This window comes from Gobio gobio (assembly GCF_949357685.1).
Source record: "Gobio gobio genome assembly, chromosome: 21".
Classification (NCBI taxonomy): Eukaryota; Metazoa; Chordata; class Actinopteri; order Cypriniformes; family Gobionidae; genus Gobio; species Gobio gobio.
Window position 1 is genome coordinate 14,505,189 of NC_137117.1, and position 288,358 is coordinate 14,793,546.

The window sequence follows — 288,358 nt, forward strand, 5'->3', positions numbered from 1 at the left end:
TCCTTCAATGGCAGGGAAAGAGTTAATGTGCATCCTACACAACATTTTGCGTCACTTCACTACTGGAAATTCAAATAAAGTTTGTATGGTTGTAATGTCGAAGATCTCAAATGGCACGGAAAAGTTATATCGCATATGTAACTTTTAAATATACTACTGTTCAAAAGTTTTAATGATTTAAAAAAAGAAGACTCTTATGCTTACCAAAGCTGCATTTATTTATTTATTTACTTAGAATACAGCATTTAATTTAAGTAATATCATGAAATATTATTACAATTTAAAAATAAATGTTTTCTATTTGAATGTACCTTAAAATGTAATTTATTCCTATGATCAAAGCTTAATTTTCAGCATCACTTAAATCAACACATTTCAATGAATAGTAAAATTCCATCAAATTGAATTGAATAATCTTTAATCAATTCAATCATTCAATTAAAATGTGTAAGGATTATTCAATTTAATGCAATTTTACTATTAATTGAAATGTGTAAATCTTTTTAAAAAAGGCTTAAATTTTTTTTTTGAGTGTAGTGTCACATGATCCTTCAGAAATCATTCTAATATGCTGATTTGCTGCTCAAGAAACATTTATGATTATTACCAATGTTCAAAACAGCTGTGCGCATTATCCTGCTGAAAGAGCCACAGCCACCAGGGAATATCGTTTCCATGAAAGAGTGTACATGGTCCGCAACAATGCTTAGGTCGGTGGTATGTGTCAAAGCAACATCCCCATGGATGGCAGGACCCAAGGTTTCCCAGCAAAACATTGCCCAAAGCATCACACTGCCTCCGCCGGCTTGCCTTCTTCCCACAGTGCATCCTGGGGCCAGGTGTTCCCCAGGTAAGCGACGCACACGCACCCGTCCATCCACGTGATGTAAAAGAAAACATGATACATCAGATCAGACCACCTTCTTCCATTGCTCCGTGGTCCAGTTCTGATGCTCACGTGCCACTGTTGGCACTTTCAGTGGTGGACAGGGGTCAGCATGGGCACCCTGACTGGTCTGTGGCCCATACACAACAAACTGCGATGCACTGTGTATTCTGACACCTTTCTATCAGAACCAGCATTAACTTCTTCAGCAACTTGAGCTACAGTAGCTCGTCTGTTTGATCGGACCACACAATGAGCCTTGGCCGCCCATGAGCCTGTTGCCGGTTCACCACTGTTCCTTCCTTGGAGCACTTTTGATAGATACTGACAACTGCAGACCGGGAACACCCCACAAGAGCTGCAGTTTTGGAGATGCCCTGACCCAGTCGTCTAGCCATCACAATTTGGCCCTTGTCAAACTCAGTCAAATCCTTACGCTTGCCCATTTTTCCTGCTTCGAACACATCAACGTTTGATGACAAAATGTTCACTTGCTGCCTAATACATCCCACCCACTAACAGGTGCCGCGATGAAGAGATAATCAGTGTTATTCACTTCACCTGTCAGTGGTCATAATGTTATGCCTGATCGATGTAGATAATCTTTTAAACAAACAAACAAACAAACAAACACACACACACACACACACACACACACACACACGTGAATGCAACATTTGCACGAGAGAACATTTTGGATCCGAATTGTGCACTAAGCCATGCAACATGAAAATAAGCATCACTGCACAATGAAAATACAAAAACATCAGCCAAGAAAAAAGTGACAGGGTGTGTAGCCTACTACTGTGTGCTCGCATGACACAGCTTTGCAATTCATCAAGATGGCCTCACAAACATCGAAAATGCTGATTAAAACGCATACTACTAAAGTTGCTAGTCAAAATATTGATCTTGAATTTTCATACTGAAGCAGACGGTCAAACATATTTATGGCGAACAAATAATTTGTCTGACAGTGGGGAAACGGCGCTATAAAATATGTATACAGTCGCCTTAGTATTCGTCTACAGGGAATATCGCTAGCGTTGCTCTTGCCACAAATGGTCTCACAAATACCATGACAAGCAATAGGGTAACTGCGCGCGGCCCCATGTTGCACATAACTCTAATTAACATCTTAGTATTGTTCTTCTGCACATTACCTGCTGCACACAGCATTGTGTGGGGCCCGGCGCGCTGCGTGCCAGATCCCTAAGTCAGCAAAAGCAACACCTCCTGTGGTGAATAAAGCAGAACCCAGTGGAAATAAACGTCTCTTCTGCAGGGTGTGACCCCAGGCACAAAGGGGCCCACACCTTCACAGAAAACAAGGCAGGACGAAAACAGGAATTAACTATTGTGCTGTAACAGCAGGGGATGACAGCGCTGGCTGTAATAGTTGCTCTGCATTGCATGTGTGCATTATAAAAAGCTAGTTAAGAGAGAACATTTAAAGGCACAGAGTTTTTCACTAAAGTTTTACACTGCAGTTGTTATTGTAGCAACGAATGTGTCTATAATGTTGGACACTGCCATGTGACTAGATCAACTCGCTTTACTTCAGTATTATTCGACACTTTTGGGTGTGAAATTAATTCATCATGGGTGACGAATATGACAGGGAACAGAATAGCACTGCAACTGAAAACTTAACTAAACTCAGCCTGCAAAACTTCACATTGGAAGGAGGGAAAGTATTTCATTATATTAAAGAAGCTTCAATTGCATATTCATCTGGTAAAAAATAATAAAAATAAGCAAAAGTAAATTAAAAATATATTTTATCTATCAATCATGCAATTTATCGTTACATCGTTCTGTCTATCATGAAATTTATAATTCCATCTATCATGCAATTTATCGTTCCATCGTTCTATCTATCATGCAATTTATCGTTCTACCTATCATGCAATTTATCGTTCTACCTATCATGCAAATTATCGTTCTATCTATCTGTCATGCAAATTATCGTTCTATCTATCTGTCATGCAATTTATCGTTCTATCTATCATACAAATTATGGTTCTATCTATTATGCAAATTATCATTCTATCTATCATGCAATTTATTTATCTATCTATCATGCAATTTATCGTTCAATCTATATATCTATCCATCTATCTATCTATCATGCAATTTATCTATCTATCTATCTATCTATCTATCTATCTATCTATCTATCTATCTATCTATCTATCTATCTATCTATCTATCTATCTATCTATCTATCTATCTATCTATCTATCTATCTATCTATCTATCATGCAATTTATCTATCTATCTATCATGCAATTTATCGTTCTATCTATATATCTATCCATCTATCTATCTATCATGCAAATTATTATTCTATCTATCTATCATGCAAATTATCTATCTATCTATCTATCCATCCATCCATCCATCCATCCATCCATCCATCCATCCATCTATCTATCTATCTATCTATCATGCAAATTATTATTCTATCTATCTATCATGCAAATTATCTATCTATCTATCTATCTATCTATCTATCTATCTATCTATCTATCTATCTATCTATCTATCTATCTATCTATCTATCTATCTATCTATCTATCTATCTATCATCACATTTTCTATCTATCATGCAATTTATCGTTCTTTCTATCTATCATGCAATTTATCATTCTATCTATCCATCCATCCATCTCCAAAATATACATGTAAAGCATAACTAAAAATATTTTATCTTTTGTGGTTATGAAAATTAGTGTTTTCCCCCAAAAACCAAGGATCATTCTAAAACGAATTGTAGGGGAAATGTGACAATTTGAACTATATACCCCTGGTTTCACAGACAAGGCTTAAGCTCGTCCCAGACTAAAATGCATGATTGAGCAGTTTTAACTGAAAGCAATTTGCACTGACATATTTTAAAATATGACACTGCCATTGTTTTGTCTCAAGATGCACACCGGCAATATTTTTTTCTAAGGCATGTTTATAAAAGCTGTCCTAAGGCCTAATCCTGGCTTAATAAGCCCCGTCTTTGAAACCCGGCCCTAATGTGTTTTAATTTTTCATGTCCATTTTCCATCATGCAAAATATAGCTACTTTTTCCTTACGATTTTGGGGCAAAGCACAAGGCTGTGGGGACTAATGCAAGTGGCTACTCATATATCTGTGGCTGTGTTTGTTTTTTTCATACTCAAAACACGGAGTTCAACCCCAGCAGCACCGCTAAGGCAACACTAAACTCCCTCATCACAGTCACTGATTTACAAGAAGCTTGTGCGCTTTCCAACTTTCAACCAGTAATGAGGCTTGATCCAGACGTTTACTGATCACCGCAGACCAACACCGAGAGAAAAAAAAAATTCAAATAAACACAGGAAAAGAAAACAGAGCAGCTCTATTCAGTACAGGCCAGACATTAAACCCTTGAGCAGGACTCGAAAGGCGGAAAACTGCACATCATATTGAACTTGAGGGATTAGGCAAAACAGGAAGCGTGTCATGAGCTGAGGTTGTGCTTCCTTCCCCCTGCCATCCAGATGCTCGTGTTGGCCTGTGTTTGAGGGGCATATGAGGGTGATACTAAGTGAAATGCTCATTTTGCATTTGTGATTATCGAAACCCATGGGCGATATGCACTAATGTGAGCTAATGCAATAGATTACACAGCACTGACCCTGGGGAGCAGACAGCAAGCAGATGTGCTATAGTCAAAAAGAAAAGGAGGGGGGTGAAAGACTGGGTTTAATGTGCTGGATACTGTCCTTTGTAATTTGCTGTTGATAGACACTGGGATGCAGTCGGCCAGGTTCAACACACCGTCACCTCTGATCCAGTATGCATGGCCAGGAATGAAGATGAACAAAGCAAATTAACGATTACTAGTCCACAGCTGTTTAATAAAAGCGTTTGGGCCTCGAGAGATAATTAATCAATGCATCGTGTAGTCATCTTACATCAAAAACGGTGAATGGTTATTTTATCTACACAAGACCTAATAACTCTGTGTGGAGAGTTCATTGTGTCTTGGTATCAAATCAAGCGAGAAGCACATGGGTTCACTGGCAGCGGTTCACATGTTTGTACACACTGCCCTCTAGTGTTCTGCCAGTGAAGTCACATTTTCTGTTTGCTCCTCACACACTAGTCAGTTACACTTACTGACAACAAGTATAAAGAACATGTCCTGAGATGAGTTTCCCAAAAGCATCGCAAACATAAGTAGATTGTAAAACTATTGCCACTAATGGTCTCAATGATCAACTTGGCTCACGATGACAGCACAGGACTCTTTTGGAAAAAAAATATTTTTCATAAATAGGAACCACAACATTAAGACACAATGTGACTTTATATCCTTGAGAAATAACCATATTTCTTCCCAAATTTACAGTACTGCAAACATTTTTTAGGGCTGATGTAGGTCTTGGGGGGTGGGGGGTTTGGGTGAAGGATTTCAAATAAATTTTATTAAATAAAAATTATAATAGTGAGATTAATCAAAGATGAATTTGTTCAAAGCAACTTAATACATTTTAATGTAGGAGAGCCAATGATATTAAGTAAAATGTGCAAATATATGATTCTGTTATCACATTGTAAATGATTGATGTACATTGTAAAAGCATTAACATGGCACTGTGTTTTTACAAGCCAGTCTGAGAATAAGATTAGTTTTTTATATAATATGTAATCTGGGTCCCTGTTCCGTCTTTCTAACTAAGGTTTTTGATATGAAAGAAGAAGAAGAAAAAATTTATTTGTTGAAAACTTATTGATTTGTCATTTGTAAAATAAGGCTGAGTATCACTATGGTCCAAGATATATACCATTTGGTTATTAGAAACAGGGGGGAAATGAGTTGAATAGAATACTTTGTGTTATGAAAGGCCAAAACAATTAAAATTAACAGAAAAATGGCAAAACTTTTGCTGAAAAGGCTATTTATGTAAAAGTTTGTTCCCTTTTATTGCGTAACAGAAATAAAGTAAAATTCAGACAAACAGACAGAACGACAGACAACAGACAGAACGACAGGCAGACAGAGAGACAGACTGACCGACACAAACAGACAGACAGAACGACAGAGACAGAACAAAGAGACAGACAGGAAGAATGACAGACAGAACGTACAGCAGACAAACAGGCAGAACAACAGAGACAGCAGACAGAATGTCCGACAGACAGACAGAACAGAGACGGACGACAGACAGAACAGAGACGGACGACAGACAGAACAACAAACAGACAAGCAGAATGACAGAGAGAACGACAGAAAGGCAGAACGACAGAGACAGAACAAAGACAGACAGGAAGAACGACAGACAGGCAGAATAACAGAGACGGCAGTCAGAATGTCCGACAGGCAAGCAGAGAAGACACAGACAGAACGACAGGCCAACAGAGACGACAGACAGAACGACACAGACAGACAGACACAATCAAGCAGAATGACAGAAAGGCAGAACGACAGAGACAGAACAAAGACAGACAGACAGACAGACAGGAAGAACGACAAACAGGCAGAAAAACAGAGACGAAAGTCAGAATGTCCAGGCAGACAGGCAGAGAAGACAGACAGACAGAATGTCCGACAGACAGGCAGAGAAGACAGACAGACAGAACGACAGACCAACAGAGACGACAGACAGAACGAAAGACCAACAGAGACGGCAGACAGAATGTCCGACAGACAGGCAGAGTAGACAGACAGAACAACAGACCAACAGAGACGACAGACAGAACAACAGACCAACAGAGACGACAGACAGAACGACAGACAGGCAGACAGAACAACAGACCAACAGAGAAGACAGACAGAACAACAGACCAACAGAGACGACAGACAGAACGACAGACAGGCAGACAGAACAACAGACCAACAGAGACGACAGACAGAATGACAGACAGGCAGACAGAACAACAGACCAACAGAGACGACAGACAGAATGACAGACAGGCAGACAGAACGACAGACCAACAGAGACGACAGACAGACAGACAGAATAACAGAGACGGCAGACAGAATGTCCGACAGACAGGCAGAGAAGACAGACAGACAGAACGACACAGACAGGCAGACAGAATGTCCGACAGGCAAGCAGAGAAGACAGACAGAACGACAGACAAACAAACAAACAGGCAGAACAACAGAGACGGCAGACAGAATGTCCGACAGACAGGCAGAGAAGACAGACCAACAGAGACGGCAGACAGAATGACAGACAGAATGTCCGACAGACAGGCAGGCAGACAGAACGACAGACCAACAGAGACAACAGACAGAATGACACAGACAGACAAGCAGAATGACAGAAAGGCAGAACGACAGAGACAGAACAAAGACAGACAGACAGGAAGAACAAAAGAGATGGCAGACAGACAGAAATGACAGACAAACACGACAGACAGAACAGAGACGGCAGACCAACAGAGACGATAGACAGAACAGAGACGATAGACAGACTGAACGACAGACAGAGACAACGTCCGACAGACAGGCAGAATGACAGACAGAGACAACGTCCGACAGACAGGCAGAATGACAGACAGAGACAACGTCCGACAGACAGGCAGAATGACAGACAGAGACAACGTCCGACAGACAGGCAGAATGACAGACAGAGACAACGTCCGACAGACAGGCAGAATGACAGACAGAGACAACGTCCGACAGACAGGCAGTATGACAGACTCTTTCTTTTAGTGAAATCAGACTTAAATATTTTCTAAACATTTTCTAAAATGTTTTATAAATTCTTTGTAAGACTCACTTCACTATCTTCAGAACTTCCTAAAAGGACTAACTACCACAACTTCACTAGCAGTTCGTCTAGACTACTTGGCCTGCAAAAAAGCACAGAACAGATAGAACAGAGATATAATATAGTATAAGTGTAAATGTATAATAAAACGACATCCAAAATCAAGATCAAAACTCACTCACCTTAGTATTCCTCAGATGAAAATGAAACAGACAATTTGACATTTCTTACAGTTTACACAACTGCTTTATTCTGCCTCTAGAAAGGGGCTCAGCCCTGGAATACACCTGGCTTAATAACAAGGTGGGTTACAAGATTGGAAATCCAAATTACACATTCTGTTAGAGACCAAAAAACAGCATCATTCATGAAACAATGGACAAGACAGGGAGAAAAAGCATCTCAGCTTCATTATTTTTGCACGCCTTGTGACACAACCTTACCACAAGAAAGGAACTCTAAAGAGAAAATTATTGAAAGTGCAAAAGAAAGAAAATGACTATAAACTACAAACAAATTTACACATGGCTGCCACTACATCCTAAACCAAACTACCTACACAAACCCAATTTAATAGTCGAAATACTGAGCGGGAGCGAGGACAAAAACCAGAAAGAGCGATCGAACCTGCATAATAGGCAGCGTTGGTTTTTGACTCGAGTCGAATCGAAATCCATTATCAAAACACAGTGACAGCCATCACTCAGCGTAACTGATCTACAACTCACAAAAATAACTAAATAAGGGGCGATTCCTCATTGTTGAATGAAGCAAACGGAAAAAAAAAGAAAAGAAAAGAAAACGCTTCAAGTTTATTATCAAGGAAATACAAATGCATTTGCTTCAGCTCATGAAAGCCCCTAAAACATTACAAAATAAGTTAACTCTCCAGTGGCCAAACATATTCAGGGAGAAAGAGTTAGTATACTGAACGCAGACAGTAACAGAAACCATGACGTGCTTTAGCCACCATTCCACATACACGCAATGACATCCTAATAAACCAACACGCTTGCCTGAAAATAAATATACTTGATTATTAGGTTAGAAAAAAAACATCCTGGTGTATGAAAATGTTACATCACAACAAAAAATGCTCACCACACATTTGGCAGAACTGCTCAGCAGTGGCGGCACAATAAATCACAGTTATGTTTCTCATCAATCCTGAGGATCCCATTGAATGTCTTTGTCACAGTGAAAGAGGTTCCATGCAGTCCCTGCATTTCTTTTTTTTCTTTTTAAATGTACCTACACAACAGTACACAGTACGTCACCATTGCTTCAAGAGTCTCCGATCCGAGACGGTAACACAGCAGCTCGATTTGTACAAATGAAAAAGATTTCTAACTTTGGAAACGATAGATTTCCCGTTCACTGCATAGCATAAAGTTGACCTGTAAAGTGTAAAAGAGATGTTAAACATTAACAATATAGACAATCTTACACGATTAGAGAAAAGCAACAAAATGAGAAGAAAAAAAAACGAGAGAAAAAAAACGCCCCTCCTCGTTTATTTGGTCAGTGCCGTCCACTCGTAGATAAAGCATTTAGGCTTTTAATAAAAAGTGATGGAGGCTCTTGCTGGGTTTGCGGTTTGATTAGTATTTAGGCCATCATAATCCACCGACCCACAACAAATTCACAAGTCAACTGTCATGCACGTCTGTGCGTCTGACGTTCAGCTTTGTGTTAAGTGCACCGCAGATGAATCTATTGCCATAATGGAATGCAAATTGAATCAAAACAACACTGTTCAAGGCTGCAGTCCAAGTTCATTCTGCCTTCCGGCCAAGGCTATTGCAGAGCGTGCGGCCCGTATCCTTCCAGCACGTCAAACCCTTCAAGCGGTGGTGTCTGAAGAACATTTTCAGCGACATCAAATCATTTAAACTTTCCTCCCAGCCGTGGACCCCACCGTTGGCGACCACATCAACGTTTTCTCTGCATATTTCAAAGCTGTGAGGAGAGACAATGCCATTAGCCACATGGACCACGACGCAATACCTGTGAAATGAGAGCAAGGTCTGCCAAAGACATTTACCCTGGACAGTTCTAAGAGCTCTTATCTGAAGGTCCACAGCGTTCATTACTCAGAGGGCTGGTTTGGATTCTCCTCTGAGTCATACTAGTGGAGTAATGAGGGAAGATCAAGGACCTGCTCCCTAAAGAGAGGAGCATATGGGGTAGTGTTCAGTCATAATCCCAGACCATGTCCTGACTAAACAACTGCCAGACCATTTAAGAGGCCATGGTGAAGTCTTAAAAATTTAAATGGTTCTTGAAAAGGGACTGCCGGCGCTTTCTCAGAGGCTTGGAATATAACAGCGAAACATGAGGATCTTTTGTATTGTGACATTATTTACAACAATTATATATCATCAATGACATGATGTGCCTATTTTGTGTCCAAGTGCATTATTTCCTTTTAAAATAATTTGATACATTTATGTCATATCCCTTTATTCTATAAAACCTACACTGTAAAAAAAATTCAGGTCTCCAATTGAAAATTTTCTAGTGACCGATCACATTTCAATTTGGCCAACTGAAAAATGTTGTTTCTGTGAATTGATGCAATTTAATTCAATTAAAATTTAAGAAATTCAATTTGGCCAACTCAAATTTAGATGTGATCGGTCACTAGAAAATGTTCAATTGGAGACCAGATTTTATTTTACAGTGTATTAAGTTTTAATTCATTTTTAGTAATTTTAAATAATACATATTTTATCTTAAACCCTCAAAATGTCAGGTGGTGCAACTGCACGATGTCTTAAATACTATGGCATCATTTTAGGTTTGAAACCTTTAATTTAAACAAATTTGATAAATATCAGTAGTTTTAAAGCTGTTGAGATAATTGAAAATTCTTTGTCTGGCAATTTGTATGTTCTCAAATGTCAGGGTGGCACAACTTCAAACATGGCTCTTTTCTTATGAATTGACAGTACACATGATAATGCATCATCCAGAGGAGCTCAACTGATCCTTGTGCAGAGTGAAAAGGTTTATAGATCTCTCACATACTGCTAAAAACGGCTCATTTCAAGTATGGGTAGCTTGGTACATTTTCCATGTCAGGTGGTACAACTACAGTATACTATATGCACAAGTACAACTATTTGGTTGTACCGCCTGACATAAGTAGAACAAAATAATTTAAACACTTGAAATGTTATTTAACAACTGAAACTTGTTTAAACACATTGGGCCTCATTCATGAAACTTTAGTAAATATATGAGCAAATTCTGAGTAATTTGCGTGTAAAATGGACATTTACGCAAACTCTCCTCCAGATTCACAAACGCTTCGTATACCACGGATTTGGTAGTTAAACGTGTGTATATTCATGAATTCCAAACATTTGAAAATAGGATGCGCGTGCATGCTCAGTCATAATTAGCATAATCCCCGCCCATGAGTTACAACTGCAAATGACGTGTGCAGGAATGCTGTGGAATCTTCTGGACTTCTTTCTCAGGTTTGGCTCCAGTATATTGCATAAATGCTAAAGAGACTAATTGGCCATATGCCTAGCAATAAATATTAAATTATCATGTGTCCATCAAAGCATTTTAGCCAGCTAAAAATGTCTGCTGCTCTTCTGAAAATGGCCAGCTGGTTGCACTTGGCAGTTTTTCCATCAGAGATACTTTGATTGCTATGAATATGATCCAGAATATCCATGGCATTAATGTGTTACTAGTTTCTCATTTTGAAGAATATTACTGAATATAAAAAAATGCAGTAAAAAGCAGTATTAACTTCTCCATTATTGTTGTTCGATCGGTGTACAAGTGGGATGATTGGTCTGTGTAGTTTTTGTCCAGCCTCTCCTCCACTGTGATTGGACGGCCGGGTAAAAAGTGACAGTGACGAGCGCTGCCCATTACCGTTGAACAGTAAAAAAAAAAATTATAATAATTAAATAAAAAACCAGGGCAAATCAACTCTTGAAATATTATTATGGTACATAGTGCATCAAAATGCAATGTCGTCAGTTTGCCTAAATTAGAACAGAACGTTCAAATGTTTTACGCACCATTTACACGTGGTACGGAGCAGGTGTACATTTCTTTCGTACCAACTAACATTTTGAAAATACGAACATTTTCGTAAATCCGAAAACTTACGTCAGAGCGGCTTTACGTACGATTTACACACAAACTCGTTCTGCTCGTGTTTCATAAATGAGGCCCATTGTTCTCAAAAATATGCATTACATCATTTTTTAAAAAACATATTTTTTGAAGCTTTATTTGTTAATTACCCATATATTTATGCACACATACATGCTTTACTTTATTAAGCGTTTTTACTTATATACTAATATAATTGTGTTTTTTGGTGTTGTGAGATTCGCCTATTTATGCCAATACTCCACCTTGATTCTAATCTTAAAGTCTGAAAAAGCTGTTGGTTAATTATTTTTTGTTTAATGTGATACTTGCTATCACTTCTTAAGAATAAACACATCTATTCTATTACCTAATGAGCATTTCCTGAAAATCATGTTGTAAATACTTACCAGGGACAGGTGAGGCCATGACAGCGTGGCTGGAAGCTGCAGCGGAGGGGTGATAGAGCGAGGCCAGGTTGTTGGGTGAGTAGGTGCGGAGCAGGTTGATGACATTCCAGTCAGCCTGCATGCTGTTGGGAGACGGATTGGGAGTCACCTTAACTGAAGACAAGGGGGAGTTCGCCTGCAACGAGGTTTTCGCATTTCTGCTGGAGGGCACGAGCCTGTTGAAATCCTCTCCAAGCCGTCCAGATGCAGGATGCAGAGGCTCAAAGGACTTCTGTCTCTTGCTTGAGGGTTCGCCGACATCCATTTGCGTCAAGTTTCGGAAGCGGTCTGAAAGGCAAAGTCTAGCTGGATCTGTGGGCCATCCCATTCCGTTTTTGCCCATGCTTGCCCTCTGACTCATCTCATGATCCAGGCCAGGCTTCTTCTTGGACAACTCTCGATCGTTTACAATTGGCACATTTAATTTTCTGCTAGATTCATGCTCTGAGATTCTAGATAGCGAGCCAGTTGCATCCGATTCCCTGACCCGCTGACCCCCCTGGTGCTGTTCTCTCCAGCGCTCTTTTACAGGAGAAATCTTAGACATCTGTGGATGTTTCGGAACCCTCTCCCCAGGTTTTTCCGGCTGCCGGAGTGGGGATTTGGTCCGACGGGGATGCTTCCTGTTGATATTAGGCAAAGGAGTGACGTCTTTGCCCTGAAGAGCCGGGGGGCAACCAGTGTACCGTTTCTGTTTCTGAGGTCCCCTGTATCCATTCTTCTTGGCATCCAACTTCTCCTTGTGGATAAGCTTTTTATGCATCAGGAGAACCTCGGGGTAAAGGGTTTCATAGGAGCAAGAGGTACATGTGTTGGTCAGTAACAGGTTTCTTGGTACTGAGGTAGCAGATACAGAAAGAGACACTTTGAGTGACAGATTCAACGGTGCCTCAGAAGCCTCTTTCTCCTCCTTTTTCAGGTTAACGGGTAATGGGCATTTTTGGTTGACCTCACTCGCAGGGGTGAAAGGGGCGGCGACGACAGGAGAACTTGCATACTCTTGCTTTACTTGAATGAAAGGACTTGTGCTGGTAATAACGGCCTGGCTCATGCTTGGTTCATGTTTAACACTAACAGGGAGAGGTTTAGGAGCAAGCCATTGTTTGGCTGGTTTTAAGGCTTGTTTGTCATCTTCATTCTTGGGAAGTTCAATGGCCTTAATGATATTTCTAGCCGACGATGTTGCAGGAATGTTGGGAATTTCCGTGAAAGGTTTATCCTTGTGACGTCTGTCTAAATGGTATCTCAAAGATGTTTTCTGTGCTGCAGCATAGTCACAATATTCACATTTATAAGGTTTTTCACCTGTGAAATAAAAAGAGACGTCGATATTTAAATCAACCATTGCTATTAAAAAGATACATAGCTGTATTAAAAGAAAAAAGAGACTTAACAGAAGCCTAATAAGACATAAGTTGTGAAAAAAAGCTATACAACCAAGTACTAACCAGTATGCGTCCTGAGATGAATATTGAGGTAATAATTAGAGCGGAAAGTCTTGCCACAGTAACTGCACTTTCTTGGAGCAAGAATTTTGAGCTTCATTTTACCCGATCTATCCTCACTTTTATCTGTAGGATGAAGAGAGACATGTTTAACATAGGCAAAACATATATTGCTTGAAAGGTACAACATGGTGTCCTATAACAGAAATTAAAAACTGCAAGCTGCACATGAGAATTACTACAGAATGCCCTCAATCAAAGCATGCAAGATTCAAGTTCTCGCTTGACCAGCAGAGGGAGCTCTAAGTTCTTCACTTCTGTACTAGTACAAAAATAGGTCTGTGTGAAGATGCAGTTAAACCTATGAGACATAAGTAGCTTCTTCTGTAGTAAAAAGTGCACATTTCTTTTGTAATTATGCTGTGCATAATTGAACAAGATGATGCCAATTATGAACCAACTACTGACAGATGACGGTTTGTTGTTGTTTTTTTTACCAAGCAATTAAAAAGTAATATAAATGTGAATGCAATACTAAACACTTTGGTTATAATACCTGGATTAAAGGCGTCAACTGGCACTCCCTCTTCTGAGCCATCCTCGGAGTACTCCTCTGCTCGGTCGAGGGATGAACTGCTACACGAGCCTACACTTTGGGCCCTCCCGTCTACAGGTGTGGTTGGGCTCTCTGCTCCCCCTCTGCTCTTGTGGATTCTAGAATGAAGGACCAACTGATGGTACGTCCTGAAGATCTTGCCACACTCTTCGCAGTTTGTTGGCTTGTCTTTACGAATCAGACCTTTTTGCTCAGGCGATGGGGAAGGAGTTTCAGTAGGCTTGAGTTCACTTCTTAGGCCTCGCCTGGCGGGTTTATCTCCACCGCCAGAAGCCCAGATGGCCCCCAGTTCCTCTTTTTCAGAACCAGAGTCCTCGTTGTCAGAGTTGGAGTCTGCATTGAGCTCCTTGGCCAAGTTTGGACCTGCCGCGATCTTGCCCCTGGTGGCCAACTGCCAGGCCTGGTAGGTGTTGAAAGGATCAAGTTGTGATATCCAGCGTCCAGACGGGTGATTATTTTCAGCTTCTCTCACTCCAGAGGGATGCAACTGTAAGCTCTGCAAAAATGACTTCTGAGATACAGGAACCTCCTCAGCAGGCTGGCTGACAGGGGAGACATTCTCGTCCACTTCCGGTTCCCGATTGTGCACTTTGCTGTGCTCAGCCAGAACTTCCTTGTTGAGGAAAAAGAAGCCACATACCATGCACATTTTGTACGATGTGACCACAGGTGATGGGGTTTGGTCTTGGATGACGTCGTTAACAGTAGTTGGGATCTCCAGGTCCTGGTTTTTGTTTTTAGACCCGGCCTTTCCATGGGTTCTCATGTGGTTCTTTAGAAACCAGGGCTCTTTGAAACGACGTCCACAGAGGCCGCAACAGTACGTGAAAGAGTCCTTGTGTTTCCTCATGTGCGTTTCCAACTCTGTCCCATCTGCGACAGCCTGGCCGCACACTACGCAACACAGCTCCTCATTCTTCTCCACAGCTGGGCAGGTCTTAGAACGGGCCCTGTCGCTGGGAGTCAAGAATTCCGCTTCCACGCGCAACACTGCAGGAGCATGGAATGTTGTGGGATGCTGGGATAGAAGGTGTGGTCCCAGGTCTTCCTGATGCAGGAAAGTCTCTTCGCAAAACATGCAGTCTAGAGGTAGGCTTCTTTCTGCCAGCGTGTCAGATTTTTCCACCAAGCTGGAGTGGGGCGTCATGCTAGACCCAGTACCGGGCATGCTTGCACTGCTGTGGCTGAGGATGTCATGACCTAGCCCATCAGGACTTTCCACATATGGGATCAATGGGTGGGTAGGCATGTTAGCAGGAATTTACTAGGGTATTTTTTCTTATTTAGTTTCAGTTGAATGCTTGTTACAAAATGTTACAAGACATGTGAAAGAGTCATTCTATTGAAATACTCATGAAGGAGGATATGCAGGAGATAACAAAATATCCAGTACCCTTAACACTTCCATGGTACTTTTCAAATGTTTGAATTTCAGAACAGCACATATGCTAAGAGTTTCTGTAAACCCCTATGATCCATCCCAAACAAGACGAGCAATAGGGGTTTGCCAGTCACTTCCAGGTAATGGGGCATGAACTCAATCAGTTGATTTCTTGTGATTCACACAGAGGAATTGTCCTGACAGGCAAAACCTGAAATGGAAGAAAAAGGACAAAGTCAGGTGTGGCCACATTGGTGGAATGCAATCAACACACAAATGATTAAATTAATGGGGGGGGTGCTCATCTCTTTTGTACTGTTACTCAAGATGAAACATGATGTCACATGGATGGCAAAAAAAAAAAAAAAAAAGCAATCACATAGGGCCCTAGGACTGTTGTTTAGCTAAAGTTTCTTAAAGGTCCCATGGCATGAAATTTTCATTTTATGAGGTATTCCAACATTAATATGAGTTCCCCTAGCCTGAATATTGTCCCCAAGTGGATAGAAATGTTGATCGGTGTAAACCCGAGTTCTGGCTGTCTCTCTCTGCCTTTGAGAAAATGACAGGCCAGACGAGCCAATCCTGAAGTCTCCTGGTTTGACGTCCAAGCAGGAGCGGTTTCCTCCCTTTCCTCCGCCCAGAGAATCTGCCACACCCATGCAAACGCTCGAGATCATTAACGTTACTTGTGAACGAGTGAACACCGGCAGTTTCTCAGTGTTTGGATGTACAAATGAAAACAGAAGTCTTTCTTCAGTTCCTTCTGATCTGTGATCATTGATTTCTTATGTGTAGCTTATTATTTATTATTTGTGGACACGCAGCGGCTTCTCTCTCTCCCGACAGAACGGTGTTTTCGTGTTTTCTATCTTGTGAGTCAGTGTTTTTGTACGTCCTTGTCGCGTCTATCTGTTCTAAAATGTGCATACAGTCTTTTCTGTTTAGCATCAGCAGTCACATCTTTAGAGATAAACTTCACATACGCCGAAGCTCGGCCTCCAACATCCCCGACCCCCAGTACTGCATCTGGCCCACAGCGGAGGCACCAAACGCGGCGTGAGATTAAGCAGAAGGAGGGTAAGCGTGAGGGTATCCGGCTAGGGTAGCCAGCTTTCCCCACAATAAACTGGATTACATTCGATTACAGCTGTTGTGTCTTTGTTTGCGCTGTGTAACGTTACTCAATGCGCGTCAATGACGCTATTCATATGATTGGAACATATCTAGAAATAATGCTATACTCAACACTTACTAACTCGTTCATCTCGCTGTAATGGTACATTGCATGTGTTACAAAGTTGGTAGAATAATGATGAAGACGGACTCGGCGTGACTGGGACTCGTGTTTATTCAGAACTCTCAGATACAAACACAATAAACTCGCGCTGACTGACAGCGCTCTCATAACTCAGTAGTTACTATAAATAACTTTGTTAGCGATCACTCCGTCTCCGTGATGTCCGGTTCGCGAACGAATCATTCTTTTGAATCGGTTCTTTTTAGTGAACCGAACCAGTTCACCAAATCGGACTGAATCGTTCTAAACGGTTCGCGTCTCGAGTCAGCGCTGATCCATAATTTACTAAAGTTACTAACTTTCTGACATGAGTGACAGCCCCTCCGACTAGAAATAAACTAATAACCTGAAGTATATTCTAGTAACTACAACAGTTCACCCTGAACTGAGACATGCTGAGAGAACTGATGTGAAGTGAACACAGGTCCATCCATCTCTCTGGCAGACTCGTGCCTGCTCGTGCCTCGTTAAACCACGCCCCCTCCGCTCATTTAAAATGCAAAGATGTCAGCCAATCACAACAGTGGGCGTTTTTACTGAAGTCTCACAGCAGACACGCCTCTTGAAGCAGGGCATTCAGCCACAGGGCAAACAGCAGTATAGAAAAAATGCCTTTTATTTCTAAATTATGACATTTTATGATGTAAAAATCATACTAATAATATAAGTACACCTCAGAAAACACTATAAAATAATAGAAAAATGCCATGCCATGGGACCTTTAAGTAAACTAGAGCCCAAAGAAAAGTTTCTTTAAACATACATTTAACATGTTGTTAAAGTCAAATAAGAGGATTATTTTCATTTACAATACATTTAAATATGGTTTCGTTATTTAAGGAAACATTCACTGAGCAAAATGCAATAGTAAGCTAGTGGATAAAGATCTGGGCAAACAGCCAAAGGTTGTGCCTTTGACCCCAAAGTATCTGAATTGGGAATGAACCAGCGGCTAGGGGGTTGTTAAGGGTACAGTGTTAGTCTATAATAATTGTGCCCTTGAGAAAAGTCCTTAGTGCTAAGTTACTCAAGTGGGACTGTCGCTACACCATGCCCAATGTAAATGAAAATGTTTCATCAAGATTTTAGGTATACATGTTCGTATTACGGATGGTATAACTTGTTTTATATGCTAAAACTGGTCTCCATTTCTTTAGTTTTTCAACATTTTTAAATCAACTTCAGTGGTCCAGCAGTGTGACAAATCAATGTTTTAATGTACAAATATACCATGTAATAATTTCAATTAAAGAAGTCATAAAAACGTCATGCACAATTATAATACGTTATAAAAAATGCTGTTTAAATAATTTGAAAAGCTTAATATGTCACACAACACTACAGGACAGCTTTAAAACGAGCAGCCATTTTCTCTCTTTAATGTCAACAACTAGCATTTGACCTTCAAGTCCTTTGATGTAATTAGTCTTTTACATAAATGAAATGGAAACAACTGTTAGAGAATCAACTAAATAAGTACATCACAATGCAGAACTGTCAAATTTAGGTGTGCCTGTAAAAATTTCCAGTCTATAAATCAGGCTTTGTATTAACATCTTATTCAAAGAAACTTCTGGGACAACTTTAAATGAATTACCATATTTTCTATGACTCACAGAAAAAAATACTATATTTTTTCTATGATTCATAGACAAGTGTAAACTTTTAAGACACTAGACCCCTATGATATAACTTCAGATGCTTTTTAAGATTGGTTTTAACAAAAATAATTATTATTTTAATGATTTTATGTGACTATTTCTCTCACTAGATGCATGTATACGAATGTTCAAGGCAAGTTTGAGGCAAGATTTTATTTATTTTTTTGGAAAGAATATACTACTAAATAAACTTAAAAGATTAGATTAATATTGATAAAGTTAATAACTTATTACAAAATTGAATATGGAATTTCTTTGTCAGTGTTGTTCATAAAGGAACAGTGAAAACATGTTGCATCTCGTGCCTACTGAAAGTAATTTCAGTAAATATGTATACATAACAAACAAAGAAAAAGATTGTGCGAGACCTAATAAATTGCAAACGCACAGAGTGTTCTGTATTGGTGCATTTACACAACTTGAAGGAAAAACCCAATTTCAAACCTTTAGAAAGTTTTTCAGGGACAAAACTGACGAAATTCTTTAGATGAATTACTGTGAGGCAACAGGAAGCTAGAGTCGTATGCCTATCTACAGCGGTGTCCTTCACAATATCTGCGAAAGCTCACTCATGAGGCCTTAGGTGGAGTAACAGCATTGTTCTGCAACCTTTTAGCCTACCTTCCATGCTGAAACAAGCCGGAAAATATGGGCAACCACATTTATCCTTCTCTTAGGATATTAAATAACACCCTATAACACGCCTACATACAACGTTTCAGGCAACTCGCCAATCATTTGTAAACTGCACACACTAAGTAATTACTTTACAATACAAAGCAATACCTTAAATACAAAACAATTTTTTTTTTAAATCAATCATCAAATGTCAATAGTCATCCCTACATCCAGTCCAAATCACTTTTCGGGAAACCCTGCACAACACAAAAATAGGCTTTGCTAATGTTAGGCACTGAAAAAGAGAAACAGAGGCTGAAGATGAAAAAAAAGAGAAGGCTGAAAAGGAAGCTTCAACACTTCAGTTATCTTCTGAATAACCACTGTTTAAAAAAAAAGCAAGTGAAAAAGAAAGAAAACAATCTGTGAATTATTTTAGATTCTGTAGAGTGCAGACATGCTCTAATGACAGGCCTTGCCATGCTGATTTCAACAAACAACACTGTTTGCTTCTCAAAATCCTTCAGATAGTAATCACAAAGTAATCCTGAGCAAAGTCACTTACTTCTAAATGCACAAAAGTGATCAAGATAACCAAAATAGTACACAATGATACAAATGTTAGTGGCTCCACCTATACTTGCGTCATTATAATGGCCTAAAACACGGTTAGTTGACATGCTGAAGAAACAGCTAGGGACCAGCTGGTGTTTGTCTTACTCTTTTGTTTGGGCTTTGCCATGCAACCTGTTCACAAGAATAGCGTGTTTGTAGGCCCCAAAACCATCCAAATTAATCAATAGGAGTTCTTGAAAAGACACAGTGTCAGTTACACTTATTGCAATTGCCTTATAGAACAATAAATGGTGTGGCTGGCTCATACAAATAAGTGAAAAACAGGTTTTTATACCTTAAGAAAAACAGCATGTGTGAAAAAAACAGCCGTGGCTCAGTAATTATCTCAGAAAAAGCTAACTAATTCTGACGTCAACCAAAAACATTTATGAATAAAGTAAAACGATAACACTTTACAATAAGGTTTCATTTGTTAACATTAGTTAATGTACTAACTAACCATGAGCAATATATTTTGTCTCTTTGTTAATAACAATCCAGCTGTTCATTGTTTGTTTATGTTAGTCCACAGTGCAATAACTAATGTTAACAAATACAAACATTGATTTTAATAATGCATTAGCAAATGTTGAGATTAACATTAAAGATTAATAAATGCTGTAGAAGTATTGTTTATTATTAGTTGATGTTAACTAATGTAGTTAACTGATGTTAACCAATAAAGCCCTGTTGAAACTATGATTTTAAAATGTTGAAAATATGATTTTAAATGTCCTCATTATTAGATAAAAAGTAACAAATATGATTTTAAAAGTCATAATAGTGAGATAAAAAGTTGAAAATACGACAAGTCATAATTATAAGATAAAATGTTGAAAATACGTAAAATGTTAAAAGTCCTCATTATTAGATAAAAAGTAAAAAAAAAAATGACATGCTTAGTCATTATGCGATGAACAGTTGAAATTAGGACTTCTGAGATAAATGGATTTAAAGTCAAAATTATGATAAAAGGCTGAAATTAGATTTGAAAAAAGTCTAAATTATGACCAAAACATAAGACATTTAAGAGATTAAATCATGCTTTTAAAAAAAATTATTCACACTTATAATAATATTTACATTATTGTTTTCATTTTGTGGAATTTTTTTTTTTTTTTTACATGCGTTGGAAATAAGTTTTAACAACAGAAATTAATCAATCAAAAACTTCCTTCAGTTTTTCATCTAAAACAGAATTCACTTCCTATCATCACTGTAAAGCTGCTTTGAAGCAATCTGTGTTGTGAAAAGCGCTTTAGAAATAAAGGTGACTTGACTTGAAACATGTATATAAATACACGTACACTTTGAAGATGAGACATAACACTATATACAGTCTAAAAAAAAAGGTTCTATATGGCACTAAAATTGGTTCTTGGCTTGTAATCATAGGGGAACCTTTTTAAGTGCTGCATAGCACCAATTTTGGTGCTTCAGCTGTTCTTTTGCTAAGGTGCTATATAGCACCACTGACTAAGGTCTACCAGAACATGTTAAGATATGGTGCTATATAGCACCGCTACCATATACAGAACATGTTAAGATATGGTGCTATATATAGCACCGCTACCATATACAGAATATGTTAAGATATGGTGCTATATAGCACCACTACCATATGCAGAACATGTTAAGATATGGTGCTATATATAGCACCGGTACCATATGCAGAACATGTTAAGATATGGTGCTATATATAGCACCGCTACCATATAGAGAACATGTTAAGATATGGTGTTATATAGCACCGCTACCATATACAGAACATGTTAAGATATGGTGCTATATATAGCACCGCTACCATATACAGAACATGTTAAGATATGGTGCTATATATAGCACCGTTACCATATACAGAACATGTTAAGATATGTTGCTATATAGCACCGCTACCATATACAGAACATGTTAAGATATGGTGCTATATATAGCACCGTTACCATATACAGAACATGTTAAGATATGTTGCTATATAGCACCGCTACCATATACAGAATATGTTAAGATATGGTGCTATATAGCACCACTACCATATGCAGAACATGTTAAGATATGGTGCTATATAGCACCACTACCACATGCAGAACATGTTAAGATATGGTGCTATATAGCACTGCTACCATATACAGAACATGTTAAGATATGGTGCTATATAGCACCGGTACCATATGCAGAACATGTTAAGATATGGTGCTATATATAGCACCGCTACCATATACAGAACATGTTAAGATATGGTGTTATATAGCACCGCTACCATATACAGAACATGTTAAGATATGGTGTTATATAGCACCGCTACCATATACAGAACATGTTAAGATATGGTGCTATATAGCACCACTACCATATACAGAACATGTTAAGATATGGTGCTATATATAGCACCACTACCATATACAGAACATGTTAAGATATGGTGCTATATATAGCACCGCTACCATATACAGAACATGTTAAGATATGGTGCTATATAGCACCGCTACCATATACAGAACATGTTAAGATATGGTGCTATATATAGCACCGCTACCATATACAGAACATGTTAAGATATGGTGCTATATAGCACCGCTACCATATACAGAACATGTTAAGATATGGTGCTATATAGCACTGCTACCATATACAGAACATGTTAAGATATGGTGCTATATAGCACTGCTACCATATACAGAACATGTTAAGATATGGTGCTATATAGCACCACTATCATATACAGAACATGTTAAGATATGGTGCTATATATTTTTTAGAGTGTATAAATATACACAAACAAACATAAACACACACATATATATATATATATATATATAAAATAAAATAATAAATTAAAAACACACAGAGACGAGTTATTCAAACACACAGCACTTCTGAGCCCAATTGTCGTCGAGCTCAAATGTGTGAGACTGAGGAGATGTGCCGATGGCTGCTGATTAAAATAACGATTACTGACGTCATAATGCAAAGTTTAAAAGTATCGGTTTTTCATAAACATAATAGGAAGCGCGTTTTAAACACGACCATAGCTCGTATAAATAATAATGCCTCGTGTGTGGAAGCGTGTCTTTAATGTGGCTGTAATTTCCTGACACGTGATCATTCAAACTTGATCAGCAACTCTTTTAGAGACTGCAAGTAGTTATTTCACTACATACCTCGCCAATATACCTGCATGCCCTGTTTGTCTTTTCTTTTTTTTGTTTCCATTTAGGAATGTGATACAACACTCCTCCCTAACTACAGTTAAGATGTTTTTGCTACAGAACAATGAGTTCTCTATAATGGTCAAGTATAAGCTATAACTTATAGCCATCAATATAGTTTGATGGAAGAAACAAAACCCAAACAGAATAGATAGTCAAACGTAAAGGCATTAAAATGACAAACCTCACTTGACAAAAACAGAAAGTTCCTTCTTCTTTGTATCTATTAGAATAGATTGTTTTGCGATTGGCTGCACCAAAAGCTATTATTTGCATAAACATAACAGGTCGTATAGCAAAATACAACTTTATAACGTTGATTTTGGGGATGGGTGAAACTTTTGTCAAGTTGCTGTCTATTCTTTCCCCCTTTCAAGTTAAGGAAGAACATCAAAAGACCTTAATGTAGTTCCTGCATTACAAAAGAGACACCAACTTTATCATCCTCTTCTATTTCATTTCACATAATAGAGTGTTTTTGTTCAAATTAAGTGTCGGTTTGTTAACTTTGGTGAGTTAGATCAACCTGCGCTCGTGCTGATAATAGAAATTTGGCTAACGACACGCTAGCGATGAGTGATATAGAAAATAAGGAACTCACCCTCCATACCTACCATTATGTTCAGACTTCGTCAGGTATTCTTATTGTGTGCCAACAATCGCTATAGTAACTAATAACTTCTGTGGGGTGTTAGTTTTGGTAGCTGGTTTTCTTTCTTTCTTTTCGGAAATCTGATTAGCTGAGTTAGCCAATTGTTAGCCGGACGAAATGCCTTGCTTTCAATGTTTGCAAATCACTCACTATGCAGCTGTTGCGTTCAGAGAGAGAGAGAGAGAGAGAGGGAGGGCGCGCTCCCGTGGGTAGCTGTGGATGTCCGATTCGTTAGCACGCTGTTCTTTTGAGTCGAATGTATTAAACGAATCACGTGAACTGGTTCACAATTTAACCGGTGAATCAAAAACGTACAGTAGCGTGATTCTCGAAAGAATGACTGTTCATTTAAGTGTATCAATAAATACATAAAGCACAGCCATGGTAGTTTGATTACCATAAACGAGTGCGTCGTGTGATCCTGTTCTTTGTTATTTGAATCTCAACGGTTTTCTTCTGAATTCATCTGATTCACTTAACAGCAAAGTATCACTTTCGTTAAAGGGACAGTTCACCCCAAAATAAAAATTCTGTCATCATTTTCTCCCCCTTATGTTGTTTTAAACCTGTATGAGTTTCTTTGAAAAGTATGAAAAGTATTATGGAAGTCAATGGGGACCAGAAACCGTTTGTTTACCATCATTCCTCAAAATATCTAATTTTGTGTTTAACAGAACAAAGAAATTAGTAACTGTTACAGGTTTAAAACCACATGAGGGGGAGACAATGGTGACAGTTTTCTCATTTTTGGGGGGTGAACTATCCCTTTAAGTAAAAAAAACGCCATATCAGAGGTGTTTAAAATAACATTCCCTTTAAAAATTTGTTTACAATTTTATCAACATATATGTACGAAACTGAGTCGATTTTATTAAAACATACAAAAAGTTATCCTAGTGTTGTTAAATATTATTGGACATTTTATTTAAGCTATCTAAATGATGGCTGCAACAAACAGTTCTGCCACAAATTAAACGAAATATCATTAACAATAACGTTCAATAGCACATAGTTTGCCACGCAGGGATATCATGGACCACGTGGTGACGTAATTACGTACCCACGTAAAAGAATCAATTAACTGTTCAAAGGAACCGTTCGCGAAAACGAGTCGGATGAGGCGCGTTCACGCAATCCACAGTTCTTCTGTGGAACGTCGCGTCTCGCGCACCTCTGATCACATGACCCTCTAAACTATTCTTCATCTAGATTGTTATAGTGGCACTGCGTTTTTTTTTATTATTATCATGAACTTAGGCATGAGAGTTATGCACGGCCTCTGATATGTGGGGAAGGCTTCCGTTAGTAGTAATGTCAACAGTAAGTATTTAGTAGGCTATTCATTTTAGCCAGCATTGTAAACAAATGTCCTTTCAAAAACCACGAGGTGCAGCCGGTACCCGTATGTAATTAGACCACAAGAAGAACAAAAACGTAAATATCTTTACGAAAAGTAACAAAACACACCTTTTATAAAAGATTACACTCGGTTTATATGATCTTAACCACAATCATTTTGCAAATAATCCAACCTGTCCACAAAACTGCTTTATGTAAATGGGGGTTTTCACCTTCAGCTGTGGGTAATTTTGTTCCTGCTAGTTTAAATTGCCTATTAAATGTTCATACATACATCACAGGAATAACTTTTTTGTTCTAAAAAGTCATTTTCACCACATCTCAAAAGATGTATTATGTTTAAAAGTTGCCTATTCTGTGGTGGAAATGTTAAATATTCTAGGAATTAAAATAGACAACTCCTTTGTCTTGCTAAGGTAAATTTCACAGCTAACATTGTTTTTATCCTAAAACTCACTAGCCTATTAATAAATATGCTTAAAATGCTTAGTTGGAGCTTGACTGAAAATTATGCACTGTAAAAAATACACCCAAACAAGGGCTTTATTCCCGTATGTAGCCACACCTCATGGTGGCATCATCCTAAAAACATGCGTTTAAAGTCCTTTCCCCCCTGCATTTGACTATTACTCTCCATAATAGAGGTGGATAAAGTTGTTTTCTCTCCTCCTCAAGGTTTCCATTCATTATTTCTTTCGCAAATACAGATAAGCACTGAATCGTGACTATTATGCAACTGCATGAAGCTGAAATTTGGCTGTTATTTGAGAGAGTAGATAGCCATCACGTCCCCTACACTGCTTCCCTCAACTCACACAAACACACACACACACCATATAGGGTGGGGGAGGGGTAGAGGACTCACACAAGAAAACACACGAATGTAAAGGCATTAGGGTTTGTTTACTGTTACTCTTGGTTAAAAGTCAGAATTGTATAGCATATTTAGAAGTGAAGATGGCTTTAGTCAAGCGTACACAGAAGAAAAGCACCATTCTGCATAATCGTTATACAAATAAGCGAGTATAACTTGTGCATTGCATGAACTTTGACATATAAAGGTTTTTGCAGAATGATCAACCATTCAAGGAAATTATATTTATTGTATTGATTTAATATTCGTTCTATTGTATACAGAATACTAGTCATTATGACACTCCTAATGCTTACTCAACATGCATTTGTTGTGACACAGAAACCGTGTTGATCGTAACTGGAATAGGAGCGTATTCGGGATGTAATACTTCATCAGAAGTGAGAAGTACTTTAAACACCCTCAGGCGAAGGACACAGAGCTGTTGTGCAATCCCTCCGTTGAGAAAACGTTGTTATTGAAATTGCTCAAATACAAAGACCAGTTTAATGCATTTGTTGTAGCCTTTGTGTTTTTCTTCTGTTTCCATCCTGGTGACCTTCAAAATATGAAAAGTGCTTTCAACTTATTTCAATACAACAACTTCTATATATATTCTGTTCATTTAATATGGAAGGCTGCTTGTCGTTCTGCACCAGTCAAACTCTTCTTTTCTCTAAGTTTGATATTATGCATGTGAATGAAACTCCCCCATCCCCCACATTTCCACACCCAGCCCTCATGGAAAGGAAGATGCAGCTCTTGGGAATCTCCCTAAGGCCCTTTACTTTTGCATTGTTCTAGATTGAGTACATAAATACTTTTTAGTTTATTATTATTTTTGCCCAGACCCTCATTGGTTTCATCTATGGAAACATTGTTACACATTATTTGATACAGTAAGAAGTGGTGTAATAGCAGGTATAACTTATCATGGAAATAAAGAATTAACTTTTTTTTTTAATATGGCTATATATACTGTATATAAAGTATATTTTTTTGCATGAAGAATATATAAACGTCTGCAAAGTGTATGTTAATTTATATACATTATATCTATCTATCTATACAAAAATATAGATACAATATAAAGCAGCACAACTGCTTTCAACATAGATAATAATAATAAATAAATGCGTTTTGAGCAGAGCAGAATATAATTTTAAGAAAATTATTATTTTGCACAAAGAAAAAAAAAAATATATATATGTGTGTGTATATTTATTATGTATATATATATATATATATATATATATATATATATATATATATATATATATATATATATATATATATATATATATATATTTCAACATTGATAAATGCTTCTCGAGCAGAGCAGAAAATCATTTTGAGTAAATACATTATTTTGTGCATGAAGAATATATATATATATATATATATATATATATATATATATATATATATATATATATATATATATATATATATATATATATATATATATATATATGTGTGTGTGTGTATACACACACACACACACACACACACACACACACACACACACACACACACACACACACACACACACACACACACACACACACACACACACACACACACACACACACACACACACACACACACACACACATGTACCACAGGGGTCTTAATGTCAAAATCTAAATTTTAGGCCTTAAAAAGTCTTAAATTCGCTAAAGTATTCTGTTTTAGGTCTTAAATCATTTTAAACCGGTCTTAATTTTCCTACGTCCATGTAAATTCCTTCTAATGCTCATTGAAATCCTGCAGCACTTTAGAATGTTTTATTTTATTGGTAATTCTTTCTTTTGCTAGTCCAAATATAATTTGCTGTATTACGACTAGAAATGAGACCAACATGCAGCTTATATTGCAGCCAATCAGCTTTCGTGTTATTGGAGTCTCTCTCTGATTGTACCACAGACACATAAAACAGATTTTATTCTTCAGCTGATAGTACTCCAGTTTTTCATGTTTCTGCGATTACTAAATGCAACGAATAATCAACATGCATTTTTTGAGATCCTGCATTATTCCCAAACCAAAATAAACAAAATGTATGTATTTTGTTTGTTCTGTTGTCATGTCTGACTATTGTGCATCTAACATAATACATAATATGGTAAATGTGGTATCCTAATTATGAAAAAAAATATTCAAATGCTAATTTCTGGAAATTACCAACACAAATTCAGTCATTTTGATCTAAAAAATCAACCAAAAAAATGACACAAAATCCTGGTGGGATTGCACTATGAGGAAGTGCAAGTTTATCCATACAAGTTTATGGATAAACTTGCAATTTGAATAAATTAATTTACTTTGCAAGTAATTTTGTGACTGCATTTCCTTTTATAGGTCTTAAATTAAAAATGTAATTCATAATGGTCTAAAAAAGGTCTCAAAAAGTCTTAAATTTGACTTATACATATGATATACAGTATACACACACACACACACACACACACACACACACACACACACATCCAATTTGGCTCCTTATAATGCTCCTTAAATCTTTGTAGTCTCATAAAGGATTTCTTTTGGCTGGAACTATTAATTTCTGTTTCAAAAGTCAAACCTCCCATTCTTTTGTAGCTACAGTAATTCCATTGAAGAGTGTCCGTCCAGGCAGTGCGATGTTGTATGGTTCCCATTCATCTCTGCTCTGAATGCTGGATACAGACGAATGCTCTATTGCAATCATTTCTCAGAGAGAGGGGCTCTCAGTTGCAGCCCACAGCTGTCAGCAGGGCGACACAGTCAACAAATCCACATCAGTCTCTGTTCGGGACTGATAATTGTCCAAACATCTCAAGAAGCTCTTTTTGATTAAATGTTTAGTACACACTAAATGATGTCACTCCAAGTCTCGAACCCAGTCGTTAAGTCTTCAGTTGCTGGTTTCCATCAATGGAAATTATTGCGCAGGATGAAGGGGAAAAGTTGACAAAATAAAAATTGTTCAGTAGGTCTCTGTTAATATCTGATCTAGAGATATAGCTAATGATAATACTGACAATAATCGGCCAAGTCAGTTGCACATACTTACTACACGGCTCTCTTGTTTTATATATGTAGCCCAAAGTATTGAATTCAGGTGTTGCAATCACTTCCATGGCAACAGGTGTATAAATCAAGCACTTGGCATGCAGACGCTTCTACAAACATTTGTGAAAGAATGGGTCGCTGTCAGGAGCTCAGTGAACTCAAGCGTGGTGCCGTGATAGGTTGTCACCTGTGCAATAAGTCCATTTTGTGAAATTTCCTCACTACTTAATATTCTACGGTCAACTGTTAGTGGTATTATAACAAAGTGGAAGCAATTGGGAACAACCGCAACTCAACCATGAAGTGGTAGGCCATGTAAAAATCCCAGAGCGGGGTCAGCGCATGCTGAGGCTCACAGTGTGCAGAAGTCGGCAACTTTCTGCAGAGTCAATAGACCTCCAAACTTCATGTGGCCTTCAGATTAGCTCAAGAACAGTGTGTAGAGCTTCATAGAATGGGTTTCCATGGAGTGTTCCATGTTCTCTGGAGTGACCAATTATGATTCTCTGTAACTTATTACATTGAACTAGGATAATATTGTACCATATTGATATAAAAATACAAAGAGAACGAGAAAGAAAGAATTATATTTTGTATAATTGTATCTTTTTTATCAACAACATGTAATGTTTAATGTAGTCAGGTCAGGGTTTCCCAAACTGGATTTCGTGAAGGAAATGTAAGGGGTTTATGAGTTTAATGAAGTTCATTATTTAAAAAATCATAAAAAATATAATAAAATGAGTTTGATAGTCAAACACCTTCCAAACACAAAACAATACACGGTTAAATGACTTACTGAGTGATAAATCAAATAATAATTAATGTTTAAAACATGAAAAAGAATAATAGGGAGAATCACTAAATTATGAATAATTTAGGGCCATTGTGTGAATAATATGTATTCATGTAATCAGTAAAAAGTAACTGTTGTTTGATTGTGACTATTTCAAAATGTAATATAATAACTTAATTTTTTAAAATTCAGATTAAATGTAATCAGTTACTACCAAGCACTGTATGTGTGCGTGTGTGTGTGATATATATATATATATATATATATATATATATATTTGCTGTGAATTTTGAAAGTATCTTATGGGAGATGATGCCAGAGCTCTGTTAATATCTCAATATCTCACATGACACTGTGATAATGTGAGTCATCATAGGATGATTAGGTCTTCAGTTTATTTTCTGATAATGGCCACCTGAGTGTACAGTATCCCACTTATTAAATGAAAAAAAAAAAAAACATGGATTTTTCATTTTCAATTATTTTCTTATGTGAGAAATTGCTTCCTGAGATTTACACCCCCCCCCTGCATTTTATATATATATATATATATATATATATATATATATATATATATATATATATATATATATATATATATATATATATATATATATATATATATATATATATATATATATATATATATATATATATATATATATATATATATATATATATATATATATATATATATATTAGGGCTGTCAAAAGATGAATCGCGATTAATCGCATCCAAAATAAAAGTTTGTGTTTACATATATATATATATATATATATATATAAAATGCAGGGGGGATGTAAATCTCAGGAAGCAATTTCTCACATAAGAAAATAATTGAAAAGGAAAAATCCATGTTTTTTTTTTTTTCATTTAATAAGTGGGATACTGTACACTCAGGTGGCCATTATCAGAAAATAAACTCTTAGGAAGACCTAATCATCCTTGTCAGGGTTTATTTTCATGATAATGACCAGCTGACTGTACATTATCACTTACATATGATGACTCACATTATCACAGTGTCATGTGATATCCTTTACACAGCGTTAACTTGAGATATTAACAGAGCTCTGGCATCATCTCCCATAAGATACTTTCAAAATTCACAGCAATATATATATATATATATATATATAGGATTAAGTGACTCTACAAAATAAGCATTACCTGACCAGTCAAAGGATAACTTGTTTCTGTATGCATTTTTCCCTCAAATGTTTTGTTATAGGTTACTTTATTTTATTATTATTGTTCTGTTTGTTCTGTAAAAGCAAAAACACTAAAATAAATGTGTAAAAAAATGTGTTTGTCATGTGTAAATATCAACAAGAAAACTAGATAACATTTGAAAAGAGAAATGAGTCAGTGCTATCCTGATCTAAAGCGAGAGCATATGAACTGCATTGATTTGTCCTCTAAAGGCCTATCTGTTTATTTACATTTATAAAGCTGTACTGAATTGCTTTTCACCTGGATTATTCTTGCTCCATCCTGAGTCTCTGTCACACAAACCAGTCTAGAATGTTAATCAAAGGCACCACATGTGACACAGAGGCCTCCCGCTCATTTCCCATTGTTCTGACATCACAAAGGCTTTGGGGGCAGCCAGGAATCGGGAATGGCATTATTATGTCTGGGATGATAAAACCCTGTAAAAGACTTCGTAGATCCAGACTGAAGGTGAAGGAAGTTTTTAGTTCAGTGTTTTACCCACAACATTATGTTGCAGCTTATAGCTTGGATCTTGGTTTTGTGGTAGTTTTGAAACAAATTAAACGCTCATCAATTATAGTGAGGCATCTTTGTTCACGCTGCTCCGAGAAGGAAATTATGAAGTTCATTAAAATACACTTCACCTCAGTATCACACTGATTTTTAAACAATATAATCCTGCCCATCCAGTCCAACTAGATAGTTTGTCATGTTTCTCTGATAGTTACACTTCCTAATAAGCTTGTTTTGCAGTCTCAATAAATGCCCGGCACTGTGCCGCGTCCTCAACGTTTGCTGAAAGGGGGTTGTATTCCCCTGGGGATAATATCAAGCCAAATGGCCAGTCAGCCAATAATGACGGAGAAAAGTAGGGCAGAAGGCATCATCACAATGTTTGGAGAAAGAAAAGCTATAGTCACTGATTAGTTGACACATGAACAACTTTTATTTAATGACACACACACACACACACACACACACACACACACACACACACACACACACACACACACACACACACACACATTACAAACACAAATAATCTTAAAAAATGCACCAGAATTATGCCTTACACTCTTAAAAATAAAGGTTCTCTATTGACATTGATGATTCCAGGGCACAAAAGGTTCTTTATAGTGGAAAAAGATTCGGTAACACTATTTTAAGGTGATGTAGGTCTACATCTCTACTTGTGCTTACTATAGTATAGTAAAACTAAACCAAACCCTGACCCTATACATCAATATTACTCAGTACTTATTTGAGTAAGCACAATGTAATCACGTCAACTTAAAATAAAGTGTAACCAAAGGTTCTTTAGATTATTAAAATGTTCTTTACACTAAGAAAAAAAGGTTATTTCTGAGTTAACAAGGTACATTTTCAGAAAAGTTCTCTCAAAGTTATGAACAACCGTCCTTCCAGTAACGTTGATAGAACGTTTGTTCAAAGTTACCGTGTCTTTAATAATGTTCTCAAACCATTACAGAAACTATGTATACATCATTCATGAAATGATTTTCTGAAATGCTTTAGTTGGACCTTTTTTAAATGTTACACTCTAAAAAATGCTGGGTTAAAAATAACCCAAGTTGGGTTGAAAATGGACTAACCCAGCAATTGGGTTGTTTTTAGTCCATGAGTGTACTACTTGTTTCAGAACGTCCAGAGAACATTCAAAAGTAACGTTCCCACAATGTTTGATCAAAATAATAAAACATTTCCTTAATGTTTTACTGTTCACTAAGGCAAAACGTTTTTAAAACTGGGTGTTTTGAACGTTAAGAGAACATTCAGAACGTTTTCATAACTTAATGGGAACGTTTGCAAAATGTTCTTAGAACATAAGTGTTCCCTAAAAGTTTCTTTGGTTCCTCTGTGTGAAAAAAACCCCTTTTGGAACCTTTATTTTTAAGAGTGTACAAATAATCATGTATATTTTGAGTTTTCATGAAGCAGGTTTTGCAAGTTCTGCATTATGGTTGCTAAGCAAACGGACTACATTCATGAAAACAGAGTTAATTAAACGGCGGTATGATGTGTCTGCGCGAGTGTGTATTGAGCAGACGGCACACATGTGTGATGGCTGCGCTCTGAGTGGCTTGTGAAGTTTGCTGAAGACTGTTTTTTGTCTTGGTGTGTCAGGAGCAGCTGACTTCATTGTTCTGCTTCGACTGCTCGCTGTCGAGAATACAAATGTGTTTTTTCTCATTAATGCAAAGATTGTGATACATTTGTGAGATTATTATCACAAATTATCAACATGGCTCAAATGAGGGTTGCGAACAAACCCCAAGTATACACTAAGTTATAACTTTTTGACTATTTTTCAAATAAAAGATTCCCTGTATCATAATGGATGAACTTTTGATTAAAGGGGTCATGAACTGCATTGTTTTATAATGTTTCCTGTGGTGCACTTATAATGTTAGTATGATTTTTACATCAAAATTGTCATAATTTAGAAATAGAATACATTTTTCCTATAGCCTAATTTTAGGCCACTGCCCGAATACTCTGTTTTAAGGGGCATGTCTGCTGTGAGACTTCAGTGTTTTTTCTTCTGCAGAGGTGGTCTTTCACCTATCTATAGGCACATTACAAAACAAGTCGTTATCTGGGCTTGGTTACAATAAAAGCTGACTAATAAGGAAGTTTTCAGTTCTATAACTTACAGGATAGTGTGATGACCTCTTATATGTCAAATGCTCAAAGAAAATATGATTTCTCAGTTCATGGCCCCTTTAAAAACAATGAAGAAGGCCTTAATTCCTCCAAGTTTTAAAAAAGGTCACCCCAGAAAATATTTTTGAACAACCATATAACAAACGTTACTGCTTATAAATAGCACTTCCTAAAACTTTCTAGAACTGTTTAGAATGTTCTGGAACTTTCTAGAACTGTTTAGAACTTTCTGGAACTTTCTAGAACTGTATTTGTAGAACAATTCAAATCTTGGTATATATAAGAGAGAGGGAAAAAGAGAGAGAGAGAGAGGAGAGAGAGAGAGAGAGAGAGAGAGAGAGAGAGAGAGAGAGAGAGAGAGAGAGAGAGAGAGAGAGTTTTATGAGCAAACAACTTGATACTTTTTGATACTTGTTTCAGAAACAATATATAATGTCGCACAAAATAAATGGTACTACCTTACAGAAGAAAAAAGGCTATCTGGACCAATAATCTAGTGAGATTTCAGCAACCACTTCTTCTAGAAGAAGAGGAAGTGTCCCTTTAGAAGAATCTTCAGAAGCAAAGTATATAATGACACTCCAAATGCGAAATTATTGGACGGTACCAGTTGGAAGTCACCAAATTGACCTGGGAAATTCAATATATACCTTTTTTTTTATATGTATACCTAGATTGGGATTGTTCTAGAAAGTGCCAGAAAGTTATAAACAGTTCTAGAAAGTTTTAGGAAGTGCTACGCTCTTCTCATCTCAATTTATAAAGCACAATTAAAAACAACCACAGTTGACCAATGTGCTGTACAACGTTCTGCAAAGAATTATAAACACACCAAAATCAATCAATTCACTTTGATTTAAAAATATGTAATGTTGGTGCGTATAGTTTACATAAAGTTTAGGTGCGGCAATGGCAAAAGCTTGATCACTCCTAAATGTTTAACTTTGACGTTGGAACAGTTAACAAACTCTGGTTGGCAGACCTAAGAGTTCTCACTGGATGGTGTTCACACAGAAAGGTAAGAGGGTGCCAGGCCATTTAAACATTTAAAACAAGCAGAAGCACTTTAAAATCGATTTTGATTGGCTCCCAGTGGACTGGGAGCCAATCAAAACATTAAATACACTCTAAAAAATGCTGGATTAAAAATAACCCAAGTTGGGTTGAAAATGGACTAACCCAGCAATTGGGTTGTTTTAACCCAGCAATTGGGTTGTTTTAAGCAAACATTGAACTCAAACGCTGGGTTAAAACAACCCAATTGCTGGGTTAGTCCATTTTCAACCCAACTTTGGTTATTTTTAACCCAGCATTTTTTAGCGTGTATGTTGGCATTTGCGAACACCGGTTAAGATTCTTGCAGCCACGTTTTGGACCATTTGTAATTTAGATAATGAAGAATTGTTTAAGAAATAAAAATGAATCGCAGTTTCAAAGTGCTTAAAAGAAAGGAAAGTCTTCACTTTAGCCAGTGCTCTAAAAACTTAATTTGACACTCTAAGAAATGCTGGGTCAAAAATAACCCAAGTTGGGTTGAAAATGGACTAACCCAGCAATTGGGTTGTTTTAATACAGCAATTGGGTTGTTTTAAGCAAACATTTAACCCAATCGCTGGGTTAAAACAACCCAATTGCTGGGTTAGTCCATTATCAACCCAACTTGGGTTATTTTTAACCCAGCATTTTTTAGAGTGTAAAAGTATAAGACGGCCATGTTTTTTTTACACATGATTTAGCTGAAGAAGATAAAACACCAGAATTTAAATGAGAAGTGATTGGGACTTCAGAAGAGCCAAACACGATGATCTCTGTTTTACTCTCATTTAGATTTTAAAAATGTAACGACATCCAGGCTTTGACATGGAAAAGACAGGCACAGAGGGAGCTATTTTTGTGATTCTGGTGCAAATAAAGTTGTGTATCGACTGCATAGCAATGATAGCACAAGCCATACTTTTAAAAACAAAAGAGCCTAAAGGAAGCATATAGAGAAAACAATAAAGGGACCAAAATAGAGCCTTGGGGAACCTCACAGGCCTCCTATATGGATCGAGACGCTGCTATTTTTAAGGTATGACTGAAACCAACTTAGTGCAGTTCCTCTGATGACAACTTGCTCTAGCCGAGACCTCATGGTCAACTGATACTTATAAGCAGTAACGTTTGCTATACGGTTGTTCCAATTTTTTATTTTTTTCTTGGGAGACGTTTTTTTAAACTTAGAGGAATTAGGGCCTTTTTATTGTTTTTCAGCAAAAAAAATGTCATTTATGATACAGGAAATCTTTTATTTGAACACTTTAGTACATATTAATGATATTTAAAAGTGACTTTTCACCCATTAAACAGACAAATACACCCCATAGACTTACACTGAAGGAGGGACGAGAATATCATAAAGTGGATTCTTTTGAATTGGTTATAATACTGAATGTCAGGTCACATTTACCATCAAGTCTAATCTCTTCACAAATCAGCTTATAAAACAAGCATTCCAACTTTTGTTTTTTACTACGCCAAGTTTCATTTGTCTTCTGCAAAAACGATTTTGAAGGTGGTGGGGTTTACCAATAAACAATACAGAATGAGCAGAGTGTTCCAAACTTCAGGCTGTGTTAGAGGCAGGTTAGGGGTCTTTTGTCCTGCAAATCCACCATTGAGGGTGAAAGTCTTGGAGCTTTTGAAATGGAAACACGCGGCTTGACGTGATGTGACACAGACAGTGGGGGGAAACGCTCTGATCCAGAATGTTAAGCTTTCACCCTGACTGTGTACATGCTCACTAAAGGTTAACACCTCGTCTTGCTGACTATGTTGAATTTTTAAGAAGTTTTTAACGAGGGAGGATTCTGTCGAAATCAACTCCCCTGCATACTGTACGTGAGATGGCAGATGCTGGGAAAACACCTTTGAAAATAACTTCCTGTCTCTTGACAGGGAGAATTACAATTTCCCAAGTGATGTACCTTGAGAAATGAAAACTAGGTGAACAAACAGAAGTGATCTGCCTGTACAAGGAAGCAATTAAACAGGATGTGCTGCTTAGTCTCGGGCAGGAGGAAAATACACTAATAAAAATGAAATAAACGATATAATATAAATTCAATATAACAAAAAAGCAAATAATAGATTAAACATGAGCATGTTGCAAAGAGTAATCGGAAAGTTTTATTTTGCTTTCATTTCCTTTTTTAATGACGTAATACAAAGCATTACGAGGTGTGTGTAATGTATGAAGTGAATGACCCTACCAAGAAAAGTCTGTTCACTTGACGACCATATTTGCAACGCCTCCGGGCTATTTCGGGCATACAAGACCAAGTCCTATCTTTTTGAATGGGGGACTTCTGGAATCTCAAAAACTGCTTGCCGAACCCACAATTAAATAACATATTTCAAAATAAATCTAACATGAACTGTCCCATAAATGTGTGTTTCTTATCCTCAGATAGCGTTAAACAAAGCTTATTTTTCAGGCTAAATGAGCCAATGCGCATGTGCAGTCTCAGGTTTCTATGGGAACCGGCGTATTAATCAGCGATTGGCTCCTTTACTTTAGAAGGCGGGACTATTCCGGTATATTGGGCGTTGCAGTTTCTCCCATGAGTAGGAGTGAACTGTCTTTCAGTCTTTGATGATCCTTGTAGCAGATGTCTGATGAGTTTTTCAGCCACGTTACAATTTTTTAAGAGACTTTATTAATACATAGGACCAGTGTTAGGTAAGTTACTCTAAAAAAGTAATTCAAAGTTACTAATTACATCTTCAATAGTGTAATTAGATTACTCTACAAATTACTCTCTCCAAAAAGTATTTAATTACTTATTACTAATTACTTTCTAAATCCTATATCAACCTCGACATGAAACGGCTCTTAATTCATTCAAATAAATACAAAACCACATACATTATTCTTATTCACTGACCAAAGTATTAGAAATGTGAGAAGGATACATGAAAACATGTTTTTTAAAGTTTGATGTTAATTCCATTATTGTATTATATATAATTGTTCTACAGTCTACACTAAAAATAAAATGTTCTATATGGCACCAAAAATGGTTCTTCGTTGTAATCATAGAGGAACCACTTTTGGTGCTATATAGCACCATATCTTAACATGTTCTGTATATGGTAGCGGTGCTATATAGCACCATAGTTAGCGCCTTAGCGGTGCTATATAGCACCTAAGAACAGGTGAAGAACCGCACAAGAACCTCTCAAGCACCAAAATTGGTGCTATATAGCACTTAAAAAGGTTCCCCTATGATTACGAGCCAAGAACCATTTTTGGTGCCATATAGAACCTCTTTTTTTTAGAGTGTATACACAGTATTTAGTTCGATTACATCAGAAGTAACTGTAATTAAATTACAGAAAAAATAAGAGTAATCCCATACTTTACTTTTTCAAGGGAAAAGTAATTAAATTACAGCAACTAATTACTTAGTAACTAGTTACACCCAACACTGCATAGGACAATGATAGGTCGGGGTGACGAATTGCGGTCCTGGAGAGTTCAGCTCCAACCCTTATAAAGCTCACCTGCCTGTAGCTTTCTAGTAACCCTTGGTTGATTAGCTTGTTCATGTGTATTTGATTATGGTTGAAGCAAAACTCTGCAGGACTGTGGCTCCCCAGGACTGACATTCACCACCCTTGCCATAGGTGAATAACACTGATATAGAAGCACCTAACCCTTGTTGTAAGTCTAACCTTGACATAAACTGTAAACCTGTCTCTCAGATCTGATTGGTTGATTGAAATGTTGTTCCAGGACCAACAAAGATGTTGATCCAGGATCATGTTACACTTGGTGAAATCAGAAGGTCTAGTGTAGAGACACCTTGTGGTAGAGCAAGGAACTGTACCAAAGACTGTTTTGATGAAGAGGAACATTATATGTATATGCATCGCCCTCTCCATGTTCCTCCAAATGTATGACTATCTTTCAAACAAGTTTCAAAAGATATTTTTGAGTGAGCCATTTCTTTAAGCGTCACCAGGCCTCAGCCTTGTTTGTTTCAGGTTTGTGTGAGCGTCTCAGAGATATCACATCCCTCTAAGAGAAGCGTTCATGACAGTTATGAGAGCGGTCATGGGTCTGCAGCACAATGCCAGCACTGTTCAATCTCCCAGAGAAAACCCTCTGTCAGCACACCACACCAGCTCTCTTTAATATACAAATACTTGAAGGTACCACACCTAATAAATCCTCCTCAAGCACTGCTACATCGAGATGGTTGTAACTCTAGAGCTAACATGGCTAAGTTTTCTCCATGTGTGTTGTGTTTGTGGTCCTGATAAATCCTACTTTGTGGGGACACAAAGAAAGTAATACAAGTCATTTTTGACTTTGTAGAGACATTTTTGGTCCCCACGAGGAAAACCGCTAACAAACCATGCTAAATAAATTTTTTGGGAAAATGTAAAAATGCAGAAAGTTTCCTGTGTTTAGGGTTAAGGTTAGGTTATATAATACAGTTTGTACAGTATAAAAATCATTATGTCTATGGAAAGTCCTCATAAAACATGAAAATGTGTGTGTGTGTGTTGTAAACACTTTAGGGTTTCATTTGTTACTACTACTTAGCTAACATGAACTAATGTGCAATACTTCTACAGCATTATTCATCTTATTTAATGTTAATTTCAACATTTACTAAAACTTTTTTTTAAATCAAAAGTTCAAAGGGTGACAGAAAATACATTTATAATCTTACAAAAGATTTGTATTTCCAATAAATGCTGTTCTTTCGAACTTTCTACACCAAAGAATCCTGAAAAAAATATGACGGTACCAAGGTTTTCACACAAATATGAAGCAGCACAACTGTTTTCAACATTATTAATAATAATAATAATAAATGTTTCTTTAGCAGCAAATCATCATATTAGAATGATTTCTGAATAATCATGTGACTCTGAAGACTGGTGTAATGATGTGATTTTGATCACATTATAATAATATTTCACAATATTACAGTTTTTACTAAATCAAATAAATGTAGCTGAGCAGAAGAGACTTCTTTCAAAAACATTTGTAAAGTGTATAAATGTATATAAATGTACAGATACTTTGATACAACAGAGAATTTTGAAAGAATAATTATATTGGAAGAATATCTTTCTCTAATAACATGGTCTGGGAACGTCTTGGCCCCCTGAGGGTCTAGGAACCTGATCCATACTCTAATCTCTCTCTCTATCGGCTGTGACACACATCAGTGCTGACAGGGGTCCTCCCAGCAAACCCCCTCCCCCGGGCCATGATCCCACACGCAGCTGGGACAGTGCGCCTGCGTGGGAAAACAGAAGCATGCAGCAGAACACTGAACTCACAGCAAGTGCCGAGAATGTCATGCGTCTTTTGTCACATGTTAATTGTTTTCCAAATTTTTGCTGCCCTGTAGGCGGTACTGATACAGACTGTCAAAGCTCTCAAGGGAAATATCAGGCTTCATAAGGTAAACTATTAAGAAATTAGCTGTAGCCTAAATCATAATTTATGATGAGCGGGGGGGGGGGGGGGGGGGTGACTTGGGCCAGTAAACAACCACCATAGAAACCACATATCATTTGCATAGCAACACCCTGGCAACCACCCACAACAAGTGGCGGCAAGTTTTACACCTGCAAAGAAATTGAGTTTCTTACTCTGTATTTTTTGTTGTGTATTTCAGTGCAAATATATAAACAATCTTAAATCAAGATGCATTTACTGGAGAAGCAAAATGACTTAAGATACAAAGGGCCTTAACATACACCCGGCGCAATGCGACACCAGGCAACTGTTTTTTTTGCTAGTTTCAGCCTGACACAGTTATCATTTTCACGTCCAGCGCCACGCAAATGCACTCACACCCATCTGTTCACTCATGGGTGTGCTGGTCTGAAAACGAGGTGTGTTCAGGCCAGTGGCGGAACTAGACTTTTATACATGGGGTGGCCAAGGCTACTTTAGGGGGTCCATAGACCGTAAAAGAATATCGCGTTTACTTCCTTTAAGGCGGGTATTCTGTTGAAGTTTAAAACTATTGGATCTGCCATAACCAATCGCTAACATTCGGTCGTGACGTATGTCACCTCAAACTAGCGCACGACATCAACGTCATCGTTCTCAGCCACGCCCTCTGTTCGCTGATTGGACCGGTTAAAATATGACCGGAGAAAACCAGAGAATATACCGCAGTCCCAGACGGAGTACTGAAGGAAAATGAATATTGAGGCAAAGTACGTAGGAGGGCGGAGCCAGGCTAGCCAAAATTGTAGATACAATTTCACAATTCTCGATTCCAACTGATATTCCACAGCAAAAACTAATAGAAACCTAATAGTATACATTTAAAACATTATTGAATACAAGTGAACAGTCAGCAATAAAGAACAGTGCTAAGAATTAAGTTTCAGGTCTAACAGTTATTCAGGTACAGAAACTGAATCAAACATAAAATAACATTGCATAATCTTCACTGAATAAATTAAAATATAGATTAATGCATGTTAAAACTAGCTACAAAAGTTATTCAGTCAAGATCAGTGGGTGATTTTTGTTCTTTAATGACAGATGACAGGAGGAAGGCTATAGGCTGCGGTCACTTTAAGACCAAATGCACAATATTGAATCCAATAGCATCCAATAGCCGACTGTGTTTACTATGATAGTTGCTATTTTTGGCATACCTTTATGCGTATTGCGTCCGCGCTATTGATGAAGGGCCATACTATGTCACGCACCAGACGCATCGCATTCTCATGTTCATCTCATCACCAAACAAGTTCACTTCAAGAATGAAAAAAATTGACCTCGATGTGTTTTGCTGTAAGAACTGCACAACGGAAACAGAAAGGGCAATCTATATTATATCTTTCCATAAGCACAGAATTTACACAGAAAGAAAAATACTGAAAAACACACTCATCCAGCCTAGGGTGAAGGCATTATACATTGAGACAAATTGTGTCGTTTAATGGAAAACAATGTGAATGGCGCGGCAGGATTTTGAACAACTCTGCGCTTATGCGCGCCCATATTGTTAATCATCTGTTTGGCAACTAACGTTAATATTCTTTTAATATTCAACGTTAATATGTGAACATTGTGCCGAGCGTCTAGATATGCGTCTATAGGCGGGTACACAACGTGCATACACTCTGTTTATTACACACACAGGGACGCGCAGCAGCACACAGACATTTTTAAACATTAAAAATAAAAGGATTCCTCTCTGGAGAAGCGTTCAGTCTTTCCGTTCGCAAATTCTGCCATGTAAATAGCGAATCCGTCATGGTGCGAAGCGCAACTGGCTCAAAAAATGTTCCCTTTAAATTAAGTTTATTTTTCTTACTCTAATGGTAGATATTTTTTCTTGTTTTAAGTCATTTAATTTACTGAAAAACGAGACAAAAATACTGAGGAAGAACATCTTTTTTGCTACAGTGCACAACAGATATATTCCTTCTTTGTTTAGAACATACAGAATGAGTCATTTTACAGAGGAGAGAAATGATTCTTTTATTTTTTATAAATCGGTTAAATAGACATGCAACAAAGGAGATACAGAATGTCTAAGATTCATAGAAATAGTCTGAATTAGGCCCATCTACTCTTTACAAATAGAGAAAATTAGGAAGAAAATCATAAAACACATGTGACTGCAGCAGAGAGTTGGATGTACATTGTTGTATATTGCATAATTGTATAACATAATTATATAAATGTTCCGATAGCAAGTGATGTGTTCAGAAAGTAAGAAGAAAACAAAACCATGAAAGAACATGTAAATAGATTAATTTTCTTTTAGTCTCCCCTGGTCAGAACTGGACGGACAAGCAAAACAAAATAAATAAATAAAAATAAAATAAAAATGAAATGTGGTTTAGCACGTTATAATTAATAAACAATCTGTTAGGTATTTAAAGTGGAAATTAAAAATTAAAAGGTGGGTCGAACAAAAATAACCAATATGTAATATATAGTGTTCAAATGTTGAGATTGATATATGGTTATATAAATAATATTGATTTCTATAGAATTATTAGGGTCCTGTCCCAAATAGCTCCCTACTCACAGTCTTCCTACGAGTCCACAGTTTTATGACGTAACGACGCTTTGACTGTTGGGTAAAAGTCTGTTGTGGAGCTCAATGCGGGTTCGGAAAAACCGCAAAGGGTCAGTATCCGTGTCCGACTGCATCCCGCAGTACTACAAACCCCGCCCCCTACGCTGAAACAGCCAATTAGAACCGCCCTCCAGAATCACTGATGTTGGCTGAATCCGAAATCGCCCCCTATAACCTTAAATAGGGCACTATTTGAAGGGACAGCCATTTGTAGTGGTGTCCGAAACCATAGTGGACGTTATTGAGTGCACTCATTCCATCCCACAATGCACCGCAATAACAGCCGATGTACACACAGCGGCTGTCCGAATTCGCTCACTTGTTTTCATTGACTCCTTCAAGTGAACTGCATTAGAGGAGTAAAGTAGGGGATAATGAATGAGGGTTTAGTGGGCGCTTTCGGATTCAGCCGTTGTCACTAGTATCGCTTTTCTTCTACTTCACTTTCCTTTCTTTTTAAGCTTCACTATCGCACCCTAGTGATAAGCATATCGTATAACATTGATCGGCAGAAAGCATTTTAATTATGAAACTCTACAGACATTTTTTATTTGATTGAAGGGGTAGGGCTAGGGTATGGTTAGGGTAGATGTTTAGCTATAATTACCACATGTCTGTATTTGATTAATGTTTTACTAATAGCTGTTATTTCATACTTAAAGGGATGGTTCACCCAAAAATGAAAATTCTGTCATCATTTTCTCACCCTCAAGTTGTTCCAAACCTGTATGAATGTATTACTCTTGCTGACCACAACGGAAGATATTTTGAAGAGCGTGGGTAACCAAACAGTTGATGGACCCCATTCACTTTCATTGTATAGAAAAAAAATACTATGGAAGTAAATGGGGTCCATCACTGTTTGGTTACCGGTATTCTTTAAAATATCTTCTTTTGTGTTCAGCAGAACCAGGAAACACGTTTGGATGAGTAAACGATAATGGCAGAATTTTTGGGTGAACTATCCCTTTAAATAATATTCAAAAGCAATGTTTGCCCAACAAACATTTCAGACATGAGCATAAAATAAATGTACTTGAAAAGATTGTTTCAGTCATTGTGCCATTTGGGACAGGGCCTAAAGCGATTCAGAATTTTTCAATGAGAACGCTGATTGAATTAAGCAGACGATGGGTCATTGATTTTACAATCAGATAGTGTATGATTACATAAATAAATATACTTTTCATGTGCAGACTCGCATGACGTTTGCTTTATCCCGGTGAAAAGGCATCTTAAGTTTTAACGCGCAACGCAACGTAAGATGAGTAGTGTTAGTTAGTTAAACATTTTTTTACATACCGTTACATTTTAAACATGCAGAGAAAATAATAAAGAAAACAGGATTTATATTAAATATAGGTTACATTTTCACTTTCACTTTTCCATCTTATGCCACATCACGCAACTCACTGACACGTTTCTCTGTGGGAAACAATAGAAGTTCCTCCCTCCCCTCAAAAACACATGTTTAAACACCTGCTTAACAGTGAATATCGTTACACTTACTTCCGCTCTCTCTAAATGCATAGGGTTCAGCCATATTTCATGGCACAATTTCAGATTTAGAGTCAACCTCATAAACAAATAAACAAAACTGGGGGTGGTTTAAATATATAGGACCATTAAATATGCATTCCTATGCACATGGTAGCCAATCGTTTTGACAAAGATGAGCGATCAAAACAGAGGCGAGGCTTTATTTGGACTTCTCGGGTGCCACAGGTTCCGTTTGCACTCCGGCGTCAGAATGGCGTTTTTGTCCCTGTGAGACACACCAACGCATAATGCATCATTAGTGATCTTAACTTAGCAAGGAATTCTTGTAATGGCGCCTGAAGCAAAACCCCTCACAACCTGTTTGACAACTGCTGTTTTTTTTCTGGATCTTGCTCCAACACGTCCCTTTTAGTTACAGTCAATGGTGAATTAAATGCTTTATTATCGGTGTAGGCTGCGATAATTTAGTTGTCATCATACTTTTGACAAGCAGGTTTCATCCCACTTGAAACTGCCTATAACTGTGGACATTCATAATGAACACAAATTCATTTTAATTAATGAAGAAGCTAAAAAAAATTTATTAGAAAAACCTTTAGATTATGAGATTTCATGCAATATTATTAGATTTCATGCAATAATAAAATATCATATGCATATGTTTTGTTCCCAATTTAATCTAATGATATTTAAAAATAAGTAATTAATACATTTGAATCAGCATTTATTAAAGAACAATACAAATAACAGTTCATATTCATGTGGAATTGATTAATCTAGATGTTGGTAATTGAGGCCATCTTGTGGTCATACACTGCAAATGTCGATTATTGTATTATGTTCATCACTTTAAGATTAACAGCTAGCAAACAATACCAAGATAATCCGGATGGTTAAACGTCGGACAGAATTACAAAGCGCTTCTCAGCATCAGTATTTAACTGGCAGACTACATGCAACTGAACAGTTAAACTACATGGACACATTTGTCCTCGGTCAACTCCCTAGCCCTCGATAATCTCTGGGGTTTTTCTAACCAGGGTTTTGAAGAACAGCTGGATGGAATTCCTCTTCTCCAGCTTTCGGGGCATGTTGGGCGAGGCTTCTGAGCTTCCCACTGATTTGTTGTCCGGGGCCGTTTGTGGTGCCGGGGCGGCAGGTTTTGGCTCCTCTTTGGCCTTCACGGCTGGAGCGGCTTCTGCCACAGGAGGGGGAGCTGGCGTGTCCTTCTTGGGCTCTGGTGCCTTGATACAAATGAACGGTGGTTAATGAGATTTATGACATTATCATTCATATTTTGTACACTACCGTTCAAAAGTCTGGGGTCAGTTTTTTTGATTCAGCAAGGTTGCATGAAATTTATCAAAAGTGAAAAGACATTTATATGTTACAAATGATTTCTATGTCAAGTAAACGCTGTTCTTTTGAACTTTAAATTGATAAAAGAATCAGAAAAAAATGCATATGACGGTTTCATCTGTTTTCAACATTGATGATAATAAGAAACGGATAACACTTTACAATTAGGTCCCATAGTTAAAGGTGCACTATGTAACTTTTTCGTCCACTAGAGGTCGCCAATTCAAAACAAAGTTTGAGCGCAGACTCTTGGGACATGTGGTCTCCACCTCACAGCCGGTGAAAAAGAATCGGCATAGGACTCGGGCAGAAATCATGTTCATGGATGCGGTCTGAGCAAGACCGCTGGAGCGATTGTTAATAAGATGAATGCCACACATACGCCTCGCGAGCATCGGGACTTTTATTATGACACAGTCACCCGCGCCACTTTCGCTTTTCCGGTCATGAGTATGAGGTAACGCAGCTCTGTTTGTCATATTAGATACATTTGAATGTGTTGAAAATTATGTTATGGCGTTACTCTGTGCATTCGCTCGGTGGCTGCTATGACACTTGTTCACACTGCTGTCAGAGTAAAGCGTTTCTGCAAAATAAAACCGGAAACTGAGGGTAACGCAGATATAAGGCAATCGACTCCCTCACACGTCCCGGTTCATTGGTTAAAATTGAAATTTTCTCACGATTTACAAATAGTTGGAAACATTTGGGATATTGTAAGTACTCAACTGAACAAAATATATAACACTGGCCTAGTGGTTTTTGGATATTTTACTGAATTTTTTTTTACATAGTGCACCTTTAATGTTAGTTCATGCATTAAATAATATGAACTAACAATACATTTGTTATAATATTCATTAATCTTTATTAAATGTTAGTTAATACAGTTAATGCAACTTTTCATTGTTAGTTTATGTTAGCTTGGGTCCATTAAATAATATTAACAGGTAAAACTTTTGATTTTAACAATGTATTAGTAAATGTAGATATTACCATTAACTAAGATGAATAAATCCTTTTAAGTATTTTCCAGTGTCAGTTCACGTTAACTAATGAAACCTTATTGTAAAGTGTTGCCAAAAATGTTTCTTGAACACCAAATCAGCATATTAGAATATGTTATTTTAAATTGTAAAAATATATATTTCACAATATTACAGTTTTTGCTGTATTTTTGAACAAATAATTGCAGTTTTGATGAGAAAAGAGGCTTTCAAAAACATTTTAAAAAGTGTACCACCCCAAACATTTATTAATAAACTTATATTATATATTATAAAATATAAAAATGTATAATATATATTATACAAATATATAATAATATAATTATAAATAAATATATATTCTAATACATAATATATAGTAATAATATTATAAAAACAATTTGTTTAATAATGTAATTATTAATACATACTATTAATAATTAAATATACTTAATAAACATATATAATATTAATTATATTTAAAAAATAAATCATTATAAATATATTAAGGAAGTCAGAAAAAGCTTAAAAAAAATTTATTCAAGAATCATTATAACATAAATCAAGCAATACAATACAAATCTAAACCTAAAATACAGTCACTACAAGAAAGAAAGAAAGAAAGAAAGAAAGAAAGATCATATGAGAGTAATGGATTTTAGTAGAAAGTAATTACTCAATAAACAGTATATACAGGCTATATTACATTGCTGAAATATTATCTTGATTAATAACTGTGCCACTAAAGGCCTATTCACACCATGGACTATAATTATAACCATAACAATAAAGACATGGCTCTAAAAATCGTTCTAAATATAAAAGAATAGCAGAGTATATTGAGTATAACGATTATATTGCTGGAATTACTTTCAGCTGAAGAACGATAAAAACATTGCCAGCCAATCAGAATCCATCCTGCTTTCAGAGCTCGAACATTTAAAGCGACAGACGAGATAAACTGCAGCGCACGCTTAGAATAAACAGAATGATATTGTCTGCTGGTGCGGACGCCAATATAGTTATCGTTATAGTTATCGCTCTTGGTGTGAACAGCCTTTATATGTGTAATTTTCATCCTGTAAAAATCTATTAAACTTGCTGGGGAACAATTACAGGCAACACAAACACACGTGTCAGACTTAAGGTTGAGCAGTGCAACAAAATCAATCAGTTTGGTTAATGCAAGAATGGCCACCATATAGAGCCATTTACCGCTCTAGAAGACATGAGGGAGATGCTGGCGGCAGCGCTGGACGCGGCTGCCTGGATCCTAGTGCTCACTTGGCCTAGCAGTACCTCAAATTCACACAAACCTGTTATTGCATGCAGTGCTCCAATGCAGAAACACAATCGGATACACTCACACATGCACCTGGACTTGAATTAATTTGGAGTTTACCTTGGGTTTGAACAATTTTCCAAAAGTCGATTTTTTCTCTGGTTTCTTTTCCTCTGGTTTTGGCGCTGGAGGTTCTTCAGGTTTGGCAGCAGCCTCAAGGGTGCTGCTCTTAGATGCGTCTACCTGGTGTTTCAGAGAAAGAGCAGAAAAAGATTGTTTCTATAAGAGCAAATTAAAGAACAGTGTGAGGATTCAAGAAAGCCGTCAAATGATTGTGTGAATCATCAGTGAAGAGGTTAAAACAGATAACATCTGACTTAATTACTGACTGCTGCACATGTCTGAGCCTCTTTTTCTTGTGGCACTTTCCAAAATGAGGATACAAAATAGTAACAAAAAATTTAACTCTCTATATATGTACATTTTCTTAACATGGTTGAAGACTTCATTTAAAATATTTGGGAACTTATATACCTAAGGCACCTAAGACCTTGAGACCACAGCTCCCCACCGCAGCTTCAGCAATGGAAGCTTTGAACATTGCCCGCTCAGGTTCAATGCCCTCAACCTCCACAGGGATGTCAGAAAAGCTCATCTCTGGTGGGAGTTGAAGATCTCATGGACAGGGGCATCCTCCAGACGTTCCCAGTTAACCCACATTACCCGTTTGGGCTTACCAGGTCTATCCAGAGTCTTCCCCCACCCCCATACTCAACTCACCACCAGATGGTGATCGGTTAACGGCTTACACCCTCTCTTCACCCGAGCGTCCAAAACATGCGGCCTCAGATCAGACGATACGATCACAAAATCGATCATCGACCTTCGGCCTAGGGTGCTCTGGTACCACGTACACTTATGAGCATCCTTATGTTTGAACATGGTGTTCGTTATAGATAATCCATGACTAGAACAGAAGTCTAACAACAAACACCCGCTTGGGTTTAGATCAGGGAGGCCGTTCCTCCCAATCACGCCTCTCCAGGTGTCTCCATCATTGCCTACTTGTGCGTTGAAATCTCCCAGAAGAACTATGGAGTCTCCTACTGGAGCCCCATGCAGGACTTCGTTCAGGGTCTCCGAGAAGGCCAAATACTCCGAACTGCTCTGACAACAGTCAGAGTTTTCCCCCCTACGACCCGTAGGCGTAGGGAGGCGACCCTCTCATCCACCGGGGTAAACTCCACCGTAGCGACGCTCAGCTGGGGGCTTGTGAGTATCCCCACACCCGCCCAGCGGCTCACACCTTGGGCAACTCCAGAGAAGAATAGAGTCCATCCTCTATCCAGGAGTACAGTTCCAGAACTGAGACTGTGTGTTGAGGTAAGCCCCACCAGATCTAACTGGTAGTGCTCCACCTTGCGCACAAGTTCCGGCTCCTTTCCCCACAGAGAGTTGACGTTCCACGTCCCCAGAGCCAGCCTCTGCTGCCCGGGTCTGGTCCGTCGAGGTGTGACAGGGCACCCAACCCCTACAGTTTCTCTCACGGGTGATGGGCCCATAGGATGGCGAGGGGGGTGCCACGTCGCTTCTTTGGGCTGTGCCCGGATGGGGGCCCTGGGCTTCCTCCGGACAGGGTAACTCCTCCTCTTCTTTGTTGTTCCATGGGTTATTTGAACCATACTTGGTCTGGCCCCTCACTTGAGACCACTTCACCTTGGGAGGCCCTACCAGGAGCACCAGGCTCCGGACAACACAGCCCTCAGGTTCGTAGGGACACACAAACCTCTCCACCACGATAAGGTGATGGTTCCCGGAGAGGCATATATATATAATTTTTCTTACAATAATTTATAATTTATCAATTTTATCATCTTGATGAATACAAGTTGAATCAAAAATGCTATAGAAAATTATGCGACACCATTTTATACCCTGTTTACAGAAAGTGCCAAGTATGTAAATGTAAGTATGTAAATAGCAGATGAGTGATTTGATTTAGGAAGACAGTCCCACCACCAAGAGACAATCGATCAGCTAAATGTATTTACCTGTACCTCAACCGGTTTTTTCTCTTCAACCACAACAGACTGCGGGCAAGCAAATATTGGCGTTAATATTACAGTAATCTACAAATCCCATGGCATTTACACTGCCCATTTATTCTAGCAAGGATAAATACTGAGTCACTGGTTTTACAAAGCCCTTACATGAGCCTCAAGTCGCTTAATAAATCTGATGTAAGCATGAAGTGGAACCCAAAGCACATGGTTTAGTTGGCCGACTGTTGTGACATGAGGTAATGGCTGCTGTCAACATGATGTCACCATAATGGACGCTCAGTGACTCATTCAAGATTATTTCCGCTAATTGAATGGCATAATGTATTATGCCTATGTGGGAAAATATTGCAAACACATTTTATACCTTTGGATATTATTTATTATAGCTCTCTCACACACAGGGCAAAGTAATAGTAGCCTCTTGGATTAATTTGCATGTCTTGAGTAATGATAAACAAATGGGGTCAGTTCTGTTAATATCCGAATAGCCTATTCTTGTTATCAATTACCACTCTTGATGTCGTCTTAGCACTGGCTCCACTGGTGGTCGCCGCCTGAACTTTTGACACCACCTTGCCTAGCAACACCTCAAATTCACATTACTCTGTTATGGTGTGCCACATACGCTATGTGTGTATATATATACTAAATTGGGGTGAGTTCAGGTTGATAGGGACACTTTTTCCAAGTCATTTCAATGACAACAAGTGTCCCAATCACCCTGAATTCACCCTATATAGGTCTAAGTCTCACCCCAGAACCAAAAAGAGAAAAGCTTTATTTATGTGCTTTGGTTTATTGTCACCTGCTACATCATGTACTCCTGCCAGGTTTGAGCTTACCTTTGGACGGAAGAGTTTTCTGAAAGAACTATCTCTAGTTTTGGTCTTGGGAGAATCCTCTGCCTTTGTTTCAGCTGCCGCCGCTGCTTTTGTTGCAGACATTTCCTCTTTCTTTACCACTGGCTCTGCTTTACCTTCCATCTTAGTAGGCACTGGGGGAGGTGGAGGAGGCGCCTTTGGTGTTTCCTGTACCTTATAAAAGAGTGCAATTGGTTTTATTTCAAGCACAAAACAGCAGCTGATCTATCTATCTATCTATCTATCTATCTATCTATCTATCTATCTATCTATCTATCTATCTATCTATCTATCTATCTATCTATCTATCTATCTATCTATCTATCTATCTATCTATCTATCTATCTATCTATCTATCTATCTATCTATCTATCTATCTATCTATCTATCATCCAACAACCCACCCACCTGCCCACCCATCCATCCATCCATCCATCCATCCATCCATCCATCCATCCATCCATCCATCCATCCATCCATCCATCCATCCATCCATCCATCCATCCATCCATCCATCCATCCATCTATATATCAATCATACAACAATCCACCTGCCTACCCATCAATCCATCCATCCATCCATCCATCCACCCACCTCTTTTTTAAAGCAGGTTTCTTGTCGCGTTATTGTATAGCTTATGGTGCTCATTAAAATATAATTATAATAATAATAACATAAATCGGTGAAATATTATAATGCTCACATTTACATTCATAATATTATAATGTTCATAATATTATATGACTCACATTTGTTGACGGTGCTGGTGGCGTGTCCTTCTGTGACTGAGGAACATTAGGACAAAAAATATCAATCATCTGCATTTAGGACAATAATCATAATTGTTTTGCAAAGTAACCTAAGCTTGCTTATATAAATATATATAATAAAAATGAAGAATTCATTCATGTATAAATATTATTTATTTATTTATTAAATAAATAAATAAATAAATAAATAAATAAATAAATAAATAAATAAAGCAAGAAAGCAAGCAAGCAAGAGTGCTGCAGAGCTGAAAAAACAATGAAAAAAGGTCTGATAAACAGAATTTGGGCTGTCCCTTTAAAACTTCTGAACTCTATAGTAATAACTGAAAACAATCCTATGCAGAAATAAAACACTTTAAACAGAAAGTATACTGTTGATTGCCAGATTGGAACCCTTATTACATAAATAAGTGAATAAAATGTATATAAATAAAAAAAGAGAAAAATATAATTAATAATATAATATAATATAACATCTAACATAAAAGTTTGTGTTCATATAATATATTTGTGTGTGTGTGTGCGTGTGTCTGCATACATATGTGAGTGTGTACACATATCATATAAACAAACTTTTGTGTTAGATGTGATTAATTGATTTGACAGCACTAAATACAATGTAATATATCGAATATGAATGAGTAGTGTTGTGACCGTCAGGTTTTATTACCTGTTCCTTTGAAGCATCAGGAGTGGCTTTGGCTTCTTTGCTTGTTTTGGTCGGAGAGGTCTTTGCATGCAGAAAAGAGAATGGAGACAAGATAACATTAGAATGACTGTGAAAAAGCGTCAGAGTGGCATGTTTAAGCATATACTGCTCCTTCAGGTACTCCATGTCGGAAAGCCGGGCCTACTCGTCTGCATGGAGATGAAGATTGAGATATCAAAAATGTATCTTTGGCGAGGATAATGCCTGTCTGTCAAACTCAGACGCAGTTTAGACGGGCTCGCTTTGCCACGGGCACACAAAGAGCTCCCTGGCAGGCACCGTTCTGAACATGTTTCTCATATATTGAGTCAGCCTTTGTCCTCTGGAGATGGCGTAGGCCTACTCGTGCTTTATCACAACTCCAAGCGCACAGGCCTCCCTTGTGAGCTCACATTATGCAGCAAACAAAAGGCTGCCACAGTCTGACATGTCCAAAGGCTTGATTTAGAAGAGTGCCAAGGATAGTTTAACAGATTACAGACGCAGTGTAACAAATACCACAATGATGGAGTAAAAATGCATCATTGTCGTCTGGTATACAGCAAGTCTAGATTGTTGCACAGAAATGCACGCCTTCCTGCTATTCTCTTTAAGTTATTTATTGTATAAACACTGCGCACACAAATTTATCAGTAATATTTCTTACTTAAAAAAAAAAAATGCACTTGAACCACTGAGGTCATGAGTTCAATTCCCCGAAAAAAAAAAAAAAAATCTCTTGAATGCACTTAAACACCTTTTGGATAAAAGCATCTGTCGAATCTGTCAAATGTCGTTAGAAAGAAACTTTAAATCATTAAAGCATAAGCTAAATAATTAAATTTGTACTTACAAATGTTTTGAAAAAGTTCATAACTGATTTTTCTGCTGCTTTAATATCCTCTGGCGGATTGTTTTCTTCTGTGACTTCCACAGGACTGGGTTCGAGAGCTTCACCCTCCGGCTCCGGCTCTGGCTCAGGCTCTGTGCTGATCTTTATGTTTGCTGGACCCTATAGGCAAATCCAGAGAATTAGCCCTTGGAAATGTGTTACAACCCTTACAGCTGACGTGTAATAGATGCATTGAAATAGGGGCACAATTCCATCCATGCCTCTGCCTACTCGAGTCAGCAGCAACAATCATCCTATTATTAACGCCTGTTTCCCCCCCTCACTCATTGATATTCAGCAATGCGCTGGACTTAAAGTCTGCGTGTGCTTTATCTCACAGTAAAATGTGCCATGATTATATTACAGTATGTGTTTGGCTTGTTATATTTGACTGGCAATCACGTTTAGAGAACTAAATGTTGAACATATCACAGCTATAACTACACATGATGACTGGTGTACAGTTACAGTAGCTCTTCATTGGTTATTTAGATGTTATTTGAATTTCATACAAACTGAAACCACACAAGAAAAAGACAAAACAAAGACGTACAATGTCTGAGACGGTTACACTACTGATCAAAAGTTTGGAATAATTCAGATTTTTGGTTATATGTTTTTAAAATAAGTGAAATTTATGCAGTTACTTTTTTTCTTAATCGCTTTGGCACATTTTTCAAAACAGTCTTAAAGGGATAGTTCACGCAAAAATGAAAATTGGCCCATGATTTACTCACCCTCAAGTCATCCTAGGTGTATATGACATTCTTCTTTCAGACCAATACAATCGGAGTTATATTAAAATATGTCCTGGGCCTGGCTCATCCAAGCTTCATAATGGGACTGAATGGCAGCCCAAAGCTTTAAGCCCCAAAAGTGTATCCATCCATTATAAATGTACTCCACACGGCTCTGGGGGGTTAGTAAAGACCTTCTGAAGTGAACCGATGCATTTGTGTACATCAGAAAAATATTGAATTTAAATCTTTGTACAGTAAAATATCTAGCTTCCGCCAGACCTCCTTCTGTATTAAACTTATGAAAAACGACGTAGGACGAAATGTAAGCATTTTGAACTGCGACAGGCACTACACTTTCGTCGTCTTTCTCCGATTGTATTCGTCTGAAAGAAGAATGTTATATACACCTAGGAAAACTTGAGGGTGAGTAAATCATGGGCTAATTTTCATTTTTGGGCGACCTATCCCTTTAACATTCTCTAAACTGTAAGTGCAACTGCCACAACTCTATCGCATGTCTGCAAAATGTAGTTACTCACCCAAAACATTTCATTCATGCTTCAAAACCTAGTTATTGTGTCAGTAAATGTCACCAAAATAAAAAGTGTTTGTCATCGTGTGAGCCACACTGGTCAAAATGTTTAGATGTTTTTTTTCACCATGGAAATATTTGCTATATACAAATTTCATGTGTGACTGCAGTGCACTACACAAAAAGAAGATGAACATTTGTATTTATACTAGTGCTGTCAAACGATTAAAATATTTAATCGCGATTAATCGCATTAATGTCATAGTTAACTCACAATTAATCACAATTAATCGCACATTTTTATTTATTCTAAATGTCCCTTGATTTCTTTTTGTCCCATTATTTTTTCTTATTTTAATGCTCTTATCAACATAGAAAAGTGGATCGGCTTGCTTTGTTCAAATGTTTGTTTTATTGAAAACAACATTGGCATACTTTAGTGTTCGATTTCACACCAACATTCTCACTTGGAGCAAATAATCTCACACAATGTAACACTGCCCATCAATAAAAGGGTGAAACAAATACTTTGTTGCACAAACAGCCCCTTCAACAGCCCTTTCTAAGGGATCAAAACAGGGTGATACAAAATAAAATTACAAAGTGCACATGCAAGGTAAACTAGGACTCCGCCTATAGTGCAGTTAAACCAGGGGTCGCCAACTAGCGGACTCCGGTCCGAATCCGGACCGCGAGATGCGTCCATCCGGACCGCGAAGCCTTTTGACATAATGAAACAGTTAACGTTGCAATGCTCTCTGTTACTACGTTCAGACCCAGACGCGCGGTCATCCGGTCAAGCATGCAGTGAAGAAGAGACTGATGGTGCGCTCACACCGGACGCGAATGACGCGACATGCACGCCGCTTAATCCGCGCCGCAGAATGTCTATTTGCGTCTTTGCATTGACTTAAATCACTCGCGCAAAACGCTTCATTCGCGTCTGGTGTGTAGGCTACGCACCATCAGAGCAGAAAGCAGCGCTCAAGACAAGCACTTTTAGTTGAAGACCCCTGAGTTAAACCATGGCTTAATACGTTTCTCATTTCGGCGTCTCACGCTTGCCATCCACGTCTACTCTTTTAATGGCCCAAACGAGACGGGCAGCCGCAGCGTGCCTGATGTTTTGTTTCCGGTCTAGCTACATCCGGAGTGGTGTTGTAGTTTTTCTAACGTTACTAGTTGTTGCAACAGCATGTGAAAAAACTACAAAGTTTGTTAGACCAAAAAGAACGTTAATCTCGCGATAAAAAAATTGACGCCGTTAAAATAGGTTTGCGTTAACGCCGTTAATAACGCGTTTAACTGACAGCACTAATTTATACAGTACATTTATTTTTTGAAGACATGTAAGCTTAAAAGTCACTGTTTGTTCTTTTTTTTTTACACACATTTATTGTCTTTCTCTAACACATACATCTTCTTACATATCTTCCTATTGCTCTTACATGACAAAATATTTTCAGTTTACATGCAAATAAACAAAAATAAATGTACCTTATAAATACAAATGAGTTCAAATATGCAAATATGTACAAATCATTTAACACGTGATGGCTCACACGATGAAAGAATATGTTTATAAGTTGTGAAGATTTTGACAGTTTAACTGAGAATCAACTCATCAGTTTTGATCAACAAGCAACTCTTTTGCACACATGTGCCAAAACAAATGCAATTTGCTTAAATCGATGAGAAATTCTAATCTGATGTGAACAAGAAAATAATTGTTCAGAAACATATTGTTTTGAGGGGAAAAAAAGTCTCATTCGAGAAATGAGCCAAAACTATTTTTTGGTGAATTTTACATAATTTACATTAATTAAGATTTTTGTTTTGGGATTTAGAAATAAGTCTCTTATGCTCACCAAGACTGCACTGTAAACCCAAATAAGTTGGCAAAAAAATAAATAAAAATAAAATGAGGCAATCAGTCACATCAAATTTTTTAAGCTTAAGTAAGCAGAACTTGCAGATTTTTATATTTTGTACTTGTACATTTTAATAGCTCTTAACTTCAAATATTTGAGTAATCTAATTGGTAACACAATGATTTGATAGAATTACACACTGTATATCTGTTCTCAAACTAAGTTCATGCTCCACTCGTCACCATGATGGCAACTCTTCTAAACTAACATAGCAAGGAACAGTCCACTGTTTTTAAAAATAGGCTCATTTTCCAACAGTTTTACCGTTTTTGAATCCATTCAGCCGATCTCCGGGTCTGGCGGTAGCACTTTAAGCATAGCTTTAACATTATATAACACTTCATTTTTGCATTTGCTCTCCCTTTTGAGTATCATGGCAAAGCATGCTGAGAAATAGAAATAAATGTTTTCTATTTGAATTTATTTGAAAATTGTATTAATTGCTGTGAATTTTCAGCATCATTAGTCACATGATCCTTCAGAAATCATTCTAAGATGCTCACGGTTTCCACAAAAATAAAAATATTTCAGAATTTTACTGTATTTTGGATCAAATAAATGCAGCCTTGGTGAGCAGAAGACACTTCTTTCAAAAAAATAAAAACATAATTATTAAAAAACATTTGATTGGTAGTTTATATAGAGACAAGACAATAATCCAACATTCTAACAAACTTTGATGTAGTACGTTTCGACGACACTTTCAGGAACAATTCTGGTAGTTTATGTTAATCTTGTGTTAATCGATGACAAGCATCTTGAGGAAAGAAGCTAGTATGTTTACATTAGGAGTGAATCGTATACGGTGAGTTTGTTCATGCAGTGCCATTCTCGTTGAAAGAACATTGTTTGTCGGAACTGACCTTATTCAAATATGCAAACTCATCTGGGCCGATCTCAATTGTGATGTGAATAGCACTTACAGCACATACGTCTACACTGAGCGGCTTATAGGAAGCGTCTTGTAAAGCCTTAGTGCAAATTAACTTGAGTTGGGAAAGAATTGGAGCAAATTCTGCTGAATTACTTTTAGTGAGCAAACGTCCACTACGGGCAGAGACGTTCAGTGGTTGAGCTGGTTCCTCAATAACCACCCAACTTTCCTCATCTCCAGCTGCCTTTGAATTAGCAGCCAAGACGAATTCAACAGCAGGAGGAGCCATTTCTTCTTCAGCAACGAGCGCTGGATCCACAGATGCGGTTAATGGTTCCTCTGCAACGGCCAATGTCTTCTTGAAATTGTTCCTTAGAAGTTCTTCTGTTTCTTGTTTCTGAGTAATCTGCAAGATTTCCCCAACAATATCCGCCATTTCTTCAGCAACTAGCAATGGCTTCTCAGTTCCAACAACTGGTTCCTCAACAGGAGACAACACTGGAACGTTCTCACATGCTAATTGTTCCTTTTCGTCTGATATTATGCTTTCAACAATTTGAATAAGTTCCTTGTCTTCTAACAAGGCCCGTTCAGCATCCACATTCTTGGGTTCTTCATCTTCTAGAACTTTAGCATCAACCGTTGGTGGTTCTTCAGATTTCAGAATTAATGACTCCATCGAGATGCTCTTTGTCAGTGAGCTTGGGCTTTCGGGTTGCGCGGGAATAGTGTCGACCAATTGCAATTTGAGCTTCTCCGCAAATTCCTCAAGAATCTCCTTTTCATCTGAATTAACGAAGACTTTATCCTTTTGGAACGAGAAATTGGTAAATGTGAATCAGAATGCACTACATTTTTGCACTTTACGAAGATTTGTTGTTACCTGGTAGATGCTCGGCAGAACACTTCAGGCATCCATCCAAAAATAACCATGCACAAAGCACAATTTGACCCTTATCCTTCCCTTGCAACTTGTAACAAATCCTTGCCTCACAAGGTTTTTTTTTTTTGGTCCAGAAAGCTTATATTATTTCATTTTTATTTAATTATTATTTAAATATTTTTTTATGTAATTTTTTGGATATTTTTATTTATTTATTTACCTTTAAGTTACTACATTTTAACAATAAATAATATATTTTAAGTACATTCTTCACATTATTTCAACTAAAATTCTAAATAACTCTCCAATACATGCATAACCAGCTCAAATCAGCTCAAAATATCTCACTTTGGGTCAATTCTGCCGACCTCTTGTGGAAAAAAAATAATATAACATGATATTTCATGACTCTTGCCACAAGATGGCTTTATAGCTCATCATGGAGCAAATGAGTTGTTCCACTGGGTCTTAAAGACAATGAGTTTATCTCTTTAGAATGCATTCAATGTACACATTACAAAATCATTAGCATTTTTTGTTTGAATTTTGAGCATTTTTTAGGTTGTTTTATGTATACTGAAGCATTCCTAGCATTCCATTCATTCCTAAGGGGGTCAAATTGACCCGTGAGGGAAGGATTTGTTACTTTTTTTATTAAAACAACATAAACTCCTCGAACCCCAGTCAATTTTTTTGTGTATTCATGGTTCAAGTGCCACAAAGGTCCAAAGATTTTGAACCACTCTAATGAACACTGGATTTACAAAAAAATGAAAAATAAATGAGGTAAGGATGAGGTTAAAGGGATAGTTCATCCAAAAATAAAACTTTTGTAATCACTTACTCACCCTCCAGTTGTTCCAAACCTGTATGAATTTCTTTCTTCTTGGTAACCAGACCTACTTTTTTTCCTACTATGGAAGTCAATGGCTACCGTCAACCGTGTTTGATTGTTTCTTTACCAAATCTTCCTTTGTGTTCAGCAGAAGAAAGAACTCATACAGGTTTGGAACAACATAAGGGTGAGTAAATGATGACAGAATTTTCCTTTTTGGGTGAACTATCCCTTTAATAGCAACACGTCTAAAACTCTTTTAAGATGAATCTGCTTCAAGCTGTTTTTTTTACATCCTGCTCTATATTTTCTGATGTCAAATAATGGCAACACTTTAGTTTAGGTTCCAGTTCTCACTATTAACTAGTTGCTTATTAGCATGCATATTAATAGAATATTATTATGCGGTTTATTAGTACTTATAAAGCACATATTAACGCCTTATATTGCATGACCATATTCTAGATCCTTTAATCCTACCCAATACCTAAACTTAACAACCATCTATTAATAAGAAGTAATTAGGAGTTTATTGAGGCAAAAGTCCTAGTTAAAGGACAACTCCGGTGAAAAATTAACCTAGGGGTAATTAACACATGGTTACCAAGTAGATCGTTCTCTGGGATGCTTTTTCGTGAAAATCGAATGTAAAGAGTTTTATCTCTAAAAACAGATTAGCTTATAACGCTAGTGTATGGGGCATAGAATAAGTAAAATTAAATCGCTAGTTAATACCACTAACAAGGCTCAAAATAGCCTCACACTAACCCGGTAGCATAATGAGGGTCCCAACATGCAAACCGAAGCATTGAGAACTTTGTAAGTGTACAAACAGTTTAATAAGAAGATACTTTATAAAGACAGTACATTACGCGTATACAGACAGGAGCCATCTTGGAAAACAGTCTCGACTAGTCGAGCCACGGTTGAATAATCCGCCATCTCTTTAATGTGTATCGTTTGGAAGCACTAGTCTCTGTTGCGTTCAGTTTTTTTATGTATTTATTTTAATGTATTTATTTTCTCTGTTGCGTTCAGTGTTTTCTTCCGGAAACAACGGATCATATGAGATTCCAAGTCACAGTTCATCACTTAGCACAGCGTTCGTGACTCGACTTGTCGAGACTGTTTTCCAAGATGGCTCCTGTCTGTATACGCGTAATGTACTGTCTTTATAAAGTATCTTCTTATTAAACTGTTTGTACACTTACAAAGTTCTCAATGCTTCAGTTTGGATGTAGGGACCCTCATTATGCTACCGTGTTAGTGTGAGGCTATTTTGAGCCTTGTTAGTGGTATTAACTAGCGATTTAATTTTACTTATTCTATGCCCCATATACTAGCGTTATAAGCTAATCTGTTTTTAGAGATACAACTCTTTACATTGGATTTTCATGAAAACGCATCCCAGAGAACGATCTACTCGGTAAACCATGTGTTAATTACCCCTAGGTTAATTTTTCACTGGAGTTGTCCTTTAATAGTGAGAATTGGACCCTAATCCAAAGTGTGACCGAAATATTTCTTCTGTCCACACTAATAGCAAAGGGTGTAACCAACCATTAATATTTGATGTTTAAAATACAACCATGTTTCACTCTGGATGGGGCTACCAGAGAAATCAAGTGGCCGGGAAAATGTAAAGGGGAAATGATACTGAATTAGTAAAATAACAAATGAACATCTTTGCAACTTCTACTTACAGACTGCACGTCCAATTTCAGATCCACCGCTGTGACCTGTGCGTCAACTGAATCGTTGTTTTCGGATGCAGGTTTCACATCTTCGCTCTTCTTTTTGAACATTTTACCAAAGATGCTTTTTTTGGGCGGTTCTGCATCTTTTGTGACTGTGGTTTGCTCAGGGGTTGTTTCCACATGTGCGGGTCCGTTGAGTTTACTGCCGTCTACCTCCTCTTTTTGTGGTGGTTTCGGTTCATTCGTGATGGTCACTGGTGGGGTTTCACTCTTTTGCTCCACTGCTGCTTCTTTGCTAGCCACTAGACAAAAGAAAATGAAAACAAAAGAGATGTACTGTATGCAATGCAAAGGGATACGTAATATCTATGCTGCCTTTAGTTATCAATTTGATTATCTTTTTGACTAATAATAAATCATAATACACACCCACTTCTTATGGCTTAGGCCTTATATAGTTCCAGTTTAATGATCCTGACATCTAGTCCCGCCAAAGTTACACAAGCATACTCAACAGGACTGTGCACATGCATCTGCATTTGCATACTTGAGTAAAGTGTGTTTCTGGCCTTATTTCTACATGCATTGTGCAACTTTCCTTCTCTCATGTTTGCATGCATCTACTGCATTCTATGGGATGTATTTCACTCTCCTCTAACAAGTCTTTCAACAATCAAGGAGCATGGAAAATGTACTTGTCTTCTTTAAAGGCTTTGGGAAAGTGTTAGCAACCACAAACTAGCAGTGCATACACAACGCAAATTAAACATTGCTTTATCCACCATGCATCTGACTACAACACCCAAAGTTTATACAGAGCTTTGCGCCATGTTCTCGAAAGTGGGTTGACTTGTTGAGTTAATCCAAACAATGTAAAGTTACTCCTACAGATCTTTACTTTGAGAGACTATGAGGGGAGATACATTGGTAACACTTTATAATAAGGTTAGTTAATAAAAATGTATTAGTAAATGTTTAGATTAACATTAACTGTTCATTGTTAGTTCATGTTAACTAATGTTAACCTTATTGTTAAGTGTTGCCGATACGTTTAGCCACATAAAAAGTATATTGTATACATACCAGGTTTAGTGACATCTGGAGTCGGGACTGCATGTCCATTCAGTTCTCCATTCTCCACTTTTATCTCAGCATTTATCTAGTAAAAAAAGACATTGGTTAATTTCATGATCTGTTGTTGATCTGTGTTATTAATTTTTTTTCAAATACTGATGTTGAAAAAGAAAGTTCAGTTAAGGTAATAAAAAATAAAAAAACAATGTTATATGTCAACTACTCACATCATTTAAATTTAAAGTTGATTGTTCATTCCCCATCTTCGCTTTGAGCCAGCAACTGAAAATCAGCATTGAAAATATGCAAAGCACATAGTTAATGCATATTAATGAGGAAAATAACCACAATAGAATTGTTCCAAAGTCTGTTACAAGTGTTGAATTCAATCAAATGACTAAAAATCCCACTGTAAAGCAAAATGACATATGATTTCTGATTCTAAGAAGTCTTGTATTATAATAAAATGAAATGGCATAAGAAAAATAACCGGTTTCCCTTTAAATTACGTTTAATTTTCAGAAAACAACACTTTATATTTGAAGTAATTTTGCTTCTCAAGTAAATGCATCTTGATTAAAACATTTTTTTTTAGATATTTACTTGAAACAATCCCAGATAAGCATGATAGTTAAATATGAAATAATACTTTTAATTATTAAATAACAAATACAATTGCATATACTTAAAATATTTGTATTTACCTTTCCACCGTCTTGTTGACAATTAAAGTCTGTGTACAGTTTCCAAACTTCCAAATGAAAGTAACCACCAGTAGTCTGCTATCCGTCAAGCCTGTGTGTGTCCACATATACCTGTCCTAAGAGTGGGTGGGGCTCAAAACTGATTACCTTAAGACACTGTTGATGAGACATGGACCTCTGAACCTATTAGCACTGATGAAGTTAGCATAATGTCATTTTGTTTCTCACTGAAGAGCTTTTACACTTAAAAAAAGTGGTTATCACACCAGTTAATGCATCAGACAATATCATCCACTCATTCAAAGAACTGAACCAGAGAAAATGTCAAGCTGATCTGAGAACAGCTCTCAAGGACCAGTCTGTTTTGTAGGTGTGGTTGGCCCCAAACAGGATGTGTGTAGGATATAAAGCAAAAAAGTTTATTTGCGCAGTATGACTCTCATCCAGGGCTTGAGTACAGAGTACATGATACCAAGCTTACCGACCTAAGCCTTTATTTATTTAATGATTCCTCACTTGCAGAATACATTAGAAGAAACATGACAAACACTTATAATTGTAAGAGTTACGTTGTGAATAAATATCTATAAATAAGATATTTTGATGTATGGCTGCAACTAACGATTATTTTTATAACTGATTAGTTGGCAGATTATTTTTTTCCTGTGAATTGATTAATCAGATAAAAGGGCCATTAATCAGATGGCCCTTTTTTATTGACAAAACACACTATTCTACATCCTGCCCAAAGCTGTCCTTCAAACAAACGTGTTAGCTGAGTGCTAGGGAAATAGTGAATATACACTATATTGCCAAAAGTTTTGGGACACCTACCTTGACAAGCATAATGACATCCCATTCTTAATCCGTAGGGTTTAATATGGAGTTGGCCCACCCTTTGCAGCTATAACAGCTTCAACTCTTCTGGGAAGGCTTTCCACAAGGTTTAGGAGTGCGTTTATGGGAATTTTTGACCATTCTTCTAGAAGCGCATTTGTGAGGTCAGGCACTGATGTTGGACGAGAAGGTCTGGCTCCCGGTCTCCACTCTAATTCATCCCAAAGGTGTTCTATCGGTTGAGCAGTCATGTTGGAACAGGAAGGGGTCATCCCCAAACTCTTCCCACAAAGTTGGGAGCATGAAATTGTCCAAAATGCTGAAGCATTAAGAGTTCCTTTCACTGGAACTAAGGGGCCAAGCCCAACCTCTGAAAAACAACCCCAGACCATAACCCCCCTCCACCAAACTTTACACTTGGCACAATGCAGTCAGGCAAGTACCGTTCTCCTGGCAACCGCCCAACCCTGACTCGTTCATCGGATTGTCAGACAGAGAAGTGTGATTGGTCACTCCAGAGAACACGTCTCCTCTGCTCTAGAGTCCAGTGGTGGCGTGCTTTACCCCACTGCATCCGACACTTTGCATTGCACTTGGTGCTGTAAGGCTTGGATGAGCTGCTCGGCCATGGAAATCCATTCCATGAATCTCTACGCACAGTTCTTGAGCTAATCTGAAGGCCACATGAAGTTTGGAGGTCTGTAGCTATTGACTCTGCAGAAAGTTGGAGACTTCTGCGCACTGTGCACCTCAGCATGCGTTGAACCCACTCTGTGATTTTACGTGGCCTATCACTCCGTGGCTGAGTTGCTGTTGTTCCCAATTGCTTCCACTTTGTTATAATACCACTAACAGTTGACCGTAGAAAAAACGTATAATAGATTTAGGGGACCCGTGGTGTATGTAGATAGAAATGGTTCATTCTAAGGTAATAAAACATAACGGTTCATTAAGTAAGGTCTTTATACACCACCGAAAATATAGTTATGTATATTATATTGCATTTCTATCAGTAGATCTTCATAAATAGTACACACACCACCTTTAATGTTCAACAGAAGAAATAAACTCATTTAGGTTTGGAACAACTTCCAAAGGGTGAAAACAGAATTTTCATAATGTCAGAAAACATTAGTCTTTGGGTCTTCCCCTTTTGCTTTAATGACAGCAGAACTGCTGGTGATCATGTCCTCGTGCTTGATGTTTCAAAGAGCATTTTGTGCTTCAATGGAAGCAGGAACATCTTAAATACTTCTTAATTTTTACATTTTTAAAAATCTCAATTTTTTTTAAAAGTTTACATTACATTTGAAACCATAGGTTTTTAAAGGGGTCTCAAACTTCTAGACTTTCTCTGCAGGTTTGTTGATTGGATTATCTGATCTTCACAACCTGTTAAACTGATCAATTAAAGCTTGTCATCAAGCATACAGAGATTTTTTTCTTTTATGTACTCATGAACCCTGGATTTGATCAGTCCTCAGCTCAAGACTGTAAAATAAATCCTAAAGTGAAGTAACATCTAAATACAAAACATATGTACAATGGATTGCTGTGGACTGTAGGCAAATGGTAGGCTTATGTTTAATGACAAGGAAATTAGAGTTTGATTTCTAAGGCAAATATTCAGCAAACATTGGTATATGGGATGCATTAATTAATTACTCAGTATATTACACTGGCGGTTTGGAATCATTAAGAATTTTTAATGTTTTGAAAGAAGTCTCTTATGCTCACCAAGACTGCCTTTATTTTGATGAAAAATACCGTAAAAACAGAAATATTGTGAAATATTATTACAATTTAAAATAATTGTTTTAAAATGTAAGTTTTTCCTGTGATCAAAGCTGAATTTTCAGCATCATTACTCCAGTCTTCAGTGTTACATGATCCTTCAGAAATCATTCTAATATAATGATTTGATGCTCAAGAAATATTTATCATTATCAATGCAGTTGTGCTGCTTCATATTTTTTGTGGAAACTGTGATACACTTTCATTTAAAAGTTTGGACTTTTGGACTAGAAGTTACTTTTATTCAACAACGTCTCATTAAACTGATTCAAGTGACAGTAAAGATATTTATAATGTTACAAAAGATTTCAAATAAAAGCCGTTCATTTGAACTTTTATTAATCAAAGAACCCTGGGGGAAAAAAACGTGTCACAGTTTTCCACAAACAAATTAAGCAGCAACAATGATGATAATAAGAACCATTAAAAATAATTGAGCACATTACAAACGTTATTTTAAAATGTAATAATATTTCACAATATTGCTGCTTTTACTTTTACAGTATTTTTGATCAAATAAATGCAGCCTTGCATGATGAGAATGACACTAAAATATTAATTATTCCAAACTTATAGAAATAATAATTTGATTAACAGACTCTTAATTGATTAACAGATTCTGACAACAATTCTCTTGTTTTTAGACTATTTGGAAAATAGAGGAATACTAATTGACATGAAAAAAAATACTATCTTTGAAAACAGCAGCAAATATCAAGTTTACTGTATCAATTCTGTAATGTATACACACTATACAATCTATACTTATATTCTTGGTACACCCTTTTTCTTGATTGTTTTATCATAAATTACCAATCTTGACCTTTAAGATATTTTTCTAGACGTAATATTAATTCTTTTCATTGCACGAGCATAAATATACAGTATATGGTGATTGTCTCCCACGGGCCCAGTCAGGCCGTTTTATTCATTCTCCATTCCCCGGACTACCCTTTGGCAGTAAATGCAACTCTTTGATTCACACGTGGCTGTTTGAGCTGAGGAATCCTCTCGCTTTGCCAAATTGCACTGTAAACCCTTTGACATCTCATGAAATAAATGTAAAACAAAACACTAATATGTACAGTGCACCGCGCTTTTCCTATTCAACAGAAAGCATGACAACGAACAAAGGAGTAGATCAGCAGAGGGTGAGATTCTGTCATGTAAGCGCCGTTCATGAATACAGAGTCACATTGTAAATGTACACACTGGGGGCGAAAAGCAAATTCCCTTGTGGTCACATGTGAACTTGATCTGCCAGCATGAAAGGAATTCTTGCGACATGCTAACAGTGGAAAAGGTTGCACAGAATGCAATGGTGTTATCATTGTATTCACATTTATCGAATTATATTTTGGTCATTGAATGTAGGGCCTAAATGAATGATAGCATTAAAAAAAAGAATCATGAATAGTAGGTTGGGAAAAGGGGGGAAATGTTTTATATTATCTCAATATTTGTCTTTGGGCGTAACACTGTTTACAAAAAGGATGTTCAAGAAGCTTCAAGAACTAGCAACCACAATGAGTTTGTTCAGTCAGGTTGTGTCCACTGTCATTATGTTAACTTAATATTCAACAGCTTGTGTCCTTTCTACTGGCTTGACTGTTTTACTTACAACATTGGACACTCGATCACATCCTTATCCTGAAGCTGAAAGAGATACAAAAATAAAAATAAAAATTCTGTCATCATTTCCTGTCATGCATTTCTTAAAAACATAACAGAAGATATTTCAATATCCTTTAAAGTTCCGTTTTTCATTTGTTAAGCACATTGGACAGTGCACAAGAAACTTAAATTACGTAATCAGATTACTTTTTCAAGTAACTAGTAAAGTAACATTACTTTTAAAATTTACAACAAAATATCTGCATTACTTTTTCAAATAAGTAACACAAGTTGTTTTCCCATTTATTGACTGACAGCTCTTATGTCCCAATGTTGAGAAAATGTTTTAATTGTCTACTGTACACGAGTGAATTTGCATTTCCATCAGGCTGAGGCTTATTATTTCAATTTTGGTGTGAAAGGGTCTTTAAATTTGTCCAAAAAAACCCCCGTTTTTTTGTCATAAAGACAAACAAACAAACCCAGGTGAAAAAAGTAACGTACCGCTTTACTTTTCTTAAAAAGTAACTAAGTAACGCAATTAGTTACTTTTTTAAGGGAGTAACGCAATATTGTAATGCACTACTTTTCAAAGTAACTTTCCACAACACTGACATAGGAAATCCCAAAATACATAAATAAATGTAGTCATCCATTTTAAAATGACTCAAAAATACAACATGAGCAACAAAAAATAACCACAACAAATCTAGACAGGTCAGTTATAGGCCTGGTTTCACAGACAGGGTTTAGATTAAGCCAAGATTAGGCCTTAATTTAATTAGGACATTTAAGTAACTTTTATAAACATGCCATAGAAATAAATAAAAAACATTTCTGGTGTGTGCATCTTGAGACAAAACAATGGCTCTGACATATTATAAGATATATCATTGCAATTTGCTTTAAAACAGCTCAAACATCTATTTTAGTCTGAAAATATAGGCTTAAGCCTCAACTGTGAAACCGGCGGGAAAAGGATGGATTCTTATGAGAATGGTCAAGCTGAAAGTAAGCAGTGTTGGAGAAAGTTACTTTGAAAAGTAATGCATTACAATATTTGTGTTAGGCCTACTCCCTTAAAAGTAACTAATTGCTTTAGTTACTTTTTAAGAAAAGTAAAGTGTTACGTTTCTTTTTTTCACCTGGGTTTGTTTGTTTTTTTTATTACAAAAAAGTTCTATTTTTGGGCAAATGTAAAGACGCTTTTGCACCAAAATATAAATAATAAGCCTCAGACTGAAGGAAATGCCAATTCAAGCGTGTACAGTAGCTAGAGGGCACAGCTCAAACAAAACATTCAGCTGTGCTGCCAGTCTGGATAACATAAGAATAGGACGCAGGAGAAAAGAACGTAACACTTCACCAATAAAAACAAAAAAAATTTAAGTAATTTTTGCTTATGGTTTAACTGAATGATCGAAGGTCAGCAGCAAGTACATTGGTAACTAAAGTGAGATTAAATGCATAAAAATATTTGTTTTAATTTCTGCATTTCACTGATTTTTATGATTTTTTTTGAGCAAATGAGATTAGTAAATGCATGCTTAACTACAATAACAATCATGTTTACACACAATGCCTCTGCACTTCTGTTTTTCTTAACACTCGGACAAGAGAGCTGTCAGTCAATAAATGGGAAAACAAAGTAACTTGCATTACTTAGGACTATTTGAAAAAGTGGCCTAACTCAAGATGGCTTTTAGGGGTAAAACGGTTGGTCGTGGAGTAAATAACAGCTGTAGTTTGAGTTTTCACATCTGAAATACTGAGTGAAAAGATTATTTTCACACAATAAATATTTAAATTCATATTTTTCACTCTTTGATATGTAGTTAAACTATTTAAAATTGTGATATTTTATAGTTTTTTTTCTGGTTCTACATGGTCAAAAATTAGGTAGATAAAAGGTTAATTTAAATAAAACCATGGGACCAAAAAGTACTTTTTACTGTAAAATCATCAAATGTTATGTCTGTGTGGAAATAAATCTACTAACGTTACTGCCCAGAAGATGTCGTTAGAGTTCTGGAAATCCTAACCACAAAGAAACTACGGATAATTTCAAGAAAACTTTTACAATTTCGTTTACGTCAGTTACTACAGTCAATCATTATGTTTCATTCTCCCTCTGTCAAAAGTACCAAATTTTTGAAAATGGTAACAGAAGCCCGCAATAAACTCATGAATACCCACGTGCTCCATTCCGCCGCCGTTCACGCGCGTGCACGCGGTCCGTTTCCTGTTCAAGATGGCAGCCACCATGAAGAAAGGAGTGGTAACTTATGTGTTCACATAAACTGCTTCTGTCTAGATTCAAGTAGTATTTTTGCGCGAGCTCAGTAACGTGTTGGTGATACAGATATATCTAAAACAGTGCACAAGAGAGTTAGTTGTGGGACGCTGGAGAGGATTGATTTTCATCAGCTATACGGCTAACGTCAAATTATTCACGATTGTCTGGCATTGACATTAATTCTTATTATTTATGTTTAACGTTACCGTTCTGCTGTACATTTTCTTTTAGCTCATATGCTATTGTTTTAGGTCATAAGTAAATATCTGCGCATGACACTTTATGCTTATATCATAAGGTTATGCTGTATTATCTTGGTCTTTATTTGAAAATATAGATATTCCTAGATAGAAATACATAGAATCGTACACAGACACACACCAAGCTACTGTATTATATGACGTGGAATTACATCATATAAGTTTAATGTCATTATTTAATGTTTTATAGTGTGATTTAATGTCACTTCATATGTTTACAAATGCAGCATACAACGAAAACGATATTTTTGAGTGCTTTATGTAGACTTTATAAAAGTGTATTTTAATATAGAGAGCAAAAGGTTTTGCTTATATTGGAATTAATGGACTTAATGCACAGTTTTGATTACAAATATTGCTTGAATCATAACAGGCAGCTGAAGATGTCAATGTTACATTTGAAGACCAGCAAAAAATAAACAAGTTTGCCAGAAATACAAATCGGATGTCTGAACTGAAAGATGAAATCGAGGCCAAAAAGGTAAATAGATGGTTTGATTTTTATACATTTTTTGACTGCATTTTGTTCTGGCAGATGCTGATCTTTTTTCCTCTTTTTTTTTTGTAGAAATCCTTACAGAATTTAGAGGATGCCAGTGATGACCTCATGATGTGTGAGGATGATGCAATGCTGATCCCGTATCAGATCGGAGACGTGTTCATCAGTCACTCTCAAGAAGAGACGCAGGAAATGCTGGAGGCAGCAAAGGTGACGTGACCCAAACCAAACCATGAGCCTTTATTCGAGCTGTGCATGTTTTTATGTCTCCCAGAGAGCTAGTCCGGACACTCTTTAAAACCTTGGAGGTGTTGTAGCCTAGTGGATAAAGATCTGGGGACGTATTCACAAAACATTTTATCTTGCCACTAAGAATTCTCCTAAATAGCAGTAAAAGTTTTTAGTTAAGAGTTTCCTTTTAAAACCTATTCACAAAGCTTTTACATTATATGATCACGCTCTTATTCATGCAAACGCTTTTAAACCATTCAAGCGCGACAAGACAAAAGAGAACGCGCTGTCTGTGAATGTCCTGACAGACACACACGACACACACAAAGACAGAATTAATTGAGTTCGCTTTCGTGCTTGAACGAACAATAACACAGAATTATGCCAAAATGCCCGTTTTGTTGAGTATTCTCATAAGAGGAATCTTAAATGAGCTGAATAGCGTCTTAAAGGAACTTGAGTTGTGACAAAATGAGATGCGTGTCAGAGCCGCGTCATGTTCGGCAGGGGCAGATCTTAAAGTCACAGCAGACACTAATGCTGTGTCAATAATGTAAATAAAAGAACAAAGGTAATAGGGAAAATTGTAGCTTTAATGAGGATTCATCTATATTTAATTTATTATTTATGCAGTGCGACTGTTTAATAACTTTATTCAATGTCTGTATATTTCCTACCTGTTAGACAGGAAGGCCACAGGTAAATTACATTTCTTTATGTGAAGATTGAGTTCACTTAAATAGTTATTTTTTTAAAGCCTAATAAATGTTGAAATTTATATAGCTTTCAATTATACTGTAATGTTGAATGTCTATTATTAATGGTTAAAAAAAAATATTTCAGAGACATTAGTAGCAGTATCAGTGATACTGGCCTTCATTCATAAAAAGATGCATTACAACAAATGTTTCAAATATACTGTCTTTAAGTTGTTTCTATATTAATATGGAGAATAATTGAAATTATTACAGTATAAAAATATAACAAAACTGGGATATTTTTAAATATCAAAATATAAAATTAAGTAGTTTTTTTTACATTAATTTGAAGAATAACTATTCTTAATATTACTAAATAATATAAAGGCACACAAACACAGCTGACTTACCTAGTTACCTCGACAGTTACGGGGTAATACTCTTGGTTTGTTCTGAATTCCAAATTCTGAGCCCTCGATCCCCTTGGACGGCATGCCAAATACCTTATTTCACTCTTTTACTTGATTTGATCATTTGTAAGGTCCACGAGCCGGAACTTGAACTCTGATGATCCGAGCTGCCCACAAGGCTATCAGCGGCAACGACAGTACAGGACATTATTTTCAACTTGACTGCAATGTTTTATTCTTCATCATTCAATGCATATATTGCCAGTCATGTCTTTGCAGATTAAAATCTATGTCAAAATATTTATTGCATTTTTAAAGGGAATAGGCTCAGCACCCGGCTCTATCACCTATTGCCTTAATGTTAGTGTGTTTTGGCAGATTGCTGAGGCAGATTGCCAGCAACTGCCATTTTAGGATTGTTTTTGATTTGGTCTTGGTGACTTAGAAGTCATCTTGACTACCCCTAACTTTTCCTAGTTTTGGCGCTAAAATGCTTTGTGAAATACTCTTAAAGCAAAAATTTAGGAGCCCTAAAATTAGGACTGGCATGGCATTATTTTTAAGAGTTTCTCCTAAATCAGCAAGATAGGAGCTACTTTTGGCCTTAAGATGTTTTGTGAATATGGCCCCTGGTCTGCAAAGGTTATAGGTTCAAATCTCATGAGAGTCGATTCAATGAACTACAAGCATTGTGTCTTCGAAAAGACTAAAGGCCTGTTCACACAAGGATATAGTTCTAAAAATCGTTCTTAATATTAAAGAATATCAGAGTCCTCAGAATCACTTTCAGAACGATTTTTCCAGCTGATGAATGATAAAAACATTGACAGCCAATCAGAATCCATCCTGCATTAAAGAGCTCAAGCATTTAAAGTGACAGACAAGCACGTGCTTAAAATAAACAGAATGATATCCTCCGCTGGTGTGGATGCTAATATAGTTATCTTTATAGTTATCGTTCTTGGTGTGAATGGGCCTTTAAACTCAGGTTCTTGCTGACCACGAAACTCTATTATGTTTTTTCATAAAAAATATTTTTAATTTTGCGTTGCATACTTGCAACCTAACACATTTTTCAGAGTTGTTAGAAGATATTTTCTTTATTGCACTTTTTGCATCTTTTGCAATCCCTAAAAAAAGTTACCGGCCACCTGGCCTTTTACTTTCTTTGCAAAAACTTGCTGAGTGTTGAATTTGAACCCTGGTTTTACTGCTCAACATTTCCATACTGATATTCTGGTATCCACAGGAAGCTCTGCAGGATGAGATCAAAGTTCTGGAGGGTCGTGTGTCATCCATACAGGGGGTCCTTGGAGATTTGAAGATTCAATTATATGCCAAGTTTGGAAACAACATCAATCTAGAGGCAGAAGAGAGCTGAAACCTCAAGCATGTGGACTTAACCTCAAAGACTCTCAGTCTCCAACAGGATATGATATTTCTACTCTAACAACACGTTCTCGCCCTGTTTACTGTGGTGATGTTTGTTGCATTTCATGTTATGTTTAGTGTTTATCTGAGCGTATTGCATGCAGGTGGTTTTGGGGCTGGGTAAATGAAGCGTCCAGCAAGAGAAAACGAGAGGCACTGATGTAAAAAAAAAATAAAAAAAAGCAAAACATTTATTTATTTCGGTTTCATTTTTTGCATGTGAATGCTTATTATTGGCACGATTGAATAGGCCTAGAATAGTGGTTAACGTTTTAAGCTGGTAATGGAAAGTTTGCAGGTTTAATCCTTTACATTTCAGCTCATAAATACCCATAGTGCCCTTGATACAGGCATTTAACCTCAGGTTATGGTTAGTGTAATAAGTGTACTGTAAGTTGCTTTGGATAAAAGTAAAATTTTAATATTTAAAACTTGCACTACCATTCCAAAAGGTTGGGGTCAGTAAGATTTTTTATTTTTAAATTAATTTTAAATCAACATTTCTATTCAGGTAGCATGCATTAAGTAGATCACATCAAAAGTGACATACATTTATAATGTCACACATTTTGGAGCTTTCTATTATCAAAAAAATCCTTCAATATTAATAATAGTGAGAAATGTTTCTTGAGCAGATAAAAATTTCTTCAAATCAGCATATTGGAATGATTTCTGAAGGATCATGTGATACTAAAGACTGGCGTAATGATGCTGAAAATGTAGCTTTACCATTACAGGAATAAAAATCTGTTTAAATGCTGTATACTTTTAAAGGTGCGGTATGTAGGATTGACAGTGGTTGAAATGGGTACTGCAGTCCAAATTCAAAATATTGGAGATAAGGCCTGTCACAATAATCAATATATCGCCCATTATGTTTACATGATAATGAATGTCACCAACATTTTACTCGATTGTGCTGTCATCTTGTATGTTTTCCGTAATGAAAACAGGCGAAAATGGTTCTCTGGCAGTTCCTTCATACAAAGAGCTGTTATCGACGGCGTTATAGTGTTTTCCTGACAACTGCTGACAGTTTGGAAGAGTAAGGCCAAATGCACTCGATTTCAAAGCCGCAATCACCTGTTCCGGTGCACATATAAATGTCATCGCAGAATGACGAGTGTTAAAGCCGTTTCACAAGGGAAAATGTTTATTTACTATTTATTCACATTTTTTTTATTTTATTTAGGATCATATATTTTTTACCCTTAATTTCCATGATCTAAAGAATTAAAAGGTTGTCATTTGAAAGTGTGTAGGTCTACTTACATTATTATGCTGTTGTATTAAGATTATATATTCAGTGGCATAAAATAGTCTTAAAATGACAATAATATCGTTTATCGCAATTATTTCTGGGACGATATAATCGAGAAACAAAAAGTAGTTATCGTGACAGGCCTATAGACCAATTTACAGCCTACATCAAACTGACGTCACGCAGGTTCAACTGCGCATGTCGGTTGCAAAAGACGATCTGGAATGTTTTATAATGTATGAAACACATTGGTTTAAATCGTGCTTTAAGCTATTCAAATAACAACAGTTGAATGATTTCAGCAAATAAGCAGTTCAATTTGATTAAATGTTTGATTAAATTGCTGACACTGAATGAAAATAATGAAAATTTGAAAGAAATTTGAGAAAGTTTAAGATATTTTTATTTTCAAAATGTAGGCTATATATATAAAAATATGTCTTTAGCCTACGTTTATTTTTTAAAACCCATCGTACCTGAGGTAATGAAAGAATGGGCTATCTCAACTGAACTATCAGGTCAAGCTACTTGATATAAGATTTCTATTCAAATTATTTTCCCTAATTGTGTGCTGTTAGTATCTTACCATTTTATCAATCTGTTGTGTTAGGCGTTCAGCTTTAAGAAAACGTTATCTTCGAGCTGTCAAAACCTCCTGAAGGACAGGAAGAGCGAGCGAATTAGAGGCGCCTGTTTCGCGCCTAAACCAATCAGGTTCCTCGTGCCCTTTCAATACGCCTCTCTACTAGGAAGAGAATACTATAAACACACGGAACATTACAGCAGAGGCAATTACAGAACATAGTCAGATTTTCATTATTGTTTGAGATGTCGATCGCAATCAAATTTATTTATCACATCATAAATATGTCCAGAGAGCGACCATTTGTTTTGCTAAAGTTTACTTATGATTGTACTTATAGCCTACTGACCTAAGGCTATGTTACGTTTCACTGAAACACAGAGGAGAAATGTGTTTATCACTGCCATGCCGCCAGCGACAGGAACACGTTATGTCACGTGGGTTTGATTTTAGAATATTCTTTAAATGTAACGTCCGTAACGTCACGTCCATAACGCAAAATTTAAGTGTTTACAAGAAACAAAGGGGCACGAAATCTTCATCACATTATACATTCATATAAGTTAACATTGCACAGAAACGTTGGACATTTTTGCATCAACACTGTATGTGTAGCATGAACTTATCCTCTAAAACGTTATGGATGTTACTTGGCCCTGGAACTCACCGACACATTTAACAAGAGGCTTATACATTTCTAGAGCTTTACTGTTAAAGCAAGCTAAGTGTACACAATGCATAATCATCCCCTTGTTCATCAGGAAATTGCCAAATAATAACATTTTGTTGAACCATTGAGTCTATACTTTATTGTATTTAACCAAAGTAAACATTTTAAGAATAAGTCTGTTTGTGTGTGGCCAACTTTTTTTTTTCATGGTAAAGATGACCTTTGCATGGAATTGCCCTCTTAATTAAAAGCAAACAAGGAAGAAACGTGTATAATCCCCCGTGAGAGACATAGGCCTAAATGAAGATCAAGGAAAAATAAATAAGAGATTCCATGTCCTGTAGAATAAAATGAGAGTAAGCCTATTGTTAAATTCGTGGAAAATCGGGTAACCAGTTCGCAAAACACAGGCAAAGCTTAAATATGGCTCAACTCACAAAGCCTACCTCTAATTCGGCATGAATTGAATGTTTCCATGGCTGCGATGTAACATTTAATTAAGAACCTATTATTTATTTTGGAAATAAATGTTTGTGCTTCACTCGTGTCATAATATTCACGTAAAACAGCATTCATGATACTACCGCCGGTGATACTCAGCCACCGCGGTGGTGCGGTTGTCACGCACAGCCCTATCACTGGGTGACAAACTATAGTAATATGCGGAAACATTTTGAAAACAACATCTAATAATCTATAATCTTCGTTTCCCCCGCCGCCCCCTCCTCTTCAGACTCTTTTTTTTATGCTTTAGTAAAGTGAAAAAATTACATACAGCACCTTTAAATGAACTATATAACCAGTATGTAACCAGAGCGAATCAGAACGCAGATTTCGGTGCCTCATTACTAGCAAAAAACAAACACTGATGTTAATGGAAGCGGCAATAACAATAATTTCAGACCGTTATAATTTGACGTGTTTTATTCACATCAGATACACATTAGGCCTATATAGTAACTATAGTTTACTCTATTCTTCTCCCAGTTCAGCAACGGTCACTTACTTTTATGTATTTCGTGAGACGAGCATTAATATAACTTACGTGTTAAGTGTTACGTGTATCAGTCACTTGTTCACACATTTACTATTTTCATGGTGAATGGCACACAGTGCACTATATAGGGGATAGGGAACGACTCAGAGTGTAAATTTGCTTTCCATTGGGGTGAATGAAGTCTGGTTTCACGTTAGTGTCACACAAACCACCACAGCTCCGGTCCAGAGACACGATAGCACAGAGCGGATCATATGCGCGAGTCTGCGCAGAAAACAAAACATATCGGACCCATTTGAATTCTGCACAGAATGCTGTATTTTAAAGCGATATGAAGGAGATTATGATGAGAAACGGTTAGAGATTAGGAGGAAACTGCGGCTTTAACGAGCTCAAAGTCAAACTGTGAGATAAACGAAAGGATATTGGCTGTTTTAAAAAAGGGGAGGAGCTGCTTGATATGTCTCTGTCTTCCTGTTTCAGTTGAAATTACGTCAACCCATTGAATAATGCTGCACGTTTCAAGCCACTTCAGTGGGCCTTTAAGTATCTTGCTAATTGCTCATTCCTAACTGTCTGTGAGGAATTAGAGAAGAATTGTCATTCACTGCTTTAGCTCAGTGATTAGATCACTGTTCTTGAAAACCAGGGGTCGCACGTTCGATCCTCGCTGGGGTCTGAGGGTAAATGTGAACATTTAACTCTAAATCTATAGAAATGCAAAAACTTAAAACAGATGCTGCTCTATTACTCAAACTGAATGTTTCCTCATTTGTATTCAAATCTGTAAGCTGTAAAGGACAAAAGTATCTGCTGAATGAAATGTAAATATTACATAGGCCTATAGAATTACGATTAGCATAAATAAATACAAAGGTAATTTATCCCACTATTTCACATATTTGAAACACACTACACTCTAAAAAATGCTGGGTTAAAAATAACCCAAGTTGGGTTGAAAATGGACTAACCCAGCAATTGGGTTGATTTAACCCATCGATTGGGTTAAATGTTTGCTTAAAACAACCCAATTGCTGGGTTAAAACAACCCAATCGCTGGGTTAAACAAAACCAAATTGCTGGGTTAGTCCATTTTCAACCCAACTTGGGTTATTTTTAACCAAGCATTTTTTAGAGAGTACTTATTCATATGAAAAAGTTATTCATATGTTGTGCAGGGCATTAAAAAACACATTGGTTGTACTCTAGTAGTTTATATTTTAGTGTGTAAACAAAAAGCCACATTGAGCATTAAAAAGCTGTGACCCTCTATTTTCTAGAGAAGACTATTTAATCAGACCCGCTTGATATATTCTTCACACACATGGTGTATTCCGTTACAGTAAGTATAATTATTACCCCCTCTAATTGGATTATTATAGAGTAAACATAGTCACTACACGGTGGCAGAACTGTGCTAATTGGCCCAGAAGAAGTGGTGGTGATTTCTTCATTCGCATAATGAAATGTTGGCCTGGTCCCTGCTGGAGCAGGAGTGATTGTACTGGCCTAATTAAAGCCAGTGTGTGAGTGTCAGATAAAGAAAATGGAGTTTGAGGCTTTGGTGGCCGAACCCTGGAAAATCCAGATCTCAATGAACTAGTTCCTCTGTCCGGTGGGCAAAAAGAGAAGCTCTGTCCACTCTCATTCTGCATTAGTGCAGCCTGTTAATGCTCAGAGACGAGAGGACTCATTACCCACTTCTTCCTTTCTTCATTGCTTTCCTTTATTTCATTCTTTCCCATCTTTCTTCAGTTATTTCCTTCCCTTTCTTCCTCTCCCCTTCCTTCTTCCTTGTCCTGTTTCCTTCTTCATTTCCTCATTTTCTTTATTCCTTAATTTTCTGCTCTTCTTTCTTTCGTCCTTCCTTCATGTCATCCATGTATTTTCTTCCTTTCCTCTTTTCATTCTTCCTTTCTTTTCACACTTCCTATTCTTGTTTCCCTTCCTTCTTCCCTCAATCTCTTAGCTTTCTTCCTTCCTTCCTTCATTTCCATTATAAATCATATTCTTGGTTTCCTTATTCCTTAATTTTGTGCTGCCCTTTGTTCCTTCCCTCTTTTCACCTTTCTGCATTGCTTCCCTTTTCCCTTAATATCCTTCATTTTCTTCATTCATATGTTCCTTCATTCTCTTTAATTTTATTTCTTCCCCTCTTCCTTTCGTTTCTTATTTCTTTATTTCCTGCCCTCTTCCTTCTTCCCAAGATTCAAGATTCAAGATTCAAGAGTTTTATTTGTCACATACACAGTTATATACACAATATACAACTGGCAGTGAAATGTAAACAGGTCCGCTCCATGGACAGTGCAAATAACAGTTACAAGAAATTAAAATAGAAATAGAATAAAATTAGAATAAAAAGTATTAACATAAGTAGAATTATAAATAAATCAAGTAAAAGATAAAAATAGGAAATAAGATAAAAATTAAAATATAAAAATTAAAATATAAAAATATAAAAAAATAAGTGGATATGATAAGTGAGATAAACTGTAGACTTAGAAATAAGTGGTTAACATAAATATATATATATGTATATATAAAGAAGTATAATGTGCAAGGTTTATTACAGGTTGTTACGCAGTAACAATAGGAAAGTAAAGTAAAGTGCAGTGCAATGGCAGTATGTGGATGTTAATGTTTAAACTGGATGTTTATGTGTGTGCGGGGGTGAAGTGAAGTCACGTGACTGAGTTCAGGAGTCTGATGGCCTGGGGGCTTTATAATTTTATAAATTTTTATAATTTTTATAAATATATTTTTATAAATATAATTTTTCTCTTTCTTCCCTCACTGCATTCTGTCATTCCTTCTCCATTTCTGCTATTTTCCTTCTTTTTCTTCCTTTAATTTCTCTTTTTCTTCCTATTCTTGTTGCCTCATTCCTTAATTTTCTGCTCTGCTTTCTTCCTTCCTTCCTCCCTCCTTTCTGCCCTATTTCCTTCCTTCATTCATGTGTTCTCTTCCTTACCTCCCTTCTTCATTTCCTTTCCTCGTTCTTTTCTTTTTTCTCTTCCTCCCCTCATTGTCTTTCTTCCTTCATTTCCTTGTTTCCTTATTCCTTAATTTTCTGCTTCGTTCCTTCCTTCTTTTATCCTTTCTGCATTGCTTCCATATTCCCTTAATATCTATTTCCTTCCTTCCCTTTCTTTATTCATATCCTATGTTCCTTCATTCTCTTGAATTATTTTCTTTCTTCCCTTCTTCCTTTCTTGTTTCTTAATTCTTCATTTCCTGCTCTCTCTTCCTTCTTCCCTCACTACGTTCCTTCATTCCTCCTGCATTTCTGATATATTTCCTTCTTTTTCTTCCTTCATTTCCTTTCCTTCTTCCTTTCCCCCTTTCTTCATTCATGTCCTTTCTTCTTTCTTTCATTCATTCCTTTCTTCCTTCTCTTTCTTCCCTTATTCATCCCTTCCTTACTTTCATTGTCTTTTTTCTTGATCCTACTTTGCCTCTTGCATCATGTCTTTTAATGATTATTCTTAAGTGTTTGTTATTTGTGTTAGTTTCAGTAAACACTCCATGTCTCTGAGCTGTTGTTATGAGCGTCAGTGCTCGAGTGATAGCCATCATTTTAAATTACACTGTATGAGCCTTTTGCAGTTTAATCAAACATGCTTAACTCAAGAGTGTTATTTGTGCAACTATATATATTTTTTTGTGCTTTTTTTGTATCATCCTTTTTTATAGATATGAACTAGATTTGTATATTTTCGGAAGAAATGTGAGTTGTGCTTGTCCATGCTGGGGCCATGTTATGTAGATGGTTGCCATGACATTGCTATGATGTTTCTATTGTTTTTAAAGGGTTAGTTCACCCAAAAATGAAAATTAGCCCATGATTTACTGACCCTCAAGTCATCCTAGGTGTATATAACATTCTTCTTTCAGACGAATACAATCTGAGTTATATTAAAAAATGTCCTGGCTAATCCGATGTACTTTTATGGACTTCAAAACAGAAACAGCCATTCACTCCCATTATAAAGCTTGGAATAGCCAGGACATTTTTAAAGGTCCTGTTCTTTGTAATCCCATTTTTCAAAATTTAGTTAGTGTGTAATGTTGCTGTTAGAGCATAAATAATACCTGTAAAATTATAAAGCTCAAAGTTCAATGCCAAGCGAGATATTTTATTTAACAGAAGTTCCCTTTCAAAGCCTACAGCGAACGGCCGGTTTGGACTACATCCCTGTACATCCTGCTTTAACAGTTTGTTGACTAACCTCCGCCCACAAGAATACGCAAAAAAGGGGGCGTGGTCTTGTTGCTCTCCCACTTGGAGAAGAGGAAGTGTTGCGTTTGTAGAGTGTGTTTGTCGCCATGTCGTCGAGACGCTGTTATTTTCATCCCGGGTCTGATTCCGGCTCAAATTGATACGGTAATATAGACATGTTTACAATAACATTGAGCGCATGCATCTCCCCGTTATGGTAAGAGGCGTGACCTTTCCGGTAACGTGCGCTAAGCTGCTGTCGAATCACAACACGGGAACCGCTGGCACAATCAGAACTCGTTACGTATTTCTGAAGGAGGGACTTCATAGAACAAGGAAATCATCAGGCCGTTTTTAGGACAGTGAAAACAGTGGTATACAGATAAGTAAATAGTTTTTTTACACGCGGAACATGAACACATGTTATATTGCACACTGTAAACACAATCAAAGCTTCAAAAACACAGGAAACGGGACCTTTAATATAACTCTGATTGTATTCGTCTGAAAGAAGAAAGTCATATACACCTAGGATGACTTGAGGGTGAGTATATCATGGGCTAATTTTCCTTTTTGTTGTAATAGTGTAATTTAGACCATGGTGCTAGGTGGCTTCTTACTGGCTTATTACTAGTATCTAATATTCTGGTTTCTAAATTCAAGTCTCTTCAATGTTAGTCTATTGGACTTTTTGCCCATTTTAGCATCTACACTCTTAAAAATGAAGTTTCTTTATTGGCATCAATAGTTCCATGAAGAACCTTTAACATCCATTGATGCTTTCCACGGCACAAAAGCTTCAGATTATTACAATTTATCACACTAAGAAAAAAAAAAACCCCTGAAAGGTTATTACACAAATAGGTTATTATGGTTCTTCTAGTAATTTCCACTAAAACAGGCGTGACATATCGAACAGCTCCTCCCCTTTTTCTAAACAGCCAATAGCGTTTAGTTTATATCACAGCTCGACCAGAGCCGTTGAGCTCGATAAAGCAGCAGTTACCCCTCCTAATCTCCTCCATATCGCTTTAAATATAGCACACAGAATTTAAATAGGTCCCATATATTTTGTGGTCTGCGCATATGATCCACTCTGTGCTCTCGTGTCTCTGGACCGGAGCTGCAAAGGTTCACATGACACTGACGAGAAACCAGACTTCATTCGTCCCAAATGAAAGCATATTTACACTGTCTGAATCGTTCCATATCCCCAATATAGTGCACTGTGTGCCATTCACCATGTAGAAAATAGTAAATGTGTGAATGAGTGACCGATTTCAGCCGCAGGCCCGCAGCGTCAATTTATAATGTAGGGGACGGGGCTTTAGATTCTAGAGAACATTTGATTGGACAGAAAATCTGATGAGAAGATGTGCAGCGTGATGTCATCAAAATTTTTAACGCTTATATCTTCTAAATGGGAATTTTGGCACTGTTTTGGCGCACACTAGCTTATAGATAACATGACGGCTAACATATTCATACTTAAAGCCAAAAAACTTCCATTTTGATTTCATGGGGACTTTAACTCCTGTCATAAACATACATTTAAAGGTCCCATGGCATGGCATTTTTCTATTATTTTATAGTGTTTCCTGAGGTGTACTTATTTTGTTAGTATGATTTTTTCATCATAAAATGTCATAATTTAGAAATAAAAGGCATTTTGTCTATACTGCTGTTTGCCCTGTGGCTGAATGCCCTGTTTCAAGAGGCGTGTCTGCTGTGAGACTTCAGTAAAAACGCCCACTGTTGTGATTGGCTGACATCTTTGCATTTGAAATGAGCGGAGGGGGCGTGGTTTAACGAGGTCTACGTAGCACGAGCTGCTGCCAGAGAGACGGATGGACCTGAGTTCACTTCTCGTCAGTTCTCTCAGCATGTCTCAGTTCAGGGTGAACTGTTGTAGTTACTAGAATATACTTCAGGTTATTAGTTTATTTCTTGTCGGAGGGGCTATCACTCATGTCAGAAAGTTAGTAACTTTAGTAAATTATGGATCAGCGCTGACTCGAGACGCGAACCGTTTAGAACGATTCAGTCCGATTTGGTGAATTGGTTCGGTTCACTAAAAAGAACCGATTCAAAAGAATGATTCGTTCGCGAACCGGACATCACGGAGACGGAGCGATTGCTAACAAAGTTATTTATAGTAACTACTGAGTTGTGAGAGCGCTGTCTGTCAGCGCAAGTTTATTGTGTTTGTATCTGAGAGTTCTGAATAAACACGAGTCCCAGTCACGCCGAGTCCGTCTTCATCATTATTCTACCAACTTTGTAACACATGCAATGTACCATTACAGCGAGATGAACGAGTTAGTAAGTTTGATTAAAGCATTATTTCTAGATATGTTCCAATCATATGAAAAGCGTCAGTGACGCGCATTGAGTAACTTACACAGCGCAAACAAAGACACAACAGCAGTAATCGAATGTAATCCAGTTTATTGTGGGGAAAGCTGGCTAGCCTAGCCGGATACCCTCACGCTTACCCCCCTTCTGCTTAATCTCACGCCGCGTTTGGTGCCTCCGCTTTGGGCCAGATGCAGTACTGGGGGTCGGGGATGTTGAAGGCCGAGCTTCGGCGTGCGTGAGGTTTTGGTGCCTCCGCTTTGGGCCAGATGCAGTACTGGGGGTCGGGGATGTTGAAGGCCGAGCTTTGGCGTGCGTGAGGTTTATCTCTAAAGATGTGGCTCTGCCGATGTTAAGCAGAAACTCCCGACTGTATGCACATTTAAGAACAGATAGACGCGACGAGGACGTACAAAAACACTGACTCACAAGATAGAAAACACGAAAACACTGTTCTGTCGGGAGAGAGAGAAGCCGCAGTGTGTGCATGAATAATAAATAATTAGCTACACATAAGAAATCACTGATCACAGATCAGAAGGAACTGAAAAAAGACTTCTGTTTTCATTTGTACATCCAAAAACTGAGAAACTGCCAGCATTCACTTGTTCACAAGTAATGATCTCTTGAGCGTTTGCATGGGCGTGCCAGATTCTCTGGGTGGAGGAAAGGGAGGAAACCGTTCCTGCTTGGACGTCAAACCAGGAGACTTCAGGATTGGCTCGTCTGGGCTGTCATTTTCTCAAAGGCAGAGAAAGACAGCCAGAACTCGGTTTTACACCGATCAACATTTCTATCCACTTGGGGACAATATTCAGGCTAGGGGAACTCATATTAATGTTGAAAAACCTCATAAAATGAAAATTTCATGCCATGGGACCTTTAAAACTGTGCACTTTGATTTTTGTATGTTTGGTCCTCTATACTTTATTGCTGTTGTTAAGGTGACTTTAGGCATTTTCAAGGCCACATCAGTTGCACCATTAAATGCCAAACATGACTTTTAGAGGGACTTAAGAATGTGTAATAACAAACTTTGCTGTAATGCATGAGGATCCATGGTTTAAAATGCACCTCCACAATCTTTCCACTAGGAGTCTCTATTCCTCAAGTCATTTCATTCCAGGCACATTACTTTTAGACACTTCTTCCCGATGTTCCCATCGGATCGTCTATGGGGGTTGCATCGAAAGAACACCACCCCCAAATCAAGCTTTTTTGATTGAATCTCTCATTCTAACAAGCTGCTGAAAACGTGTCTTGTTTATACATTTTGATCACTGTGCAGCGTTATTGCCTACAAAACAGATGGCAAACACACGGTATGCTGTGCCGCCCATGGGAGAAGAACCACAAATCTGTCTCCTGGTACTCTCTTTTCCTCCGGGGAGTTCATAGCCATTGCACAGTGTCTCCCTTGACTATAAAACTGAACAGAGATGTATCACACTTGCTCCTGTTCCTGTCAGATGTAATCTCAATGTATTGCCAAGGAACAAACATCACAAATTTTTTATGCTTTTTCTTAATGCTGCATGCCGCTACTTGTGGATTATTTAGCAGTAAGAGAATTGGTGTGCTTTCTCAGTGCTGCCTTCCGTCCTTGTGGACCGAGTATATTGTATTGCTCATTTTGAAATGAAATGGTTTAGAACAGACTAGAGCTGCAACTAACGATTATTTTTTCTGTCGACTAATCTAACGATTATTTTTCCAGATTAGTCTTATTATTCTTTTTTACTGATTATTGTATTTCAAAGAGGGTAGTGAATTTGTATATTATTTTAACATGAAATCATGAATGATGACAATATTAATTGTATTTCAGGAAGGGTAGTGTACATAGTTTGCCATTTTATAATGAAATATATGAACACAAGAAGCTTTTTAAACATAATATATAATGATACTATTCATCATAAAATGTATACAGAGTAGGCCTAATTAGGAAAAGTTGTTTACTATAGTAGTTGAGTATGATTTACTTATTGATTTGTGTCAATAGTAAACGAAAATGCACTTGTATTTATCTGCAAAAGGTTCACATACAGGAGCTTTCAGCATAGTTTTAATGTAGTCGTCTATTTTGAAGATACATGTGCATAAACAACGACTAAAGCTGCCAGAAGTTTTTGCCCAAACTTCAAAGACATATTTAAATGATTAAAGCTAGAGGCATATCTTAACTTTAATGTTACTTTAATCATGCAAACTACCTCTATACAGCATGTTATTATGCATATGTGTTTGGGACAGAGGGGAACCGGGTCGCATTAACAGGAGATATATGCAGCCCATAATAAATAAAAGCACGAGACGTACAGGGGTCGGAGAAGAACCCCGGAAAATGTGACCGTCTGTTGCAATACACGCGTGGCGCGTTCAGCTGCGCGAGAGAACACTGGCCGCAGGGTTGCCAGGTTTACACAACAAAACCCACCCATTCGTTACTCAAAACTAGCCCAAAACAAGCCCAATCGCGTTTCGGGGAGGTTCTCTGGTAAACATCGCGTTCGGGGGGTTAATACGTGTGTTTTTTTGCTTCAACCCGTGGACATGAGACACAGCCCGCGGCAACAGTGTAGAAGTAGCCCAATTCCGTGGGTAAAAAAGCGGACTTGGCAACACTGACTGGCAGTGTGAAAGCTCCCGCTCTCCACGCACACAGCTTCTGCTCTGCCACCGCGCGCAGTGATAAACCGGCGTTACAGAGCGAACAAAGCACAGTTTTATTCGGCTTCTGTTTAAAGTACTCCCACACTTTTGAATGTCGCGGTCTGGCTTTATATGATAAATGATCATTTTCACTATGCCCGGGAGCAGAAGCTGCCATTATTCTAGATCTTCTGTTCCATTCTAGAACGTAAATAATGTGCCGCTGACGCGTCGACGCATTTCACGCGTCGTTGCAGCCCTAGAACAGACTTTTAAAATTATTTTTAAATTCACACTCTCAGGTATAAGAAATATTTTGTGGAAGATATGCAGCAATCCATCTCAAAGACATATCTGATAGGTTGTTTAAAGAACTTTGTCTTTTAAATATCTAATGCTCTCAGCAGGGGTGTTCAGTCCTAGATATCTATCTAATCTGCAGAGTTTATGTTTGGAATTTCCAACTTCAGTGCAGTTGAATGCCATTTGAAGTTGTGTTTCCGACTTTGAAATTCATGCTGAAGTCTAGTGCTCTGATTTCACTGCAATGCCGGCCAACACAGCAAATTCACAATGTGTCAAAGTTCCTAGAACACATATAAAATAGGGCCTTGTAGGGCAGCGAAGCAAGTGCATTCTGGGAGTTGTTGTCTTTCATCCACATGAGACAAAAATACATTTTCTGTCTTTTCTCAGTCTAGAAGGCACCAAATTCAAAAATAATTTCACATTTCTACAACATAAATGACCCAGTTTAAATACAAAGCTTAATGCTAAAAAAACGGATAAAAAAACCTGTACGGCATATATTTGCTGTAAAACACGGTAGATGATCTCTGTTATGTGACGTGGATTCCATTGCTTTTGTCTATATGCTCGCTCAGTAATTGGGATTCTAGTGTTTTTTGTTTTGTTTTTAATTTTAGTTTTATTGTAGTTTTATTAATATATTGAATTAGCTTTTATTTTTGGGTTTCTTTTTAATTTTTGTTTCGTTATATCATTTTATTAGTTTTTTAAATATTTCATACATTTTTATATACTGCTATTTAGGTTTAATGTATTTTATTTCAGTTTTAGCTACAGTTAATAATTTTTTGTGTTTCAACTTATTTCAGTCTATTGCCAAGGCAACATTTCTAACTTATATTTTATTTCAGCTTTATTTCAATGTTTTTAAAGGGATAGTTCACCCAAAAACGAAGATTTGATGTTTTTCTGCTTACCCCCAGGGCATCCAAGATGTAGGTGTCTTTGTTTCTTCAGTAGAACACAAATGAAGATTTTTAACTCCAACCGTTGCCGTCTGTCAGTCGTATAATGCATGTGAATGGGGTCCAATTCTATTTGAGTAAAAAAAAACATGCACAACTTCAAATTAAACCCTGCGGCTCATGGCGACACATTGATGTCTTAAGACACGAAACGATCGGTTTCTGCGAGAAACCGAGCAGTATTTATTCTATTATTTCACCTCATATCAGACGAATGTCATCAGCTCTCCAGACCGCCATAACTTCCTGCGAATAAGGTCAAAATACCAGCGCGATCATAGAAATATATACGTAGATTACTCATTCGACCGATCCGCGCAGGCACTAACGAGGCATCTATGTACATATCTATGACCGCTCTGTATTTTATACATTCTCTGTGTTCAAAGGCAACACAGCAAGATCTATTAGCAAAAACGATATACTCAGTATGTATCAGTATGTGAGTTTTTCAAATGTTCAGACGGGTGTGTAGCACGGTTGAACTGTGTGAAGGTGACTTTTTTTATTTGCATCTAGCATATTCAAACTGACAGTGGAGAATGCGCTCGCAAATCCAAAAGCCTCCGTGCACTTTGACGGAAAACAAGACCCTTCACTTGACAGCTCATGTAGAAGAGATTATGACGGCCTGACATGTACGGGAACGCTGGGGGATTTGTGGTAGATTAATAAACCTTGGCCCACTGCTGGATGTGGCATGGAAAAGAGCTCAGGGACTAGGATGATGCAGGGATGCGTGATAGGATGTACGGCGTGGGCCGTGTAAAGGAACTCATTGAGGATTCAGTGTAAAAAAAAAGGTGCTTGGTTTGTCCAGATGGACTTGCAGTGAGGAAGCAATCACTGGCAGGGACTCGGAGATGAATTCATTTCCCAATAATTATATTTCAATCACTGCAGCTTGGGACGCCTTGCTTGGATGCTGAGTGCTTGCTGAATGAAGTCATATTAATTTGTATTTGAACTATGCAGGGAACGAAGTCTTTGAAACCGTGAAACCATGCCTGTCATTACTAGTGTTGTTTTATAGGGATAGTTCGCACTATGAAATGAAATTCCTGACATTATTTACTCACCCTCATGACTTTCTTTTTTAGAGCAGGAATGGAGGAATCATTTTCATTTAATTAAATTTACAAGGGAACTGGGGCTGTCAAGCTCCAAAAATGACATAAAAACACCATGAAAGGGCCATGAATACGGGTTTCACATCAACATGAGAGTGGGTAAAAGACGACAGATTTTTCCATTTTGGGTAAAATGTTTCTTTAAAATTATGTATTGAATATTTTTGTCATACTCTGGTGGCTTGGTCTTCCCTCATCACCAAGGCGACACGCTGATCATTGTTTTCGATTTGGACCGCATCCATTTACAAGCTCCACCAGTCCTCTCTCTCTCTCTTTCAAGGGCAGATATCCAAAGGCTTTCTGATTACAAAATCACTGATCATTTTGCCACCGCCCCGCATTTGATTCATTCTCAGCATAACATTACCCAGACCGGGCTTCCACTCCATAAACCCATCCAGTTAGTCTAGTCACGTCAAAAGTTCTACAATAAGCAACTTTCCTGTTCACTTCTCAACAAACACAAACAGTTTTCTGTGTGCCTGCATAAAATTATCAAATAAACACTGAATCCAAATGCACTGAGCATTGTTTAGCAAATTAATAATCACTGAGCAAAGTTCAGAAAGATTCTTGTTTTGAAACAAAACAACCGAGGGCCAGATTTACTAACAGCTTGCTCCAGCGCAAACTCTCTTTTGACATAAAAACAACTACTGTCAGGAATTTAAGAAAAATTAGGACAGGGTTATTTTTGTGGCTGACCATATTGCATATGCACTTGCAGGAGCTTCCCTTTCAGACTCAACATTTATGAGAGTATTTAAATGAATCATGCAAGGTGATTTAGTCAATTAACTGGTGTTTGCTCTATTATTTACCACCCAAAAAAAAGCATGTCTCAAGGCTTGTTCACACCGGGACGATTTTTGTGCGTGTTTATCGCCGACGTTTAATGCCTTGTGACTAAACAAAGGGCGCCAATGTGAGTGTGCACACCAATGCGCAAAACGGCAGACGTATAAGCATAATTTTTTTTTTAAACGCCTTGGGTTTGTTTTTTTGTTTTGACGCGCCGTGTTAAAAACTGTCCGACCAATGAGATCGGCGCATTTGTTCACGTGCCTGGAGCTGCTGAAGTTACAGTAAAACATGACTTGGTGGCGCTCAAGCACAAAACGGTCTTGCCGAACCCATTGATACGACGAAGAGGAAGTAAGTAGACGAGAAGAAGATGAGCTGCTAATGCCGCTTGTCAGTTAGCAAAAAGTGTGTGAATGGTTTTGGCAAGCATGTAAATACTGTCTTTCTTCTTCTTCTGTGTGACAAGCGAGTGTCAGAAGCGTAAAGTGGTACAGCACCACCTTGTGTACCATCTACTGAATTTGCACGTTCACGTGGCGCATCGCCAGTTAAAATTGCATGGGTGCACTCTGTAGGCAAGTTCAGTACAAGAGAGCTGATGTCCTGGAGAGTTTAGCTTCAACCCTACTAAGCCACCACAGTATAAAACACATGGCTCCCAGTATGCATTGCAGCATTGTCACCATTGTTGAGATTCATATGCTGATTCTTGATATCTGTGTGCGTCTAAACTCCCCCCCCCCCTAGAATGTATTTAAAAATCAAAATTCAGAATGTCTGATCTGTGGCAAGAAAGTATTGTTGGTGAATATTATTTATTGATATTTTTAGTCAGTGATGAGTTTAGTCAACCATTTTTCTTATGACAATTTTTGTTTATGATTTCTTTTGATTTGAACAGATTTTGTGTTTTGTACACTGTAACAAAAACCACAAACTCGCATAAAAAGCCAAACTGAGTCAAACTGCCCAACTAAAGAAAACACTCATCACCATAATTTATTTTCAATAAATCATCAACATCTAAACCTCTGTTAATTCTCAATAAGAGCTTCTATAAATGTCTTTCAGGGTTGGAGGCAAACTCTGCAGGACAGCGACTCACTAGGACCGAACTTGCCTGCCAATGGTTGAATTGTACCCTAAGGACCAATTGTGTACCTTTAAAGGTACAGTTATACGTTTTGTTTTTCAAGGAACAAAATTGTACCTCCACTGTACCGTTTTTTCTGAGAGATTCAAGATTCAAGAGTTTTATTTGTCACATACACAGTTATATACACAATATACAACTGGCAGTGAAATGTAAACAGGTCCGCTCCATGGACAGTGCAAATAACAGTTACAAGAAACACAAGGGGAAATTGAAATAGAAATAGAATAAAATTAGAATAAAAAGTATTAACATAAGTAGAATTATAAATAAATCAAGTAAAAGATAAAAATAGGAAATAAGATAAAAATAAAAAGATAAAAATAATATAAATATAAAATATAAAATAAGTGGATATGATAAGTGAGATAAACTGTAGACTTAAAAATAAGTGGTTAACATAATATATATATATATATATATATATATAAAGAAGTATAATGGATGTGTTAACAGGAGTATGATGTGCAAACAGGTTTATTACAGGTTGTTACGCAGTAACAATAGGAACGTAAAGTGCAGTGCAATGGCAGTATGTGGATGTTAATGTTAAAAAAACTGGATGTTTATGCGTGTGCGGGGTGAAGTGAAGTCACGTGACTGAGTTCAGGAGTCTGATGGCCTGGGGGAAGAAACTCCTCCTGAGTCTTTCAGTCTTTGCCATCAGGCTACGGAAGCGCTTACCAGATGGCAGCAGGGTGAAGTGAGAGTTTGCAGGGTGATTAATGTCTCTGATGATTTTAGTAGCTCTACCTCTGCAGCGTTTGGTGTAGATGTCCTGCAGAGACGGGAGAGCTGAGCCTGAGATGCGCTCGTGTGTGAAATCTAGACGCACCCTAGCGGCAGAAAATGTATTTTGCCGCAAGTGTAGTTTAGCAACTCTCGGTAGACCTGCGAGCTGGAAAAACCAAACTCTGGTCAGGCCAATCACAGCGTGTGTAGAGTCTGTGGGCGGGCTTAACATAATGACGGCACGTCACGGCAGAGTTGCGGAGGTTCTGTGTGCTACTCGTAAACAAAGAAGCTGACGAACAGCGGCCTTTCGAATCGGTTTTGGCCGCGACTCTGGAAGACGGAGTTAAGCTTTTCTTTGAGAAAAGAACAAAGAACGGCACTGAAGTCATTCTTAAGAAAGGAAGAGGTGTTCAAAGTTTTGCCGACCAGATACAGCGAAAGTCTATCAAGTAACGTTAGCTCGGCTTCACCTTCTTCTTTGCTCTGGTTGGTTGTGGCGCTCATGGCGCTATCCAATTGCGTGCAGAGGGAATTTGAAAGACAACCGTTTATCCCGCCCCTTGGATTGAGCCCTGCTAATGTGTTTCCAGACCCAACATCTTGATGTGGGTCTGGCTTGTCAGGCTAGGTGAACACAAAGACGTGCCGAAAAACGTCTCTCAAAATCACTTCTGAAGCCGTGATTACGAGCTCATTGCATTGACATGAGTGACTTCAAAGGGCCTCATGTGCACTTTTGAACTAGAAAACTGAAGGCAGCATTAAATCAGACGCTAATTTGCGCTGCTCATGGTAGATTGCGTTGGTCATGGAAATGATCCGTCTGCATCTGCTAATAAAACCAGATCAAAACCAAGATTGGATTTCCAAGATTCCTTTTTTTTCTTCTGAACAACCCATTTTCAAGATTTGATCCAATCCGATAGATAAAATCTGATCAGATTACTTTCTGAACAACTGGCCCCTGAAAAAAGTGTGCATCTGGATCAGGATGATCCAGTCCAATTTTGCCATGACAAAACCGGCACACACCTAAATAGCAAAACGTGGGATTTCCAAATCCAGATCACTCTGATCCAGATGAAACTTTTTGAACAACTGGCCCAAGGTTATTCCCACTCTAACCGCATTGGAAAATCCAGATGCCTAAGAATTATATTCTGACTAGGGCTGCACGATAAATTGCAATTAACATGACATCGCGCTTGTCGCAATTTGGCTTATCGCGATTATGAAATCGCAAAGGCTGCGATTATTTATTTCTGCGCAATTTGTCAGTGCAGGGTGGCTCATTCAGTAGTAAATGCTGCTTCATCTGAACGATCCATCACAGCGAGTATGAGAAGCATTTAGTCATGTTTAATCAATCAAAGCGTTTCAATATTCTGTTTATTCAGCTCACCGATAGTATGATGTTCATAGGGATTTCCTGGAATGACATGCGCTATTGTACTTCTGCAGCACATATTTGGAGTACCTTGCGCGAGAGCGCCCTCTGGCTTGCAGATTGAGCAGCATTTACTATTGATCACAGACTCACGTACAGATGATAACTACACAAATAACTGCAATTGCAGGTTTCAAACTGAGATAGCGACACAGAGGCAAAACTTTAAATAATCGCCACCTTTGCCAAATTTTATTATACTTTTATATCTTCATCGTTATCGCCTTTGGTGTATTATGCCTATTTTCATTTCTCCTGAGAATGTTGATAAGTTGACGTAGCTGAGAAGTCACTGAAGTCTACCTAAAGGGTAACTTCAGTGATTTAGGATTAGGCATTGTATCAGTAGAAACCCGGTAGTATATTCAAATTATGGTACTTTCCCCCCTCATATCCCCCTCAGACGAGAGAATTACGCATTTTATTTCTGGGAAAAATCCTCCGATGACGCAAATATCGTCATTTTGCGTCATCTGAGGATTTTTTGGCCAGAGGCTTAAAACTACAGCCACTAGATGGAGCTGTTCCGCATGTTTTCAACCCGCCCATAGGGGAGAGATCTCACGCACAGAATGTAAGACACAGACGGCCGCACGGACAATCATAACAGAGCGCGGTGCAGAGCAAAGTGAGTGTTTCAACTTTTCAATGAATTCCTGTGATAGTTTAGCTTCCATATGCGATGTGCCAGAAAATGTGCCAGACTGACGCTTAACGTTACCTCAGCTCAGCTCTTCGTGATGAATGAAATCTGACACTGCTGCATCTGTGACGTGACTTTCGTTTGGCTTTAGTGAAAAGACACATTCAGTTTTTAATTGTAGTGTTTATTCTCTAACTGAACAAAATGATTGTAATTCTATGAAGATCAAAACGACGGTGTACGGAGTAGCCTCGTTGGGCAGCGAAGCAAGTGCTTTCTGGGAGTTGTTGTCTTTCATCCACATGAGACAAAAATACATTTTCTGTCTTTTCTCAGTCTAGAAGGCACCAAATTCAAAAATAATGTCACATTTCTACTACATAAATGACCCAGTTTAAATACAAAGCTTAATGCTAAATCACTGAAGTAACCCTTTAATAATATTTATATATTATAATATTTATTGATATTTTGAATTGGCTTTTATTTTTATATTTTCAGTTTTTATCTAGTCTATGTAGCTTTATTTTTATGTCAGTTTTAGTTTTAGTAACATTAATACATTAAACATATTTTTTTTATTTCAATTAGTTGCCAAAGCAACGTTTCTAATTATTGCTAGGTCTTTCAGTTTTCATATAATATTTGTATTTTATTTCAGCCTTATATCAATTAATAAAAACGATTTTCAGTAGTTTAATAGTTTTAATTCCGGTTGCTAGCCCCCCAGGGAAATATAACAGTCCCCATCGCCAAATCCCTAAGTTGTGTGTCCTGGGGCTAGGCTTGGTTACAGTTTTAGTTGACAATAACAACATTGCTATAAATGAGCAACCTATACCAGTAGAGGCTAACGGGCCGTTTTAACCAGCCAAACCTTCAAACCCCTTGTGCCCGACCCTCAGGTTTGCGTTCAGGGACGTTTTCCTCTCACCTGTGCTGATTCTATCCTCCTGTGGTGACTCATGTGCGCCTCCTGATGTTGCGGTCCAGCTTCTGTGAGAAGGGAAGCAAATGCATTTTGTGAACATCCCCAGCGTGTGATCAATCAAAGTTCCTCTGTGTATCAGTCATCCATTGCTATTAGAAATGAGCTAAACTGATTAGAGAGGAAGCACAGAGAACTTTTATCATCTGTCTCTCTCTCACTCCGTTCTCTCCCATCTGCAGCGCTCTGAGACAAAGCACTATTTGGTGCGAGGGATAAAACATTAATCTTCTTTTAGTAAGTGTGATAACTGCTTTATTCCCGTGAGCTGGCCAGCGGCTGTCTGGGCGACTGCTTCCTCCAAATATGTTTTCTGCTCACTTATGGTCCTATACTGTGGGGCACAATGGATTAGAAGTTTCATCTTCACGTCTTAGTGTATTACAGATGCTGAGTGTGTTTAGTTACTCGATAAAGCACATGCTTTCTTTACTCTAGTAGTCAGCAATGAGAGCAGTAAGAAATAGTCTTAAACCAAAGAAATTACCTTAAAGAAAACCTGAAAACTTAAATTCTGTCATCATTTATTCAGCCTCAGGTTATTTCAAACATATATAACTTTACCTCAGAAGATAATTTATTCAGCCCAAGGTAAAGCATTCTAGGGTTTTTTGTTTACATTATTTGTATTTACACTACGGGGCTGTTGAATGCTTGAATCTGATTGGCTGACGAACGTTCTAAGGTGTGCAATTATTTTCAGGGAACAAGTAGTTCCAGGCAGGTTTTGACCGCATTACAGTTGCATATCACTGCGCCAAATGATTTCAGTTAGCCTATTTCAAATGTCTTCATAGCCGACAACAGCAAAAAAACTAAAACCCACAACGACATTCACCAAGCAAATAAATATAGTAAACAACTGTAGCGACTATGAGTCAGATAAAATAATAACTCAACGGGGAACTGAATTAAAATGAAAGACTCGAATGACACTATGTATTATAAATAATTCAGAATTAATGTTTACACCTTAACTTATTCGTCCGCCGATATGTAAGGACAAAAAGGGGGCTCTGTTAAAGGGAAACATGTATATTTAGCTCAAATGAATGAATTTAATGAATTCATAGGGAATTTTGAGAGTCTATTTTACAGCCGAGCAAATGACTCTTCTAGCGTTCATTTGAACGGGCCGTAAATATCAACTCTGCAGCGGATATTAATATCCGAACAATAGTGAAACACTATTTAACAGCCAGGTAACTTAGATCGGCAGTTCAAGACATTAAATTGATAAGCACATAACACAAGAACAGTTATCTTTGAATACAAACGGAACTTTATTGATTAATCTAACACATCAAACTAATATCTAACATAAACACACACACTCGCACATTCACACGTTGCAGAAAGGAAGAAGGTGAGGAAAGAATAAGTTCTAAGAGAGAGAAATTATGAAATCCTAAGCAATCTATGCATTTATGAAACATGACCTGAAGAAACCATTGATCAGTAATTTAACCTCCTATCGTTTCTTAGGCAGGGTTATTACATTTGATCTAATGCACCAGTTCAGCTTGGAATCAAAAAGGCGTTACTTGCGTTTGGGTTTCGCGTGTCATCTTACAAAGGGGGATTCCCTTCTCCTGGCTGTACAGGGATTTTCCCGGATCTTTGATTCGCTGAAGGTCTGGTTGACGTCTGGGGAAGCCGAACACGTGGCGTGTTGGCGGCTGGATGAAAGTCTTGTGGGCGTTGTTTGAAGTTGGAGCGCGCTGTTAGAAACTCGTTGTTGAGAGACTTTTACGGCGAAACTTAACAGCACCCGAGACTTAACGGCAATAAAATAAACTTTAAGTAAAAGAAAGGAAAGTGAGAGAAAAGCAGATGGCCTGAATGAAATCGTTGTTAACCCATTTTCTCTGAAGTTGGTCTGTCACGATCGTCAGATCGTCTCCTGGGAGCTCCGTTCAGAACTCTCTCTGGTCATACTGCTAGGACTGAGCTCATCTCTGAACTGCGAACAGGCCGCGAACCAGCTCGAACCGAACTGGAACCGAACTTGAGCTGAACTCTGCACTGCTTCTGGTCTGAACTGTACAGAACTGTAGAGAACTGTAGACAGAACTGAACTTTTCGTTCGTGTTCTGAGACTAAACTCAAACATTTGCCCATCCCCTGGATGGGTTCTGGCCAATTAGGCTTCAGGGGTGACTGTGTCTCCACCCCTCCCACAAAATTGGGTTATCTATAGAATTTAGTTTCCTGCTCTTAAGCAGAGAGTAAATTTAGACCTAATTTCTTACTATAAGGACATGATAAATTCTATAAAGATTTCATTCAGCTCATCTGTTGGATTATACCCATACGAACACACCGGTATCAAACACAATGCTTTTTCATCCACTCATTCAATAGTTACATAATTGCATGAATTGTGAGTAATATACATGCCTAATAGTCTAACTAACGTGTATTAGTTGTAAACACACTAACAAGTTATGTCGAAGGCTATTTGAATGAAAGTCCAATAATCAGTTATTTGATGTACTCCATAAGCTAACAGTTTCTGAGAGCTTACTCTGAGTTTTAGCTGTGTCGTGGAGTTCATTTACCGGTCATTGCAAAGACAGAGGTCTGGTTGTTTCTTTGTCTTGTGACAACCACGAGCCCTTTGTCCTCTTTTAACTGAGTTTGGTGGCGAGTCCATAGGAAGTCAGAACTAGTAGCTCTGGGCAGAATCAAGCCCCCATCTCCCTCGTGATGATGATGATTTCCTGGAGCTGAATTGTGCTTTGTTGAAAAGGATGTTAATTTGATCGAATCATTGGAAGATTAACTCATCTATATGTCTGCGTCCATAATTGCTACAAATAGGATAAAAAACGACAGATTATTTCCATGGTTTTCCCAAAAAATTAAGTTTAATTATGTACGAAACGCACATACTCTCTTTCTTTCGCTCTCTCTGCTCTCCCACACAAACACACACATAGGCCCTGTCCCAAATGGCACACTTCTATGAACTTTCGGTCTTGTGGACTTACAATGGCTGCCGCGTGCGCATTTCCGTTAAGTCCACGAGACCGTAGGGTGTCCCATTCATCATTTTAGGTTTCAGAAGGCTGCTCGAGAGCGCCCCCCTTTGCGGCGGTTATGCGCCCTCGATGCGCACTTCAGCTGAGCCCGCAAGTTTGCAAGCTACACAGAGGACTTTACCCGGCAGTTAAAGCGGCATTACGTCACGAAAGTACGGACTCAGAGGAAGACCGTGAGGGTTTAGGGTGCCATTTGGGACAGGGCCAAACACTACGGACACACACTCGCACAGAAACGTTTGGAGCCCCTATAGGGACATGGTGGTAGAAAAAATTTAGGAAGGGAGGAAAAATATTTGTCAAATCTTTTGTGCTCTCTCGCAAAACTTTTGCGTTCCCCCAAGAAACTTTGCGTTCCCTCACAAAGATATTTACAGATAGTTAAAGTGAGACACCTACAATAAAAGTGAATGGGACCAATCCATAATTGTTAAAATACTGTGTTAAGCAAATCCAAGTTTGACAACGTTACGTCATCTACAATAAAACCCTAAATTGACTGTAAAAATAATTATTTAAACAGCTTTACCGCTCAAATAATCTAAAATTCTGTTAATGGAAGTTTTAACAGAATGTATGAGCTTTATAAAATGGTAAGCTTCACGTTTCTGCTTTTAACTCCTCCAGTTGGTTCCATTCACTTCCATTGTTAAAGTCGTTGAGACAAAGATTTTTTGTGGTAATCAAAAAGATGCCGTCGACTGAACTTGTTCACTTGCTCTGATGTAATTTACACACAACCAGGTTCAAAAACGGCAAAACGGCATCTGATGGATACTGACAAATTCGTCCCAAACATTTCTGTATGTATTTACGTCCCTTCACTTAGAAATGCACAGATATTTCATGATAGATGGATGTCATTAAAGGCCCCCTTTCACTTGGCATTAATTTTTAATTACCATCTGGAAATTCTTTATCTGGATTGCATTTACACCTTGCATATCCCACACTGCAATAAATTATTTTCTTACTCTGTAGTATTTTCGTCTTATTTCCCAGCACAAATATATAAACAGTCTACATTTACTTGAGATGCTAAATGATAAGATATTAAGATATTTTGGGGGATCAAAATTAATTAAGTTTTGCTGAAAAAAAGAATATCTGCCAATGGGGTAAGAAAAATAAAATTGTTTTAATTACAATTACATATATTCCAGATTATACACAAAGAATCTGTTTTTGTGAACAGAATTTTGAACCTGGCTTTTAATGTGGCCAAGGTTTTCGCCTGTAATCCGATCACCGCAAACACATTATTGTCTCTGTTTTCTTTTGTTTTGTACTGTTTTACTTTGCTCTGAAATTAAATGTGCTTCGTTCCGTCCAGTGGAAAGCAGCGTTACTTCTTTCAATAAACACAATCCCGCAGTCAGCTGTTGTCCAATAGATGACCACTGTGAGAAGGTGGACTGGTTTGTAACCCCAATATCCCTGAGCATCTGATGGTCGGCTGTAACATCTGCTGTCTCATTTGCCATTCTAATTCAAATCCCATGTGGTTGAAATAGGGAGAGAGCGCACTAATTGACACAAATTGCAGCATACTTTTTCAAGAGTTGTTTTCAGAAATATTTACGGTCACATCTCACAGAGGACATTGCTTATGGACACTTCCAAAGAATAAGATTTAACTTTAGAGTGCAGAAGTTGGGTTTTCGGAAGTAAAAACACCATTCATTTTCACCATAAGGACATTTTTTTGCAGTGTGTAGTATTTATGAGGATCTATTGACAGAAATGCAATATAATAAACATAACTATGTTTTCAGTGGTGTATAAAGACCTTACATAATGAACCGTTATGTTTTTATTCCCTTAGAATGAGCCATTTCTATCTTCATACACTGCAGATCCCCTTGAAGTGAAATCGCCATTTTGCACCGCCATGTTTCTACAATAGCCCTAAACGGACAAACTTCTCTACAGAGCGCTAGCTAATCTCTGCTGTCTCAGACAACGACATCTTACAAATAAAAGAATATATGTGCATATTTTAATGCAAATATTATTTGCAAATAGTTCAAAATGATTATTTCCCAACTAGAATTAGACCTAGAATTTCCTTTCCTGGTAGTTGCGTTGCGGTCAATGGAGGGACAGAACCATTTGTGGTTCGAAGATGAACGAATGTCTTTGGTTTGGAAGGATCTAATGACAGAACTTTCATTTTTGGGTGAACTAAAACTTTAAAGAACTCACTTGTTGTCTTCCATATGAAAGTTTGGAATGACATGAGAGTGAGTAAATAATGTCAGAAGTTTAATTTTCAGACGAAATAGTCCGGTAATGCCTAATTTATTGAATCATGAAATGGTGCTGTATAATTTAGTGCATATTTGAAACTTTGCTCCCTCTACTTTTGCATGGCCGACAGACTTTAATGGAAAAACAAATGACTTGCATGGAAAGAAAAGTCTGCATCTCCCTAAACTCTCCACCGGTAATACATTTCCAACTTGATTAGAGGTAAAAGCTTGGAAGTTCTTTCATTTCTGTTGATTTAGTTGATACAGGGATGAAATGGAAAGCCATTTCTTCTTGCAATAGAAAGGTGCATTTCAAAGAGGCTGCTCTGTCTTTTATTAATACCTAATTATTAGGGATTACATTTGTCCTCTAAAATGAAATTCTGTGCAAACTATGTCAGTCGGAGCAAATGTCATATGCATCAAGTGCTCGTCTTAAACCTCTGAAGTACCACTAGCACTACAAAAAGTTCTTTATATTACAGTGCTATTAGATTTGTGGCCGTTGTTCAAGGAATGCAAAGTACAGGTTGCTTTTGTTTGAATTAAGTTGTCCCAGGGCTTTAAAAGCATGCTGTGCCATTTAAAAATGGAGCCGGCGGAAGTAAAGCAAACATATGAATAGGCACTCAGGTTTGACCCGGCCTCTGTTTGTTAGTCTCCATGCGTCCAACCTCTTATAGACCTGGCTGACAATAGTTGTGAGTGGTAATGCAAGTTTCTGAGAGCTGTTGTCAACATCGGCAAAGTGTTTCATAAAAAGGCAGCCTCAATCTCACGCAGGCCTCCCATCGAGTGTGTTTAAAAGTGAGAAGGTAGTCAGAGCCAAGCTTCATTTCTCATTTAACAGTGAAAGCCTTTCGCTAAACGCAGCTTGAACTTAATATTCCAGGCCTAATTCCCTTCAGTAAAACATGTTCATAATTCATTTCGGAGATGCATTTGCTTTGTTTTCTTTTAAAGAGCCGCTCAAAGTTTGTAGTGATTATTCATTTTCAGTGCATTATACCTGTTCTGGGTCATTAGGGAACTTAAGAAAATTATTTGGAAACAATTTCAGGGCCGGCATACATCAGGAGTTTGTAAATTAGCATCACAAAGAAATTTGCTGCCAGTGTAAACATGGTAAGACTTCATTACAGCGACTGCTAAATAGTTTTTGCAGAACACATTAAGCATAATATACGTCAAATATACATATTCATAATCAAGACTGTATGCATCAAGACAAAACTAAACAACCAGAAAAATATCTATTTTGAGTAACTGTACTTCATTATAATATCTAAATGATAATTTTAAGGCTATTAGTTCAATGTTTTATTTCTATATGATAGTGTGCACCTACACATTGGCATGAACGTATATTTAGAAATATATGCATTTGTAATTTTTCTTCTTGGAAAACTGACTTATACACGTTGATGAGGTATTTTTGTATTATCCTGGGGGATTTGTAGTTTATATACTATTTTACGAAACAAAAACGTCTCTGCATTTAGACCTAAATCTTTCTGCTTATCAAAATAGTCCCCCCCCCCCTGTATGAAAATATACTTCATCTTTGAATACATTTTAAGGATGCATTCAGTCATTTTTTTCATAAATGAATCATGACTGACTGTGAATAGAGCATTTCTTCAATGGCTTTTGTAATTGAAATTTTGGCTTTTGTGTGATGCAGTTAGAAGTATAATCAAAGACAACGTCCATATCGGCCAGTGCAACATAAAGACTTAGTTTACTTTTAATTATAAAAGTGATGCCAACTGCAGTGATGGCATATTTTTGTAGGCCAACTCGGAAGTCAGCATCACCCTGGTTCACTTGACAAAAACTACATTTTTTCCATTGGCTTTTGGATTCTTGCAGAAAATTAGCTCAGTGTCCAACAAAAGACTAAGGGCCCTATTTTAACAATCTAAGCCAGGGATGGGCAAACTCGGTCCTGGGGGCCATTGTCCTGCAGAGTTTAGTTCCAACCCTAATCAAACACACCTGAACCAGCTAATCAATGCCTTCAGGATTACTACAAACTACAGGCAGGTGAGTTTTATCAGGGTTGGAGCTAAACTCTGCTGGACAGTGGCCCTCCAGAACCGAGTTTGCCAATCCCTGATCTAAGCGCATGGTCTGAAGCGCATTTGCTAGTTTAACGACGGAAAAAAACGGTTGGCGCGCCAGGCGTATGGTCCAGGAGAGTTGTCCCTTGTCTCTTAATGAGTCATGGGTGTGTTTTGGGCATAAAATGCAATAAACCAATCAGAGTCTCATCTCCCATTCCCTTTAAAAGCCAGTTGTGCTCGCACCATGGCGGATTCGATATTTACATGGCAGAATTTGCGAGCAGAAAGACTGAACACTTCTCCAGAGATGAATCCTTTTATTTTTAATATTTAGCATGTTTGTGTGCCGCTGTGCGTCCCTGTGTGTGTAATAAGCATATTACTAACGCGGCCTTTAAATAAGACAAAAAATACTGCTATTGACTTTAGACCAAGTTTTTGTTGGTCAATGGCACAGTCGTTTTCAGTTGCCTCAAAATAGCAACATGCCAACAATGCGCCTGAAGCCCTGAACACACCTCGTTTTCAGACCAGCACGCCCATGGGCGAAAACAGATGGGTGCGAGTGCATTTGCCATTCAAACAACGTGGCGCTGGACGTGAAAATGATAACTGTGTAAGGCTGAAACTAGCAAAAAAACATGTCGTTTTGTACCAGGTGTATGATAGGGCCCAATGACTACATGTTTTGTTCATCATGATAATCTTCGCCAATGAACACAACTTTGATTAATTTTAAAGTCTAAATACAATCTCTAGAAGTAAAAAGCTTAATATTAGAGAAAGGAATAAGAAAAAAAACGAAATATGCGTTGGAGATTAATACTTTGCATAGAAAGTGATAAATTCAGGTGTTTGTTTTTTTTGCACAAAGCACTCACATCGCTTCAAAAAATGTAAGTTAAAATATATGGATTACTTTAATGATGTCTTTACTGTAGATTTCATTAAAAAGATGAAAATGAATGAAAGTCTTACGGGTTTGGAACGACATGAGGATGTGTAATTAATGACAGAAGTTAAATTTTTGGGTGAACTAGCACTCTAAGCTTCCAACAGCTCCTCAGCCTTTACTAAACACATTTATCTGAAAGTTTGAGTTAGAATAGTTTCCAAGAGTGTAACATAATAAGTTTGTAGAGAGTAGATGAGTTTAGTTGTTAAAGTGCCCCTATTATGGTTTTTCGAATATTCCCTTTCATGCAGTGTGTAATATCGCAGTCTGTGAATGTAAACGTTCTACAAAGTTGTAAAGTCGAAAAGTGCACGATAAATAAAGTTGTTGTCTCCCAAAAGGAGTCAACTCTAAACCGCCTATACAAGTAGCCTGTATTTCGAATCTCACTGCGTGACGGTTCTGCGTCACTAGACATTTGCGTAATGCCCGTCTATGTTGTACGTTGTCCACTCACGAACAAATTGTCCTGCCTTCAAACGTCATTTTATTGACAACTGCTTCTCAACTCTCATAGTTCAACGCAGGATTCACAAAATGCTTGCTCTTGAAAGATGGGTCAGTACCCAGTTTATTTGGACCAGCTGGCTCCTCAGAATCACATCCTGTAAGTATGATTAATTATTGATGTATATATTTTCTACCGGGTGTTCAAAATACGTAGTTTTGTGTTTTATACTGTGTAAGTAAGTAAGTGTGCACCACAATAAATTAGAAACACACACATTGGTTTGTTGATGGACATACACTTGTTGCTGATGCTGATGGTGAGGAGTTACAGTTGAAACATCTCATAATGTATCTCATAATGAGTAGCGTATCTCTGAGAAACGTCCTGCTCAAGTCGTCCTTGCGATGGAGGTTGGGGTTGAATAACTATTTCTTCCAATGTTTCATCATCTGACTCATGCTCGGATTGATATGGTACCATTGATTGTTACGGTCTTTACAGTGTGTACAATTGCTGAGCTGAAGTTCAGCTATGGTAATGGGGGTTTAGCTTTCGACACACGTGCTGTACACGGTAGACCAATCACAACAGACTTGGCCATCTGGCCAATCAGAGCAGAGCAGGCTCTCGGAAAGGAGGAATTTAGAGAGACTGAATCATCCACCGAGTCGTTTGCGAATCATTGAAAAATGTGGTGTTGTGCAATGTATATTATGAGAAAATGAAATCTTTGATGCATGTAAACCTATTGTAGGAATCCACCAAAACAAAATTAGAAACCTTTAAAATAGCATAATAGGGGCACTTTAATGTCCCTCTGTAATCCCATTAAGCCACTATTAGCAACTGCCTTTAAGACTAAAACGTGAAAATATCTTGAGCTTGTGTTTACCACAGACTTTATTTCAGGCATTTTACAGAGCACATTGAAAAAAAACATTGACCTCAGGACGGTGGAATTAAAAGTGCTAAAATGCAAACTTGCTTCTGGGTTTTGGCCTGCAATAATACGTCATCCCTGCAGCACTATTTAAAATGTAATTGTGTACGATGTGCAATTTCAGTATGTACCTGCGTGTCCTAGAGCCTTATAGTCAAGACACTGAAAGAAAAGATGACTAAGTTGCTTTACAAAGTTTGTGCATCAAAACTAAACATGAAAACATCCACTGTCTCTCGGTTGCCTTGGTCATTTTGGTTGCATCAAAAAGGTGTAGTGTTTCCTTTTAAGTACAGTTAAATGTGGAGTCTTTTTTTTACTTCCACTAAAGAAGTACTCAGACTTTTAATTAAGTAAAATGTTGACACATAACCTATAATTATGCGTAATTTCGCAGTACTCGCTACATCGCTACCTTTGCCTCTATTCAGACAAGTTAATTACCTTATGGGCTAAACCGATTTTGAAGGCATTTTAGGGTGGGCGTAAGTGCTGTCCTGGTGAGTGTCCACTTCAGAGTGTGCCGCAGAGGTGTGTGACTTTTAATGTCTCCAGAAATAGCGAAAACATCAGGTTTGTTGTGTTTTAGCGGAGAATATCCACTCACAAACTTCTGTGAGCATCTGTGAACTCTGATCCTCAGAGTGCACTTTCACTTTCCACCATCATTTATTAATACGGCCTCACCTGAGGTCCCCGCTCGTGAAAATACGACACCACAGCAGCGTCCCCAGCCGCCAACTCCACTTAAACAACAGTGTGTCCTCCTAATGAAAACCAAGGAGATGGTGCCACACACACACAGCTCTCCATCAGAAAGATTGCTGAAAAGGTGACATGTCAGGTCCTTTGTGTCATTTCAGAGTGTCTCCGTAAACCTCCGAATATCCCTACGTGTTGTTGAGCAGACATAGGTGGGTGGCTTTTTTTCTTAAGTATGATAGATGTAGTTTGGCATAGAGCTGCCTGGCCGTCCGCATTGTGTCCCTGTTCTCCCGGAGGGGAAGAGACCGCCATCGAATAGCAATATAGCACTTCCAGCAAGCTTTTGTTTCCTCTCAATCTACAGTGACTGAATTGTTTAACGCTTTTATTGGCTTCCTACATAGTTCCTCTGAGTCGAGTGCTTATTGAAGACGAATGCATTCAGAAAAGCAGCGTTTCATTGTTCAGAGTTGGCTTTACTCAGCATTACTCAACTAAATTAGTTTTCTTGCTCCAAATTATTCCCAGTAAACTTTCTACTGCAGAAATGGATAGCATGGATAGTCTCACAAGGTTTTATAGGCCTGAATAAGACTGTAATAATATATGTAATATATATAATTGGGTATGGTGTATGTATGACATTTGGCTGTCCAGAAAAAGAAAGAAGAAGAATTATGCTAAATAGTAAATTGATTACGTTAAGTGGTCTATAAGTGTTTTCACTTTGCAGTTTATGGGCCAGACTTGCTCAAAGCTTGCGCCAGCGAACCCTCTTTTGGCATTAAAAAACTACTGTCAGGATTTACTAAAGACATGCAGTGATAAATTAGTGCTGAAAAGGTGTGGACAGGGTTATTTTTGCAGCTGACATAATTGCATATGCATTTGTAATAATTAATCATAATATATTGTTACATTTATATGGAGCTTTTCTAGGCACTCAAAGAGCTTTACATAGAAGGGGGGAGTCTCCTCAAACACCACCGATGTGCAGCATCCACCTGGATAATGCGACGGCAGTCATATTGCGCCAGAAAGCCCACAACACACCAGCTGATTAGTGGAGAGGAGACGATGAAGTGATGAAGCCAATTGTATATATATATATACACAGTATATACAAAAGGATTATTAGGAACACCTGTTAAATTTCTCATTAATGCAATTATCTAATCAACCAATCACATGGCAGTTGCTTCAATGCATTTAGGGGTGTGGTCCTGGTCAAGACAATCTCCTGAACTCCAAACTGAATGTCAGAATGGGAAAGAAAGGTGATTTAAGCAATTTTGAGGGTGGCATGGTTGTTGGTGCCAGACAGGCCTGTCTGAGTATTTCACAATCTGCTCAGTTACTGGGATTTTCACGCACAACCATTTCTAGGGTTTACAAAGAATGGTGTGAAAAGGGAAAAACATCCAGTATGCGGCAGTCCTGTGGGCGAAAATGCCTTGTTGAAATAACCACTCGTTACAACCGAAGTATGCAGCAAAGCATTTGTGAATCCACAACACGCACAACCTTGAGGTGGATGGGCTACAACAGCAGAAGACCCCACCGGGTACCACTCATCTCCACTACAAATAGGAAAAAGAGGCTACAATTTGCGCAAGCTCACCAAAATTGGACAGTTGAAGACTGGAAAAATGTTGCCTGGTCTGATGAGTCTAATGAGACATATTGAGACATTCAGATGGTAGAGTCAGAATTTGCCGTAAACAGCATGAGAACATGGATCCATCATGCCTTGTTACCACTGTGCAGGCTGGTGGTGGTGGTGTAATGGTGTGGGGGATGTTTTCTTGGCACACTTTAGGCCCCTTAGTGCCAATTGGGTATCGTTTAAATGCCACGGCCTACCTGAGCATTGTTTTCTGACCATGTCCATCCCTTTATGACCACCATGTACCCATCCTCTGATGGCTACTTCCAGCAGGATAATGCACCATGTCACAAAGCTTGAATAATTTCAAATTGGTTTCTTGAACATGACAATGAGTTCCCTGGACTAAAATGGCCCCCACAGTCACCAGATCTCAACCCAATAGAGCATCTTTGGGATGTGGTGGAACTGGAGCTTCGTGCCCTGGATGTGCATCCCACAAATCTCCATCAACTGCAAGATGCTATCCTATCAATATGGGCCAACATTTCTAAAGAATGCTTTCAGCACCTTGTTGAATCAATGCCACGTAGAATTAAGGCAGTTCTGAAGGCGAAAGGGGGTCAAACACAGTATTAGTATGGTGTTCCTAATAACCCTTTAGGTGAGTGTATATATATATATATATATATATATATATATATATATATATATATATATATATATATATATATATATATATATATATATATATATGGGGATGATTAGGAGGCCATTATGGTCAGGGGCCAATGGGCAAATCTGGCAAGGATGCCGGGGTTACACCCCTACTCTTTATCACTTTTAATGACCACAGAGAGTCAGGACCTCGGTTTAACGTCTCATCCGAAGGATGGTGCTTGTTACAGTATAGTGTCCCCATCACTATACTGGGGTGTTAGGACCCACACAGAGCACAGGGTGAGCGCCCCCTGCTGGCCTCACTAACACCTCTTCCAGTTTCCCTTTCAGACAAAATTTATGGGAGGAGAGCATTTAAATTAATCACAAAAGGTGATTTACTAAGGTTTGCGGCATTATAAACAGCCCCAAAAAAAGCACGTCTTATACCGGATGCTAATTTGCACTGCTCTTGGTAGATTGTGTTGGTCATTATGGAAATGATTCGTCTGCATCTGTGTTCTTTAATTTGTGTGTTGTCAGTAGATCACATGCTGAACTGTCCACTCCATTAGGCGCTTTTTTTAAATTGCGCTCTCACGTTAATTTGCCCTGTTTAGTAAATCTGGCCCTATGTATAATTTAACACACACACATGTTGGGTTTTATATGGACTTTCCATAGTCATAATTATTTTTATGCTGTATAAAATCTCTGCATTTTTTTTTTTTTTTTTCACAGCTGTTTTTCTCATGGGGAACCAAAAAAAAAATACATTATGTCCCTGCTACGTACGGAATACCTGGACCACACACACCCTAACCCTAACGCTTTCTCATACGATGGGCCCAAAACAGCATATTCATAACCACTATAATATTCATTGCATAGTTCAAAATGATAGCTAATTGTGTTTATATTATAATCTATTCCATTAGTAACTTTTTTAGCCTCTAGCAACTCACTTATAATTGCAGAATGCATAATTTTGTTGCAAATTATTCTATTGTTATCACTGACTTCAGCTATTTAACAGATTGCTATATCACCCAATAGAGTAATCGTTTTTTAATGTAAATTCAATGCAAGCATCATATATATATATATATATATAATGTTTTTTTTTTGTTTTTTTTTCAGCTGCCAGGTTATGACCAAAGCTATTGCAAATTATTATTATTACCTTTAGATGTTTGTGTGTGCTTTGTTATGGTCAGGAAGGAATAAAGCTAGGAATTTGGAAGTTTGGATGGCATCATACTTGCATTTTTTTTTATTATCTCGGACAATGCATGAGTATTTTCTTAGTATCTGGGACAGGTTCCCAACCTACTGAACTCTATGGCAGCTTGTAATTTGTTGGAATGATGCAAGTAGATTTCTATCTAAAAGAAGGGGAAAAGACCCAATGAAAGCAAATGGTTACTGAGGCTGTCAGTCTATAACATCTCTTGTGCAGAGTAAATGATGACAGAATTATAATTTTTGAGTGAACTGTCCCTTTAAGTCTCAAAATATACAGTGATTCTTTGTTAAAACTGGGAGATCAAATTTTAAAACAGTTTTGACTATTTATGAGAAAAGAAGTGATCCCTCGTGGATTCTTGTACACACTTTTGTAGCGCATTTCCACATTGTTGTGAAGGTCAGGCTGGACAGCAAAGGATGCTAACTGTCTGCCTCAACATGCTGTTTGGTGTGTGTGTGTGTGTGTGTGTGTGTCTCCTCAATGACACGCTGTCATTAGTGGTTTACTCAGGCAGAGTTGTTGAACCCGATCTGTGTTTACAGTCACCATTTAGATAAATATTTGATGTTTAAATGCAAGAATCTTTTTGATCGCAATACATTTGGTTGTTTTAGTATAAAAAAAGTATAAAAATTAAGCAAATGTACAGATGCTGCATCCGGAATGTAATACTTCCCTAGTATATAGTATGCAAAGAACAGTGTGTGAGCCGAGTAGTATGTCCAAATTCATAGTATTCATAAAACAGTGGTCAAAAAATATATTTATATTTCAGACGCAGCAAGAGAATGATTACTAGCAATGATCAATCAAGAGATGAGATATATCACGGTTATGCTTTAGTAATGTTATGGTAATAAATATATGGCATTTATAAGGCAAGTAGAAAAGTCGAATAGCGCTAGAACTTTTCTGTAACATTATTTGAATTATTTTAACCCTCAAAAGGCTAAAGAGAGTTTTTTCCAAATGAAATGAGATCATGACATGATCCAATATAACGGCCAACGTATATTGCAGCTATTAAAGGCGGCTGTTGAATTATTTATCATAACTTGCTTTTTTGTTCACGGCTGGTTTGTTCATCGGAAAAGGAGGTTTTAAAGTTTAATAATAATGCATCTTCTTGTTCAAGGAACCAAGGAATTGATAGCTCTCTAACTTGAGAATCAAACCCCATTTTCAAAGATTACAAAAATAAAATAAAAAAAAAGTTTTAAATACTATCACAGTTTTCATATGCACATGGACGTTTACAACAAAAAGACAGAGCTTCAACTGGGAAAACTCTTTTCAATACCTCAAATGTTTCTCTTAGATGACAAGGAGTTTACATGGAGATCAAACTGAGACTTTTGCTCATGCCTTTTGGATTTAAGCTGCCCATGACAGTAACAGTGTAGTCTAGAAGTACCTTTAATCACTCTCTGCCTTTATAGTTGTCCAGCAAAGGGAAGATAACACAACCCTCACCAAAACTTGATTTGATCATGATCTGATTAAAGGTTACCCGGATAAAGGGGGTCACCAGAGTGAAATTCCAAATTCATCGACATGCTTTAAATTATTCTAGAAACATCAAGAGTCCCTTGACCCTCGCCTTCGTCTGCGATTCATGAGGGGCTGTTATTGATTTAAGCAGGTGTAAGGAGCCGTCTCACCGCAGAGGAAATTCAATCTTACCTGACATCCACAGGTTTATTGTTCAAGACGCTGTCACAACAGCCTGTGCTGCTTACATATCAAAACAAATGCCATAATTCAACATTTCACAGTCTCATTGTGCCATACACCAACAAATAATAGTACATCACTGTATGTTTGGTAGCTATAACAGCCTCAGAAAATACTTGAACTGAACATTTCTGAATGTCATTGCATTAGATAATAAATTATCAATTTGAATACATTTTTTTCCATTTGTAAAAACAATACTTGTAATGTTTGTATTTTATATTGTGGCACTTTCTGATTGTCAAATGTTAATAACGGGGAACGTTCTCAGAACTTTGGTTAATGTTCAGGCAAGATTCTCTCAAAGTTATGAACAGTTCTTCCAGTAATGTTAATAGAACATTCATTCAAAGTTATGCGCTGCATCCGAAATTGAATACTTCCCTGCTTTATAGTAACCTATGTGAAAAACAGTAGACGAAAAGTCCCCGGATGATATTCTGAAGTGTGTTCGATGGACAATCTTCTATCCCATGAGGCCACGGGACGGTGTTTATGAATGGAACTGAAGCGATGCAACTGATACTGGAAGGTTACATCCCGTGACAGTAACAATATGGTGGATGTAATACATCATAATTCATACTATACCCATATTCATACTATATAGACTAGAGCATACTTTTTTAACGGTTGTGAAGTAAAGTCAAATTCAAATAGTGCCTACTCAGACTGTACGCAATTTCAGACGCTGTGATGGTCTTTTAGCCTGGCGTGGCCATACTCAATTCTAGTCAGAATATGAGTCTGGTACCGCTCCATTGAGCTTTGATTATGGGGCGTGTTTCAACCGAGCCAGGAAAGACCTCAATTGGATAGACCCACAACCAGTCAGAGCAACGGAGCGACGCGTAACGTTAGTTGTCAAATGTCAACAGAACTCAACTGCACTGTAACCAAGTCCGTGTTTTTCTCCATGTCCGCGGGTTGAAGCGACCCCAATTATGTGATTATATAAACCCAGGAATGAGAATTTTAGCAGGCAACCTTGCCAAAATAACATATTTTGCCAACCAAACGCCATTTTTTTCCGGAGAACCCCCCGGAAAGTTATTGTTTTGGGCTATAGTTTTGAGTAGCAATTGTGCGCGACATTGCAAAAACACTTGGAAACCCTGTCTGCACGCACGCTGGATTAAGTAACGTTACAAGAAAAAGATGAGTGTAAACGATCTTTGCCAGTAATAAAATAATTTAAGGATACACAGAGTACTTACCAACACGATCATCGTTTCTGAGAGAACTAGTGAAGGTGAATGCATATACGAACAAGTTCTCCGTTTAGGATAAGAGCAAATTCAACCCAAGAGCCTTCGATGACGTGGATGATTACGTTACTGTTGATCATCTGTCCATCATCGTCTAAAGCCCGCCCTGACAATTTCATTGGTCCGAACAGTTTCTGTTCGGGCATAATTCCTCCTCTATGGAGCGAGTCCAGACCGAATTGCCCGAGCAAAACATTTTGTGGGCGGGGCTAAATTCGGCTGGCATCCAGGCTAATGGTCTTTAACAATGTTCTCAAAATATTCATTATATTATATTCAATATTCATTTTAACGAATTAAAAATATTTAACGCAATTAACGCTACGTTCGTTTTCATATAAATTTTTTCCTAGCGTTACATTATATGATCACGCTTTTATTCATGTAAATGCTTTTAAACCATCTAAGCGCGACAAGACAGAAGAGAACACGCTGTATGTCAATGTCCTGTCTCTCTGTGTGTGTGTGTGTGTGTGTGTGTGTGGCTGCCTCTCAATCGGCACCCTAGTTGCGCCAGTCTCGTGCTCACATCGAGTTCTCTTTCGCTCTTGAACAAACAATAACAACAACAAAGAGAATTTTGCCAAAATGCCAGTTTTGTCGAGTATTCTCATATTAGGACTCTTAAATGAGTTAAATAACGTCTTAAATAAACGTGAGAAAATGAGATGCGCGTCAGATCCGCATCATGTTCGGCAGCGGCCGATCTTAAAGTGACAGCAGCACTGATGATGTCTGTCATTAATGTTCATCAAAGAAAACGGGAACAGAGAAAAGATGATTAATATATATTTTATTTATTATGTATGCAGTTAAGAAAGGTGTTGATAACTATTACATTTCTGTATATGTCTAACAGGGAATGCTGTCTAACAGGGAACATTTATTATAATGGGTTTATGTAAAGATTGTTTTAAGTTCACGTAAATTAAAAGTTGTTTTTTAAAGCCTAATAAATGTTGAAATTGGTAGCTTTCAGTTATTCTGTAATGTAACGTCATTAATGTTTCATTGAGACATTAGTATCAGTGATACTGGCCTTCATTCAGAAAAAGATTACAACAAATATTTAAAATATGCTGTCTTTAAATTGTTTCTACATTAATTTGGAGAGTAACTGAAATTAATACAATATCAAAATATTAAAAACTTGCGATTAATTACAGAAAACAATGCAATTAATTAGTTAATTTTTTTTAATCGATTCCCAGCACTAATATTTTGTTGACTTCTGTACTTGCATTATCCCAAATGTTTCCAAGAATGTTTAAACCCAGAGAAATAAGCAATTTTAACACAGACCGTGTCCGTGCGTCGCCTATCAATGAGATCATACCCACGATAGCCATCATATCTGTTTTGTAGAAACCATGGAAACACCAAAGACTTTTTTTATTTAATATATTATGTGTTTTATTAGACAGGTGAGCAACTGTTTGGATACATTGATAGATAGAAAACTAATCATTGTTCTATAGCTCAACACAGTTAGTCTTATTGTTTAAATCTCGTTTTCTTGATTTACCGCGAGTACCATGTTTTACCATGCCTAAAATCGATCTGGCTTACTGCAGTGTGCAACAAGTGTCAGTCGCCGAGCAAACGCACAGAGTAGCATTATAACATAACTTTCAACACACTCAATGGTATCTAATATGATAAAATAGTGCTGCGTTACCACACATACGCATTTCGAGTTGAAAATATCCTTTATTTGTAAAACTATAGTAGAATCTTTCAGTCGCTAGGGGGGCCAAGCGATGCCCAACCATGCAACATATTTGTTAGCTGGGTAGTTAATGTAACTGTTACACTATTGTTGGTTAAAATGCATTGCACAAATTGCCTTGAGAAATTAAATGAAAGTGAAGCTGGAAAAAGTCTAGCATAGTTTAGTTTGATATAGGCCTATGTAGTTATCTAATGCAGTAAAATCCATACATTTTTAACATGGTTTCAATTTTCAATTGCTTTCCAATACTTTCCAAGAGAGAAATGGTTTGCTAAAGAGCTAAGGCAACAGTTTGCATGACTTATTGACTGTTCTTCATTTTATGTTGTCTATGAGAAATATGGAGAGCAAAGGGCTTGTTTGAATCTATTAACTTATGTTTGTCGTCCTAAAATCAGGGGGGAAATGAGCATTTTCAAGCCATGTGGTCCCTCTGTATATTTTATTTTTTATAATAGCTTTTTCAATTTGTGTGTAAAAATAATGTCTGTTGTTAACATTATGTGAAAAGACTTTAAATTAACCAATATGTTGCTACCAATTTGCTTTTACACAAAGTTATTTTTCAGCATAATTTACTTCAACTAGAAGGTTCTCTATTTATAGGACAAATATTGCAGAGAAATAATGTGTACATCTTACAAGATCCGAGTTTGATGCCTTTGCATTTCAGTAGAGTCAACATTTGGTAAACAGCAGGTTGCTTTTCATTTTCTCCTAAGATTTCAGTTGATGCAAAACTCATTAACTACCCCAAAAATAATTAGCATTGCGGGAAAGAAAAAAGGAAAAGGATACCCAGAGGAAAAATTAAGCATTCAAAGTTTTTCTGTTGTGTGACTCAGTCTTTTAAGAACTAAGCTTTATTCCACGTGTTGAGAATGAATGAACGTTTTAAAGAGATAGCTCACCTAAAAGTGCAGAGAATATTTTGTCAGGGAATATTTTGTCATCATTTACTCACCCTCATGTTGTTTCCAAACCTGTATGATGCCTTACTTTTTCCTGTCAATTCACCTTTATTTATATAGAGCTTTATAAAATACAGATTTTTTTAAAGCAACTTTGCAGTGGTAACCGGAAAATTATGCATTTTGGCTGTTGTTCAGCTGAAGTCAGTTCAGTGTTGATTTAGAACTCTTGTAAAGATCATCAATTATTAAATTAGTTCATTTCATCTATAAAGCAGTTCTGCAAAAAAAGAAAAAAAAGAACGCAAAAACCATAAAAGTGTCATAAAAGCAGCCGTGACTTGTGTGCTATATCCCAGCTATCAAAAATATGTTATAAGAACGCTTTGCTAATGTTCTTAGACTGTTCATAACTTTGAGAGAACCTTGCCAGAACATTAGCCAAAGTTCTGATGCTGCTCACACAAAACGAGTGATTTCAATGTTAAGTCAATGGAAAGGCGCGTTGACGCGTGTCTGGAGGTCCTGCGGCGCGATAGACGCGTTTCGTGTGGCGCGATGGACGCGATTCTGCCTCATTGAATCGGACGCAAATTGAGCGTCTTGCGCGAGTGTAATGTCGAAGTAGAGGCAAGCGGATCCATCTGCAGAACTTTATTAATACAGATGATGAAACAAGGAATCTCAGAAGTAAACCACAAAGGAAACTCGTAGCAACATGCAGCGTGGCAAAACAACACTTCACAAAGAACAAAGAACAAGGCAGTCCAGATAAAGGGTGGATAATGATAAACAGGTGGATGTGAGGATAATGAATAGACAACCAGACAGGGCTGGGAACTAGTGATAGCAGAGGGAAATGATGGGAATTGCAGTTCTAGAACTCCGGTGACAAGGAGCGTGTGAGACCGGAGGGAGGTGAAGACGCGCACTCAGTGACAGGTGTGCGCTCCGTGACAGCGAGTGGTGCTTTTTGTGCATTCACGCGTTTGAAGCGAATTCGCGTCTGACGCCCGAGTTGAAAAATTTTGAACTTTTCGCGCCGCATTAACCAATCAGGAGCCTGCTTGCTGCTGTCACGTGGTAAAGTGACGTGATGAGAAACCCTGCATAATTTAAAAATACCACTATTGTGACACAAAAGGTAGTTTTAAGACTTTTTCAGGTGAGAATGTAGTTGTTTAAAGCTCAAATCTGTGGTTTAATTATAAAGAGAGCGTCTATTTTTTTTTAAAATAATTTTGCATTTTTGGAGTAGTAAGATCCAGTGGATCAGCGGCACGCAGCGCTCATTAACCCCGGCGAGAGCAACCTTTCCTCGGCCAGGCCTTCTGACGTTTGCCGCTGGCCCTGATGTCCTGTAGTGGTTCGTCTTGTGTGGATCTAACGGGCGATCTTTGGTGTCATGAATCTATAATATTTTGTCTGCCAAATCGTTTTGACTGAGGGCAAAGAGAAGTTTCATAACTTTATTTTTTTTAGGATATTTAAATATACATGCAGTGAAGATAATGTAGGAGTTGCCTGGACCACATTTATGTGGCTCTAAACGCACGTCTATTTCGCTTAAAAGGCTCAATTTATATGTGCGTCCAATTCGCTGTGGACGCGCGAATGGATTAAAAATGTTCAGGTCGCCCAACTAGGCGCGGTAGACGCGATTTTGACGCTCTATTCGTGTTTGGTGTGAACGCAGCATTAGAACGTTCCCTGTTGCAATACTGCATATGTCTTTTATTATTATTATGGAAACCTAATGAACAGACCAAAAATAAAGGGGTCCTATTATGCCCTTTTACAAAGTCTTGATTTAGTTTTTGGGGTGTACTAGAATATATGTTTTCATGCTTGCCTGTTCAAAAATGCATTATTTTTCACATATTTTACATTATTACAGCTCCTCTCTCCCCAGTCTGACGCGCCATTTAGTTCCTGTTTTGCCGATGCCCCTCCTTCTCAAATATGAAATGTGCTGTGATTGGTTAGCTGGCCCAGTGTGTTGCGATTGGTACAGCTTAGCGCGTGTTTGGGAAATGTCACGTCCCTTCATAACAGTGAGTTCTGCTCTGGTGTAAATAATTAAGGATGGTGTCAATATCAAATCAATTTAAGCCCGATTCAGACCCGACAATGTTTAGGAACAAGAGAATAGAGCAGAACGGATTTCAAGCACGGATTTCACAGGACGTTTCAGAGTGGTGTGTTTTTTTTTGTTTCTTTCTTATAGATTATAAATACAATGTTACCCACCATTTAAATCATATTTGTTGGAAAACTATGGCAAAATCGATCACAAAATCATGGATCATTTTCCTAAGGGCCGGTGAACTATCTTACAAAAGCTACAGGAAACACTACATCAATACTGTAATGTTAGTTACGAGCGGAGGCAAAGCTTTGTCCTTTGTTTACATCATAGCAACTATATAAAACTTATACCAGGAACTGTTAATAGAAAACACAACTACAAATAATAAGATCCATAAACAAAAGATTGTCCTGACAAAATGAGAACTGCTTAATTTCAGGAGAAGCTTTTGTGCGTAGACTGCATGGTACTCTCTTAGGTTTTGGAAGCTATCCTCTGTAAAATGTGCATAGCGCATAGATAAACGTTGGGGTTATAATGTTAAGGAACAGTGTTTAAAATAAATTAACCACTCATCAGCCTTAGGAAAAAACTTTTTTCGGGGTGTAAAAAACAGCAACAACACACTTCTCTAGATGCCCCCTTTTTTGCGAATTCTGTGGGTGGAGATTATTTAAACAGTGTGACTTCACAAGATTCGGAAAAACATGTTGTAGTCCAAATGAGCCGTTCGTTGTAGTTCTTGAAAAGTGGATTCTGTTGAAGTGCCCTTATTATGGTATATTTTTCTAATATTCCCTTTCATGCAGTGTGTAATATCGCTGTTGTGAGTGTGAACGGTCTGAAAAGTCGTAAAGTCGAAAGTGCGCGATAAAAAAAGTTATTGTCTCCCAAAAGAAAGAATCGAATCTGAACTGCCTAAACAAGTCGTTTGTGTTTCAAATCTCACTGCGTGATGGTTCTGCGTACTAGAAAATAAATTTGCATAATGCCCGTCTATGTTGTACGTTGTCCGCTCGCTAACAACTTGACCTGCCTTCAAAAAAGGATTCACAAAACGCTAGCTCTTATGGGAAAGATGGGTCAGTACCCAATTTATTTGGAACAGCTGGCTCCTCAGAATCACAACCTATAAGTATGATTAATTATTGATGTATATATTTTCTACTGAATGTTCAAAATACATAGTTTTGTGTTTTATATTGTGTAATATAACACATTATTACTGTCTTACTGAAATAATTCTGATAGGCAGCTGTGGCCCACTATTACCTAAAACCGGGTCTATTAATGTCGTTCTTACTACTTTGAGTAAAGATAAAGGATGGAGCGAGATTTGTTTTCCAAATCAGTCATTCATGTTAGCGCTTAGCTAAAATATTCGCTATTATTGGTACAGTTCATCCATGTGCACCGCAATCAATTATAAATATACACATGGGTTTTTTGATGGACGTACACTTGTTAATGCCGATGGTGAGGAGTCACAGTTGAAACATGTCATAATGTCTCTCAAACTGAGTAGCGTATCTCTGAGAAACGTCCTGCTCAAGTCGTCCTTGCGATGGAGTTTCGGGTTGAATAACTATTTCTTCCAATGTTTCATCATCGGACACGTGCTCGGATTGATATGGTAAAGTCTTTACAGTGTGTAAATCGCTGAGCTTTAGGAAGCAGAGCTGAAGTTCAGTTATGGTAATGGGGGTTTAGCTTCGACACACGTGCTGTACACGGTAGACCAATCACAGACTGGGCCGTCTGGCCAATCAGAGCAGAGCAGGCTCTCGAAAAGGAGGGATTTAGAGAGACGGAATCATCCAACAAATGAAAGGGTTTTTGACCTCTGATGCATGTAAACCTGTTGTAGGAGACCTCCAAAACAAAATAGAGGGTATGCAGTATGAACGTGACGTCAGTGTCGGCTGGAGTGACAGCGGTGGCAAAAAGACTGAGGGGCAGCATTGGTTTTCAGCGTGAATGCCGCGAAAAACACACAAAACACATCTAAAACGGGAAAGAGCTTTAAGATTGATGGCACAAACAGATTTGACAAGAAATCTAAGGTATATTTTTACAAACTGCCGAAAGATACAGGAAAGAGAAGCAAATGGAGCGCTGAAATTCACAGAAACAACATGACTCCAGGCAGCGAAAACCTGAATTTACAGTTGTCATTTTGTGTCAATATGTTGAATTTTGGGGTAAAATCATCCCCTATATAGTGTATTGTTATATATTGTGTTGACAACTCATCAATTAAATATTAACATCTTATATTCTGCATAATTGGATGTTTTTAAATTAGACAAGAACTATGGCTGGACAATATGAACATTGATATAAATGATCACCCGGATTTAGACCTATAATGCATTTATATAAAGTATTCACATGCAAATTTGCTTTATGTATTTCCCTGGCGTCGAAATCAGGCACATTTAAATGTCAGGAAACATGTCAAGATCCTGGCTGCATGTCAATATCCATGGATCACAGGATCTTTAGTAAGTTGTAATGAACACTATATTGAGTCCAACCTTCAGTTTAAACTGATAACCGTTTGTTTTACTCATGTTTTCGCAGTTTCCCCTATTAACTCCAGTCATGCAGCAGCTCTTTTGCCACTCAGTCCGGCTGAGGGGGCATGCTATGGCAGGAAAGTGATGTCAATGCATTGCATACCCTCTATTAGAAACCTTTAAAATAGCATACAAGCATAAAATATCTCCCTTTGGAGTGGACTTTGAGCTTGTGACCTTGCAGATCTTTTTTATGCACAAACAGCAACATTACAGACTAAAGTTGAACCAATGATTCTTTAAAAAGAATGGACTCAAAAGAACAATTTGTTGTGATTGTTTGTCATTGCTTCTTGTCTTACAAACTCATTATGAACTCACGAATGATAAATGCGTCAAGGAGAGCATGATGTCAAGACGTTCAGTAAATGAGACTCTTTAGGTCTGTTAAGCTCCAATACGTCAGCATTCAACTTTTGGTTGATTTGTATGATATGTTTGATGGTGCTTTTGCTTTTGCATTTTATTTTTTGAAGCATTAAAGTTCCCATAAGAAAGAAAGTCGGCAAGGTTTAGAAGGACTTTCAATGTGAGTAACTAGACAGAATTTTCATTTAATTTTGACATGACCCATTCCTATAAAACCACTTCATTTGAGTGTCAAAAACAAAATAAATGTAAGAAGATCCATGCGTTGAGTGAACTGCCTCAAGGTCATATAAGCACTTGACACTGTTAAGATCAGGAATAAAAGATGATGCTCGTGTAGAGGGTTCACGTAAATCAGTACCACATAATCAGAGAAGCGAAATATGGTTTATAAGGAGCCACGGCAGCAGTTGAGCTTTCTCTGTAAATAACCGCAGCATTCTTGTGCATGGACCATAGAGAAAAAACATTTGCAATGTTGAAATTGGTTGTCCTCATAAATATGTCATTGGATTTCTGAACATGAATATATTGGCCACATGGCTTTGTGAAATGCCATCAGAGCTTAACAGCAATTGCTTGTATTTGTTCCAGCGAGAGATTTGAGATCTGTGCACATTTTATGCGCTTATAAATGGAGGTGAAAGGTAAATCTTTTAGCACTAGGGCAGGCAGACCCACCTTACAGTATCTGTCAAACTATGGAAATTGAGCTAATATTTACAGTGCAGATATATCACTCCTCACACATGTCTGAATCTAGAAAGTGAAAATTAATTTTGGCTAGCCAAAATGTGGGATTTCTAACTGCGTCAGTCAAAGGTCCATTATATCTTGAGGTGAGATCTGCATGCTGTGGTAGTGTAGACTTGTATAGTGTAAATTTGGAGTTAGTTCCTGTATAGACGTATAACAACGTTTTGGCTGCTTTGGTTTAACACCCGGGGAATGTTGTCCCAGTGTATGGGGTAAGTTGTCACGATGGAACTTGCCATTTAGTTAAGGTTTTTAGGCTTGAACGACTGATGCCGGACAGTCTGGGCCAAGAGAGGGCTATGCAGTCACACTGAGTCAATCACCTCAGAGTATTGTCTTATGCTGCATCCCAATTCGCCTACTTATACTATGACCTGAATGTATGTACTCTTTTTGTGAAGAAAAAGTTCATACTTTTGAGTGTGTAGCAGAGGAGTATGCAAGCTTTAGGACATACTACTTCGTCATAACGGATTCTGTCGCTTAGTTACGTGCATCCCATCACCGTTTAAACAGCCCTGTAAATCATCGTCACAGTTCAAATCCTCCACATTCAGTTTAATTTCCTATTGTATCAGAGAGAAATGCAGTTGCACATTGATCTGCCATTTATGAGTCTTTAATGTAGAGACTCTCCTCATGTATTTGCAGTTTAAATATAATGATGCTTTTAAAAGTTCAGAATGCAGCTGCAGGTGAAATATAATGTGGATAACATTGAATAAATATCTTTTCGTCAGGTCAAATACTGATAATTGATCACTCAAGCCCCTATAACTAAAACTCTCTACTGAACCGTCGGACTCGCACATCCGTCATGTTTGTAGTTTTTAACACTTTTTATCTGCATTTGTAGTTCTAATCGAATCCTCGTCCAGCTCGCAATGGGTTGTGGGCAATATCAGCCGTTAGAGTGTGCTTCGATCTGCACTTCGGAAATAGTAGACCACTCAGTATCTTTGGAATACTCTTTTCAACATACTACGATTTGGGACATTTTAATTCGATTTTCAAATACTATTTAGTACAGATAGTATGCGAATTGGGACGCAGCGTATATCTGCATTTCCTTCCCTTCACCCCCTCTTCCCCTACATCTTCTCTCCACAGAACAATAATCATACAACACTATATACATGTTACATGTTTGGTATCATTTGAAATGCGACTGGTACAAAGGTCTCATTCCCACAGAAGTAAACCAAAAGGTAAAAAAGGTTTTACGCACAGCTCTTACTGGCCTACGTCTGTTACACTCACCCTCCTAAACCTCACTCCCATCCGGGTCACGGCACCAAATGTTACCGGTCCTAACCGCACCACTCCTAATGGGACTTGAACCGCAGTCTCTGTCCGTCAGTCGCTAAAGCTCCTCTTGAGATCAGGGGAGTGAGGTTTACAGGCACAGCTCTTACTAGCCTACGTCTGTTACACTCACCCTCCTAAACCTCACTCCCATCAGGGTCACGGCACCAAATGTTACCAGTCCTAACCGCCCCCGCTCCGAGTGGGACTTGAACCGCAGTCTCTGGCCGTCAGTCGCTAAAGCGCCTCTTGAGATCAGGGGAGTGAGGTTTACAGGCACAGCTCTTACTGGCCTACGTCAGTTACATGCGAATGGGCTAAATACGAGCTACAGACCAGTGAAAAATGCAGATTTTGGTCGAATTTGAGGTTTTCACAAAAATTCTTCTAGAGGTCCCAATGCTCCAAATAGCAATTAAACATCTAAAAGTATCTTTATTTGTACGTTTTCTGAGAGGAGTACCTTTCCAGTGTCCATTAAATTAGTGCTGGTGCTGCACTTCCCCTCAGCACAAGTGTGGTATCGTTTTAAAGTGCAGCATTCTGACTTAGTGAATTTCATAGCGAATTCTCAAAGGCATGTACCAAATTACGAAATGTGATTTTCAAAATCATGCTGATGTAAACAAAACGATCTCACTTGCGCTGACTGACAGATCTGAAGCGGGCGCACAAACGCCTCAGACAGCCCGCAATCCCGATATAGGTTACACATAGTGCTGGGGAGTAACTAGTTACATGTAACTAGATTACGTAATTTAATTACAAAATAAATGCAACTGTAATCAGTTACAGTTACTGTGAAAAATATTTTAATGATTACAAAGGGGGTTACATCTGAATATTTTCTGTGAAAAGCTAGGATATGTTGAATAATATTAATTTGTTGCTTTGCCTGTTTTTGATGTGCACGATGCCTCCTGCTATTTAAAGGCTGTTTTGTAAAGCGATGCTATTCTGATGCTTTTGATTGGGACTTGTTTGTATTTGCAGCTCATTGCCACTCCTGTTTCCAGTACGGGTCACATGTATACATCATTCATGGAAATGTTTTTCTGAAGTTTTGTTTTCGTTTTTTGATGTTTTAGTTGGACGTTCATCTAAAATTTTTTAAATGTTACTATGCTTGGTAAATGTTCAGAGTACATTCAAAAGTATAACATTCCCATAATGTGTGTAAAATTATCAAACTCAAAGTTTCCCTAATGTTCAAATAACTATGAAAAATGTGTTTAAAACATTCAGAGAACATTCTAAAACATTTTCATAACCTAACTGGAACGTTAGCAAAACTTAGAACATATTAGTTGTTAGCTGGGAAGTTATTGAGTTGCCCAACTTCCCTATGTGACAACTAGCCCCAGTCTTGCCTATAATGTAAAACATGCGCACTGGTTACTAAATGAAGTGCATGGGTTGGAGAGCTGTCTTTCCTCTGTAACATGCAATCTGATTGAGTGACATGCAATGAGACGTAATTTATGGGTCCGTGGCACCTCAGAACGAACTAAAGGATTTCTCATTTAAATTCTAGGGCGCCCAAGGCCTTAGAAGCATCAGAATGTTTTCTGAGTCATCGTCATTACCCTCGAAGCCACATCATTCACGGAAATCACCTATAATGTGGGTGTCCGCTGAACTGGGTAAATATTCACAGTGATCTGTTTCTAACAGATTTTCATAATTTATGCTTAAAGGGACAGTTCAACCCCCAATATATGAATATTCTGTGATTATTTCCAAACCTGTGTGCTGTTATTTTTACTCTAGGACAAAACAGGAAAAAATATGATACATTTGTTTGAGAAGCCACGTCTATCAAGCTGTAAAAGGACAATATAATTGCACCATGGCCAATGCCTCTCATGGAGAAAGCAATTGCAGTGTATTGGCACGTCGAGCTGGCAGTGATGTATCTTTAACAGCTCACATTAAATGACGCCGTTACTCTAATCGGGGCTCTCGCGATTAAAACCCAAGTCAGATTTTGTGGACAAACAGGTTCGGTCCTACAAAGTCATTGAGATATGCAGCTCGTCAGATCCAGCCAGGCATATGAGGACCTCATTACAAAGTCAGGCCAAGATTATAACTGTTTTTATGAAATACTAGAGATGCTGACTATGTGTGTGTGTGTGTGTGTGTGTGTGTGTGTGTGTGTGTGTGTGTGTGTGTGTGTGTGTGTGTGTGTGTGTGTGTGTGTGTGTGTGTGTGTGTGTGTGTGTGTGTGTGTGTGTGTGTGGGCATGTTTTTGTGAAATATCAGGACACAAATGTGTATAATGACATGGGTATGACATAGGTATTACAAAAAGAGGGTGAAATATGAGGACGTTCCACAGGTCCTCACTTTTCAAAATGCTTATAAATCACACAGAACAAGTTTTTTTTCACAGAAAGTGAACTGCACAGTCTCCTGTGAGGGTTAGGTTTAGGGGCAGGGGCAGTGTAAGGGGATAGAAAATACGGTTTGTACAGTATAAAAACCATTATGCCTATGGAATGTCCCCACATTTCACAAAAACAAACATGTGTGTGTGTGTGTGTGTGTGCGGCAGGTTTTTCCTACATTACAGGGGCCCAAATAAGTAAAACCTGAAATCTAAATTGTGGGGAGCAGTCAACAATCCCAGCTTAATAAAAGGAACTCAGACTCAGTAAATATCCTAAATATTTTAATTAAAACTCTATTTCTTGTAATTTTAACATCTCACGGAAGGACTTTATATCTCACAAATGCAAAGTTAATTCTTATATTTGTGACTTCATATTTAACACTTGTTGAACACTTATTAAAGTTATTTATCATACTGTGTTTATGACTTTATATCTCAATCCAACTTTCTCACAATTGCAAAGTTATTTTTCATATCTGTGACTTTATATCTCACTATATGACTTCATATTTCACAATTACAAAGTTCTTTATCATATTTGTGAATTAATTCCTCATAATTGTTTCTTAGCAACTGTGACCATTTCTTGGAATTGGGTTTATAAAGAAAATTATTAAAATCATGGATAGCTTGAAATCATTTAAACAGGTGTCTATGAGTGGTCGGGATCGGCAGCAATTGTCGTTAACTTATGGAAGTCATTGCATCTCTGCTTCTGTGTGTGTGTGTGTGTGTGTGAGTGTGTCTGTTTATGGTAAGGTTAAACAGCTTATACATTGTTTTAAATAATGATTGAAAATGTAAAAATGCAGAAAGTTTTCTGTGAGGGTTGTGTCTATGGGATCGAATATACAGTTTTTGCAGTATAAAAATCATTATGTCTATCGAAAGTCCCCATAAAATATTGAAATCTGAACATGTGCGTGTATGTGTATGTGTGTGTGGTGAACACTATTTCTTTTCCTAAGCTGCCTTGTAATGGGTATTTGTCCCAATACTGTGGTAAAGTTCATAGAGTGAGCGAGGAAGAAAGGAGGCGTAGAGCGTTTGAGAGTGAAGCACAGCAAGCAGCAGCGATGGTACAGAAAACTAGCTGTAAGTAAACTTTTTCTCTGGGGGAATGTGTTGTGCAAGGTGTCTCAAAGGTGGCAGGTGCGTCTTTCCGCTAATGCAATTAGCTTGCAAGGACTGGAATAGTGTGTTCTTTGGTTAATTATAAAAAATTGTACTGTTGTGGCACAATACATAATTTTCCAGATTTATGTGTGGGTGATGGTCTGTTAGTATGCTTGTAAGTTCTGGGGTGTTGCTTGGCTTCACACCAAATTACATTTTTCCCAAATGTGAAACGTTCCTTTATTATAATGAATATTATAATAAAGCTGGTTGATTGTTTACAAATTACAGATATTCCAATAGTAAATCATTTATTCCAATTAATTCTGATAGGGTGCTTTGTTTTCTTTCTCGTTTTACAAAGTTTAAATGAAAAATACAAAAATGTTATTCACAGAATCTGATTTTTGGGGTTTTATTTTGCCTGTGCAAATTTGAAGCTTCAAATGCTCTTTTCAGGTGATAATATGTAAAATAGGTTTTATTTTGTATTTTTAGTTTTCAATTTAATTGTAGTTTTAGTCATTTTGTTATGTGGTTTTGTCATTTTTATTATTATTATAATTTTTTTAAATATGTATATTTTGTTCAGTGGTGTTGCTTGGGTTCACACCAAATAAAATGTATCCGAAATGTGAAATATTAATGTATTATAATCAGTGTTGGGTAAAGTTACTTTGAAAAGTAATGCATTACAATATTGCGTTACTCCCTTAAAAAGTAACTAATTGAGTTACTTAGTTACTTTTTAAGAAAAGTAATGTGTTACGTTACTTTTGCATTACTTTTTCTCACCTGGGCTGGGCTTGTTTTGTTTTTGTTTATAACAAAGTTATATTTTTGTGCAACAGTAAAGACCTCTTCATACCAAAATTGAAATAATAAGCCCCAGGCTCAGGCAAAAATGCAAATTGACGCATGGACAGTAGAGGGCGCAGCTCTGCTGTGTTGCCATTCTGGATGATGGGAGAATAGGATGCAGGAGAAAAAAGTTTTACCAATAAAAACAAAAAATCTAGTAATTTTCATCATCAAAGGTCAGCAGCAAGACATTGGTAAATTAAATATAAAGGTTGATTAAATGCATAAAATTTTAATTTTATTTAACATTTAATTATTGGAGGTTTGCATAGTACTCTGATTTTGCATTTGACTGATTTTATTCATTTTGAGGAGTACAGAATCTTTATTGTGCAAGTGAGATAAATAAATTCTCACATTTAGTCTAGAACTACAATAACCCTCATGTTCTACATGTTCATGTGCTACATGCAAATTAATGTGAAAAAGTAACTTGCGTTACTTTTTTTAAAAAGTAACTCAGATATTTTGTTGTAAATTTGAAAAGTAATGCGTTACTTTACTAGTTACTTGGAAAAAGTAATATTATTACGTAACTCAAGTTACTTGTAATGCGTTACCCCCAACACTGATTATAATGTATTGAGTTTGTTGATTGTTTACAAATGACTGACATTAGTGTGTCATTTTTAGTTTTAGTTTTTTAGTTATTTTTATTTAGTTAGTTATTTAGGAGTTATTTTAGTTTTTCAACTTAAACCAAATGAAAATGATAAATATATCCTTGGCAAATAGCTGAAATAAAATAAGTTTAAGTTGTTTTGTGTTTTATGTCAGTTAGTATTACATTTTGTATGGTTTTAGCTTGATTACAAGGGTTATTTCTGCACTTCCTTCCTTCTGCCTTTAAATCTGCATGACTTTCTGCAGACGTTCAGTCAGCATCAAGTTGAATCCCTGTCTCTTTCCTCTCTTGCAGTGCAAAGTGTAATCAGGCCCTACAAGCCCACAGATAAGTCAGCTATTGTCTCTCTCTTCCGCTTTGGCATTCTGGAGCATGTCTACCCATCCTTCTTCAAAGCCATGAGTCATCCGGACCACATCGGCGTGACCCTCAGCGTCTCCGTGGCCGGATATGTGCTCGGAGGGAGCTCGTACTTCCAGGCCGTGCTCTTCGGAGGAGCTTGGGCTTGCTTGGTTTACTATTGCTGCCACGAGATTTATGACAGCTACCTCAAGAGAAGGATGGAGGTGGAAATGGCAGATATTCAGGCCAACTTCTTGGATAACCAGGCGAATCATTTCTGGGTGGCGGAGACGGAGGTGAACGGGCATTCGAAGGTGGCCGGGCTACTGGCTGTAGTCGGTGTGAAGGATGGCATTTCGAAGGATGGGTGGAACGCAGATGATGCAGCGACAGCGGAGGTGTTTCAGTTAATTGTCTCCTTCCACCAGCGACGTCAAGGTCTGGGAACCCAGCTTGTAGAGACAGCCGTAGAGTTCTGTAAGGAGCAGGGACTTTCTCGGGTGGTCGTAGAGATCAGCTCCCCACAGACCGCGGCCGTTTCGATTTTCCGCAAACTGGGCTTTACTGTGACCTCTGTGCACAGCAACACACACCCTAACCATTTGGTCTCAAAACTGTCCAGGATCAATGTGATCCGAATGGAAAAGGATCTTTAAAATGCAACGTTAAAACCGAGGGTTACACTTTATTTCGATAGTCCACTTCAGATATTCTACTAACTATGAGTAACTTTGCAACTACATGTCAACTAACTCTCATTAGAGTGTTAGGTTAGGGTTAGTAGAATAAGTTGGCATCTACATGCAAAGTGACTTAAGCTTGGTACATACTCCGCAAGAACAAAGAAATTTGTTCGTTTTCTCGAGGTGGCAAGAACAAGAACAAAGTTTGTTCTGGCCAGGACATTCCATACTTCACGAGAAATTAATGAATGCGTTACGAAAAAAAAAAACGCAAAACAACACAAAATGCCGTCTTCCACCTCCTTATCAAGAAGCTGCGGGATTATCCAGACCGATTCAAAGTTGAATGTGAACGGAGCGTTTGATGCTTTGCTAGCGATACTGGAGCCACATATTAAAAAGAAGACCACAAATTTCCAATCCTGAACAGAGACTGGCAGTATGTCTAGGATCCGCGCACACACACACACACACACACACACACACACACACGGTTTACAGGGAGTTGGTGTGCTATAATTATAGCTGTGATATTGTAGTATTTTTTATGCAATAATATTTGTATATATAATTGTAGGTATCTGAGCACTGGCGATTCATTCACCACCATTGGGCATCAGCTGTAGATGGGAAAAACGGATGCGAAAAACTCAGAAAATGGAACCTGTTCCGATTTTTTTTTGACGGACGAAAGTTTCGGAGGCAGTGTGCAAGCGTGATTGACATAACGTGAGATCGAATTTATTTTTTGACGGGCGAAAATTTGGCATGCCAATTTCAGACTCAGTGTGCAAAGGCCTTAACGTAATGAAGTAATGGACTTTATAGTCAGTAGAATGTCTGTTGGGGAGCATTAAAATAAAGTGTTAGCAGATATAAATCTAATACTCTATCTAATGACCGATAGTTGACATGTAGTTGCAAAGTTACTTATAGTTAGAATGTCTAAAGTGGACCATCGAAAAATAAAGTGTTACCAGCAACAGATATGTTTAGATTTGTATCTCTTATTCACACATTTGACCATCCCTTGGCAATCAAGACTACATTCTCACTCCAAAGACAGTCAAAGAGCAATTCCAATTTAAATCAAATATTGTTTTTTCTAGAGAATGTGTGGTTTCTTTATATTGCTATATGGGATCTAAACAAACAGCACAAGCAATAAACAATACAAATATTACAGTCTGCGCTCTCATCCATTGTAATGCAAATAGAAGCTGAGGTGTAAAAACGTTATATATGCAAGCTTTTAGAGGAATTTATCCAGAGGAATTTATGCCAGCTGACCCATAATACCTAAACCCATTTAGACTTAAATCTTAAAATACCTCTGAAAAGCAAAACCAAAGAAAGCGGCTGGAGGTTTAACATTCTTGCAGGCACGTGAGCCTATTGTGTAGATTAGAATAAAGGAGCTAGTGTTTACAACTCACATCTATGGGAATAAAAGCCATGTTTAACAAGGTAACACCGTTATTGTATTGAAGAACGTCAGTCATCAGTAGTACAGTGGGGAGGGGGGTTGCCGTTTATATACTTATATTCATATATAAGTAATTAAAATATTTAACACAATTAACGCAGCATCTGTTTTTTCCTGGCATTCTTTGGCTAACATTACATAATGATCACACCATCATTAATTCAAGTGCTGTTAGACCAATCAAATGGGATAAGATGCAAAAGAGAACTCAAATGTCTGAGAGTTGTGAGAACACTGGATGTGTGTCAGATCCGGGTCATGTGCGTCAGGTCTTAAAGTGACAGTAGCCTAATAAATCTACTGCAGTCATGTAATGTTAATCAAACAACAAAAGACAAAGACAAAATCACTTTTGTAGCTTTAATAATGATTATTAATCTATATATTTTGGCAGAGTCACTAAATAGTGATATATTTTCTACATTTAGATTTTTACATTTATATATTCATATTTTTAGCACTGCAAGTATATGCATTTTTTTTTACAGTGACATATTTGAATATAAAAATATTTGTATATACATTTGTATCATACAAATGATAAATTGAGATGAATTGAGAACTCAACTTTCCTTTGAGCCTTAAAAATAAAAGTTCATCGTGAAATAAGAATATCCTGTAAGTTTCAAAGCTGAAAACGTCCTTGTTAGTCAAAGAAAAGCTTTTATTGACACCAGGCCCAGAAAACGAGAGCTCTCAGAATATGTCGACCACTGACGTAATAGGATGTAGAAGCGCCGCTTCAAGCCCGCCCACCGACTCGTGGAGCTAAACGAGTCGCGCTAATGAGCAATAAACATGCCGGTTCCAGCCCACGTACATAAGACATCACGTGCGTATGTGTTGGTTTGTTTGAACAATGAACACGTTTTTTCACTTCATTTCACCGCGGAATCGATTGTAAACAAGATAGAGGTCGAGACTGGATTTGCAGACATATTGAGATTAAAACACAATGCTGTGCCTTCTATATTGGATCCAACAGGAACGGTGCAACACACTTATGTGAGTAAAACATATTTTTATATGTGTTAGTATTGCATTGTTACAGATCGTTTGATATCTATTGATTACATACCTTAGCACACTGTCACAGGCTGGAGAAGGTGTTATTGGTTCATTCGTGATCAGACTCGGACTTGTAACGCCAGCTCGCAAAGCCCAAAGTCCCTGCCCACATGAAAAAATACTATAGTATATTATAGTAAAATTACTCTAGTAAATACTATAGTGTTTTTGAACCGTACTATAGTAAATATACTACAGTAAATTAACAAAGTGTAGTAAATACTACAATATACTGTAATATCTTTACTATAGTATGGTTCAAAAACACTATAGTATTTACTAGAGTAATTTTACTGTAATTTTACTATAATATACTATAGTATTTTTTCATGTGGGTGGGCTATGTGTTTTTCAGACGGGCTATCATCTTTCTTGCGCGCGTGTGTGTGTATGTGTACGGTTATATTCACTGATGATCGGGCAAAATGATACAGAAATAACACGCGTGCACCGAACCGAAAGCCCTATACTGGGCTTAGAGTGTGTCCTTGTTAGACATTATTTTCATGTAAAATATTCAAATGTAGATTTGGTAAATGCATTTGATTTAAATGCATCATACATACATACATTATATATAAATAATCCAGTATATATGTATTCTTTCCCAAAGGTGTGCTGTGGTTGGCTGAGATGCGCACACATTACTAGACAGAGCGCAGACATCAATCACCCGCCCAGATTTTGTCAGATGGTATTAAAGCACTGTCCAGTCGGCAGGTGATGATCTCTCCAGTGACATCTGCGCTACTGAGCCCCCTTTCAGCCACTCTGATGGGAATTAGCCTCTAGTAATGACTTCCATCATTATTATTCCTACCATGCATAAGGAGGGGTTTTAAAATAATTGTCTAAATTGCACATCATGACTCTAATGCATGCATATGCACATATAAGTAAGGGACACATAATGTCAGGACGGATAATGCCATAGTGTTAATGCTGAATAATTGGCAAGCGTCAAGGTGTGTGACTGTGCATTTTGGAGGTATTTTTACAGCTTGAAAAAGTGTGATGTTTTTGGAGATGATAAATATTCAATCAATTGGTTAGGTTTTTCTATACTCAAAACATGGTACCAAGAATATGCATGTTCTAGAGCTGAGTTTACATGTGTTTAGAGTTACATGTGCATTATCAGGACATAAAAAGTGTATATAATGCATTCTTTTCCTTAGGAAATATTCTTGTAGATCATATAAACTTTTTAAGGGTATTGTTAACCATTTAAAGCTGCACTATGTAAAACATTTTCAGTAAAAAATATATATTGTTATATATTTTGTTCAGTTGAGTACTTACAATATCCCAAATGTTTCCAACTATTTGTAAATCGTGAGAAAATTGCTATTTTAACCAAGGACCCGGGACGTGAGAGGGAGTAAATCGCGTCATATCTGCATTACCCTCGGTTTCCGAGGTCTTTACTCTGACTTACAGTGTGCAACAAGTGTCATAGCAGCCGCTGAACGAACACACAGAGCAACATCATAACATCATTTTCAACACACTCAGATGTATCTAATATGACAAACAGAGCTGCGCTACCTCATACTCATGACCGGAAAAGAGGAAGTGGCGTCAGCGACTGTGTCATAACAAAAGTCTCACTGCTCGCGGGGCGTGTGTTGCGTTCATCTTATTAACAATCGCTCCAGCGGCCTTGCTCAGCTCCACAACACTCGGCCCTGCTTCTGCTTCATACTACAGTAACGTTAATAATCACATCCATGAACATGATTTCCGCCCGAGTCCTATCCCGATTCTTTTCCACCGGTTGTGAGGTGAAGACCACATGTCCCAAGATTCTGCGCTCAAATGTGGCGTCATCAAACTACGCCTTTGTTTTGAATAGGCGACCTCTAGCGGACGGAAAAGTTACATGGTGCACGTTTAAAGTTGACCTGAAATGGAAGTTGTAGTCTTTTCTTCCCCAATTGTCACATATATACAATTTGTTCTCGTTCGGCTTCAAATTTGATTTTGTCCATGTGGAATTGATTAGATGGTTGTGGTTTTCTATTGGTGGATCTAATGTGATTGACAGGTTGTCCCGCCCTTGAGCTGAGACACAAGTCATCAGAGAAGAGAAAAAAATGTTGCTGCAAGATTATTTTGATTAAAGATTGAGGCAACGGGGAAAATAAAGCATTTATAATAAATCAATACTACAATATTCCATTAAAAAATGTCAAAATTTTGATTTCATGAGGAATTTAACCAGAGCAAATGTATATAGCAAATATCAACTGCTTGATTGTTATAATGTCGAAAACTAAAGTACATCCTACTTTACCTGCAAGCATACAGTATAATCACATAAAGCAATATATACTGTATAGCAAATCTCAGCAGATATATCATATCCAAATGCTTTTGTATACGTACAGTAAGTATACTCACGTGAGCTGATATATACTAAACAGCAAATGTCAAATACCTAATTTTTACTATATTATCGGCCAGTTCTTTATATGAAGTTGTATATATATGTCCAACTTTATACACATACATACAGTATGCTAGCACATTTCAACTGTTTGATTGCTTGTATCGTCACAAAATGTAAATTATCGCCCAGCTCTAATCTGCTAAATGCGACTATAAGGCATGAAGATATTATGAACAATAACATATTGAAACAACATGTATTGTGAAAAGTGCTATAAAAATACATTTGACTTTTAAAGGGGCTGTTCAGAAACCCTTGTTTTTAGCGACACCGGTGGCCGTTAAATGAACTGCGTGGTCGCACTCGTGCACACAGTGTTGCTAGGCAGTTGCTAGGGTGTCTGTGGTGTTTCTAAATAGTTGCTTGCTAGCAGTCAAAATGATGAGTCAGTATCACTGTATGGGGCTTATTGGGATGCTCAAACAAGCAATGTTTTGATAGAGTTGCAGTGTTTACACTTTCCAGGAAATCATCTTACAAATGGCTTATTTAGAGTTGTCTCCGCATATTAAGTTGGAGAAAGTATTCAAACTGCAAAAAAAAAATTACACACACATCACCTCTAACAAGAAAGGCTATTTCATATAGCATCATCTTTTAGAAGACATTAAAGCGGCGAGATAAAGGAGGGATGAGAGATACAAAAAGCTCAGTTCTCGTTAATGAACTCACCCTTGGGTTTAAGAGGGAACATAGAAATCAACACCCACGCGCACACACACACACACACACACACACACACACACACACACACACACACACACACACACACACACACACACACACACACACACACACACACACACACACACACACACACACACACACACACACATACACACACACACATAAACACAAACACACACACACACACACACACACACACACTGAGTGCAAGGCAAGTATGGAATGCCAATTAATGCACATTTTGTGTGCGCAAGAAGCTGAATACTAAAGCCAGGGCTGTCGATTTAACCTTTTACACTTAATTATTATTACTTTTTTTAAAAGGTCCAAAAGTACTCATGTTCATTTTATTGCACTCATGCAATTCTGCTCCATTTCTCATTTTGTGTATGTGGCATACTGTGTGACAGCAGGATATATGAATCACTCGAGTTTGTGATTTCACAACAGCATGTCCTCTGTCAGTGAAATCGCTTCAAAGACACTACAAGGTCACTTTAAGGTCACTTTTTGAAAGAAAGTTCAGGTCTGTGACTTTCTTTGAACTTGTTTTCTTCAAAAGCTTAATAGATCTAAATAATGGAGTCAGACAGATGTGTCTTATAGAGAAGAACCAAGACAAACTGAAGCTGGATACTGTGATCAGTGTTCAAAATGAATTAGATGCCATTTTAGCTGTCATGGAGCAAACAGCAAAAGACATTCTGGCTTTATTTTCAGAATTTGAGTGGCCAGGGACTTTTGTGTTGCCTGTCAGATTGTATGCTAGTTACGCAGTAGAAAAAGCTCTGAAATCGATTCATGCTTGAAGAAAAAAAAACTGCATAAAAAAGTCTAGATGGCAATACAGAAACTGCTAATGTTCCATTAGTATCTGGTGGCATCCAATTTAGTGATTCGATCACAAGAAAGGCACTGCTAAATACAGATGTAAACAATGTGTTTTACACTGCTACAGTAATTGTATTACGTTTTTGTTATGGAGCCCCACACACGGCATGAGGGGAAAAAACAATATCGTGGTCACTATTTATTAATTTGTGGCCACATTTTCTTAATTGGTTCCGTCGTTTTAGTTAAATCATAAAACAAGGGATTAGTACAGCATGGCCACTATTTAAAGTAGGGTAGGTAGGATTTGGTTAAAAAATTATTTTTCCAAATTTGTTTAAACTTTATTTATATATCAATACATAATTAAAATGTAAGTACTCAGAAAAAGAAAGTATAAAAATTGAGTGTCTGTAGACCTCTTACGACTGTTTTAAAGACAGCTCATTATTTCCATTCACTCCACTTTCTCCCTTCTGGGCTCTTTCCAAAGCCACGCCCCCAAAACACATGAACGCGCCACGCCGACCACGATCAGCTCAGCTGAAAGACGCATTATTTACCTGAGGCGAGCGGAGAAGAAGTGCATGTAGTGACATTATGTCAGAATCACATGTAATAAAAAATCTAACTTTATCATTATGAATATAAACAAATAAGATGTCTTTTAGTACTCACTATCAAGCTAGAATAACGATACTGGTAAAGTTTAAAATACACACACAACACAGTGTCTACGACACACACAGATACAAGATAAAAACATCAACATAAACATTGGTAGAGTATATAAAAACAAACCAAGGGCCGAAATAAACGTGCAGGTAAAGTTCCCGGTGAACATGGTAAAAGAGTTTAGACAGAGGGTAGTAGCTAAAGCTAACTTAGTTCTAAAAAAAGTTCCTGGATGCGGTGTACTAGCTTTTACACATGCATTTTGTTATCTAAAGTTACATTTTGCGAAATTCAACACGACAGCGATCAACTTGAGCTAAGCATATTGAGTATTTATCATCTCTACTAATGGTTCGCTAAGTGTATAACATTGTAACTTTATGCTAAGTAATGTTATGTTAGCTATATTAGGCAGCTACGTGTGCTAGTGAGACATGCTTCATGAAAACATAAACCAAAAAAATGTATAATCAAAATGAAAGATTACCTGTCCAGCAGAAATACAGCCTCTTGAACTCAAATCAAACTGGTGCGCCAGGGTTGCCATGTTTTCACAACAAAATCCGCCCAATTGCTACTCAAAACTTAATAAAAGCCCAATCGTGTTTCTCCGGTAAAAATCGCGTTTGGGGGGTAAAATACGTGTCTTTTTGGTAGGGCTGCCTGCTAAAATTCGCAAATCCCGGGGCAAAATATCACATAATTGGGGTCGCTTCAACCCGCGGACATGAAAAACAGCCCACGGCAACAGTGTTTGAAGTAGCCCGACTTGGCAACAGTGGGGCACGCGCATGTGGGCAGATCCTAGAGCAAAAGCGGCGGTAGCCGTGGTAGCGAGAGAGAGTGACAGTCGCCCAAGCCAATCACTTGTTTCGGCCCGAACGAAAATAATGAGCGGTGTTTATTGCAGATCAAAAAGTCTAGAGTCACTCGATTTTTATACTCTCTTTTTCAGAGTACTTAAATTTTAATTATGTATTGACATATAAAGAAAGTTTAAACAAATTTGGACAAAAGTGTTTTAGATAATTCTTACCTACCCCACCTTTAACTAAAACAACAAAACACATTAATAAATCATGGGAGTATTTGCAGTCCACAATAACTCTTTTCCCTGCATGTCACAGGGCTTTGAAAAAAAGCAACATTTTGTGAGGTTTACAAGAAGTTGGCAGTTTATACCATGTTCAATTGGGCCAAATAATCCCCAATGTTGTTTAACTGATGATTAACGATCAGGTTTATCGGGTTCGTTTATCGAGCTTGAGTCCGTAAAGTCAGATTTTTCACAGGAGTTTTTCCTTTATTTTGACTCACGCATTGCATTGTGTTATAGGGTTAAAGGAAATGTCTGTAAACTTAACGCATAGTGTCCTGGCAGAAAATCACTAGGACCTTTTTCAGTTTTTCTATCATTTTTCTATCTTACAGTGTGTAATTTTCTTGATGAATAGAGTTGCAGGTAGCTCTGGATGCAGCCGTTTATTGTTGTCGCGCAGCTCCATTTATTTTAATTTAACATTTGATATTCATTAGTTTGATAAACCCCTCTTTTGAAAACCCCAGTGTATTGCATCTGTTTAAAATGTATTTGTTTTTTATAAACAACTGTGTTAAAGCTCACAGGTGAAGAGTGAGTGATGTGAAAAGGTGCTAATTTTACCAAATCAATGCTTCTGAGTTTGAGTGGATGGGAAATTTATTCTAATTGCACTTTTAATTGTGTGAACATGCTAATGCTTGTTTTTTTACACTTCCCTTGACAGTAGTGCTAAAAAGACTAAAAGTGTCCTGCATTTTTTGAACGAATGCCACATAATTTACAATAACCCAGTTTATTTATTGACATGCCCTTGAGATTAATCCAATGAACGTGTTGAATGGAGGACAATTTAGTGCCAGTGTGTGAATTCTTAGGTTAGCTTGAGCCTCTGGAGGTATGGGTCAAAGTTGGATGCTTGCAATTCTGGGGGATTTATTTTGGGGGGGGGGTCAGAATTGCGAATTGTTTTTCTTGCAATTCAGACTTTATAACTCCCAATTGTGAGTGTATATCTCAATTGGGAGAAATCCAATCCTAGTTTTAATCTGAATCAAACCTTCGGTTTGTGTTGTTCAAAACTTGTCTGTAGGATTTGGATAACTTTGATCCAAAAAAACAGGATCATCCTGATCCCAACAGGGGGTAGGATGGATTCCAGGAAGAAAATGTAGTAAAACTTTAAAACTGGTCAAAAAATACAACATTTGTATCATATAATACACAAAAACATATTATTTTATTTGTATTAGTTAATTGTTAAAGTAATAAATTAGAACTAGACATTAGGCTAGCCTCTCGGTAGCCTACAGTCAAAGTAAAAAAAAAGATTTAGCCATATAAAATAATCCCTAAACAGCTGTAAATATCAAACAAAAATATTATATTAAATTGAAAGTGTTTTTTTTTATCATTTATAAGACTTTTTACTTCTTATTAATTATAAGAGATGAACCAGTCTCGGGTTTCTCGGGTGAACGCTACGCGAAACTTTTCTGAGAGAATGCAAAAGCATTTGAATTTTTTTTTCTTCCCAACTCATATTTTTTCCATCACCATGTCCCTTTAGGGGCTCCGTAGAGCACTAGTAATCCAGATTTGGTAATCTGAAAAGGTGTGTATTTGGATCAGGGTGATCCAATCCAATTTTGCTTTGAAAAAACAGTACAAGGGTAAAATGGATTACCTGATCCTGGATAGCAAAACATGGGATTTCCAAATCCAGATCATTTTGATCCAGATTAAATGTTTTGAACAACTGGCCCCATAAAATAAACTCAAAATTGAGAGTTATAAAGTCAGAATTGTGAGTTTATATTTAGCAATTTATAAGGGGAACTGCACAATATAAACTCACAATTGTGAGGGAAAAAGTCACAACTACACAATATAAACTTGCAATAAAAAAGTAAGAATTGTGAGATATAAACTCACAATTGGGAGTCATAAAGTCAGAATTGTGAGTTTTTTTGTAGTCTATGAGCAAGAGATGTAGACTATGAGCACATTTTTCCAATACGTTATGTGAATAGTGTTTCGGGATTTCCAGTTCAAGAAGATAGTTTTCTTGGCGATGGTTAAGGCTACAAGGAGCATTCTAGTTACTGACGTAGTTACTGTAAAGGTGTGGTGTACTCAGGAACCGGCTGAAGACTCAGAAGATGAAATCCAAACATAAACTTTAATTGTAACACTCAGAAACAGACAGACGGGCAAGGAAACACACGCAAACACAACATTGGCCGTTTCTCAATATGCGTTCTTGTCTGTTCTTGTGTTCTCGTGGACTTGTGAATCGTCTCAGAGTTCACATCTGGCCAAGTACAGTTCAAATCCCCGGATGTTTCCTTGATCCGCCCCTTTTATCGAGGATGCATCGAGAGGTGACTTGTGTGGACTTCAGACAGACAGGTTTCCCAGAATGCATCTCGCACCAACCAGCAAGCGTCGATAGAGGATGAGAAAACCTACGTAATTTAATAATACTACTGTTATTGTGTCACAAAATGTAGATTTAAGACTTTTTCAAGCGAGAATGTAGTTGTTCAAAGCTCAAATCTGTGGTTAATTTATAAAATATGCCTTTATGACATTTTTTGGATCTTTCAAGTTTGAGAGGAATGGACTTTAAATGGAGGAACAGAAATCCCTCAGGTTTCATAAAGAATATCTCCATTTGTGTATGGAAGTTAAACGAAAAACGACATGATGGTGAGTACATGATGACAGAATTTACATTTGTGGTACATTTGTAAATTTGTGTTTGGGTGAACCTAATAAATAGGCCTACTACAGTAAGTTGAGCCTTGGATAATACAACTCTATATTGCGAATCATATCGTTATCAACGATACATATCGTTTAACGATATATCGTTAAACCCCTAATGGTAACCATAGAAACAAAGGCGTGGCGGGAAATTGAACAAAGGAGCACAGGAACGAATCAAAATACAAACTGAAAGTCCCAACACAAACAGAACCGTGACAGTTAAATTAGTTAAATAAGTACTGAGTAATATTAATTTACTACATGTATTTACTATAGAGTTAATGGTTGGGGTTTGGTTTAGAGTTAGTTACTTGTAATTATGCATAATTTACTGTTATTACTATAGTAAGTACATGTAGTGACGTACAGTAACTGTTGCCTTAAAGTAAAATGTTACCTTTCATTTTTATTCACTGGCAGAAACAAGCTTCTATTGAATGCAACTCTTTGGGATGTTAAAAAAAGTCCTTTAGCCACTGCTCAAGCACTCTAATCTGTTGACCACAGTACTGGCAACACTCAGACACCAAACACAGTGTGAGTCATTACATCCATAAAGAGCGAACAACCTCGTTTTGTTCTCTTTGAAAATCCACTTGAAACCAGAGTCACGTAGCGTGCGATCTGCCCGGAGAGATGCTGAACACTTCACAGGGCAGGAGGGCTCTTATTTCGGCACGGATGTTCAGCGCTGTGGTCGACAGCTGTTGTCATGGTATCAACCTGGGCAGCGGGCGCTCAAGTGCTTCCACAAACAGGCTACTTTTATGAATCTTTACCTCAGGATGGTGCATATGCAGGTTGTGGAGCACTGTGCAAATAACGATAGCATGATGGAATCATTTGAGCTTATTTGCTAAGCAAAGGCTGGGCTTCATGTTTGCCTGGGATCTATTTGACTAGCTGACTTTCCCCTGGGGTGATTTGGATCTTAAAGCACAAATGATTACGCCACAGAGCTGTGTAAGAAGAGTATTTTTGATATTTAGTATATTCAGTATATTCTGGCTAAGAACTGCCTACATACACTGAAAAAAAAAAGGTTTGGAAACAGTTTTCACTCTGAAATTGCGATTCAATTTCACAAACAATTACAAAGAAATGGCAAGTAACACATTGAATTTTGACTTCTAAGGTAGAAAAACTGAAATAGTATTTTCTTTCTATAATATAATCGTTGTTTTACAGTGTAGACAGGAAGAGACAGTACTATTGACATGTAAAGTGACCAACCAGGTAATTTTTGATTTACGTACAGTTTATCTGTATTTATATCTCTATCTGTGTACAGTTTGATGCTCGTATTTATTATTAATATAGTGCTAAGCAATTAAGCTTTTTCATGAAATCGAGGCCATATTATGCCCTTTTACAAAGTCTTGATTTTGTTTTTGTGCTCTACTAATAGGTTTTCATGCTTGCATTTTTAAAGACATTTTGTTTTGCTGCATATTTGACATTATTGCAGCTCCTCAGTAACGCTCCGTTTAGTTCCTGTCTCTATGAAGCCCCTCCTTCTGAAAAATCGCAATGTGCTCTGATTGGTTGGCTGGATCAGTGTGTCGTGATTGGTCAACCGCTTCGAGTATGTTTCAGAAATGCCTCTTTTTTTTCGTTTGCCTTGGGCGGGAATTATTTAAATGAGGAATATTGTGACATGTCAAGACTACAAAGCAAGAGGCAACCTCTCGCGGTCTCTCTTGAAGCCAACACGGAAGTGACTTAAACTGCAATTCATCGACTGGCCGCTAGAGACAGGCTCCAAAAGGCAGTCAAATCTGTATCTCCCTCATGTTAAAATGCCCAACTTTACAGCAGTTTTTTTTTTTTTTACAGCCTGGTACAAGTGGTTTTGGTCTATTATCTATTATGAAATTTGTATAATTCGTATATCTGATAATTAAAACCGTGGTTTCATACCTTTGAACAATCTTAAGGAGGCAGAATAAGCAGTTTGTAAATGGCAGCCCATGAACTCATGATCTCTAGCTGCTGCTGTCTGCATGAATCGCCTTGTTCTACATGTATCTCAAAGAAGCCATGCTACTTTATGTAATTAGAATCAGTCTATTCAACTTTTTAATGAATGCTCAAAGTCAACATAAAATCAGAACTGACCCTATTTACTTTCTTAATTTATGTTCCTAGTCTCACATGGTGCATGTAAATTCAAATCCAAAATTTTTTATCTTTATCATCTTTCATCAAAATAACATGTCAACTTTCCTTCTTGGCTGACATCACTAATCCCTTTTACTTTTTCAGCCCTTTCTCTCACTAACCACTAGGGCTGGGTATCGATTCAGATGTTCTGATTCGATTCGATTTCGATTCGCAAGCTCTCAAATCGATTCGATTTTGATTTTCGATTCGATTTACGATTCTCGATTCAATTTCGATTCAACTCAATGAATATAGATTTAATTCAAATAGCCTACTATATTTATAAAAAAGAACAGTGAACAAGTTTACAAGTGGGTAATTAAAAAGAAATTAAGAGCCACAAATCTGTATATTAAACTCTTTTTATTTAAGGTACACTTGGGAAGGCCTACATTAAAACAGAACCCATCTCTATATTTCAAATGCATACAATTATGTTAAATACAATACAATTTTGTTTTTATGGATATTTTGATACACTTATTCTAAAACATAAAAAGGATATTGGATGATTTTCAGCAATTTTCAGTAAAGGACAAGCATTTCTTGCCATTTAGCCGACCGTCATTCAGACTCTGTCCGTTTTTATGGAGGCTTTTTCCTCCAGGGGCGTCTGAGCTTTGATTCGTGCCCCGGATGGTGCATTATATTTCGTTACTATATCTGTTATTTGCGACGTGCCTTCCTTAGATGCGATTGCCATTCGATTTTATCTTAACAACAAGCATATATGCGATACCGGGCAGGATCGATTGAAAAAAATTTATTCTTGGCCTTGAGAATCGATTTTGAATCGACCACATTTTAAAAAACGATTAATCGAAAAATCTATTTTTTTTGCCCAGCCCTACTAACCACTTCCCTCCATTCTGGTCGGTGTAAAAATGGAAACCAGGATTCTTGGGTAAATAGAAAGTTCAAAAGAACAGCCTTTATTTGACCTAACAATATTTCAAAACATTATAAATGTCTTTATTGTCACTTTTGATTAGTTGAATGCATCCTTTCTGAGAATATAAGCATTTTCTTTTTTTTCAATCTGACCCCAATTTTTTACTCCAATACTGATTTTGTATTAAGAGGATTGATCTTCATATAAAAACATTGATCCTAAATGTTTTTGCTAAAAATGATTTCACAACACTAAATAACAAACAAGCTAAATGTGTCATTTGATAAAATAATCATAGTAAGCTATGTTCCCTTTCAGTCGGTCACTACGACGTACGTCGGTAATACCGACGAATTGGGATCACTTCAGAGAGCCCCTATCAGCTTCGAGAACTTAAGAACAGGCCAATGAACAATTGGCGTGCGAGATTTGCATCTCGCGCTCCGCCCCGCGCCGCGGGTATAAACAGGAAGCGAGAGCATCGCACTGACGTCATTCACTTCGGAGCCGAACCGGCGTTTGAAGTACAGACTGCTTTCCTGATTGAATTCAGCAAGTATCAGAGAACGAAGAGGATCGTTGTGTTGGTGTGACGGCACTCTCCAGCGGGACCGCGAACTCAAGCTGCAAAGAAGGAACAACTGCTGTTATCACAGCAACCTGTTGGTTTCGGTGGGCGTTCCATTTTTTGAGAGCAAACACAGGCTGCACTATCCCCTGTGTGTTGCCGCGGTTTCCCTGGGTGCTTCAGCACTCTCTAAAAGAGCGTTTCCTCACAAAAAGAGCAACACGGGTGTGACTGCGTCTTTCTCAAGATGTCATTCCACTCGTGCGTTTCTGGATGCGGTCGTTCCCTCTCGCCCGCTGACGGCCACACTCACTGCATCACGTGCCTGGGCTTACAGCACGCTGAGGCAGCGTTTGTGAATAGCTCGTGTTCTCACTGCGGGAACATGACTATTGCGGTGCTTAGATCCAGACTCTCCTACCTCCGGGAAGGCGGAGTCCCCCTCCCCATACCTCGATCTAGAGCTATCCCTAACCAGGATAGACCTACTTCGACGGATGACCAGGGTGATCTGAGGATAACGTTCAGGACAAACCCGCCTAGTGTCCCTACGCAGGTCCCTGAACCCTCACAAGCACCGCTGCCGGTGGCGCCACCGGAAGAGATCGCTGGTCCCGCCCACGGGCGCCCAGTCATCTCTTTCGGAGCGCCCGCGGACGAGCAGATGTCGATCGCAGCATCGGAGGGGGAGTTCCAGTCCTCGGAGGATGAGGACTCAGCTGTACTGCCTCCCTCTGGGAGAGTGGCAACGGTTGAGTCGGACCCCGAGTTGACGGCTATGCTTTCCCGGGCCGCCGAAAAGGTCGGGCTTGTGTGGAACCCTCAACCACTTCCCGAACCTTCTAGGTTGGATGATTGGTTCCTGGGGGGGGGGGGGTCGCGCTGGTTCTCAGCGTCCCGCCCCAGTGCCATTCTTCCCGGAGGTGCATGAGGAGCTTTCCAGGTCGTGGACGACACCCTTCAGTGCCAGAAACAGACCTGGAGGCTCCTCCCTCCTCACTACCCTTGACGGTGGACAGGCCAAGGGTTACGAGAGGATCCCGCCAGTCGAACGCGGCGTCGCGATGCAGCTGCGTCCGGCGACCGCCTCCGAGTGGCGTGGTGATCCTCGTCTCCCGTCCAAAGCCTGTAGACTTCCGTCCAGTCTGACTGCGAAGGCCTACAGGTCCTGCGGACAGGCCGCGTCTGCCTTGCATGCCATGGCGTTGCTCCAGGTACACCAGGCCCAGGCACTCATGGACATGCACGAGGGTAGGTCTGACCCAGAGCTCCTCCGGGAGCTCCGGCCGGCGACGGACCTCGCCCTCCGGGCGACGAAAGTTACCGCCCGTTCCGTGGGTCAGGCGATGTCCACCTTAGTGGTCCAGGAACGGCATCTCTGGCTCAACCTGGCCGACATGAGGGAGACTGACAAGAACCGGTTCCTGGACTCCCCCATATCGTCGGCCGGGTTGTTCGGCGACGCGGTCGAGAATTTCGCCCAGCAATTCTCGGCCGCCCAGAAGCAGACGGAGGCCATAAAACATATCCTGCACCGGCGGCCCGCTGCTGCCTCCACCCAGCCGCCGGCTGCAGCACCTCCGCCTGCCCGTAGCCGAGGACGTCCTCCTGCGGCCGCCCCCGCCCCAGCCCAGCAGCAGCCTTCCACCGGCCGTGGGCGTGGAGCCGGTCGCGGGAAGAACGTCCAGCCCGCTCAGGCCGCTGCCAAGCCAGGTGGCAAGCGTCGTCGGAAGAGACCCTGAGACGGGCCGCCCAGAGATGGAGGAAACTGCTCTTCAGGAGATGGCTGCAGCACCACTCCTTCCCCCGGTGGAGGGCCGGGGGAACACTATTTGTTTGTCTGTTCCGCCACTGGCCTCAGTGCCAGTGGCACCCAAATTTTCAATAAAAGAGCAGTTTCCAACATCTCTGGGTGCCAAGAGAGCGCGTCTGGCGGTATGCAACGCTACCATGCCTCGTACCCCTCAGACACCTCTCTCCTCGCCAACAGGGGGTGTCGGTTGTGCGGACGCACACAATGTGCCTCCCCACGCTCGCCCGTCCCCTCAGCGGATGCAGGTCGTGTGTCAGACCCAGACCCCTGCACGGACCACTCCCATGTCGTCCTGCTGCCCCTGCGTTCTGCTGCGCTGCCCCGCTCCGGGTACGTCCGTGGTGCCGATGATCCCGCTTGCTCGGTCTCTGGGGGCGTGGCTAGCGCTCCCCGGCCCGTCTCGCTGGATCATCCGCACCATCAGACTCGGCTATGCGATTCAGTTCGCCCGGCGTCCCCCGAAGTTCAGGGGTGTCCACTTCACATCTATACCGAAGGAGGGCGCCCCGGTGCTTCAGGCGGAGATCGCTGTCCTATTGGCGAAGGACGCGATAGAGCCGGTCCCTCCAGCCGATATGAAGTCCGGGTTCTACAGCCCGTACTTCATTGTACCCAAGAAAGGTGGCGGGTTACGACCGATCCTGGACCTGCGTTACCTGAACCGCTCCCTCCACAGGATGCCGTTCCGAATGCTAACGCAGAAACGCATCTTCAGGTGCATCCGTCCCCAGGATTGGTTTGCAGCGATCGACCTGAAGGACGCGTACTTTCATGTCTCGATTCTCCCTCAACACAGACCGTTTCTACGCTTTGCTTTCGACGGACGGGCATACCAGTACAAAGTCCTGCCCTTTGGGCTGTCCCTGTCGCCCCGTGTCTTCACAAAAGTCGCGGAGGCGGCCATTGCTCCCATGAGAGAGCGTGGTGTTCGCATCCTCAACTATCTCGACGACTGGCTGATTCTTGCCCAGTTGCGGGAGCAGTTGTGCGAACACAGGGACATGGTGCTCCGGCACCTCAGCCAGTTGGGTCTTCGGGTCAACTGGGAGAAGAGCAAACTCTGTCCCGTACAGAGGATCTCTTTTCTCGGGATGGAGATCGACTCGGTCGCCATGACTGCGCGCCTCACAGAGGAGCGCGTCCAGTCGGTGCTGAGCTGCTTGAGTACGCTCAAACGCAGTACAGCGGTTCCACTGAAACATTTTCAGAGGCTCCTGGGGCATATGGCAGCAGCAGCCGCAGTAACGCCGCTAGGGCTGCTCCATATGAGACCGCTTCAGCACTGGCTACACGACCGAGTCCCGAGATGGGCGTGGCACAGCGGGTCCCTCCGTGTCCAAGTGACGCCGAGATGCCGCCAAACACTCACCCCGTGGTCGGACCCTTCATTTCTACGGGCAGGAGTGCCTCTAGAACAAGTGTCCAGGCATCATGTTGTCTCCACGGATGCCTCACCCACGGGTTGGGGTGCCACGTACAACGGGCTTGCAGTATCGGGTCTGTGGACGGGGCCCCAACTGCAATGGCATATCAATTGCCTAGAGTTGCTGGCAGTTCGTCTTGCTCTCAGCCGCCTCAAGGGGTCGCTCAAAGACAAGCACGTTCTGGTCCGGACGGACAGCACGACGGCCGTTGCGTACATCAACAAACAAGGTGGTCTACGCTCCCGCCGTTTGTCCCAACTCGCCCGCCATCTCCTCCTGTGGAGTCAGAAGCATCTGAGGTCCCTTCGTGCTATTCACATTCCGGGCCTGCTCAATCGTGCGGCCGACGAGCTGTCACGGTTGCCAGTGCTCCCCGGAGAGTGGCGACTCCACCCCCAGGTGGTCCAGCTGATTTGGAGTCGCTTTGGGGCCGCACAGATCGATCTGTTTGCCGCCCACGACACGACCCACTGCCAGTTGTTTTATTCCCTGACCGAGGGGACCCTCGGCACGGGTGCACTGGCACACAGCTGGCCCCGGGCTCAGCGCAAATATGCGTTTCCCCCAGTGAGCCTTCTTGCACAAACACTGTGCAAGGTCAGGGAGGACGAGGAGCAACTCCTCTTGGTAGCTCCGTACTGGCCCAACAGGACATGGTTCCCGGAACTAGTGCTCCTCGCGACAGCACCTCCTTGGCCCATTCCTCTGAGGCAGGACCTCCTGTCTCAGAGACGGGGCACCCTATGGCACCCGCGTCCAGACCTCTGGAAACTCCATGTCTGGTCCCTGGACGGGACGCGGAGGTTCTAGGTGACCTACCGCAAGCGGTAGTCGACACCATCGCTTCCGCCAGAGCCCCCTCTACGAGACGGCTATATGCGTTGAAGTGGAACCTGTTCGTCGACTGGTGCTCTTCTCGCCGAGAAGACCCCCGGAAGTGTTCGATCGGATCTGTGCTATCTTTCCTTCAAGACGGGTTGGAGCGAAGGCTGTCTCCCTCCACCCTCAAGGTATATGTTGCCGCTATCGCCGCAAGCCATGACCTCATTAATGGTGAGTCCTTAGGCAAGCATGATCTGATCGTCAGGTTCCTGAGGGGAGCGAGGAGACTAAATCCTCCTCGCCCCTCCTCTATACCCTCTTGGGACTTGACTCTGGTGCTGACCGCACTGCAAAGGGCGCCCTTCGAGCCTTTACAGTCAGTAGAGCTTAAGATCTTGTCTCTAAAGACAATCCTCCTGATTGCATTGGCCTCAGTTAAGAGGGTAGGGACCTGCAGGCATTTTCGGTCGACGAATCGTGCCTGGAATTCGGGCCGGGTGATTCTCAGGTGGCTCTGAAACCCCGGCCTGGATACGTGCCCAAGGTTCCCACTACTCCCTTCCGGGACCAAGTGGTGAGCCTGCAAGCGCTGCCTTCGGAGAAGGCAGACCCAGCCCTGGCTTTTCTCTGTCCAGTTTGCGCTCTGCGCGTCTATGTTGACAGAACGCAAAGCTTTAGGACCTCAGAGCAGCTCTTCGTCTGTTACGGAGGACAGCAGAAGGGAAAGGCTGTCTCCAAGCAGAGGATGGCCCACTGGATAGTGGATGCCATCGTCTTGGCGTATGAATCCCAAGACGTGCCATGCCCGCTCGGGGTTAGAGCTCACTCCACCAGGGGTGTAGCTTCTTCCTGGGCGCTGGCTCGTGGCGCCTCGCTGACAGACATTTGTAGAGCTGCGGGCTGGGCGACACCCAACACGTTCGCTAGGTTTTATAGCCTGCGTGTAGAGCCGGTGGCTTCTCGTGTGCTCGCTTCCCATAGTCAGCTTCACTGAAGTGCCCGTTCTAGTGTCGGCTTGCTGCGCCATTCCCTTCCCCTGGAACGGATACGTGCGCTTATTTTCTCCAGTCGAGTTCCCCAGGTTTGGCGAACCCTGTTGAGTCCTCCGCACCCCTCGGCAGTCGGATGTTGCGGAGCGTCCGACGCCAGGTCTGGCACTCGTATGCATTGGTGGAACTTGTGTCAGACTGGGTTCCGTATGTCGTGACCCCTACGGCGGTCCCATACGTGTATTTTCCACGGTACAGCTCCCTACGGCGAGCTCGTGTCTTTCCCTTGGCAGAGTTCCTCTGCCGTCTCAGTACGGTGTCGTCCCCCGCCTGCATTAGGCCGGGGCCACCCCTGGGACTTTCGTTTGTCGAGCTGCCCACGGCCAGCCCATACGTTTCTTTCCACATGGTAACTCCCTCTGGGCATGATGTGGCTCCCGCAGCGTCCTTCGGGCACGCTTCCCAGCGTTATCCAATCAGTCTGCTGAATGGGTCTTGCGGAACAGCAGTATGACTCTCCTGGCGTGAATCTCCCCGCCCGCTTCAGAACGGGGTCTGAGGGGCTCTCGCCGGGCGCTGGTAGTGGTAGTAACTGTGGCGCTTTCCATAGGGATCCCAATTCGTCGGTATTACCGACGTACGTCGTAGTGACCGACTGAAAGGGAACGTCTCAGTTACGTATGGTAACCCTCGTTCCCTGAAGGAGGGAACGGAGACGTACGTCCCGTCGCCACAGTTCCTTCCATCACTGCATGGCCGAGTCACTGGTTCGGCTCCTCAGTGAAAAACGTCAGTGCGATGCTCTCGCTTCCTGTTTATACCCGCGGCGCGGGGCGGAGCGCGAGATGCAAATCTCGCACGCCAATTGTTCATTGGCCTGTTCTTAAGTTCTCGAAGCTGATAGGGGCTCTCTGAAGTGATCCCAATTCGTCGGTATTACCGACGTACGTCTCCGTTCCCTCCTTCAGGGAACGAGGGTTACCATACGTAACCGAGACGTTTTTATAGCTAAAGGATTTTGTTCATGTATACAATTTTTTGGAAATAAATGGACAATAAAAAATCTTGCAGTTTACAGATTTCGGATCGGATCGGATTGAGAAAAAATTAAGTGGCTTTTGTCATTCCTAATTCTGGTATGCAACTTTTATGTCCACTTTTTGAGATAAAAATAAAGTCCTGCCCTGTATTTTTCTTGTTGAATATATTGTTGAACTCTTAAAGGGATATTTCACTGAAAAATATATCTCATTAATTACTCACCCTCATGTTGTAACACCTTTGTTCATCTTCGGAACAAATTAACGTGCTGCGTAATAAGAGAATGAACCTCATTGGTTCTTGAGGAAGCTCAAATGTGATGCGTAACACAAGAATGAACCTCATTGGTCTTGAGGAAGCTCAAATGTGATGCGTAACACAAAAATGAACCTCATTGGTTCTTGCTGAAGCTCAAACGTGCTGCGTAACACAAGAATGAACCTCATTGGTCTTGAGGAAGCTCAAATGTGATGCGTAACACAAGAATGAACCTCATTGGTCTTGCTGAAGCTCAAACGTGCTGTGTAACAAGATAATGAACCTCATTGGTTCTTGAGGAAGCTCAAACGTGCTGCGTAATAAGAGAATGAACCTCATTGGTCTTAAGGAAGCTCAAATGTGATGCGTAACACAAAAATGAACCTCATTGGTTCTTGCTGAAGCTCAAACGTGCTGCGTAACACAAGAATGAACCTCATTGGTCTTGAGGAAGCTCAAATGTGATGCGTAACACAAAAATGAACCCCATTGGTTCTTGCTGAAGCTCAAACGTGTTGCGTATCACAAAAATGAACCTCTTTGGTTCTTGCTGAAGCTCAAACGTGCTGCGTAATAAGATAATGAACCTCATTGGTTCGTGAGGAAGCTCAAAGGTGTTGCGTAATAAGATAATGAACCTCATTGGTTCGTGAGGAAGCTCAAAGGTGCTGCTTAACACGAGAATGAACCTCATTGGTTCTTGAGGAAGCTCAAAGGTGCTGCGTAATAAGATAATGAACCTCATTGGTTCTTGAGGAAGCTCAAACGTGCTGCATAATAATATAATGAACCTCATTGGTTCTTGAGGAAGCTAAAACGTGCTGCGTAATAAGAGAATGAACCTCATTGGTTCTTGAGGAAGCTCAAAATGTGCTGCGTAACACGAGAATGAACCTCATTGGTTCTTGAGGAAGCTCAAAGGTGCTGCGTAATAAGAGAATGAACCTCATTGGTTCTTGAGGAAGCTCAAAGGTGCTGCGTAATAAGATAATGAACCTCATTGGTTCGTGAGGAAGCTCAAAGGTGCTGCGTAATAAGATAATGAACCTCATTGGTTCTTGAGGAAGCTCAAAGGTGCTGCGTAACACAAGAATGAACCTCATTGGTTCTTGAGGAAGCTCAAAATGTGCTGCGTAATAAGAGAATGAACCTCATTGGTTCTTGAGGAAGCTCAAATGTGATGCGTAACAAAAATGAACCTCATTGGTTCTTGAGGAAGCTCAAACGTGCTGCGTAATAAGAGAATGAACCTCATTGGTTCTTGAGGAAGCTCAAATGTGATGCGTAACACAAAAATGAACCTCATTGGTTCTTGAGGAAGCTCAAACGTGCTGCGTAATAAGAGAATGAACCTCAGTGGTTCTTGAGGAAGCTCAAAATGTGCTGCGTAATAAGAGAATGAACCTCATTGGTTCTTGAGGAAGCTCAAAGGTGCTGCGTAACACGAGAATGAACCTCATTGGTTCTTGAGGAAGCTCAAAATGTGCTGCGTAATGAGAATGAACCTCATTGGTTCTTGAGGAAGCTCAAAATGTGCTGCTTAACACGAGAATGAACCTCATTGGTTCTTGAGGAAGCTCAAAGGTGCTGCGTAATAAGATAATGAACCTCATTGGTTCTTGAGGAAGCTCAAACGTGCTGCATAATAATATAATGAACCTCATTGGTTCTTGAGGAAGCTAAAACGTGCTGCGTAATAAGAGAATGAACCTCATTGGTTCTTGAGGAAGCTCAAAATGTGCTGCGTAACACGAGAATGAACCTCATTGGTTCTTGAGGAAGCTCAAAGGTGCTGCGTAATAAGAGAATGAACCTCATTGGTTCTTGAGGAAGCTCAAAGGTGCTGCGTAATAAGATAATGAACCTCATTGGTTCGTGAGGAAGCTCAAAGGTGCTGCGTAATAAGATAATGAACCTCATTGGTTCTTGAGGAAGCTCAAAGGTGCTGCGTAACACAAGAATGAACCTCATTGGTTCTTGAGGAAGCTCAAAATGTGCTGCGTAATAAGAGAATGAACCTCATTGGTTCTTGAGGAAGCTCAAATGTGATGCGTAACAAAAATGAACCTCATTGGTTCTTGAGGAAGCTCAAACGTGCTGCGTAATAAGAGAATGAACCTCATTGGTTCTTGAGGAAGCTCAAATGTGATGCGTAACACAAAAATGAACCTCATTGGTTCTTGAGGAAGCTCAAACGTGCTGCGTAATAAGAGAATGAACCTCAGTGGTTCTTGAGGAAGCTCAAAATGTGCTGCGTAATAAGAGAATGAACCTCATTGGTTCTTGAGGAAGCTCAAAGGTGCTGCGTAACACGAGAATGAACCTCATTGGTTCTTGAGGAAGCTCAAAATGTGCTGCGTAATGAGAATGAACCTCATTGGTTCTTGAGGAAGCTCAAAATGTGCTGCGTAATAAGAGAATGAACCTCATTGGTTCTTGAGGAAGCTCAAAATGTGCTGCGTAATAAGAGAATGAACCTCATTGGTTCTTGAGGAAGCTCAAACGTGCTGCATAATAATATAATGAACCTCATTGGTTCTTGAGGAAGCTAAAACGTGCTGCGTAATAAGAGAATGAACCTCATTGGTTCTTGAGGAAGCTCAAAATGTGCTGCGTAACACGAGAATGAACCTCATTGGTTCTTGAGGAAGCTCAAAATGTGCTGCGTAATAAGAGAATGAACCTCATTGGTTCTTGAGGAAGCTCAAAGGTGCTGCGTAACAGAGAATGAACCTCATTGGTTCTTGTGGAAGCTCAAATGTGCTGCGAGAATGAACCTCATTGGTTCTTGAGGAAGCTCAAACGTGCTGTGTAACGCGAGAATGGACCTCTCAGATTTCATAAAAAATATCTTTATTTGTGTTCCGAAGATGAACGAAAGTCTTATGTGTTTGAAATGACATGAGGGTGAATAAATTATGAGTGAATTTTCATTTTTGTGAGCTATCCCTTTAAATCTACTCAATTGCAGAAGTTAAATGGGTTGCGAACTGCAATTTATGTTGACTTTAATGAATGTTTGTTATGTTTAAAAATGTCTTGCTTCCCATCTTAAGACGTTTAGCCCAGCTTTACTGAATGCGACAGTCTGTGGCAGACCAAGGGATCAAGAGACAGTTTAGCATGCATCGCATTCACCGGCGGCACCCACGCGGCGTGACGAGCACTGATTTCCAAAAGGAAAATGAAAAGCTCATTTGCCCAGGCAGGAAAAAGTGCTTCGGCGTAGGTGATCTAAGCCTCAGTATATTATTAGTGGTTCTTCTTTCTCACTCTCCACCTTCCTCACCCTACGCAGCTCCGGGTCTCTGCAGGGACCTGATCTGACTGTATTGAGCACTTTTGAACGGCAAAACATATCCAGCATGAGAAAAACAGTCTCACACAACTTGGTAGCTTATGCAAGGGTCATTCCCAAGTACCCACTTGGATTAACCTGGCCCAGCTCTCAAAATGTAAGTACATGGAAATGAAAAGTAAATACAGACTGATATTGAGCTTGCCTTCTCAAGGCATAGCAATGCAGTGTTTTTATTTATTTTCATAAAAGCTCTATTTTATGATAGGGACAGAAAAGGCCACGTTTTTGCCCTGCAACAAGATTTTCTTGCATTGTGGCATTATTTTAAAGTGTCCTTATTATGCTTTTTCAGATATTACCTTTCATGGAGTGTGTAATGTGTGAATGTTAGAGCCCGACCGATATATCGGCGGGCCGATATTATCGGCCGATATTAGGCTTTTTCCAAACTATCGGTATCGGCATTTATGATGGCCGATAAATGAATATTTTTTTAAAAATAAAAAAACCGGACGAAACGCCTCTCAAACACATTGAGTGTTGGCGTTTCATAGTTTGTCCACCAGAGGGCACTCTACAACGTGCCGGCTGGCAACACCACCAGCTGATCCAGCAGAGTCATGCTGAGCTTCAGCGCTCTGAGCGCTGCATTCACAACACAGATCATCCGCGAAATGCATGTAAGTTGGCAACGAGACATACATTGCTTGAATTGAATAACAGTTAAAAGAACATCCCCATCAGTTCTCTTAACTCAAATAACATGACACAATTTGTAACTGCCAAGTCCAGTTTTGCTGTTACATGTAAGCCAAGAGAGCTGGTAATTACGCTAGGTTACAGTTGACTGACTTATTTTACCTCGGACAATGTGACTGAATAAAATGTATTTCTTTAATAGTCTGACAGTTTGACAGCATGAGACGTATCATCTCTCCCCTGCCCGTTATTTTGAAAAAGTATACATATTTCTAAATTATAACTTATCATAGACGCTAACCACAAAGCTAGCTAATGCCATGGCTATCAGTGGGAGACCGCTAACATTAATGCGCCTTGGAAATCACAACAAACTTATTCTGCCTAAATAAAGTAATGATTACTGTATTTATAACTAGTATATTTGTAGTTCCAGTCTCTGCATTGTAAATCGTAAGTTAGGCTCGTGAAGAGTGAACGAAAGTGCGTGACTTCGTTCAGACGCCGCATTAACGAGTCAAATAATGGATTCACACGAGTCATCATCAGTAACGTTAGTAGATTTTAGAAGGCAGGCAGCAAATGATGATTGAAAATGGTTTGTGGTAGCTTGATGGATAGAATTAAAAGTGCATGTAAAGAGATAAGCAAGTTGACATTGTAATTATAAGGTGGCTCATTTTTATACTGTATATAGTTTATGTTTTGCTGTTGTTGTTATTTATCAGAACTTCTAGAACTTAACTGAATATTTTTTTTCCAGTCTTGCTAAAAGTTATATTTATAAAGCTTACCACATCTATTAATACTGGTAACTTTGATTTTTTGTTTTTGTTAGCCTATTGTGTTTTCGTCCAAACGACTTTAAGTTTCATATCTTAAGTTTGTATTTTTATACATTTTATTTATCAGAACTTTAATATATTTTATGTTCCTCTGTTCTGTTGTAACAATAAAACAAACAAGTTTATTTTTAAACTGCATTATCATATTATTTTAGAGAGGCTGAGGGATCATGAATAACTACAAATAACTGATGTATAAGGGAAATCTGTTTGTGTTTTTTTACGCGTTTCTGTTATTTTATTTTTTTATTTTTTATATATATATATCGGCTGATATATCGGAATATCGGATTTTTAAGTGACCAAATATTTGTATCGGTATCGGCCTTAAAAATCCTTTATCGGTCGGGCTCTAGTGAATGTAAAAGGTACGGTGGCCCAGTAGTGCACAACACAACGAAATTTAAAAAGCATACATAAATTCACAACACAACAAAATAAATCCCCAACACAACGGAATGAAGCCACAACACAACGAAATAAAGCCACAACACAACGAAATCAAGCCACAACACAACGAAATCAAGCCACAACACAACGAAATAGCCACAACACAACGGAAATGCTCCCAACCACTAGGGGACTCTCGGGAGCGTTTTCCTTGCATTGTTCTATAGATTCGCCAATCTTACAAATATTTAAACACTACGATCAGTTTTAAGTGTGCAGTTGTATATCGACATGAAATACCAATTCAAAATCACCTACGTGCATAATAGCTGCATATTTATACTCGAGAATGCTTTGACCCGCTGCCATGGCGCTAAGGGAGCGTCTGCCAATTCCACCAAGTTGAAACATATAATTTGTATGAATTAAATTACATTTTTTTAAATTTTCAAATTTCAATGTTGTGTTGTGCATTATTAAGTCAGTTTTACCAATACAATCAAGCTGTGGAATTTTAACATGTCTGTTTTTAAATGTTAAAAGCTATTTTAATTCATACAAATTATACGTTTCAACCAATTGGTGGAATTGGCAGACGTTCCCTTAGCGCCGTGGTATCGGGTCAAAGCATTCTCGAGCATAAATTTGCAGCTATAATGCATGTGATTTTAAATTAATATTTCATATCGATAAACAATGGTTAGCCTACATACTGTTAAAACTAATTGTGCTTTTGATTTCTTTGTAAGATTGACGACTCTATAGAACAGTGGCAACTTTACCGCGCTCCGAGTGCCCCCGAGTGGTTGTGGCTTGTTTCCGTTGTGTTGTGGCTTTTCCGTTGTGTTGTGGCTTGATTTATTTGTGTTGTGACTTTTTCGTTGTGTTGTGGCTTGTTTTCGTTGTGTTGTGAACTTATGTTTGCTTTTTATATTTCGTTGTGTTGTGCACTACTGGGCCACCGTAAAAAGGTCCACAAAGATTCAAATATCAAAGTGCAGAGTTATTGTCTCCCTAAAGAAAGTATGACTCTGATTGAAGTACAATTCCAATCTTACTTCCTGCTAGGGGTGTGACGAGACACTTATCTCACGAGACGAGACGAGACGAGAGACGAGATTAGGTTCACGAGAATGAGACGAGACAAGATTTTTACATAGCATTTTTAAGAAATCCTCAATGATGAAATACATGACTAGAAAAATAGTTTGCAGGTGCATTTGAAATGTTTTAACTCATCATCTTGTAATGAATGTTATTTCAGTTCTACTTTCTGAGTATGAATTATCATATGCAGTAAAAGACAACAAGCACTGTAAAGGTTTTGCCAAAAACTCAACTGACTGGCTTCTTCCCTGTATGATTGTCTCTTCAGACCTCAGAACTGCTTCTTTTGACCTCCAAACTGAACTCCTCTCCTTCCCACAAAACAATAATCATAATCAAAGTACTCAATATTCAAAGTGCAAATAGAGACAACATTTTTCTTCAAGCAATATACCGAGCTAAGAGATGGTTACAACAAGCTTTTATATTGGGAGGTATTCACGTGCCTCAGGTACCCCTTTTCCACCAAGGCAGTGCTGGTGCTAGTTCGGAGCCAGAGCCTAGTTTCAAATCGGTTCTTTGTGTTTCCACACCCAAAGCACCAGCTCCGAGCCAGGAAAAGTGGTTCTTAAGTAGCACCAAAACATTGCTGGGCTAGAAGTAAGAACCGATTACGTCAGGCGCTGGGGGCGGGGTCAACAAGACTAACACAAACTTGAGATCAGCCATTTTTGAAATAGCAGCTAATGGAGCTAACAGCTGCTGCTCGTTTGTAATCTCGGTCTATACAAATTACGGCGAACTGCATGAATGCGTTGGATTCGCTGTGTTTTCGTTGTGTTTTGATGCCGATGTAGGATCGTAAATCCATGTGAATCAATAGTAACGCAACGTTTGCATTGTTGATGGAAGGCTTGTTCGCAGCGGTGCTGTGCAGAGACCGATCGCCGTATGACAACGAGTCCAGCAAGAGCATACGACTCCTTATGCTTTTGATTCATTCATGCAGTGTTTTTATATCCTACGTGGATCGGTCTGCGCAGCGCCGATGCATCTCGAACAAGCCTGGTGTGTTTGTGTTCCCCGCTGCCTCGCTAGCGTTGCTGAGAAAGATGAGACGTATACAGTGACGTAAGACCTGGCTCGGTTGTGGCTCTCAGCATGTGGAAAAGCAAACGGTTCTTAGAAGGCTCCTCAGTCGAACCAACTAGGAACTGGGACTAGCACTGGCTCTGAACTAGCACCCGGTTTATTCTGGTGGAAAAGGGGTAAGGGAGCCGTTTTCAAATAGCGGCAACGTATTGAAATAGTGTTTGAATTAGGGCTCGACCGATATGGATTTTTTAGTGCCGATACCGATTTTTTTTTAATCAGCCTTAGCCGATGACCAATACGGGCTGCCGATTTTCTTGAGCCGATATTTGGAGCCGATACTGCTTTTGCTCCCTCAATTTACAACATAAAAATGACACAATGATCATGATGATAACAATTTAAAATTTACAATTAAAAAAAGGAACATTTATTGAACTAAAAAAAACAATATTTAACAAACAGGTGAGGTAGAATAAGAAAAAAAAGAGTTCATTGGTGAAAATAAATTTTGAAAATAAATATTTAAGCATAAATAAAATAATTACACTATTGCACACAGTATCAACAAGCAAGCAGCATAATAAAGTGCACACTGACTGTACTATACTTAATTTTAAAACTATTTACAACCTAGTCATTTAATGGTTACACTCTAAAAAATGACACGATGGTAAAAGGTCGAAAGACTGAAGTTTCATGTGGAGCATTGGGAGATTTTTTCCTGAATTACCGCTGGTGTTGCTCTACAAGAGATTAAGTTAAGTGCACCTACACTCTAAAAAATGCTGGGTTAAAAATAACCCAAGTTGGGTTGAAAATGGACTAACCCATCAATTGGGTTGTTTTGACCCAGCGGTTGGGTTAAATGTTTGCTTAAAACAACCCAATTGATCGGGCTCGAATTGAAACAGTAAAACTGATGGCATTGCTACTGTCCGTATCACTGAGGAAGACTCCGGAGCTGAAATTCAGATATGGTAATGCCGTTTCTTTTCTGACACGCGTAAGCGGTAGACCAATCACAATGGACTTGGCCATCTGATCAATCAGAGCAGAGTAGTCTATATAATATATTTTTAACCAGGAGAAAAAAACTCACTGAGATTAAAATCTCTTTTACAGGAGTGTCCTGGCCAAGATAGGCAGCTGAGGCTCTCAGAAGGATGAGTTTAGAAAGTCTGAATCCTTTATCAAACACTGTGTGAAAAAAGTGTTTTATGACCTTGGATGTATGTAAACCTATTGTAGGAGACCTCCAAAACAAAATTAGGACCCTTTAAAATCACATATTAGGGGCACTTTAAATCACAAGTAACCACATTCCCAAATAAACTGTAATGTTTCTAGACATTTTTGGGAATTTCCATTATTCTTAATGGTGATTCTCATTATATTCTCTCTTACAGTGATGTTATTTAAGCTACAACAAAATATAGGCATTAGAACAAATACTACCATTCTTTTACAATTAAAATAATAAAATATAGTTCTTGACAGGCTACATTCTGTACAGGTGTCATTCTCCTGATACATCCTTGCCTTATCTTGAATACTGGTTGACGTTTTAGAATATAGATGCAGAAATATTTTAAGTCAAGAATGCACCCAGTATACAGTATTTTAGCAAATGCATTGTGAAAAATGGAATGAGGGTGTTTTTCACACCACACGGTCATTAATTTACATTAGTCTGCAGCAGAAAACCTGCACAGGTTTGTGTTTTTCCCAATTGATGTTGAATAAAAATGCATCTTCAGGTCTGTTAACACCTGTTCTAAAATCACAGATGCACGATGCCATGCCAAGCTGCAATTTGTCTCTGTTTGGACCAAAAACATGAATACATACAGCAGATTTGGACATCTGCTTGGCAGGGCTGAAAATTCAGACAATGTACAAAATCATTAAATCCACAACGCTCTGTTCAGAGACGCGAGGCTCTTTTCCAGAACAAATAATTGTGATGTGTTGGGTAAGCTACTTCTGCTACTTATTGCTCAGATGAATGTTGGGGCTGCCAAAGTTAACATTAACTTATAATTATTTAAATGTTTCACCTAATTACATTTATTTAACATTTGACTGATTAGAATAACACTATTCCTTGGAACAAAAAAGTGTAAATAACCCCAGCTAACAGGGAACGTTCTCAGAACTGGTTAGCGTACTGGCAAATGAACGAAATGTTCTATCAAAGTTATGAACAAACATTTTTCCAGTAACATTAATAGAATGTTCACTTAAAGTTATCTGTTCTTTAATAGTTTTCTCAAAACATTAGCACAAAAAATGTATTTATACATTGTTCATGGAATATTTTTTACCTGAAATGGTTCAGTTGGATGCTCGTTTAATGTTTTTAAACATTCTTCAGAGAACATTCAAAAGTAACATAATCGCTGCGTCCCAATTCGCATACTATCTGTACTACATAGTATTCGAAAATAGAACTAGTATGTCCCAAATCGTAGTATGTTGAAAAGAGTATTCAAAAGATCCCCGGGTGGTCTACTATTTCCGGTCAGAATTCAAAGTGCAGATCGATGCGCACTCTAACGGCTGATATTGCCCACAACACATTGCTAGATGGACGAGGATTCGATTAGAACTACAAACGTGGATATAAAGTGTTAAAAAACCACAAACATGACGAATGTGCGAGTCCGACGGTTAAGTAGAGAGGTTTAGATAAAGGGGTTTGAGTGATCAACTATGTAAGGAATAATTGACGACGGGCCGTTCAATTATTAGAATGATAATGCACACCCGAGGTTCGCGGAGTGGCCGTTACACCTCGTCACCGTTTAAACTGCCCTGTCAATCATCGTTCAAATCCTCCACATTCAGTTTCATTTCCTACTGTATCGGAGAGAAATGGAGAATTTGTGGGTCTTTAATGCAAAGACTCTCCTCATGTGTTTGCAGTTGAAATATAATGATGCATTTAAAAGTTAATGGCCAAACGTATCATTACAAAAGTTCACAATGCTACTGCAGGTGAAATATAATGTGGATAACATTGAATAAATATCTTTTCGTCATGTTAAATACTGTTATACTACGGGGCCGTTGAATGCTTGAATCTGATTGGCTGATGAACGTTCTGAGGTGTGCAATTATTTTCTGGGAGATGCACAGCGAACATAGTTCCAGCAGCTCTCTTGACCGCATTACAGTTCCATATCACTTCGCATAGTTAACTATAATAACGGAAATTACAGGATTAAAAAACAACAATATGACAGACGATTTTCCTAAAGTAAATCTTAATATTTACGGTGAATATAAAACGTTCAACAACTGGGCGGCAGCAGTATTAGACAGTCCAGATGAAAACCAACAGACAGAAGAGGACATCAAAGGCAAGCTTTTCTGTCTCATTACTGAAATCACACATGCTCGCACACGCACTACAGTTTGCACAGAACGGTGTCAGCGCTGCCCTGACGATTTGATCAGTTAGCCTATATAGTGGAGACACTTAAAGGCTACACGTGACATTTTTTCACTAGCGAGGTAATAACAGCTGTTTAGAGACGCACAGAGGGAGCCTAATTCACACAAGCACTCGCTCTCTCTCTCTCTCTCTCTCTCTCTCTCTCTCTCTCTCTCTCTCTCTCTCTCTCTCTCTCTCTCGTTCTAATAACTTTATTAATAACTGCAGTAGAATGCCATCAGCGGCTCAAGCCTTCGTTAACAGCTTTAAAATGACGTTTCGGAACTAGCAAAAGAGCCGTTGGATGAGACGCGGAAGAAATAGTCCTACTCACAATAGCTATTTAAGTACAAAAACTGGACGAATCCCTTTAAATATATCTTCGGATCGATGTCTTGAGGTGTGGTAACCGTAGTATAAGCGGAATAATTGACTCCGGGGCGTTCAATTATTAGAACAATAATGCACACCCGAGGTGTAACGGCCACTCCGCTTTGCGTCGTGACCGCATCACCACCTCGGGTGTGCATTATTATTCTAATAATTGAACGGCCCGTCGTCAATTATTCCTTACATATCTTAAAGGAATGTAAGCAGAATGTTCTTAGAGCATATTTGGTAACACTTAATATTTTAAGGTGACGTAGTTACACATTATTACATGTACTTACTATAGTAATGACAGTAAATTATGCATAATTACAAGCAAAGTTGGGCAAGTTACTTCCAAAATGTAATACATTATACTAGTTACTCAATTCATCTCTGAATTGTATTTGCGTAAATGTTTTGTTACTTTCACCAAAATAACCACAGAAGTATGACTACACTGTAAAAAAAAATCAGGTCTCCAATTGAAAATTTTCTAGTGACCGATCACATCTAAATTTTTTAGTTGGCCAAACTGAATTTCTTGAATTTTAATTGAATTAAATTGCATCAAATCACAGAAATTAAATCGGTCACTAGAATATTTTCAATTGGAGAGCTGAATTTTTTTTACAGTGTAGGCGTTCTAAAATGCTGAAATGTAGTTTATTGCTGCTCATTATCCAGTGAAGGGCGATGTGGTATATGATAGCCCAATTACTTATGAATGGGAGAAAGTGCAACAGCCAATATGGCGAATAAGCCTCCTCTTCTAAATTAAAAAAACAATCGTTGATTAGTAAAGTCATCGCGTCACTGCCGTTAGAATCTCATGTTGCTATAGAAACAGGCAGTGTTCTAAGACGCACGTTTAGGATTGCGCATGCGCATTAGCTTTGTCCAAAGATGGGAACAAAGATGAATTTCACAAGGTGAATGCATACCTTGCTAGGGGTCAAAAAACTAAAAGTCAGGAATCTTAGTGTGATTTTGGAGTCAGACCTAAGTTTCAGTAGTCATGTTAAAGCAATAACTAAATCTCAAAAATATTGCTAGAATTAGATGCTTTGTTTGCAGACAAGACTTGTTCATGCTTTCATCCCCAGTAGGGTGGACTATTGTAGTGGTCTTCTCACCGGCCTTCCCAAAAAGACCATTAGACAGCTGCAGCTCATACAGAAGCTGCTGCCAGGATTCTGAGCAGAACCAGAAAATATGACCATATCACACCAGTCCTCAGGTCTTTACACTGGCTTCCAGTTACATTTAGGATCGATTTTAAAGTATTATTACTGGTATATAAATCACTCAATGGTCTAGGACCTCAATACATTGCAGATATGCTCATCACTCATATCATTAGGATCACATCATCTAGAAATACAAGGAGCAAGGAGAGTCTGCTTTTAGCTATTATGCCAGCCGTAGCTGGAACCAGCTTCCTGAACAGATCAGATGTGCTCCAACAGTAGCCACTTTCAAATCCAGACTCAAAACACATCTGTCTAGCTATGCGTTTACTGAATGAGCTCTGTGCTTTGTCCGAACTGCTTGCTCTTTATTATATATAAAGCGTATATACTGCGTGGGTGATTAATCGGAGCGTGATAGTCTAGCCTGGCCATTTTTAGGCGAAAGATCGGATCTGCTGGAGACATCAGACAAATTATTTAGGCGCACTGAACAAAATCCACAGGGAAAGAAACAACCTGTATAGGGAAGTCCCAGAGCAAGTGCGGAAATCAATTTAATGCAAGAGACGAACATAAATTATTCTGAAATATTTTACCAGATGAGAAGTTTATCTATGTATCATCTTTTACTCTTTTAATTCATTTTATACCTGTATCATCTTTGTATCTCTTATCATCTCATAACTGTTTTAATTTTCCTTACTTTTATTTTGTGATTATTTTAATTCTATTTTCTGTGTAAAGCACTTTGAATTACCATAGTGTATGAAAAAAAATTCAGTTTTTCAAAATGTATGAGAAAGTTGTTGTCAGATTTCATTGATGATTTCAAATATGAAATTTAATCATAAGCTTGGAAAACAGTTTTGGAGACATACTATTTTACCCGAGGAATTTTTTCTCTGGTGCTGTTCAATTATTTTTTAAAAATGAACACCACTTAATTTCAGGTTAAAATGCATTGTTAACATGCTTTACTGAGATTGTAACGGGTATAATATTACCAAAATGTTATTAGTAATGTGTTATATTACTGTGTTACAGCAAAAAGTGATATATTACTGTAATCGTGTTAGTTTTGTAATGCTTTACTCCCAATTACAAGTAACTAAACCTAATCCAAACCATAACCCTAACTCTATAGTAAAGTACACCCTTAAAAATAAAGGTGCCAGGAAGAACCAAAAAGGTTTTTTTTTATCAATGATGCCATTGAAGAACCATTTTTTTCCTAATAATTTTATAGTCCAAAGAACCTTTTATGCAATGGAAAGGTTCTTTGGATATTAAAGGTTCTTCATGTAACCATACACCCTGCCAAAAACATTTAAGAACCTTTTTTTTTTTTTAAGTGTACATGTGGTTAATTAATATTACTCAGTACTTATTTGAGTAAGTACAATGTAACTACGTCAACAAAATAAAGTGTAACCACATATTTCTGTTAGCTGGGACACTTTCCTTTAAACTTAATTTCACTGATATGCAGAAATGTTTGGAAAGGAAATGTTCAGCAAATTTGAAGATAACAAAAATCGAATTAGTTGTTTTATCATGATACTTTTTAATCTTCTTTTTTTAAATTATTGATCCCCCTGATGATTCATTGCCATTGTATTTAGCATGTAATTCACATAATATATAATACTTGCAAATCTGTGTGTGGAAAATGCTGACAGCATGCTCTTCAGAGGCCTGGTATAATATATTCCATCACTTGTCACTCATGTGGCATATTTGAAGAGGATCTGACAGTGACCTTGGCAAACAGTATTTTGAGTTCAATGAGTCAGCAGTTCTCTGATTTGATGGCACCATACTGAACAGCAATACGTTTGTGAAAGTTGTAAATATTCGTTAAAAATGATTTTTCTTGACTTACACATAAAATGTAAGAAAGACTGAATGTAAGTTCACTCATGTGGCTCTCAAAATGAAGTGATATTTTGAAAATGCACTTGATGTGAAACAATCTTACGATTTTTGAGGAAAAAATAGAAGGTTCTTCCTAGTAAAAATTGCATATGGAAAGCTCATGATGCTCAAAGGTGCATAATAGGGCTTTAATATGGACTTAATTAAGAAATATTAAAAATGTTTTAACTTTTAAAATTGCATTTAACTTTTTCATTTTAGAGGACAGTCAGTGGAATTCTGCTAAATGGATTTAAACGTTAAAATGTGTTAATTGGAACATGATGTAAAAGTACCAAATCCATTTTTACTATTTTTTAACAACGCTTTTTGTTATCAGATTAATTGTAATTTATATTTGACTTTTCTCTCACTTTTCCCTTTTCACCAAGGAGACATGCGATTTCGACATCTGCCTAAAGTAGATTTTTTAAAAAGATATGTATCTTTTGGAACAGACTTTGTGTCAGGAGCACAATTATGATGCCTTAAAGTAGGTTAAAACTAGGTTTTGAATCATTAACATTAAAAAAGTAATGTCCATTTAGCGTTGATATCCTCTAGAGCCCGACCGATAAAGGATTTTTAAGGCCGATACCGATACAAATATTTGGTCACTTAAAAATCCGATATTCCGATATATCAGCCGATATATATATATAAAAAATAAAAAAATAAAATAACAGAAACGCGTAAAAAAACACAAACAGATTTCCCTTATACATCAGTTATTTGTAGTTATTCATGATCCCTCAGCCTCTCTAAAATAATATGATAATGCAGTTTAAAAATAAACTTGTTTGTTTTATTGTTACAACAGAACAGAGGAACATAAAATATATTAAAGTTCTGATAAATAAAATGTATAAAAATACAAACTTAAGATATGAAACTTAAAGTCGTTTGGACGAAAACACAATAGGCTAACAAAAACAAAAAATCAAAGTTACCAGTATTAATAGATGTGGTAAGCTTTATAAATATAACTTTTAGCAAGACTGGAAAAAAAATATTCAGTTAAGTTCTAGAAGTTCTGATAAATAACAACAACAGCAAAACATAAACTATATACAGTATAAAAATGAGCCACCTTATAATTACAATGTCAACTTGCTTATCTCTTTACATGCACTTTTAATTCTATCCATCAAGCTACCACAAACCATTTTCAATCATCATTTGCTGCCTGCCTTCTAAAATCTACTAACGTTACTGATGATGACTCGTGTGAATCCATTATTTGACTCGTTAATGCGGCGTCTGAACGAAGTCACGCACTTTCGTTCACTCTTCACGAGCCTAACTTACGATTTACAATGCAGAGACTGGAACTACAAATATACTAGTTATAAATACAGTAATCATTACTTTATTTAGGCAGAATAAGTTTGTTGTGATTTCCAAGGCGCATTAATGTTAGCGGTCTCCCACTGATAGCCATGGCATTAGCTAGCTTTGTGGTTAGCGTCTATGATAAGTTATAATTTAGAAATATGTATACTTTTTCAAAATAACGGGCAGGGGAGAGATGATACGTCTCATGCTGTCAAACTGTCAGACTATTAAAGAAATACATTTTATTCAGTCACATTGTCCGAGGTAAAATAAGTCAGTCAACTGTAACCTAGCGTAATTACCAGCTCTCTTGGCTTACATGTAACAGCAAAACTGGACTTGGCAGTTACAAATTGTGTCATGTTATTTGAGTTAAGAGAACTGATGGGGATGTTCTTTTAACTGTTATTCAATTCAAGCAATGTATGTCTCGTTGCCAACTTACATGCATTTCGCGGATGATCTGTGTTGTGAATGCAGCGCTCAGAGCGCTGAAGCTCAGCATGACTCTGCTGGATCAGCTGGTGGTGTTGCCAGCCGGCACGTTGTAGAGTGCCCTCTGGTGGACAAACTATGAAACGCCAACACTCAATGTGTTTGAGAGGCGTTTCGTCCGGTTTTTTTATTTTTAAAAAAATATTCATTTATCGGCCATCATAAATGCCGATACCGATAGTTTGGAAAAAGCCTAATATCGGCCGATAATATCGGCCCGCCGATATATCGGTCGGGCTCTAATATCCTCTGACTAGTAGGGGTTCGTTCTTCGTAAATCGCTTAATTCAATTGAGATGATTTGACAGATGCCAGATCATCTAATTGTGATAACTGATCTCTGACTAATTTGTTTCTTCAAACGAATTTGCGGATTTTATTAAAATATCTGGATTAAGTTGTCTGAGATTACTCATTCTTCACTCTCTAAAACAAGAGAACAAAATTGTACCTTTTAAAGTACAAGTGGCCGTCACTGGGGTGGTACCCTTAAGGGAAAATTGTTGTACCTCTAAGTCAAGGGTAGGCAAGTTCGGTCCAAGAGAGCCGATGTCCTGCAGAGTTTAGCTCCAACCCTACTAAGCCACCACAGTATAAAACCAATGGCTCCCAGCATGCATTTCAGCATTAAGTCACCATTGTTGAGATTTATATGCTGATTCTTGATATCTGTGTGCGTCTAAACTTTTTTCTCCCTAGAATGTATTTAAAAATCTAAATTCAGAATGTCTGATCTGTGGCAAGAAAGTATTGTTGGTGAATATTATTTATTAATAGTTTTAGTCAGTGGTGAGTTTAGTCAAAACATTTTGTTTATGGTTTCTTTTGATTTGAACAGATTATGTGTTTTGTTAACACTGTAACAAAAACCACAAACTCACATAAAAAGCCAAGAGTCAAACTGCCCAACTAAATGAAACACGGATCCCCATAATGGTGACCAAACATTTTCAATAAATCATCAACATCTAAACCTCTGTTAATTCTCAATATGAGCTTAGATGTCTTTCAGGGTTGGAGCCAAACTCTGCAGGACAGCGACTCACTAGGACCGAACTTGCCTTCCCCTGCTCTAAGTAGAAGAAAACAATGGTTTAATTGTACCCAAAGGACCAATTGTGTACATTTAAATGTACAGTTATACGTTTTGTTCCCCAAGGAACAAAACTGTACCTCCACTGTACCTTTTTTCTGAGAGTGTTGTGTTCATTGGAAAGGGCAATCAATACTTGAAACCATGATAAGCAACGCAGCGATTGGCTGGTGGCAAGACAGCAACGTAACAACATCATTTTAAACATCACACACCAGTTCAGAAAGCTCGCCTCCAGTGGATCCCCCGTAACAGAAATGCACTGTTTGTTACATGATTCCCAATAATTTCCCTTATTTCATGATTTCTACAGGCTCTACATTTTTATTTCAATGTTGTAATTAGCAATTTGTTATTTTACCTGCAGTGACAGCATTAATTAGTTTCTAAAGGGTCAAAATTTGTCTAATATATAGCCTTTTTTTTTACAAAGTTATCTGCATATCCTGCGCTGCATCAAGCCACTCCACTTTTACTAACTAACTGTAACTGTGTGCCTCAAATACAATTATTAGGTAATTATTCCCTCATGAATAAATCTCTCAATGAGTAAAACTGGCTATGTCTATAATTATGATTGACTGCACAACACTATAATATTATTTGCAAACTTATTTTTAAATCATTATTATTTCAAATTATTATTGTCCCTGGTTCATTAGGGTAAGAAAGTAGCAGTGGCTGGGACAGACTTTAAGTATCACCACTGCTTGAAAAAAGATGCAATGTAATCCTGATTACATAAAATAAGCCTGCTCCCGGGCAGGTTTTAGCTTAAAACAGGATCACACTACATGACACTACATGACACATGACTTGACTTTTGGCTGGATTTTGCTGTCACAGACAGATTTCCAAGGTCTGCGACAAAACCCCTGGACCGTGGATCATCATCTGAGCCTGTCTCCAGCAGTCACAGACACTGCGATATTATCAAGCCTGTTTGATATTATCGCCATGTGATCTTGTAGTGTGAGCGATGAAACAACATGGTAAACTGCTCTAATGATATCATGCACCGTAAATGTACATGAATGCAAAGCGACAATTTGATCACAATTGTTTTAAACTAATAAACTAGCAAGAAATATGTTTTTTACATGTAAATAAGTGGTCTTTGCACTATACTTAACATTATGATTATGATGATTATATTTTATTTACCATCAGTTTTTGCTGAACAGACATTTTAGTTTGCGCGAGGAGTGGAGCAGCTTGATTTTGAATGGAGTGAGGAGCGAATTTTTTAAAAGTCGGAGCGTCGTGGTTTTCACTCGCTCCATCACGAGTACATTTCATGTCAATGGCCCATAATATAACTGCATTTTTAGCCAGAACTCGCACGTTGAACACTTTTAACTAGCTTGATACAGACAGATCACTCAAATCAGAAAGAATGGGCGGGATTTTATAGTTCAAGAATTTTTTTTGTACCTTCTACGCCTACTGAATATGATCAGGTGAAAGCACATTTTAAACACTTATTCACACACACAATCTTTCTCTCTAATGCATTCAAACACATCTTACAGTGCTTATCTGCCTTCAGTTATCTGTTTCTGATTTTGAATGAGCTGTTTGAAAATCTGTAATGTAGTGACCTGTAGATAAAAAAACTGATGAAAACGTACAATTTTTTTCATCTTTCCGAACTAAATTTGCACTGCAATAAACACAATCAACTACATTATCTCCTATTGTTCTTTTTTTTTTATTTTTTTTTTTTTTTATTTAATGCATGTTAACTTTTGTGATATTTCAGAGCTTACTTAAATTCTTTAGCCGCAAATTTCCTTGGAGTGAACACGGAGCGGTGTTTCTGATATCAGTCAGTACGTTTACATGGACAACAATACTCCGATATTAATCAGATTAAGACCATACTCTGATTAAGAAACTACCATGTAAACAGCTATTTCTAATTACCTTAATCTGGTTAAAGCCATACTCGAATTAAACAAAAATCGAATTAAGACATGTGGTGTATGCCTATTTTAGTCGCATTATCGAAGTGCATTGTAGACATGTACACACCTTAATCTAACTATTAACGCCGTGTAGGAGTTTTCGCCGCAGTTTGTGACAGGACACACACACACACACACCAGGCAAGTGCAGAGGGGAGGGCTTTGGGGGCTTGAGCCCCTGCCCTTTTAAAAAATTTATCAAAACTGCCCCTCTCATCAATTATCAATAATATTGAGACCAATAAAACTGAATTTGAATTATAATTAATATAACAGCGAGTACAAAACAGTAACCCCTTACGAAAATGAACCATGGTTTTACTACAAATAAAACCAAAAAACCAAGGTTATCATAGTTAAACCATGGTAACCACAAATTGACCATGGTTTTGCAACTCTAACCATAGTTTAACCATGGTATTTGTGGTAAAACTGTGGTTATATAAATGGTAATCAATTAGCCAAAAAAACATGGTTAACTACATTTTTACTACAATAAAACCATGGTAAATTTTCGTAAGGGACAAAGCGCTCAAATGTCCCGTTTATCTTTTACGTAACATTATCTGTCAGTCTGAAATGTCGTTGCCATGACGTGTTGCTATGGTGTGTGTCTTGCTTGACTGTTCATTCTGATGCTCCTCTATATTTTTTTCTTTGTGTTGTAATAAAACAGGCAACGTAATCCACGAGTTACATACTTTTTAGTGTCTTGTTTTGGGCATAAGAAAGATTTTTTCATCAAATCCTTTTATCATTTATCATAGCCTGGTCTGTCTTGAGTATTCTGATCAAATGATTTGTTTCAAGTTTTCTGTGATCAATTAGTCAGCCTGACCGAAACCCAACATGGGCGCCATTGGTGCAGGACATTCAGATTTTTTTTGATAAATAAATATATATTAATCTTAATTTTTTCAGAAAAAAAAATGCTTGTGAACATTGTCTTAAGATGTTGAAAAAGAAAATGTTGCTCATGCTGTTATTTACCGCATTTTGAAAGGTATGTAACTCCCAGTTCATGTTGCCTGTTTAGGGTATAAAAAACGGATCATCCACAGTATTGACAATAAATGGTGTTTCAAGGTAAACTGGGCTCCCTGTACTGGTCATTGCATTATTGCGAATTCCAGGGTGACGAGTGAGGGGTCGGTTGTGGGTGGGAGGGCCAGTAGAAATCTCGTTCAAGGACCGGGGCCCCTAGGGAAGACCCTTATAGGCCCTCCAGGCATCTGGGCCCACTATACACAGTTCCCCTTCCCAATCTATGTAGTTTGAGTTTAAAAATGTTTTGCAAATGTTAACATTCACATTAGGGATGGGCGATATCTTATCGTTTGCGATATACCGGTAAAAATTCTCTCCACGATAAGAATTTGTCTTCCCGCGATAATAACGATAAAGCCTAGTTGATGGCGCGACCCATCCGCACAGTGCCGCCGCTGGCCATCTCTTGATGCCCTAAGCGTTATTACTTTATGATGGTCGCGGTGGCTGCGTTCGTCACTTTGTATAGCTAAACGGGGATTGGAGAGAGAATTTTCTTGTGGTGCCCCACGCAGCACTCGGTGTCCTACGCGCAGCGCGTGATGGGACGGCACTGAATCCGCATCTCACGTGCAGAGCGAAAACAACTATGGTGGAAGCTGCGGAAGAGTTAATAGCTAAACGAGGGACTACCTTAGGGCAATCTGAACCATACAGATGGACTGAGCGCTTAAGAGATTCGCGCTGTCTCAATCGATCGGTAAAGCATACTATTTCAGTTCAACTCAATGAATACGCAGTGTATTTGACGCACAGTAAACACTAGTGTGAGGCGCGCGACTGAGAGCGCTCAGTGTTTCACACACACTCAAAGAGAGAGCGAGAGAGTCTTATACCACACAGAATTGATGTACTACATGTAAACAATATCCTTTGTTGTATTTTCCTGTAAAATAATGGCGTTTATTTGGAATTATTCAGCCTTTCATGAACAGGAAGAAACGAATGCACAAACGGGAATCTCATTGGCTGGCGTGCACCTATTACTGTGTTTTGATTTCAACAAATCAGTTTGAATGAGCGCTGACAACATGATTAATATTCATGAACCCAGAAGCTCATTATTCCTTAGTCCAGTTTATTTTTATTAGTAGAAGAATTTGTGGTATTGTTAACTCAAATTACTGAAGTTCTATCATTAAATCATTATTTTCAACTTTTTTGTAATCTGAATACATTTTTGGGATAATTACTTTAGCTGTTTCTGCTATTTTTACCACTGTACGCACCATGAGTGTATGAATAAATACAGAATCGGTTTACATTTAAAACTTGTCATTGATTTTTAATTATTATTGTTTGTATTGTGATGTTTTTCAGCACAGTTGCACTATTTAAACATTACCTGCACTTTTACAGAAGACAATTATATCTGCAACTTTTCCATTTCTGAAAAGGCTGGTGTGGAATTTTACATTAAAAAAAATATATATGTATATATATTATGTATTATGTATTATAGGAGCCTATTTGATGACAGGTACGTTTTACTAGATCATTGTTTGTTTTTCTGAGTCTCTCAAGAATGCATGCAGCTCTCACTTGTATCCAAAAACATGGGGAATGATACTACATTTATCGTCATTGATATCGTTATCGCAATAAATACTAGAAAATATCGGGATAATTTTTTTAGTCCATATCGCCCATCCCTAATTCACATGTAAAACTGATAGTATTACTTTTTGTTGACTACATCTTTTCATTTGCAACGTAACCTGGGAGTTACAACTCATAATATCCAAACTACATCAAATATTTAAAAAATTCCTTTGGATATGTTTTACTTAAGTCCAGATGAAATCAAAAGTGAATTGAAATGATTTTTTGCTGATCATTTTCCAGTCGTGCCTGTTTAAGGGTTAAGACAAGACGAAGACAGATGACAAAACTTTTTGTGTAGTGTGAGCTCCATGGCGATTCATGTAGTCTCATAGTTCTGTAGTGTGAGCTTGCCCTTCCGGACCTGTTGCTATGACAGCAATTCCAGGATAAGCTTCGAAGAACCTAACAATCCTGGATCATGTCAACAACGAAATCCAGCAAACTGAGTAATCCACGTACGAAGAACGGACCCCTGCTCTTTTAAGAATGTGCTTTCCTGTTGTTGTTCTCGATCTTAAACTTTGTTTGGAAATTGCTTTATGTTTCAAACTTAAAAAATAATTTCTATGCATTTCAAACAGAGCTTATAATTAGCACCTAACACACAAATCACACGCGTATAACACTAGCGTTTGCTGAGAGTTGGGAGCGTCCCGGTGGTGAGAGCTCAAGAGAGCGGGGCCTTGATTAGTCGAGTGTCAATGGAGTGCGCTCAAGGGCTTCTCAGAACAGTCTAGCTACTTGAACAGCTCGAGCTGATTACAATAATCAAATAAAAATCTGAAATAAATAATTGCTCTGTTCGCCGGCATGTGAAGAGTGCTCTGCACGACTGGAGAGGAAGTGATCACGAAATGGCATCTTAGTTTTTGCACTGACTGATGGAAACTAGCAATATTCATTAGTGATGTCTGAAAATGCTATTTTAACTTTTTTCTTTCTTTTTTTTACTTCTTTTGTTGTTTGCTTTGAACAAGCATGCAGGGAAATGTTCTCTCAAAGGTTGCCTGTTACGAGCCCCTACTCTTTCTCGTTTTCCCTTTTTTTATTCTGAGCATAGTTGCCAATTGGATGGAGGCGGAGCTTGATTATTCCTAACATGTCTACTTAAGAGCTGCTGGTGCACTTCACCTTGGCCTACTTCAGGGGTCTGTTCTTTGTATGTGGATTACTCAATTATCTGGATTTCATTGTTGACGATTTGAGATCCAGGATTGTAAGGTTCTTCAAAGCTCATCCTGCAGTTGATGTCATAGCAACAGCTCTGTAAACTCAAATCAGGGACAATAATCATTTTAAAGAATAATGATTTAAAAATTCAAATTCAAATAATAATATAAATGTTGTGTAGTCTATCATAATAATATAATAGTCTTACTCATTGAGAGATTTATTCATGAGGGAATAATTACCTAATAATTTTATTGGAGTCTTACACACATGATGTACAGTTAGTTAGCCGTGCATTAATTTGCCGATATTATGAGAGTGGCTTGAAGCAGCACAGGAGATGCAGATAACTTTGTAAAAAAAAACACTATATATATATATATATATATATATATATATATATATATATATATATATATATATATATATATATATATATATATATATATATATATATATATATATATATATATATATATATATATATATATAAAAAAGAAAAATGAAATAAAATGTAGAGCTTGTACAAATAGTGGAAATAATTGGGAATCATGTAATAAACTGATTTGATTTATCTATTATAACTTTTATGTCGTTTTGGTTGTTTGGCTGTTTCCTTATAAAGGTCCAGATATATTTAAGTTTTCCATCAGGTATGTGATGTTCTTTTTTCTTTTTTTTATGTCATTACGTTGCTGTCTTGCCGCCAGTCAATCGCTGAATTGCTGATCATGGTTTCGTGCAGTAATCTCAGACAACTTAACCCAGTTATGTTTTTAGCCCTTTTGTGCATTTATTGGAGAGGACAGTAGAGATTTGACAGGAAAGCATAGGGTGGAGAGAGAGGGGAATAGGATAGGCAAAGCACCTCAAGCTGGGAATCGAACTCGTGTCGCCGGAGGCACTGTTGCGCTATATGTCGGCGCACTAACCACGAGGCTATTGGCTATCTGTCAAATCATCTCAAATGTATTAAACAAAGTACAAAGAACCCAGGAAACCTGTTGTTGGTGGATTTGGAGTTTGTTTTTCTTTTCTTTTGTACAGGATGGTGAGTTTTTGTTTGTTTCGTTAAATTAGATTAGAGGGAAAGAATAGGTAAGTAAACTGACCCAGAAGATTCTTTTGTGTTTGTTATTTTTCTCAGGAGTTAGGAAAGTTTTAACTCCGAGTTTTAGTTGTTACATTTAACAAATATGCTTTAAACAAACCTTCCCCTAAAAGAGCAGGAAAGGTCGCTTGGAAGATTTGGCCTTCCTCATTGGTCAAGTCAAACCTGAGGGGTGTGACCTGTCCCAGACCTTTAAAGAGAGACGCACAGATCCGCTCGCTCTCTCTCAGAAAGGTGTCAGAATACACAGTGCATCGCAGTTTGTTGCGTATGGGGCTGCATAGCCACAGACCAGTTAGGGTGCCCATGCTGACCCCTGTCCACCGCCGAAAGAGCCAACAGTGGGCATGTGAGCATCAGAACTGGACCACTGAGCAATTGAAGACGGTGGCCTTTTGGAGCTCCAGCGGACGAACAGATGTCGATCGCTGCATCGGAGGGGGAGTTTCAGTCCTCGGGGGATGAAGGGTCAGTTGTACTGCCTCCCTCTGGGAGAGTGGCAACGGCTGCCCCGGACCCTGAGATGGCTGCTATGCTTGCCCGGGCCGCCGAAAGGGTTGGGCTCGAGTGGAACCCTCCACCGTGTCCCGAACCCTCTAGGTTGGACGATTGGTTCCTCGGGGTGGGTCGCGCTGGTTCTCAGCGTCCCGCCCCGACACCTTTCTTCCCGGAGGTGCATGAGGAGCTCACGAGGTCGTGGACGGCACCTTTTTCTGCCAGAAATCGGCCGAGTGACTCCTCCCCACTCACTACCCTCGACGGCGGGCCAGCCAAGGGTTACGTGGGGATCCCGCCAGTGGAGCGCGCCGTCGCGATGCAACTGTGTCCGGCAACCGCCTCTAACTGCCGCGGTGACCCACGTCTCCCGTCCCGGGCCTGTAAGTTCTCTTCCGGTCTGTCCGGGAAGGCTTACAAGGCCTGCGGACAGGCTGCGTCCGCCTTGCATGGCATGGCGTTGCTTCAGGTCCACCAGGCCCAGGCACTCCTTGACATGCACGAGGGTAGGCCTGACCCAGAGCTCCTCCGGGAGCTCCGGACGGCGACGGACCTCGCCCTCTGGGCGACGAAAGTCACCGCCCGTGCCATCGGTCAGGCGATGTCCACGCTTGTGGTCCAGGAGCGTCATCTCTGGTTGAACCTGGCTGACATGAGGGAGACCGATAAATATCGGTTCCTGGACTCCCCCATCTCGTCAGCTGGGTTATTCGGCGACGCGGTCGAGAGCTTTGCCCAGCAGTTCTCGGCCGCCCAGAAGCAGACGGAGGCGATCAAACACATCCTGCCCCGGCGGCCCGCTGCTGCCTCCACCCCTCCGCCGGCGGCAGCGCCTCCGACGGCAGCACCTCCGACTACTCGTCGCCGAGGACGTCCACCCGCCGCCGCCGCCTCCGCCTCCGCCCCCGCCCCCACCCCCGCCCCCGCCAAGGCGCCGCAGCAGCCTTCCACCAGCCGTCGGCGTGGGGCCGGCCGTGGGAAGGACGTCCAGCCCGCTCAGGCCGCTGCCAAGCCAGGTGGCAAGCGTCGTCGCAAGCGGCCCTGAGACGGGCCACCCAGGGATGGAGGAAACTGCTCTGAGGGAGATGGCTGCAGCACCACTCCTTCCCCCGGAGGAGGGCCGGGGGAAAATCTTTTGTTTGTCTGTTCCGCCGCTTGCCCCAGTGCCAGCGGCACCCAAAACTTCAATAAAAGAGCAGTTTCCAATATCTCTGGGTGCCAAGAGAGCGCGCTTGGCGATGGTCGACGCTCCCATGCCTCGCCACCCTCAAGTACCTCTCCCTTCGCCAGCAGGGGACGCCGGCTGTCGGGACGCACACAAGCGGCCTCCCCACACTCGCACGTCCCCTCCGCGGATGCAGGTAAGTGTTGCACAGCACACTCAGATCCCGCTCCGGGCCGCTCCCATGCCGTCCGAGCCGGATCCCTGCGTTCCGCCTCGCTGCCCCGCTGCGGGTATGTCTGCGGTGCCGATGATCCCCCTTGCTCGGAGTCTGGGAGTCTGGGAGCCTGGCTAGCGCTTCCCAGCCCGTCTCGGTGGCTCCTCCGTACCATCAGACTCGGCTATGCGATTCAGTTCGCCCGGCGTCCCCCCAAGTTCAGGGGCGTTCACTTCACGACTGTAGTCGATAGAGCCGCTCCCTCAAGCCGATATGAGGTCCGGGTTCTACAGCCCGTACTTCATTGTACCCAAGAAAGGCGGCGGGTTACGACCGATCTTGGACCTGCGATTCCTGAACCGGTCCCTTCACAGGCTGCCGTTCACGATGTTAACGCAGAAGCGCATCTTCAGGTGCATCCGTCCCCGAGATTTGTTTGCAGCGATCGACCTGAAGGACGCGTACTTTCATGTCTCGATTCTCCCTCGACACCGGCCCTTTCTGCGCTTCGCGTTCGAGGGACGGGCATATCAGTACCACGTCTTACCCTTCGGCCTGTCCCTGTCGCCCCGCGTCTTTATGAAGGTTGCGGAGGCGGCCATTGCTCCCATGAGAGAGCATGGCGTTCGCATCCTCAACTACCTCGACGACTGGCTGATCCTTGCCCAGTCGTGGGAGCAGTTGTGCGAACACAGGGACAAGGTGCTCAGTCACCTCAGCCAGTTGGGACTTCGGGTCAACTGGGAGAAGAGCAAACTCTGTCCCACACAGAGGATCTCTTTTCTTGGTATGGAGATAGACTCGGTCGCCATGACAGCCCGCCTCACCGAGGAGCGCGTCCAGTCAGTGTTGAACTGCTTGAATTCGTTCAAAGGCAGGACAGCGGTACCACTGAAACATTTTCAGAGGCTCCTGGGGCATATGGCATCCGCAGCCGCAGTAACGCCGCTCGGATTGCTTCATATGAGACCGCTTCAACGCTGGCTACACGATCGAGTCCCGAGATGGGCGTGGCACAGCGGTTCCCTCCGCGTCCAAGTGACTCCGAGGTGCCGCCAAACCTTCGGCCCGTGGTCGGACCCTCTGTTTCTCCGGGCGGGAGTTCCCCTAGAACAAGTGTCCAGGCACTCCGTTGTCTCCACGGATGCCTCATCCACGGGTTGGGGTGCCACGTACAACGGGCTTGCAGCTTCGGGTCTGTGGACGGGGCCTCAGCTGCAATGGCATATCAATTGCCTCGAGTTGTTAGCAGTTCGTCTTGCACTCAGCCGCTTCAAAGTGCCGCTCAGAGGCAAGCACGTTCTGGTCCGGACGGACAACACTGCGGCCGTAGCGTACATCAACAAACAGGGTGGTCTACACTCCCGTCGCATGTCGCAACTCGCCCGCCATCTCCTCTTATGGAGTCAGAAGCATCTGAGGTCGCTTCGTGCTGTTCACATTCCGGGCCTGCTCAATCGTGCGGCCGACGAGCTGTCACGTCAGCAGGTACTTCCGGGAGAATGGCGACTCCATCCCCAGGCGGTCCAGCTAATCTGGAGTCGTTTCGGGGCCGCACAGGTAGACCTGTTTGCCTCCCCAGAGACGACCCACTGTCAGTGGTTTTATTCCTTGACCGAGGGGACCCTCGGGTCGGATGCCCTGGCCCACAGCTGGCCCCGGGAAGAACGTAAGTATGCGTTTCCCCCAGTGAGCCTTCTTGCGCAGACACTGTGCAAAGTCAGGGAGGACGAGGAGCAGGTCCTGTTGGTCACTCCGTATTGGCCCAACCGGACTTGGTTCCCGGAACTAGTGCTCCTTGCGACAGCACCTCCCTGGCCCATTCCTCTGAGGCAGGACCTCCTGACTCAGAGACGGGGCACCCTATGGCACCCGCGTCCAGACCTCTGGAAACTCCATGTCTGGTCCCTGGACGGGACGCGGAGGTTCTAGGTGTCCTACCGCAAGCGGTAGTTGACACTGTGGCGAGCAGCGAGGCCGAGGGACCGTGAGGGCGGGACGAGGCGGGGCTCATCAGAGAGGATGAGCGCCAGCTGCGAGCCGCAGCGATCTCGGCCCTTGCGGAGGAGTGAGGGAGTATAAAGGAGGAGCGACGACAGTGAGGGACGAGAGAGGACCAGGCCTGGAGTTTGTGTTATGTTTTATTTTAGTTTTGTTATCCGCTGCAGTCGTCCGTGAGGGGCTGCAGCCTTTATTTTCACGTTGTGTTTATTTGTGTTTGTGTGTAGGCGGCAGTCGGCCGCGAGGGGCTGCCGCCGCCATATTTATTTTGTCTTTATTTTTGATTAAAACTTGTTGAATGTTCGCCGGTTCCCGCCTCCTTCTTCCCGTACAAACAAGCTTTACTACAGACACCATCACTTCCGCTAGAGCCCCCTCTACGAGGCGCCTCTATGCGTTGAAGTGGAACCTGTTCGTCGATTGGTGCTCTTCTCGCCGAGAAGACCCCCGAAGATGTTCGATCGCATCTGTGCTTACCTTTCTACAGGATGGGTTGGAGCGAAGGCTGTCTCCCTCCACCCTCAAGGTCTATGTCGCCGCTATCGCCGCTAATCATGAGCTCGTAGATGGAAAATCTCTAGGTAAGCACGATCTGATCGTCAGGTTCCTTAGGGGAGCGAGGAGATTAAATCCGCCTCGTCCTCCCTCCATACCCTCTTGGGACTTAACTCTGGTGCTAACTGCACTACAGAGAGAACCTTTTGAGCCTCTGCAGTCAGCTGAGTTGAAAGTTCTGTCGTTAAAGACAATACTCCTGACTGCGTTGGCCTCCATCAAGAGGGTAGGGGACCTGCAGGCATTTTCGGTCGACGAATCGTGCCCGGTAACTCTCATGTGATCATGAGACCCCGGCCTGGATATGTGCCCAAGGTTCCCACTACTCCCTTCCGGGACCAAGTGGTGAGCCTGCAAGCGCTGCCTTCGGAGGAGGCAGACCCAGCCCTAGCTTTTCTCTGTCCCGTCCGTGCTCTCCGGACTTACGTGGACAGAACGCAAAGCTTCAGGACCTCAGAGCAGCTCTTCGTCTGTTACGGAGGACAGCAGAAGGGAAAGGCTGTCTCCAAGCAGAGGATGGCCCACTGGATAGTGGATGCCATCGTCTTGGCTTATCAGTCCCAAGACGTGCCCTGCCCGCTCGGGTTAAGAGCTCACTCCACTAGGGGTGTTGCCTCTTCCTGGGCGCTGGCTTGTGGCGCCTCGCTGACAGATATTTGTAGAGCTGCGGGCTGGGCGACACCTAACACGTTCGCTAGATTCTATAGCCTCCGTGTAGAGCCGGTTTCTTCCTATGTGCTCACTTCCCATAGTCAGTAACACGAAGTCCCCGTTCTAGTGTCGGCTTGCTGCGCCATTCCCTCCCCTATGGTAGACGGATGCGTGCGCTTATTTTGCTCCAGTCGAGTTCCCCGGATCGGCGAACCCTGTTGAGTCCTCCGCAACCCACGGCAGTCGGACGTGGCGGAGCGTTCGACGCCAGGTCTAACACTCGTATGCATTGGTGGAACTTGTGTTAGGCTGGGTTCCATATGTAGTGACCCCCACGGCGGTCCCATGTGTGTATTCTTCCACGGTACGGCTCCCTACGGCGAGCCCGTGTCTTTCCCTCGGCAGAGTGTCCTCTGCCGTCCCAGGTACGTGTTGTCCCCCTCCTAATTGGCTGGGGCCACCCTTGGGACTTCCGTATGTTGTGCTGCCCACGGCCAGCCCTTACGTGTACTCTCCACATGTTAACTCCCGCTGGGCATGATGTGGCTTCCGCAGCTGCCTTCACAGGCACGCTTTCCCAGCGTTATCCAATACAGTCAGCTGAATGGGTCTTGCGGAACAGCAGCTTGGACTCTCCCTGCGTGAACTTTCCCGCCCGCATTAGATCGGGGTCTGAGGGGCTCATCGCTGGGCGCTGGAAGTGGTAGTAACTATGGCCTTTTCCATAGGGGATCCCAATTCGTCTGTACGTCCAACGTACGTCGAACGTGACCTACTGAATGGGAACGTCTCGGTTACGTATGGTAACCCTCGTTCCCTGAAGGAGGGAACGGAGACGTACGTCCCGTCGCCACAGTTGCTGTACCATCACTGCAGGTTGAGCCATTACGTGTGGCTCCTCAGTGAAAAACAGCGTGCATTCGCTCTCGATTCCTGTTTATACCCGCGGCGCGGGGCGGGGCGCGAGATGCAAATCTCGCACGGCAATTGTCCATTGGCCGGTTCTAGATAGCTCGAAGCTGATAGGGGCTCCCAGAAGTGATCCCAATTCGTCGGTACGTCCGACGTACGTCTCCGTTCCCTCCTTCAGGGAACGAGGGTTACCATACGTAACCGAGACGATTTATTCAAATGAATCTAAATGGATTAATATGACCTTTTTTTACAGCCCAAACTGTCTGCAGGGTGCTAGAGCACACAGTGGGGGGGGGGGGGGGTTGTTACAGCTTCGACAACATATACTTACATGTTTATCACTTTTAGCAGTGGTTTATGAAATTTCAAAGGGTTTCCTATAAAATGACACCAGAATTGTGTATTGGGACCACTGTATGTGGGTATGGGAAGCTTTTCAATTTGGGTAGGACAAATCCAGGCGGAAATCCCAAAAATGGTCCCAGAGCGTAAAACAGAACATGATGCATTAGCAGTTTTATAGTCTGTCGCTCCCACTCTTCAGCTTTGTTCTTATGTAGCTAAAATGACTTTGTGCAACTTGTTGTAAATGTGAATCCAATGGATGCAAATAAGAACAAAATATGGTTGTGTGATATCTCAATTTTTAGCTTGGTTAAACACCTGCATACGCTGATGTGAAGTGCAGCTCATGCTTACACTAGTTTCTCTACATTTGCATGTTTTTCTGCACTTCGCAGATTTCACTAACTGCCATTAATGGCTGAGAGATTGCTGGATTTACCCACATGCTGTTTGACAGCATTCCCCCTATAATTTTATGGATAATTTAAATGACATGCTAATTGTGATCACTGCATAATCAGTGCAACATGTAGTGTAATTAGATTGCATTACTGAATGATACAGCATAGTTTTTACTGTATTACTGTATTTTATTTATTAAAATCTGAAATGTAATTATCCTCATGTGCAGTTATACCTGCCGTACATATGTGTGTGTGTGTGTGTGTGTGTGTGTGTGTGTGTGTGTGTGTGTGTGTGTGTGTGTGTGTGTGTGTGTGTGTGTGTGTGTGTGTGTGTGTGTGTGTGTGTGTGTGTGTGTGTGTGTGTGTGTGTGTGTGTGTGTGTGTGTGTGTGTGTGTGTGTGTGTGTGTGTGTGTGTGTGTGTGTGTGTGTGTGTGCGCGCATGTGCGTGTGTGTGGATGTGAGAATCACACTTTAAGAAGATGTGCATTTGTGCGATCCCTGATCTGGTTGTTAGCACCTGTTTGTGAGTTGGTGTGATAAGCATTTAAATAGAAATCAGATGCCGTTACCTTGCATGAATGATGTGGGGAATATAATGATTTATTTCTGATCATGTTCCTTCAACTTAGATTTTTAAACCAGATGGAAAAAAACTCACTTCCCATAATATTGGGTATGTTTTTCAATAGAATGAGATCTAAACTATGTTTACATCTTAACTTGTGTGTTAAAACAAAATGTTTAAAAAAGTTAAAAGTGTATGTTAAAAAAAAAGAAAAAAGAGTATTAAAAAATGACCCTTAATTGATCAGATTTTTCATCTTTGTTAATCAATGAAAAGCTTAGCTGATAAAAAGCATAATGAAGTAATGTCACACAAAACAGCTACAGTTTATATATATATATATACTGGTCCTGAATGTTATTTAGTTAGCTGGTTGTCCTCTTTGTGACACAAGCCACAGGACTAGTGCATATATAATGGTTCTTTTCAGCAACATGAACATAATATTTATTTGCTTCTACGCATCTACACTTATTTATAGTTCTGTTTTGAGGTTACACATTCAGTTTAGACACCAACTGTAAGATTTAGAGATGAAGATAAGGGTGATGTTTACTGTCCGACAGCAGTAGCCTCTGTGTAAATCTGTCCCGTTTCAAACTGATAACGCAGCACAATTTTCAGGGGCATCTGAGCAAGACTTTATTTCAGTTTACTCTCCAACTTGAGATGTTCAAAAGTTTTCAGTTATTGTTTTTTTTCTTTTATGATTCAAAATATTTGATCCAAAAAATTATATTGTGAAATATGATTGCATATTAAAATATTTTGACGTCAAAGCTGAATATTCAGCGTCATTACTCCAGTCTTCAGTGTCACATGATCTTTCAGAAATCATTCTAATATGATGATTCGCTAAAGAAACATTTCTTATTATCATCAATGTTGAAAACAGTTGTATTGCTTAATATTTTAGTGAAGTTCTAAAACCTCTGTCACTTTTAATCAATTGAATGCATCTTTGCGGAATATTTATTTTATTTTTTAATCTCCTTTGGCCAACAAACGAACAGTGTATGATTATGATTCAGACAGCATTACAGGTCAGAAATCAGATTAGATCGGAACATTCAAAATGCACCGATCAGGCATAACATTATGAACACCTTCCTAATATTGTGTTGGTCCCCCTTTTGCTCCCAAAACAGCCCTGACCCGTCGAGGCATGGACTCCACTAGACCCCTGAAGGTGTGCTGTTGTATCTGGCACCAATATGTTAGCTGTAGATCCTTTAAATCCTGTAAGTTGCGAGGTTGGGCGTCCATGTATCGGACTTGTTTGTTCAGCACATCCCACAGATCCTCGATTGGATTGAGATCTGGGGAATTTGGAGGCCAAGTCAACACCTCAAACTTGTTGTTGTGCTCCTCAAACCATTCCGGAACTATTTTTGCTTTGTGGCAGGGCGCATTATTCTACTGAAAGAGGCCACAGCCACCAGGGAATACCGTTTCCATGAAAGGGTATAGCATCACACTGCCTCCGCCGGCTTGCCTTCTTCCCATAGTGCATCCTGGGGCCATGTGTTCCCCAGGTAAGCGACACACACGCACCCGATTCTCCACTGTTCCTTCATTGGACCGCTTTTGACAGATACTGACCACTGCCGACCGGGAACACCCCACAAGAGCTGCAGTTTTGGAGATGCTCTGACCCAGTTTTCTAGCCATCACAATTTGGCCCTTGTCAAACTCGCTCAAATCTTAACGCTCGCCCATTTTTCCTGCTTCAACTTTGAGGACAAAATTTGAAGTTCAATTTCTGCCTAATATATCCCACCCACTAACAGGTGCCGGGATGAAGAGATAATGAGTGTTATTCCATCTGGTTGAAGAACGGATTCATCACGCCGATATGGTTTGTTGAGGATCATTCCCATGTAGCCATCAAGTTTCTATATAAGGGTCAGAGTGCACACAAGCACCTGCGATTCATTTACTCGTCTTCTGTTCCTGCATATGTTTGAATTAGCTCATTTACATTCTCCCCATTCCCCCAAAATGTCCCAAAAGAATAAAAAACTTATGGACATTTGTCTCAGTGAAAGGGGCAAAAAGGTCACTCCTTTCAAGATCAAAATGGAAAGTGTCCATCTGCCAAAGAACTTCTCTTTTCCCCAATGATGGATCACATTCTGAATTTGACAGGAGAGATAAAGTGTTCATCCCTCACTTTTGGCCTCTTCTTCTGTTTTTATCTTCTTTTATTATTCTCAAACAAATTTGCTCTCTGCAGTCTACTTTTTATGACTTTTTCAGAAGTGAAGCTTTAGAATCTTCATTCACATTTTGTTCAGTTGAAACTGGGAATGCATAATAAATCAGATGCCTTTTGCTTAGCGTGATATATCCAAATAGGAAATGTTCATGAATCCACATCCTGGTTCGTCATGGAACTGAAATTGTCATCGTAGGTGCATGTCCACTGTGAGAGACATAATCTAAAAAAAAAATATCCAGAAATCACAATGTATGATATTTTAACTATTTATTTGTATGATACAGCTACAAATAAGTATTTGAACAACTGAGAAAATCAATGTTAATATTTGGTACAGTAGCATTTGTTTGCAATTACAGAGGTCAAACGTTTCCTGTAGTTTTTCACCAGGTTTGCACACACTGCAGGAGGGATTTTGGCCCACTCCTCCACACAGATCTTCTCTAGATCAGTCAGGTTTCTGGCCTGTCGCTGAGAAACACGGAGTTTGAGCTCCCTCCAAAGATTCTCTATTGGGTTTAGGTCTGGAGACTGGCTAGGCCACGCCAGAACCTTGATATGCTTCTTACAGAGCCACTCCTTGGTTATCCTGGCTGTGTGCTTCGGGTCATTGTCATGTTGGAAGACCCAGCCTCGACCTATCTTCAATGCTCGAACTGAGTGAAGGAGGTTGTTCCCCAAAATCTCACAATACATGGCCCCGGTCATCCACTCCTTAATAATTAATACAGTGCAGTCGCCCTGTCCAATGTGCAGAAAAACACCCGCAAAGCATGATGCTACCACCCCCATGCTTCACAGTAGGGATGGTGTTCTTGGGACGGTACTCATCATTCTTCTTCCTCCAAACACGTTTAGTGGAATTATGGCCAAAAAGTTCTATTTTGGTCTCATCTGGCCACATGACTTTCTACCATGACTCCTCTGGATCATCCAAATGGTCATTGGCAAACTTAAGACGGGCCTGGACATGTGCTGGTTTAAGCAGGGGAACCTTCCGTGCCATGCATGATTTCAAACCATGACGTCTTAGTGTATTACCAACAGTAACCTTGGAAACGGTGGTCCCAGCTCTTTTCAGGTCATTGACCAGCTCCTCCTGTGTAGTTCTGGGCTGATTTCTCACCTTTCTTAGGATCATTGAGACCCCACGAGGTGATATCTTGCATGGAGCCAGTCCGAGGGAGATTGACAGTCATGTTTAGCTTTTCCATTTTCTAATGATTGCTCCAACAGTGGACCTTTTTTCACCAAGCTGCTTGGCAATTTCCCTGTAGTCCTTTCCAGCCTTGAGGAGGTGTACAATTTTGTCTCTAGTGTCTTGGCCATGTTAGTAGTTGGATTCTTACTGATTGTATGGGGTGGACAGGTGTCTTTATGCAGCTAACGACCTCAAACAGGTGCATCTAATTTAGGATAATAAATGGAGTGGAGGTGGACATTTTAAAGGCAGACTAACAGGTCTTTGAGGGTCAGAATTCTAGCTGATAGACAGGTGTTCAAATACTTATTTGCAGCTGTATCATACAAATAAATAGTAAAAAAAAAAATCATATATTGTGATTTCTGGATTTTTTTTTTTTAGATTATGTCTCTCACAGTGGACATGCAACTACGATGACAATTTCAGACCCCTCCATGATTTCTAAGTGGGAGAACTTGCAAAATAGCAGGGTGTTCAAATACTTATTTTCCTCACTGTGTGTATGTATATATATATATATATATATATATATATATATATATATATATATATATATATATATATATATATATATAGCAATGTTGTTCCAGGACTGACAAAGACAGTTTTATTTCAATCAGTTTTTCTGTGACAATCCCCTTTCTGCATTCAGGTGTTGCTGTAACACAACGTGACATTGCAGCTGAGAAGTCTAGAGGTTCATGATATCTATTGTGAATGGATATGGAATATGAGGTAGGAATAGTCTCATTCATCCATGGACATCTTTGGTGAAGTACTGGGCAGTTTTAATAGGCTTAATGAACCCAGATCTCTGTGCTTACTTTGTATATAATGTTTGCCGTATTTGTTTGAATATATAAATGAATGAATAAAAAAAATGTATGTTTAACAATGTTCTATTGACATGAATTAAACGGTAAAAATGGAAAAATAAATAAATAAATAAATAACTCAAATACATAATCTTTTTCTCTTTTACAGAGTGCAAGAGCTCACAATTTTTTGCTCCCACATACTATTCTTCACATACTTAGTAGACGTCTAATCCTATGAAATATGACCTAATGCCATTTCTTACATTTTTGCTGTGGTAACCATGTTCTTTAGCTGCAGATTTTGCTTAGTTATGAATAATTTCCAGGCAGAACTTTTCTTTAGATAGACAAAAGTGAAATGTTAAGCATCTCAATATAGACAAAGAAAAATGCAAGTTATACAGCAGTATGAGGGTTTAAGAATAAGTGTTATTTGAAGAGTTATATATATATATATATATATATATATATATATATACAGGGAGTGCAGAATTATTAGGCACGTTGATTTTCTGATCATATTTTTTTTCCAGGCACATTTGACCAATTCCAAACCACAGTAATCCTAATAACTACTATTGATTTAGTATTTAATAATGTATAAGTGATATATAATTGTTCATGAAGGCTGGAAATGAAAATCACCTTATATTCAGGTGTGCAGAATTATTAGGCATGTTTTCTTTTACAGATAAATTGAGCCAAAAAAGAGATTTAACTCAGACTGAAAAGTCAAAAAGTATTAAATGCCCATGAGAAGGATGCAATACTAATGCAATACTAGACATTGCAGTTAAGGCATGACCATTGGACAGTGAAATGCTCGTTGGGTCAGTAGGGTCAGACAAAAACATGTGGCGGAGAAAAGACACCTGTTAACTGCAAAAGAATTAAGAATTAAGGTGAAGAATTAAGGGTGAAACCATCAGGAACCCTTTAGTCTCCAGCGCCACCATTTTCCAAAGCTGCAACCTACCTGGAGTCTCCAGAAGTGCAAGGTGTCAGGATCTCAGAGACTTCAGTTAGGTAAAGAATCCTAAAAAATGACCCCCACTAGATAAGAATCACAAGCTGAAGTGTTGTAAAATACATGAAGAAGGTTTTTTTATAGGCTTTATGGACAGATAGGTTGAGAGTGACTCTTGAAGGACCAGCACCACATCCTCTAGTACCACTGTTTGAAGAATTCATCTTCCAGAATCTGGCAGTACGTTTTGGGAGTTCATTTTTAGTCCATCTCTGCAAAACGGACTTCAGGATGGACTAAAATGAACTCCCAAAACGTACTGCCAGATTCTGGAAGATGAATTCTTCAAACAGTTGTACTAGAGGATGTGGTGCTGGTCCTTCAAGAGTCATTCTCAACCTATAAAACCTATAAAGCCTATAAAAAGGCTTTATGTATTTTACAACACTTCAGCTTATGATTCTTATTTAGTGGGGGTCTTTTTTTAGGATTCTTTACCTAACTGAAGTCTCTGAGATCCTGACACCTTGCACTTCTGGAGACTCCAGGTAGGTTGCAGCTCTGGAAAATGGTGGCGCTGGAGACTAAAGGGTTCCTGATGGTTTCACCCTTAATTCTTCACCTTAATTCTTAATTATTTTGCAGTTAACAGGTGTCTTTTCTCTGCCACATGTTTTTGTCTGACCCTGCTGACCCAACGAGCATTTCACTGTCCAATGGTCATGCCTTAACTGCAATGTCTAGTATTGCATTAGTATTGCATCCTTCTCATGGGCATTTAATACTTTTTGACTTTTCAGTCTGAGTTAAATCTCTTTTTTGGCTCAATTTATCTGTAAAAGAAAACATGCCTAATAATTCTGCACACCTGAATATAAGGTGATTTTCATTTCCAGCCTTCATGAACAATTATATATCACTTATACATTATTAAATACTAAATCAATAGTAGTTATTAGGATTACTGTGGTTTGGAATTGGTCAAATGTGCTTGGAAAAAAAATATGATCAGAAAATCAACGTGCCTAATAATTCTGCACTCCCTGTATATATATATATATATTATATATATATATATATATATATATATATATATATATATATATATATATATATATATATATATATATATATATATATATATATATATACACTCACCTAAAGGATTGTTAGTAACACCATACTAATACTGTGTTTGACCCCCTTTCGCCTTCAGAACTGCCTTAATTCTACGTGGCATTGATTCAACAAGGTGCTGAAAGCATTCTTTAGAAATGTTGGCCCATATTGATAGGATAGCATCTTGCAGTTGATGGAGATTTGTGGGATGCACATCCAGGGCACGAAGCTCCCGTTCCACCACATCCCAAAGATGCTCTATTGGCTTGAGATCTGGTGACTGTGAGGGCCATTTTAGTACAGTGAACTCATTGTCATGTTCAAGAAACCAATTTGAAATGATTCAAGCTTTGTGACATGGTGCATTATCCTGCTGGAAGTAGCCATCAGAGGATGGGTACATGGTGGTCATAAAGGGACGAACATGGTCATAAACAATGCTCAGGTAGGCCGTGGCATTTAAACGATGCCCAATTGGCACTAAGGGGCCTAAAGTGTGCCAAGAAAACATCCCCCACACCATTACACCACCACCACCAGCCTGCACAGTGGTAACAAGAAAAGATGGATCCATGTTCTCATTCTGTTTACGCCAAATTCTGACTCTACCATCTGAACGTCTCAACAGAAATTGAGACTCATCAGACCAGGCAACATTTTTCCAGTCTTCAACTGTCCAATTTTGGTGAATTCGTCCAAATTGTAGCCTCTTTTTCCTATTTGTAGTGGAGATGAGTGGTACCCGGTGGGGTCTTCTGCTGTTGTAGCCCATCCGCCTCAAGGTTGTGCGTGTTGTGGCTTCACAAATGCTTTGATGCATACCTCGGTTGTAACGAGTGGTTATTTCAGTCAAAGTTGCTCTTCTATCAGCTTGAATCAGTCGGCCAATTCTCCTCTGACCTCTAGCATCAACAAGGCATTTTCGCCCACAGGACTGCCGCATACTGGATGTTTTTCCCTTTTCACACCATTCTTTGTAAACCCTAGAAATGGTTGTGCGTGAAAATCCCAGTAACTGAGCAGATTGTGAAATACTCAGACCGGCCCGTCTGGCACCAACAACCATGCCACGCTCAAAATTGCTTAAATTACCTTTCTTTCCCATTCTGACATTCAGTTTGGAGTTCAGGAGATTGTCTTGACCAGGACCACACCCCTAAATGCATTGAAGCAACTGCCATGTGATTGGTTGATTAGATAATTGCATTAATGAGAATTTGAACAGGTGTTCCTAATAATCCTTTAGGTGAGTGTATATCAGGGCTCGACATTAAAATTTGTCCGATTGTCTGGGACAAGTGGATTTTTGAAGGGGCAAGTGAAAGACAATTTTACTTGCCCGACCGTACAAGTATCCTGATTAAAACGTCAATAACAAAAAATAACTAGCGAATCACCAAAATGCAAGAATGATTCTGCATTAATTTAGTGTAAGTGGCGATCCATAGTGGATAATAGTATAATATATAATGAACAGACAGTAACAAGGTTGCGCTGTTGTCGCTCGTGCTGCCTCTCGAGGAGAAATCGAAAACAAATGAGCACTGCTCACAAAGAGAAACTCAGTCACATACTGTGGTAAACATTCGAAATGTGAAGTTTTTATATTTATAACATTTGATACAGTTAAACAACATCACACAACCAAGAGTGCTGTTTTCCTGAATACCATCACGACTGAAAATGACACTGATTTCATGACAGTTCCATAAACAATTAATTAACATGAAGTCACTTACATTTTAGATGCAATATTGACTGATTTTGTTCTATTTTAATTAGATGTATAGATCAAATTTAAGAATATAATATGAAAGCTGAAGCATAGCCTATATTTAATAAGATTGGGGGAAAAAATGCCCTTTATAAAAGGTAAAAATATCACAAATATGCAGATTTAAATACGTCAAAGCTGATCGAACACTGGTGAGAATATTGCTTCAGAATAAATAATATTTACAATACAAAAAAAAAATTGAAATTGAAATTGAATGACCAATTTACTTGTCTGAAGGACAAGCACATGAAAAGGCTTAATGTCGAGCCCTATATATATATATATATATTTATATATATAAATCTAATAATTCTATTTCCCATCGCATGCACACTTCAGAATCTCATCAGAAGAAGTAGGTCATCTGGGTACTTTTTGCCAACTCTTTTATGAGTACTGTGAATTCGGACATATTTCTTGCGTAATATACTGCTTTTCGCCTACTATATAGTATGTGATTCCCATGCAGCCCTAGTGTAATTTTGATGTTACTGTGCCTTTAAGACTTCTACATAAAAGCATTTTCATGTGTTAAATGTAGCACATGGGTTTGCCTTTATTAAAGGTTTTTACCTGTGCCATCCTTCAATAACACCCTATTTACAGAGCCAGTTATTTTTACAGGTTTTTTTTACAAGTTCACAGAACAATCTAGGCTGAAATCTGGGATCTTGTTAAACAGGTGTTATGAACGGTTTGGTTCAGTAGCTCATACATAAAGCCAGTCATGTTTAGTTCCTACTTCGAACTAATCGGTTGAATGAAGTGTTCAAAGATTCACTGAAAAAGACAGTCATTGTCGCCACCTATTGGTGTAGCGAAGTAACAACTAATCCCCACAACTAATGCAGAATGTGTTATGCCTCAGACTGTGTCATTTTATAAGCAATCCAATCAAATCACAGTTTATGACATGGATCTACTAAACTGGGGTACGACATGTATGTAGACTGTACGATGATGACATCTTTTGAATTGTAGGCTACGACGCAAGTTAATATAGAAGAATAAAACGTCATCAGCATGCGCTAGTGGTAAACAAATAGAGCTAGCTGAACCGCACTTTGGCAATTGTGATTTTTAAGTGCGCTGAAGAAAGAGGAGGAAGTGAAAGAGGAGCATATGGACGTGGTCATGGCTAGGGGAAAGGTACGCCATTTAATGTTGCACTTTTATTGGCTAGTCAGTAGACGTAGGTCGTAGCAGCACCGTGAGATGATCATGCTACATTTATGACACTATCAGAAAATTATCACAGACTATCTTTGGTCGCAAGACCTTGACAATGGTAATCTTTGAACCTCTCTCACTGTTCGACATAGGACCACCATTTAGGACCCACGACCACAGAAATCGCCACGACTGGCCATCTTTCATCTGGGACAGCCTAAAATCGTACAATGTGTACCAGGCATTAGACTTCAGAAATTCAAGGATTTCAGAATAAGACGTTTTTGCAGCTTGTTTTCAATACATTTTTTTTTTAGTTCTAAATATTTTTGTTTCGCAATACAATGAAGTCTTTATTCTAAAAAGAATTTATCCTAATATGACCGCTTTAAAGGTAGGGTAGGTAAGAATGATCTAAAACACTTTTGTCCAAATTTGTTTAAACTTTCTTTATATGTCAATACATAATTAAGATTTAAGTACTCTGAAAAAGAGAGTATAGAAATCGAGTGACTCTAGACTTTTTAATCTGCAATAAACACCGCTTATTATTTTCGTTCGGGCCGAAACAAGTGATTGGCTTGGGCGACTGTCACTCTCTCTCTCTACCATGGCTAACGCCGCTTTTGCTCCAGGATCTGCCCACATGCGCGCGCCCCAGTGTTGCCAAGTCGGGCTACTTCAAACACTGTTGCAGCGGGCTGTTTTTCATGTCCGCGGGTTAAAGCGACCCCAATTATGTGATATTTTCCCCCGGGATTTGCGAATTTTAGCAGGCAGCCCTACCAAAAAGACACATATTTTATCCCCCAAACGCGATTTTTACCGGAGAAACAAGATTGGGCTTGTTTTGGGCTAGTTTTGAGTAGCAATTGGGCGGATTTTGTTGTGAAAACATGGCAACCCTGGCGCACCCGTTTGATTTGAGGAGTTCAAGAGGCTGTATTTCTACTGGACAGGTAATCTTTCATTTTGATTATACATTTTTTTGGTTTATGTTTTCATGAAGCATGTCTCACTAGCACACGTAGCTGCCTAATATAGCTAACATAACATTACTTAGCATAAAGTTACAATGTTATACACTTAGCGAACCATTAATAGAGATGATAAATACTCAATATGCTTAGCTCAAGTTGATCGCTGTTGTGTTGAATTTCGCAAAATGTAACTTTAGATAACAAAATGCATGTGTAAAAGCTAGTACACCGCATCCAGGAACTTTTTTTAGAACTAAGTTAGCTTTAGCTACTACCCTCTGTCTAAACTCTTTTACCATGTTCACCGGGAACTTTACCTGCATGTTTATTTCGGCCCTTGGTTTGTTTTTATATTCTCTACCAATGTTTACTGATGTTTTTATCTTGTATCTGTGTGTGTCGTAGACACTGTGTTGTGTGTGTATTTTAAACTTTACCAGTATCGTTATTCTAGCTTGATAGTGAGTACTAAAAGACATCTTATTTGTTTATATTCATAATGATAAAGTTAGATTTTTTATTACATGTGATTCTGACATGATGTCACTACATGCACTTCTTCTCCGCTCGCCTCAGGTAAATAATGCGTCTTTCAGCTGAGCTGATCGTGGTCGGCGTGGCGCGTTCATGTGTTTTGGGGGCGTGGCTTTGGAAAGAGCCCAGAAGGGAGAAAGTGGAGTGAATGGAAATAATGAGCTGTCTTTAAAACAGTCGTGAGAGGTCTACAGACACTCTCAATTTTTATACTTTCTTTTTCAGAGTACTTACGTTTTTTATTTTTTTAACCAAATATTACCTACCCTACCTTTAAGAAAAGGATGTGGAAAAGATGTCATCTGCTTTGTTCTACCACTAATAAACCACTCAGCATCAGCGTCTCCCTACTATTCTCCTTTACTCATCTGCATCAGAATTAGTTACTTGAGAAAACCCCACATCTGACAGAACATGCAATGAAACCTGCCATGAAACAGGGACGAAACCCATCCACTCACATGAGACGATTCACATGAGGTTTCAGTAGAGATTTAGAAAATGATGATGGACAGATAGCAAAACATCAGCTGCCCGCTTCTAGATCACACATACTGATGCGTCTCTCCCAAATGCAAAGATTATGACAAAGATGAGAATTCACCCCACCAGCATTTTTCCACTTCTACTCACGGCAGTTTGTGTCTCAGAGGAGGTCATTTGATGGATGGTGCTTCATCCACACAGACACAATTCCTTGTTCTCAGCAGCTTTTGAAAAGTCAAGAAGCCATTGGAAAGGAGAAAACAGCAAAACCCCTAGAGAGATAGAAAATTAGGAAGAAAAACTATAAATTGAACTTAATGGCAAAGTCAGTTTTTTGGTGACTGATACAGTAAACGCACACTTACATTATCTAAATAAAAATAAAATACATATATGTTCTGGTCCCTATAGGGGGTCAAAAAAATGGCCCATTGTATCGCCACAACAAATTGTGAAGGCAATTACTTTGAGCAAACATTTCTGAGTAAATATGAGCAATAATAATAGTGATGCTTGCCTAGGCAAACAGCTCTAATTTATGAAAGAAATATGGAAACAAACCCACTTGGAATTGGAAATTTGCAATTTCGTTTAGGTTGATTTTTTTAGGTTTTAATTTCGGAGCGAGTCTTGCTGCCTGTCGTATGAATTAGATCTGGATGCCTGTGGTGTCAATAAACACCAAATAGTTGAATTTGTCCTGTCACAACATTATACAATCCCTCTGCCCTCAGGCTATTGCAAGGCCAGCTTATGGTCTTATATTTACCATATATAGTTGTTGATTATCGGATGAGACGTAGGAGTCATTTATCAAAAAGGGAGCAGACATAGCATGTTTTTTCTCACGGAGGGAAACCTCAGGGGCGACTGATTCGTTGGTTAGTTTTCTATGAACCACAGAAGTCAATGACTCCACTATCTGACTCGGCTGTCCTTGAATCTCAAAGGTTTGATCAGTTTTTTTAAAGGTTTCCTTAGAAACCGGAGAAATCTCCTGAATAACCTTCAAGGATTTACTATCACAGCTGAAATACTTTTAAATGTACTAGAGGGGAATATTAGCCAATAATTAGAACACATATTTGGCAGTAATAAAAAATTCTGTCATAAATTCTTAGCAAAAAAGGCAAGAGGTTAGCAATGGCAAGCTAGCTCTTCCCGCTCTTGCTTCAGAGCGTCTCCAAAGCCACACACAGCCAGATCAGAGTCTGCAAAGCGCAGTGTTGGGCAGTAGCCACGCTACTAGCTTAACTACATTTTTCAGTAGCTTGTCAGTAGCTCAGTTACTTTTGAAACAGTGTAGCTTTTCCAGTTGCTAACTACTTTATCCAGCAAGAAGCGGCGTGGAGACGTTAGCTCAAATCCCGCTCCGACATTAAATTTCTCTGTACTGTAGCCTACTATACTTGTTTTAGCCATTAAAAAAACTTATTTTGTTTCATATTTATGTTTAAACATTATAATATTATTTTAAAATATTTATAGACACTCTTTAAAGTGAATTTCATTTTGCATATATTGTATCTTAATTTTTATAAAATTTTCATCAGCCAATTGATTGGATTTAATAAATAAGAAGCAAATATGCTATATCAGACAATATAATCTTGACATAGAGGCGCCGGCGCGATCACTTGCATTGTGCGTGAACTGGAGCGCGTCTCATAAATGACCCGAAACTCACTATATAGGCCACTTGCCTCACAGATATGAGAATATGTGTATACAAAGCTTGAAATGTCTTCTTTTAAATGAAACAATTCAAAACGAAAAGAAATAGGTAAGCAAAGCGCACTGTTCAAAATGCTGCGCGCTCCATCACTGCAGCATGTGCTGCGAGTTTAACATGCATTTTTGACAAATCCTGACTCCTGAGGATTTCATTTAAGTTGCATACATTTTGTTCTTGCACTGATGTTAAATTTGTAGCAATTTTGCACTTTGACAGCCAGTTTGAGATATAGGCTATATTTGAGTATTGTGTGTATCGAAAAGTTTACAAAATCAAATGATTCAGACCATTTTTGCCATTGAAATAACTGGGAAAAAAGTCTCCCAATCAACCTGAATTCACTCTATATACTCTTTGAAATCATAATTGCATTGCAGTATGTTGCTTTAAACCCCAAATATTTTACTTATTCATTAAAAATTATTCAGTTATTTGTAACAATGTCATTGTAAAAAAAATAATAATAATAATATTTAGTTTCAATGTAGCTAGCTACTTTTTGATAGTAACTTGTAGTGTAGCTAACTACTTTTTCAGAAGGGTAGCTTGAATATAATTTAATATAATTAATGAATGATGAGCAGACACTGAGAACCATTGAACAAGATTTGACCTGATCTCTGATCAATATTATACATTTGTAGACGTTTTTATTGGACATTAGTATAATTAAAAGGAATAATAGTAGTTAATAGTCTTGTGACCTGTTTATCTGAACCATCCATGACAAAACAAGCCCTGGCAATTGATAAAATAACACAGGCCTATAGACACTTAATATATGATTAGTTATTTTGAAAGATTTGACTTTCAATAAAACATTTGCAATCGATTTGTAAAAGGTGGTTTTTATGCATTTTTGTTGCACGTACACTGTTCTGACCAGCAGGGGTCGCCGTGAAGACGGGTGTCGGATTGTTTCGAAGCTTCGACACTATATGGCACATTTGCTTCAACTGTTTTAGTGTTTCACGAAGCCTCGGTCTGCCCATCACTACACGAGATACGGTTAAATAACCTCATGTCTCAAAGCACATAAAATTACAATAATGAACATACTTACTTGTACCACCGGACTGCTGCAGATTCATATCGGCGATACTAGTGTTGCCATAGAACCGCATAAACCCGAGTCTGAGGACGTGATCTTGTTTTGTCCATCGTTACAGTAGCAATGACAGGATTTCGCGAGTAGAAAATAAACACAACAGGGTTCGTTGTGCTGCTATAAAACGCTGATAGAAACGGACGCGACAGTCTCTTGCACCACAGCTCCCCCTACAGTGTGGATCAGTTTCTTCATTGTTACATTTTGAATTCTGCTTTCATCATTTGCAATGTTTCCAGTTGCATCTTTAGTGATTTTGCAACTGTTAACTATGTCTTGTTTGTCCAAAGAGGTGGACAATGCACAAAAGACCAATGTTAAATACCAATGAATTGACTAAAGTGACATTTTTAAAAATAATGCATTTCAATAACTGACTAAAAATCTTTTCATTGTCAATAAAGGTGTGGTGTGTAGTATTTATGAGGATCTATTTACAGAAAGACAATATAATATACATAGCAGTGGTGTATAAAGACCTTACATAATGAAACGTTATGTTTTTATTCCCTTAGAATGAGCCATTTCTATCTACATACACCACGGGTCCCCCTACACTAAAACATCGCCACCATGTTTATACAGTAGCCCTAAATGGACAAACTTCTCTACAAAGCGCTAGTCAAGTCTGTGCTCTCTCCGGCGATGACATTTTTGTCCTGTGTCGGCCATGGTAGCTTTGAAAGGGAGAGGTGAGCTTTGGGAGTTTGCAATTGATAGATGCCGCTAAAATTCACACACTACACCTTTAAAGTGAAATTACTGACCCTAAACATAAGTACCTGATAAAAATGCTAATTTAAAAGAAAACATGTCAGACGGACTTAGAGGTCTTTGCATCTGAACTCTTAATAAACTCTATAAATATATATATACATATATATATATATATATATATATATATATATATATATATATATATATATATATATATATATATATATATATATATATATATATATATATATATATATATATATATATATATATACACACACACACACACACACCGATCAGACATAACATTATATATATCCTAATATTGTGTTGGCCCCCCTTTTGCTGCCAAAACATCCCTGACCCGTCGAGGCATGGACTCCACTAGACCCCTGAAATTGTGCTGTGTGTTTCTGCCACCAAGACGCTCACGTGCCCATTGCATGGGCACCCTAACTGGTCTGTGGCTATGCAGCGCCATACGCAACAAACTGGTCTGCACTGTGTATTCTGACTCCTTTCTATCAGAGCCATCCTTAACTTCTTGAGCAACTTGAGCTACAGTAGCTTGTCTGTTTGATTGGATCACGGGTCAACCTGCATCGATGCATCAATGAGCATTGGCCGCCCATAACCCGTCATCGGTTCTCCACTGTTCCTTCCTTGGAGCACTTTTGATAGATACTGACCACTGCAGACCGGGAACACCCCACAAGAGCTGCAGTTTTGGAGATGCTCTGACCGTCGTCTAGCCATCACAGTTTAATTAGGCCCCTGTCAAACTCACTCAATTCCTTACGCTTGCCCATTTTTCCTGCATCTAACAAATCAACATTGAGGACAAAATGTTCACTTGCTGTCTAATATATCCCACCCACTAACAGGTGCCGTGATGAAGAGATAATCAGTGTTATTCACTTCACAGTAGTCATAATGTTATGCCTGATTGGTATATATATATATATACCACTTCTATTATTGATTGCTACCAGGAAGGATGGGAAGAGAGTTTCAACAGAAATCATTCTCTGAAAACCTGAGCATATATTCTCTCTTTAATTGCCTTACAAGTGTTTTATTTTGTCGTGTTTTTAAAGCAGTGGGTGGGAATCTCATATGATTTGAATATAGAGCAGGCTGTCTTTTGGCTGTCTCCAGACAAGCACATCTAATCTTTCATGATCCAGCAGTGTCTATTATTATTAGTTTAGCTATATATGAAAAAGAAAACTAATTTGAAAATCAGAGGAAGATAATTAAATGCCAAACAAGTACATCCCCTGAAGACGCCCATCAGTGTAGATGTAGATGACTCTGGGACGACAGTGGATGAATTTAGATGCGTTACCTGAATATATTAGACAAGGGTAAACCCAAGTTATATAAAAACAAATACAATGGAATTAATCTGTTAATCTGGCTTTCACACATGTCTTTTAAAATAAAAGTCTCGCTCATCAGAAAATCAAGTCTTTGTTGTTGTGTTTCTCTGACTACACACTCTGCGACCCACTTAAAACTTGCAGCCCACCAGCTGAGAAAAGGATAGGCCTATAAGATTTAGTTTTATTTCAATGTTTTATGGAGATAGCAATGTCATTATTTGCCGTTGAAATGGTGTTTTATCATTGTACCCAGAGAGAATATATGCAGTATTTTCTTTGAATTTGCAAATATTTGTTCCACTTCATTATCCCCCTCTAACACTTGTCCAAACAGAGATACTCTATAAGTTTCTTAAAAGTGATGGAAAATCCCAAGCCCTCCTGCACTGACCTGCAAGTCAAGCTTTTAAAGGTCCCATGGTGTGGATTTTTTAATTATTTTATAATGTTTCCTGCGGTGTACTTATATTGTTAGTATGGTTTTTACATAAAAAAAAATCATAATTTAGAAATAAAAAGCATTTTTTCTATACTGATATTAGCCCTCTGGCTTGAATGCTCTGTTTCAAGGTGAGACTTCAGTGAAAACGCCCACTGTTGTGATTGGCTGACATCTATGATTTTAAAATGAGTATTAGATTATGTGGCGGAGGGGGCGTGGTTTAGCGAGATCTGCAAGCACTGCCAGTCCAGAGAGAGACGGACTGGGCACACAAGATAGCTGAGAAAGTTATATTGTACTGAGTTGTTGAGAGCGCGAGTTTATTTTGTTTGTATCTGAGAGTTCTGAATAAACACGAGTCCCAGGCTGCGTCCGAAATCGCGTACTATGTGAGTAGGTACTACATTTGAATTTGAATAAACTTTGCGACCGTTAAAAAGGACGCATGAATGTAGTACCTACTCAATGTAGTATGAATGTAATCTGGACGTACTACAACCGCCATGTTGTCATGATCATGTGACCTATCAGCGTCAGTTGTGTCCCATCACCTCCATTCATAAATCGTCTCCTGTGGCCTCATAGTCTCCTGTGGATAGTAAAGTGTCCATCGTATGCACACTTCAGAATCTCGCCAGAAGTAGTAGGTCATCCGGGTACTTTTCGCCTACTGTTTTTCGAAAACTATGAATTCGGACATACTACTCTGTTGGCATACTGTTTTTCGCATACTATATAGTAGAGAAGTATTCGATTTCGGACGCAGCTCCAATCACACAACCCTGTCTTCTTCCTCCTTATTCTACGAACTTTGTAACACATGTGGAACCCCTCTCGAATACTTTTACCTACGTTTTTTTTCCCATCACAGTTGTCGAGATGAACGAATTGTGAAAGTGTTGATTATAGCATTATTTTTCCTATCTTTTCCCATCACATGATAGGCTTGAGCATTGAGTACACAGGCAATCTTGTTGATCTCGTGAATGCAGTGATCTCGTCATTGCAGTGCGTTTTCTCTCACAAAATGCTTTGACCACAACTAACAGCAAACACGACATCGACATGAATACAGTAAGAGCTTTGTGCAGCTTGGTCAAGTGTGCAGTTACGCGACGTGTGATTGACAGCTCCGAACATTATGAAGAGAGTTCTTTGATCGATCTCTGTAATCATTTAAATAACAGATTTGTTTCATGCTACTAACAGAAACTATGTGAAGTTGATCGTTTTAGTCACTGGCTTGATTCACTGATGCATTCCGCTTAGGGCATCAAGACGGCCAGCGGCGGGACTGACAGTTTTAAACGATTTAGAAAGAAAGTCTGTGTGAACTTGAATGATTAGCTACACATCAGAAATCACTGATCACAGATCAGGCATTAATGAACACGGTTACTCACTGTTTGTGGCGGTGCTGTCGAATCCATATGGTAAAAGTCTGTTTGTAAAGCCTGTGCTGACATTGCGACTGATAAACGGAATCCATTTTCTCCAAATTCTCTGGGCGGGCAAAGCAGAGGAAGGGGACGTAACCATTCCACGTATGACGGCATACAGGGAAGATTCCAGATCGGCTCGTCTGAGCTCTCATTTTCTTAAAGGCAGAGAAGGAAACCCAGAACTCGGTTTACGCCTATCGAAATTTCTGGCCACTTGGGGACCATATACAGGCTAGGGGAACTCATATTAATGTTAAAAAAAACTCATAAAATGAACATTTCATGCCATGGGACCTTTAAAACTTCATTCTCAACACCAATGCAGCTGCAAGTAATGAGAACTTTGAGGTTTTATTGGTGAACAGGAAGGAGGCGGAGAAATTGCTGTGTGAAAGGAGTTTTTGTCTCAGTGTAAACTACACAAATGTGAATTTGTGAAAACAGTGACGTCATGTTTATGTGTAGGCTATTACTTGTTCAGTCTATAGTTGCGTAGTGTTTCTTTGCAAAGTGACATCAACAACTAATGGCCTGGCAGCAGAATACAGCGTTTTTAGTCGTTTTCTGGAATTTTAGTAACAAACGGGAAAGGAGAGGAAAAACGCATTATGATATTAGTATCGTTGTCATGTTAACTAGATTTAAGAGATTAATTAAATCAGATCATCCAAAATGCAAATACTTAAATGTTTTCTGTAATGTTTTTGTTATATAGCTTTTGATTCTAATACATATTTGTTTTTTAAAGAAATTATTGATATAATTTTAACCAGTTTTGTTAATAACATTATTTCAGTATACATCAGAATCTAACCAAGGTCGAAGTCATTACATTGTTAGCCTATTGATTTAAGAATGCCCAGCGTGTTACAAGCCTCAGATCGCTTCATTCGACTTCATGAATACAGGACTCATATTAAATGCTGCTTTGTCAGTGTATCAAGGCATTCATCATGTTGACTGACAGTAGTCTGAAAAATAAGAAGCATTTCTGTCCAGAATCATTATGTCTTCCATCCAACACCTGAAAGCGGCTCATAAGCCGTGTCTGTTCCATTACAATCATTTTGAACATCATCTCTTAACTTGACATATTCCAACTATCCACTCAATCTCGAGCGCAACTAGCTACAAACCTATTGTAGTAGGCTAATAATAAAAAGCAAGGGTGCCAATCATCTGTGCCAACCTTTATGGAAAAACTCTCAACTCCTCTTCATGACAGCTCATCTTTGTTGAGCGGATTGTGTAATATTTTGTGGTAAGACTGCCGTCCTCACTTTTAATGGTCAGCTCAGAGGTTAGAAAGGAAACTTCGACAACTTAAATGTCAACTGCGTCTTCCCACAGTGCTCTCAAGGGGTGATTTCCAAGTGCATTCAGCTGAATGAACAGAGACCAGGTGAAACTGCTTCATTCAGGTGGTTTCATTTCTGCATTTCCCCAGGATGTCCAATAAACCAGACGACAAATTGTTAGTGATTACCGTTATTATATGACTAATTTTATGCGTGTGTTGGAAAAGGTCAAAACTGCAGGCTTTTGAAATGACAGCATGTGTCGAAGCGAAAATTGCTGGATGTGGCTCCAGACTGCAACTGAAACAAACTAAAAAAAGTAATAATATTTTAAGATCTAAAGTGGCTCATATGTGGTTTTCGTTTGAGCGCATGCCCTTGTTTCCTGCACCGAGATGCCTGGTTCCCCAAACAGGTGCCAACGGTCAAAGTAGGTGTAACGGACGTAAGAGCGGTGCGTGTAAACCTCACTCCCCTGGCCTCAAGAGGCATGCTAGCTCTGACTGACACTAGCGGCTGCGGTCTTCAGCATCCTTGTTAGCACGTACCCGCCTCCCATGCCGAAGACCCTGGTTCGAATCATGCTCGGAGCAGGTCGAGTAGGACCGGTTACATTTGGTGCCGTAACCCGGATGGGAGTGAGGTTTAGGGGGTGAGTGTAACAGACGTAGGCCAGTAAGAGCTGTGCGTGTAAACCTCACTCCCCTGATCTCAAGTGTCTGCGGTCTTTAGTGTCCTTGTTAGTGCGCCCACCTCCCACACCAGAGACCAATGTTCAAATCCCGCTTGGAGCAGGTCAAGTATAGGACTGGTTACATTTGGTGCCGTTGACTGGGATGGGAGGGGGGTGAGTGTAATGTAAGAGTAAGAGTAAGTAGCCAATAAGAGCCGTGTAAACCTCACTCCCTTGGCCTCAAGAGGTGTGCTAGCAACTGCGGTCTTTAGCGTCCTTGTTAGTGCACTCGCCCCCCATGCCCGGTTCGAATCCCACTCTGAGCAGGTTGAGTAGGACTGGTTACATTTCTTGCCTTGACCCAGATTGGAGTGAGGTTTAGGGGTGTGAGTGTGACGGACGTAGGCCAGTAAGAGCTGTGTGTGTGTAAACCTCACTATCCTGGCCTCAAGAGGCATGTCTGTGGCTGCACTCTTTAGCGTCCTTGTTAGTGCAACCGCCTCTTATGCCCGGTTCAAATCCCGCTCGGAGCGGGTCGAGTAGGACCGGTTACATTTGGTGCCATGACTCAGATGGGAGTGAGGTTTAGGGGTGTGAGTGTGAGTGTGACGGACGTAGGCCAGTAAGAGCTGTGTGTGTAAACCTCACTATCCTGGCCTCAAGAGGCATGTCAGTGGCTGCAGTCTTTAGCGTCCTTGTTAGTGCACCCGCTTCCCATGCCCGGTTTGAATCCAACTCGGAGTGGGTCGAGTAGGACTGGTTACATTTGATGCCGTTGACTCGGATGGGAGTGAGGTTTTATGGGGTGAGTGCAACAGACTCCCCTAACCTTCTGGCCAGAGCAAGATCAAGTTGAACTCAAGTTCAACTCAATATTTATTTTTTCATCAAATATTCTTACAATTATATTTTTTATGTCAAATAAATGAATCATTTTCACATTCATCCAAATCTGAGCACTGGGCCAAGAAAGTGCTTAGTTTTGCTTGTCCCGGACTGGGGATTTATTGTGCCGTATTAGCCAAATTAACTTTCGACTGAATCAACAAAAGTCTCTCTGTTTGAGGGTGCTGATGATAGTTAGAAATAGTGAGATGTTTACAGTTTGTTGTGTTTACTCCTGGGCAAGAAGCATCAGAACTGAACTAATTTAGTCCAATTCCTCATTGCCTGGATGGAATTACATTTTTTGATTACAAGCCAATTAGATACATTTGCAGTTCATTTAACATCTAATCTTTTATGGAAATTTTGATTCAATACTAGTTTGCTTAAGTTTCTTTGTGCTCACTATTTCCATAAAGTCAAATCAAACATATTTGAAGTGCATTAGATCTGTCTGCCTTGCTTTCTTCCATAACATCCCGGTACCTCCTTTCCATTCAATGATAGTGAGTGGGGACAGGCCTTAAAAGTTTCATAAAAGTATGACTCATGCACTATATTCCAAGTCTTCTGAAACCAAAGGAAGAACAGACTGAAATAGTTAGAAAAAATAAATAAATTAGGCACAAGCCCCAGCAAATTCACATTAAGCCTAATTATTATGCAGACGTACAGTACAATACACTTGTTAAATACAATCATACACTTGATTTATCCTACAGCCGTCTACAAACACATACCTATACACACCTTTGTGCAATCTGGACACGAAGTCATGTAATTGGCTGTTTGCACAATGCAAGACACACACCATGAATAATGAATCTTGATAAGTGCTGACTAATTGCGGCAGCTGTGAATCATTTCTTTCATGACAATAATTACCAAGGACCCTCTCATTTCCTCAGATGCACTGAGCAGGACCGGTGCCCAAAACTCTTTAGCATGGCCTCTGTTTGGTTTCGGATGGCACTTTGCCATGGTGCCTTTGACACTCAGTGATATATATTCTGTCAATTATTCTTAGAAGCAGTTCACAGAGGACATACAAATGAATTTACAGATTGAGGAAGCGATGCGTGGACAGGACGGACGGACGGACGGACGGACAAATCAATATCTGGAGTCTTGAAATTCACCCAAACGCACAACATTATGCATGCAGTTTCTCCTCATTTCCTCAGTTCTTTTTTCTCCTCTTTCCTCTCCTTTCAGTCAATCTCCAAAGTTTTTTTTATAGCTCTTGTTGATGGTTGCTTTAATAACTCCTGTGTTTAATATTAAATGAGGAGAGGCCAGTAAACAGGGACTTCGCAAGCATCCCACAGTAAAATCCATCCTACCTGCTAGGATTTCTGCCGGGCCATTGTGTTCATCCTCCACAACAACATATTTATCATTCTTGAACCGTGAGGGGAGAGTGGCCAAATTGACCAATTATTCAGAAATAGAAGTGCAGATTCTGCATAATGTCAGTTGCAGAAGTGTGCAGAATTAGCTGTTGCTAGACGGAGGCGTCCGTTTAGCCAGCGTGCTTTTGTTGCTCAGGGGTGATTTAATATTTAGAGTAATTGGACTGGTGTTGTTCACTCCGGTGAGGTTACTTTTAAAAGCACCCAGATTAAAAAGGATATACATACACCCGGTGGTCAATCGTATAGCTGAGGTGGTGAACCGAATGGCTCACAAAATGCTATTGATTGTGGAAACTATTTTAAATTATAGTTTTTTTTCCAAGCAAATAACCGTGGGCATCCCAGTGCAAAATCTCAAGTGATATTTTCTGCAACTCAAATTTCCGGTGTTGGCAACAAAAAGTGTTTACTAAGAAATAAATGTGCTGAAACAGTCACTGGAATGGTTTTAAAGTCACACATTGAGGTGAAAGCCTTGTTAAGTAAAAAACAAACAAAACAACAATACCAAAATAGAATTTGAAAATATAACCATATTAGTACATTTCTGAAAAAAATGCTGGTGTTGGCACATGCAAAGGTTGACTCTAGGGTGCTAGGATCTTATGAGTGGTTGCCAGGGTGTTGCTATGCAGTTGCTAGGGTTGAGTTTAGGGCTAGTGTTTTGTTTAAAGCAATAGAGTGCAACAGTGCCTGCCCACTTTTTTTAGAGGTATTGGTTCCGCAAGTCTTTTTCCATAGGGCTTTCAAAAGTATTTGTGAAAGGGTTACTTCAGTGATTAGCATTAATCTTTGTATCAGTAGAAACCTGGTAGTATATTCGAATGATCATGCCATTCTGGGAGTTGTTGTCTTTCATCCATATGAGCCAAAAATAAATTTTCTGGCTTTTCTCAGTCTAGAAGGCACTAAATTCAAACATTATTTCACATTTCTACTACATAAAAGACCCAGTTTAAATACACATTAATCTTTCCAGCTGTGAAGTACCCCTTTAAAGCGTTATTATAAGCAAGTGGCAACCTCACGCAGGGTTGCCAACTTTCACGCATTTGGCGTGACACTCACGCTTTCAGGCTCTGTCTCACGCTCTCACGCTGCCCAACTTAATCTCACGCCAAACTGCCAAACCTGCTTTTGATATTAAACAAAGTCTAAGCTTTTAGATTTGTTTAAGTTTTAATGCGAAATTCAAACAATAAATAGCGTTTTGGCGCTAATATGGCATAACAGTTAAAGCCAGAGTGTTGAAAAACGGAGATGCGACATGCTCTCTCATCTCGCGGGTGCGCGCGCGGTCACGTGCTCCACGGAGCTCTCAATACTTCTAGCGCTGTGTCAATGCATTTGAATGGCTTGATTTTTTTACAGTCTATGGGCTTGATACACAACATCTCCACTTCAGGTGTTTGCAGCAAGTTTTGGTAAACAGTACAGCATAGTGTGCATTGATTATTACGTCAACCATACAGGATCGTTTTATTATAGAGAGTGATGGAGATGCAACATTGTTAACATTAATGTTAATGTTTTTCCTGTATTTAGCCCTCATACACTCATACACATTGATGGTCAAATGTGACCATACACCTTAACTATTTTTCAATTGAATAAATGTTCTATATTTTAGTTCAAAAATATGAATTGAATATTTTGAGATATTTTGGTACTAAATACTATCTGTGCAATAATTATGGTCCTGACCACTTAAAATATTTTTCTTCTAATATTTTTCTTATTTATATTACAATTAGTATTAAGGTTGAATTAGAGAATTCTTATTCAAAGAGGCAAATTAGAGTCATTTTGTGGCTTGACAAATAATAATTTCCATTTGTAATGCCATTACCCACTGGTGCCTTTATGGCTCTTTAATCAATATACATGTATCTAATCTAGTTGCTCAAAAAAGTATTGCAGTTTTGCATTTTAATAAATATTTTGATATGATCAAACACTAGATTTCTTTAAATGGGAAATTTTAAAATGTTAATAACGTACATATCCTTATTTCCTTAAATGTACAGCAGGCTATGAATTGATACTGAAATCGATATACGATATAATCTTATATGTACAGCAGGCTATGAATTGATACTGAAATCGATATAATCATACGGTAATTGGTTAAGTAACCACCCCACCCCCCCCCCACACCCCCTCCCCCCCAAGGAAAAGAAAATCTCACTCCAACCTGATCTCAAAAGTTGGCAACCCTGCCTCACGCAGTTTATCTTGAAGCCAATACGGAAGTGACTTAAACTGCAATTCATCGACTGGGACATGCTGCAGAAGGTAGCAGAATCTCTTTGAGCTCCATGTTAAAATGCCCAACTTTACAGCAGAATAAAACATATATTATTGCTGTAAATGATAGATTATACCAAGGGTTTTGAGATGCAGTAATCAATTTTTAATTTATAATATTATAAATACTGAAATTAATGATTTTATTGACGCTACGTTTTATTATTTTACACTATTATTTTGTTGGTTTGTAAGCCTATAGGCCTACAAATAGAACATGCATGAATGAGAAAATAACGTGCTTTATGTAAAAGAGTTTTTAGGCGCAATGAGCCATGAAAAAAGTCATAATTAATCATAATCTAATCGAATTGTGTGACAAGTGAAGATTCATAGTTATGACTAATTGTCTGTACAAAGTTTGAGACTGACCTGTTAACTTGGTTGGGCATTCGTCCTGGATTTACTCCAAATGTTACACAGTGAGATTTTCTATTGATGTTTTATATATTAATGGATATATATAGGCATATTAATGACATTTTCTACTAATATTTCATTATACTAATAAAATTATAGCCTACAAATCATTAGAGTGAACTGACTTGGTAAATCAAGCTCTTGTGGTGCCCCTATTCATTTCAATGTTTCACGCTTTTTGGACATGCACGTCATAATAAATAGACTTGTTTTACAAAACTCTTAAGAATTTTCCCATAAATGTGCCCTATATCACTGAAAATGGGAGAATCTTAGCTTTAATGTGGTATATGACACATAGTCAGAATAATAATGGTTAAAATGTTAAGCAAATTTAAAAATAAGCTTGATTTTAAAATTGGAATTTCTCAAAATCATGATTTTGAGAAAATTCAGCTAATTTTGGACATGGTCTTAGTCAATATTAAAGATATCAAGGTTATATTTTCACAGAATGTTCTTTACATTATGTAGGATGATTTTATGTATAAAACAGTGAGTCACAAAAAAATGACTTTAGCTGGGTTTTCACAGACAGGGTCACATACATATACACACACAAATATTTTAGTATTTTGAGAGCATAGGGATAATGGCTCTTTTGGCATGGGCTTGTTGCGACTCTCTGATTGGTGGAATTTGTTTACAGTATCATGAGCAATACGTTTTTCAACATAAATTCCTCTGTTAAACACGATTATTTTAAAAAATACGTTGAAATGATAGAGGATGACGGCTTCAAAAGAAGCAAATACCATCGATTAACAACCTTGTAGCTCACAGTTGGTTTGCTTTTAAAGGTTTAAAGGTTTACAAGTCATCATTAAAAATCTATTTCCCTATGGAGAATGAATGGAGATTTTACTTCTGGAGCCCGACTGTTGCACTCTATTAATGGAAATATGTGCAGTAGTAATGCTGCAACCACCCACTCATAATAATACAAAATACTACTTTAATGTGAAAAGTCATTCCTTGCTGCCTATTGTTCTTGATTCACTGGGCTAAACGTTCAAACCTTCTGTTTTATATTAAGCGGCATGCATTTGTGTTTCAGCGAGCAGATTTTCTAAGAAAGCCTTGAATTAGTTAAATAATAAAAGGAAGGCACTCAGCTGCATGAGGAAAAGGCAGGATTTTGTTTTGAAAGTACATCATCTTGCGGCCTTGAATCAGGGGTTACGGATACATAACACGTAAGATACGCTCCATTCAATCAAATCTCTGTGTTCATGTGCGGCATAACACAGGACCTAATCCTCTGAACTCTGAAGAATTGGAGTGATTTCTGAAATCCAGCTATGGAATTAACAAGGGCAGATTCTCATTACGGATGCTTCAGTTTAATTGGACAAAAACACAATGGTTTAAAGGCTTTTTTTGTTCAAATCAGACACAATCCAACCATGTGGTCGAACACATTTTGATGATTAGTAATCAATGACACAGACCGGATGCTGCTCTTCTTTTAATCACTCAAGTCCCTCTTGTCTTCTAATGTGGTTGTTACATGATTTCTGCTGTTTTTTAACCATTTCACTACTGTTGGGTCTCTCTTGTTCAGTGTGGACATTGGTAATGAGGGAAAGAAAAGTTTCAGCATTGATGAAAACAATCACTCATCTTTCTGCTTGTCACTCCAAATCCACCAATCCAAACATGTGACATCTTTCTATTATGTTTTCGTCCAGGTACAACCCAGAGAGAAGTCATCTGATACCATCTGATCCAAACGCCGTCCTTTGAGTTTCGCTGAAGATGTCCAAGCAACAATCTCAAAATGGGATGCACATAAACACAGATAGACAATATCTTAAATAATAAAAAATAGGTGTTTTACATGTAAATATGACAGAGATTTCAACATAAATGAGGCCATGGAAAAACAAGACAGTGTTAAGAGTTTCTGAGGTACTTGCCATGTGCGTTCAAATAGTTCAGTATAATTTCCCAAGCATTTCCATTAGTGTAATTCTGAGGTCCATTATAACCAGCCTGCTAACAGAATAATGACTCATTGGAGCATAATACATGTCCGGCATACAGGTTTGACCTACACATGACAGCAAATCCAGTGTAAAAAATAGTGACAGTGGGAATGAAAAGGAAATATTTACAAAGGAAGTTCAACATTAATATAACATTTGGCATAAAGAGTGAAAACCAAAAGGATTTATTTATTTATTTACATATGACTCATGGTATTCTATTTGCTGCACAAGCCATAAAGATTGAGCTAAATCTTACAGCAGTTGGTTGATTGAACATTCAATTTCTGGACTTTTTAATCCATCAAACATTGAGTTTGCTTATTAAAAAAAATATTAATAAGCAAGAATCCATTATAGTTGCTAATAAGTGGCAGACATGTGTCACAATATGAAAGGCTTTTCAGGGAAACTGATGGAACGCAGCTGAAGGTTTTGAAGTGTGTGGTGAACATTGAAGAAATGTACTCAATGTCAAGTTAGAGATTCTTACAATCTCGCCCTCTCATTAAAACATAATTTTTATTGAGCTGAAGCATACAAAATGTTGATTTTATTTGCAGCATTTGTTTGAAACGGCACCAAGCTGTGGTTGAGATCGGATCCAAAACTTTAAGGAATAGTTGAATCCACAACCTTCTGTCATTATTTACTCACCGCCACTCTCATGCACTTTGCACTTTTTGCACTATACAGTTTATAAAATAAAGAAAAACATTTGCTAGACTTTTTTCAGTCTGATTGAATTCAGTGTGTGTTTAGCAATTATCTTGTTTTTTTTATTATTTACTCATCCTCATGTCTTTCAAAACCATCCTGAGGAGAATTAAAAAAAAATCTTCTGCTCTTTCTTCATTTAAGTTATTCCGTAATCCACAACTGCTTCAATATGTATATGCCGATCATAACATAATGACCACCTACTTAATATTGTGTTGGTCTCCCTTTTGCTGCCAAAACAGCCCTGACCTGTCGAGGCATGGACTCCACTAGACCCCTGAAGGTGTGCTGTGGTATCTGGCACCAAGATGTTAGCAGCAGATCCTTTAAGTCCTGTAGGTTACAAGGCTCCATGGATGGGACTTGTTTGTTCAGCACATCCCACAGATGCTCAATTGGATTGAGATCTGGGGAATTTGGATGCCAAGTCAACACCTCAAACTCGTGCTCCTCAAACCATTCCTGAAGAATTTTTGCTTTGTGGCAGGGCACATTATCTGCTGAAAGAGCCACAGCCACCAGGGAATACCGTTTCCATGAAAGGGTGTACGATCTGCAACAATGCTTAGGTAGGTGGTACGTGTCAAAGTAACATCCACATGGATGGCAGGACCCAAGGTTTCCCAGCAGAACATTGCCCAAAGCATCACTGCCTCCGCCGGCTTGCCTTCTTCCCATAGTGCATCCTGGGGCCATGTGTTCCCCAGGTAAGCTGCAATTATGTAGATGCTCTGACCCAGTCATCTAGCCATCCCAATTTGGCCCATGTCTAACTCGCACAAATCCATACGCTTGATAACACACACATGAGGACAAAATTTTGACTTGCAGCCTAACATATCCCACCCACTAGCAGATGCCGCAATGACGAGATAATCAGAGTTATTTACTTCACCTGATCTGTGTGTATTCATATATATATATATATATATATATATATATATATATATATATACACACACACACACAGATCAGGTGAAGTAAATAGATCAGGCCTTCAGATTAGCTCAAGAACAGTGTGTAAAGAGCTTCATGGAATGGGTTTCGCCACCACGCCACCACTGGACTCTAGAGCAGTGGAGACGTGTTCTCTGGAGGGACCAATCACGCTTCTCTGTCTGGCAATCCGATGGACGAGTCTGGGTTTGGCGGTTTCCAGTAGAACGGTACTTGCCTGTCTGCATTGTGCCAAGTGTAAAGCTTGGTGGAGGGGGGATTATGGTGCGGGTTGTTTATCAGGGGTTGGGCTTGGCCCCTTAGTTCCAGTGAAAGGAACTTCTGTGCTGCAGCATACCAAGACATTTTGGACAATTTCATGCTCTCAACTTTGTGGCAACAGTTTGGGGATGGTCCTTTCCTGTCCCAACATGACTGCGCACCAGCTAACAAAGCAAGGTCCATAAAGACATGGATGAGCGAGTTTGGTAAAGTACGCAAGTAAATAATTAGACACGGAATATTAACTTGAGTTGAAATATTTTATTAGGTCTTTAAACGCAAAGCTTCTGCAAAGAAAGCAGTTGCTAGCAAGCTGCAAGTTCAAACTAGACGGACATATACCATGGCATTTTGCCACATAAATAATTATGTGAATAAGAGATATTGATTTGAGATAAAACTGTTTTAAAATCTTACGTTATCTAATAATCTATTACAGTCTACAAAAGTAGACAAAATTGCAAAATGGCAGAAGTTGTATTTGTATGAAACATGAGAGCGAATCAGCAATACCCGGATGACATCATTAAATAATTGATAAAATATTAATTGGAGTTTTAATATTTTAGCTCACCAAACTCAAAATTTCATGAAGAAAAAACAGTCCTAGCAAGTGCTTGGTGCTGATTTCAGTTACCCGGATGAGCCTGTGTTATCAGTTTTTACCGGTTGTTATCGGGGGATGACATACCGCAGGATGCTGCGATTGACCAATCAGAATCAAGTATTCCGCAGAGCCGTGTTATAATAAAAGTTATCTTAGACATATAAATCTGCTTTGTGTGAACAAATACTACGTTTCACAATGCCACCTAAACATGGTGATTGTCGCGCTGGTGGGGGTCAGCAGCTTAAATACAGTGACCTTGTACAGTGTGGGGAACATGCTCGTCCAATCAAGAGGTTGCAGGTCTTCATTGGTTTAAATAAAACGTATACCTTCTCAATATGTGTGTTCGACTCATGTGTCGCTGTGCAGACCGAATGGCGCATGACATCAAAATACCGCGAGAGCGACTCAAAAGCACAACTCGTGATTCTTGATGTAATACGGCAAACACTGTACCACCTGACCACTGTGGTAAACAGAAGCTCAAGCTTGTTCGCAAGCATCATTTGCCATGAGATTTACTTGGGCAGACACAGCCTGAAATAGTGTGTCTCATGCCAAATGTGTGAGAGTTGGCAACCCTGAAATTATGACAAATGTTCTTTTTTGTGTGTGAACTGTCCCTTTAAATGTACTCAGTGGTGAGATCAACACTCCAACTGTGGTCAAGTCGCACAAAAATCATATTGACTGAACTATCCAGCCTCTAGAGACCTATAGTTCTGCCTTGATCTTAAGCACACAGTCTAAGTGGCTCACAAGTGACAGACAGTAATTCCAAAACTGTACGAGTGATTTGGTGACACGACTGTTGTGTTTACATTCTAATGAGTTAATTGGAGGGTGTTACAGCAATGTGTCTGAGCTAATTGGCACCTTTACACGCACCAATCCCTCCAGCCCTCAATAATGCTTTGTCATATGCTGCCACAGACTCTGTTAAATCCAACTGTGCTTTAACACTCTGTGTGAAGTCACTGAATGGATCGCAAAAATATTCCTTTTAACACTTCGAAGTGAAAATTAGTTCCTTTACATTAGTCTTTCAGGTTGAAATCAATAGGCTAAGTACTGTTTTATATTTCTTTTCCATTTTCACCAACAACCTCCCTTTACTGCAAATGAAGAATGAATTGCGGGCCAGGTTTACTTGCATGCTGTGTTGTTTTAGCACCCGACTAGTCTCGCGTAGCCAGACCTTCAGACTGACGGCAGAAGGCCTGGACTCCATATAGCAGCTTTCATTGGCCAAGGACTGACATGTTAAGCAACCAATCACAGCAGCATGTTTAGGGGCCTGAAAATGTATACAGACCAGCGTGCATCTAATAAATCATTATTTCCAGAATGACGAACAGTTTTACAGCAACAATGGTGCTGTGAACGTCACATGCTTTTAAAAATCCAGTGTTTAGTTGATCATCCTGATAAGCATGACGGCTTTCTTCTTCCATGTGGGGGTTTGGAGTCATGGCGGCTTTGTTTCCAAGCGGACCGTACAAGAATGTGAAACACATTTCTCCCATAAATTCTAGAGAATTCAACCAATCAGATGACGACTTCAAAACTCCAGAAGTGTTTCCCAATTTGTATGCCTTATGCTTCAGATGTTCCGTCTGAGACTAGGTGCTTTCACGGCATGTTGTAATTAGCATAACGATTCTGAACTGTAAAAAGCCTTAATGTACTTGTAGAACTTGTAATTACAACGTGTATATGACTTTTATATGTGATCACTGTACCACCTGACCACTGCGGTAAACAGAAGCTCAAGCATGTTCACTTGACGTGCGAGAACTAATGAGGTTCATTCTCGTGTTACGCATCACGTTTGAGCTTCCACAAGAACCAATGAGGTTCATTCTTGTGTTACGCAACACGTTTGAGCCTCCACAAGAACCAATGAGGTTCATTCTCGTGTTACGCATCACATTTGAGCCTCCTCAAGAACCAATGAGGTTCATTCTCGTGTTACGCAGCACGTTTGAGCTTCAGCAAGAACCAATGAGGTTCATTCTCGTGTTAGGCAGCACGTTTAAGCTTCCTCAAGAACCAATGAGGTTCATTCTCGTGTTACGCAACACGTTTGAGCTTCCACAAGAACCACTGAGGTTCATTCTAATGTTACGCAACACGTTTGAGCTTCCTCAAGAACCAATGAGGTTCATTCTCATGTTACGCAGCACGTTTGAGCTTCCTCAAGAACCAATGAGGTTCATTCTCATGTTACGCAGCACGTTTGAGCTTCCTCAAGAACCAATGAGGTTCATTCTCATGTTACGCAAAACGTTTGAGCTTCCTCAAGAACCAATGAGGTTCATTCTCGTGTTACGCAGCACGTTTGAGATTCCTCAAGAACCAATGAGGTTCATTCTCGTGTTACGCAGCACGTTTGAGATTCCTCAAGAACCAATGAGGTTCATTCTCGTGTTACGCAGCACGTTTGAGATTCCTCAAGAACCAATGAGGTTCATTCTCATGTTACACAAAACGTTTGAGCTTCCTCAAGAACCAATGAGGTTCATTCTCGTGTTACGCAGCACGTTTGAGATTCCTCAAGAACCAATGAGGTTCATTCTCGTGTTACGCAACACGTTTGAGATTCCTCAAGAACCAATGAGGTTCATTCTTTTGTTACGCAACACGTTTGAGATTCCTCAAGAACCAATGAGGTTCATTCTCGTGTTACGCAACACGTTTGAGATTCCTCAAGAACCAATGAGGTTCATTCTCGTGTTACGCAACACGTTTGAGATTCCTCAAGAACCAATGAGGTTCATTCTTTTGTTACGCAACACGTTTGAGATTCCTCAAGAACCAATGAGGTTCATTCTCGTGTTACGCAACACGTTTGAGATTCCTCAAGAACCAATGAGGTTCATTCTCGTGTTACGCAGCACGTTTGAGCTTCTTCAAGAACTAATGAGGTTCATTCTCGTGTTACGCAGCACGTTTGAGATTCCTCAAGAACCAATGAGGTTCATTCTCGTGTTACGCAACACGTTTGAGATTCCTCAAGAACCAATGAGGTTCATTCTTTTGTTACGCAACACGTTTGAGATTCCTCAAGAACCAATGAGGTTCATTCTCGTGTTACGCAACACGTTTGAGATTCCTCAAGAACCAATGAGGTTCATTCTTTTGTTACGCAACACGTTTGAGATTCCTCAAGAACCAATGAGGTTCATTCTCGTGTTACGCAGCACGTTTGAGCTTCTTCAAGAACTAATGAGGTTCATTCTCGTGTTACGCAGCACATTTGAGATTCCTCAAGAACCAATGAGGTTCATTCTCGACTAAACCTCTCAATTCATATAGATTCATTTTACATCAAAGTGGTAGTTGCATAGCTGTCAATGGAGGGAAAGGAAGCTCTCAGATTTTATTGAAAAAATCTTCATTTGTGTTCCGAAGATGAACGAAAGTCTTGTGGGTTTTAAACAACATGAGGGTGAGTAAATAAATGACATAATTTAAATTTTTGGGTGGACTAACCCTTTCGGGTGCAGACCGATTGGTGTATGACATCAAAGTACTGCGAGAGCAATTCGAAAGCAAATGGAAATGTATTTACGATAATTACGTAATGCCGTGAACGTAGCATAGCACCCGACTGACTAAAGGAATTATGCAGTAGTGTCACAAACGCAACCAAAAACAAACCTGTCCAGTGCAATTCTCCGTCTTGTAGCTCAGAGTTCTAGGACGCAGAGGATGAAACAGACTACCGCGATCTACTGATTTTACTAAGTCAATGTAACAAAAAAGAAACACTGCAAGCTCTTGAGGCACATTTTTAAAAGTTGAAATTATTTTAACTTGAGCGTTGAGTTTTTAGAACGCAGCTGCTGCAAAAGCCGTGAGTGCAATAGTCAAACATGTCCGTATAGCACATATTTACATAGAAAAACAATAGAAACGTAGTGCGGTGGAATGGAAAAACACATAGGCTGCGTCCGAAATCGCATACTCTCTTGACCACAATCTCTTATCACGTGACCTACCAGCGTCAGTTGTGTCACGTCCTTGGAAGGGACTTTGGTCACTGTCATTGAATCGCAAATCCTCACCCATTGCCTCATGGGATAGTAAAATGTCCATCATATGCACACTTCAGTATATCGCCGGAAGTACACTGTAAAAAAATTATATGATCAATAGGTTATGACAACATGTTTTTACATTGCTTTAACTCATCAAAATAAGTTAAGCAAATTTAATCTTTTTATATTATACAAGATTCAGCAAAAAAATCAGTTTAATGTAATTTAATGTAATTTAAATTACTTAAAAATCCAAATTGTTTGTACTTAAAAATTTAAGGCAGCAATTTTTTTTCTTTTTCTATGTAGTGGGTCATCCAGATACTTTTCTCCTACTCTTTTATGAGTACTGTGAATACACTTCTTCTGTCACATACTGTTTTTCGCCTACTATACAGTAGGTACATATGCGATTTCGGATGCAGCCGTACTGTGTGAACGGCCCCTAACTAAACCATCGCTATGCTTTAAAATGCAGCAAAAAGCAGTGCATGTTAGGAAATATGGCCACTATAATGTTATTTTAATTCTCATTTGATCAACATTTTATGAATTACTGCTGCCATGATGGCTATAGAAACAAATGGAAACACTTTTAAATAAAGTGTTGTTTTGTTTTTTTACCACCTGCTTTTTATGGCGATAAATAGTACATCAATTGTGTCAGAATAACAGCATTGACATGTAGCATTAGCATTAACAAATCAAATTTACATAGAAAGGTGTATTTGCTTTTTTTTTTTATGCGCATGGTACAGTGCCAAGTTTTTGAAATGTTGCGCCCTCAAGTAGCGAGACTGTTTCGTGTATTTCCTCTCTGACAGGAAATTACCTTATTAACAGATACTAATCAGGATCCCTCAGTTCGCTAAAAACCAATACACACATACGAACGAAACGAACACACAGTCTGACATGATGTGTAGAATCCTGGATCTATGAAGAACAGAAGGTTCGCAGAAAGTGATATTGCACTGAAGTAGATGTCGTCTCTCCAGATTGACCGTCACTGACGCATTTTCCAGTAGTCCGCAGACAACAGCTGAATGAATATCTGGAATTATGATTCCATTTGGGTGCCTCCAATTAATGCTGAAGGGCTGGTTACACAATGACGATTGGACAGCTAAGGTGGCGGTCTTTTTGTTTGCTTTACAGAGGAAAAACAAGAAAGCCTGAAAAGGTGGAGTACTGCCATCCTCCTACCAGATTCCCTTTCTCCAGTTTCAGATAAACCTTGTCTTCTTTGTTGAGGTGCAGGAGGACTCCATTGGTGGCAGCCTCACGTGTGACATCTTTGTCACCGGCGAAGGCGGAGATGACCGGTTTCCCATTCAGCATTAAATTCACCTGGAACACAAAGTGAGAAAATTAATACAGAGATCTCAAGTATACAAGTTTGACAGGACTTATTCAATGGCAGGAAAAAAAATCATAAATCTACTTCTATGATGGCCACATTTGTTTAAAAAAATTTCATAACACTTTGGAACACGCCACTTTTTTTGGAAAATAGGCTCATGTTCCAACTCCCCTAGAGTTGAACAGTTGAGTTTTACCGTTTTCGAATCCATTCAGCCAATCTCTGGGTCTGGCGGCAGCACTTTTAGCATAGCTTAGCATAGATCATTGAATCTGATTAGACCGTTAGCATCTCGCTCAAAAATGACCAAAGAGTTTCAATATTTTTCCTATTTAAAACTTGACTCTTCTGTAGTTACATCCTGTACTAAGACCGACGGAAAATGAAAAGTGGCAATTTTCTAGGCCGATTAGATAACGGCCTAATCAGATTCAATGATCTATGCTAAGCTATGCTAAAAGTGCTACAAAAACGGTAAAACTCAACTGTTTAACTCGGGGAGTTGGAAAATGAGCCTATTTTTTTTTTAAGTGGTGTGTTCCTTTAAAACCTGCATATAATATTTTAAAGATAATAACAGTGCCTTATATTGTAATTCACTATATATTTTTATTAAAAAATGTTATCATATAAAATTAATCGTATAAAACATATAAGCAATTTTAATGGAAGAACACTGAAACCTGTAAGTTTCCACACAATAAAATGAAAAATTTATTTCAACAAGATAATACATGCAATTTTACTGTAATGTACTGTAAAAATATAAAGGAGAAAATATGAATTGCCTTATATTACAATGAAAATCAATGAAGACATTAGTTTACACTAAAATATTGTTAAAAATATTTTTATAATTAAGTTTGAAATACCTTATCATGGTGAAAAATATATATATTTAATAAGATAATGCATGTACTTTATTTTAAGAATATTTTACAGTTTTTTAAAAGTAAAAAGCAATAACTACCATACAATTTTTCATGAAATATTATACCATATAGTTACCGTATAGTTTTTCATGATAGATAATAAGCGAATTGTTGCTTTTTAGTTACAAAAACAATTTCAACAACATGCATCATGTTAAATATATTTAACTAGAGTTATTGAACACAATAATACATCTATGGTTATGGAACTATTGTAAATAAAAGTACAAGTCCATATATGGAAAAGCACTGAACATGTACTATTATAATTCCTGCATGATAAATAACATCTGATTATATTTTTAAATGGTTAAAAAGTTCAACGTTAAGTTACTTTATGTTGAACTTTAAATATACTGACTATAAAGTGTTTTGTAAGGCATATAATGAATTGAAAATACATTTAAAATGCAATATTTACACAGGCTTCAAATGTTACCAAATTTCTATATTCTATAACTCATTATGCAATTCAAATAGGATATGAAACTCAAGGTGATTAAATATGTTCTTTCTGTGCTCACTTGTATAGTCTGGCTCTGGTACACTTTAATAACGTGGAAGTTAAAGCTGTAGACTCCTTTCCGGGGACAAAGAAAGACGGATTCCAACGTGAAATAGTTTCCTATGTTGACAAGAACCTGCAAAAGAGTATTTCAGAGGTATCAGACCTGATGCCATTACAATTACATTACAACAACTATCCTGTCCAGACTATACAATTATTTGTTCTGTGAAATATGTATACTTGTGACGCTACAACCTCAAAAGAAAGACCTTGAAAAAACATCAGTGTGAGATTAGAAAAGGCAGCTGGAATGGAATGGAATGTGAATGCGCTCATGCTTACAATTGGACTTTAAATAATAATTCTCTGCAGCAATGACACAATACTCAGGATTTCCTACCATCACACTAAATTCTCATCCGTGATTCCATTCTAATGCCGTGATGAGGCACCATGAACTATAGCAAATGCAGGGCAAACAGTCAAAGGTAGATTTTCACTCGTGCAAGAGACAGTAACTGCATCTGAAGTGGGACATACACCATGGAAAGATGTGTTCCCACCGATTTTTTAATGCACAGTTGACCATTCTTCTAGAAGCGCATTTGTGAGGTCAGGCGCTGATGTTGGATGAGAAGGCCTGGCTCGCAGTCTCCGCTCTAATTCATCCCAAAGGTGTTCTATCGAGTTGAGGTCATGACTCTGTGCAGGCCAGTCATGTTCCTCCACACCAAACTCACTCATCCATGTCTTTATGGACCGACGCTTTGTGCACTGGTGCGCAGTCATGTTGGTACAAGAAGGGGCCATCCCCAAACTGTTCCCACAAAATTGGGAGCATGAAATTGTCCAAAATGTCTTGGTATTCTGAAGCATTAAGAGTTCCTTTCTAGTGATAATAAAGTGAGATTAAATACATCAAGTATATGCGTTATTTATAATATTTTATTATTGCAGGTTAGCGTAATATTCTGAATTTGCATCTTTATACATTTTGAGGAATACTGAAAACAATAACCCTCATGTTCCCACAGTGCACACACTCTCGATTTCTCTCAACATGAGGAAAGGAGAGGTCAGTCAATAAAACTTGCGTTACTTATTTACCCGGATAACACCGGTATTTTGGCCTAAATTTAAAAGTTACTTTTCTTGTTACTAGGAAAAAAAAATTATCTGATTATGTAACTTGTGTTACTAATCTTTCTGGATTTGGCAAAAAAGTCCAAATCTACTGTGGCAAAAATATAGGACAACTAAACTTAAATCAAATAGTATTTGGGCCAAACATCCTGCAACAGGTTTCCTAGGATTAAAACATCATGTTCTCAAAACTGATGAAATTTCAGGTCATGTCCAGTAACACTGATTGAAGTGAACATCAAAAAGAAAGTATATGTATTGTTTTCACCTCACCATCACCTTTGTAGACACAAAGATGTGTGGATGGAGTCTGGCCATTGACCCCTGCTCGCACAAAGGTAAATCTGTACATTGCACTCTCTCTTTTGATCTTGGCTTTATTACAGCTGAAGAAAAACTCAAACAAAAGGAAGAGCTTCAGCTTTTTTTTTTATGATGGACCCCAAATATATAAGCTACAATACCAGGGTCCAAAAGTCTGAGAGCACTCCATTTAAACCTGGGAATACAAAGAAAGTTTCAGATTTGGAAACCTTTCAAACAAAAGGAATGTTCTGACGTCAAATGAATAAGTCATATTGTGACACAGATCACGTGCCTCTTTGTACAGACCTTTGTATTTCGTCTGAAGAACAAGATGCTCTTTGGAAAATCTCAAATCATGCTGGAGAACATGATCATTAGGTTTGATTCATGTCAGGCAAAGCAAATACTAAGACACTCTTGAAAATAAAGGTTCCAAAAGGGGTTTTTGTAGTGATGCCACAGAAGAACCATTTTGGTTGCACAAAGAACCTTTCAGTGATCAGTTCTTAAAAGAACCATTTTAATCATCTAAAGAACCTTTTTCCATGTTTGCACATTGAAAATGTTCCAAGGATGTTAAAGGTTTAGTTCAGAATTAAAATTTCCAGATGATTTTCTCACCCCCAATGTCATCCAAGATGTTCTTTCTTAAGTCTAAAAGACTTTTGAGTTTTTTGAGGAAAACATTACAAACACAAAATGTAGATAATTTTTAACCACAAAGGCTCGTCTTGCACTGCTCTGCGATACGCCACACATTACGTAATCACGGTAGAAAGGTCACGCATGAGTGGCGTGACAGGTGGAAGTACCGAACCAGTGACGAAAAACTTTTAAATCGTCCGACATCATTGTTTTAACTTTTTTTTTTTTGTAAAGTGCTGTTTGACTTAGTCTTTGCAAGTTCGCTTTGTTAACACTGGGACCTTTCCAACGTGATTACGTAATGCGTGGTCAAGCAGGACAAGCCTTTATGGTTAAAAAGTATATTAGGGGTGTAACGGTACACAAAACTGACGGTTCGGTACAGAAGTTTTACAAAATGGCTTTTAATTTATTTTTATTAAACAGTGGTTTACTGAAGAAGAAAAAAAGTGTCTGTCCTTGAATTAATTAAATTATAACAACGTTTATCGAAGATATTTCTGTAAACTATATAGGGAGCCCTTACTTGCACATTAATATTAAAGGTTAACAACAGAGCCCAAACTATTAGTCTAAATTCAGTTGCTATTTATTTTAGGTATAATAATCAACACTCAAATAACACAGTATGCAAACATGTAAACTTCCCATAACGCAGTTTTTTTAACTTCTAAATCTAATTATAAAATAGTTTTTTTATCCAATTCGTTGTTGAAATATAATCATTTATACACAGTGTCTGTCATTTTCATGAAATAATCAAGACATCCCTAACAGGCTAAGTAGAATATAATGAATATATAGGCTAATATAGTGCATATATTTAGTGAAAGAGTGGATTTTTCTAGTGAATAAAATTCTGTGGGCACTGAATGACTGCCTGAGGTAAATGTGATGCTAACGTTAACGTTACATGACATTGTTTCGTTTACAAGCAGTTATATTGACGTCTTTCCGCCGTTGAAACACTGATTTAGCGATTACACCACATATGATACGTGGCAGTAAGTTGTAATGTATCCTCAGCACACCTTCAGATGTTCATTCATGTTTATTCTTTAGGAAGAGATGATCGATCGCCTTCACAGATGATTGTGTCGCGCGAACTGTGATCAGTGATCAGTCAGACCACATTAAAGAGCGTCAAAACGGCATTTATCGTTTGAATTTCGTGATAAATGGACTGAATACTTATGTTCGTGTGGGAACTCGGATTGAAGTGTGTTCTGCGCTTAGACTACTGTTAACTGTTAAAGATAGTACTCGGATACCGTTCGGTACAGGCGTGCACCGAACCAAAAGCCCTGTACCGAAACGGTTCGGTACGAATACGTATACCGTTACACCCCTAATATACAAGTTTTTTTAGAAAATGACCTAGATAAGACCCTTATTCCTCAGCTGGGATCGTGTAGAGCCCCTTGAATCTGGACCTTAAACCCATTGGACCTCATTGAAGTCCACCATTACCCTTTTTCCACCAAGGTAGTCTGAGTGCTGGTTCGGAGCCAGAGCCTAGTTTCAAATCGGTTATTTGTCTTTTGACACCCAAAGCACCAGCTATGAACCAGGAAAAGTGGTTCTTAAGTAGCACCAAAACATTGCTGGTCTAGAAGTAAGAACCACTTGCGTCAGGGGCTGGGGGCAAGGTAACCGTGACCAACAAGACGAACACAAACTTGTGACCGCCATTTTTACAATAGCAGCTAATCGAGCTAATAGCCGCTCGATTGTAATATCCGTCTATACAAATTATGGCGAGCTGCACGAATGCGTTGGATTCGCTGTGTTTTGATGCTGATGTAGGATCGTAAAGCCATGTGCAGCCATAGTAACGCAACGTTCGGCATTGTTGATGAAAGGCTTGTTCGAGATGCATCAGCTCTGTGCAGACCGATCACTGAATGACATCAAAGTACAGCGAGAGCATACGACTCCTTATGCTTTTGAATCGCTCTTGCGGTACTTTGATATCATACACTGATCGGCCTGTGCAGCGCCGATGCATCTTGAACAAGTGTGTTTGTGTTTCCCGCTGCCTCGCTAGTGTTGCTGAGAAAGATGAGACGTATACAGTGACTTAAGACCTGGCTCTGTGGTGGCTCTCAAGAGCCAACTCCGAACCGGCACTAGCACTAGCTCTGAACTAGCACCCAGTTCATGTTGGTGGAAAAGGGGTATATATGGAGAAAAATCTGGAATGTTTTCCTCAAAAAACTTGACTGAAGAAAGAAAGACATGAACATCTTGGATGAGATGGGGGAGTACATTTTAACTCTGAAGTGAACTAATCCTTTAAAGGTTCTTCACTGAACTATCAATGCCAATAAAGAACCTTTATTTTTTAAAGTGTAGTTAAAATTATTATTAACTGTTGTGCTAACATTATAATTTTCGTAGGATTTTTTGTATTAACTTTAAAAAACTCACTGTACATGATCCATGAATATTTATAGAGCAGCGCCGCAGTGACACTAAATTAGCTGCCTATGTGAAGGCAAACAAAGGCTTTCCACATAAACTAGCTGGGATATGCACTAGGATTACTCAGCATCCCAAACAGCCAGCTCTTTTGTTGGTTCACAAAGCTCTTGGTACATTCACAAGGGCAGAGTCTCTCTCTCAGTCTGTGAGCTCCATGCAACCTTTCCCTGTGGCGTACCCCGAGCAAGAGACGTGCCAGGCCAGGTGATTGGATGGTGTTATGTGTGTCAAGGTCCTGGAGCTCAGTGGCTCAGGGCAGCTGGTCAGTCCTGCAATTGTTTTTTTGTTGGGTTTTTTTACATTATTTTTTAAAGTTTCCTGCAGCCAAAGCAATGCGAGTGGAATAATGGCTCCTCAAGGGCAAAATGTACACAGCTTCCTGTGTCTCTCAGCAATAACAGAAACATTTACCTGCCGAAATCTTTAGGAATTAAAGGAATAGATCATCCTAAAATGCTAATTCATTTGCTCCTCCTTTTTTTTTAAGCAAACCCATATGACTTTCCTTCTTCTGTGGAGCAGAAAAAAAGATTTTTAATAATGTAGTTGGTCTCTTTTTCGATTAGCAATGGGGACTGGGGCTTTTAAGGATCAAAAAGGATGAAAAAGCACCATACAAGTTGTCGTGAACTATATTTAAAGTCTTTTGAAGGCATACAATAGCTTCAGATCTTATTCAGTAATATTTTCCGTGACCAATGTGAACGGATCGCGTCAGTGAGTTGAATTTGGGAATCGGATCAGTCAGATCAATAGGTTTTATCTATGAATAAATCATTCAGATTGTTTTTCTGAAATGGATCAATTGATTCGTTGAAAAATCTGACAGAATGATTCGTTCACCGATGGATAGTGTGATTAATGAGCTTTTCATACTTTCGGTGAACATTGAAGTATAATTTCAATCTCAGCACACAAGGAAATCGTATGACTTCAGATCTTATTCAATAATATTTTCCATAACCAATGTGAACGGATCATTGAGAGTCAGTGAGTTGAATTTGGGAATTAGTTCAGTCAGATCAATCAGTTTTAATTATGAACAAATCATTCAGATTGGTTTTCTGAACTGGATCAATTGATTCGTTGAAAAAATCTGACAAAATGATTCATTCACAGATGGACAGTTTGGTTAATGAGCTTTTCATACTTTCAGTGAACATTGAAGTCAATTTCAATCTCCACACACAAAGAAATCGTATGACTTCAGATCTTATTCAATAATATTTTCCATGACCAAGGTGAACGGATCATTGAGTCAGTGAGTTGAATTTGAGAATCGGATCAGTCAGATCAATCAGTTTGATCAATGCACAAATTCAGATTGGTTTTCTGAACTGGATCAATTGATTCATTGATAAAATCCAACAGAATGATTTGTTTACAGATGGAGAGTTTGATTAATGAGATTTTCATACTTTCAGTGAACATTGAAGTCAATTTAAATCTCCACACACAAGGAAATAGTATGACTTCAGAAGCCTGATAAAGTTATTTTAGACAACTTTTATGGTGCTTATGAATCCTTTTGTATGATTTGTATCTTTAGTCACCATTCATTGTAATTGCATGTTTCTTCTACAACAGGAGGGTGGGTAAATGATAAGAAAAGGTTTGTAGGGACCTTCAGACAGACACATGTCTCCAAATGTCCCTTCTTTTTTCTATTAGGAAATAATTGAATCGTGAAATACAAACACATGTTGACCTTGTCTCCAGCATAATTTTTCATTCATTTCAAGGACATTGGTATTAAAAGAGTTTTTTTTTTTTTTCCGGCATGCACATCGTGCTGGCTCTTTGTTTGACCTGACCCTGCATAATGACGTTTGCTCATTAATTCTACCACGTCTTTGGCCAAGAAAGTGAATTAAACTGGATGAAAACAGGTAGAGTCGTGCTTCTGTGTGCACCAAAACACAGAGTGAATATAAATATATTCACACAAGGCCAAGCTTACTTCTTTTCATGTTACATTTCATATCAAAAGGAATGGGAGTAATTTAAAATACAGTATGTTATGAATTCATGCAAATTATTTTATTTTAAGAGTCATAAAGCTAAAGGCTAAAGTTAAGCATAACATGACCCCCCCAGACAGATGCATGAGAAAAAGCCAGGGCAGTACGCACTTCTTTCAACACAAACACAGATAAAAACCAATACAATACTAAAAAATCTCTGCCCTTTACAGTCCTGACAGTTTGACTTATCACTAATGACATATCACAGTGATATTTCATCTGTGTATCCTCTGCAATAATAGAATCCTGGAAAACATGCATTCATGTGCTGTCAGCGTCAAGCACAGTTGCAATGTATTACAATATTAGACACAGTTCTTACAGTAGGGTAGCTGTGAATATCTGATCATATCTGAAGTTACGAAACAAACTCTGTCATGCACAATATGTACGGAAAATCTATCTTGAATTTAGATCTGAACTCTCATCCATGTGACTTTGAATTGATTCTTTTTCTTTGGAGTAAGAACATCTGTTTTCACAATATTCTGCTAATTTGACGTTCAATGTTAAATGCAAAACAATAATTGTCCTCTGCACTCATTCAAATTATCCCAGTAATCTGATTTAGAACATAATGATGACAAATGAATTGCATTTGCATCTTGTAATTTGAATATTCCATAACATTAGTTTCACTTCAGATGCTCTAAAAATGTGTTTAAAAATAAGAAACACTTTACATACGCTGATGCCTATATGTTATAAATATTACATAAATTTAGTTCATTTCAAAAGCAGAAGCAATGTATAGTCACAAAAAGCGTTATTGGAGACTGGGGCAAGTTGGCACGTGTCTAATTTTAATTAAGTACTTACAATATTTGTTGGCCAAAACAATTATGTGATATAATCATTAGTTTACCTTTTATTTTTCATGTTTTTCCCCCTGATAATCCTATAGGTTCCGTTGTGACAATTTACCCCATGTAATGTGACAACATACCTCGCTTTAAGATGGGCTGTGAAAAGCTCAATGTGTGTTAAACTATCTTTTTTTTTTTTGTAGTTTAATGTATGAAACTATACCGTACACATAAATTGACCTAAAATTAACCTATCCTGAGAAATAGCGAGTAAAAATGTATTACGTGTAATCCAAAACTACAACCCATGAGCTTTAAAAAGTCAAAGATAAAATACTATTCGCCTCAATATAACATGTACAAACACGAAGATCAGCCTTGCCTGGTCAAAGTATATGATTCTCGTTTTATTGCTCATCTCAGAGGGCTCGTGGTTGTTGCTCCTGACCGCAGAGAAAGCCACTTTGGAGTTTGCGGCGCGCACGGAGATGCCGAGCGGCGAGGACGAGCTCTTCCAGTCGGCGGGGTTCGAGTCACAGACCACCAGACATTTGCCCTCCAGGACGATGGGCTCCGTGTCATTTTGAGCCGAGGCGAACTCAAACACGACGGCCAGGCAGAACAAAAGAGCCACGCAGTCGACAAACGCCTTCGTGAAGGGCTTTATGGACACCATGATGAACGAGCTCCAATGTAGCCAAAATCCAAACGGCTCTCCCGATCCCGTCACTTCGCTTCTGCTCCGTGTTCGTGCTCGTTTACGCCAAACATCCGTCCGGACAGCTGCTGATTTACAAATCACCAAATGCGCGTAGGTGGATGCAGCAACCTTATGTCTATAATCATTTTTGATCGTTATACTTATTTCCCTGTGTGTTATTGATTTGAATAGTTTTCAACTCCAGGAGATCTGACTCTCAGGTGAGTTTTGGAGCGCTGCAGGTTCTCCGTAGGTTCCTGGCGACTACGCGTAAAAATCCACTCCGTGCGCACAGAGATAATTATCCGCAATGCCTGCGCAATCGCCACTTCGTGTCCATATAGTTTTGCGCCGTATAAATAGAGAAGTATACTAAAGCAAAACGAACCAATGAACAACCTAGTGGCTAAACCAATGACCAACTTGGCACATCTGTGGATGTTTCTCTCTCTCTCTCTCTCTGTCTCTCTCTCTCGAACAAAACACACGTCTATGAGTGCGCACACATCCTTAATGACGCCCGACTCTATGAACTCTGACGACCGATATATTGCGTAACGTCAGATGATTTTTAAATATCCACCTGACAATCCAGCAAACAGAAATGTTTTTACATAGTGTTACATGGCAATTAAGAAACGGGTTGGTTAGGCTACACTTTATTTTAAGGTGACATAGTTACATTGTACTTACTTGGATAAGTACGGAGTAATATTAATCAACTACATGTAGGCTACTATAGAGCTATGGTTAGTTTGTAATTATGCAATTAATGCAATTTAATGTTATTACAATAGTAAGTACACTCTAAAAAAAAAAAAAGGTTCTATATGGCACCAAAAATGGTTCTTGGCTCGTAATCATAGGGGAACCTTTTTAAGTGCTATATAGCATCAATTTTGGTGCTTCTTTGGTTCTTCAGTGGTTCTTCAGAGGTTCTTCACCGGTTCTTTGACTAAGGTGCTATATAGCACCGCTAACTAAGGTGCTATATAGCACCACTACCATATACAGAACATGTTAAGATATGGTGCTATATAGCACCAAAAGTGGTTCCTCTATGGTTACGATGAAGAACCATTTTTGGTGCCATATAGAACCTTTTTTCTTAGAGTGTACATGTAGCAGAGTGTAACTATCACCTTAAATTAAAGTTTTACCAACAGTTTTTTTGGGGGGAGGGGGTGTATTTATATGTATATACAACAATAATAATAATAATTATTATTATTAATAATATAAATAAGAATGTTTATATTTATATGTACACTATATTGCCAAAAGTATTGGGACAACCCTCCAAATCATTGAATTCAGGTGTTACAATCACTTCCATGGCCACAGGTGTATAAATCAAGCACTAGGCATGCAGACGCTTCTACAAGCCTTTGTGAAAGAACGGGTTGCTCTCAGGAGCTCAGTGAACTTAAGCGTGGTACCTAGATAGGGTGCCACCTGTGCAATAAGTCCATTCGTGAAATTTCCTCACTACTAAATATTCAACGGTCAACTGTTAGTGGTATTATAACAAAGTGGAAGCAATTGGGAACAACCGCAACTCAACCATGAAGTGGTAGGCCATGTAAAAAAAAATTAAAATTCACAGAGCGGGGTCAGCGCATGCTGAGGGACACAGTGCGCAGAAGTCGCCAACTTCTGCAGTGTCAATAGACCTCCAAACTTCATGTGGCCTTCAGATTAGCTCAAGAAGAGCGTAGAGCTTCATGGAATGGGTTTCCATGGCCGAGCAGCTCATCCAAGCCTTACATCACCAAGTGCAAGTGGAAACTTGTTCTCTGGAGTGACCAATCACGCTTCTCTGTCTGGCAATCCGATGGACGAGTCTGGGTTTGGCGGTTGCAAGGAGAACGGCACTTGCCTGACTGCATTGTGCCAAGTGTGAAATTTGGTGGAGGGGGGTTATGGTGTGGGCTGTTTTTCAGGGGTTGGGCTTGGTCCCTTAGTTCCAGTGAAAGGAACTCTTAATGCTTCAGCATACCAATACATTTAGGAAAATTTCACAATTTCCCCCAACTTTGTGTGAATAGTTTGGGGATGGGCCCTGAGTTTAGTGTGGAGAAACTTGACTGGCTTGCAGAGTCTTGACCTCAATCCGATAGAACACCTTTGGGAGGAATTAGAGCGGAGACTGCGAGCCAGGCCTTCTCGTCACAAACGTGCTTCTAAAAGAATGGTCAAAAATTCCCATAAACACACTCCTAAACCATGTGGAAAGCCTTCCCAGAAGAGTTGAAGCTGTTAAAGCTGCAAAGGGTGGGCCAACTCCATATTAAACCCTACGGATTAAGAAAGGCACGCATCTCATTACTTTTGTCAATATAGTGTATATACAATAGTTTTATGTATATACCAATTAATAATAATAGCACTAATAAATATTTCATACATACTAAAAATGTTCATTATTATACTAATATTATTAAAGAATATATTAATTAACAATGATTAACAATATTTATATTAATATATTGCCAATTTGTATTAAATTTATATTTATACATTCATATCATCGGTCATACCTAAAAAAAATACATAAAACTATTTTTTTTTAACTAAAAAATATTGCATATCAGACTCACGCCTAAAAATAGTGAAGTTATGAGAGGGACAAGCAGTTAATGTGCAATATAATGGAGCCGTGAAGCATTTCAGTATTTGGCTTTATGCGTTTGGAGCCATGAATGTTATTTGCTCTAATGTTGGACTATTAAGCAAAGTAATTCTATCATTGTAGTTTTTTGTGTGTGTGGAGATGGTGATTATATAAGATTGTAAATGAATTGCTTTCATCAGGGGCCGGTTGCATAAACTGCTAAGACTAGTCTTACAAGTTAGACTCTTCATAACGTTTTTAAGTCAGTTACTTAAAAATGTAGATTGGTCTAATTTGATAGTGAAAAGTAAGACTGATTACCCCTAACTAACTGCTAGCTGGTTGTACCTAATAGCTATGCAACTCGCAAACTGCAGGGTCATGAAATCAAGTCATTGCAGGCTGCAGATCTAATGAAGTTCAGATTCAGAAGTCATTGAAAAATGAATAATACACTTTGTACTCAGCTCAACTCGTTGATTTCAAACCCTCTGGAGGACGCACAGAGAGAACTTGAGCAATGCAAGGCTTTTCATTTACGGAACAAATTAAGGACGGAATATCTGCAAGCACAAATTAACAGTTAACTCACCTGAGAGCCTATTGAGTTGCTTGGGAAATGATTGAATAAATGTGAGCTGTTATGGCTGTTTACCTTCATAATGTTCTTTATTTCCCTCTCAGCACCTCTCACCACTTTCCCAATGTTAGTCTTCTATAAGAGAAAGGAATAACTCATGATTACATTGTGTGGACGTCAGGACAGCATTGCAGCGAAGCACATTTTTGTATACAGTGCCCATGTGTGGATGCAGCTTCCCCTGCTTAGAAAAACACAGCATCTGATGTGGTCATGCATATTTCAAAATTCATAAATGTTTCACAAGTTTAGACCTCACAGTTCTGGATCAAAGTCATTCACAAAAAAGACACTTGGGCATTCGGTAATATTCATCTCTTAACTATGTAAAATCATAATGAGATTGTAACCTACATCTCGCTGATAATTTCACTAATGATGAGGATATCATTTGACTGGGTTGTGTTTTCAAAAATAGGCCACATACATAAATATCATTAGATGGTGAGCAAACAATCAGTTCTCGTAACCAACGTGTTGGATGCAGGAGAAATGGATAAAAACTGGCCAAATTGACAAGGGCCAAATTGTTATGGGTCAGAGAGTATCCCTGAAACGGCCAGGCTGGTTCGAGGAGGGACAAACCAGAAACTGGCAACATTTTGATGGAAAATGTGCACAAATGTATTGAATGCAAAGTGCAAAAAAGTCATAATGGTTTTTGCTTTTAATATAATATACACTGTCTGGCCAAAGTCGCTGTTTGGATTTGGATAGGCAAATGCTTCTTCGATTGGATTTATTGCAGTGATTATTATGTTTCTAGCATGTTCTATGACAACAGTTCTTCTAACCCTAATTGATGGAGTTTGTAGCTTTTCATTTCATAAAAATAATCAACTAAACAATAACACATGCAATAATTATATTTACAGAAAGCACATACAATACTTTGTGCTCAAAAATGAGCCTAAACTGGTAAAACATTTAGCCTAACATAAAATAACATTCATTATTATACATATTTACAGAAAATTGTAAATAGTAATTACCGTTTGAAAGTGTTAAATATTTGTTAGTTTGACTTATATTGATTTTGTAATGTGTTTTGTAAAGTCAATTTTATTATAATTGTCACTAAACACCAGTGAGAGTGCCTGTGATTACCACCAGAGGGCACTCCACCCCAGACTGTCACTCCACCAAGGACTACATTACCCATAATCCTTTGCACGGACTCATCATCACTAATTGTTTACACCTGTGTCTCATTTTCCTCAGTTCCTATATCTAGCCTGTTCACCCTCTAATTCACTGTTAAGTCTTGTTAAATAAGTAAGATTGTATTTATATATTTATATAACACTTTTAACGCTACAATGCACAAAGTGCTTTACACAATAAAAACACAATCATTGAAATACATGATGAAAGTGATGTAGGGGAGAGCGGGGCACAACCTAACGCTTTTTGACGGTCTCAGTTTGTGTAAGTCTACTTGGGGTTCCGATTATTTATTTTTCCCCACATTTATTTCACACGTCTAGTACACTTATGTGGTTTTGTTTCATTAATACAGTGTATACTTTTTTCTTGATTTACCCCGAAAGAATGGAAGTGAAATGTGACAACATGCCCATAGGTGGGGTACATTAAAACATGTGAGGGGCACATTGTAACATCACCATATGACAGCTTAAAATGTTACCTGATATAATCAAAAAAATATCCAAGACGAACTAAAATATTTTGTCAATAAAATACAATTATTAACTTTTTAAAATAAAATAATGGCCTTTTTTTATTCATTAAAAATATATTAAAAAATTGCGTTTGACAACACATCGCTAAAAAGCTACAGCTATACAGCATAGTTCAAAACATAATAATAATGAATAATTTCTGAACATTGACAGAATGTACATAGCATTTTCTCATGGTTTCTCAAAATAATTCTGAAGACTATAGAATATAATCATATTTCTAATAGGGGCTCATTGTAACGCAGTGTCACAACGCACCCCACGTGCACAACTGGGATTTAACCCGCGGCTCGTGTCTTCTGCTGGTAAGATCAGCATTAAAGAATGATCTCAACTGTTAAATAACAGATATAAGATTAAAATAATATCAGATTTGTCTTAATTTTAAATAAACACAAAAAACAGAGACGAAAAATAAACTTAAGTAAGAAATGTACTTTTGCTATGTTTAAATAAATGTTCAGTAATATCTTCCAAAGATGTTTTTAATTTTGGCTCAATTTTTTCTATAAATAACGTTGATATGGCAACTAGTAAATACACTAAGTTTCGTCATCCTGGCATGTGTGGAAAGTTTTAAACCATGCGTGTTACAACTAACCCCGCGTTAGGTTGTGCCCTGCGCTCCCTTAAGTGTAATACTGCATTTCTGAGCATTCTCCCTGGTTTCTTGGTCTTGGATTACTTGCCGGTCTCTCCTGCCTTGTTTGCCTGTTTGGACTGCTTGGCTGTGTATGGCCTTTTGCCTGTTTAATGGACTACGACTTTGGATTGTGCTACCAATAAACTGCATTTGGATCTTCTATCGTTGTCGCTCAGTGCCTGCAAAAACTAACACCAGCAATACGTAACAGAAGACTTCGAAAATGTGAAATGACAGGGTGAACAGGCTAGATATAGGTAGAGGAAATGAGGAAAATGAGACACAGTTGTAAACAATGAGTGATGATGAGTTTTTTTTAAAATGTCACTGTCTGGACTCAGAGGGGCCAATTCTCCCTCCCAACCATTCTTTCACAATCTGATCTTGATGAATCTTGATAGTCATCCTGGAATATGGCCATGATGTGTCTTCCTACATGGTTGTTTAAAGGGGTGGTAAAACACATTCTTTTGAAGGCTTGATTGTGTTTGTGGGGTGCACTGTAACGTGTTCATGCTTCGTTTAAAAAAAAAAATGCCTTATTTTTCATATATTTGACCTTTATTCTACACTGCTCTGTCCCTCCTTGTAAAACAGTCTGATGCTTTCCGGGTTGTATGAAGCCAGTCCCTCAAAAATATGCGATGGGCTCAGATTGGTTAGCTGGCCCAGTGTGTTGTGATTCGCTAACCGCCTAGTGCACGTTTGTCGGAAACGCCACGCCCCTTACCGGAGGCTGTGCTTTGGTCAGTGTTAGAAACAACGGCGTCAATAAAACCATACCAATCTGAGCCCGAATCAGACCCAGAACATTTGAGTGAAGATGATCGAGCAGAACCTGTTCAGTCCTCAAGAGTAAAGACTGCGGATCTATAGTGATCGCTACTGAATGGCACTTTAACTTTTGTATTTTTAGAACGATTATAGCCAAATATCTGACGCAAGAACTAACCCAAAACGAACACTAAGCACTGGCTTTACTAGTAAGTTAGCCAAATCACACACAGAACCATGTTTAGCATGCCTGTAGATAAACAATACATAAAAGCTCTAATCAAAGAATCATTTACACTAATGCCAGGTTCGCTGTTGAGATTTTAACGTTAGTGTTTGTAACGTTAGGTGTTCGTCGGATAACGTTAAGTATGAATGAGCTTTTAACAGACTGGTTTGCAGAACAGCGCTGTCATCTGTTTACTTCCTTGCTACAACCTATTACAGGAAAACACATCGATGAAATATAAATCAGACTTACAAGTTGTGGCCCGTAAACAGCTTCTGTTTGTAAATCCAGCTTTCAGGACAAGCCGTTGTGCATATCCTGCATTGAACTCGCGAAGATGGTGGAAGTTGTCCTCCGTGAAATGTGCAGCGCGCGCGTCGTGCATCCACGCACCGGCAGTGTTTTTTTCACGCAGCTGACGTTGTGCAAATCCGGCATTGAAATCGCGAAGACGGTGGATGTTTTCCTCTGTTAGATGTGCTGCAGGGAGCCCTGGGCGTGCCTGTTCCCCGCTGTCTCATACACACGTGCATATAACATGCTGTATGTTAAACGCTCTGCAACGCACCCCCGTCCCAAGGAAGGCTGAACAGAGCAAGTGCCCCAGACCTGCAATCCGGATGAAAATAACAGCGTTTCCTCGGCATAGCGGCAACAACACTCCACTCTAACTATACCACAACAGCGCCGCGATACAAAATGGCCTCACCCCCCCTTATTTAATATTCTCGGAGGAGGGGTTTATGTAAATATTGAGCCTGGTGATGTCACCAGCCCTGGAGGAATGTCTGTAGTCGCCTACTGGCCGTTTGCTGTAATCCTTAGAAACTGATTTCTTTAAAAGCAAATATCTCCCTTTGCTTTAAACTTTGAACGTTGTAACTTTGCAGATGTTGTTTATGCTCAAGCAGCAACATTACACGCTAGCTAAAGTTAGAATAGTGAAATCGTGGTTTACCACCCCTTTAAGAAATGAAAAGCTACACACTCCATCAATTAGGGTTAGAAGAACTGTTTCCAAACATATATCATGCTAGAAACATAACAATCTTAAAGGGTTAGTTCACCCAAAAATGAAAATTCTGTCATTAATTACTTACCCTCATGTCGTTCGACACCCGTAAGACCTCTGTTGATCTTCGGAACACAAATGAAGATATTTTAGTTGAACTCTGATGGGTCTGAAAGGCCTCCATTGGCACAATGCACGGTTCACTCTCAAGACCCTTAAAAGGTACTAAAGACGTCGTTACAAAGTCCATCTCACTACAGTGGTTCTACAATAACTTTATGAATCGGCGAGAATAGTTTTTGTGCGCAAAAAAACCCTAAATAACGACTTATATAGTGATGACGATTTCAAAACACAGAATCATGAAGCTTCGAAGCGTTATGAATCAGTGAGTCGAATCAGCAGTTTGGATCGCCAAATTTCAGCAGTTTGGCGGTTTGACACGCGATCCGAAACATGATTCGACTCACTGATTCATAACGCTTCGAAGCTTCATGAGGCCGTGTTTTGATATCGTCATCACTATATAAGTCGTTATTTAGGGTTTTTTTGCGCACAAAAACTATTGTCGCCGATTCATAAAGTTATTTTAGAACCACTGTAGTGAGATGGACTTTGTAACGACATCTTTAGTACCTTTTAAGGGTCTTGAGAGTGAACCGTGCATTGTGCCAATGGAGGCCTTTCAGAGCCATCAGATTTCAACTAAAATATCTTCATTTGTGTTCCGAAGATGAACGGAGGTCTTACGGGTGTCGAATGACATGAGGGTAAGAAATTAATGACAGAATTTTCATTTTTGGGTGAACTAACCCTTTAAGCATTAGCCTATTTTAATCCAAACAGAGACTTTTCTTTTGGCAAGCCACTAACTTCTTTTTTAGAATTCTTTTTAAAACTTTCCTGTATATATTACTTTTATACCAGCCTGTAAGACACTGGACACAAATGATGACACAAGGAGTTAATATTTGATTAAGAGTATTGGATTTTTGCTGGACCAGTCACCTGGACAGCAGCTGGGGAGAGAGAGCCGTGAATCTATTCCTGGATGAGAGTAAGATAAATGAGCTGGACTTGAAGCGCTGCTGCAAATGAATCAACCCCCTGTGACCTACAGGCTAGCTGTCTTCTCAGCCAGGTAAGCACGGCTGGGAGCGTGAAGAAAAGCCTAGTTCACACGACCCCACTGTTTGAGGAAATCGAGAGATAGACCGCCTCATTGGACCATTTCAGAGCAACGTTATGATTCACTGGGTTGTGGAGCGAGCAGAGGACTTTGGAGTGCTGTGAAGTTGTCTGTGTTTATGTGAGTCCTTGCACAAAGCACAAAGTAATGCTGGGCCTGCAGCGTTTGGGTGTAAAGGCCTTTGGGTTAACACCTCCCCAAAGCTGACATTGACTTAGAAGGAAATGACATTAAAATCCATCAAACAAAGCCCTGCACTTTTCCTGGAGTTCAAACAAACCGGCTTCTCTAGGGGTATCCAAACAAATCTGCCAGCCTAGAGAGAAGGCAAAAAAAATCCATAGAATTAAAATGAAGGGGGAAAAAAACTCTCCATTGCATCCTAGACTTTAAATAGCCAGGTATAAATACTTTTTAAAGCTGCAGTCCGTATTCTACGTCTTGGAGTATAACCTAAATAAAAATGTTCACCTAGAATGCATCTCTGAAAGGAATAGATTACCAAAAAATAACTATACAAATAGTCCATTGTACTTTATTTTCAGGTGGCATTTAAACATCTACCTGTAGCTCCCAAAAAATGTCTGTGAAGGGGAAGCTGGGAGATTTACACTATAGGTTAGATGTATAGCACAAGCTCTTTGACAGCTGCTAATAATCACTATGATCACACTGTTGCCCAGCACCTGTTAACCCACCTCTGATGGGGTGGCTGAAAACATCTGAAGGTAAAAGCGACTTTTTGGTCCCAATCTTCCTCGACTGTGCAGGCTGACAAAAGATTGGCAGCTTGCTGCTTTCACCCCTGGCAGGCGCTCCGCGAAGGAGGCCAAGAGAAATTGTTTAATCTGAGGTCTATACAATGGGGTCACGGCCAAGCACTTTGGCTGGAGTGATTTTCTTCAACAGCCTAAATGCTTTTGTGTAGCGCTGGTCAAGAGGGCAGCACATGCACCGGTGCATTTTCGGTTTTTATGTTCCATGAACTGATGAAGGGAGACAGATCCAGAGTAGAAAACACATCTCAAAAGTTTAGCTGTTGCCATAGACATTTGGAAATGAAACCAACTAATTCATTCTAAAACTTTCATGAAGAAGGAATTATATGTATAAAAGCAATACAATTCAAATATTTCAAATTCCTTTAATAAATGCAGGCCACATGAACTAGATTCATATTAATTCAATAATATAATATACCGTTCAAACGGTTTGAGTCTGTAAGATTCTGTTAGTTAAACTCACCAAGGCTATAAAATCAGTAATATTGTGAAATATTATTACAATTTAAAACAACTCTCTTCTATTTTAATATATTTTTTAAATGTAATTTATTTCTGATATCAAAGCTGAATTTTCAACATCATTACACCAATCTTCATAGTCATACCTTAAGGTACGTATTTGTACTCTAATGTACTAATATGCAAGTCTGACAAGCCAGACCCACATCAAGATGTTGTGTCTGGAAACTCACCATTGGCAGGGCTCAATCCGAGGGGCGGAATAAACGGTTGTCTGTCAAATTCCCTCTGCACGCAATTGGATAGCGCCATGAGCGCCACAACCAACCAGAGCGAAGAAGAAGGTGAAGCCGAGCTAACGTTAGCTAACGCCGAGCTTTCGCCGTATCCGGTAGGCAAAACTTCGAACATATCTTCTTTTCTTAAGAATGACTTCAGTGCTGTTCTTTGTTCTTTCCTCAAAGAAAAGCTTAACTCCGTCTTCCAGAGTCGCGGCCAAAGCCGATTCAAAACCGCTGTTCGCCAGCTTCTGTGTTCACGAGTAGCACGCACTGTTGCCAACAAATTTTCAGGGGAAGTTGCTAAAGGCAGATCGAGTTGCTAAAAGTTGCTAAATGACGTTGTGACGGCATTGTGCTATGACGTCATTACGTAATCGCAAGGCAAAACTACGCCATTATGTAACACGTAGATATTATTTGAAATGCTAATTTAGATTTGTTTGTAAAATAAATTAAAGCAATGTGTTAGTTAATATGTACGGATCGAGCCCCACACATGACGTGCAAGAAAAAAAAAAAGTAAATTGTGCACAAAATGTACAAATTTGTTCCCTCGATTTGTTAAACCATCCACACGATTTACTAATTTGTTCCCTCAATTTATAAATCGTGTGCACGATTTAGCCTACTAGTTTTTTTTCCTGCATGTCATATGCAGGGCTCCGTAAATATATTATCTAAATGATCTTCCGGTTTTTACAACGATTTCCACATTTCCACAGCAATCTTAAGGAATTATGAATGAACCGCTTGGCCTATTGAGCTAGCTTGTATGTGTGTTGTTTGGGTTAGAGTCACTTTCCAGAAGTTGCTAAAAGTTGCCAAATAAATTAAAAAAAATTGCTAAATTTGTTGCTAGGTGCTTTTAGAAAAAAAAGTTGCTAAGGTAGTCTGAAAAGTTGCTAAATCTAGCAACAAAATTGCTAAGTTGGCAACACTGGTAGCACGCAGAACCTCCGCAACTCTGCCGTGACGTGCCGTCATTATTTTAAGCCCGCCCACCGACTGGCCTGACCAGAATTTGTTTTTTCCAGCTCTCAGGTCTACCAAGAGTTGCTAGACTACACTCGTGGTAAAATTAATTTTCTGCCGCTAGGGTGCATCTAGATTTCTAGGCTACTAATTTGCACCTTTTAGGAGTAAACAGGTACAAAGATGTCCTTTTAAGGGAACTGCTCCAGTGACAAGCTGTTTTACCCTTTTTCTCTGTGCATGAGCCTTCAGAAATCATTAATATGCTGATTTGATGCTTAAAGATAAACCAAGAGCAAATTTATAAGTCAACGCCATTACTGAGTATTTTTTCCTTAAAACTTCAGCGAACCAAAGAAAGTCTCGCAAAGCTGTTTTTTGACGTCTGACGTCACAAACTTCCTTGCAACCAATCACATCTTCGTGTGGGCAGGCTTTAGCATATCATTAACTATTCTCTGAGGCAGGGGAGTCTTGAGAGAAGCAGTTTATCCCAGTATATTTTTTCTGTTGAAAAATTGTGTATAGGGTACATTTAGTAAAATAATGGATGAATTATGTATATAATGTACACCGATAAGGCATAACCACCTTCCTAATATTGTCTTGGTCTCCCTTTTGCTGCCAAAACAGCCCTGACCAATCGAGGAATGGACTCCACTAGACCCCTAAAGGTGTGCTGTGATATCTGGCACCAAGATGTTAGCAGCAGATCCTTTAAGTCCTGTAAGTTGCAAGGTATGGATGGGACTTGCTTGTTCAGCACATCCCACAGATGCTCGATTGGATTGAGATCTGGGGAATTGGACATGGGTCAGCTGGGTTGTATTATTATGAGTGTAAACATGTATTATTATTATTATCAGTGTTGCGCAGTTGTGCTGTTTAATATTTATGTGGAAATCTTGATTTTTTTTAATCTAACATAAAAGTTTATATATATATATATATATATATATATATATATATATATATATATATATATATATATATATATATATATATATATATACACATACTGTATATATTATATATTTACAAACTTTTATGTTAGATGCTATTAATCGCGATTAATCGATTTGACAGCACTAATAGAAAGTTAAAAAAGTATTTATTTGAACTAGAATTTTTTGTAATATTATGTCTTCACTATCACTTGATGAATTTAACATATCCTGAATAAAACTATTACATCTTACTTATCTAAAACTTACAGTAGTGTGTCTAAAAATCACTATTTAAAATATAAACACATTTTAATTCACTTTCCTTTTAATTGACGTGTGAGACTGGAGTCACATGAACATCCCAAAAATCTGATGAATGTATGCAGAGAGGACCAGAACTAGGCTAACTTTAAGCGTTTGGGGGTCTCTTGTTCCTGTGGCCAGTGTAACGAGTCACGATTCACCACCCCGATTAGTTCCCCCTGTGCTTTGTCATCATGCGGATAACGCTTGGAGGCGGTGAATTCGTCCATCTCGCCAGAAATAAGAGATGCACTGTCCTCTGAAGAGGCACCGGGGCACACTTCAGAGTCAGGCAAGAGGACATCCCGATCTGGAGAGAGAGCAAGCAATAGGAACGGACCCGTCTTTCGCTGAACACAATTGATGTGCTCCAGCGCAAGAGCAGCATGCTCTGCCCCCAAACACACAAAGCAAAACTGATGTGTATCATAGTCAGGCATGAGCCGTGAACAAGTAAGCACACAGCTCTTACTTTGCCTGATGTTTTCTCCCTTTTTCTCTTTCACACACTGTAAACCAAAATAAGTTGGCAAAACTCAAAAAAATTGAGGCAATCAGCTACATCAATTTTTTTAAGTTAAGAAATGTAAAGTTTAAGTAAGTAGAACTTGCAGATTTTTATTTTGTACTCGTACATTTTAATTGCTCTTCGCGATTTGACTGCTTACATGGCAAATGCACGTATCCGAATCATATCGGATTAATTACCACATATAAGTGAGGCCTGAATACGATCTGAGGATATCGGAATTCATGTGTTTTTTTCCTGCTTACACGTTCACATGTCATATCCGATCTGTGCCACACGAGAGGGAAAAATCAGAATTGGGTGCTTGAACCATGCAGTGTAAATGGGAACTAAGCTCATGCTCCACTCGTGTGGGTAACCCTACAAAAACGCAACATAACAGAAACATTTCTAAACTAACAGCAAAACATTATACACTACTAAATCGCCACCTTAACATTAATCTTGCACAGACACACACACACACACACACACAAAAAAACATATAACACTTAATTTTTAGCATTTACTCTCCCTTTCGAGTATCATGGCAAAGCATGCTGGGAAACAGAAATCCCAGCCCAGTTTCAGTTTGTCTAAATGAAAAGAAACAAGTTCATAAAACTCAAAACAATGAAACAATTCAGATTCTTAAAATGTGTCAGTTTTGTGAACTCAAAAGAAAAAGTAAGTTATATACTCATAAAAGTTCATTTGATTGAACTAATTTGTTTAATTTGTGTTGGTTCTACTCAAACCAATGAATTATTTTGAGCATTAAGGTTTAGGCAAGGCAAGGCAAGTTTATTTATATAGCACATTTCATACACAATGGTAATTCAAAGTACTTTATATAGAAACGGAATTAAAATAGTGATAGCATATGCATAAGAAATAAAAATAAAAACAAGGATACTTGTAAAGAGAATAAAAAATAATAAAATGATGATAAATAGATCCCTAACTGCCTGATTCTCTAAATTCGGGATTCCATCTGAATGTCTCAACAGAAATCGAGACTCATCAGACCAGGCAACATTTTTCCAGTCTTCAACTGTCCAATTTTGGTGAGCTTGTGCAAATTGTAGCATCTTTTTCCTATTTGTAGTGGAGATGAGTGATACCCGGTGGGGTCTTCTGCTGTTGTAGCCCATCCGCCTCAAGGTTGTGCGAGTTGTGGCTTCACAAATGCTTTGCTGCATACCTCGGTTGTAACGAGTGGTTATTTCAGTCAAAGTTGCTCTTCTATCAGCTTGAATCAGTCGGATTCATTCTCCTCTGACCTCTAGCATCAACAAGGCATTTTCGCCCACAGGACTGCCGCATACTGAATGTTTTTCCCTTTTCACACCATTCTTTGTAAACCCTAGAAATGGTTGTGCGAGAAAATCCCAGTAACTGAGCAGATTGTGAAATACTCAGACCGGCCCGTCTGGCACCAACAACCATGCCACGCTCAAAATTGCTTAAATCACCTTTCTTTCCCATTCTGACATTCAGTTTGGAGTTCAGGAGATAGTCTTGACCAGGACCACACCCCTAAATGCATTGAGGCAACTGCCATGTGATTGGTTGATTAGATAATTGCATTAATGAGAAATTGAACAGGTGTTCCTATTAATCCTTTAGGTGAGTGTAATTATAATTATTATTATTATACAGTTATATTTATTCTTAAATGCTATTTAAAAATTTTAATAATGAAAATGTTATTGTAATAGTAATTTCTTATTTTTATTAAGCAATAATAATAATCATAATATTTATTATTAGCCATATTAATATATAAACACAAAATGCACAAACACTTTTCATTTGTAAAAATAAAAAAATAATAATAATAGCATTTTAAAAATCACATTCGCAATTTTACCCAGAATAATCGCAATTAGATATTTTCCCCAAATGGTGCAGCCCTAATAAATAGATCCCTAACTGCCTGATTCTCTAAATTCGGGGTACCCCTATCTGAGAAGGAAGAGATGGAGCAGGTTTGCAATGTCTACTGGACCTTACAAGTCGGTCCCAGACAGAGAGAAATGTCTGCACACTAACAGCTAGAACTAACTCCTAGCATGCAAGCGTGACAGACAGAAAGTGTAGCACTCAAACATACACAGTACGGTCTCTGAAGACAAAGAAACCTGAAAGGCGCACCTGTTGCACATCTATTTGTAGCCTCTGACGAGCGTGCATTCCAATAACGTCATTGTTATTGGTGTTCCCACAGCGCTACAATCAGTGCAGCATAGAGAGAAGCTTTTGAAAGGGAACATGCACTATGAAAAAAACACAGTTTTGGCTTCCCACTCTTTGTATGGTCAGTCACATGCCAGTTAAGGTAAAATATAAGGTAACAAAGCAACAGCCGAGTACCTAAGAAGATGAACAGATGGAACATGTAGAGATTTAACCTAATGTCACCGTAAAAGCCCTGTGTGTTGCAAGTGGAATAATTTAAAGCAAAAGATGTAATCCCCTCAGTTTTTTTTTCTAATATAAAACCAAACATGTTCACAGACTACGAGTACAAAATGTTCAAAAAAAGCACACCAAGGGAATTCGATAGTGACCGCAGGATATGATTTTAGTGATGCCAGAAGTGTCCTTTTTATGAAAGTGTAAATTAAAATGACTATTAATGCAAATCACTGTTTCAGAAGACAAATGCAGCTTGTTTGGTTTAAATCTTTCAGTGTTCCAACGTGAATACAGTGCTTTAATAAATAAAATAGTCAGTCCCTGTGCAGTCAAGTTAAGTTTAGTAAAAACTCTTTTAGCCACATTGCAGAAGGAAGGCATTTTATGTCTGACTAAGCAGAGAATTTGAGCTGACAAACTCCTGCAGGTCATGAAATGGCACACAGAATACTTTATGTACTCGACTGCAGGGTGCAATACTTGCTTTATTTGCTTGTTATACTGTACAATGAATGTGTTTCCACAGCCCACAACGAATGGTTCACAAGGTCATATTTACACAGCTACGTTGCTACTGTGCTGGTTCATGTGGTTTAAAAGAATGGATCACGTATTAACTGAAATTAGTCCCCCCAAAAAAATTAAAAATCAAATAGAAGCGTTTAATATAGTGCAAAAATGCTATAGTCTACTTTTATTATGCTTTTATAGAGCTCTTTTGGAGCTCACTCATCATTATATAGCTGCTTAAACATTCAGCCAAGCATCTTTTGTGCTCCAAAGAAGAAAGAAAGTCATATAGGTTTGGAATGGCGTAAGGGAGAGTAAATGACGACAGCCTTTTCATTTCTGGCTTAACCATCCCCGCAATGGCAGAAAAACGGCAATGGTTGTTCATTACAAAAGGATTACAATTCGTGAGCATGTAAATCCTAGTGTTACGCACAGGAAATCAGACTTCAAAAGAATGCGTTTCTTCTTTTACTCGTCCTCTTCTTTTTATGAATGGAATCCACAGAAAAGAAAAATGAAGAGGGGTCTGTTCTGAATAGTTTGAAATGCAGATGTCCTGTGCTGAACCGCCACTGAGGACTCGATTCTGTATCATCCAGAAAACACACACACACACACGCTCAAGGCAACAGAGGGAGTAAGGGATTCAGCAGACACACGTGGAAGCCATTCAACTGGCTGTCGGAACCAGAACGCCTCTTTCACACCAGCCATCTGTGAATTTATAACCAACATCCATTATACATACACTCTAAAAGAACAAAACTGATCTGTGCCTCCAGTAAACGTTTGCTCCTGCTTGGAAAATCAATCCAAGCTATTTGCTGTAGCGCCGGGTCAAAGAACCGCATGATCCAGCTCGCCAAGAGTTTTAATCAAACCAAAACACCAGCACTGGGAAAGATCCAGAAAAAATGAGTCGTAGTCTGTTTCTGCAGACATGCATATCGCCTTTGGATTGAAATGCTTGAGAAAGCAGGTGACAATTCACACATACAAACACCTACTGTATTAGATGTGGCTCTCAGAATGGAAATTCATGTTCATTGAGCGTATTCAGAGTATACTTTCTTGAAATCACTAATAAATTGGCAAATCCATCCGAAAAGTTCTTGGGAGTCTTGATCCAAAGGCTCTCCGAATTTTACCTGTGGAAGAAAAAGAAAACGAATGAACAGTGATATTGTTAAGTCAAGTTTATTTATATAACGCTTTATACAATAAAAGTTGCTTCATATTGTGATTGTTACTGTCTTTTTTTTTCAAAGTCAAAATATAAGAGTTCTAATATAGTCCCTCTGATCAAATCAAAACATTTAAATTCCATCTAGTCAATGAGTTTGTTCACTAATATCCATGAGTCATACTATTTAAAGGCGTCCTATTATGCTTTTTAAAATTTCTTTAGTGTGTAATGTTGCTGTTTGAGCATGAAAAAACGTCAGCACAAAGTCAATAACTCAATAAACCCGTCTCCGGCACGATGACTCCGATTGTTCGAATATTCCCATTTAATAATTGTTAAATCGAAATGTCATCCTCAATAAACCCGTCTCTGGCCTGACGGCTCCTATCTTTCGAATATTGCACTTTAATAATTGTTTCATCAATACGGCATCCTCAATAAACCCGTCTCCGGCGTGTTGCCTCCAATCTTTCGATTATTCCTATTTAATAATTATTTAATCGACACATCATCTTCAATAAACCCGTCTCCGGCGTGCTGCCTCCGATCTTTCGAATATTCCGATCTATTATGACTTCTGACCTGTAAAGTTGCCAGAATAATAATCATACGCTGTTTGTAAATTGGCCAGAGGAGAACTGGCACCCCGACTGAGCCTGGTTTCTCCCAAGGTTTATTTATTTATTTATTTATTTATTTTTTTTTTTTTTATCAGATGGTGCCACAAGGGTTAAGTGAAGGATGCTGTGAATCAGAGCAATTTTTCACAACGATTTTTAAGTCAGAAGGCCATGGTCATGTTATCTCAAATTTCTTGTCGGGTTATATGGAATTATTAGGTCAGTTAAATAATGAGGTGCTAGGTCATTGAGGGCTTTATAGACAAATAACAAGATTTTAAAATCAAAATCAACATCTATTTATGAAGTCAGCTTATTTGATGTACTCTCAAATGTTTAACACATACACTACTGTTCAAAGGTCTGGGGTCGGTAAGATAAGTCTCTTTTGCTCACTAAGGCTGCATTTTTTTTGATTGAAAATCAAAAATACACATACACAAAACACAAAAAAAAGGGGCGGGGCCTGGTTGAGTTCAGTTAGTAGTGTTGAAATTTGGTTTTGGTAAGGGGCGTGACATTTCCCAAACATGCTCGAAGCGGTTGACCAATCACAGAACACTGATCTAGCTGACCAATTAGAACACAGTGCACTTTTCTAAAGGAGGGGCTTCATAGAGACAGGAACTAAACAGCGTTACTGACAGACTGGGAAGCGAGTAACTGCAACAACATCAAATATGTGAAAAATAAGTTGTTTTTTGAACATTCAAGCATGAAAACCTAGTAGAGCACAAAAACTAAATCAAGACTTTGAAAAGGGGCATAAAAGGTCCCCTTTAAAATGCATTCATCCACCTAAGAAACAACATCATACTAGTTTGGAACGGCATGAGGGTGAGTAAATTATGGCAGAATTAAACATTTTATACCAATTGATGCTGTGAACCACTGTTTAATTACCTTCATACCTGCAGAGACACCAGGAAGGCCAGGTTATAACCCTAATGCTGATAAACTAAGAGATATAACTATTTAATAGTCTGCTTATTTTCCCATCTCTCTTCATCCTGGCTCCAAAGCCCCAAGTTGCTGTTTGTTGTTTTTTTGCCCAAGGCTGAAAGTTTGGGCTGTAATTGTAAAACTAAAGCTATTCTCATCCCTGGCAGGAGACTCGCTCCTCATCCTGTCAAAAACAATGGGCTGAATGTTCACAGTGAAACACTCACAGTCTTTATGGATGGTCTTAAAGAAAATTTGGTCAGCTGGGAAATGTTACAAACAGAGGAAAAGGACTCTCTTTAAGAATTTGTTCTTTTCCTTTATTATTAAGAAAGCTGTTTATTTCTTTGGCCCAACTGGACTTTTAGTGCAAAAAGCAGTTACACTGTTTTGTTGTTTGTCAGAAATAAGTAGAAACATTACACATACACTACTGTTCAAAAGTTTTGGGTTGGTAAGATAAGTCTCTTTTGCTCAATAATGCTGCATTTATTTGATTGAAAATACAGTAAAACAGTAATATTGTGAAATATTATTACAATTTAATAGAGCTGTTGTAATATTTTTGTGGAAATCAAGATACATTTTTTTCAGGATTATTTGATAAATAGAAAGTTCAAAAGAAAAGCATTTATTTGAAATAGAAATAATTTGAAACATAAATGTTTTTTACTGTCACTTTTGATCAATTTAATGCTTCCTTTATTAATAACAGAATTCTTTAAAAACAATTAAAAATCTTACCGACCCCAAAGTTTTGGCAGCGTACATCATAATGCAACATAACAAATATGATCAATTTCAGTCTGAGGTGTCATATGTCATTATATGCTGCATTTTAGGAGTAACTTTGACATTCATGGTGGCCCAGAAGGGCATAAATTAGCAAAATATTAAATTTGATTAAGCTAATCAAGTTGATTAATTCTTCTCATAGAGTTGCATTGATTATTTCTTATATATTTTATATGAAAAAAGTTTGTTTTTATAATATTACTTTTATACATTTATTTTACTCATATTTAAATATTTAGTCATATTTTTGCTGCCTATAACTCTGGTTTTCAGTAAAAAAATAAAAAAATAAACATTTCTCCAAAAAGAGCAAAACAAAAGGCAACAAATTACATATTTGTTACAATGCTGCATTTCAAGTTGCTTTGCAAATTTTTGTAGCAAATGCCCCTTTGGTCCACCGAAGACAATTTTCTGTGCTCATCACATATTTAGTGCTATAAAAAAAAACATGACCATCACGAGAATTGTCATCATAAATCATTCTCAATCCAGCATCATTTCCTTCATAGTGAGGAAAAAAACCCACTGTAACCTTGGTGAATGGTTGGGCTGAAATATATCCCCCTTCCCAAAGTCCACCTGGCACAGATAAGAAGAAAAAGCCAATCTCCAGAAAGCCGGTGTTACCGGCCCATCCGTCTCAAGGCAACACAACAGAAGATATTGAAATAATAACTCAGGGATTACCAATATGTCAGTGTAGAGCTTCCTCATCTCCTCACACCTCTTCATCAGCTGTCTGAAATCGGCCTCATGCTTCTCGATGGCCATCTAGAGCCGGAGATAAAGGAAGAGCAGGTGTTACTGGTGTGCGTTATCCTTCTTCCCGTTTTTGGAGAGGTAGCACTGGAATTCTTAGCGCTCTCAGCCTCAGTGATATCACTGATACTTCTCTCCAACCAGACCATGTCATTTTTATACAGTCAAACGGTGTAACAAACCACAAGCTCTCAAGGGTCTGTGCTTTATACGATCTAGATTAACTTCCTTTCTCTATGGAGTTGTGCAAGAATGATACTGTCACAATTCGTCCTGTGTGAGTGCCCATGAGAACCACCTGAGGGCACTCCACTCCAGACTGTCACTCCATCAAGGACTACATCACCCATAATCCTTTGCACGGACTCTTCAACACCCATTGATTACATCCACCTGCACCCCATTACCTAGTTAGCTCACCCCATATAAGCCTGTTCATTCTGTCAGTCATTGCCAAGTCTTGTTTAGTGTTACTACTGCATTTCTGAGCGTTTCCCTGGTTTCATGTCTCTTGTTTTTGGATTTCTTGCCTGTCTCCCGGATTACCCTTTTGCCTGTCTCTCCTGCCTTGTTTACCTGTTTGGACTGCTTGCCTGTGTATGACCTTTTGCTTATTGTTGACTACGAGTGTGGATTACCCTCTGAATAAAACTGCATTTGGATTCTCAACCTCTGTCTCGGAGCAGTACGTTACAGAAGACTTGGCCACCATGAATCCAGCAGCAAAAATCTTGTGTCTCCGTCAAGGAGATCGTCCTATCGAGGACTATGTAGAGGACTTCGTTGAGCTGGCACATTTGACTTCAATGGACGAGGTATGTCTCATGATATTTTTCAGAGGAGGACTATCTGAGCCGCTCAGTTCAATCATGCCTTTGCATGATCCTAATTGGTCTCTAAAGACGTATATTGACATTGCATTGCAACTGAGCGGTTCTGCTTTTAAAGTGGGTATCATGGAGGAGGATAGTGACATACCCACTGCATCTGCTATGCATTTGTCTTCGTGCAAAATGGCCGCCATTCCAGAGTCTCGTCCTGTCATGGCTGCCGTCCAGGGTCCAGTGACATCTCCTGTCCATATCCAGGGTCCAGCGACATCTCCTGTCTATGTCCAGGGTTCAGCGACATCTCCTGTCCATGTCCAGGGTTTCTTGCATCAGGGTTTCTTCTTCATCTCCAGTCAACGTCCAGAGATGGCTCCAGCCACTGACCAGCGTCCAGAGATGGCTCCAGCCACTGACCAGCGTCCAGAGATGGCTCCAGCCACTGACCAGCGTCCAGAGATGGCTCCAGCCACTGAGCAGCGTCCAGAGATGGCTCCAGCCACTGAGCAGCGTCCAGAGATGGCTCCAGCCACTGAGCAGCGTCCAGAGATGGCTCCAGCCACTGAGCAGCGTCCAGAGATGGCTCCAGCCACTGACCAGCGTCCAGAGATGGCTCCAGCCACTGACCAGCGTCCAGAGATGGCTCCCGCCACTGACCAGCGTCCAGAGATGGCTCCCGCCACTGACCAGCGTCCAGAGATGGCTCCCGCCACTGACCAGCGTCCAGAGATGGCTCCCGCCACTGACCAGCGTCCAGAGATGGCTCCCGCCACTGACCAGCGTCCAGAGATGGCTCCCGCCACTGACCAGCGTCCAGAGATGGCTCCAGCCACTGAGCAGCGTCCAGAGATGGCTCCAGCCACTGAGCAGCGTCCAGAGATGGCTCCAGCCACTGAGCAGCGTCCAGAGATGGCTCCAGCCACTGAGCAGCGTCCAGAGATGGCTCCAGCCACTGAGCAGCGTCCAGAGATGGCTCCAGCCACTGAGCAGCGTCCAGAGATGGCTCCAGCCACTGACCAGCGTCCAGAGATGGCTCCAGCCACTGACCAGCGTCCAGAGATGGCTCCAGCCACTGACCAGCGTCCAGAGATGGCTCCAGCCACTGACCAGCGTCCAGAGATGGCTCCCGCCACTGACCAGCGTCCAGAGATGGCTCCCGCCACTGACCAGCGTCCAGAGATGGCTCCCGCCACTGACCAGCGTCCAGAGATGGCTCCCGCCACTGACCAGCGTCCAGAGATGGCTCCCGCCACTGACCAGCGTCCAGAGATGGCTCCCGCCACTGACCAGCGTCCAGAGATGGCTCCCGCCACTGACCAGCGTCCAGAGATGGCTCCCGCCACTGACCAGCGTCCAGAGATGGCTCCCGCCACTGACCAGCGTCCAGAGATGGCTCCCGCCACTGACCAGCGTCCAGAGATGGCTCCCGCCACTGACCAGCGTCCAGAGATGGCTCCCGCCACTGACCAGCGTCCAGAGATGGCTCCCGCCACTGACCAGCGTCCAGAGATGGCTCCCGCCACTGACCAGCGTCCAGAGATGGCTCCCGCCACTGACCAGCGTCCAGAGATGGCTCCCGCCACTGACCAGCGTCCAGAGATGGCTCCCGCCACTGACCAGCGTCCAGAGATGGCTCCCGCCACTGACCAGCGTCCAGAGATGGCTCCCGCCACTGACCAGCGTCCAGAGATGGCTCCCGCCACTGACCAGCGTCCAGAGATGGCTCCCGCCACTGACCAGCGTCCAGAGATGGCTCCCGCCACTGACCAGCGTCCAGAGATGGCTCCCGCCACTGACCAGCGTCCAGAGATGGCTCCCGCCACTGACCAGCGTCCAGAGATGGCTCCGGCCCGTCTCCCGAGTCCAGTGAGGGCTCCGGCCCGTCTCCCGAGTCCAGTGAGGGCTCCGGCCCGTCTCCCGAGTCCAGTGAGGGCTCCGGCCCGCCTCCAGTCACGAGTCCAGAGAGGGCTCCGCCTCCAGTCACGAGTCCAGAGAGGGCTCCGCCTCCAGTCACGAGTCCAGAGAGGGCTCCGCCTCCAGTCACGAGTCCAGAGAGGGCTCCGCCTCCAGTCACGAGTCCAGAGAGGGCTCCGCCTCCAGTCACGAGTCCAGAGAGGGCTCCGCCTCCAGTCACGAGTCCAGAGAGGGCTCCGCCTCCAGTCACGAGTCCAGAGAGGGCTCCGCCTCCAGTCACGAGTCCAGAGAGGGCTCCGACCGTGCCACCTACTGCTCCGCCGTGGAGGTCTTCAAACCCGTCTCCGCTGCTGTGGTGGTCATCTGCTCCGCCGTGGGGGTATTCAAACACGTCTCCGCTGCTGTGGTGGTCATCTGCTCCGCCGTGGGGGTCTTCAAACCCGTCTCCGCTGCTGTGGTGGTCATCTGCTCCGCCGTGGGGGTATTCAAACCCGTCTCCGCTGCTGTGGTGGTCATCTGCTCCGCCGTGGGGGTCTTCAAACCCGTCTCCGCTGCTGTGGTGGTCATCTGCTCCGCCGTGGGGGTCTTCAACCTCGTCTCCGCTGCTGTGGTGGTCATCTGCTCCGCCGTGGGGGTCTTCAACCTCGTCTACGCTGCTGTGGTGGTCATCTGCTCCGCCGTGGGGGTCTCCAAGACCGTCTGCGCTGATGTGGTGGTCGTCTGCTCCGCCGTGGGGGGCTTCAAGACCGTCTGTGCTGCTGGTGTGGTCGTCTGCTCCACCCTGGCTGCCTGCTCTCCATACGCCAGCCTGGTCATCTGTCCCGCCTACGCCACCCTGGTCATCTGTCTGGCCTGCACCACCCTGGTCATCTGTTCAGCCTGCTCCTTCCTGGTCTTCTGCTCGGTCTCCAGGCCCTCTTCCGCTCCATGGGCCTGGCCCTCCATCCCGCCCCCGTGTCCGCCTCCGCTCCACCTCCCTCCGGGATTATTATTATAGGAGTGTCTGGAAGCCACTCCTTAGGAGGGGGGCTATGTCACAATTCGTCCTGTGTGAGTGCCCATGAGAACCACCTGAGGGCACTCCACTCCAGATTGTCACTCCATCAAGGACTACATCACCCATAATCCTTTGCCCGGACTCTTCAACACCCATTGATTACATCCACCTGCACCCCATTACCTAGTTAGCTCACCCTATATAAGCCTGTTCATTCTGTCAGTCATTGCCAAGTCTTGTTTAGTGTTACTACTGCATTTCTGAGCGTTTCCCTGGTTTCATGTCTCTTGTTTTTGGATTTCTTGCCTGTCTCCCAGATTACCCTTTTGCCTGTCTCTCCTGCCTTGTTTACCTGTTTGGACTGCTTGCCTGTGTATGACCTTTTGCTTATTGTTGACTACGAGTGTGGATTACCCTCTGAATAAAGCTGCATTTGGATTCTCAACCTCTGTCTCGGAGCAGTACGTTACAGATACAGTGCATTCATTTTTTTTTTAAAAGAATATCCTAGCCAGTCTTTTCAATATAATGGAAATAAATAAGGACGGGCTGTCAAGCTCCAAACTGATAAATAAGGAGCATCAAAGTATGGTAATGTATTATATGACTTGTGTGCTATAATTCTATAGGTCTTTAGATAGCTCTAGAAGTCATATGATAGCTTTGTGTGAGGAAGAGACTGAAATTTGAGTCATTATTCACTGAGTGAAGTAGTTTTGTCCAATTCGAGCCATACTTTTGAATATGATTTTTTGTTTTAGTTCACAAAATCAGTCTGGGGGAGCTTCCTGTACAACGATATAACGCGCTGCTTAACTGCCATAGATCGAAGCTAGTTGATTTCTTCAACTATGCAAGTGACTACATTTCACAAAACCATATTGTCGCCAAATTTGATGTTCAACCACCTAGGTTAATGATGTCATGCAGGCGGTGGTGGAGTAATAAGTAAGGAATAATTTATGACATTTTTCAATAATTCAACAGACCAGAGTCAATTTTTCTGCTTATACTACGGTTACCACACCTCAAGACAGTGTTCAGATGATGTATGTCAAGATATCTGTCAGGTTTTTGTCCTTAAAATGCTCTTGTGTGCAGGACTAATTTCTTACGCATCTCATCCCAATCCTCTGTTGCTAATTCCAAAACGTCATTTTAGAGCTAGTAACTGAGACTTGAGCCCTTGATAGCAGACTAATGCTGTTATTAATGCTGTGTGTGTGTGTGTGTGTGTGTGTGTGTGTGTGTGTGAGAGAGAGAGAGAGAGAGAGAGAGAGATTAAGCGTGTGTGAATTACCTGAGTTTGTGTCTCTCAACAGTTTTGGGTGGCAGCGTCTCTACTAATAGTGAAATTGTAAGTTTATCTGCTTCAAGAACAGACATTACCGCCGTATTTTACTGATAAAATCGCCAGAGAAGCGCCAACAACACGTTTTTGTGCGAGTGTGTGTTCTTACTGTAATTTGTCGTTTTTATCCTATTGTTTATTTGCTTGGTCGGTGTCGTTGTGGGTTTTAGTTCTTTTGCTGTTGTCGGCTGTAAAGACCTTTGAAATAACTGAAATCATTTGGCGAAGTGATATGGAGCTGTAATGCGGTAAAGACCTGCCTGAAACTACTTTAGCCGTGCTTTTCCCTGAAAATAATGGCACACATCAAATTCAAGCATTCAACAGCCCTGTAGTATAACTTTATATCTGTTTGAGATTAAATGAATGCAAACATTTTTGCTATAAATTACGGATATGGCATCTGAAGACTAATTCTCATTTTTCTCAGTTATTTTGCTTTATTTCGAGATTCAATCATAGGCTCGTTCTTACATACTAGAGCACGTACGCTCATGTGCACACTTCAAAAACAGCGGTTTAAATCTCTTGACAAACTAAAAGACGTAAATAACATTTGTATGTATTCGAAATAAAAGATATAGATTGTACTGAATGTCAGCTTGCTTATTTTGCTCAAGATCAGGATTTATTTAGTCCACGTCGTGCAAACAAGAAACTATGCTTTTAACAACAAGAGCTGTTGTGCCAACCACACTTCTTTGCGATTTTGTTTGCGAATGTATATTGGAATTATGATTTCGCAAAACACAGACTCGTTGAACTATGCTGATAATGTCGGAACTTGCGACCATAGTTGGCTAATGATGCTTTTGGAAAACGCACCGCAGATTGATTCTTAAGTTCAACTCAGTGACCCAGTCAAAGTCATTAAAGCTCACTGAAAGAGTGATGACTTAAATTGCAAAGACTATAGAATATACCACACAAATAATATGGGTTTTTTTTTGTGCCTTTTTTTACTGGAAAGGAAAAAAAAATTAAATCCCCATTCAGGATTATTGCATGAAAAACAGAGATACATAATTCAACATTTTGTGTTTAACAGAAGAATCTGTGTTAGCAAATAGGGTAAATCTGTAAATGTACCTTTAAGTCTTTGAAGAATTTGGGGTGCTGATTGGCTGTGTTTTTCCGTTTTTGTGCTTTCCTGTACTGGATGACCTTCTGAAACTCATTCTTCACTACTAAATGGTGACAAAGGGGGGCAATCTCTGTTTAAGGACATTTATAATGGACCAACTAAACTTTATGATTAAAATTGCAATGCCTTTATGCATTAATGCACAAGCAAGCCAACTAGCAACAGGTTTGAATCTAACGCTCAGCTGATCAAAAAGTTATAAATTGTATGAAATGCATGACCACACTTCAATATAACAGTGAAAGGGTTTGTTGATATTCTGAAAGTGCTCAATCAAGCATCAAAGGCATCTACAAAACAAGTTTGGTGCAGCAGCATCACAAAATACATCAGATAAGACCACGTACCATCCACCTCTGCTGTTAGACCTTTAACCGAAGCTGCAGGAAAACCACAGATACACACAATCAGAAGGCATTCAATCAAATCAGCCTGAAAAACATCTTTCACATCTTCCCTTCCAATGAAATTTTGATTAGAGTACCCCCAGGAACAGTCTCGAATTCTGCAAGCTCCAGGAAAAAGGTGGCCAAACGTGGTTCTCGCAACATGATCTGCTCCACAAGGGCATGCAGCAAGGTGAACTTCCGATTGTTCCCACGCAGCTGAGAAAGCTGGAAAAAAGAGGGAAAAATAATGAATGTGTTTATCCATGCACCTGCACTTGGAAAAAGATGGTACATTTGTGTTCCAATACCTATTGAGCTGCAAGTAGGGAGCATTTTAAGGCATCTTTTTTGACGCTTTGTATTCCATTTAATACCAAGAAAAAAAGTTAATAAAAATATTTGTGTTTAATATCAAATTAAAATATAAAATAACAAATATAAATAATTGATACAAATAAAACAAATAAAATAAATAAAAAATATTTGTAAAAACCCTATTCCATGTATATATGTATAATATTTATATATAATGTACAATATATATACACACATACAGTTGTGGTCCGAATTATTGGCACCCCTGGTAGATATGATCAAAGATGGCAGTAAAAATAAATCTGCATAGTTTATCCTTTTTATCTTTTTTTTTCCTTTCAAAAAATTCGCAAAAATCTATCCTTTCATTGAAGTAAAAGAATTGAAAGTGGGGGTAAATCACATTCTGAAATAAATGCTTTTCACCAAAACATGTTGGCCATAATTATTGGTACCCTTTTATTCAATACTTTTGAATACAAGCTCTGAGTCTTCTCCTATAATGCCTGATGAGTTTGGAGAACACCTGACAAGAGATCAGAGATCATTCCTCCATACAGAATCTCTCCAGATCCTTCAGATTCCCAGATCCATGTTGATGCTTCCTCTCTTCAGTTCAGCCCACTCATTTTCTATAGGGTTCAGGTCAGAGGAACTTGATTTTGATGTTTGTTTTGGATCATTGTCCTGATGGAAGATCCAACCTTGGCCCATTATAAGATTTCTGGCAGAGGCCGTCAGGTTTAGATTTTTTATCTGTTGGTATTTGCTAGAATCCCTGATACTGAATCTGAAGATGTCCAGGACCTCCAGCTAAAAAAATAGGCCCACAACATTAAAGATCCAGCTGTATTTTTAACCATAGGCATGGTGTACTTTTTATCCCTGTTTGCACCAAAACCATCTGCTGGTGGGTTTGCTGCCAAAAAGCTCTTTTTATGGTTTCATCTGACCACAGAATCAGGTCCTTTTTTGAATTTCCAGTCATGTCTGACAACTGAATATGCTGGAGGATTTGTTCTTGAAACACTCCCAAACAACATGTGGTGATGAAGGGTTTGTTTGAATTTTTTTTTTTTTTTTGTCTTTCTGACTCAGACTCAATTAATCTTTGCAATTCTCTATCTGTGATCCTTGGAGAGTCTTTATTCAGTCAAACTTTCTATAAAAATATAGAAATGTAAGAAATTATTTTATATAAATAACATAGATAAGAAAAATGCTATTGAGCATTAATTTGACTGAAGAAAATAAATAAATAAATTCATTATTGGACCCAGAAGAACATTCCGTTCTTGAATCTTCTGAAACGTATTTATATAATTTTATATTTGACTATATTGTCACTTCAAGTTTATGCAAATAAAAATGTTTGAAAACCAGGCAGCTTTATATAACAGCAGAAATATCTTTGGGAGCCTTCAGCCTTTGAAAATGTACATTTACAATTAATCATTTATGTATACTTTAGTACAAAAACCAAGTGTGCTCCCTATGTAGGGAGCATTTTAAGGCATCATAGACACTTATTTTGATTTACTTTTATTCATCAAGGATGCATTAAATTGATCAAAAGTGACAATGAAGACATTTGTAATGTTACAAACTATGTCTATTTAATAAATGCTATAGAAAATTTAATTAAAAAAATGTATAAATGCAAATGAATGCTGTTTGTTGAACTTTATATTAATCAAAGATGAATCTTAAGTAGCAAAACTGTTTTTAAAATTGATAATAATAATTGTTTCTTGCGCAGCAAATCATCATATTAGAATCATTTCTGAAGGGTCATGTGACACTGAAGACTGGATCAATGATGCTGAAAATTCAGCTTTTATCACAGGAATAAATTACATTTTAAAATATATTACAACTTATATTTTTGTAATAATAATTCGGAATTTTACTGTTTTACTGTATTTTTGATTAAATAAATTCTGCCTTGGTGAGCAGAACAGATTGTAATGTAATGTAACTTTTGACAGGTACTGTTTTATTTAATTATAACATATATAATTTTTTATATTTAAATATAACGTAATAAATATATATTTTTTATAAATCAAAAATGTGTGTGATATATTTGAATGCTTATTAATGCCATTAGCAACATATTAACAACAAATTCTATTGGGATCAATTGTCTTGTCAATGTCGGCAGTGAGGCTTGGGATCGATTGGTCATATATCCCCAATCAAATATCCCATCTGACCAGAGGGTGTTAAATTTAGAGGATCTGGTAAACAAATATTTATCTTGGGTGTGAGTGTGCATTTGTGAGAGTTTATGCACACACATGCACGCATCTTTGAATACCAATACCTTGCCCAAGGCCAGAGAAAGAGCGAGGTTTGACAATTCAACACCCACGTGCATATTACCATCAACTAAATATGGAAGATAATGTCCTCGTGCAGAAGAGCACCTCTATTGTGCACATGTGAAAAACCAGTTAACATTTTTCCAAAAGGGTCTCCTTGACATCTCTCTGCTCTCTGATTCTCCATACAGACACAATGCAAATGCTGTTGGAGTACTACATCCTCATGTGAGTGTTTTGAAAGAGTCACAATATGTACAGCAGACTAAAGGGTGATAATGATAAGGAATGTGTGTCTTGAATAAGCTGCTAATTTAAAAAAAGGTTAACTCTGCGTTGGTGTCATGAATAACTCAAAGGGATAGTTCACCCAAAAATAAAACAATTCTGTCATCATTTACTAACCTTCAACTTGTTCCAAACCTGTGTGAGTTTCTGTTTTCTGTTGAACACAAAAGAAGATATTTTGAAGAATGTTGGTGACCAAACAGTTGATTGACCCCATTGACTTCTATAGTATGGGGGGAAAACTATTGAAGTCAATGGTTTCCATCAACTGTCTGGGAAACAAACATTCTACAAAATATCTTCTTTTGTGTTCAGCAGAAAACAGAAAACACCTCATACAAGTTTGGAAAAGCTTGAGGGAGAGTAAATAATGACAGAATTTTCATTTTTGGGTGAACTACCCCTTTAAGCACTGAAAATTAATCAAATAGAGCTAAACACAAAACACTCCAATCTCAATTGCATCTTCTTAAAGAAAGAAAATGTAAAGCGAGTGTGCATGCCACAAAACCCAGCGAGCATGTTCAAGAGGGATTGTTTCAACTGCTCTCCATATGAAGAGGCCTGTAGAGAACAAGAGTGGGGATTTTTCAAGCTCTCTAGACCTATTCTTTATGATAATGCATGTAGACATGAAGCCACTACAACAATTTCAGCAGCCGCTAATTTAAAACTCACAGGGGGCTAAATGCTAATCTTCAAATGGGTGGAAAAGTGGGCTGTACTCTGTTTCTAGGTTGTGTTGTTTACCATTTAAATCCTGAACCATTCTAAAATACTAAAAAGATGACCAGGAGGCATCAAAAACACTGTTTAGGCTTTGTTCAGAAAGGATCACTTATATTTTGCAGTTTCAAAAAGTCAAAAAGTTTTGGGTCAGTAAGATTCTTGACTTTTATTCAGCAAGGATGCATTAAATTGATGACAGTGGCAGTAAAGACTTTTACATTGTTAGATTTTTTTATTTCAAATCAACGCTGTTCTTTTGAACTTTCTATTAATAAAGGAATCCTGGGGAAAAAAATAGGTAACACTTTATTTTAGGGTTCAATTCTCACTATTAATAAATTGGTTGTTTATTAGCACATTTTAATGCCTTATTCTGTATGACCTTATTCTACATCCCTTAATCCTACCCAAAACTGCCTTACTAACTATTAATAAGCAGTAAATTTAGTTTATTGAGTTTGTTGAGGCAAAAGTCGTAGTTAATTGTGAATATGTGTTCCATAAATTATCACGGTTTGCACAAAAATATGAAGCAGCATAACTGTTTTCAACATGGATAATAATGATAAATGATTCTTGACCAGCAAATCATCATATTAGAATGATTTCTGAAGGATCATGTGACTCTGAAGACTGGAGTAATGATGTTGAAAATTCAGCTTTGATCACAGGAATATATTACATTTTAAAATATATTAAAATAAACAGTTATTTTAAATTGTAATAATATTTCACAATATTACTGTTTGGTCAAACAATTGCAACCTTGTTGAGCATAAAAGAATGGTAGTATATGAAACATTGTTGTAATTAGAAAAAGAGCAAACAACAAATGACAAATCAAAATCAAGTATTCCAGAAAGCCATGTAATAAAATGCACTATATTGCCAAAAGTATTGGGACACCCCTCCAAATCATTGAATTCAGGTGTTCCAATCACTTCCATGGCCACAGGTGTATAAAATCATGCTGAGGCGCACAATGCGCAGAAGTCACCAACTTTCTGCAGAGTCAATAGCTACAGAACTCCAAACTTCATGTTGCCTTCAGATTAGCTCAAGAAAAGTGCATAGAGAGCTTCATGGAATGGGTTTCCATGGCCAAGCAGCTCATCCAAGCCTTACATCACCAAGTGCAATGCAAAGCGTGGGATGCAGTGGTGTAAAGCACGCCGCCACTGGACTCTAGAGCAGTGGAGACGTGTTTTCTGGAGTGACCAATCACGCTTCTCTGTCTGGCAACCCGAGTCTGGGTTTGGCAGTTGCTAGGAGAACGGTACTTGCCTGACTGTATTGTGCCACGTGTAAAGTTTGGTGCAGGGGGGATTATGGTGTGGGGTTGTTTTTCAGGGGTTGGGCTTGGCCCTTTAGTTCTAGTGAAAGGAACTCTTAATGCTTCGGCATACCAAGACATTTTGGACAATTTCATGCTCCCAAAATTGTGGGAAGAGTTTGGGGATGGCCCCTTTCTGTTCCAACATGACTGCGCACCAGTGCACAAACAAAGGTCCATAAAGACATGGATGAGTGAGTTTGGTGTGGAGGAACTTGACTGGCCTGCACAGAGTCCTGACCTCAACCCGATAAAACACCTTTAAGATGAATTAGAGCGGAGACTGCGAGCCAGGCCTTCTCATCCAACATCAGTGCCTGACCTCACAAATGCGCTTCTAGAAGAATGGTCAAAAATTCCCATAAACACACCCCTAAACCTTGTGGAAAGTCTTCCCAGAAGAGTTGAAGCTGTTATAGCTGCAAAGCGAGGGCCAACTCCATATTAAACCCTACGGATTAAGAATGGGATGTCATTAAAGTTCATGTGCATGTAAAGGCAGGCGTCCCAAAACTTTTGGCAATATAGTGTACATATTGGTCTTAAATGTTTTGCATTAAACTGTGACACAAATAGTTAATATGTCAATGTATAGATTCAAGACTGAACATGCAAAGTTCTTTAAATTTCATACACTGGTAACAAACACATGATATATTAAATTATGAAATGACATTCATGATAAACATGTCAGGGTAGGGTGTTTCATAAATCGCCAAAGCTGTCCTGTACAGTTATACTTCTAAGAGTTGCTGTTATCTTGTTTCTATGTAGGAAGCACAGAGCTGGTGCACTCAGATACCTCATTAGCAAAGGAGGAAGTCATTCAGCTTATTGTGTAAGTACCCTTAAATCTTGCCACTGAGGAACTGGGTTTTCAGCATCCTGGCCCACAAAAATCGATACAAATTACCACTGTGTGTCACTAATGACTAAGCGGGCTCTAAAAAAAAAGCCATGCCGCATGGCTAATGAATCGGGCCACTGTGGCAAGAGTTTGTAGAAATTAACAACAAAGAGAAACTCAAAGATACCGCATGTCTGATTTGTGTAGTCATACAAAAATGACAAATATTGGGAATTATGTCCCAATATCATACTCGGTGCAATACATATGCAATGCATCATAATAGAGAGCAACAACGGGGTAAAGGAAATACTAGCTTTGTCACATGCAAATATATATGTAATTAGTAGCAATTACGTCACTAATTCAACCCCTTTTCCAGCCAATAACAATGTCTCGTTCGTCTTTGGCTGTTTGTCATGGCTGTTTCTCAATTACAAGAAGGCAAAGAACGGACTTGCATTCTCCTGGAGACCGGTCTTGCCAGGCAACCTTGAAAGAACGAACTCAGAAGGACGCAAGGACACAGAATGCATCCTTGTGAAAATTATATATATAATTTATATATATAAGTATATATAGCATATATATAAGTAGCGGCTAATGCACAATTAATAACATAACAAAACAAATGTAACAACCAATTAAAACATTTCTTTCATATTATTATATACATTATTTGACCTATTATCTATGCTTTGTCAATATTAAGATTCTTTTTAACAAACCAATAAAAATACTGCAGGCTTTCTTCAGGCTATCACTTGATTAAAATTAAGCAAAACAAAGAAACTTACTTTCACGAGCTGTCACGCATTTGCGAGCTAGCAGCGGGAATTTCTTAAGTGAGAAGGAGCGTATTCGATTCTCTCTAACGGTTCGATACTCTCAAGTCTGCATTCCATGCACCCTCGATATCAAGAACACATCCGGGTACTTTTTCATACATCCTCCGTACTTGCGTTCTTGAGTAGGGACCTAAAGCAACAGCTGCAGATGGAACGGTGTCATAAGAAATTAAGTCCCCCCCCCCCCCCCCCCCCACCCCCCGGGAATCGGGTCTCCTTTAGGACCCTGAATGATCCCATTTCTTAATCAGCTTGTTTGTGTGTCTTTCTGGTAGAACTTAAATGAGTATTTACTTTCTCTGTAAGTAAACAGATTTTTAACATTAATGTTTTTTTTGACGTTTTTGAAAGAAGTCAATTCAAAATGTATATCTATAGCTCATTTAAAAGCAACAGAGTTGCACCTAAGTGCTGTACAGTAAGACAATGAGCCTATAAAAAGAAAGTATAAAAGGAAACAAGGCAGGATACAAAATATAAACACATTAAACCCAATACAAAAATTCTAGCAATAGCAATCTAACCAAAAGCCAGAGAGAACAAATGAGAGCTGATTTAAAGCTGGCTAATGAAGGAGCAGACTGGTCCAGAGTTTAGGTGCAGCAGCAGAGAAGGCCCGACCACCCTTAGTTTTACAGCGAAAACGAGGGACAGTTAAGAGAAGCTGATTACAAGACCTAAGTGTTCTTTGGGGAGTGTAGGGAATCAGAAGATCACTAATGTATTTTGGTGCAACACCAGATAGAGCCTTGTAGACAAAAACTGCAATTTTAAAATCAATTCTAAACTTTACAGGAAGCCAATGTAAGGTCGCTAAAATGGGAGAAATGTGATCTCTCTTTTTTGTGCCGGTAAGAAGTCTAACTGCAGCATTTTGGACAATTTACAGGTGAGAGTTGGCAGTTCGAGACAGGCCACAGTACAGGGAATTACAGTAGTCCAGACGTGATGTTATGAAGGCGTGGATTATGGTCTCTAAATCTTTCGTTTTAATTACACAATCGATCTCAGATGAAAGAAGCTGCCCTTTACCACTGTACTGATTTGTTTCTCAAAATGTAGTGACGAATCAAATATAACCGCAAGGTTCCTTACATGAGGTTGAACGCTGACGGAGACAGAACCTAAATTAATAAGAAATGAAGACCAGGATGGGCCTAAAATCAAAAACTCACTTTGCTTTCATTTAATTGCAAAAAATGATTAGCCATCCAACATTTGATATCCTCAAAACAGTCACACAGTACTGTCAGTTTTAGCAAGTAGATAAAACTGTATCGTCAGCATAGCAGTCTATATTTCTAAAAAATGGCACCCAATGGCAGCATATAAAGTGAAAAGAGAAGCGGACCTAAAATGGACCCTTGGGGCACACCACATAATAGGGGAACTGACGAAGAAGAAAACTTCCCCATGCTCACTGAGATGGTTCTGTCTTTAGCATAAGAGGCCAACCACAGCAAGATGACACCCTGAATACCCACCACCTTTTCCAACCGATGTAACAAGATAACGTGGTCGATTGTATCAAAACCAGTGCTTAAATCCAACAAGACAAGCACTGCGTGCAAACCAGTATTGAGACTTTGCAAAAGGTCATTGCTGACTTTCAACAGTGCAGTTTCCGTACTGTGCATTGATCTAAAACCGGACTGAAAAGTATCTGGAATATTGGACAAAAAACAGTATATCGGTATTTTTTTAAGTAATTTATTCCTGTGATCAAAGCTGAATTTTCAGCATCATTACTCCAGTCTTCAGTGTCTTCAGTGAGTCTAATATGCTGATTTGCTGCTCAAGAAAAATTCAGGGACACCATGATGCATTTTTGCATTCTTTGACTGAATAGAAAGTTCATAATAACTGTTTAACATAACCTAATTTCACTTTTGATCAATTTAAAGCAACCTAGCTGAATAAAATAAAAAAACTACCGGTTTTGAATGGTAGAATATGGGAGTTATTTCAGGAGATTTTTTTCGGTTCATTTGTGTGCGCAGAGCTGAAAACTGGAAAGGCTACATAAAATAAAAAAATAAAAAATTCTCAGCCCATATTGTTAGGTACCCTTAATGCTGTTACCAAGGCTGAACAGATAAAACAACTGGAGGAGAAATGGAAACTGAGAGAGAGAGAAATAAGACCTGTATGCCAATAAGATGTTTTATTTGCCCTGGCTCTCTTCGCCATCCCCCACAGGTCATTTGCTGGCAGTGCGGGTCCTACCTTAGTTAAGGATGAGAGGCGAAATCCCTTGGCCCTGTCCTTGCCCGCGTTCTGGTTGAGGTAATTGCCCACAGCCAGAAGGTTCTCCAGCACACTGACAAATGGCTCACAAGCCCACAGCTGCTGGCACATGCGGATCTTCTGGATAATCAGCTGCAAGACAAACAGAGAGGCCAGAACATGTCATCTCCAACTAATCGAACTGCAAACTTTTTCCTGCCTCTCACTTAACAGCCATAGACACTTAAGCACAGCCGGATGTCTCAGCGGTCCTGTTGACACAGGCCATTCTTGTCAAGTGTATATCAGAGCCTACACGGGAAGTGCTGTAATATATTATTTGAAGCTGGAAAGAAAGTCAAACCTGAGGATTGGTAGCAGTTAGGTTAAGGGCTTCTTACTGAAGTGACAAGTATAAGGTACAATCAACGACCACCATCTGTCAACAAGACACTTAAATCAGTGCTATTACAAGAGTGTTTGACAAGTATATGTGCTAAATCAAAATTCTGGAGGGGAATGGCAATGACTAAGGTTACTATTACAGATATTACACAATCTATTGACACAACTTAATTCAAGATCAAATCAAAACCCTGTTTACTTCCTTAATGCAAGTTCCTGGTGTGCATCAAATTTTTAAGTTTATCAAAATGTAATGGCTCGCTCTGACTCTGACAACATACAGCTGACTTCAGCTTAGGAAAAATAGCAGTTTAAGGGATAGTTCACCCAAAAATGAAAATTCTGTCACCATTTGCTCACCCTCAAGTTGTTCCAAACCTGCATGAGTTTCTTTGTTCTGCTGAACACAAAAGAAGATATTTTTAAGAATGTTTGTAACGAAGTAGATAGAGCAACCATTGACTACCATAGTATTTTTTTCCCTACTATTGTAGTTAATGGTTGCTCTATCTGCTTGGTTACAAACATTCTTCTAAATATCTTCTTTTGTGTTGTAATGAAGTAAATGATGACAGAATTTTTATTTTTGGGTGAACTATCCCTTTAAGTATTTTCAGCATTGTTTCAGGCTACTGTTGTTTGTAATGCTTCCCCTCCAAAAGGTAGTTAAAGGGATATTTCACTCAAAAATCAAGCATATAACGTTAGTTCTGGCAGGTTAGTCAAGCTCGCATCAGCTGACTGTCAGCTGATCACGTCTACCTATAGGAAAACGATGCCTATTATCAGCTGCTATCGTGTTTCTCCAGAGTTAATTACTAGGGATGCAACAATACAGTTAGTCCACGGTTCAATACATATCTCGGTTTTTTAACCACGGTTTTCAGTTCGGTTCAGTTTTGATGGCTTGTCACATTAGTTTTTTGCTATTCTATTCTTAGGCGACAGGAACAGACAGAGGTTAAGGATAAAAAATACTATTTTTTATTGCAATACTCTTTCTTTATTTTCCTTAAAAGACTTGAAAAACCTTACTTAAAATTAAAACTTTACTTAAAAAAAAAAACCATGTACACATTCCTAGTGTATAGTATAATATAAAATAAATATATATAAAGATTAACACTGGCAGCTCAGAGCTGTACAGCAGCATATAAGTATGAAATTGAATGAATAAATGTAAAAATAAAACACTACATAGACTTCACTATAAAATACACATTGATTCTTATTAAAGCTTCTGTATTAAAGTTTTTCAGTCAAGAGCAGTGAGTGATTTTCTCTTTGTCTTTTGTTGTTTTATTAACATTAAAGGGATAGTTCACTCAAAAATGAAAATTCTGTCATGGATTACTCAAGTTCAAGTTGATTTAAACCTGAATAAAGTTCTGTTGGAGATCAAATATATTTTGAAGAATTTAAAATATATTTAGAAAAAAAATGAATACAGGTTTGGAACAACATTAGAGAGTAAATAATGACAATTTTAGAGGTGAACTGTCCCTTTAAGGACAAACGGCTGCATGTTCACTAGGCTGCGCTGCTGTCAATTTAAGACCTGCACGCATCTAATATACAGACGTGCCAATTTTACTTTCACTTTAGACATAACCGACTGTGTTTATGTTAACCATGTGTGTATTTGACAGTATTAGCGCAGTAAGACGACTACTTAGTCCAGTAATCACGTGTTTGGCAGGCTTTTAGTGTGCGCGCTCAGAAAAGCACGTTAAAACAGTGCATAAGCACGCAAATGAAATGTTTAACCGGCAAGGCTTTAAAACGCATGCAAATAATGAACTTCCATGATTGTGAATATCTATAGTGTTCAGTGAGTATAACTCTACCACTAACATCTGAGGTGAATGTATGTCGCATTGTTCCGTATATTGGGACGGAGGCAAATTATAGAATGTGTAGAAAAATAATTAATTACCTGTAAATGCCAAACCGCAATTCACAAGCACGTATTGAACGTGAATGCCGTACTGAACGGTTCAATATTATATTGACAATTGTGGCATCCCTACTAATTACCCTCCTCCATCCCCAGCTCCTCCTCTCCTCAGTCAGGATTTGGCATTCTGATTCCCCCTGAATCAGACTAAATTCCTGAATTAGGTTGCCATACCGCCAATCTAAACTATATGCTAATTGTCTATCACTTTGACGATAGTCATCATTTACTCACAGTTCCAAACCTGTACGAGTTTCCTTCTTCTGCTGAACACAAAGGAAGATATTTTGAAGAATGTTGGTAGTAGCCATTGACTTCCATAGTGTTTTTTTTCCTACTATGGAAGTCAATGGCTACCGTCAACTGTCTGAACATGCTTTAAAAAAACATCTTTTGTGTTCAGCAGAAGAAAGAAAAACTTGAGGCTAAGTAGGTGATGACAGAATTTAAATTCTTAGGTGAACTATCCCTTTAACACAGTAAATTAATGTTGGGTAATGCAATAAAGGCTACTGTGATAAAAGAAAATAATAATAGCAATAATGATAAAATTATGAATACTATAAAAACATTTTAGAGAAAAAAGAATGAATGAATGATTGAATTAATGAACGAACAAACGAACAAACAAACAAACAAATGAATGAACAAACGAACGAACGAATGAATGAATGCTCCAAGTGATTCACTGGTCAGAATATAAAATCATTAAAAACAAATACACAGTATCTATTAAACATTTTTTGTACAATCAAAATGGACTACAAAATTATGTTTCATGCTGGAAAATGGTGTCACATGATTTCACGGTGATGTACAGATACCAAAATGCATAAATCTTCACACCATTGCACTTGTCTTGAAATAAAGCATTAGGTTTAGCCTGATAAAAACTCAGTGGATCAGGATACAGACTGAATGTGTAATATTCCCAGAACCACACTGGATTACTTCCAATTAACTTCACCAAATTAGATACACCATATCCATTTCAGCTGTCTGATTAACATTCCTATTAATACCACAAGTGACAAGTTTATGGTTCACTTGGGGGAAAGCCCTTGTGATTTAGCCAAGATAAACAGGTTAGGCTGAAAGGAGTTTGCGAAAGGCATTGTGAGCTGCCAGCATTAATTGCCACTGCTGTTTGCGGTATTAGTTTGTTATTTTCCAACCCGTTTAACAAGCAGGTGTACTGAACCCCTGAGTAAAGAGCAACAGCGGAGAGAGCATCTGAAAGAAAGAGTCCTCACACAGCTTGATTTGACGTCTACGATCTATGAGACAAAACATTAGACCATATGCTCATCTGTTTCCATCGTAACCTCAGCCTCAATCCATTACCTTTGAGCCCTCTCCTTCATTTCTACCTGGTGATTCACACCCTTAAATACTAATTTAACCAAAGCTAGCTATGCTAATCAAGTCCCAGTGAGTGGAAACTTCAGCTAAGCCTCTTTCCAACACTCCAAATGAGTGATCTCCTTGAATTTTTTACTCTGGTTCTCTCAAACTCCTGTTTCGCTAACCTCATAAGCTCTTTGAACACTGCACACTCTCTGTTTACTAAAAGCTCACAATGCCACAAGGAGTTAGCATTCCTCAGACAGCTTTTAGACAAAGCACAACACACCTAGAGAGCTCTTCAGTATTCCCCACTCTAAGCCAGACCAATTTTCCACCCTAGCACCCAGCCTGTCAGATGGTGTCTAAATCCGCCTTAATGTTACAGGTTTAAAAAGTCAACCATGTCAGACAATCCCATGGATTTAATAGCAGTGGTGGAAACAGAACTCTAGGTACTTGTTTTGGGAACTCTTAACAATGGAAGACCTTTTCTTGGGGTCCAAATAAAGTTGTGCTATAACATTTTCAGCACAAATAGCATGTTTCTTAAATGCATTTTATTTAATGCATGTATCTTAAGTACCAATTGCGGTTCGATGAATTGTGCAGCCCTAAGCAGCAGCAACAATAACCTACAGCAGCAGCAACAACCTACAGCAGCAGCAGCAACAATAACCTACAGCAGCAGCAGCAACAATAACCTACAGCAGCAACAATAACCTACAGCAGCAACAATAACCTACAGCAGCAGCAGCAACAATAACCTACAGCAGCAGCAGCAACAATAACCTACAGCAGCAGCAGCAACAATAACCTACAGCAGCAGCAACAATAACCTACAGCAGCAGCAGCAACAACCTACAGCAGCAGCAACAATAACCTACAGCAGCAGCAACTATAACCTACAGCAACAACAACATACAGCAGCAATAACCTGCAGCAGCAGCAGCAGCAGCAGCAATAAAAGCAGCAGCAGCAAAAACCTACATCAACGGCAATACAGCAGCAGCAACAACCTACAACAGCAACAACCTACAGCAGCAGCAACAATAACCTACAGCAACAACAACATACAGCAGCAGCAATAACCTGCAGCAGCAATAAAAGCAGCAGCAGCAAAAACCTACATCAACAGCAATACAAGTAGCAGCAGAAGTAATAACCTACAGCAGCAACAACAGCAATAACCTACAGCAGCAGCAGCAACAATAAAAGCAGCAATAACCGAAGCAACAGCAAAAAAAGCAGCAGCAGCAATAACCTACAGCAGCAGCAATAAAATCAGCAGCAGCAATAACCTACATCAGCAGCCATAAAAGCAGCAGCAATAAAAGCAGCAGCAACAGCAATAACATACAGCAGCAGCAATAACCTACAGCAACAGCAATAAAAGCAGCAGCAGCAATAAAAGCAGCACCAGCAACAACCTACATCAGCAGCTGCAATAACCTACATCAGCAGCAATAAAAGCAGCACCATCAATAACCTGCAGCAGCAGCAGCAGCAATAGCCTACAGCAGCAGCAACAACCTACAACAGCAACAACCTACAGCAGCAGCAACAATAACCTACAGCAGCAGCAACAACAACCTACAGCAGCAGCAACAATAACCTACAGCAGCAGCAACAATAACCTACAGCAACAACAACATACAGCAGCAGCAATAACCTGCAGCAGCAATAAAAGCAGCAGCAGCAGCAAAAACCTACATCAACAGCAATACAAGTAGCAGCAGCAGTAATAACCTACAGCAGCAACAACAGCAATAACCTACAGCAGCAGCAGAAATAAAAGCAGCAATAACCTACAGCAACAGCAATAAAAGCAGTAGCAGCAATAAAAGCAGCACCAGCAACAACCTACATCAGCAGCAATAAAAGCAGCACCAGCAATAACCTGCAGCAGCAATAAAATCATCAGCAGCAATAAAATCAGCAGCAGCAATAACCTACATCAGCAGCAACAATAACCTGCAGCAGCAGCAATAAAATCATCAGCAGCAATAACCTGCAGCAGCAGCAGCAGCAATAAAAGCAGCACCAGTAATAACCTACATCAGCAGCAACAATAACCTACAGCAGCAGCAATAAAAATAGCAGCAATAACCTACAGCAGCAGCAGCAGCAGCAATAAAAGCAGCAGCAGCAATAACCTACAGCAGCAGCAACAATAACCTACACCAGCAGCAATAAAAGCAGCAGCAGCAGCAATAAAAGGAGCAGAAGCAATAACCTGCAGTAGCAGAAGCAATACCTTACATCAGCAGAAATAAAAGCAGCAGCAGCAGCAGCAATAACCTACATCAGCAGCAATAACCTGCAGCAGCAGCAGCAATAAATGCAGCAGCAATAACCTACGCAGCAGCAACAACAACAACCTACAGCAGCAATAAAAGCAGCAGCAGCAGCAGCAATAACCTACAGCAGCAGCAGCAGCAATAACCTACATCAGCAGCAGCAGCAATAACCTACAGCAGCAACAGCAATAACCTACATCAGCAGCAGCAGCAATAACCTACAGCAGCAGCAATAACCTGCAGCAGCAGCAGCAATAAATGCAGCAGCAATAACCTACGCAGCAACAACAACAACATACAGCAGCAGCAACAACAACCTACAGCAGCAATAACCTGCAGCAGCAGCAGCAATAACCTACAGCAGCAGCAATAAAAGCAGCAGCAATAACCTACGCAGCAGCAACAACATACAGCAGCAGCAACAACAACCTACAGCAGCAATAAAAGCAGCAGCAGCAATAACCTACATTAGCAGCAATAACCAACAGCAGCAGCAATAAAAGCAGCAGCAATAACCTACATTAGCAGCAATAACCAACAGCAGCAGCAATAACCAACAGCAGCAGCAGCAATAAAAGCAGCAACAATAACCTGCAGGAGCAGCAGCAATAACCTACAGCAGCAGCAGCAATAACCAACAGCAGCAGCAGCAATAAAAGCAGCAGCAGCAACAATAACCTGCAGCAGCAGCAGCAATAACCTACAGCAGCAGCAACAATAAAAGCAGCAACAGCAATAACATAGAGCAGCAGTAGCAATAAAAGCAGCAACAGCAATTACCTACAGCAGCATCAATAACTTACATCAGCAGCCATAAAAACAGCACCAGCAATAACCTACAGCAACAGCAATAAATGAGTGTGAGTAGGGATGAAGCGGAGTGAGAATCCAAGTGCAGCAAGAACGGTTTAATAACAAAACAACATCAAAAGTAAATCCAAGAACAAGGGTATTCAAAAACAGGTAGAAACGCAACGACAGGAACACACATACAGGAGCAACGACCGACAAACGACAACTGAAGCACTGGGGTATACAGTATATACACACAGGGAAACAATGTTAACCAGATAACAAGAGGGAGTGGCTAAATGGGAAACACCTGGGAGAACTAATTTACATGAAAACTACAAAGGACAAAACAGGAAATAACAAAAGAGTCCTCACAAGACAGGGAAACACAGGCTGGAATCATGACAATAACTTACAGCAGCAGCAATAAAAGCAGCAGCAGCAATAACAGCAGCAGATCTATTCCTCCAAAACTAAACATATCAACATTGTCATACCCATTGCCATGCCAAACACTCAGAGGGTTAAATATGAGTAACACTTTACAATGTGTGAAGGCAACATTAGCCATTAGTAAATGTTGCCTAATGCATTAATACAAATTAACTAACTATGATCAAATTAACTTGTTACAGTATTTATTAATATTTGTTAACATTAGTTAATACAAATACAATGTTCATTGTTAGTTCATGTCAGCTGAGGTCCATTAAATAATATTAACAGATACAACTTTTGATTTTCATAATGTATTAGTAAATGGTGACCTTACAATCAAGCAAGATTAATAAATTATTTAGAATTATTTTTCATTGTTAGTTCATGTTAACTCATCTTACTGTAAACCTAATTGTAAAATGTTACCGAAACATGTCACATTATAAAGGTAAAATGCTGGGTTGCAAATTCCAGCTGATACTGACTCAAAGCTTATTAAACAGCATTACATGTGGCCCAATCGGAACATTATGAAAATTGCAGTCATGGACATTTTAAAATAGAGCATTTAATCAGTCAACGTGATGCCATCACAACCTTAGATTCAGCTTTTTTGAAAGATGAGAGTCTAAATAAATAAAGTAGCCGGGTTTATCAAACTAAATGAATGGGAACATATTCGTTCAAAAGATTCAAATGACTACTGCTTCCGGCATCTTTGACGACAGTCGGTGACACCGCCGAGCAGAGCAAGGTGGACAGAACAGCAACATCGGCTAAAATAGCTGTCAATTCCCTGAGGGGAAAAAACATAAGCCCTTACTGACACCCAAAAGCTGAGTCAAGCCTATTTCGATGCCATATAACACCCATAACCTCTGGAAAAGTCCCCGAATACATCCATGATTCTGACCTCCACACTTACTGACCTAAACCTCCAGCCCTCGTCCAGTATATAATCATCCGTTCACACAGAAAAGCTTCTGAAGATGAATGTCACTGTGTCTCTGCATACCTTTCAAACACTTACATTTCTTCATTAGAGGGATTTCAGAGCACTGAGTGAACATGACGTGAGAGAGAAATGTATTATTGGTGCAGAATAGAGTAGCCAGGTGGGTATGAGGGACTCGAATAAAAACGAACTTTTGAGATGTATTGAAAGTACACGAGGGATTACATTTTTTTTTTTTACTCACAGGTAGAAAAAGCCTTCAGAGTGCTCTTTGGGCTACATCTTCTCCCCGGCACTACCTCTCTCTAACTAATAAATGACTTGGAGGAAATTTGCCATTAGAAACTCCTTCAGCCCACTCGAAGTGCTGATTCGTTGGGAACAGAACCCCTCTGTATTAATGCATGATATTTTTTTCACCTCAAGTCCATTTCATTTATTTTTTCCAAGCACCTGCTGTCTGCCAAGATTATCTTTTGCATTAGTAAATTAGCTTTTTATTCTTTCTCTTTGTTTTCCCCCCCTTCGTTCAGCTGTGTGCCTCAGGAGCCACCTTTGCGAAGCTTCAATACTGATTTCCTCCAGGCGTACTGTGAGACTCGAGTTCACATGAGATTGTTTTTCCACAAACAAACTTTTCATTTTCTCCTTCTGTCAATCATAATCATCAGTGCAGTGCTAAGTGCAAAACAAATGCCTGCACAACCACAAACATGCAAATGAATATATGCACACACACACGCTACTTAAACTTAAAAGTAATAATGAATGCATCCAAGAGTGCCCCTCTTTTCTTGTATCATCTGGAAAAAATAAATGCATTCTATATTGCCGGCGTATTCCGAATGATCCCTATTGTTGGGTAATTCAGCAGAGTTCAGATAAAAAGAGAGGCAAAAGGCAAGAGAAACCAAGACAGGCTGACACGAGCATGACTGACAGGTGCATATGAGGTGTTTGTAATGCGAGTCTGACCGGCGTGAGGTCCTCCATACAGATGGGCAGCTCTCTCAGCGTGAGCAGCAGGTCCAGGCCGGCGCTCAGGTTCGGGATGTTACACATCTGAGGAAGAGGTGATATATCATTAGATGGCCTGGACAATGTCGCAGAGATATGCAGCAACACCTTCACACATGTTCAGCTTCACTGAAAAAAAAAGCCTGTTGGATTTACATGATTTAATTGTGTACATCGGTCCCACATGAATCAATTAAGTTAAACAAACATAATTTGTTCATGTAACTTCAACATAATACACTGAATACATTTTAAGTGACCCAATTAAGCGAATTTTATATGGCTCCCTGACATGATTCAGGCATTCAATTTCATATAATCGTTCATCCACTTCAATTTCATATATTTTAAAGGGGTGATGAATTGAGAATTCCACTTTCCCTTGAGCTTTTGATATATTAAAGGTCATGGTAATATAAGAATATGCTGTAAGTTTCAGAGCTGAAAACTTCCTTGTTAGTCAAAGAAAAGCTTTTATTGACACCAGGCCCAGCAAACGATCGATCTCAGAATGTGCCCGGCTATGACGTCCGAGTGTAGTGAAGCACCGCCTCAACAGAAGAAGAACAACGCCTGATTCTGTAGCCCGCCCACCGACTCCTGCCACTAACATGACATAGGCCTACAGAGATATCTAAACCGCATCGAATTTCTAAACAAACCACATAAGCTTCATTCGGATTCCAATGTTATGAATGCATGGATGAACTTTAATTTGAATGAATATCCAGCTCACGTGGGGAAGACTTTGCGTTTGTTCCTTCATTTCTGATCACGGATTCGTTTGTAAACAAGAGACTGGATTTGCAGACAGGATGAGATTACGTGAATCAATGTAGCAACACACTAATGTGAGTAAAACATGTTTTTTTATATGTGATATTATTGCATTGTTACAGATCGTTTGATATAGATCTATTGATTGTGTACGTGTCTAACTTAACATACCTTAGCACGGGGTCAAAGGCTGGAGAATCCTTTATTTGTGGTTCTTGATGCGCGTTGTTCACTCTCTTGACTTGATATTTGAAGGGAAAATACAATCGCAGAAGTTTTGATCATGCAGTCTGCAACGCACTGGCACGCGCGCCTGTCTGTGTGTGTGTGTGTGATGCACAGTTCGAGCTTATATCCAACGATCGGGCAGGCCAAGTAATAAAAAATAACATTCCAATCAATCGCGGGTGGATGAGAGATAAATCATTATTTTTGTTTGATAAAGACGTTTTGCGAGCCCAGTGGGACGAAGTATTTCGGTTGGCGTTTTCCCTCATGCTTCAAAACAATCCCTCACGGTGTACTCGCGGGGAGCCGAAGCTCATTAAATATGCAAATCTTATCCAATCCTAGCCGTGGGCGTTTACTTCCAGGTCTTCAGTGCGGTACGCCCATAAAATCAGAGCGTGCAGAAGAGAGCCGCAAAACCAGGGAAGAAAGTAGCCTATTACTTATTCATTATGATGTTTTTGAATCTAAAAACCACTCGAATGTCAAAAGTTCACCGCAGACAAAAGTATAAATATATTAAAAAAGCAAGTTCATGACACCTTTAATGTTACACACCTGAATTATAATACTGCACTAGCTAGATGTCAAACTAGTAATGGCACACATTAGCATCTTAAATGCTAAGCATTAAAAGATCATTCAGCAAAGCCATTGACATTAGTTGTTTTAGTCCACAGTCTAAGCAAATGCTCCACTCTTCTCCAATTTAAATTGTTCTAATAATTCCAACATTGAATATTAAACACTATTAAACACAATCAAGTCTCCCGCTTTCTCATCTTGCTCAAAAATACATAAAATAACACTTTTTCATATAAAGTAACCACATTTACCCTCTCTTGATTTAACCATATGCAAAGCATGCTGGGAACTAACAAGCCCCGCCCAGTTTCAGTTAAAGCAACACAAATCATTAATGTAATCACAACACAAACGGATTAAGCAAACTTCAATTTGACTTATATTTAAGTGGATTGAACACAATCAAATTAAGTTAGGACAAAATGTATAGCGATTGTGTTGCTTTAGCTCATTTTAAATAAGTAATTTGAACAAGCAGTAAAAAACATTTTTTTTTTTTTCAGTTTTGGTTCATACGGGTGATTCTCACAAATATAGTGGAAAATATAAGTGGAAAAAAAATCCAGCTTATATTTCGTAACAAAATCAAAAGCGAACAAAAACCAAGAAATTATCTATTTTATTGTATATTTTAGGACCCTTTTAAACGCTTTACAGTAGGATTCTACATGTTAATGCATAGGAATCATGAAGTAACAATACATTTATTTATTGATAAACTAATTCAAATATATTAGTATATGTAGACTTTTTTTTCTTTGCACTTTGATGCATTATTTTCATGAGAATTAAGGGAAATTCTCTTTTACAGTTTACTTTTTAATTCATTATTGTAATACAGTATTACATGCAAAAATAACTCAATTTTATTTTTATTATATTTTGTTAGTACAACAAATAGGTGGTACAACAAATATGTATGAATGTTTAAGTAATTTTATATATAAAAATATATATATATTTGTTATGTAATGAATAATTTATGCTCTTGAGAATTTGGTAGGAAATTGGCTTAATTTTCATGAAAATAATGCCCCAATGCACAAAAAAACTAAAAGAAAACACAATAATCCTGTTTTTTGTTAAACAGAACATACTTTATCATTTTAGTCTTTTGATTTTGGGGTGAAATATGACCGGATATTCATGAAACATTCAACAGGTTCCCAGATATCGTCTGAAATACAACAAATAATGTATTTCCCTCACGTTAGACATACACATATACATATTTCAAGGTAAAGACATTTATATTTGACATGATTATGTATTATGTATCTCACATATCTGATGCATTTTAAGTGACTACTGCTGAAGGTGTTCCTGAAATATATCATTAAGCAGGGCTCATTATCCGGGAACGACATTTGCAGAAAATCGTGAAAGACTAAAAAAAATCACTTCTATAAATCCCAGCCTCAAAGCTCAAACCTTTGGAATAGACTGATGAATGCATCACAAACAGCATGTCCATGGTTGTTAAAATTACTAAAGATTCCTCTGAAGACAGCAACTGCTAAATTCTCTTATAAAATCCCTTTATCAAGTCGTGTGGTTCATTTTCAGTGTGAAGATGAAGGTTAAGAATTCAAACCAACAGCTGTCAAATTAAATCCCCTCATGGATTTTTCACATAATGAGGATCAGAAGAATTCTTAGACAAATGAAAACATGGTCCTGCGCAAATAAGCCGACTGACTCCAGAATCTGTAGGTAATGTATAATGCGGGCTAATATACATGAAAGATTTGGAACCAATACATGAGAATCTACATATGATCGGAATGGGCTCCAAACAACAAAACTAGAAAACTAGTTTTGTACTAGTACTAAAACTAGTACAAACTAGAAAATGCAGATTAATACTCATAAATGTCAACAACAACGTCTGGATGAATCTCATGAAGCCTGTTTTAAGTCTTAAAACTCATATTTGATCACCAAAATGACATCTTTAAACATTTAATTTTGTAAAAAATGTTATCGTATCAGCGTTTCGTCCAGAGGGATCTGGCGTTTTAGGAGCCTTAAAACTGTATTTTTTGAAACCGTCCCAGAGTGGATAAATCTGAAACCGACACCCTTGCGTTTTCGTGTATACAGCCAATCTGTATATTTTGTGAAACGGTGGTGTCATCACACCACGTCCCGCACTGTAAAAACTAGAAGGGATACAACTACGCCCACTGGTCATGCGCACATCAATATTGCGTAATTTAATCACTGTATTTACATTATTGTAAGGGTAGGTTTAGGGTTGGGGTAGGTGTAGGTGTTAATAAAACACAATCTGGTTAGCAGCAAATTTATTTATTGTTATTTCATTGTGAGAGTTTGCCTCACTTGTGACCGTTGCTGTACCCCTTCTAGCCACAACTCTTCTTCTCCGTTTTTAGTGTTAAAATTACAGCGTCACATACTGGTCTGGCATGTATACTACATCGTTTTGAGTAGTTTTGAGCAGTGTTAATTTTGACAGCAAATTTTGATTTAGTTTTAGTCATAGTCTTTTGACTAAAATGCCATTTAGTTTTAGTCATATTTTAGTCACCTGAATTGTTTTTAGTTTTAGTCTAGTTTTAGTCGACTAAATATCATAAGATTTTAGTCGACTAAATCTACTGTAGATTTTGTCTCCTAAAATCTAATGAGTTTAGTTAAATTGTAATACAATTCAAGCTCCATTCCAAAGTAAACATTGTCATTATTCATCATTCAGCATTAGTTCATATACAATTGCGTGGCATAAATGTGCGCTATTCATTGATTGTGAACCGCTCTGGAGCGCTGTATTGGGGATGCGTGAGCCTGTAGAAGCGCAACAGCGCCGTGTTTTCCAGCGGTTAGATCAGCACGTTCAAATCAAATGTGCGCATCTGTTACACAGGACATCAGTTCTGACCCCATCTCTTCCCTAATCGACCCTCACTAACATTTTCGTCTCGTTTTTATTTGTTGACGAAAATTACAGTAAGTTTTCGTCATAGTTTTAGTCATCGAACACTAGTTTTTATTTAGTTATAGTCTCGTTTTCGTCAGTGAAAAAAGGTTGTTGACGATAATTATGACGAAAATTATTCGTCAACGAAATTAACACTGGTTTTGAGTCGGTTTCAGCGGTTTCGTGGGAACACAGATTTTTCCCCGGGAGACTTTAAGAACATGTCAGACATATTTAACCCCAAAAGAAAAACAAATAAAATAAGAAATTATATTTTGCAATTGAAACATGTTTTGCATCATTAATTTAGAATTGTGATATTAAGCACATTTTCTCCAAACAGTAATGCAAAAACTAATTGGGTCACACTTGATATTAGGTGTCCTTAACTATGTACTTACATCAAAAAATATTTACAATGTACTTATTGTGTTCATATTGTTTTACTGTATTATATATATATATGATTATATTACTATAATGGATATTATAATATTATATTTAATATATATATATATATATATATATATATATATATATATATATATATATATATATATATATATATATATATATACAGTATATATAAATATATATATATACAGTATATATAAATATATATATATACAGTATATATAAATATATATATATACAGTATATATAAATATATATATATACAGTATATATAAATATATATATATACAGTATATATAAATATATATATATACAGTATATATAAATATATATATATATATATACATACACACACACACCATTCAAGCGTAACATTAAGTGAATAACACTGATTATCTCTTCATCACAGCACCTGTTAGTGGGTGGGATATATTAGGCAGCAAGTGAATATTTTGTCCTCAAAGTTGATGTGTTAGAAGCAGAAAAAAATGGGCAAGCGTAAGGATTTGACTGAATTTGACAAGGGACAAATTGTCAAGGCTAGACAACTGGGTCAGAGCATCTCCAGAACTGCAGCTCTTGTGGGGTGTTCCCGGTCTGCAGTGGTCAGGATCTATCAAAAGTGCTCCAAGGAAGGAACAGTGGTGAACCGGCGACAGGGTCTTGGACGGCCAAGGCTCATTGATGCACGTGGGGAGCGAAGGCTGGCCCGTGTGGTCCGATCAAACAGACGAGCTACTGTAGCTCAAATTGCTCCAGAAGTTAATGCTGGTTCTGATAGAAAGGTGTCAGAATACACAGTGCATCGCAGTTTGTTGCGTATGGGGCTGCATGGCCACAGATCGGTAAGGGTGCCCATGCTGACCCCTGTCCACCGCCGAAAGCGCCAACAGTGGGCACGTGAGCATCAGAACTGAACCACTGAGCAATGGTAGAAGGTGGCCTGGTCTGATGAATCACGTTTTCTTTTACATCACGTGGATGGCCGAGTGTGTGTGCGTTGCTTAGGGGAACACATGGCACCAGGATGCACTATGGGAAGAAGGCAAGCCGGTGGAGGCAGTGTGATGCTTTGGGCAATGTTCTGCTGGGAAACCTTGGGTACTCTCTTCCGTGTGGATGTTACTTTGACACGTACCACCTACCTAAGCATTGTTGCAGAGCATGCACACCCTTTCATGGAAACGGTATTCCTTGATTATAATATATAAATAATTTAATATTATATTTTTATGAAAATAATGTGATAAAATGTAGGCTTACTTTTTTATGCATTTTTAAGTATGCTGAAATATGATAACACACTTTTTGTTTTAATAATCAAAAGTTGCATTTTTAGGAAAGGTATCTGAAGAAAGAGGAATTCGAAATATCAGAGACAAAAATATCTAGTCATTAACAGCACATCACGTGATAATCACATCTGCTTGTTATCAGCTCCATTATTTCAGCGATTAACCAGAGAGTGATGTCTTTACCTCCATCATGTACTGGTCCACCACATGCAGTTCAGTCACGTCTCCTTTATGCGATTTATACATCTCAATGTCATCCGCGGTGGGCACGTATCTGATGAAGAACACAACAAATGAATACATGGCAAAGCACTGAAATGCCTACCCTAATTTCGTTTTACATCGGTCCAACCTCTCTGCTTCATAAATACTTCACGGATGCCCATTTTAAGCATGCACAATTCTAAAAGGATGTCACACAACCCGTGTTCCTTTTTTACAAGTTGACTGCCTGGCGAGCCTATTTTCTCCTCCAAGATTGCCTCCTTTTCTCTTTGCATCGCTCCATCTAGTCCTCTGAAAAGGGCGCATGCTACTCTGATTTCCAGTGGCCCGGGGAACAGGGCTTTATTAAAAGACAAGTTGCAGTCAGCTTGTATAAAGTGCTCAGGTAGTTGATGTTCCTGACTTGCATCCTGTTTGAACCCAGCTCACCTCCAAAATGGACCTGTGTTCAGGTCGTTTTAGTGCGTTTCAAATCCATACCACACTGACTATTTCATGAGCCCAAGGATGTTCCGATGGAGAAACAAGCAAACTAAAGCCACCTATCATTAATATTGCAGTTTCTGCTGGGACCATCTCGATTAAGATTGTATTCAGAAGCCCATGTGGCCGCACTTAGATATTCGTCGTATTTGGCTCAATAAATATAAATCTCTCAGTAGGTACATTAGATTATGCCTCCCGCATGCAGGTCGGCCTCCAGCAGTCATCTAAGGATGTGTCTTGCAGTAAAATGCAGAGGAGAAAGCATTTCTCCAGCTTCCCTCAGGGCAGCTCAATAGTTTCCTTTTCCACAAATACATCAGATAAAAGTTTTATAAGAAGGCTGTTCTGTTAAGAGAGCCTGGCATATGTTCTTTTATATTAGCATTAAAGAAACGCTATGGTGTCTTCCTCAACATGAACTGCCTGTGACTTCTCATGGTCTCTGTGGTCTTCATTACATCTACCACTGGAGTACCTTACAAAACACTGTTCTTTCACATTTAACTCTGGTCTGCTGATCTCAACCACTATATTTTTATTAATATTTTATTTTAAAGGGTCATTGACTAATAACATGGACAATCTTTTTTTCAATCATTTATATTTGAGGTGAAAATGTGCATGCATGTATAGGGTTTTAGGGTTATTACTCTTAATGGTATTAAAAATTATATTTCTTAAAAAAATTTTTTAAATGAAATATTTCTGTCTATTCTGGTCATAAAAGACTAGTCTAATATCAGACTAATATATAAATGTGCTTAAAATGAAATGGTATAATTTATCATCACACACTACTTCACTACTGTTCAAAAGTTTGAGTCAGTAATATTTGTTTTGAAAGAAATTAATATTTTCATTCAGCAAGGATGCATTAAATTGATCAAAAGCAGTAAAGACATTAATAATGTTACAAAAAAAATCTATTTCAAATAAATGCTGTTCTTTAGTCAATGTTCTATTCTATTCATCAAAGAATCCTGAAAAATTTATCACGCTTTCCAAAACAATATTAAACAGCATTGATAATAATAAGAAATGTTTCTTACTACTAGTTCAGCATATATTAATATGATTTCTGAAGGATTCTGAAGGAAAATTCAGCTTTGATCACAGGAATAAATGACATTTTACACAATTAGTTTTACACTAAAATAGAAAGCAGTTATTTTAAATTGTAATAATATTTCATAATATTATACAGTTTTACTGTATTTCTGATCAAATAAATGCAGCCTTGGTGAGCAGAAGAGACTTCTTTCAAAATCATTTGTACACAAATAAAGCACAAAAAGAAACAAACTGAGGAAGACAAAACTGTGCATTGTTCTCCCAGGTATACAACAAATATGATCAATTCAGTATTTTGCTATCAGACATACTGAAGATGTTCCATAAAGTCTTCTACAAAACAGAAAGTAATTTTCAATAAAAGATGCACCAGACCAGCATCCCCTAGCTTGGACCAAAATGGAATTTCACAAACATCCTGTACACATTTTTAAACTAATACGACATGGCACTCTTAAAGGGATTGTCACCCTAAAATTCTGCCAGCACCAACTCGCCCTCATGTTGTTTTAAACCTGTACTTTTGATGTTGGTAACCAGTATTTTTTCCTACAATAGGAATGTCAATGGCTACGTCAAATGTCTGGTTACCAACAATATCTTAATTTGTGTTCAACAGAAGAAAGAAACTCATACATTTGGAACAACATGAGGGTGAGTAAATAATGACAGAATTTTAATTTTTGGGGTGAACTATCCCTTTAATAGTCTGCATGTGTTAATTAATCAACAGCCCTACTTAAAGGGGTACTTCAGCGCTGGAAAGATGCATGTGTATTTAAATTTGGGTCATTTATGTAGTAGAAATGTGAAATTATTTTTGAAGTTGGTGCCTTCTAGGCTGAGAAAAGCCAGAAAAATGTATTTTTGGCTCATATGGATGAAAGACAACAACTCCCAGAATGCACTTGCTTCGCTGCCCTAAGAGGCCCCTCCCAAAGCCACGGCTACTGGTTACATCTCTTGCCCACCGGAGCACCACTTTTTTTATTTTTATAGTAATACAATGATTTAGTTCAGTTAGAGAACAGACACTGCAAATTAAAAACTGAACATGTCTGCTCAATACAGGATGAGCCGAACGAGGGTCTCTAGGCTCTGGCCAAAAAAGCCTCACATGTTGCAAAAGGACGATATTTGCATCATTGGAGGCTTTTTTCCAGACATAAAATACATAAATCTCTTGTCTCAGGGGGATATGAGGGGGGGGGGGGGGGGTATACTACCGGGTTTCTACTGATACAAAGCTTAATGCTAAATCGCTGAAGTAACCCTTTAAAATACACATCCACCACCACCACTTGTGAAGAAATGAACTATTGTGTCAGGTGTGGAGATTGGCAGGCTGCTTAGTCTCCATGTATCTCTTACCTCCTGAGAGAGGCAATATGCTCGTCTGAGAGACCCCCTTCCTCTTCATTTATAATCAACAATTTGTCCTTGAGCTCTTTTGGATGCACGGGGAAACTTTTGAGGAAAATATCTGTGGGGACAATACACAATAAATTTACACAGACGCACACATATTCAGTCTTGAGCAACTCTTGAAACAACCTCTCCTGACAGCAGCCCTCCCTGCCTGTGATGAAAAACTCCAAGTGCATTTTGAAGATAAAAGGTTTGTGTGCTTAATTACCTCTCTATACATGATCCAGGGAGGGCCAGATGCATGCTGATTTGCATTGTACAAAACCCGAATGGATGGGGATTTCATTTTACCTAATAAACCTAGCTGTGCTGAAGTTGCAAACAGAAAAAAAGGTATAAATAACGGGAGCTGTGGCGGCTGGGCTGACGCTCATTACAGCAACATATTCACACTCATTGAGTGGCACCAGGTTCAAGGGTACAATTACAATGTTAAGCCTCTTTTTCCTGTTTGCATTAAGTTGCAGGACAGAGAACGAAAGGAAGGTTCTTTCATGGCAGACGTGATTTCATCTAAGCAATGAGCCAAGCAAGAAAATCCACATTAGCTTCTTGATCTCATCCAAATAAACATGGGAGGCCATGTAACATTCATAAAAACCAACAGCCTCACAAGCACAAAACAGATTAACAGAGTATTTAGCATTTACAACCACTTTGATATTTGATAATGAAGATTCTGAATTTATCCATTGGGAATTAATTGGGCGGTGAAAATTGTGTTTTAATATCAGAATTTACAGGAAATTTCTTAGTAAAAAGAACAAAATGTGACTACTACTTCGCACATGAGCTTGATGATTCGTTTATTCTGAACACCGCCACACACCCAATTATAAAAGGGTGTGCACACTTACGCAGTGTCACAGGGTGTTTGTTGGTTCATGTTCATGTTTTTAGTTTGTCACGTTCACTGTCTTGCTTCCTGGTTTTTGTCATGTGACTCCCATGCCCTCATGTGATCTTGTGTCTTGTTCTGTCATTGGTTCATTGTTTAATCTCTGTTCACAGGTGTCACTTGTCTAGTCATTTGTCTCAGTGTATTTAGCCCTCATGTTTGCCATGTGTCCTTGTCTGTTATTGTATGTGTAACCTGCTGTGTTGGTGAGTGTATGTTTTGCCAAGTCTTTGTTTTGATTTATGTTAAGATTTAAGTTATAATAAAGAGACTGCACTTGGGTTCTTCAACTTGCCTTCCAGTGGACTTTGTTACACGCAGTTAGTTATAACAAGTTTTTTTTTTCTCTCTCTGAAATGTCACTTTGGTTTTCAGTGGCAAAGGTTGTAAATTTGACATAAAATTATTTATCTTTGAGTTTAACTAAAATATGCTGTCATCTTAACCTTCATCCTTCCCTCGCATCCTGTAACAAATCTTGGCCTGAAAAATAACTCAAAGCCCTAAAAATAATTTTGTACTTAAAGCATGTTTTCTATTTTTTTTAATGCAATTTTTTGTGGAGCTTTTTTTTTACGTTTAAATTACTAGATTTTATCAACAAATAATATTATTTAAGCACATTTCTACACATTCTTTCAACTTAAACTCAAAATAACTCTTCAATACATAATCAGCTCAAAATATCTCACATTGGCTCAATTTGGCCGTCTCTGCCAATATATAACATGATATTTCATGACTCTTGCCTCTAGATAGCCTTATAGCTCTATATGGGAAAAAAATTAGCTGTTCCGCTGGGTCCTAAAGACAATGAGTTTATCTCTTCAGAATGTATTCAGATACACATGTAGACATTATAAAATAGTTTTTAATTTTTTTTAGCATTTTAAGTTTTAATTTTGAGGATTTTTTTTTTCTATGTATAATGAAGCATTCCTCACATTCCATTAATTCCTAAGGGGGTCAAATTGACCTGTGAGGGAAGAATTTGTTACTTCTTTATAATAATAATATTAATAATAATAATACTTTGTTACATTTATATAGGGCTTTTCTAGGGGGAAGGGGGTAATCTCCTCAACCACCACCAATTTGCAACATCCACCTGGATGATGTGACGGCAGCCATATTGCGCCAGAACGCCCACCACACACCAGCTTATTGGTGGAGAGGAGACTGAGTGATGAAGCCAAACAGTATATGGGGATGATTAGGAGGCCATACATGATGGACTGAAGCCAATGGGCAAATTTGGCCAGACATTCTGGGATTTTTTATGACCACCGAGTTTTAACGTCTCATCCGAAGGACGGTGCTCTTTGACAGTATAGGGTCCCCATTCCTATATTGGGACCTGCACAGACCACAGGGTGGCCTCACTAACACCTCTTCCAGCAGCAACCTGGTTTTCTCAGGAGGTCTCCCATCCAGGTACTGACCAGGCTCAGCCCTGCTTAGCTTCAGTGGGAAACCACTCCTGGGTTTTCAAAGTGATATGGCTGCTGGCTATTTGGTTATTACAACCACATAAACTCTACAAATCCAGTCAATTTTTTTGTGTATTCATGGTTGAAGTTATGACAAAAGAGGTCTTGGACCACTCAGATGAACACTCAGGGCCCTTTTTTTAAAGATTAAAGGGTGCGTAAGTAATATGCACCTAAAGGCGCAAATTCTGCCATGTAAATAGCGATTCCGCCATGGTGCAAGAGCAACTGGCTTTTAAAGGGAATGGGAGATGATAGGTTTATTGCACGTTACACCCAAAACACACCCATGACTCATTAAGAGACTACGTACAACCCTTTTGGACCCTTTTTTCCATAGTTAAACTAGCAAAAGTGAATTCGGACACGCCCTAGGTGCACCTGCGCCACGCGCTTCAGACCATGCGCTCAGATTGTTAAAATAAGGCCCTCGATGTTTAATAATTTTTTTTTATAAGTTTCGGGTCAAAATGACCCAGGGGAAGAATTTCATATGTTACTTAATGAATATAAGTAAATATACTATTTTAATTTCAATTATTTATTTTTGGAAATAACCATTTTAAAACAAATACCAATGATACACTGAAAAAATAAATACTAAAAATGAGTGAGAATGACATCTAAACTCACATTAACATATAATTTTGCACTTGTGCTTTTATGTGCCACTTTGTAAAATGATATGCTGTTCACCTTACTTCCTTGGTGTGTGATTGCACTGAAAACAGCCAGAGCTGTAGGGGCTAACAGGGACTTCAGACTACGTTCCTCTCTCATGATTCCAGAAGCTCTCCAACAGCTGAACAGCCAAACCCCTATGAAAAGCCTTCAAGCTGTAATGCGGCTCTAATCATGGGTTTTCATTAGCGATTTATTTTCTTTACGGGTGGTATATGCAGTAGGAGCAGAAAAGTTCAGATACATTGTACAGTTCTTGAATTCAGAAATAAGCAAGGTCACTTTAAAGTCATTAGATATAACTCTCTATAAATACTTCTCTTTAGCAGTTTTTCGGATGAATACACAAAAATCTTACAAAATACATTTCATTACAACAACGAAAAGGTTAAATGAAAAACTTACAGGAATTGCAGAATGTCTTAATATTTAGTACTTCAGCTTTAATTTAGGCTTTTATTCACCTATAAGCATTCATCAACTCACACATCAGTAGTGGTAAACAGAAGCTCAAGCATGTTCGCTTGAGCTTCAGCAAGAACCAATGAGGTTCATTCTCGTGTGTTACGCATCACGTTTAAGCTTCCTCAAGAACCAATGCGGTTCATTCTAGTGTGTTACGCATCACGTTTGAGCTTCAGCAAGAACCAATGAGGTTCACTCTAGTGTGTTACGCATCACGTTTGAGCTTCAGCAAGAACCAATGAGGTTCACTCTAGTGTGTTACGCATCACGTTTGAGCTTCCGCAAGAACCAATGAGGTTCATTCTAGTGTGTTACGCATCACGTTTGAGCTTCAGCAAGAACCAATGAGGTTCATTCTAGTGTGTTACGCATCACGTTTGAGCTTCAGCAAGAACCAATGAGGTTCATTCTAGTGTGTTACGCATCACGTTTGAGCTTCAGCAAGAACCAATGAGGTTCATTCTAGTGTGTTACGCATCACGTTTGAGCTTCAGCAAGAACCAATGAGGTTAATTCTCGTGTTACGCATCACGTTTGAGCTTCAGCAAGAACCAATGAGGTTCATTCTCTTGTGTTACGCAGCACGTTTGAGCTTCCGCAAGAACCAATGAGGTTCATTCTCGTGTTAAGCAGCACGTTTGAGCTTCCTCAAGAACCAATGAGGTTCATTCTTGTGTTATGCAGCACGTTTGAGCTTCTGCAAGAACCAATGAGGTTCATTCTTGTTTTACGCAGCACGTTTGAACTTCCTAAAGAGGTTTGTTTTATTAAATTCAATCTGTTCATCATACAAAGCGATCAAGACTCTTTAGAAAATTTGGACTAGACCACTCAATTCATACTATCCCAACTACCCCATAAATCTCCATGATAGAGCAACCTCTAAGCAATAAAACTGTCATCTGGATAAAAGCGCTGCTACTAACGATGACTGTAAGGTTTGTGTTAAAAGTCTTAACAGAGTCCTCAAGAGTGTCTGCCATCACATTAGTCTTGGAGTTTGACATATTATTAGGACCTACACCTGCTATTAATTATATCAAGAGACAAAATAAGTAGTCATATTGCAGGACATAATGGGTCTGTTCCAAAACCTAGTGAGCTGCCTTGCTGCCACCTACCTAAATATGCAACTGTCTTATAAGGCAGCATCGTAACAAAGATGAAACCTCATAAGTGACTGATCTGAATTGCTCTACACAGGCAGAAACCATACAAATAAGACTCGGCTAACTGTTCATTCCAATACAGTTTAACATCAGCATGTTGCTAATGATCAAACTGTCTGGCGCAAAGTGGGGCACCAGCCCAAATATGCATAAAAATTCCACACACATATTTGAATTGCCATTATTATAACAGATTTACAATTGGATGTATTATGTCTACACTTGCATTGATGCAAATATGCCTACACTACCATTCAGAAGTTTGGGGTATATAGTATTTTTATTATTTAATATTTTTATTCAGGATGCACTAGAAATGAGAGTAAAGACTTTACATTGTTACAAAATATTTATATTTCAAATAAATGCTGTACTTCTCACAACTGTTTGATAATAATAAGAAACCAGCATATTAGATTATATATTGCAATAATTTTTCAAAATATTACTGTTTTACTGTAAATTTGATCAAATAATTGCAGACTTTAAAACCAATTCAATATCTTGCCGACCCCAAACCTTTGAATGCTAGTGTACAATGTTCCTAAAATACTGCTTCTGTAGGCAACTCACACTTTTATTTTTTAATAAACCATTCTGGACTCTATATTCAAATAAACTTCACAGAGCTATGATTTGTAGTCGTCTTGTTTATTAATTCGCACAAGGGGTTGGTAAAATTAAGCTGAAACTACTACTTACGGATGGAAAGCCGATTCATGAGAAGACCCAGACAAGAGTGAAATGCACAATCCCATAATTCCTCCATCAGTATTTTTTTTCACTGCATAGCCATCAGTGTGCAGAGCAACTTTAAGCTAACGTCTACTACAGTGTGTCTCTGTGGAATAAAGCTACGCGGTAATGAACTAAGGCATCACATTTCTATCCGCCTGTATGTTGTGTAGTGCTTAAGCGAAACTCTGAGATACATAAACAATGACTGTCATAATGCTGGTTTTGTCACAGATGTGAAAAACTATACAACGGTGCAAACGTGACGGAGCATATCCTTCCACGCTATCACAGACACCATCATCCAAGAACTCCTACGAGCTCAATCACCTCGCAAGTCTCTTTCCTTTTTCATGCAGTCGGGGGAGTTTTCTGGCTGAGTTATTACTGATCAACATGCAATATTCATCTGAGAAGGCATTATCATTTTGCCGAGCTCCGTAGCCCTTTGCCCCTTCGTGTTAGACTGGCTGAGAGATAAATTGCCTGGGGGTTGCTCTGGGCCCTGATTGCCTACCACTGCAACTTGTCAGAGATAGGGGAAGAGGACACTTGGAAGGGAAGAGATAGCTGACACACAGGCTAGTAAGGGTGCCATGCATTTTTCATACCGCTCCCCTAATTGAGGCACCTGTGTGAGAAACTCCCAGCCGTTTATTTGCTGCTGCTGGTGTTGTTTTCATTCAGATTTCATTTGGATTTTCTGGCTTTTGAAATCCAATCTCTTTTCTTCCTTAGACGAGGCCTTGATTTACCTCTTTGTGAAGAATTAAGGTGAAAATAAAATGCAACATTTGTGGCAATGTCTTGTTTTGGTGCAGACCTTTGCACAAAAGCCCTTTTCAACTCTCAATGTAGTTATAAGTGCACTTTAGGTCATTCAAAGAGACTTTAAATCGTGCTTGTCAATTAGAATCTAACAATCAAAGCACAAACTGTGGCCTCACATTTTTTATAACATTTTCTAGGGATGCTTTAAAAATTAATAGCAGAGATCACAAGGACCTACTTCCATTTGCAAATCTCTCTTTTTTATTTTTATCTTTAATGCTTTGTATCAGTGAACACCAAGTAAAAAGCATTACAAAGCCTCTGAAGCTATTAAAGTCTAAAACACTAGGAAGAATCAAGCAAAAAAAAATTTGACCCAAATAAACAAGGTGGTCAAAAATAACAGATACTTTGTTCTACCTCTGACGTGCTTAAGAGAACTTCAACATTCTTATTATCAACATCCTTCTGGAAATGCATCACAAAGAGGTATTTTCAACAGAACACTTGAACCTCAGTGTGATGAATCAACATATTCCATGCTTCAGTATCAGTTGGAGGTCACTGGAACTCGTAGTAACTTTTTTAAGCTGCAATTTACAAGTAGTCTATATCTGTCAGTTTGATGCAACACTGCCACCTAGTTGTAGCTTTCAGAGCTGTTTAGATGGTCAACATAGAGATTATTTTTTTTGTGTTATCTTTTTCAATATGTAAATTGTTCCTGAGCATTTGTTCTGTTTATGCTTAATTTTATTTTCATAGAAAATATATATACCGATCAGGCATAACATTATGATATAATAACACTGATTATCTCTTCATCACAACGCCTGTTAGTGTGTGGGATATATTAGGCGGCAAGTGAACATTTTGTCCTCAAAGTTGATGTTAAAAGCAGGAAAAATGGGCAAGTGTAAGGATTTAAGCGAGTTTGACAAGGGCCAAATTGTGATGTCTAGACGACTGGGTCAGAGCATCTCCAGAACTGCAGCTCTTGTGGGGTGTTCCCGGTCTGCAGTGGTCAGTATCTATCAAAAGTGGTCCAAGGAAGGAACAGTGGTGAACTGGCGACAGGGTCATGGGCTGCCAAGGCTCATTGATGCACGTGGGGAGCGAAGGCTGGCCCGTGTGGTCCGATCAAACAGACGAGATACTGTAGCTCAAATTGCTCCAGAAGTTAATGCTGGTTCTGATAGAAAGGTGTCGGAATACACAGTGCATCGCAGTTTGTTGTGTATGGGACTGCATAGCCGCAGACCAGTCAGGGTGCCCATGCTGACCCCTGTCCACCGCCAAAAGCACCAACAGGAACGTGGGAATGGTATTCCCTGGTGGCTGTGGCCTCTTTCAGCAGAATAATATGCCCTGCCACAAATCAAATATGGTTCAGGAATGGTTTGAGGAGCACAACAACGAGTTTGAGGTGTTGACATGGTCTCAAAATTCCCCAGATGTCAATCCAATCGAGCATCTGTGGGATGTGCTGAACAAACAAGTCCGATCCATGGAGGCCCCACCTCGCAACTTACAAGACTTAAAGGATCTGTTGCTAACATCTTGGTGCCAGATACCACAGCACACCTTCAGGTGTCAAGTGGAGTCCATGCCTCGACGGGTCAGGGCTGTTTTGGCAGCAAAAGGGGGACCGACACAATATTAGGATATATTAGGTCATAATGTTATGCCTGATCGGTATACATAATTTTATGTTAGATGCGATTTAACAGCACTATTTTTTTTTTATATTTAACTTAATTATTTTAATAACTTTCCTATTTCTTCTTCATTTTACATCATAACGTTAATTTGTTTAACTATTTTTCAAAATCTTAGTGCTAAAGTTTGTTTCCTGGTTTGAATTAGCATTTGACAGTCAGAATTTCAATGTGATCTCAGTCTTTTGGGCTTGATGTATTTCCATATCAATGAGCTGTACAGTACATAACAACCTAAAAATACATTAATAAATATAGTCGAAGGAAAAAAATGTAACTGCTTAGAAAGGTAGTATAGCACACCATTCATCAGAAAGTCACATGATTATTCATGTCCGAATCACAAAAAAGTATAAACAATACTAACAGTGAGTTTTGCCTTCGCAAACACCTAGAATAAACATATGAGAATAAGAAACATCAAGAAACAATTCTCTCTTCCAAAGTAATCAGTGTCGCTGTCTGCTAAAACACTTGCTTTTCCATTCATAGTGTTTTGTCAAACTAAAAATTCTATTGAGGACTAAACTATGTGAGAACTAAACTGTGCATTTTGTCAGATCTATTGTTATTCAAAGTCCATCCACAAGAGGTTTTTAATGGTCCTCTCTGTTGCTGCTCTAATCCTCCCACAGAGATCAATAACCCACCCACCATGACTGATTCCCCAAGTTCTACAACAAATACACCATTTATAACAAGCCACAGTCTGACATTTCACCTCAAGCGTCAACATCAGGCCATGATCCTCTTACTTTAAAGGAGTAGTACATTTACTTGCCCTCATGCTGTTCCAAACCTGTATGACTTTCTCCTGTACATGTATTTTTTGAAGAATATCCTGGCTGCTAATTTTTATTATGAAAATGAAAGGGTACTCTTATCCTTCCCTCGGGTCATTTTGAATAAAAAAATAATAATAATAATAATTGAGAGTTCATCTGAGTGGTCTATGACCGTAGGACTTTTGTCATAACTTGAACCACGAATGCACAAAAAAAATTGACTAGACTTGAGGAGTTTATGTGGTTGAAATTTTTAAAAAAGTAACAAATCCTTCCCTCTCGGGTCAATTTGACCCCCATAGGAATGAATGGAATATGAGGAATGCTTCAGTACAAATAGAAAAACCTATAAATGACCAAACATTTTTTTTATAATGTCTACATGTGTATCTGAATGCATACTGAAGAGAAATTGACTTTAGGACCCAGCGGAACAGCTCATTTGCTCCATATAGAGCTACAAGGCCATCTTGTTAGCCTAGAAATCTAGACGCACCCTAGCGGCAGCAAATCTAATTTGCAGCCAGGGTAGTCTAGCAACTCTCCGTTGGCTTGCGAGCTGGAAAAACCAAACTCTGGTCAGGCCAATCACATCGTGTATCGAGTCGGTGGGTGGGCTTAACAAAATGACGGCAAAGTTGAGGCAGTTCCGCGTGCGTCACGTAAACAAAGAAGCTGGCGAACAGCGGCCTTTCGAATCGGCTTTAGCCGCGACTCTGGAAGACTTTGAGTTAAGCTTTTCTTTGAGAAAAGAACAAAGAGCAGCACTGAAGTCATTCTTAAGAAAGGAAGATGTGTTCGGAGTTTTGCTGACCGGATACGGCAAAAGTTTAATCTATCAACTAGATCCGCTTCACCTTCTTCATTGCTCTGGTTGGTTGTAGCGCTATCCTTTTGCGTGCAGAGGGAATTTGAAAGACAACCGTTTATCCCGCCCCTCGGATTGAGCCCTGCCAATGGTGAGTTCCCAGACCCAACATCTTGAAGTGGGTCTGGCTTGTCAGGCTACCATCTTGTGGCAAGAGTCATGAAATATCATGTTATATTATCTTTTTTCCACAAGAGGTCGGCAGAGACACCCAATGTAAGATATTTTGAGCTGAATTATAAGGGTTATGCATGAAATTATGAGTTATTTTGAATTGAAGTTGAAAGAATATGAAGAATGTGCTTAAATTACTATGTATTTATTATTTATTGGTAAAATAGATGTTATAAATTGTAATAATTATTTTATAAAATAAAAAATATAGCCAAAAATTGCATGAAAAAAATGAAATAAAATAAGCTTTCTGGACAAAGAAATGGTTAAGTGTAATTTTATGGCTTAGGGTCATTTTGACCCGCAAGGGGAAAAAAGGGTTAAAGATATTGCCTGACAGCATGAGAGGTCCTGCAATACTTACTGAAATTGTGAGCAATCCTTGAATTCAACATGATTTCCATAGTAATGGTGGACTCTGATCGGCCGTAGACTCTTAACTCTCTCACTCCAAACAGCTCATGCAAGCGTGAGGTGTCAATTTCAATCTTCCTGGGGTTCCTGCAAGACCATATTGACTTCTCGATCTGCAAAGGCAGGGAACAGTCAATACCGTTATTTCATATTATATTATTTCATATCAAGGCACAAGTGATCTTTAGCGATGTCAAAATGATTACATATTAAGAAACAGATTTAGCAAAACAACTATTTCAATGCTGAAACAGTCATGCTGCGACTGCAATATGGAATGTTGAATGACTCCTTTAGTCTGAATTTATAAGCAAACAACATCATCAACACACATTTAACAAAAATGAGCCGCTGTAGGGGCTTTCTTTCACCAAAAATAAAAACTAAGGTCTGATGAAAAACATGTAAAACTATGCTTTTTCTGAATGGAACACTAGCATACATTTTAAAAATAGGGTTCTTTTATACAATGTATTAACTAACATGAACTAACCATGAGCAGCACATTTGTTACTGCATTTGTTCCTCTTTGTTAACGTTAATAAAAATCCAGCTGTTCATGGTTTGTT

At 38.9% G+C, this 288,358-nt stretch overlaps 6 protein-coding genes and 1 long non-coding RNA gene across 18 annotated transcripts in view; 2 read left to right on the top strand and 5 right to left on the bottom strand.

Annotated features, from left to right (window-relative positions):
- Positions 1-7,849: 7,849 nt before the first annotated feature.
- znf217 (zinc finger protein 217) lies at positions 7,850-23,892 on the bottom strand. 3 transcript variants are annotated; one of them, XM_079803502.1, is made up of 6 exons: positions 23,661-23,892; positions 14,203-15,854; positions 13,650-13,772; positions 12,163-13,506; positions 9,675-9,795; positions 7,850-9,589 (listed from the first exon to the last, which is right to left on the bottom strand). In XM_079803502.1, exons 2-5 carry the CDS (start codon positions 15,509-15,511, stop codon positions 9,686-9,688), a joined length of 2,886 nt encoding a protein of 961 aa, XP_079659628.1. In that variant the 5' UTR covers positions 15,512-15,854; positions 23,661-23,892; the 3' UTR covers positions 7,850-9,589; positions 9,675-9,685. The 3 variants fall into 3 exon arrangements, with proteins under 3 accessions (XP_079659628.1, XP_079659629.1, XP_079659630.1); XM_079803503.1 differs by having other exon boundaries at positions 23,648-23,860; XM_079803504.1 differs by lacking the exon at positions 9,675-9,795 and having other exon boundaries at positions 23,661-23,851.
- Positions 23,893-42,154: 18,262 nt separating this feature from the next.
- Positions 42,155-62,666, bottom strand: bcas1 (brain enriched myelin associated protein 1). Of its 4 annotated transcripts, XM_079802408.1 has the most exons (12): positions 62,455-62,666; positions 61,978-62,032; positions 61,760-61,835; positions 60,683-60,978; positions 53,146-53,304; positions 52,275-52,334; positions 51,584-51,619; positions 50,816-51,007; positions 49,962-50,000; positions 48,031-48,153; positions 45,321-45,527; positions 42,155-44,548 (listed from the first exon to the last, which is right to left on the bottom strand). In XM_079802408.1, exons 1-12 carry the CDS (start codon positions 62,559-62,561, stop codon positions 44,483-44,485), a joined length of 1,416 nt encoding a protein of 471 aa, XP_079658534.1. In that variant the 5' UTR covers positions 62,562-62,666; the 3' UTR covers positions 42,155-44,482. The 4 variants fall into 4 exon arrangements, with proteins under 4 accessions (XP_079658534.1, XP_079658535.1, XP_079658537.1 ...); XM_079802409.1 differs by lacking the exon at positions 42,155-44,548 and having other exon boundaries at positions 44,843-45,527; positions 50,816-51,001; XM_079802411.1 differs by lacking the exons at positions 42,155-44,548; positions 49,962-50,000 and having other exon boundaries at positions 44,952-45,527; positions 50,816-51,001.
- Positions 62,667-64,582: 1,916 nt separating this feature from the next.
- LOC307117522 lies at positions 64,583-192,821 on the bottom strand. Of its 2 annotated transcripts, none has more exons than XR_013815445.1 (5): positions 192,615-192,821; positions 189,964-190,088; positions 93,391-93,452; positions 86,494-86,610; positions 64,583-66,741 (listed from the first exon to the last, which is right to left on the bottom strand). It is a non-coding gene; the product is annotated as an uncharacterized lncRNA (long non-coding RNA). The 2 variants fall into 2 exon arrangements; XR_013815446.1 differs by having other exon boundaries at positions 64,586-66,741; positions 192,611-192,794.
- On the top strand, positions 68,939-72,687 carry pfdn4 (prefoldin subunit 4). Its single transcript, XM_079802412.1, has 4 exons — positions 68,939-68,977; positions 69,629-69,736; positions 69,824-69,964; positions 72,343-72,687. The coding sequence occupies exons 1-4, from the start codon at positions 68,951-68,953 to the stop codon at positions 72,472-72,474; spliced, it is 408 nt and encodes a 135-aa protein (XP_079658538.1). The 5' UTR covers positions 68,939-68,950; the 3' UTR covers positions 72,475-72,687.
- On the top strand, positions 123,521-127,713 carry LOC307117484 (putative N-acetyltransferase 8B). Its single transcript, XM_079802338.1, has 2 exons — positions 123,521-123,605; positions 125,407-127,713. The coding sequence occupies exons 1-2, from the start codon at positions 123,587-123,589 to the stop codon at positions 126,108-126,110; spliced, it is 723 nt and encodes a 240-aa protein (XP_079658464.1). The 5' UTR covers positions 123,521-123,586; the 3' UTR covers positions 126,111-127,713.
- A 19,702-nt stretch (positions 192,822-212,523) lies between the features above and the next one.
- Positions 212,524-223,663, bottom strand: cbln4 (cerebellin 4 precursor). Its single transcript, XM_079801842.1, has 3 exons — positions 222,816-223,663; positions 215,042-215,158; positions 212,524-213,572 (listed from the first exon to the last, which is right to left on the bottom strand). Exons 1-3 carry the CDS (start codon positions 223,107-223,109, stop codon positions 213,375-213,377), a joined length of 609 nt encoding a protein of 202 aa, XP_079657968.1. The 5' UTR covers positions 223,110-223,663; the 3' UTR covers positions 212,524-213,374.
- A 15,099-nt stretch (positions 223,664-238,762) lies between these two features.
- Positions 238,763-288,358, bottom strand: part of LOC307118171 (uncharacterized protein) — a 57,208-nt gene continuing 7,612 nt past the window's right edge. For 4 of the 6 annotated variants that reach the window (XM_079803673.1, XM_079803672.1, XM_079803675.1 and 1 more), the window contains 10 exons: positions 287,740-287,902; positions 277,565-277,676; positions 274,595-274,685; positions 268,130-268,216; positions 258,964-259,116; positions 250,149-250,278; positions 250,012-250,044; positions 249,610-249,707; positions 243,360-243,443; positions 238,763-240,274 (listed from right to left, as the gene is read on the bottom strand). In XM_079803673.1, coding sequence (XP_079659799.1) covers positions 240,170-240,274; positions 243,360-243,443; positions 249,610-249,707; positions 250,012-250,044; positions 250,149-250,278; positions 258,964-259,116; positions 268,130-268,216; positions 274,595-274,685; positions 277,565-277,676; positions 287,740-287,902 — 1,056 coding nt within the window. In that variant the 3' untranslated portion in view covers positions 238,763-240,169. The remainder of the gene's footprint in view (positions 240,275-243,359; positions 243,444-249,609; positions 249,708-250,011; positions 250,045-250,148; positions 250,279-258,963; positions 259,117-268,129; positions 268,217-274,594; positions 274,686-277,564; positions 277,677-287,739; positions 287,903-288,358) is intronic. The other 2 variants (XM_079803676.1, XM_079803677.1) reach the window with 2 other exon arrangements.

What these genes read in the sequence shown, in the direction of transcription:
- cbln4 (XM_079801842.1), bottom strand. Translation starts at nt 223,109, where the DNA reads ATGGTGTCCATAAAGCCCTTCACGAAGGCGTTTGTCGACTGCGTGGCT. An exon ending in GAATCATATACTTTGACCAG is followed by an intron (nt 215,159 to 222,815) that starts GCAAGGCTGATC and finishes ACTCTTTTGCAG; the next exon opens with GTTCTTGTCAACATAGGAAA. An exon ending in ACCAGAGCCAGACTATACAA is followed by an intron (nt 213,573 to 215,041) that starts GTGAGCACAGAA and finishes TTTGTGTTCCAG; the next exon opens with GTGAATTTAATGCTGAATGG.
- pfdn4 (XM_079802412.1), top strand. Translation starts at nt 68,951, where the DNA reads ATGGCAGCCACCATGAAGAAAGGAGTG. An exon ending in ATGAAATCGAGGCCAAAAAG is followed by an intron (nt 69,737 to 69,823) that starts GTAAATAGATGG and finishes TTTTTTTTGTAG; the next exon opens with AAATCCTTACAGAATTTAGA. An exon ending in AAATGCTGGAGGCAGCAAAG is followed by an intron (nt 69,965 to 72,342) that starts GTGACGTGACCC and finishes TGGTATCCACAG; the next exon opens with GAAGCTCTGCAGGATGAGAT.
- bcas1 (XM_079802408.1), bottom strand. Translation starts at nt 62,561, where the DNA reads ATGTGGACACACACAGGCTTGACGGATAGCAGACTACTGGTGGTTACT. An exon ending in CAACTTTAAATTTAAATGAT is followed by an intron (nt 61,836 to 61,977) that starts GTGAGTAGTTGA and finishes TTTTTTTACTAG; the next exon opens with ATAAATGCTGAGATAAAAGT. An exon ending in AAAAACCGGTTGAGGTACAG is followed by an intron (nt 48,154 to 49,961) that starts GTAAATACATTT and finishes CTGAAACACCAG; the next exon opens with GTAGACGCATCTAAGAGCAG.
- znf217 (XM_079803502.1), bottom strand. Translation starts at nt 15,511, where the DNA reads ATGCCTACCCACCCATTGATCCCATATGTGGAAAGTCCTGATGGGCTA. An exon ending in TCATCTCAGGACGCATACTG is followed by an intron (nt 13,507 to 13,649) that starts GTTAGTACTTGG and finishes TTTATTTCACAG; the next exon opens with GTGAAAAACCTTATAAATGT. An exon ending in CATGGCCTCACCTGTCCCTG is followed by an intron (nt 9,796 to 12,162) that starts GTAAGTATTTAC and finishes TCCTCTCTTTAG; the next exon opens with GGAGCAGGTCCTTGATCTTC.